The sequence below is a fragment of the Sminthopsis crassicaudata genome, chromosome 5, assembly GCF_048593235.1.
Source record: "Sminthopsis crassicaudata isolate SCR6 chromosome 5, ASM4859323v1, whole genome shotgun sequence".
Taxonomy (NCBI): domain Eukaryota; kingdom Metazoa; phylum Chordata; class Mammalia; order Dasyuromorphia; family Dasyuridae; genus Sminthopsis; species Sminthopsis crassicaudata.
This window is the reverse complement of record NC_133621.1, coordinates 67334436-67557243: the sequence shown is the minus strand read 5'-3', so window position 1 is coordinate 67557243 and position 222808 is coordinate 67334436. Positions and strand designations below refer to the sequence as shown.

At 35.9% G+C, this 222808-nt stretch overlaps 1 protein-coding gene across 4 annotated transcripts; it reads left to right on the top strand.

Moving 5' to 3' along the window:
- Nucleotides 1–65292: 65292 nt before the first annotated feature.
- ARHGAP12 (Rho GTPase activating protein 12) lies at nucleotides 65293–189357 on the top strand. Of its 4 annotated transcripts, XM_074267061.1 has the most exons (18): nucleotides 65293–65430; nucleotides 80520–81250; nucleotides 137366–137629; nucleotides 142162–142302; nucleotides 143819–143899; nucleotides 148555–148677; nucleotides 153022–153096; nucleotides 158220–158281; nucleotides 166589–166670; nucleotides 170803–170904; nucleotides 172146–172244; nucleotides 175907–176009; nucleotides 177829–177945; nucleotides 184383–184481; nucleotides 185810–185887; nucleotides 186594–186728; nucleotides 186985–187087; nucleotides 187722–189357. In XM_074267061.1, exons 2-18 carry the CDS (start codon nucleotides 80594–80596, stop codon nucleotides 187894–187896), a joined length of 2496 nt encoding a protein of 831 aa, XP_074123162.1. In that variant the 5' UTR covers nucleotides 65293–65430; nucleotides 80520–80593; the 3' UTR covers nucleotides 187897–189357. The 4 variants fall into 4 exon arrangements, with proteins under 4 accessions (XP_074123162.1, XP_074123164.1, XP_074123163.1 ...); XM_074267063.1 differs by lacking the exon at nucleotides 142162–142302; XM_074267062.1 differs by lacking the exon at nucleotides 153022–153096.
- Nucleotides 189358–222808: the final 33451 nt, after the last annotated feature.

Below are 222808 nucleotides of genomic sequence, written 5' to 3'. Positions count from 1 at the left end.
GGTAGTATTGGGAGGAGATTGACAATTTCTAAATGAACTTATCATAGAATAAGAACTTGCCAAAGTTTCATGGAACAAAGCAACCTAAATAGCTTGTTTATCAAAGCATTTAGTGAAATGTTTTATTAATGTGAATTGTTGTTATAACACTCTTTAATTATAACCAAGCTGACAACTAATTCAAACACTGAATAGAGTATAGGGAGAGAAATGGTAAGAAGAAAAAGCACTCCAGCAAAAATTTACTAAACTATTAAGAATAAAAGGATGAGAAAATTAACAGATTTGTGCCCACAAGCCCCTAAAACTGCAACTACATAGTAATAATGGCCAGTTGGTGGCCAGTATGGCCCCACTGACCAAGACTGCAATGAGTACCAGCAATCCCATGGATTTTTTTTTTTTTTTTTAGAAATAATGTTTTAAAATGCATAAAGGGGGATTATGCTGATAGTTATGGAAATATTTAAACCAAGATCATAATAGACCAGAGGTTAAAAACCTGTTTTAGAAAATCTTCATAAGCCATGGACTGTTCAGTGTAAGAATATAATCCAGGGGCAGCTAGATGGCACTAGGGATGGAGCTCTGGCCCTGGAGTCGAGGACCTGAGTCCGAATGTGACCTTAGACAACACTTCCTGTGTGACCCTGGGCAAGTCACTGAACCCCAATTGCCTTTTAAAAAAGAAAAGAATGGCAACACCCTCCCCCCCCCAAAAAAAATTTAAGATCTTACTCTAAAGGCCATCTCGTCCAAATCATACTTGACTAAGATTCCTTCAATAAGATTCCCAACAAGTCCAAGCATCATTTGCTCAGTCTTGACTCCTAGGCTTCAGCAAACAATTCTATATCTATTTTCTGCATTTTATCTTTTCGAATACTTAAAAATAGCTCCCATAAAGTGTTGCTTCGAAAGGCTTTTCAATGTCCTTATTTTCCTCCGGAATGTTTCTATCTTGTACTTCCTAAACACTAGAATTGAAAATGCTGCATGTGAGCCAACCAGAAAAGAATATGACAAATATCGTCTCCCATGTTGTAATCATTATAACTTTCTTCCCCCCCCCCCCGCCCCCCAGTCTGGGGTTAAGTGACTTGCCCAGGGTCACACAGCTAGGAAGTGTTAAGTATCTGAGACCAGATTTGAACTCAGGTCCTCCTGAATTCAGAGCTGGTGCTCTATCCACTGTGCCCACCTAGCTGCCCCCTATTGGTCATTTCTTACAGAACAGTAGTATTCCATAGCATTCAAATATGTTGGAATTTCTTGGATCAGAATTCTGTCATTCAGTAGGTTCTCCCAAATTTGTGTCATTTACAGATTTGCTAGTCATTCTATCTATTTGATTTGAATTATTGATTTAAAAAAAAAATAGGAGCATAGGGCCAAAGGCAAATCCTTGGGAACACTACTTGAAACATTCCTCCAAGCCTAGTAATGACTATTTTTTGAGCTTGGTCATTCAACCAGTTCCAAAAATAACATAAAATATGTTTAAAAGTTTTCATTCAAGTTTTGGAAGAGTTCCTCAATTAACAAGTTTGAGAGAAAGAGGTGGTCAGGACTTACTGAAGTCATGGAGTAAGACCCTTGCTGAGAAGGAGGAGGGCATTTTTCTTTCAGCCATAGGCTCTAGAAGCAGATTTACCCACATAGGAGACTGCCTTCCAAACCTGACAAGTCATGTGAGATAGTTTCAGGCTCAGGAGTGGGCAGAGATACTTTAAATAGACATGACTCCAGAGAGATGAAGGAAATAATTACAAGAAATGTGTCAAGAAAAGACATGATGGATTGAGTTGTAGAGAGTACTCTCCAAGAACAGAAAGGGCTTGATACCCTACAGTAGAACCATAGTTGTGGGGTGACTTGGAACACATGGTCCCCACAAGCTCACCTCACTTTATTCCCACTCCTCCCACGACATATTTCTGACAATGTGATGAGGAGAAATTGGGGCTCTAAGCTGAGATGGATCAGCTCTTTTTCTGGTTGTCTGATTACCTCTCTCTCCTTCCCCAAAGTAACCAAGGGCATGTCCGGATAGCGAATGAATTCTCTATCAATGCTGTGTCAAAATAAAGTCTTTATTGATAGTAAAGGATAGATATTTGGCCTCTAGGAAGGCCAAGCTGCCTGGCAAGGGAACACCAGTTGGCGGGCACAAGACAAGGATAAACCGAGTGCGAGGAATACATTTTTAGAAATTCTTTTTATACATAACCAGGGTCATAAAACAAAGTTTGCACAGAGATGTTATCCAAGAGGTTCCAGAGAGATTTGTAAATAAGACAGGAATTTCTCTTAATCATTTGTGTCTCAATTTATCCTTTAACTTCTCCTCAGACAAGAATTTCCTGTTAATTATTTTTATCTTGGGCTATCTCTTTTTGACCTTACCAAATGTATATCAGATTTCTAGGTAAAGTAATATTTTATAGTCTGCTCCACTCAGGCCATTACCTCTACCTTCTCCTCCGTGTCTAATGGTAAATTGTTGGTGAGACATACATTATTGAGGACTCATGAGTTCAAATTTTCAGGGTTATCCCAAGAACCTAAGAGTAGTTGTCCCATCCTCACAAACCTTCAAGTACAAGTGTAACACCTGCAACTGTGGAGACTCATCTATTGATAATAGAAAAATCAACTTTTTTTTTTTTTTAATTTTATTTTAGAGTGAAATTGGGCAGTATTTGGGGGGTATTTTCTTGCACATCAGAACAATTCTTTTCAATAACATTTGCGTGATTGAATGATTAAGTACTAATGTCTGCTGTATTACATGTTTTTGTAATCAGTTTGGATTTTGCATCCCTAGAATACTGGTACCCAGCAGTACACATTGAACACACTTTATTTGTAGAGTTGCTCCCTAAGGTTGAGGCCTGTGTGTATGTAGGACTCTCATGGATTCTAGTTCTACCCTCCAACTTTTTATAGGTCAGGATTCTTTTCTGCAATATCAGAATTTTTTTCATATGGATTTCACTGTCAATGAGTCAATAAATAGTCTTTTCAGAATATAAACATACAACCCTGGTCAAAGATATTAGCTTCCTGTTCCAAAGGGAGTTAGGTATGTTTAATGACATTTAGTCACTTATTCACATTTAACTTGATGTTGAGATACTAACATGACAAACAAGAAGTGTTTAGTTTCCTCTGCATATGTGCTTAGAAACCATGGCAACCACTTTTAAATGATTTAAGCAATTCATTTTACACCTACTTAGAGTTATGAGCAATTTAAAAGGACTAAGAAAGGACTGTCACATACAGCAGAGCAATATCAAATAAATGTCCATTGTCCTTTGGGAAATAGAGAAGATACTATCAGAATGAACTGCAAAAAAACACCCACGTTAACCTCTAGAGTACATTATCTTCCTTTTAAATGGTGAATTATGCATACTGCTTTTCTTGAAGTCACTGGAATTTTGCATTCATGTTACTTCAAAAATGCATTTTTATTTTATACAGATGTGGGCGAATTAGATTGAACAAAAGAAATACATTTCAAGGCCAGGGAGATGAATCTGGAATTCCACAGGCTACTTTTGCTTTCAGCAGTTGGAGTGACAAATGGAAATATGACCCACAAAAGGAATGCTCTCTGTCCTTCACTAACTTCCAACACATTGAGAAACGTGAAGTGAATCACAATGGCTCATCTATTTTGACCCACCTAAAATTTCTTAGCTCAACTCCTAGTGTATTTTACACAGTAGTTATCTTTGGCAATGTACAGATATATTCTCTGTCAGTACAGGCTGGAATCAGGTTATCTCTGAAATAATTCTTCAGCAACCTTCGTTTTATATTTTGATCTTTGATCAATATTTTTCCCCTTTACTCTCCCACAAAATTTTAATAATATATCCTAGTAATGACATCATTTAGGAGGAAACAGAGATTTGGGTGGGGGAAGGAGAATGAGGGAGATAGCATACCTTCTTAATATTCTGGAAACTAAGAAATAAGAATAGAATAAAAACTAACATTTATATGGTGCCCACTGTGTGCCAGGTGTGCTAAGTGCTTCATAATCATCTTATGTCATCCTTTTGACTGCCTTGGGAGAAAGGTGCTGTTGTTATCCCCAGTTTGCATATGAGGAAACTGAGGTAAACAGAAATTAAATTAAGGCAGGATTTGAACTTAACTCTTCCTGACCCCTGACCCAGTGCTCCATCAACTGTACCACCTAAAGAAGCAAAACATTATTTTTCAATATTCCACACATACCAAGCTTTTTTTTTCCGATTACAACAGATGTGTGTGAGTATATGTGTGTGTGTCTGTGTGCATTCACCTAAACCTATTTGGGAGAATCCTCTTTTTCCTTAGCAAAGGCTAAATTAAAGATTATATGAAATGGGTGGCAATTTTAATATCCCCTTTGTCACTGAATAATGTAATGTCTAAATTGGAAAGGCCTTTCAAGAGTTCATCTATGAAACTATTTCCACTCATATGAAAGAGTATTCCAAATCACTACTGATCAGAGAAATGCAAATTAAGACAACTCTGAGATATCACTACCACCTGTCAGATTGGGTAAGATGACAGGAACAAATAATGATGAAGTTGGAGGGGATGTGGGAAAACTGGGACCCTGATGCATTGTTGGTGGAGTTGTGAAAGAATCCAGCCATTCTGGAGAGCAATTTGGAACTATGCCCAAAAAGTTGTCAAACTGTGCATACCCTTTGATCCAACAGTGCTGCTATTGGGCTTATATCCCAAGGAAATACTAAAGAGGGGAAAGGGACCTGTATGTGCCAAAATGTTTGTGGCAGCTCTTTTTGTTGTAGCTAGAAACTGGAAGTTGAATGGATGTCCATCAATTGGAGAATGGTTGGGTAAATTGTGGTATATGAAGGTTATGGAATATTATTGCTCAGTAAGAAATGACCAGCAGGAGGAATACAGAGAGGCTTGGAGAGACTTAAATCAACTGTTGCTGAGTGAAATGAGCAGAACCAGAAGATCACTATACACTTCAACAACAATACTGTATGAGGATGTATTCTGATGGAAGTGGAAATCTTCAACATAAAGAAGATCCAACTCACTTCCAGTTGATCAATGATGGACAGAAATAACTATACCCAAAGAAGGAACACTGGGAAGCTAATATAAATTGTTAGCACTACTGTCTATCTACCCAGGTTACTTATACCTTCGGAAGCTAATAATTAATGTGCAACAAGAAAATGGTATTTACACACATATATTGTATCTAGGTTATATTGTAACACATGTAAAATGTATGGGATTACCTGCCATCGGGGGGAGGGAGTGGAGGGAGGGGATAATTTGGAAAAATGAATAAAAAAAAAAAAAAAGAGTTCATCTAGTCTAGTTTCAACCTTGTTTGTGTCAAGGACCCTTCTAGCCAAAACCTCTTCTCAGAAGCATGTTGTCTACATTCATAATTGATGAAATGCTAAATTTCAATTAGAGGCTACTGAAAATAACAAAGTAATTTTTTCCCACCCAGGTTTGCTGACCTCTTGAAATCCATCCACAGACCTCTTGGGAGTCTCCTCCTGGATAGCACAGTTTGAGCATCCCCCCTCACTGCTTATTCCTAATTAGGCAATTTATAAAACACTGACACATGAAAGCTGTTGCACGTTTCCACTTCTGAGGCCAATCTACTGTGCGCTCCCCTTGGCGGAAGGCTATGGGGGCTGCAGAGCAAGACTGCTCCCCATTGAGATCTCCCATTGTGAATAATAACAGTCTTGTTGGCCACTATCCCTGGGTGAAGCTGCTGTTCTTTACCAAAACTTTCCTGTACTCTACAGAAAGGTCAGTCTTGTCCAATTTGCTTCTCACATGGACCACAGCTCAGATCTTCTGAATGGAAGGAAGAGAAGAAGAAGCACATTTGCTTCTGATCTATGTTTGTATTTATCATTCATCCTTCATTTTGAAGAGGACCGATGACATTACAGAGTGATGTCTTGACTATTACTGAATTAGATTTAAATGAGACAGAATTGCCCAAAGTCATCAGGCTCACTCTCTCTTTCAGAGCCATTGAAGTCCATTGGCAAGAAAAAAGTCAGGATGGTCCTGGGTGCAGGAGGATGACCTTGGCAACTTGGATGTCTCACCAAACTCTAAGTGCCCACAGCACCTACTTCATCCAGTCTCATGGTTATTGGAACTGTTCTCATCCCTCTCCTGCCCAAGGAAGGCTGCACTTGCTTAGGCATCTCTTAATTCACTGATGGGTTTGAGACTTGTCCATTATCCTCAACCTGACTTTGCCAATCTGCTGATTTTTTTTTGATTATTGTAATCATCTCCTCCCAATAGATATTCCTGTTTCTGTTTCCTTCCTCTTTCAATCTATCTTCTACGCATCTACCAAAATAACCTTCTTAATATGATGGTATACTTTAAAAATTCTATCAGCCAAAAATCTACTTGAAGCAGTTAACAGTTTTAGCAACATTGCAGGATATAAAATAAACCTACACAAATCATCAGCAGGTCTGTTACTAACAAAGCCTCGTAGCAAGAGACAGAGAAATTCCATTTAAAATAACTGGTAACAAAATAAAATATTTGGGTGTCTATCTGCCAACACAAACCCAGGAACTATATGAACACAATTACAAAACACTTTTCAAACAAAGAAAGTCAGATCTAAACAACTGGAAAATATTAATTGTTCATGGATATTCCAAGATAATATAATAAAAATAGCAATTCTACCTAAATTAGTCTACATGTTTAGTGCCATATCAAACTGCCAAAAATTATTTTATAGAGCTATAAAAATAATAACAAAATTCATTTAGAAAAAGGAAAGTTCAAGAATAAATCAAGCGAATTAATGAGAAAAAATACAAAGGATAGTGGCCTAGCAGTACCAGATGTAAAACTATTTATAAATCAGGAGTCATCAAAAACACCTAGTACTGGCTAGAATAATAGGTAGGTGGAATAGGTTAGAAAAATAAGACACAATAATCAATGATTACAGTAATCTATTGATTGATAAACCCAAAGACTCCAGCTTCTGGAATAAGAACTCAATATTTGACCAAAATTGTTGGGAAAATAATGTGTCAGAAACTCTACACCTCATTGCACATCTCATCCCAAAATAAGGTCGAAATGGGTACATGATTTAGGTATAAAGGAGAGTACTCTAAGCAAATTAGGAGAGCGAGGGATAGTTTACCAGATCTTTGGAAAAAGGAAGAATTTATGGCCAAATAAAAACTGGAGAACATTATAAAATGCAAAATGGAGAACTTTGATTATATTAAATTAAAAAGGTTTTGCACAAACAAAATCAATGCAGCCAAGATTAGAAGGGAAGCAAAAAACTGGGGGGGGGGGGAATTTACAATCAGCGTTTCTTCTAAAAGTCTCATGTCTAAAATATATAAATAATTGTATCAAATTTATAAGAATACAAATCATTTCCCCAACTGACAAATGGTCAAAGGATATGAACAGACAATTTTCAGATGACAAAATTAAAACCATCTATACTCATATGAAAAAATGTTATAAATCACAATTGATTAGAGAAATGCAAATTAAGACAACTCTGAAGTATCACTACATACCTCTCAGATGAAATAAGATGACATGAAAAGATAATGATAAATGTTGGAGGGGCTGTGGGAAAGCTTGGGACGCTAATGCATTATTGGTGAAATTGTGAGGTGATACAATCATTCTGGAGAACAATTTGTAACTAAGCCAAAAGGACTTTCAAACTGTGCATACCCTTTGATCCAGCAATACCACTACTGGATCTATATCCCAAAAAAATTATAAAGGAGGGAAACCCATATGTGCAAAAATGTTTGTAGCAGCTTTTTGTGTTGGCAAAAGTATTGGAAAATGAATAGATGCCCATCAGTTGGGGAATGGCTGAATAGAGTATATGAAAGAAATGGAATATTACTATTCTATAAAAAATGAAGAACAGGCTGATTTTAGAAGGGCTTGGAAAGATTTTCATAAACTGATGCTGAGTGAAGTGAATAGAACCAGGAAACCTATACATAGCAACAGCAAGATTGTGACATGATGAACTATGATAGACCTGGTTCTTCTCAGCAGTTCAGTAACCCAAGGCAATCCCAATAAACTTTGGATAGAAAAATGCCATCTGCATCCAGAGAGATAACTATGGAGACTGTAAATAAACACAAGCTAGGTTCACTTTTTTCCTTCTTTTTTTTCTTGTGATTTGTTCTTTTTGTTCTGATTTTTCTCTCCCAACATGAATCATATGAAAATATGTAAGAAAAATGGATGTACATGTATAACAAAGTTTTTTTGGTTTTACATGTAATTGGGGGAAAATTTTTTTTAAATGAAAAAAAGTAACCTTCCTAAAGCAGAGGTCTGATTACATCACTCCCCAATTCAAGAATCTTCAACTTGACTTCCATTTGCTTCAAGAATAAAACATGAATTCCTAAGCCTGGAATTTGATATTTTGCAAATTCTGTCTTTCTAGATTTATCTCACAATTCTTTCTTTGTGATCTCTCCATTCTAGCCAAACTGAGTTATTGGCTATTTCCTAATTCAATATACCACTACCTACCTCTGTGTAATCACATAAACCTCAGATCTTAGAATATACTTTGCCTTTCTCAGTCCTTAAATTATTCAAGGCTCCTCTCAGAGAGCATTCCTTATGTGAAGCCTTCATTCAGCTATTAACATTCTCTCCCTCAGAATTTCCTTAAAGCAACCTGAGTACTGCCTTTCCCCTTCTACTCCCTCCCTTTTAGCATACTTACCTGTGTTGTAACCTCCTAATAGAATGTGTGATCCTTGGAGGAAAAAAATGTTTTACTTCTCTCTCTCTCTCCCTCTCCCCATCTCTCTCTCTCTCTCTCTCTCTCTCTCTCTCTCTCTCTCTCTCTCTCTCTCTCTCTCTCTCTCTCTCTCTCTCTCTCTCTCTCTCTCTCCTCTCCCTCTCTCCCTCTCTCCCTCTCTCCTAGCTTCAGAAATCCTGTCCATTCTATCATTCACTTCTGTGCTTTCTTTAATAAGACTTTTAAGACATTTAAGACTATCCTTTTTGGTTACTGACTGGTCCTCTTATCTTAAGAGCTGTTTGTAACTTTGTCTCATTTATGTTGGCCCTAAGCCTCAAAAAGTGCAACTAAGTCTTAGGAACACTTCAGGCTGTTTCTTTCTTGGCTTTCTACAATTGTTACATTAATAGAGGCCATGCTTCATTGAATCCTTTGTTTATTTTGTTTTCTTTTGTGTTTTTCTGAATTCAGACTATCCTAGGACAGTTCTTCAGGGAATGCCCGTCCTTTGCATGCATCCAACCCAATAGAGAGAATGAACACAGATGGAAGTGTGTGGCCATTTTGTTGATCAGCTAGATGGTACAGTTGATGGATTACTAAGTTTTAGAATCAAAAAGACTTGAGATCAAATTCAGTTAGAGACTTAGTAGTTGTGTGACCCTGGATAAGTCACTTAACCTATTTGCCTCAATTCCCTTATGTATAAAATAGGGATAATCATAGTTTATTGTAAGAATAAAATGAGATAATGCTTGTGCCATATCAATGTTAGCTACTGTTATTATTATCAGTAAAACTAATCAGATGTCTTCTGGAGAAAGCCAGATTTACTTGATCTATTCACTTGATCACAAGAAGATGGAGAGCAAGAGATGGAGATTTAGAACAAAATGATGTTAAAAAAACAGGACAAAGGGCCAAGAGGGCACAATCAAAGAGGAGAGAGAGAACAGAGAGGGCTAATGCTGCCTTGGATAGCAACTTTCTTTTCAGCATGACTATGAATCACAAAGAACAGGGGGGAAGGAGATAAGAGTTTGCCAGACTTAACACAAGGGAAGTACTGCTCCACAAGTCACTCTTAATTGGGGCCTGGAATATCAGTAGTGATGGAAATCACAGAGTCAAACACCTGAAGTGATTAAATAACAAGAATTTAAACTCCTTAAAGACAGGAATTGCCTTGGTATCTCTAGTACCTAACAAAGTAGCTTGTATGCCATAGGTACACAATAAACCTATCTTATTTATTTATTATAGTGTTTCAAAAATGAAAATTTAATTCTACTCACAAAGAAGCTATCATAGGTCATTAATTCTATAAAAAATTCTGTAAGGACTAAAAGCATAAACCACGATTCTTAAGCTTTTTCCACTTCTGATCCTTTTTCACCAAGGAAATCTTTATGTGATCCAGGTATATAGGCATATAAAATAAGTATACAAATCAAACATTTACAGATCTAACATAGTAAATCATAATTTTCCCAACCCCCACATTCAGTTACAAAACCTCACAACCCACAGTATAGGAAGCTTGAATATAAATTATCAAGTATTTTTGAAGCATCATATTATTCAATATCTCTAATTCATTTGAGCATACAAGGAATTCATTAACGGATATAAAAACCTTTTTGACTTTGTAATTAACTAGATTTCTAAGGGATCCCATGTCAAGAGAAGAAGGAGTTACAAGGTATTGTTGAGATTTTAAGAAAACAGACTCTCTAGATTCATCTATTTAATGACTCTAAGTTGTCTGAGACAGAGACTGAGTCTGATCTTCATTTTTTATCTTTCATTTCAATTTAGAATACATTAATTTTTAATGAAAAAAGGAAAGGAAGGAGGGAAGGAAGAAAAAGAGGACAAGTCATACCAGTATGCTTCTTTCATTGATTATCACTTTATATTAATAAACCAGATTTAATTATCCTTTAGAAAGAGATACTAAGGTGGTACAGTAAATCTAACAAATACATAAAGAACTCACAGTCTTGAAGGAAAGGACAGAGGAACACTCACAACTCCTGTTAGTCCCTTTGCTGAAGTCCTCAAGATATACGTACCCCTTAGCTGGCATAATGTCGTTGAGCTTCCTTAGAGTATTCAACTTATCTTCAGCTCTGGGTGCCTTGTGTCAGCTGCTCTGGAGACTCAGCTAAGGTGCTAAATGGAAAGTCCCCAAACCTCCAACTCCGGAAGTTCATCCGGTGATTCTCTAGTGTGGGGGTTGAAAAGGAGAAATATCCCTACTTCTCTTCCCTCAAGCAATTGATTCACTTTCTGGGGCTTGGCTCTCTCCTCTAAGATATTCTGGATACACAAAAACTGGTTCCTGAGGAATTGCTTTCTACTTTATCGTAAATGTGAATATTATTGGACGTTAACAAATCATCTGATACCAACAAACTTTTTGTCTCATCTGGCTAAGAAGCCTTTGATTGCTTAATTTGTTGGTACTAATTGCTTGATTCAGTCAGAGGGAAGGAAGGGAAGGAGGAAATGTGTATTCATTAAGTGCCTATTATGTGCCAGGCTTTACCAAGAGCTTTACAAATATTGTCACATTTGATCCTCATAACAACCCTGGGAGACAGGTGCTATTATTATCCCAATTTTAAAGTCGAAGAAACTGAGTGGAGGTGATTCAGGCCAGTTCCAATGGTCTTGTGATGGAGAGAGCCATCTGCACCTAAAGAGAGGACTGTGGGACTGAGTGTAGATCACAACATAGTATTTTCACTCTTTTTATCATTGTTGTTGCTTTTTTTCTTTCTCATTTTTTTTCTTCTTAATTTGATTTTTCTTGTGCAGCATAATAAATGTGGAAATATGTATAGAAGAATTGCACATGTTTAACAAATGTTGAATTGCTGTCTAAGAGAGGGGATAGAGGGAAAAGAAGGGAAAAAATTTGGAACATAAGGTTTTGCATGTTGAAAATTATGCATATGTTTTGAAAGTAAAAAGCTTTAATTTAAAAAAAAAAAGAGAAAAAAAAAAAAAAGAAACTGAGTGACTTGCCCAGGGTCACAAAGTTAGTAAGTCTGAATTCAAATCTTCTAGAAACTTCAGGCCCAGTCCTCTAATCTCTGGGCTTCCCAATTGCTTTTAGGGAGGCAAGGAAAGGAAGAAGGGAAGAAAGGAAGGGGAAAGGAAGGGAAGGAGGAGAGAGCCAGGGCAACTAATGTAGTGATTCAAATACAGGTCACATGCTCCTTCTCCAACTTCCCATTCTCTCTCCTCCCCCCAAAATCAGATTTATATGAAACCTTACTAAAGTCTATATTTAATGTAATTTTTTGGAAATTATTTTTCCTATTCAAAAACATGAAATTTTAGGATATAACTTATAATGGAAGGGAGGAGTTTATTCTAATATTGTCTTTGATTTCAAGTACTACCAATTATATCAAATTTATCCTAAATGGAAAGAATTAAATGTTTTTAAATCTCATTCTAGTTTGAGGATCTTCAAAAACTAGTCCTTTCCTGAAGAGGTGCATTTAGGCCCATTAAGAATGAAAACTCTTGGATACAATGGCAAGGCAGTGATTGGTTATTTGGCCTAGAAATGAGGTGAGCCCACAGCACACTTAAAAAATAGGCTCTGTTGTGCTGGCAACACAAAACCTGTTTTACAAAGAGCATGCAAGGAAGGCTTCCCACTGTTCTGGGAACATTGGGATTTCTAAATGCATGGCCCTCTCTCTTCCCTTTCTCCCTCAACATGTATACCTAGAGAGGAGAAATAGACTTCACTGTTCAGTTATTTATTTTTTTAGGCACTGGACTTATAATCATTGGGAATTCTCTTTTCCAGTGACTCCAAGTTAGTAAATTATAGAAATGAAATCAAGCTCACCTTCCAATTCTCTCCTGCTTTCATAGGGAGGCTTGGATCTCTTACTATGGTATCTGGAGTCTGTGAGGTAGAAAGTGCAAGAATTGTTACCCCTATTTTACAGATGAAGAAAATGAGAAACTGGGAGGATAAATGACTTTTAACACATTTAGAGAGCTTTGAAGTGCCTAAGGCTGGTCTTATGATTTCCAGTCAGTCACTCAGTCAGCAAACATTTACTAAGTGCTTGCTGTGTGCCAGGGACCACACTAAGTGCTAGGGAGACAAAGAAAGATAAAAACATGGTCCCTGCTATCAAGGAGCTCACTTTTTAGTGGGGGAGAAAATATGCAAACAATTATTCTCAGAGACAATAAATGCAAAATCATTTAGAGCTAACCTCCAAGAGAAAGCATTAGCAGTAAGGACAAAGCTAAGGATTCTTGCAGAAGGTGGGACTTGGGTAAGAGAGAAGCTGGGAAAAAGGAGAGCATTTCAGGCATAGCACAAAGTGACCAGAGCAGGGAGGCCGAAGGGGATGTTCTACTGTCATTTGGGCTCAGGGTACCTAGAGACAAGCCATTCCTTGATGAATTGATGGTGTGATGGGATATGGGTGCAGAAGCACTGAACCCCCAAACATATTGGGGTTCCAGGACTCTTCCTGCAAAGGACACCAAATATTGGAGCATGGGGTGCTGAACCCTGAAAGTATATTGAGGTTCCAAGACTCCCCATCCAAGCCACCAAATATTTGGATGTGAGGGTATTGAACCCTAAATATTGGGGTTTAGGGCTGGTATCACAAAAAAATTTGTAGGTTTAGGTCAAATCAAGAGACAAAGATCTTATCACACTGCTGGCTGTGGGCTAATTTACAAAAGGGAGTTTTAGCCATTAATCTAGAGATTGAATAGAATTGATCATTTATGTCACACTCAAGTAATTCTCTTTATATTACCTTTTATCTAATGGAATTAAATAACTTATTAATGATGTTATTGTGGGGGGGGGGGATATTTGATTGACAGCTGTAAAAAGAAGAAAAAAACGGCCACCAGGTGGGTTTTTGAACTGAGAAAATTGATTGGTGGATATATACACTCATCTATAGTTGATCTCAAAAATTGGTAGGCACCAATTGGGGGGCACCATCTTGGGGAAGGGAATAGGAGCCAATGGAAAAATAAGCCATTAATAAGGGGAAGAAAGCCATAAGACAGGCAAAGTTCCTAGAGAACTTCTTCCATAAGACAAGCAGTTCCTAATAAACTCACAAAGTAGGGGACAAGTAGGTTCTTTATAGGAGAAAAATAACCTCAGGGATTGACATCATAACTTGGTCTTCTGATTGGATACAGTAGGGTCATGATAATTTGTCAAGGAGATAATTTGGCCAGGAATTCCAGGGCCTGCTGCAATAAAGGCCAGATTAAGGATAAGTGTTCCTCCCTGATTGCCTCAGGAAGTAGGTTGACTTCCTGATAGTTTCCAGTAATTCAGACTCTTTCCTCTTAATGATTCTCTCCTATGAAGGACCAAGGACCCCATCAAATGGATGGATGAGAGCATTTTGTTTCTAGCTTTTTGTGCTATAGTTATTTCTGGGTACATATTTTTGGGTGTATATATAATATATAAAATATATATAACATATTTTATCATGTTATCTTTTGTTATGTTGTATCATCATATACATTTGGCAAGTTGATTCTACACTTAGGTTTGCTTATTTTAAAATAAATTTTAAAATAATATAGTACAGGAATGGGAAAGAAGAAACTTCTCTTAAAAGAAGTTCATTGTAAAAAACAAAACAAAACAAAAAGACTTGGGAATTTTTAATTGAACATGTATTCAAGTTGAGCTATTAGTAGGATGGAGGCTGACAAAGGAAAAAAGCAAATGCAGTTTTTGGCAATATTCATTTAACATTGTGTGATCCCACAATAAAAGATCCCACAATTCCATTGTGGCTAATGAGCCTCCCTTTTCCCTCCCCCACCAAACCACATCTACAATACTGGGTTGGGCACTGGATACCAATTTTTTGGAAGAATACTAAACAGAGCATTGGGGTGATGAAGTACTATTTCACTATGACTCTGCAATGAATGAGAACGGAAGCCAGTACTTAGTTTTTATTTTTTAGATTACTGGCTTAAATTCAGTTCAGTATGGAAGTTGTTCATGAGGATTGTTGCCTTTTCCAGGAGATCTTAGTGGATTAACATTTCACATCAGCAAAAGTGTTCACTAGTTTGTGTGAAGGGTCAAGAATTGAATCATTTGAGAAAAAAAAAAAACTCCATGGTCCACATTAATCTTCTCAAAGACCCTTACAAGCAAAAAGGCTGCTTATGTGATTTGCTTGATGGCTCTGCCAAGACTTCTAACCTTTTAAGAAGTTTGCAACATCCACTGATATTTTGCAGGGAAAGAAAACTCCCTGTCTGGAAGGTACTGTTCAACAACACTAAATTCTCTTTAAAAAATAAGAATATTAACTCTAGGGGAAGAGGGTGTTAAAAAGCATATGTTATGACCTATGTAAAGAAATGAACCATCTGTAAATTAATAAGTGCAATTTGCCAAAATGTAAAAAAAATCTGATTCAGGGTTTAAACTGGGATAAATTTAGCAATATATTTGTTGTAACTACCAGGAGGAGCTTGAGCATTAGGCAAACTGTGGGTACATCTCAGTTAAGACCCTAGGGCAGCTGCTTGTTATTTTCCCATTGGTTCCTACTCCCCTCCCCAAGCTGGTGCCCCCCTCCCTTCCCCAGTGACTACCAGGTTTTGAGATCAGCTAGAGATGTGTGTATATATACACCAATCAATTCTCTCAGTCCAAGAACCCAGCTGGTGGCCATTTTTTCCTTCCTTTTACAGCTGCCAATCAAATGTCCTCCTCAATGACATCATTAATAAGTTATTTAATTCCATTAGATAAAAGGTAATATAAAGAGAATTACTTGAGTGTGACATAAATGGTCAATTCTATTCAATCTCTGGATTGAGTCCCTTTCAAAGGCAGAAAGTCCTTTAAGTATTGTCTCTCCTTTCTGTCTCTGGTTTCTCTAAGTGTCTCTCTCTCCTCACTCACTGCCCATTCTCATTCATTCTTTTATTTTCTCTTTCTCTTTCTCTGTCTCCCTCTTCCTCTCTTCTCTTCTCTTCTCTTCTCTTCTCTTCTCTTCGTCTCTGCTGTCTGTGTTTGTGTCTATATGTCTCTCTATCTCTGTTTCTCTCTGTCTCTCTATCTCTGTTTCTCTCTGTCTCTCTGTCTCTCTCTGTCTCTCTCTGTCTCTCTGTCTCTCTCTGTCTCTCTCTCTCTCTCTCTCTCTCTCTCTCTCTCTCTCTCTCTCTCTCTCTCTCTCTCTCTCTCTTTCTCTCTTTCTTTCTCTCCCTTCTTTTCTTCACCTCAGGACCATAAATTAGAACTACACTGGAAGTTCATTGTCTTATTTCAGACCTATGGTTAAAGGGAAGAGAAAGTATGGAGTTAATTTATGACCCTTTTCAAAATTATTTGGAGAAGCCTCATTGTTTCTCATAGCTACGGATGCACAAGCATCTAGTTGTAGAGTCCCAGGAATATCATTTTCCAGGGCCCGGGATGTCACCGTGCTTGATCAGCACTGAAATGAGGCACAGATATGTCCAGAGTCTAATGTACATTCAGTGGTTGTAGTTGCTCATCCTCAGTTCTCCAAGAGGACCATGACATCAAGCAGGGGATGACTCGACATGTAAGGGAGTTGGATTTAAGTGAGGAAGACTGGATTTTTTTTTTTTTAAATGTGTGACTAAGTAAAAGAGATCAGGATTTGCCTCAATTCTTACTTTGTAGCCTTAATCACTGAATGGGTGTTGCCTCAGTCAAAATGAGACCTTCTAAGACCTTAAAGATACATTTGGTGCTATCTGATGAAGTCTCATTGTCTTAATAAAAATGTTTATTAATCCATTGATTAATTGTCAATTCTCTGATAAGGAGAAATGAGGGAACTCCAGTACTAGTGAATAGTTCTACTTTAGCAGGGGGTACCACTCCCAAGTGTCTGAGGGAGGAAAAAAAAAAAGATTGATCATCACCATGTTTAAAACCAGAATTGGTGACCTGCACTCTCTTGGAAGGGAAGCATCACAGCTTGCTTTTAGAATAGGTTTTTGTGAGAAAGAGATGTGATTCCTAGTGTCATACTATTTTATTAGAGTTGTGATGCAGAGAATACTGTCTATAAAGAATAGTGATGTTCTGGATGACCAACTGTAAACAACTTTATTATTCTCAGTAGTACAATCATTCACAACTACTCCGAGGGACTTATGATGAAAAAATCCTATCCATATTCAGAGAAGGAACTGATCGAGTCTCAATCACAGATTGAAGCATTCTCTATTTTTCTATCTCTCTATTATTTTTAACTAAATTTTTCTTGAGAGAGTTTTTATTTTCATTAGAGTGGGAGATCTATGTTTTCTTTCACAATTTGATTTTTATGAAAATGTTTGGTGTACCTTCTATAATTGCGGGTGGGAATAAGAGAACCTAGAACTCAAAATTCTTTTTATTTTATTTTATTTTAATAGTTTTTATTTACCAGATATATACATGGGTAATTTTACAACATTGATAATTGACAAACCTTTTGTTCTAATTTTTCCCCTCCTTCCCCTCCCCCCCCCAATGGCTGGTTGACCAATACATGTTCAATGTTAGTAGAACTCAAAATTCTTTAAAAAAAAAAAAAAAAAAAAAAAAGTAAAAAAAAATGTTTTGAATGTAACAGGGTGGTAGTGGGGAATATTAAATAAATAAATATTTTTTAAAATTTAACAAGAGAATAATGGGATATGAACTAGAAGAATGAAAAATTCCTGAAGGGATACTTGGGGGTATCCTTAACATGAATTCCATGTTCTTCCCTCATTTGTTTGGGCCACCACCTTCCCTATTTCCCCAGCCCCAGATAGGCTCTCTAGCTATGGCTGGTTGGTAATTACTCCTTCATGCTGTTGCCACCACCACCACCACTACATAGTTGAGGAGAGTATCTTGTTTTCCCATCTGTTCCCTTTGGGCTAGACTTTCTCTCAGGTCAACTCCTTTCACTTATCCCAGGGAATGGTTTCCCTTTTAAATCTACTTAGGGTAGACAATGGGAAGAGGAATTGCCTGAGGTGACTTAATGTAGTCATAATAACACCTAGATAGAACACAACCCTCCCCCATCCCAAGACTGCAAAGTTTAGCACCACAGTGTAGGACTAGTCTGGATCAACAACATCCTCCTTCCTTTGGGAACTAATGAATATAATCAATACCATACAATCAATAACATGTTAATCAATAACATCTCTTCTGTTCAGTTCTGAGCCCCTCCATTTTTCTAGGAAAGGCTCAATGATAAAAGTAGTTCTTTTTTCAAAAAATTAGGAACACAAGATTTTGCAAACGTGAATGTTGAAAATGATCCACGCATATGTTTTGGAAATAAATTATTTTAATTAAAAAAAAGAAAATAGTTTTCTTCCCCTGTGCACCTTACCACTTATTGTCTCTTCCTCAGCTGCTTTTAAGCAATAAAAACACATACAGATTTATAGTAATGTCATAGTCACAGCTTTACCTTGGTTTCATTTTGAAGACTTAGTAAAATAGGAATATAAGTAAAATTTAAAGAAACAGGGATAAACTTTGAGAAAATTATAGAGAAGAAGTAGGGGAATGGGATAACCATCTTGAATTTTTTCCTCCATCTTCCCAAGTCAGCAAAACTAGCATCTGCCCAGACATGTCTTGAGCCCTTCGAGGCATCACTCTGTTCCTATTTCCACGATGTTTTCTGACTTCTGCTTTTCATTCCAGCCTCCCTTGTTCCCCCTGTTCTTGATCATGATGGGCTGTTGTCAGGGCTCTCACATCTGGTGCAGATATACTGGACCTTATGCAAATCCCTCAGTGTCTCAAATTTTAGTTGGCTCCCTGATGCCCACCCCAAATTCCATCTTTCTCTCTCTCCTTCTTTCTCCATTTCTACATTCTCAGATCTTTCTCCTCTGATGGTTTCTTTTTGCAATCTTCCCTTAACAAGAGCCTCTCTGGTCTGTCTCAAAGTTCAGTGCCTCCCCAGAAAACTAAGTAGGAGGCTGAGGAATTTCCTGTAAACCAGTGGAAAATGATTCCCAACATTTTATGCCTGGGATCTTCAGGCTTTACCTTTTCCATGAAACCTTATTTGATTACCCAGATAATAGTATTCCCTTTCTCTGGAAACTTTTAATACTAAGCTTTTATACTCAGTTTTTTTAATGCATGCATTCACAACCTAATACAATCTGCTATTGTATTTATAGATACCTTAGCATGGTACCCAGAACATTGTAGGTGGTTCTTAAATGCTGATTGATTGATTGATTGATGTCAATCCTCAATGAGACTGGAAACTTCTCAAAAGGATATTATCTTCAGCACGTAGCATAATGTTTTCCCCCTCCCCCCCTTTTCTTCTGATGATTTCCTCTGGGAATTTTCAGAGTAGAAACTTCCTCCACGTATGCAAATTGGCAGCTCTTCTGTACCTTATATCCTTAAAAAGTTTCCTTGGGGCCTGAGAAGTTGCTATCTTATAAATCACAAATCAAAGGTAAGATAGAACCCTTGTCCTGCTGACTTCAAAGCTAATCCTCCATGACTCTTTTTAACAATGAGATGATTCAGGCCAGTTCCAATGGTCTTGTGATGAAGAGAGCCATTTGTACTCAGAGAGGAGTTGTGGGGATTGAATGTGGATCACAACCTAGTATTTTTATTCTTTTTGTTGTTTTTGCTTACATTTTGTTTTTTTTCTCATTTTTTTCCCTTTTTGATCTGATTTTTCTTGTGCAGCATAATATTTGTGGAAATATGTATAGAGGAATTAAACATGGTTAAAATATATTGGATTTCTTGCCAATTAGGGGAGGAGGTTGGGGGAAGGAAAGGAAAAAATTTGGAATATGAGGTTTTGCAAGGGTGAATGTTGAAAATATGTTTTGAAAATAAAAAGCTTTAATTAAAAAAATAAAAGCTAGTCTTCTTTGTCAAGCAATCTCTTGCCCTTCTCATAGTAGGCACTTGATAAATGTTGGTTGAATTGAATTTGTTGATTTTGTTGCTGAATTTGGAATCTCTCCAGTTTCCAGTGTCTTCAGGGGATTCCTAGTAACTTCTGGCCCTCTCACCTATCTCTGAAAAATGACATTAACTAATAATGAATGTGCTTCTATTAGACAAGCCTTCACTTAAGTTAAGGTATGTTATCTGGTCAGTGAATGAGATTGAGACAGAGGGGTTTTTTTTCCCCTGTAAGACAAGAAAAAGCAGAAACAAAGTTTAAGGAACTAAGATCAAGGCTGGAAAATTTGTCAAAAGAAGAAATATTGGCACAGGCATAAGGAAGTGAACATGTGCAATTGTGTGTCTATGTATATTCCCTATGTAAATAAGTGTAAGTTTGACATAGAAGCTTAATTCAATAGCATAAGATTACATTTTCATGAGACAATTAGATTTTTACTTTAAAAAAAGTAGTTTCCTTTCCAGATAATAAGATCAATTCATGACAGTAGAGACAAATGTAAATAATTGAGTCAGGATGAGTCAGGGAATGCCTAAACAAATTAAGATTCATGAACAGCAATATTGTATAATGATCAACTGTGAATGACTTAGCTCTTCTCCAAGACAATGATCCAAGACAATTCTAAAGGAGTCATGATAAAAAATGCAATCCACCTTTAGAAAAAGAACAGATGGAGTCTGAGTGCAGATTAGAATATACTATTTTCCCCTTTATTTATTTATTTTTTTGTATGTAGGGGTTTTCTGTGTGTTTTCTTTCACAACATGCCTAATATGGAAATATGTTTTGTGTGATTACATATGTATAACCTATATCAAAATGAGGGGAGTGAAGAGAGGAAAAGAAAGAATTTAGAACTCAAGGTTTTAAAAAACAAATGTTAAAATTTGTTTTACATGCAATTGCGGGTATTATTTTTTAAAAAGTGAATGTGGAGAGGTAGAGCCAAAATGGAGGAGTAAAAGCAAGAACTCGCTGTGCTTTTGCCCAAACCGTTCCAAATTACTTTAAATAACTACTCTAAACAAATTTTAGACTGTCAGAACATACAAAAAGATGGAGTAGAGCAATTTCCCAGCCAATGACAACTCAGAAGGTCAGCAAGAAAGGTCTGTGTCACTAGGATGAGAGTTCAGTATGCAGTCCCAGTGTAGGTCCAGCCAGCACAGCCTTGGCCCTGGCCCAGCCCTGTGCCACCAGAGCAAGAACTGGCCCAGGAACTTCTGAATCAGCATCAGTACTGGAGGCTTCCAGTCCTCTCAGCCCAGAGACACCAAAGCACATGAAAGGTCAGCAGGAAAGCAGAGATCAAGAACAGGGAGCACAAGAGAGGCTGGAATGGAGGGCAGCAGTCAGAAAACATCCTGGAAATAGGAGCAGTGATGGCCTGCAGGGCCCAAGACAGGTCTGGACAGATCCTGATTTTGCTGATTTGGGTACAGGGAGGAACAAATTCAAAATGGAGATCCTATTCCCTATCTTCTTCATGATTTTCCCAAAGTTTATCCCTGTTTCTTTAAAATTTACTTATGATCTTATTCTCCTAAGTCTTCAAAGTCAAGCCAAGGTAAAGCTGTGATTAACCATGACATTATTATTGATCTCTGTATTTTTATTGCTTATTAGCTCCAAGGAAGGACTCTGAGGCTCTAGAATACTACATCTTACAGCTTCAGTGGAATGGGGACACTCCTAACAGCTCCAGGCAGAAAAGAGAGCTTGTGGTCAGGTCCCCAGAAGGATTTCTGACAACAGCTGCATAAAGCTTGGGACAATGCCCTCCACCCTGGAAATAGAGCCTCTACTTTAACAAAAGAGTTAAAAGCTTTAAAAGCTGAGTGATAGGCTGGGGAAATGAGCAGGCAACAGAAAAAGATCCTGACCACAGAAAGTTACTATGGTGACAAGGACATCAAAACACACACTCAGAAGATAACAAAGTCAAAGCTCCTACATCCAAAACCTCCAAGAAAAAAATTGAATGTGATGGAGTATTAGAACTAGACTATTAGACACAGAAATAAAGAAGAGAAAGCATGGGAAGACAGACACACAGATGCAGAGTGAATGAGTGAATCAACAAATATTTGAACAAAGCGAAGAAAACTATACACACACACACACACACACACACACACACACACACACACACACACACACATATATGCTAGCCACAACAATGAAAGTAGAACAAGAACAAAAAAATCACACAAAACTAAATTCTGTGTAATTATAAGGACCAAGCTTTTCCCCAAAGAAATGACAAAACGTACCTTTTCCTCCTTCATTGGAGAGGTAGAAGGCTATGTGTACAGAGTAGCTTATCTTATTAGACTCAGAGTTAGTTGGTAAATTTTGCTGAACTGCTTTCCTTATCTTTCTCTTTAATTTTTTTTGTTGTTGTTGTTACAGGGAGGTAGCTGCTGCAGGGATAGGGTAGGAGAGATATGAGAAAAGGTAATGGTTAAGGGTAATATAAGATAGGGGTTTGGCAGGATAGGTGTGCAATATCATAAGGGGACAAAATTTTCAAGGGAAGAGGTATATTAGGTAGAAATTTCTACTTGATTTTTGGTTCTATGTATCTATCATTAGCTTCATAGTCAAATTTCTAGAAAAAGCTATTGATATACATTGCTTCTACTTTCTCAACCCCACTCACTTTTTAATCATTACCAGTTGGTTAAGTCTATTCTTTTCTCATTCTTTTTGATCTTTCCACATCTATTGATTCTAGGAATCATTACCTCTTCTCTTTCAATGCTGGAACCCTAGAAATAATCATATGAGTAAGTTACCTCCACTTCTTCACACTTTCTTACCCTCCCCAACTCCCTCTACCCTTCTGGCAGTCTGGCTTCTGATCTAGTTTATTTAAACTGTTTCTCAAAGAACGCTGATGACCTCGACTGCTAACTCCAATGGTCCTTCCCCTTCCTTCTCCTCCTTGACTTCTCCACAGCATTTGACATTGCTGACCACTTCTCCTATGTTTTCTCCTTTCTTCACTTCTGTGACACTGCTCTCTCTGTAATCTCTTCCTGCTTGTCTGATTGCACCTTCTGTTTCCTTGCTGAATCATCCTCCATCTTCCTGTAACCATGAATGTCCCCCAACACTGTCATACACCCACTTCTCTGCTCATTAATTCATTAATTCTCATATGCTCAATTTTCATTTCTACATGGATAATTACAAAGTTTCTACATCCAAAGCCTCCAAGAAAAAAACTGAATATGATGGAGTAATAGCACCAGACCATCAGACATCTCTACATTTCTGTTTGGAATCTCAGGCCCAAATCACTAGTCATTTGCTGATTATCTTTTATTGGATGTCCTGTAAACAGTTCAAACTCAGTATGTCCAAAGAGAAAATCAAGTTTCTCTCAAAAACCACTTCTCCACATTTCCTTATGTCTATTAAAGGTACAGAACAGATTCTTCATTTTAGTTAAGACCCTCATCACCTCTTCCCTCATATTTTACAATAGGCACTTAAATAGACTTCCAGAGTTCCAGTTTCCAATCTTTTTTTTTTTTCTAATGTATTCTTCAACCAGCAGCAAATCAACGTCTACAGCATAGATCTCACTAACCACTTCTCTATTCAAAGATCTTCAAGGATGCCCTATGGCTTTTAAGATAAAAGACAAGTTCCTTAGTCTGGAATTAAAAGCCTTCCCCAATATTCCTCTCATCTACCTTTCTAGTCTAAGTTTACCTCACTTCCCTTCATTCACTTTCTGTTCTGGTCAAACTAGTCTGAGAGCTATTCCTCTTAAGGGGACAAAACATAGGGGGTAGAAAGATTTCTGTACCTTTCTTCAAATGGGCTCCCATGTTAAGTTTTCATGACTTTTAAAGTAATCAAGCCCTAGAGAAAATAACTTCAATTATTCATTAGACATTGATTTACAACAGAAGACAAATTTATTAATTTTCAATGAAGGGCATACATTTCTAGTGACCAGAAATTCCTGTCCCCTACTCAGGGCACTCTCTTCCCAATAGCAAAGTATCTAGAAAGTCACTTGGTAATAATGAGACCAAAGTATATGTTGGATCATCTGGAGCAGGAATTCTGAACATGTGTGCCATGAACTTAATTTTTAACTATATTTCAGCATAATTGGTTTCCTTTTTAACTCTATGTGTTTTATTTTGATATTTAAAAACATTATTCTGACAAGAGATACATAGTTTTCACCAAATTATTATACAAAAAGGTACATGATGCAAAAAAAAGCTAAGAACCCTTAATTCTTTGTTTTTTTTATTAATTTTTATAATTATAACATTTTCTTTGACAGTACATATGCATAGGTAATTTTTTTTTTTACAACATTATCCCTTGTACTCCCTTCTGTTCCGAATTTTTCCCCTCCTTCCTTCCACCCCCTCCCCTAGATGGCAGACATTCCCATACATATTAAATATCTTATAGTATATCCTAGGTACAAAGAACCGAACTTTGTTGTTGTTGTTGTTGCAAAGGAAGGATTGTATTCGGAAGGTAAAAATAATCTGGGAAGAAAAACAAAACAAAACAAAAACAATGCTCACAGTTTACACTCATTTCCCAGTGTTCCTTCTCTGGCTGTAGCTGATTCTGTCCATCATTGATCAATTGGAATTGGATTAGCTCTTCTCTATGTTGAAGATATCCACTTCCATCAGAATACATCCTCATACAGTATCATTGTTGAAGTGTATAATGATCCCCTAGTTCTGCTCGTTTCACTCAGCATCAGTTGATGTAAGTCTCTCCAAGCCTCTCTGTTTTCCTCCTGTTGGTCATTTCTTACAGAATAATAATATTCCATAACATTCATAGACCATAATTTACCCAACCATTCTCCAATTGATGGACATCCATTCATCTTCCAGTTTCTAGCCACTACAAAAAGGGCTGCCACAAACATTTTGGCACATACAGGTCCCTTTCCCTTTTTTAGTATTTCCTTGGGATATAAGCCCAGTAGTAGCATTGCTGGGTCAAAGGGTATGCACATTTTGATAACTTTTTGGGCATAATTCCAGATTGCTCTCCAGAATGGTTGGATTCTTTCACAACTCCACCAACAATGCATCAGTGTCCCAGTTTTCCCACAGCCCCTCCAACATTCATCGTTATTTGTTCCTGTCATCTTAGCCAATCTGACAGGTGTGTAATGATATCTCAGAGTTGTCTTAATTTGCATTTCTCTGATCAATAGTGATTTGGAACACTCTTTCATATAAGTGGAAATAGTTTCAATTTCATCATCTGAAAATTGTCTGTTCATATCCTTTGACCATTTATCAATTGGAGAATAGCTTGATTTCTTATAAATTAAAGTCAATTCTCTGTATATTTTGGAGATGAGGCTTTTATCAGAACCTTTTACTGTAAAAATGTTTTCCAATTTGTTACTTCCCTTCTAATCTTGTTTGCATTAGTTTTGTTTGTGCAGAAACTTTTTAATTTGGTGTAATCAAAATTTTCTATTTTGTGATCAATAATGGTCTCTAGTTCTCCCTTGGACACAAACTCCTTCCTCCTCCACAAGTCTGAGAGGTAAACCATCCCATGTTCCTCCAATTTATTTATGATTTCGTTCTTTATGCCTAAATCTTGGACCCATTTTGATCTAATCTTAGTATGTGGTGTTAAATGTGGGTCCATGCCTAGTTTCTGCCATACTAATTTCCAGTTTTCTCAGCAGTTTTTGTCAAATAATAAATTCTTATCCCAAAATTTGGGATCTTTGGGTTTGTCAAACACTAGATTGCTATTTTTATTCACTATCTTGCCCTGTGAACCTAACCTATTCCCCTGATCAACTAGTCTATTTCTTAGCCAATACCAAATGGTTTTGGTGACTGTTGCTTTATAATATAGTTCTAGATCAGGTAGACCACCTTCATTTAATTTTTTTTTTCATTACTTCCCTTGAAATTCTCGACCTTTTATTAGAACCCTTAATTCTTGAGGAATATTTCTAGAGGTTATGATAGAGCCTGATGATTCATACATGTTTCATTTCACTTATTCATGGCCATTTTCATAGAGACCAGGTACTTATGTCTCTTTTGCAAAGTTATGGATCTATACTAAAGAATTCTTCTCCTACCCCTCTTCTTTTTAACTTTTTATTTTAATAAATATTTGTTAAAAGCCTAATGTGTACAAGGAACTATGCTAGCAAATAGGAAAACAAAAGACAAAGACAAAAATGAAAAATAGTTTCTGCCTTCAAGAAGTTTTCTACTGAGAAATACAACATGTATATAGAATAAATTAATATTGAAATAGAAATTTATTATTACATATTTTGAATTCTCCCCAATGTTCTGCTGGGCACATGACAATGTTTTGTTTTGTTTTTCCTTTTCTATCTTTCTTTTTCCATTTTGTATTTAGTTTTAAGTAAATAAGTATATATTTTTTAAAAAATAATTAATATATGAAAGTTTTGTTTTGTTGGTGAATCATTTCAGTTGTTCCTGACTCTTCATGACCCCATTTGGGGTTTTCTTGGGAGACACTGGAGTGGTTTGCCATTTCCTTGTCCAGCTCATTTTACAGATGAAAAAATTGAGGAAACAAGATTAAGTGACTTAACCAAAGTCAAAAGGCCAGTAAATGTCTGAGGTTGAATTTCAACTGAAAGTCTTCCTAATTCTTTCCATTATGTGGATACATAATTGAGGAAGAAGATATTACCAATAACTGAGGGAATAAGGACAATGAAAAGGAAATAAGTTCTATGGATGGAGTTATATAAATACGCAGAAGCAAGAGACCTAATACCAATTTCAAGGGAAAAGTAAGTTAAAAAAATAAGTTTGAGAGTTCACAAAGAAGGAGTAATCTAAAATAGATCTGTAAATATTGAATAGGGTCATAAGGTGAAGGACTTTAAATGACAAGCTGGAATTTTATGGCCAACTATGGTAATGAAGTTCTGAGAAGGAGCAATATGGTTGAATCCATATTTTAGGAAGATTATCTTGGTGGCTTATGGAAGGCAGAATCAAAAGGGGAGAGAATGGAGGCAGGATGATCAACCAGGAGGATGTTCCAGTGGTATAAATAAGAAGTAACAGGGATCTGAAATAGGGTGGGAATCGTGTGAGTAGTTGCAGGAGGTCCAATTGAAAAGACTTGATAACTGATTGAATTGTTGGTTGGGGTGACAGAAGAACGTGTCAAAAGTGATTACAAAGATGCAAATCAGGGTGACTGAAAGAATGATATTGATCTCAAAAGGAATAGAAAAGTTTAGAGAAAATGCAGGGAGGGGAAAATTGGGTTCTGTTTTGGACATGTTGAGTTTTAAACAATTATGGGATATCTAGTTGGAGGTATCCAGCAGTAGGCAATTGATGATGTGGGACGAGAGCTCTGAAGAGATATACAGATCTGAGAGGCATCTTCATAAAGATTATTGAACTTATGGAACCTGATACAATCACTGAGAGGGAGAGGCTACAAGGAAAAAAGAAAAGAGGACAGAGACTGGGCTGACACCCAAAGTTAGGAGGTGGGACACAGATGATGAACCAGCAAAAGAGATTGGGAAGGTCTGGACAAACAGGTAGGACTCGGAGAATCAAGAAAGAGTCGTGTCTTTCATCTGTTTCATTTTATCAGCATCACAAGGATAAATAGCATAAGAATGTTTTTAAAATACCTGCCTCTAAATCTTGAATTTATTTTTCTTGGAAAAATACTTAATAGCATGATTCGGCTTCCATACAACAAACCCAATGATTCCATATGTTTTTTCAAAGGCAAGCATTAATATCCATGAGTTCAATAAAAACAATGACATAATCAAATTTCATAAGCTTGTCATAATGTTAGTAGCACAAATCCCACACACGAGGAATTGCCTGCAGCTAGTTTAATCTTTATATGAACAATGTTTGTAATGTTGAGGTATTTAAAAAACACACACACACACACAACAGAATTAAATAGTACAGATTTAGGCAAAATGTCTGTTGTTAGATAAATACATAAATAGTTAAGTTGTGGCCTATTCAGTTTTCAGATTTCAGTAGTTATAATACTGACCAAGTCTTTATGCAAAATAGTCCTATCAGTGAGACTTTTATCTTAATAATGAATTCCAGAGTGCTTTCATGACATATGTCTATTAAGCAAGACTATTTAATCTAGTTGTTAGAACTTGTCCAAACTCAGATTGGACTGGGGCTTTAGACATTTCTTCTATCTGCTCCATAAGAGTTAGAGTCAACTGATGAAATAATTGAAGAATTAATTCCAGGAATTTTGGAAGCATACACTCCTGAAATGGTAAAAAGATGAGAACCTGGCATCATGATGAATGAAGAAAATATTTGCCTGTGGCCAGAAGCAGGAATCATCTTAATGGCACAAGGATTGGAGGAGACTTTGAAGGTGGATGATGCCATCTTGACAAAATCATGTGGTTCAGGAAGGCACATGCCTTTCCTAAGGGAGTCAGAGAAAGGGGGTGCTTTATGTTGGCCTTCTAAGGTTAAAAAATAACAATAATATGAGCTGACATTATATATAGTGCTTTATCTTGCACTATTTATCTGTGTAAATATCCTATCTCCTCCCCTCAAACCCCACTCAGAATGCAAACTCATGAGGGAAGGGACTGCTTGTTTTTGTCTTGATATCCCCATCAGCAGTATACTGATACAAATACAGCAGATGCTTGATAAATGCTGATTATTATTCTTGTTCTTGGTTCTTTTTAGGGTTTGCAAAGCACCTTGTATGTATTATCATTTGATCATCACAATTGCCCTGTGAGAAAGGTGATTCAAATATTATTTTACAAATAAAGAAATGCCAAAATAAAGAAATTAAGTATTCTGTTTAAGTATTATGGATAAGAGAATGGATGAGATTGAATGAACAGATGATGGTTTGTGAAGTATGTTGAGGAATGACTGGGCCTGATGGCAGTGAAGAGGGTTTCCTTCCAAATGGGAAATTCTGTGATTCGCTGATTTTGTGAAGTTGATATTCCAGGACTAGGACCCGTCTTTTAACTAAAAGTTCAGTGTGTTTGCTATTTTACTACCAATATTTGAAAAATAAAAGTATCACATATGTAGATTTCCATTCTCTTCCTGTCTATGTAATAAGTTGGTTATATATGGGAATGCAGTAATAATACTACTTCACATTTAAGGTTTATACAACCTTTTACATACATTCTCTCAGCTGATCCCTGTAAAAGGGATGGTTCAAATGTTATTATCTCCATTTCATAATTGAGGAGACTAGAGCTCAGAAAAAAGGCTTGCTATGATTCCAGGTCTCTTTCCACACCTCCCCAAGTGGCCTCATGGTGAGTTCACACTTAGGATATTTGTTCATTTTGGTTCACACCTTATTTTTTCCAATTTCAGATATTTAACTCTTCTTCCCAGAACACATTAAATCAAATCACTTCGTGAAGTCCAACAAATACCATTCAACAGCTGTCCTACACGATACTAAACACATGGCCATCTGGAAACACTAGAATTTTTGATTGAATTTTTCAATTTTCAAGCAGATGTTTAGCATCATGTGGAAAGAGCTAGAATGAATCCTCCCAACATTCAGCCAGCTCAGCCTGGCTTCGATGCGAGCTCCTCTTGTAAAGAAGGACTTCTTCCTGTTCCTCTTCCAGGGGACCTGCCTTGTACACATTAGAAATCACACCTCAGGGGGATTTTTCAGGATAGAGAGAAGAAATGTTTGATCTTCCCATGACAAGCATTTCAATACATAAATAGGTGAAGGTGCATGTTCTGGGTTATTCTAGGAAAAGAAAAGGTAACAGCTGTCAAGATAACTGATGATGGAAGATGTAGGATGAAGGATCCCTTCCTATTTGTATATTTCAAGAACTCTTTAGCTTAAGGTTAAGAGCTGAGAAAAATATAGGTAAATTGCCATTACAGCTAATGGAAGAGTTTTGTTTGATTGTGGCTTTTTGTTAAAGATGAAAAACCTATTTTTGTATCCTGGAGCATGGATCATGGTAACATTTTTCATCTAATTTTAACAAAAGCTATACAAGGAATGATCTGGAGGATACTTATGTAGTTCCTGACCAGGGAACATTGTATAAATATTCTATCAAGGAAAAAAAAAACTAATTACAGGTCATATAGGTGGAAAGAGATTCTGGGGAGTTGAGCTATAATTAAGCTTTTCAAATTCCTTTGTTCTACTATTATTATTTTAGTTTTTACAAAAGGAATATTTACTTCAAAAGGTATAATCACAAATATCCAAATTTATTCCTTCCCACATGCAGGAGCCACAAATTTCCTCCTGCTCTTGCACTATCTCTGTCTCTGGGGAGGGGAAAAGGATTAGACCCCTAAATTTAGCTAGATTGCTATAGATTATATAGGCTTCCACAGATTATCCAGTCCCAAATCCAATACCTTCCTTGAGTTTCTATGCCAGATGGGCTGGATGCACTACCCTGCCCGCATTCCTGGGTGCAAGGTTGCCATGCTTGGAACTCCCATCTTGTGCATGTTGGGCACCTGAAACTGAGGATAAACAATGAAAAACAGACACAAGCCCTTCTGGGCCCACTTGGAGTCAGAATAAAAGAGAGAATGGGGAAGAATGTTCCTTCCCCTCTCACTGGTCCAGCTTCTGAGCACAGCCAGAATGATAGAAAAGAGAGTGAATAAATAGTTCAGTCTCAAAGACACAGGCAGCCAAAGAAGGTTATATGCAAAAGGCTCTCAATGAACCAAACTGGGTATGGTCCTATCCATCCAAGTTACATATTTCTCACTATTTGAGATTTACTGTCCCTGGCAAATAGATAGGAGTGTATTTTTTAAAAATATAGTCCTCATCCCAAAAATCATAATAACTGTTGATGATTTCTGCAGAGGCATAAGTCCTGTGCTTTTGCTTCTACTTTCCTAGTACTATCCCATATGTATATATGAAAATCAATTAGCTTCAAATACAAATTTTACAGATTCAAAAACAAGGAACATTTCACAAAGTTACTCAGATAAGCTAACAAAATAAGAAACATTTTTACAAAGTTTATCAACTATCTCTGTGTGCTTAACCTTATTAGCTTTAGAAGGCCTTTCTCAACCTACAAGACAAAGATAGAACAAAGTCAAATAAAATTGGCTTCTATCTGCAATAGAACCTGATCTATTTTTATTTAACTTCCCTCATTTTTCCCCACTCCAGGCATAACCAAAAAATCCATGAAAAAGACCATCAATTCTGCCCTGACTCTCCCTGCTCCCATTCATAGGGAAATGGGCATTGGTTTTCCCATTCCATTTAATTTAGCAAATGTTTATTAACTTTTTAATATAAAAGACAGCATATAATAGTGGTTTACCATCTAACTTTAGAATCACATACCCCCCCAACCCAACCTCCCTTTTCAAATCTTATTTCACAGTGTTTTACATTTTGTAGACTCTAATTTTTTTTTATCCAAACAGTTCCTCCATCTCCAGTTACTACCTCACATCACTTTTCTCACACTACTCCTCAAATTCTCCTGAATTATCCCTGGTTTTCCAAATCCTTTTTTTCAAGGCTCAATCTAGGAACTGCTTCTTAAGGGACAACTTTTCTTAAAGTATTCTCTTCCTCTCAAATTTTCCTAGAGCAATCTGTAAGGATTTTTCCTGAACAAACTGTTATTTATTATGTTTAATATAATACAACTATATCACATTATATATGTTTATGGGACACATATATGTGTATATACACACATAAAATGTATCAAGGCTTTTGGAACATAGTATTTGCATATATATTATGTACATGTATGTATACATATTTACATATAGATATATAGATATATATATATATATATATATATGCACACATATGTATGCACCTATGATTTCATTTTTGGAGGGAACTCCCTATGAGGAAACTTTTTTTTTCAAAGCAGAACAGCAACTATTCTACAATTTTTTAGTCCTACACAATTATAGGAACATCACCATGTAAAACCTCTTTTAAAAGTCTTGACACTAGAAACTAGGCACTGACCAGCATCTAACACCCTGTACTAAGATAAAGTCAAAATGAGTTTATAATTTAAGTATAAAGGGTGATATTATAAACAAATTAAGAGAGCAAAGGCTAGTCTACCTCTCAAATCTATAGAGAAGGAATTTATGGTCAAAGAAGAACTGGAGAGCATTATAAAATGCAAAATGGATAATTTTAACCACATTAAATTTAAACGGGTCTGTACAAACTAAACTAATGCAGTCAAAATTAGAAAGGAAGAAGAAATCTGGGGAAAATTTTATATGAAGTGTTTCTGATAAAGACTTCATTTCTAAAATATATAGAGAATTGACTCAAATTTATAAGAATATAAGCCATTCCCTAAATGATAAGTGGTCAAAGGATATGAACAGACAACTTTCAGATGAATAAATTAAAAGCCATTTCTAATCATATAAAAATGCTCTAAATCACTATTGGTTAGAGAAATGCAAATTAAGACAACTCTGAGGTACCACTACACATTTCTCAGATTGGCTAAGATGACAGGAAAAGATAATGATGAATGTTGGAGGAGATGTGGAAAAACTGGGACACTGATGCATTGTTGGTAGAGCTGTGAACAGATCCAATCATTCTGGAGAACAACTTAGAACTATACTCAAAGGGCTATAAAACCATGCCCTTTGATCCAGCAGTGTCTCTACTGAATCTGTATCCCAAAAAGATCATAAAAAAGGAGAAAGGACCCACATATGCAAAAATGTTTGTGAAGTGAGTAGATCAAAGAGAACATTGTGCACAATAATAATATATGATGGACTTGGTTCTTTTCAACAATGATTCAAAATGGTTCCAATAGATTAATGATGGAAAGAGCCATTCACATCCAGAGAAAGAACGATGAAGACTGTGAATCAAGGTATAGTATTTTTACCTTTTGTTGTTGTTAGCTTTCTTGCCTTTTCTTTTCTTGAGTTTTTTTCCCCTTTTTGATCTGATTTTTCTTGTGCAACACGATGAACATGGAAATGTGTTTAGAATTTCATATGTTTAACCTAAAAAAATCTTGGCATCTTCTTCTACCAGATAGACCTAATGAAGCTACAGTATCTATGTGAGGGCTATGGGATGATGGGACACAATGATAATTAGCCACTAATTAGATCTTTCTGAAATATTAGGATGATCATTATAGAAAAATCCCACTTAACTTTTTTATGTCTGTTAAAGATGCCCCAGGGTAGCTATTAACTTCTTAACAGGGTGATAGGTACTAGCACTTGAGTTATGTTTAATCACCATTTCCATTATCATCTGTTTTCAGGAGGCTACAACTTATTTCACAGAGCTGTGTCAGAATTGACATGATGCATATCCCCAAAGTCTCTGTGAATAAATAGTAGAAGTGGCTGCTTATTCTCTTGTCATGCTATTAAAAACAATTAGCTTTCAATAGAGAAAATTTGGCCAAGCAATTTAATTTTTGTATTAAACTTTCTGATGTTTTTAAGCTTGGAATTTTTTTTTCCATGTTATGTCTTTGGAAAGCATTTACCAAACAAAACATTCAAATATGTGTCAGAGTAGGGGGAAGAGAAGAAGCATTTATATAACACTTAGAATGTGCTAGGCAATGTGCCAAGTGCTTTGCAATTGGTATCTCATGTGATCCCCTCAACAGCCCTGGGAGGGAGCTGCTATTATGATCCCCACTTTTATAGATGAGGAAACTAGGGCAAACAGGGTGAAGTAATTTACCTAGGGTCTTACGCTAGTAAGTGTGTCTGCAGCCAAGTTTTCTTAAGTCAAGGATTCCTTCTGGAACACAAAGGAAAGGGGCCATCTTGCCCAAAGTTGTCAGGTGGGAAGGACCCACTGGGGGCACATTTCATTTGGGGCCTCCAATTGGGAAAAAAAAATCTGTTTCCAACATGAGATTTAGACTTAACTCCTTGAAACTTCTTCCCATTTGTTCTGTTTTTGTCTTCTGGGACCAAATAAAATAAATTGCATCCCTCCATTGGACAGAACTCCAGACTTGGATTCAGGATGATCTGAGTTCAATCCCACCCTCAGACATTTATCAATTGTATGACTCTTCTCAAGTCATTTAACTCTGCCTCAGTACCCTCATCTGTAAAATAGGGAGAATAGCATCTACCTCTCAGGATTGTGAGGATAAAATGAGATAGTATTTATAAAGTACTTTTCAAACCACATGATACTATGTAAGTGCTAAGTATTATTATTATTATTATCATTATTATAGTTTGCTATTGTATTTTCAGTCGTGTCTAACTCTTTCCCCATTTGAGGTTTTCTTGACAAAGAAACTAGGGTGTTTTGCCATTTCCTTCTACAACTCATTTTGCAGATCAGGAAACTGAGGCAAACAGGGATAAGTGACTCATTCAGGATCACAGAGCTAGTAAGCATTTGAAGTCGGATTTGAGTTCAGGTATTCTTGACTCCAGGTCTGGCACTCTATCTACTTTGACACATTAAGTGACTATTAAGTAATCACTTAATAAAAGTTGATATCCCCCCCCAATAGATTAATTAATCACAGCCAGATATAGTTCAGATTAAGAAAGTCAAAACCAAGTTGTCCAAAAAAGGAACACTTAAGAATTGGTTCTAGGTAATCAGGCCAGAGATTTGCCCGTCTTGAATGATGGATCATTGTGGGTTGAAGGACAAAATGGTGGAAATCATTTATAACCAATCATAAAAAAGCATCAGGAAATACTAATAAACAGTGGAGTGTTCCATGTGGCAACTAGCTTTTGGATATTGCTGATACTGCATATTGGGAGCAAAGTTTGAATTTATGGAAGCAGAGAGAATGATTAGTTAGTGAATACAAGTATGGGGGGGGTTATGTTTTATTATACTTGCTTGAAAAATAAAAACTGGTACATTTTTAGAATGTTTTTTTGCAAGTAAATTTAATGTATCAAAAATTACAATTAAAAATAGAAAGAAAAAAGGACCAATACCTACTGGTTCCACAAGATTGCATATGGTCAGAAGGCTATGAACATGAATGTTGTCAGTGAATGGTGTGCTGTCCAGGTGTGGATCCCTGGGAAATATCACGATGTGCTTTAAAAACTTCTAGGTTCAGCCCTAGAAGGATTAAGAAGATGGAGACATTGGACACTGGCAGAACATGAAAGCTGATGTCCTTGGCTAGTACTCTGAGACCTGAGATTGAAAGCACACCAGATCCCTGTGCTCATCCCTGACAAGGGATATCAGCATGTCAGGAGTGATAGATGTTGATATCTGATTGGCTCAGTTCTGTGTCCCCAGTGGTTTCCACTTGGAAGTAGACCCAAAGCCTAGGGAATCATTGAGCTTGAGAATGCCTTGTGGCGGTCCATTGCATAAGGTTGAAAACAGAGAGGTCATCATGTAGGGTAAAGAAGGAGAAAGGGATGAATTGTGAGTTGGGAAACTTAGGATATCTGAGGTTACCAAAAAGCTTAAGGGGAAGCACCAGATTTCAAGGTTATAAACTGGAGCAGGGCAAGATCAGAACAGCAAATTACCAGAAGAAAGAAGGATGGTTAGAGGCCTGAAATACCAACCTTTATTAGTGTGTTTTCCTCTTTTGAGTGACCTCCTTATCCCTCCATTGTGACAGGTAAAAAAGAGGGATTGTAAAGGGTCTTACTTTAATATCATATAAGAATTTATTGAAGGAACTGGGGGTATTTGACCTGGAGAACAGAACATTGTGCCATGGGTGTGTGTGTGTGTGTGTGTGTGTGTGTGTGTGTGTGTGTGTGTAGCTTTAAGTATTTGAAGGGGATATTTAGAGTTGGAACTGACTTTATAGGGCTAATCTATCTCCTCTTCTATTTTTCAGATGAAAAACTAAAAAACAGAGAGATTAAGTTATTTGCCTCATGTCACATAATTAGTAAGTGTCTGAGGTGGAATTCAAATGCAGAACCTCCTGATTTCAAATCTAGTGCTCTCTTACTTTTAAAAATGTTGTATTTTATTTTTTTCTCCCTGATGGTTGATCAATATATTGATCAGCATTCTTAAACTGCTCAGAATTGGTTGGATTTTTTTTTTTTAATGTGATAGTATATATTTTTCTCCTAGTTCTGCTCATTTCACTCTGCATCAGTTCATAAAGTCTTCCTAGATTTCTTTGAAACTCACATCTTTCTTCATTTCTTTGGACAGTAGTATTCCATTACATTTACATAACAATTTGTTCAGCCATTTTCCAATTCAGTCATTCAGTCAATAAGCATTTCTTAAGCACTTAGTATGTACCAGGAACTGTTCTAAGTGCTGAGAAGACAAAGAAAGGTAAAAGGCTCAGTTCTGAGGTAGCAAGACTCTCACAATCTAAAGAAGACAAAGTGCTGAGAAGACAAAGAAAGATAAAAGGCTCAGTTCAGAGGTAGCAAGACTCTCACAATCTAAAGAAGACAATATACAAACAGCTATGTACAAACAAACAAGCTATTTACAAGACAAAGTTAAAACAATCATCTGAAGGAATTTCATTTCCCAACAACTTTTCTGCTTGTTTTTGACTCCAGGAACATCAAAAGCACCCTCATCCCCGCCCCAGGAAAAGCTCATCACTTGAAATCTAATATCTCGGAGAATGATTCAGTTCTGATACTCAGCATCCTTAGCTGCCTCTTCCCCTTTGATTGGAGAGCTGGAAGAGGGGTGAGTGATGAACTCCTCCCAAGCCCTTTATAAAAGATTCAGACTTTTTCAGCTAACTTCATTTCCTATCTCTGCTTGCTTTTGGCTCCAAGAACATCCACTCAATTTCCTTTTCATTTTCCTTTTGTGTATAGCCATATTGATTATAAGCTCCTTTACCACCTTCCTTTTTCTTATTTATGCCCCCAGTACTTAAGCACAGTATCTGGCACAATGTAGATACTTAGAAATGCCAATTGATTTACCATGAAGGGAAGATACTAGAATTAAGAAGGATCGGGAATATTGAAGGTAGAATTTCCATCTGGGATTTAAAGGAAGCTGGAAAAATCAGTAGGCAGAGGTAAGGAAATAGAGGATTACGTAAATAGGGGACAGCCAAATGAAATGTCTCAAGTTGGAAGATGGAGGGTCTTCCTAGTTTCCATTTTTTGCTACCATAAATTGTTACAAATATTTTCGTACACATAGGTTCTTTCCTTTCTTCTTTGATCTCTTTGGAGTACAGAACTTTTACTGGCATGGATGAGTCAAAGGGACACTATCTATGGCCATACAAAACAAAAAACAAACAAACAAACAAAAAAAAACACTCCAAATTGCTAATAATTAAAGAAATACAATAAAAGCAACTCTGAGATTCTATCTTATACTTAACAGATCGGCAAAGCTGAAAAAGAGAAGAAAAAAAATGTAGCTGGGACTTTGGGAAAACAAGCACATTGATGCACTCTTGGGGGAGCTGTAAACTGGTCCAGCCATTCCGGAAAGCAAGTTAAAACCACGTTCAAAATGTTACTTAACTGTACATATTCTCCAACCCTCTTCTTGCAGAGTTCTAACTTTTATTATGTATTCTAATAGCTTGTCCATTATGTAAAACTCACCTAACTCCAGTTTTCAAGGGTTCTTGTAGAACTGTCTTTTGAAAGATCCCTGGCAGCCCATCAGTCACCATGACGGTGGTTATTTTGGCCAGAGTGTCGCTCTGAGTGCAACACTCTCATGTGATACCAGTTAATGCTGCATATTTCTCTAAGCCTACTCTGTCAATCAGATCTAGAGGAATCATGCTTCTGGAGCAAGGTGATTTCCTCAAGAACCTCTCTGGGAAGTTCTTTTCAGAAAGGGGTCCAGATGGTTCATGCTTATGGCCAAGAAGTTATCATTCCCTGTGGTGACTTGTGCCAAACATGCATCTTCCTCTGCTTGTCACAGCTTTTCAGGGAATGCTTGTTTATTTACAGCTCATACTGAGCAGAATGCAACTGTGATCTGTCTAGCAAACAACCTCATCATGTGCTTTTCGTGTGGAGAAATCTTTCCTTGACTTAAAAACAAAGCCACATTGGAATATTCAGCAGCAAGTAATACCATATGGCAGATTAGTATTTCACTCAAGAAAATGAGATCTAACATTCTAGCTAGGTGGAGATGTGCCAAGGTTTAGTCTTATGCCTACAGATTCAGGAAATTCAAAGGAAAGTCTGAGTGGTTCTGCATCAAAGGCCTACACTTACGTCCCTGCCTATAATTATTTCCCAGCTCTCCATAATATAAAGTAATGAACAGACTTACCTACAGCTTACCGGCAGGGTGTGTTACTTTTTAAATGTGGGGTTATTTTATAAACAATCTCCTGCAACCATTAATTCATTTTCATCAAATTCCAAGAGTAAGATGGCAAAAAGAAAGATTCAAAGGTAATAGTTTCGTATAATCCACCATGCAGTCTAGTATATTTTTCTACTTAAAGAACCATATTTCATAGGTTTAGGACAGAATAACAGATTCAGACTTAGGAAGACCTGAGCAGTGTGATATTGGATTAAGCACATGTCCTATCCAAGGTTTCCTCACTATAGAATGGTCTTAAGAATAACATCTATCTTGTGGGTATATTATGAGGCTAAAATGAGATTACTCCTATCATCATTTCCATTACTAGAGAAAATCAAATAACTCTTTGACTTATTGGAAGATAGGTACATAAATTGCCAGAGGACATTTGTCACTTGGTTGCCAATTTTTTGATACCATGCCTTTCTGCTGAAAAGGATAGTTTGTCACCTGTCTGTACTGCTGCTCTCCACTGGTACAGCCTTTGAGAGCCCAAGGCTACCTTCTTGAAGCAAGGTGCAAATGAAGGATCTTTTCAGATTTGTTATTAATTTTAACACTCTCATTGTTAGAATCACTTAAACTGTATAAAATTATAGTGAACCTTAATACTGGCATAAATGTGACCTATTTCAAAGAATCTGACATATGAGATTTTAAATGTGAAATAACTTTAATAAATATTAAAGTACCTATTTATATATGTATTCTAGTACTAGATCCTGAGAGAGAACAAAAGACAACTTTCTATCAGATTCCCAGGTTTATAGATTTATACATGGAAGGAGCTTTAAAGGTCACTCAATCAATCCTTTCATTTAAGATAGGTATGTTCACATGGGTTGTCCAGATAGAAAGATGTCGCTTGTAAGTAGTACAGACAGATAACCATCCCACTCCTCTCCAAGGGAGATTGTAAATCCTTGAGAGGAGCAAGAGAAGAGTCACGGCTACCCTCTTGTTCTTAATCTTGCCTATCTCTAGGCAGGGTATTGGGCTGGAATTATATGTATCTGGCCCCTCAAATATATATGGTCCAATCTAAGGGTACAAATATAGTGGGGTAGATAAATGAGCAGCTAATAGAGTGCCAGCTCTGGAGTCAGGAAGACTTGAGTTAAATCTGACACCAGACACTTACTAGCTGTATGACTGGGGCATGTTGCTTAACTCTGTTTGCCTCAGTTTCTTTTTCTGTAAAATGAGCTGGAGAAGGAAATGGCAAACCAGGGCAGTATCTTTGCCAAGAAAACCTCAAATGGTTTCATAAAAGACACAATGAAATATCTGAACACCAAGAAAATATGAGTTGGGAAGGAAAGCTGTTTCCCTGAGTACTCTTAAAGGAATAGGTGAGTTCTTATATGCAATAACTTAGGCTCTTCCTATCAAATACCAAACTTCATCACAAATAGCAAACAGTACATAAATTTATCTAAATAAACATAGCAAGGAAAAATTAGGGAAGTTCTGAAGATTAGAAAGTAGCAGAAAATAGACAAGAATGAAAAAGTCTTTAGATGAGATTTTAGCTCAGACTATGAGATAAGGCTTGTTCTCAATCCAGAGAATCATTTAAAAGTTTCTAGGGGTGATAAGCTGGAAATCACCTTTCAAAGGGCCTGGGGGATTTCTTACCTTTCTGGTTTATTGCTACCACTAAACCAATTAGGAAACACCATCATATACAGAGAAAGGTATTTCCCTGAACTGGAATATATTGTCATGAACTCCTCTTTCAAGGTTCACCAGACTCAAAGAAGAAATTGCGTATTTGCAAGCTAAAACAAACAAATATTAACCCCAGCAGAAATAACAGTATCTGCCAACGAAGAACCCATCCTGAAAGAAGACATTATCTAGCTTTGGTGGCTTATACACAAAGCATCAGATAGCACAATCAACTTTTGTACCTCCTCAGACTGCATCCCATTCGTTCATACTCCTCAGCTCTTGAAAAAGTCCTGCTTATTTGAAACTATGCCCAAAAAGTTATCAAGCTGTGCATACCCAGCATTGCTGCTATTGGGCTTATATCCCAAAGAAATACTAAGGAGGGGAAAGGGACCTGTATGTGCCAAAATGTTTGTGGCAGCTCTTTTTGTTGTGGCTAGAAACTGGAAGTTGAATGGATGCCCATCAATTGGAGAATGGTTGGGTAAATTATGGTGTAGGAATATTATTATTATTATTAATATATTATTGTTCTATAAGAAATGACCAGCAGGAGGAATACAGAGAGGCTTGGAGAGACTTAAATCAACTGTTGCTGAGTGAAATGAGCAGAACCAGAAGATCGCTGTACACTTCAATGTTGTATGAAGATATATTCTGATGGAAGTGGAAATCTTCAACATAAAGAAGATCCAACTCACTTCCAGATGATCAGTGTGTTGGATAGAAATAACTACACCCAGAGAAGGAACACTGGGAAGTGAATGTAAATTGTTAGCACTACTGTCTATCTACCCAGGTTACTTATACCTTCGGAAGCTAATACTTAATGTGCAATAAGAAAATGGTATTTACACACATATATTGTATCTAGGTTATATTGTAACACATGTAAAATGTATGGGATTACCTGTCATCGGGGGGAGGGAGTGGAGAGAAGGGGGGATAATTTGGAAAAATGAATACAGGGGATAATATCATAAAAAAAATTCCTCATGCATATATACTGTGGGAAAAAAATTTCTAAAAAAAAAAAAAATCCTGCATTTGGTCTTCTCAGTATGAAATCTCCCTTTCATAAAAGACCTTCTGTTGACTTAATTCCTCTTTGAGGAAATGAGAAAACTCTTTGTGCAGAGTGGTCTAGGCACAGAGTTTGTGTTCTGATTTCCAGGGTTTGAGAATGAAAGCTGGCCACAAAGAGAAAGCAGGACAGGTGGCTGATTTTTTTTTCCCCAATAAACTATGTAAAGCATTTCTAGCTTTGGGGATGATAGAGTCAAGAAGGAACACCTTGTATTAGTGGGAGTGGATAGGAACACACAGTCTTGAAGATTTTTTTGTGAATTTATAAGATGGAAGAATGGGGGAAGAGGTCTAGGATGAAGGGGAGTTTTTCATGATATCATGTGGGAATTTCAGAGGGCAAAGGACAATAGGAACTAAGTAGGGTGAAGGCTGAGCTGGAAAAAGATGAAAAAGCAATGGAAGGGGGAGTTTCGTCTCTGCAGATGGCAATTCTGAATCACAGGGATTATGGGGGATGGATATCTGACTTTTCTAGTCATAAGAAGAAGGAAATAGCAGCTGTGTAGAGCTTTCTCGGCTCCTTTGAGGACAAAGGGAACATCTGTGCATGAATAGCAGTATCAGCCATATCTCTTTGCATATACTGGGGAACAGGGTGTGGGAGGCAGCAGAGAAATCTTGCTGGATGCCTGGATTAGGGAATGTTTGAGGTCTGAGCCTGAAGGAGCCTAACTAAGCTGATGCATGATCCAGGTTTCTCTGCTTCAGTCAGAGGAAACCTACTTTCCATAAGGTATCCAGCTCCCATTTGGACTTGGCAACTGAAGCCCTGGTCCAGGACAAGATGTTGGTACTGGATTGATATGGAAAACTGAGGCATTATTGGGTTTTTGGACAGTTAAAGGCAGGGTAGATACCCACAAGAGTGGAATCCCATCCTCCTAGCTTCAGTGATGGTGAAGGAAGAAAGGAGCTTGGTATCAGCAATGGCCCCTAGTGACTGGGGCATCCATGGACAACTAGTGCATTATTTCCTCAGACAATTTGGTGACAGAAGCCAGAGAAGGTCCTATCCAAGTATCTATTGCTTGAAGAGCATCTTAGCTAAGAGTAGAGAAATTAATCCACAGAAGGGTAGCTAGGAAATGCCATACTTTTAGGCATTCATGAAATGTGAGGGGAATCATATTAATGGAGCTATTAGGCAAAATAGGTAAACAACAAAATACTTATTTGGGAACAAGGCTACTGGAGCCAAAGCCCCATTTCTGTTGAATCACTAAGCAGATTTAACCAACATAGTCTTTTATGCCTTGTCTCTCCATAGAAAATTCAGGTGTCTTCAGGAAGTATGTATGAATTATTTAATATTTTTTTCCTTGTTGTGCTCAAACATATGCATTCTTTATTTTCCTCAGTCTCACCACTGTCTGACGGCAGATTTTGTGTGGCATTCTTAGGGACTTCGCCATTTTCATGAATTTATCAGAAAGAGTTGTGGATGAAGGAAATATATTACCTATCTCATAAGAAAAGCATTGTTGTATAAACCACACAGCACTATATAAATGTTGTTATTAGGTTGTTATTATCATTATTACTGTCTCATCTGAGCTCAGCAGCTTCAAAAACTATGTCTGAAGCCAAAGATCAGCAAAGCATAAGGTTAAAGGCACCTGGGCCTTGGTTCCCATTTTGTTCTTTTCATGTCATTGACTTTTGACTTTATGCCTGCATCCAGACTTAGCTTAGGGCTATCTCCACCCTTGTTTGCTGACTTATGAAAAGATCTTGTGTTTATTCTGGACATATTTAAATACTTTTTATTTATTAACTTCCTTGTATTTATTTCACATATACTGAATGTGTGTACCTGATTCATCTGAGACAGAATATAACTTCCTTGAAAGAAAGGTATTCACTTTTATTTCTAGTGTTTAGCACAGTACTTGTGCTTTTTTATTGATTAAATGATTGGTGATCTGATAGTGTGGGGGACAAATCACTCTCTCTCTCTTCTCTCTCTCTCTCTCTCTCTCTCTCTCTCTCTCTCTCTCTCTCTCTCTCTCCTTTCCTCCCTCTTTATTTGTTAATTCATTCATTACCAAGTTTTTTTAAACATATTTGTTTTATTTTTGCTCTGTATTATTTAATAGAGATCTTTCCATATTTCTGCATAGTCTTGGTATTTGTTCTTCTTTAAAGAAATCCAGCACACCATTACATTAATTCAATATTATCTAAGGAAGGTTAATTTTTAAAATAAGGACTTTAGGTAACACATGAAAAAGTAGGTGCTGGGTCTGGTTCTTTGGCATTAAATAAAAAATTAAAATTAAATACAAAAAATTGTTATTAAATTAAATGGTATTAAATAGCAAAAGCCCTTATTTAAAGTGTTGAAATAGAAGAATAGAAAAATTAACTGCAATCATTCTCCCATTATTGATATGAATCAGTTTTCAGTTTTTAGTCATTATATAAGGACACATACAGATGAAGGGGGAAGTATATGAAATCTGTCTTTGGCATCCTTCTCCCACAATTTCAGGGGCAGAGCAATTATGGAGGTATGACCTGAATATATGACTTGAACACGTCTCTACTCTCTCAGCCCCCCACTTGCAAAATTTGCCTCTGGTTAGCTTAAAATTCCCTCAGGGCTGAGCTCAGCTGGAATGCACTCATAAACTAATGTATACTATGGTGCTAATGTCTGACAGTGACTCAATATTTTCTCTCTCAAGAGTATTTCTATTTCAACAAAGGATATAATACATCACCCAAAGGAATGGCTCTCTAATGGCGGAATTTCAAGAATACTTTTGGGACCTCTTGGATACTCTTCAAATCATATCATATTAGTCCCTACCTACTCCATTTATTCAGAAAGCTGACCCTGGTGTAATGTTAACACAATAATAAATTGTAATTGTAGTTTTAAATGCTAAGAGGTACTGAGAACATGAGATCTTTCTTAAGTCCCAATAGCCCTTACTTCAAAATAAAACTTTCTAGAATTTCTTAATTGACTGCTACTTTTTTTCAGGTAGCTCAGGTAAGTTTATTGATCCTTACTTTCTTTTTCAGTAGGAACATCCTGCTCTGGTCTGGCACATAAAACATGTTCAGGTTCTTCTGGAGACAGTCCTATCCTGAAGAAACTGAGACCCTTGTGAGATAAAAATAAAAACATATCTCTTTTACCATTAAATTGGAGTTCTGTAGACAATATTATGATGGCATCAAAAAAGGACAAATAATTACCTCTACTTGGAAGTAAAGTGTTCGGAAAAAACAATCTTTTGGGATTCTTTTTAAAATATTTTTTGAAATATTCTTCACTGGATACTATTGCAAAGACTTTTAAAAGAGATACAATGCGGATGCCTAATATGGCATCAATTAGGATTAAATTAAGGAATTTAAATTAAAATTCAATTAAGGAATGGGAAGATTTATCCCAAACTGTTCAGCCAGTTACCAAAAGTATATAGATGTAGATTAGAAGACACATATAATAGTTTTATCATGCAGGATAAAATACTATTTCAACCAGATTCCTTCATATTGTTCATGATTTGCTCCAACTTAAAGAGAAAAACTTTTTTTCCCAATAGTTTTTTTCCAAAAGTTTTCAATAGTATTTTATTTTTCAAATACATGTAAAGATAGTTTTCAATATTCATTTTTGTAAGACTTTGGGTTCCAATTTTTTCTCCTTTTTTCTTTTACTCCTCCCTCCCCCGAGACAGCAAGCAGTCTGATATAGGTTAAATATTGTAATTCTTTTAAACTGATTTGCTTATTTCTCATGTTGTTCAAGTAAAATCAGACCAAAAGGGAAAAACATGAAAAAGAAAACAAATAAAAAATGAAAATACTATGTTTCAGTCCATATTCAGTCTCCATAGTTCTCTCTGGATGCAGATGGCTTTTTCCACCATAAGTCTGTTGGAATTGTCTAGAATCACCACATTGTTGAGAAAAGCTAAGTCCATTACAGTTGATCATCACATAATCTTCTTGTTACTGTGTATGATGTTTTCTTGGTTTGCTCAGTATCAATTCATGTAAGTCTTTCCAGGTTTTTCTTGGATCAGCCTGCTCATCATTTCTTACAGAACAATAATATTCCATAACATTGATATACCAGAACTTATTCAACCATTTCCCATCTGATGGGCATCCATTCAGTTTCCAGTTCCTTGGCACTAAAAAAAGGGCTGCTACAAACATTTTTTGCACATGTGAGTCCTTTTCCCTCTTTTATGAAGGAAAATAACTTTCTAACAAACTTTTTAGGTCCCCAAGTCTTAGAATTAATTACACTTTAATTTCCTCACTATTTAGGGTCAATTATTAATAATCTATAGATAGCTTAAACAGCCTGAGAATTTAAAGCCATTTTTCATGCCATTCTTTTACTACCAAGTACATTTCCCTCAATAACCCACAAAAGTAGATTAAGCAATATAAATTAATTTTAACAGTTTAAACAAAACAACATTAAACAGCAAATTTGAGGCAAAAATATTTTAATCAAATATTTTTACTACTGCCACCTTTTTATAACATAGGTAGCAAACAATTCACTGTACTTGCAATTTAATATACTTTTTTTTTGGGGGGGGCAGGTGATGCTTCCTTTTCAAGCTATGAGTCTGGCTTCATTAAAAATTGATCCAATCTTCCTTGCTGCCTTCCGCAGAAGGTGGTGCAATGGGTAGAACATTAGATAGGAAGCAGGAAGACGATTTCAAATCCAGTTTCACATATTTAGTAGCTGTGTGAACTTTTGCCTGACTCAGTTTCCTTAATTGTAAAATGGGAATCATTATAGCACCTGTCCCTGGATTGTTGTGATGATCAAATGGAATATTATTTGTAAAAGTACTTAGCACAGTACCTAGCACAGAATAGGTGCCTAATAAATACTTGTTTTTTCTTTCCTTTTTCTGTTTCTTATTCAATCTCTTTTTTTCCCTTCAAGTTGCCACTAGGAATCTTAACAAGCCAATGAGTTGTGATAAGCCAACTCTGAATTTTAGGGTGTCTTATTTGTCACACATTGACATAGTTTAATAAGCCAAATCAAAGATTTTTGAGAAGAGGGACCATTTTACCTTTTATTTCCAACAAAGTAGCACAGTTTTTGTTTGAAATATTTAATTTTTCAAAATATAACTCAATCATGTTTTTTATATAAGGCCTTTTCTTTTACATTGCTGGACCATTGTAAAATTATCTTCTTATAGTTATTCAATATATACTTGTTATTAATATCCACATATATTATATTCCTTTAATAGAGTATAAACTCCTTGAGGGGTCAGTGTGTTTTTTTCTTTGTAATCCCAGTATTTGTGAATTCTTCCCACACACACACACCTTTTTTGGTAATGCCAAGCATAGTACTTTAGTAGGGTTTTTATTGTTGTTGTTTAATAGAATAATTCTTTTAAAAATTTTTCTTCCATTCTAAGAATCAGATGGTTTCTTGTAAAAGGGATTTTTAAAAAATCCATTTGTTTCCTACAGCAGTATGTTTGTGCGTATGCATTTGTATTTTTTTTTTGTCTGGATCTGTGATTTCATTGAATATATCTTCAGTTGTTCAACAATTTCTAGTCAGAGAATTGTATTAGAGCACTGAGAAATAATTTGCCCAGAGACACATGGTCAGTTTCTGTCAGAGACAGGATGGGAATTAGGTGGTACTTTAGGTCCACCTTTTATATACATGCTCCATTATGCCTCTCAGGTATTTTATATAGGGCCCTCATTTTTGCCCTGAAGAATAAAAAATTTATATGATCATTAATCATCAAATTGGGTGATTGCCAGAGCTGTAATTTCTGAGGATAACAAAGTAATTATAATGGAAAAAGGGCAACTTTCCCCCAGATAACCTGGGTGGTTACTCTAAACCTCAGTGCAGATACTGCTACATCTATTTGTTCACATACTTTTCTCCAGTTTGGCTAGATCTCACAGGCCTGATACCATGTGCTCCTCAAAGGAGGTATTCTCCTATGTTGAATGAAACACAAAAATATTTCAGAGGAGAAACTCAAATACAGTCCCTTATCTTTTGTAAATTTGGTTGACCCGATTCCAAAGCTGTGAACAAAGCAAGGTTTGAAATGAAAAAGGCAATCTTTCTGGTGCTTCTCTACCTTCTGGTTCACTGTTTCCTCTTTGAGTTTTCCTATTTGATTTCACAGAGGTGAGTGGTCCTTAAAAGTGACTAGGCCTTCTTGAGTCAGAGCAATGATGTAACCGCCCATTTCCCCCGTTTCCTATTCAAGTTTTCTTTAAGTTAGATTCCAGAGGGCTGTGATTTAAATCTGCCAGGTGAGGCTCTCTCTATGTATACCCCCTGGGAATAGGACAATTTGCAGAAAATGTATCTCATTTATTTCTGAAAATCTTCAAGGATTATCCAAAGAACTTTTTGAGAAGCAAAAAGCCAGAAAAACAAACTATTTTTGAAGCTCTCTGTCATGAAGGGGGTAACTTGAGAACAAACTATTAAATTTTCTTTCTTTTTTTTTTTTTAAAGTCCACTGAGCTTCATGGAAGTAGGCTGACTCATAGGCCTGAGCAGCCATCAATCAGACGCCTTCAGCTTATTCTCAAGTTTCTGCAGGCCCTAGGGGTAGGAAGCCTTGGAACCTCCCTCTATTTGTTAAGAGGGAGGAATGGCACACATCCACCTTACAATGATGGCATGAGGAGTTAAGGGTGAATTATGGTAGAAGGTTCTGAAAATACATAGTGTTCTATAACTGCACCAGGATAATAATACCTTTGTGTTGCCATGGTGTCTCATTGCCCTTATATGTTAAATTGGAATAATAACATTGACCCTCCTTGTCTACATAGTGTCAAGACTTAGCAATAATGATTAAAGCTCTATGGAAATATGAAGTGCTAAATAAACATTATAATAATAACCTAGAAATATGACAGTCACTGAAGTATTTAATTTAAGTAATGCTTTGTCATATTCTATTCACACTGTTTTTGATCCCACTGAATGATTTTAGTCATAGCCTGACACATACTAATAAAGGAAATGGGCCTGTAATTTGAGCAATGCAATCAGTCTAATTTTCCATTGTGTCTTAGGGCTATTTCTGTATTATACGCTGGCAAAAGAAGCTCTCTTCCTCCTCCCTCTATGCTCCCTAGAAAGGTCAAGCTCCTTTCAAGGCTGTCCTCTTGAACTTGAGCTTTTGAGGAATTTTGACACTTCAAACCCTATGAAATTGTCAAGTTAAATTCAACATTTGTCAATTGATGATCAAAATATGAAATATAATTTAACAACACAAATTGTCAATTGTGTCAGGTACTGGACTACAGAGATGCTAGGATACAATGATATAAAACGACTCCGTCCCTGACCTCAAAAAACTTGTGGTCAAATGGAAAGTATCATATAAACTAATATAGTTAGTGAAGTATAGGGAAAAGAATGTTCGATTTGGAATTGGAATCAGGAACTTTCGAGTCCAAATTTTGCCTCAGCTATAAATAAGTCACATAACCTCTGTTTGATAAAGAACAATAATCTCTGTACCAACTATTTCATAGGGTTGTTGTGAGGAACTGAGTTACAAATCTTAAGGGTACTCTATATGATATTATAAATAGATATTTGTGGCACAGTGAATAGAAAGCTGATTGTGTTCAAAGCAATTCCAACAGACTTAGGATGGAAAATGCCATTTGCATCCAGAGGAAAAACTGTGGAGATTGAATGTGGATCCAAGTAGTGTTTTCACCTTTCTTTTGTTAGTTTGGTTGCTTTTTCTTTCTCATGTTTTTTCCCTTTTGGTCTGATTTTTCTTGTACAACATGACAAATATGGAAATATGTTTTAAAGAAGAAAAGAAAATTGATCACTGAGAAGGAGAGACCTGGGTTACAGCTGGTTTGTGATCCTGGGCATCTTCTACAAAAATAAACAAAAACCTCCTCCCCCTCTCCCACCATTATTTTCTCTATAGCTGATATTTAATTTTTTGGGGAAAGTATAAATCTTTCTCCTCAATATAATTGAAGTTCATTGAGGGAAAAAGGACTGTTAAATTTTTGTCTCTTATTATCTCAAGCACCTAGAACAGTGTCTGGTATACAATAGGTGCATAAAAATGGCCTTATTCATTTGATTTAACTTAACTTTGAAATGCCTCATGAAATTCTTGTAAAATACAACAAGAGAAGGAAGTTTCCAGACTGAGAGATCCCTGTTGTTATTCTGTCATTCGTTAGTCACATCCAACTCTTCATGACTCCATTTGGGGTTTTCTTGGCAAAGATACTGCAATGGTTTGCCATTTCCTTCTTCGAGTCATTTTACAGATGGGGCAAACAGGGTGAAGTAACTTGCCCAGGGTCACACAGCTAGGAACATTATCCTTTTCAACACTTAATCTAGACCAACTATAATAAGATAAAGGTAAAGGGCACATCCAAACAAGTATTCTAGGAAAATCTGGAGAGAACACTGGGGAAAAGAGGAATGAGAGGAGGCTTCAAGAAAACAGGGACTTCTTGGTATTTTTTAAAAGAAATTAATCTTGCCTATACTAAATTTTGGATACAAATACACCTTATTTGAAAAGCCACTAAACTGTACAACTATTAAAAATCATAAATATGCTCTCACAGAAAAGGTAGAAAAGATTGTGGATCCCTTTCTTTCAGAAGAGCCCCCTGAAGCATCAATCATTATTCTGTTGTGTAGCCACACTGGTTACTTGGCGATGTGACATACATTTTTGGGTGTGATTCTTTCTTTTCTTTCTTTCTTTTTTTTCTTTCTTTCTTTTTTTTTTTTTAAAGTTTAATTCTCATTGAAAGTGAATTCTTTCTCATCAACTCAATAGTTAATCTTCTTATGTGCTTCAACAAAAATGTTCTGGAACAAAAAAGCTTTTTTACTTGAAGAATGCAGATTGCAGATCATAGGAACAAATGCAACCTTATTTTTCTTGATTAAAAACACCCTCATTTTACTTCCGGGAATTTCAAAATGATCATCTGGTAGTCCGCCCTGTTTTTCCAGCAGATGGCAATAACCCATAATGGGTGAGCAGGATGAATGGAATGTACATAACACTGTGTAGGGTGTGAACCTTAATAGGGCTGAGAGCTTGCAATGCAGCATTATGGAGAAAAAAAAAAAAAAAAAAAGATGAGTCCCAAGAGAAGAGAATAAATAATAGATGGCAAAATCTGGCAGGCTAGGAACTAACTCCAACTCCAGAAAACAGGGATCATAATTCATTTTTAACGGATTAGAGCAAATTTGAAGTAAAGAATAAAAAAAAATTGTATAATCAATTTGTTGAAGTGGGTAGAAACAGGCTGCTTTCTGTTTTCATAATCATAAACTGTGGAACAGCTGATGTTCAAGATGAAAAGCTGTTGATATTCTTGTGGAATGAGTCAACTTCATCAGCAAAAAGCCATCTTATGTTGATAAGAAGAGCCAGAAGGTTAAAAGAGATCTCCTTAGCAACACAGAGAAAAAAGAACTGATAAAACCTGCAGGATTTTTTTTTCCCATTTCATTCTGGGATGAATTGGCAAGAATTCTATAGGGAAGCTTTTCAATTTTCCTTCCCAAATTTTCCACTTTCATTTGTATGTGGCAACTCTAATTAAAAGTGTCTGTTTGCTTTTGGTTTTAGTGGTATCAAATGATTTTAGCTCAATACTATACTATCTTGCACAAATAACTCATTATAAATTGTAGCCTTTGGCCCATATGACTGCAGAAAAGCAATTCCTGGATCCAAACTCAATCTTGTAGGCTTTTTAATGATTAATGCTTATTAAAATAATACTTATTAGAATACATATTAAAATATGGCTCACACATGTCCTTATTCTGAAGTCCTTCTTAGAATATCAGAATCTAGCTCATTTCTTGCTCTTCTGTAGGGGTATTAATTCCCTGTCAGCAAATAAATTCTAATAATTTGAACACAAAGCATAATAAAAAGAGATACAAATATTTGTATCTAAGTCTAGTTGGCAAAGGAATAATGCTGGTTCCCTTTTTGTCCCATGTTAAATACCTCCCCCATCTACCTACCTACATTCACTCCTCCCACCCCCCACTATCCCCAAAAAGGAACATCCCAGGAACATCAGTGGAATTAGAAATCTCATCTCATGGCCTGCTCCTCTGAACTGTTAGTTCATTCCTTGCTTACTCTCCTTCCCCGTTCACCACTGTGCATCCTTCTCAGCACTTGGCTCCTCCAGCACCTGCATGTTGCATAGTACTGACAGACAAAGGACTTCCAAATTCTGTTTGGCTTAGGGGATCCTCACTCCTAGGAAAGCCTACTTGGCTGATTCCACATTTCTGGTTGAGGTGATGACTCCAGAAACTTCTACCTTCTCTGAGTCAAGTCATTAAGTACCTACTATGTGCCAGGCACTGTGTTGAGAGCAGAGTGTGGCTAGCCTTCCATCCAGGTACCCCTTGATGCTTTGGGACCATGATTTTGTGGGAAAATGAACCCTCCCTCTTGGTGCATGTGAGAATCATATATTCCAAGGTAAAGTTTTAGCATAAGTACATTGACCCATGATTATTTTGAAAGACTAATGGTGAAAAATCCTATCCATATCCAGAGAAGAAACTGATTGAATCACATTCTCTCTCTTTTTTTAAACTTTATTTTACTTGACTTTTTTTTTTAATTATTTGGGAGATCTATGTTTTCTTTCATGACTTTTATAGAAATGTATAACTTTGCATGTGGTTTCTTAATTGGGGCTGGGAGTGAGGATAAGGGAGAGAATCTGGAACTCAGAAGTTTAAAAAATTAAAATAAATTATTTTAAATGTAACTGGGGAAAATATTAAATAAATAAGAATTAAGGAATAAAAAATTAGCATAACATTTTAAAAAGTCTATATATCTTTTTAATAACTAAAGTTCTCTTTCTTCCTAATTGCTTTTTACTCTTAGAGTTACTTTTGTGGAGTCAGGAAGACCTTGGGTTTAAATTGAGTCTCAGACATTCACCAGCTGTGTGACCCTGAGCAAGTCACTTAACCTCAATTTGCCTCAATTTCCTCAACTATAAAATGGTGATAAATAATGGCACTTATCTCAGAGTTGTGAGGGCCAAATGAGATATTTGTAAAATACCTGACACATAAGAGGTGCTATATACATTCTTATTCTCTTCTTTCTTCACTCTAGAAAAGCCCATGATGCCATTCTTTTTTTTTTTTTTTTTTTTTTTTTGCTGAGGCAATTAGAGTTAAGTGACTTGCCCAGGGTCACATAGCTAGGAAGTGTTAAGTGTCTGAGCCCACCATGCTGTTATTCTTAAATAAGGTAAGAACTAAAAACAGGAATAGGATCAAATACAATTTCTTCTGTAATATTTTCTAATAATCTAAAATAAGTACAAAAGCAATCCTAACCAGATTTTGAAAAATATTGTTCTCATATTGAGTTCTGAATTTTGCTCAAAAATGAAAGAAAAGCTTTATCATCATCATCATCTTCTTTTTCTCCTCCTTCTTCTTTAAAAAAGGAATTAATTATAGCATACTTTTATAATATATTTAAGGAAAAAGCCTTGCAACTTCTTAGGGATTTCTTTGTATAGATCTTTAGGATGGAAGTATCAGGGTATCAGGGGAATGCAGAAAGAGAAATTGGTCTTTCAAAAATAATTAAATACAATCCTCAAAACAAAACAAAAAAACAAATGCAGCTGTGAAGGGTCCTTGAACTTGGGATCCTTAGTGATTCCTGAACTATTTGTTTCTTAAAGGGCTCCAAAGGAAAAATCATAGGGATCTACTGAGAGAGAATCGTTATCTGCTGATCCCAGTAATGCCTTTATGCAATACTCTTGAATTCTTCTATTTTCAGCCATCCCAGGCACATGGGCTTTAAATAGAACAAACGAACTGATTAAAAAAAAAAGAAGTAAAGAGAACAGACAAAATATGTGAAATGATTTCTAATTCTTTCTAAAGTTGAACAATGCCTACCACATATGAAATCCTACATAATTTTATTATTATTTTTTATTATAGCTTTTTATTTACAAGATATATGCATGGGTAATTTTTCAGCATTGACAACTGCAAAACCTTTTGTTCCACTTTTTCCCCTCCTTTCCCCCACCCCCTTCCCCATGTAGCAGGTTGACCAATACATGTTAAATATGTTAAAGTATATGTTAAATACAATATATGTGTACATGTCCAAACAGTTGTTTTGCTGTACAAAAAGAATAGGACTTTGAAATAGTGTACAATTAACCTGTGAAGGAAATCAAAAATGCAGGCGGACAAAAATAGAGGGATTGGGAATTCTATGTAGTGGTTCATACTCATCTCCCAGAGTTCTTTCTCTGGGTGTAGCTGGTTCAGTTCATTACTGCTCTATTGGAACTGATTTGGTCCATCTCATTGTTGAAGAGAGCCACATCCATCAGAATTGATCATCATATAATATTGTTGTTGAAGTATATAATGATCTCCTGGTCCTGCTCATTTCACTCAGCATCAGTTCCTGTAAGTCTCTCCAGGCCTTTCTGAAATCATCCTGCTGGTCATTTCTTACAGAACAATAATATTCCATAATATTCAAATACCACAATTTATTCAGCCATTCTCCAATTGATGGGCATCCACTTAGTTTCCAGTTTCTGGCCACTATAAAGAGGGCTGCCACAAACATTTTGGCACATACAGGTCCCTTTCCCTTTTTTATGATCTCTTTGGGATATAAGCCCAGTAGTAACACTGCTGGATCAAAGGGTATGCACAGTTTGATAATTTTTAAGTAATTTTATTTTACCTTTTTTTTCCCTTTTGTGAAAGGGTCCTGGCTTTTTCTTAAGTACAGGATTAAATCATTTTTATGATGTACTTGTCAATGTCAGGAGCCCCTTTCCTGGTTGTCCCCAGCTGCCAATATGTTCTCCTCTCAGAAAATTTCATTTATTCTGTATTTATCTTGTATGTTCATATTGCTTTTCCTCACCAGACTGTATGCTCCCTGAGAGTAGGAACTAGCTTTCGTTTTGGTGTTTTTTGGCCTTTCTTTGCATCCTCCATTCTTAGCAATTCTTGGCCAAACTTAATCACTTAAATGCTTGTTGACATGCTATTGTTCAATAATTTTCAATTCATGTCTGACTCTCTGTGAATCCATCAGGGTTTTCTTGGCAGAGATATAAGAAAGTTTTGCTATTTTGTTCCCCAGCTCATTTTACAGATATGGAAACTCAGGCAAACAGGGTTAAGTGACTTGTTCAGGATCACACAAGTAGTGTGGGAGGCTGCATAGAGTTTTCCTGGATCTAGATGCCCTGACTAAAAAGGATTAGAAATCCTGTATTTTCTTAAGCAGAAGATAAAGCCGTGGATCATTCTGCCATTGCTCAGTTTTACTTACTTTATATTGGGGATTGAAAGAAGTCTAAGTGTGTAAAATTTCATAATTTGTCCCTCCTAAAGAATTTCCCCTAAAAGCAGACTCTTCTACTTTCCATTTCCCTTTTTCTCCCCCTTCTTTAGTATATAGTTAAAACTATCTTAGCTACAAGATGGGAACAGAAATAGATGATTCTGGGTTTTGAAGTGAAACCAGTCAGCAGAATCATTTAAAGACTTCATCACTGAGGAATATTATGAACCAAGCTCAAATAATGTGGCTCAAGAAAACCAAAGACCAGAGCTTGCTTAACACTTGGAAACAGGAACTTTGATTCAAATGCTGATTCTGACACTAACTCCCTTTATTTTTTTTAGTCAACTGGGTAGCCTCCCTAAGCTTCCCTATCTGCAAATGGAGAGATAATAATCCCTATTCCCTAAACTCAAAGGGATGTTGGAAAGATAATTTTGCATGAGCAATATATTTTAAAGATGAAAGATGGTATTATTATATTATGGTAAATGTTCTTGTTTACTAAATCAGTAATAGAAACCTATCTCTTTTTCTTTCTTGATCAAATATCTTGAGGGCATTTGAATATGTGGATTCCTGCTGAAAAGAACTAAATAATTAAAAACCCCCAACACATTAATAGATACTAAAACACCACCACAAAACTTGACCATGATTTCCTCTGTGTAGGGTAACCTCAGTAAGGTATTTCTTCTCCCAATGTTGATAGACCTCTTCTTTGCACTATTTAGTCTTAAGGAATTGTTCTGGGTGATGAGGAGTGAGGAGATGTGATTTATCCAAGGTTATACAATCGATATGGGTCAGAAACAAGAGTTGTCCTGATTTCGATGCTGTATTGTCTCTGCCAGAGGCAGTTAGGCGGAACACTGGGTAGAACACTGGGTAGAACACTGGGCCTGGAGTCAGGAAGACTCATCTTCCTGAGTCCACATCTGGCTTCAGATACTCACTAGCTGTGTGACCTTGGGCAAATCACAACCCAGTTTACCTCAGTTTCCTCATCTATAAAATGAGTTGGAGAGGGAAATGGTAACCCATTCTAATGTCTTTGCCAAAAAACCCCAAATGGAATCCTAAAGACTTGTACATGACTGAAAAAGGACTTGAATTGATTTATCTTCTTCATTTTTGCTGTATAAATCTAAAATCACTCCTTATTTAAACAGCAGAAATTTGAAATGGGAGAAAAAAGGCAAGTCCATTTCCTGAGATTAGAAAGTGAGTTCAGATCTACATCAAACAGATTTTGGAAGTAGACAGCAATTTCATACATTTAATCATTCTAATCAAAATCTCTCTTTTGTCATATTTATAATTTGCAGATAAGTCAGGAAGATCTCTTATGATGGAGACTCAGTGGCTATAGTAAACTTAAGGATGAAAGATCATTGATTTAGAGCTAGAAAGATTGGAGGTCACCTAGTCTAGCCCCTTCAGCTTACACATGAGGAAACTGAAGTCCAGAGAAGTTTGGGACTTGTCTATGTAAGCTTGAAAAGGGCTGAATTCCTCTGACACAATATCTCCTTTTTCTTGCACCATGCAAACCCTTGCTTTATTTCAGAAAAAGGAACAAAACTGCTGCCCACATTCTATTGCAAAAGCTATGAATATACATAATCAGGCCCAGTTGTAAGGGAAGCCTTATATTCATTATAGATAAATGACATAGATGGAAACTGCAAATTCACCTTATATATGGACACTCCCTTGTAGGTCAACAAGCATTGTGTTTCCTATGCTGCTTTACTATAAGAGAACTAAGGTCACTCCAAGGAAGGGAAACCAGTTTGACAGAAAGTGTGCAATCACATTTTAACAGTTTGATTAATAGGAGATGAAACAAACTCTGCTAGAAACTATTTGAGGAGCAGGGCTGTGAAACTACCTGTCATTTGATGAAGAAATGCAACACAGACAAGGTCTCTCATGATCTTCAAACAAATCATTTGAACTTCATGTTTTCTTTGCCTTTTTTTTTTTTTTTTTTCTTTTTCTGAGGCTGGGGTTAAGTGATTTGCCCAGGGTCACATAGCTAGGAAGTGTTAAGTGTCTGAGACCAGATTTGAACTCAGGTCCTCCTGAATTCAGGGCTGGTGCTCTATCCACTGTGCCACCTAGCTGCCCCCTCTACTTTTTTGTTATGAGTGTGCATGCATGGAACTCCTAGGAGATCAATAGAATATACAGTGCTAGAAAGAATATTAACTCTTCTATAGTATGCTAGATTCAATTAATACAAGAAACATGAAGACGATAATCCTAAAGGAAATGGACAGTAATAAAATTAATGTATGTATATATGTATATATATCTAAATATTTATAATGAATATAAAGTGATAGGAAATTATAAGAATTATTCATTAGAGTCAAATAGTTAAAAGCTAACATTTATAGAACAGTATATTTTTCCTATTTTTAAATAATTATAATAGCAATAGTGTTAATATTCATGATGTTATCAATAGTAATGATTAACATCATTGATTTTATAATAATTTTGATATTATTGATGTGATATTAATATTATAATATTAATTATATCCATGTTTTCTCTTTTGAAGTAAATCTTTTAGATTTAATACATGGTAGATACTCAAACATGACAGAATGATGCTATAGAACAGACCATCACACATGAATGGGTAGGAACTTCACCTTACTTTTAGGCATGATCTGATCACACAATGACACTGATATATTCCATGATATTAAGGGACAGTCCCCAAAAAGATAGTTTTACCTTGAATTTCCAATGAACCCTTAAAACAGAATTGGGAGCATATGGTAAAATGAGTCATTTTTATTATCTTTCATTTTCTTCAAATACGCTGATGAAAGTGCAAATGATTATAAATTATTATAGTAAAATAAAGATCCAGGTTTAGTTGCAAATTAAAAACCAGTTTTTGGATAATTGAGAGTTGACTTGACAGGGATATTCACTTGGAAATTTGGCTTGGATCATAGAGGCAACACCTCGTTCTTATAGAAAGTGTCACAGAACACTTAATGACTTCATTTCTATATCTCACATAATGATGCCTCTAGCAATGCTAAACTAGAGTATTGGTATTTTCCTGACTCACAGAAAGGGACGTGTGCCACCTACTTAATCATCCATCCCTTCCTGGAACTTTGGGTACTTTAGCATTAGTGAGGGTTTAACCAACTGGTTACTACTATGTCCCTATGATTTTGTCAATAGATGAATGATAGTGTTCTGGGAAAGGGGACATTTTATTTAATTTTTAAGTATCTCAATACCTTGCAGCACTGAAATTAATTGGAGTCCATGTGAAAAATATATAAAATAGAGCCTAACATTACCCATTTCTTTCCCAAACGTAAAGGATGGTACTTGACTTTGATTGTTGATTGACAGTTTCACATTACACAGTTATAAGTATTTGTCAACTGGAGTGAATAACAGATTTCTGGATAGACTCACAGATTGTTAGAGCTGAAAGAGGCCTTAGATTACTTATCAAAGTTGAATGTCAAAGAGAAAGCGTCTAAAGATTTTCTGGTATAAAAAGCAGAATCTGAGAATTGGAAATGGCATTCTTGAGCCATTAACTTAGTGACCTGCAGTCTAGTACTAGGCTGTTCTGCCTGTCTGGCTTTATGTAGATGGCATCCGGGAGGCGTTTCTGGATCTGTGTTGAAATGGAAGATTAAGAGCTGTAATTGTGTCTAAGAGAGGGTTTGTCATCTGTAGAGTGATGTTCTATCCCTCCTCTCCTCAGTTTCTACTGACCAGGCTGGAACGGAAGGAGCAACAGTGGTTTCTAGGATGGATGGGAGAGTGCTTCCCCACATCCCTAGCTTTTTATATTATAAAAAAAGCTGGAGGGCTGGATGATTAAAGACGTGGGAGGGCTCATAGAAAAGAGGGCAGATTTGTGGGCTAGTTCTACTCTCTGTGGTAAGGGAGATAAACAACCACCCCATTCATATTCTCAGATCAGGGAAGTGGCTGAAAAAGTCAGATGCTAATCTGAATTTGAGAAAGGAGAAGTCTGTGGGATATGTTGGTGAAAGGAGGATAGGGTCACTGGCTTTATACTGGAAGGAAAAAAAAATGCTGTTGGGTTGACACAGTGCCTTGCACGTAAGTAAATATATAAGTTGGTGCTCAGCAAATGTTTGTCAAATGCCTAAACTGGATTGTTGGCAGGTGCTGGGCGGATCTGGCAAAATCTGGAGAAGGAAGTCTGGTCGAGGGAGGAGAGAAAGAAGGAACAATATTGGAGAGGGACAGCAATCATTAGATTAGAGCCAGTGAATTGCTGGCCCAGAGATTGTTCCCAGACAAATGGAAATCTTGCATCTAACAGATGGACAAATTAGCATGGTGCAAAAGTGCAAAGTAGATAAGAGTTAGGAGATCTATAACTTTTTAGACTTGTAATTCTGAAGGGGTCAACAGAAAAAAATAAAGTTTAAGAATAATAAGATTGGTTATATAAGAGGAAGAGGTTACTCTGTGGTGACATACCAAAACCAGCACTTAAAACAATTATATTCTTTCTGAGGAAGTCAATCAGAACTTTTTTTTTTTTTTTTTTTTTTAATTTGAAGAACAAAGTTATATTTATATAGTGATCTTGTCCGGCGTACAAATGGATTTTTCTCCACTACCCTTCTCATGTGGGCAGTTATGCTTTTAGTTCTGGAGGAAAATGAGCTGCTTGCATATGCTGACCTCAGTCCTCCCACTTACTGCTGGCTGGGGAGACTTAGAACAGCTGCACTTTGCAAATTAATATAAAGATTCACCACTAAACATAAATCTCTAATCTAAGTATAGAGCTGCCATACAAACACACTTCCCATCCTTTGTCAAATTATCGCCCAAAGTGGTTCTAAATGAAATAGGCTTCCTTTTAATTGGGGATGAACAATCCTAAATTAAATACTTATTATTTCTTATTCCCTCCCCTTTTCTATTTGAGGCATTAAAGTATAAATTTTTTTTCTGTGTTTGGCAAGGTCTGCTAACACATCTGTTGGAGATATCCATATGCATGTTTCTCTCTCCTAGTTAAATGCCATCCCAGCTATCTACAGATAAACCACCAATATCTTGTTTGCAAAGAGAAAAAAAAACACTTTCACCTGGTTTCTTCTTTAGGCAATTAATAATTATAAAAGCTAAAATCATATTGTATCTTTTCATATTCATATTTTTATGCATTCATTGATCATTTTAATGAAATATTTAATTTTGGAAACTTTAAAATCATGTGTTGGCTATTTTCAACATCCTCAAACTGTGACTATTCAGAGTCAGTAAAGAAAACTGAGTTTTCTGAATAACTAATGGTTTGTTTATATTTATTTATAAAGCATCAAAATACATTTTATTTTAATCCTGCTGAATGGAAATGCCTTTTCCTAATTTTTTTCAACAGAGAATGCCAAACTGAAGCCTTTTCTTGATAATGCTGTGTTATAAGTATCAAGTAATAGGTTATGTACTATGATTCACTGATGTCTTTTGTTTCTCCGAAGACTATAAGGCTCTTGGTCCCTACATCAAACAGCCTAAGATCGCTGTGGTTTTTTTTAAAAACAAAATTCCCCAAACCCCAGCTCTTTTGCTTGCTTCTTCTCATTTTCTTCTCTTTGCCATGTCAGAATATCAGCTCTAGCTTTTTGTGGTGAGTATGGTGGGCCATTTAGTAGTTCTCTTTTCTAATTTTCTGTTTCTGGTCTGTGCTCCGGATCTTACCTCTGACATATTTAAGGGCCTCAGGATCCTGGAATAGTCAAGGACCTGGTCAATTCTTGAGTACTCATAAGATGCAGAATGGCTGCCCAAAACACATTGATATGAAGAGTTTCATACACTGAAGAAATAACAAAGCTACACCAAAACCAATAAAAAAAATCTTTTGTAGCCTAGTACCAAATAATAACTATCATTTACATATCACTTTAAAATTTGCAAATATGAATGCTATTTCATTTGATCCTCACAACAATCCTGAGTGGTAGGAATTATGATTATCACCCCAATTTTACAGAAAATTAAGTCAGACAGAGGTTAAGTGTCTTTCCCAGAGCCACATAGCTTATAAATGTCTGAGAACAGACTTAAAGTCAGGACTTCCTGACTCACAAGTCCAATGCTCTATCCACTAATACCCCTGAGCTAGCTGCCTCTTGCTAAAATTATGTCTAAGATGCAAGTTGAAAGGCTTAGAGAAAGGGTCCAATATGCTAGGTGGTGTAGTAGACTTTAAAGCTTTACTGTCTGAATAAATCACTTCATCTTTTTTTTGCCTCACTTTTCTCATGTGTAAAATGTGGATCATAATAGCACCTACCTTGAGGGTTGTTGAGGGGATCAAATGATAGTATTTATAAAGCACCTGGTATACAGCAGAGGCTTAAAAATATTTATTCTTTTCCCTTAAAATGCATAAGCTTTAATGTAAGCTTCTGACATCTATTTTGGTGAATCAGAAGTCTTTTTTTTTTTTTTAATTTATCCAGCTATTCATTTGACTTATTCTAATATAGCAATATAAATTGTTATGTTCTATTCATCCATCCATCCATTTATTTTTTTATTCATTCATTTATTTATTATGATTGTTTTCTGAATGAGGCTGCTTGGTAGCCTGAACTCCAGATAGGTAAGGTATTATTATGTGTGTACCACAGCTATTATTACCATATTCAAATTGGCAGTGGGGAGCAAACAAGACTGTGCAGGGTCACCAGGGGCTAATTGGGCATATTTTAATATCCCAACATTTTTGACACCCACTGATATAATTATTGTCACTGGCTAGTGTTTATATGATTCTTTATGAGCTAAAATTTCACCTCTGCATAACTCATACTGTCATATTGAGAAGGAGACTGAGAAACCTTTGTTTCTAGTAAAAGCTGGATCACTCTCGACAGGGGAGGTAATCGGCATCATGTGAGATTGCTACATTTCAGCTGGTCTTTAATTCATTTTTATGTTTGGATGGGGGGCAGGAGAATCTCAGATAGTTATCTTACTTGAGGAGAAAACTTTGAAGTGAACTAGAGGGCCAGGTTAATTGAAGGAGTAGCAAATTAAATGTGGATTTACTGTTTACCTAATTTAGCAGTCAGATCTGTCTCAGCATTGGCTACTCTTACTACTTTACATACACCCTATCTTCTCTCTGCGCCTCAAGATTCTGGACTTACATGATATAAAAATTGGACCAGATGATCCCTAAGGTTTCTGTGAGTTTTAAACACTGCTTATTAACTGCTCAGTATCTGTTTTATCTCATATTAGGTATGGCTTGTCCACGTGACTTGGGAAATACTTCAGATGGCAGTTTTGTTATAATTATGCCTTGGTATTATTATTATTTATGTTCTAATCTCTTTATGCCTACATCTATCTTTAAAAGTCTGTAACTGATGAAACCAGTGACACAATTTAGGAGAGCAGAAATAATCATATGGAAGAACAATAAAGCACTTGAAACCTTCAGATAAAAGGTACTATGTAAATTACTATTATTGTGAGTCTATGATTATAATTCAGTTTGAGATTTCTGGAAATCAAGCCTGCAAATAAATGTAGCAAGCTTGCAAAGCATCTATTGTGTCAGGCAAAATTGTTTACAGAGCATCTGTGCAGCATGTGTAAGCAGGAGGTAATTGCCATTACAAAGCAAGTGAACAGAAATACAGAGGAATGAACACATGCCTTTAGTGTTTTTTGAAATGTGCTTTTCTTGGCCTTGGCTGGAGGAAAACAAAAAAAAAAATTGGTCCATGATTTTCTAATTTTCTTATTTAACAATGACCCGTAAATTTTGTCTTGTTTCTAAAGTGAAATTGAATGAAAATAGAATGGATTTGCATTCTGTATTAAACAGCTTAAAATAAAATGCAGCACTAGAATCTTTTAACATCAAGTATAATAATAGTGAGAAATTACTTTTCAATAATAAAGATTACAAGTATTTAGGTTAATTGATCTGTCTACTAGTTGATCTAATCTGGTAAAACTTTTGCTGCCACATAATGGCATTAGATTATGTTTCATTTTTTGCTGTTAAAAAAAGTTCTCTCTTCAGCAAATAATTAGCATGGAAGCAAAGCAAATTTAGCCTGTAACAGTTAAGAATTTTAGAACCCGATGTTGTTTAAACAAGGAGCCTGTTAAATTATAATGGGACTCAAAATGATATGGTGAGATCTTTAGTGTAGGCACCAGACATATGCTGCCTGGTGCTATTTTAAAATTAACTAGAGACAACCCTGAAAATGATGTCACTGTCCTTTCTTCTCCTTCCCTCCCAGAGCTTTTTTTTAAAAAACAACATACTACAGAGTTCTGTATGTCTAATTTGGGTGGCAAGCAATTATTGCATAGCAGATAGAATGGTATCATCAGAGATTATGCACACACAAACACACATGTATATATGTGTACATACATAGATGTATGCACGTGTTGTCTCTATAAAATGTAAGCTAGCTCCTAGAGGTCTGAAACTGTTTCGTTTGCATCCCTAGCAGAGTATGCACATATATGCACACACGTCTTTGTCTTCCTCTGTAAAATGAAAGTTAGTTCCTAGAGGGGATGCTTCACTTGCATCCCCAGCACAGTATGCACACACATGTGTATATGTATACACACATATACACATACACACATGTTGTCTCCCTCTATAAAATGTGAGGTAGCTCCCAGAGGGCAGAAACTGCTTCACTTGCATTCCCAGTACCCAGCACAGTACCACACAGTTGTTGATTGCCGAAGTGGACGTAAAGTTAGAACAGGCAAGAGTGTGAGCAGGAGTGTGTGTGTACATATGCATGGATTCAAAATGTTTTGTTATATCTTCAACTGAAATTAAACACACCTACAAGTACTTAGCTTCAGGAACACGTTTCCACAAGACCTGATTGCTGTTTTGGACTACTTGCTTGCTTTGGTATTTGAAAAAGACATTCTGAGAGAATCCTAAGGAAGGTAGAAAAAAGAAAATGGAAGAATAAAGCAGTACTGTTCTGGTATGCTGAGCAACAGCACTAAAAAGAGAACAGAGGAGTATCAGTGAGAGCCAGTAGGGAGAACAGGAAGAAGGAAGTGAGCCAGTACAATGATAAAGAGATGTTGTTACTATATTAATATGTTTAGCGTATTTGCTTTGTCTGGATGGATGCTTTTCTTCCTACAAGAAAAACTGCTTCAAACAACTCATCAGATTTCATTCAATGGTTGGTGATGCCTGGAAGCCACACTGGCTTCTTGAAGATCCAGCCAGAGGAGCCCAGATTGGGTGTGGAGAGCAGACCTTCGATCTGGAGGTGGGAGAGAGCTTATGAGGAAACTGGAACAAGAAGCAAAATTCAAACTCTCACCTCTGACCCCAGATCTAGGATGGTTTCCATGACACCAGTCTGGGAAGGCTTCCCACATGGTCTGTGATGGACTACTAGTTTCTTGTCTGCAGACCGGGAGAGCTAAGCTCTGGGAAGGCTACTGATAGGCAGGCTGCTCTAAAAGTTTTCCTAAATACAGCAATTCCCAAAGACCATTGGCTAAATTATAGATTTCTGTCTGTCTGTCTCTTCCCCTCCCCCTTCTCTATCTGTCTGATTCTCTCAAAAATACACAAATATATATGACCAACCTGATTTTTAAGCATATGACATGACAGCTTGTTTTTGACAATATCTTTTTCCATGCTGAATAATAAAAAGGGGAGTCCCCTCATCCATGGGAGTAATACGGATAAAATCAGAGCTCCTTCTAGTAGTAGATGATACCTACGTAATAGGGCACAAACGTGTAGTACTTCCAAGAACAATCAGGTGAAGGAAGACAGGACCCAACGGGTCACTCGCGTGGTCCAGGCCAAGGTTTGAAAACTTGTGTTAGGGCAGCATAGACTCGGGACCCTTCCCTAGAGAATACGCACTTGCCGTCACCGAAGGAATACCCAGAGATATTAAAAAAAAATTGCACTTATTTTAAAAGCACCTTTCCGAGTTTTTCATGCACGTGGGCCCTGGAGATGAGTCCCTTAGCCAGCTATTTTGTGCCTCAGCTTAAAACTGCACTAGGAATTTCGGGACAACCCCTCCTCATTTTCCCAACGGAACCGCCGCCTTCTCCGGAAGCCCCTTCAGATTCCCCCCTCCCCCCTTTAATTCCAGCGGCTCCCAGGTTACATGTCTCCGTGTACACAATCTAGTTTGTACACTCCCGTTAAGCCGGGACTCCTGGAGGGAACAGCCTTGCTTTCAGCCTCTCTGACTCCCGGCCTGGCACACAGTGGGCACTTTTAGTGAATGTGTATCGGCAGTGACGGCGGGCTTTCTGTTCTGCAAGCTTCGGCTTTAGCGGGGGTCACCTGCCCCCCTCCCGCGCCCGGCACCGGCATCACGCACCGACCCCGGCTCCCGAGGCCGTGCACACACCCTCAGCCTGGCTTAGCTCGTTACTGCTGACGGCTGGGACTGCCTGTGCATGCCCGCGGCCTCCCGTGCGTCTGGTGAATGTGCGCTCTTGCCAGCCCCCAGCCCCAAAGAGCCCCGACCGCCCCCTCCTCATCCTCGCCCAAGTCTCCGTCATAAGAACGTGACCCGCCCCCAGGCCTATCCCCATTCAGGCCCGGGTCTCCCGCAGACGACCCCTTCGGCCCGGCCCCTCCCCCACGCGCCAAGCCCCAGCCGGGGCGCTCGTCCCCCCGCCTCCTAAAGTGCTGGGCACACACATTCCGGACTCTGGCCCGTCCCGCCCCTCGGCTAGGCCCCGCCTCTCTTAGCCCCGCCCCCGCGGTGGGGCACGAGCGGGCCACCGCCGGCACTCCCAGCCTCCCGCCCCCCGCCCCCGGGCACCTCGGGCAGACTCACGTGACCCTCCCCTCCACTTCCCCTCTCGCCTCCTTCTCTCCCGCCCCCCGCGCGCGCGCCGGGCCCCGGGCCCCCTCCCCTGCCCGCCCCGCCCCCGCGTCAGCGCGCACTCCCGACGTGCCCTGGAACTTACCCTCCCTCCGAGGCAGAGCCCGGGGACGCCGCTGGGCTCCGGGCGCCGTCGCCGCCGTGTTTACTGTCCCGCCGCCCGGTTCCCGCTGCCGCAGGTAAGGAGGAGAGGAAGGGCTCGAGGATGGGACGGACGGGACAAAGGGGGTGAGTCGGGGGGCGCTGGGGCGGCGGCTGACGGGGGTCTCTGGGGAAGGCGGCGGCGGCGGTCCCGCGCTGTGGGCGGAGGAGGGGGCCGGGGTCTTCCATTGGCCCGCCCTGGGTTTAAATGGCTCGAAGTTGTGGCTCCCTCCTTCTCTCTCCTCCTCCCCCTCCCCCCTCCCGGTTTCCTGACTTCCTGTGTGAGGGAGGGCAGCGCCTGCCCCGCCCCCGGGAGCGAGCGAGTGTGTGTGTGTGTGTGTGTGTGTGTGTGTGTGTGTGTATGAGTGTGAGTGTGAGTGTGCAAGTCCGCGGTGTGCGCGCGTGCACGGAGGGCCGCGGCTCATCCCCACCTAGTCCAACCTCCAGCCCACCTTGAAAGGAGGAAGGGAAGGAGCCACACCTGGGGCCGGGCGAGCGGGCACGGCCGTCCCCACACCCGGGGCAGGTGACAGCCCCCTCCCCACGACCCTCCATTCCGGCGTGACCCAGGAGCCTCAGAAGGGGTGTGGGGGATTCTCTGGCCGCGGGGCTCTTGGCAGAAGCGAGCCCCCAGCCCCCGGACCCCCAGCGGGGCGCGCCCCTCGGGCTGCTTTCCCCACCCCCATATTTTGGACCCAGGTGGACGCTCTGGCTCCGGCGCTCCCACCTTGACCTCGTGGTGACCTCAGCCAGTTACGCTTTTGGCGGCCAGCGAGGACCGCGGATTCCCTTAAAATTACGTTTAGCAAAATAAGATGCCCGGGTCCCTGCTACGCCGCGCACTTGTTGCGCTCGGAGATCCCCCGGCCCCAGCCTCGGGGAGAAGGGGGAGGGGGCGCGAGGCCGGGAGAGTGGAGACTGGGGGGTCAGTGCTGTGCCCTCCTTTCCGTCCCACGGCGCAGGCCCTTTGATAGGGCCTGCGGAGCAGCAGGCTTCCAGTCTGCCCTTCCCCCGCTCGCATTTTTAAAACTTCCAAATTGTGTAAAAGCATAACTGGCCGATTCCAGCATTAGCTACAGCCCATCGCCCGGCCCGGAGCGGAGAAGACAGAGACGGGCACGGAGGCAGGTGTCTGGGCCAGGCTCTTTTGTAGGTTGCCAGCTCTGCCAGGGGGAGTGCTTCTGTTGGAAAGCAGATTTTCCTGTGTACAGAGGAGCTCGAGTAGAGACGTCCTGTCAGCAGTTTGAGATCCTCTCAGCCCGCTCGTGGCTCGCTGCCCCCTCAGTCATCGAACCTTCCTTATCAGTAAAGTGGGTCCAGTGAGAGAGCACGGAGGGGGTCTGCAAGTCACAAGGAACTTAAAGGCTTGGACTTTTACATGGAAAGTGGGTTTTGCGCACGTTAAATCTTATAGAATATAGATGTCCTGTCAAGCATCCACAGCACAATGTTGTTATTCCAGCATTAGAAGTTTGGCCCAATTAACGTCTACAAGCCAGTTTGGGAGCCAGCCTCTGTTGTTGCTGCTCTGGGGTAGCGCAGCGTTGGGCCCACATTCGGCCTCTCAGACACTAGCCGGGTGATCCTGAGCCAGTCACTGACTCTGCCCTATTAATGGGCTGGGAGAGGAAACGGCCAACCACTGTGTTTCTGCCTAGAAACCCCACGGACAGTCACATTTCTCAGATTCCACGTGCTTTGAGTCTGTGTAGCTTCAGAGAATGAGGATGGGACAGAGGGGGGAAATACCTTTGTGGGGGCAGAAAAGTTTAAAAACGGAACCTCAGTATTTGTCAGCATAAATCACTTTTTGGAAGCAGTTAGGGTATTGTACTACTAAACAGCTTTTAGGAGGGGAAGAAACAGAAACCCAGTGAGACACTTTGTTTTGGCTTTTTCGATCTCATACTAAAACCTCAGCTTGTGGTACAGTGCGTGTGGCTCCCCTTTACCTCCCCATCCCCCCAAGATTCTAGTTCCACCCTGATTTCCAAGCTTGTGCCCTGGTCTGGGTCAGGGCGGTCAGGAACCTTCCTTTGCTGAGTCTTCACGGTTACCTTGCCTCTGATCATTCTTGCTGGTCTCTGCTGTCTAGTTTTTTTCCTGGGCTCTGTTCTTTTCCTGCTGTAGTTTTCTATTCCTTGCTCTTAATTTTCAGTATGTTTTTGCTACTTCTGATCCCTCCCTTTCTGTCCCACCCCTCCTTTGCTTCTTGTCCTAGCTGCTACCTCTTCTGCCATCTGATAAGTCTGCTGTTTTCTGGCCCAACATCTCTTCCCATCATTGCTGTTCCTACACATAGGCTGCTAAGCGTTGCTGCTACTCGTTTCTTTTACCCCCTTTTTCTGCTGTTTCTTGATTAAGAAACATCTTTTTCCAGGATTCTTGACTTTTTTTTTTTTTTTTTTTTTTTTTTTTTTTGGCAAAACAAGCAAAAGTCTCAAACTGTTTTTTATAGAGAATGATAAACAAACAAAAAAAAGTACTACTCTCAGGCTACCTGATAAAGTGATGAATCACAGCATGTTGGTCTGGTATAATCTCAGCTCTTTATTTGTTGCTTACTGCACAAGGGAGGAGGATGTCCTCCCCACCCCAATCTTTCTGGCTACTTGCAGGTCTGAAATAACTCTAGAAACCTGAATAACTGAGGCTTTATTATGATTTTCTTCTGTGCATTTAAACATTAAAAAATGTTACATTCTAAGTTATTTTTTCAGATGACTGATATCCTTAAGCATTTAGTTTTTTAAAAGTTATAATGAATTTATGGGAGAAGAAAACTTCAAAAATGTTACCTTCACTACTTCCTCAGATTTTAGTGAACATAATTTTAGCTTTCTATAAAAGATTTTGTTTTGTTTTTACATCACTTACATTTCCCAACATATTTCTCCCCATTGTCCCTGAGAGTCATTCTTTGTAATAAAGAATTCTCTTACAATAAAAAAAAAGAGAGAAAGAAAAGGAAGGGAAATAAAGAATTCTCTTACAATAAAAAAAAAAAAAGAGAGAAAGAAAAGGAAGGGAAAAGCAATTCAGGAAGATTAACCAACACAAATCTGACATATTCAATGTCCATAATCCCCTCATTTCTGCAGAGAAGGGTTAGAGATATTTCCTTGGTCAGTGATAAGTCTTAGAATTATTTATTTATCAGCTCATTTATTTTTGAGACTGGGTCTTCTCCTCTAGCCTGGAAATTCCAGAACCGATTGGCATAAAAGCTTTGACTCCTTTTTTAGACTCTGCTCTACGGGTCTCACTTATATTGATGCTGAATTTAACAATTACTTTTATCCCTCCTACAGTTTAGAACTCAGTTTGAATGATCCATCAGCCTCAAGTTTTCCCAGCAGAGTAGTACAGAGTGCTATGTCACTACATTGGACCCTTATAAATAAATTAAACTTTTCTTTTAACTTACATCTAGACACCTGAGACCCTCAGGATAGTTCATTAGATTATTAATTTCAGAAAATTTCAGAAAACCTTTATTGATGATACTTTATAAAGCACTGAGATTTACAAAGTGTTTTCCTTGTACTTTTATGAAGTAGCTCAAGTGGAAAGAGATGCAAAATGTGAGTTGTTGGGGATGACAGCTAATAAGTGTTAGAATTGTGAGGTAAATTCAAGTCTTCTGATGTTCAAGATGTCCTGTCTTCATGGTATTGTGGGACCTTAGTGCATAGAACAACACAGTTGATTTTCTGCTACCAGTAGAATGGAGCAGGATTGTATAAGAAGTTCGTTTTTATGTAGTCTATTTTATGCTAACATATTTGGCATAGTAAAATATTAACAAACTTTTAACTAAGTAGAGTGTAAGCATAAAGAATTATGAAGATTTGTAGTCCTCAAGCTCTTGCTTTTGGCAGTACATGTTCATTACAACTTATAAGAGATGTGGACTACTTAATTCATTTCAACAACATTGCCATATAGACTGATATAACCCCCCTCTAAAAAAAAAAAAAAAAAAAGGAATGTACACAGCCAAAGATTTTCTTTGATCGTATGAGGAAAAAGCTATCTCATTGTCTCAAGAGATTGTCATGCTTCTCATTTTCCATATACCCTCCTCCCAGCATATTGGAGGAATCTGACAGACCAAATGTAGTGCTAATTGACATTGAGTTCTCCCCAAAAGGGTCCTTATAATGGTATAATGCCTAGCATTTGGACTATTTGTGCCTGGCATGTAATAATTTCCCAATTCATATTGGTTTGATCAACCACAGTTGACCATGCTGTACATTAACCCCAACATTATGATTGAATTTGGTCCTCTTCCAGTATAAAAGACAACATCTTCCTTTTTGCCAAAGAAAGGGTAACAGTTCTCTATTCTGAAGAAGCTCATAGTCTGTCATGGAGGAGACAGATGCAAACAACTTCATACAAATGAAATTTAGACAGGGTAATTGGACAAAAGAGGGAAGAAAGCCAGGGAGGCTAGGAAATGGAGGGGAGGAGGGACAGCCAGAGTGGGGAGATGGACGAGCTGCAGAGAGGTGGGGGGCCAGAGTGCCAGAGAAGGAGGTATGGGGGGGGTGAAGGGCTCTCTCTGTGATCCTATAAGTGGGCAGTGGGCAGCCACTAGAGGTGGTTGAAGATTGGAGTGAAATATTTGACAACTGAAGGGAGGAGAACTGAAGTGGGAAGAGATCTGTGGCAGGGAAGTGACAGCTACCTTTTGTATTGCACCCTTGCTGGGCCCTAGGCTGAGTGCATCATTGATGCTGCTTCACTTAATCCTCACTGCAAGCCTGGCAGGGAGGGGCTGTTCTCATCATGGTTTTTCAGAGAGAGACAGTGACTTGTCTAGGATCCCACCCTGGGGAGTCTGTGGCAACGGTGCACAGTGAGAAGGGAAGGAGTGTACCAAGGTGGTGGCAGTGCCAGAGTAGCTCCATAACAATAGGCTGGGGATTAATTGAATAGGAATGGGCTGCAGTGGAGAAAGAGTTAAGGGGGTGAAGGTTTGGGGTAGCATTGTGAGCCTGCTGCTGGCAGGATGGTAGTGCCCTGGACAATAATAGGAAGATGAGGAAAAGGAAAGGGCTTGAGAAGAAAGATAAGAGTTCAGTTTAGTGTTTATTAAGTAAATATACATGCTTAGATATACTGAAATGTAAGATGGTAGCGTTTATTATATAACAGAATATAAGCACTGACCTTAGATTGTAATATTCAAAAATTAAAATCTGGATAAATAATAGATTTAACTTGAATCGACATAATCTGACTTAACAGGAATATTAATCTGACAATTCTGTGGAGAAAGTATTGGAGAAGAGAGAGACTAGAAGCAGAAGAAACCAATTGGGAAACTGTTGCAAATGTGAGAGGGGAGTAGCCATATACCTGGAGAGATGCTGTGGAATTGACAGCTGATTGGATATGAGAGGGAGAAGGGGAATCACTTGGTTGACTGGTTGTGTCCTTGACAGAGATAAGTAAATTTGGAAGAAGGGTACATTTGGGGTAGAAAGGTTTAATGTTTAAAGTATGTTGTTTGTAAAAAGTTATTGTTACTACACCTGTTTTTTCCTGAGTTTCTGTACCTGAGTCTTGAGTATCCATAATATGATAACTGCGGATTAAAATGTTAGCATCCTGTTGATGCTATAGCATCTCTCTGATTTGTCCCTTTTCCATTTTGCTCCATCTAAGTAAGCCCCTCCTCATTTATCTCCCAGACTATGTTTTAATTCTTTATTTTTCGGTCTCCTGTTTTTAGACTTTTGGATCTCTGATCTATTTTCCATTCAGCTGCCAAATTGGTATTCCCAAAGCATGGATTTCATCCTGCCACTTCTTACTCTAGTGTCTCTTGTTTGGAGAATAGAATTCAGAATCCTTCACAGTTCAACTCTAACCTTTTCATCCAGACTGATTTCACATAATTCTTCTTTGAGCATTTTTGTTCCAGCCAAGCTGCCTTACCAGGTGTTCCTCCCATAGGACATAGGGAACTTTTAAAATTCTATTTTAGGCCATATCTAGATTGTCATCTTTTTTCATTCCTGGTTCTTATCAATCAGTAAGCATTTATTAGGCACTTACATTATATCAGGCACATTACTAAGCACTGAGTATATAAAAAGAGGCAAAAGACAGTCGCTGATCCAAAAATATCTAGTTTGCTTCATGGCTCAGTTCAAGATCAGCCTCCACTCCCGGCCTCCCTCCCTCCCTCTCTTCCTCCTTCCTTCCTTTCCTCCCTCCCTTCTTCTTTCTCTCCTCTCCCTCTCTCTCTCTCCCTCCCTCCCTTCCTCTCTTCTTTCCCCCTTTCCTCTCTTCCTCACTCCCTCTTTTCCTCTCTTCCTCACTCCCTCTCTTCCTCCCTTCCTTCCTCTCTTTATTTCCCTCTCTCCCTTCTTCTCTCCCTCGCTCACACTTAATTTTCTTTGTTCTAAATTTAATGACCACAAAAAATACATTTCCATATGTGAAGTAGAAGAAAGAGAAGCAAATTATACATGAAAATGGACATTTCTGTTATGTATATCTTGCTTTAAAAATTGTATATAATAAATTCAATGTTACTTGTAAAGCTGACCTACTTGTCTTTTTCCTTCTAAACTTGTTTCAGTTTTCATTTGTTTTTTAAACAGTGTTTCAATGACTCTTTTCTTTCCTTTTTACATGACAACCCTGTGACTAGTTCTTCCCCTTCTAAAAGAAAAAAAGAAAAAAATTCCCATCTTTCTTGATTTCTTTATTTTTTCCAATTATTACTTCCTTTTATCTCTCCTTCCCAATTAATTTGTGTATATTTTGTATTAACTTACCTCTACCTATGTTTTTAGAGTATAAGTTATTTGAGGACAAGCAGGAAGTGTTGCACTTTTGATTTTGCATCTTCAGTATCTTGCCTAAGTAGACTCAAATATTGGTTGAATGAACAGTATGATGATTAGTGAAAAAAATGTAACTGATTCCTGGCCAACTTTAATTCTAAAATGATAGGTATTGCAGATTTTTACTTTTCAGTCTTTTTAAAAATTTTAGCCTTTGCCAATTAATTTTCATCCCAATATATCTTGTATGAACAGGGTGGAGAGTTTGTACATTTGATTATTACAAACCCAGACATCATCAGCTACCATCTTCTTGCACTCATTGAGACTTGACCTGGTCCTCATGATCCAGCTTTCCCTGACCAGTTTTTTGAACTTCCGAAACCCCTCAGACTCACTGCTTATGTTGGGAAATCAGAATCTTCCTTGTTTGTTGTTGCCTTCTAAGCTCCTATCACCATCACTCAGTTACTTTTCCTCTATGAGATTCATTTAATCCATGTTTATCACCCAGTCCAGCTTTTGGTAGTTGTTGACTACCAACTTTTATTTTACTCCCTTTACAACTCCCTTTACTTTAGTGAGTTCAGTGCCTGAGTCACAAGCTTTCCCTCCTTTCCATCTCTGGTTCTTATACTAGGTTACTTTAGCATTCATACTAACAGTTCCTCAAACATCCTAAATTCATAATTCCTCAATTTATTCATTCTGGTGACCACCACAACTAAACGCAGAAATGGTTATCTCTTTCATGTTGCTGTCAACTGCAAGTGTTCCATACTTCTGTTTATGAATTCTGAAATTCCTTTATTGGATCATAATCTTTTCATTCTGCTTCATATCTCTTAACTGTTTGTTTTTGTTTTTTCCCTTATGGCCTTTAGGCCTCTGGAATGGGGAAAAAGAAAGTACAAGAAGTTGAAAGCCCAGGTCTTTTTCTCATTTCCACCCTCGACATCTCTCTCTGCTCACAATAACCACCACTCTAGTTCATCACATTTCTGCCTCAAAACCCTCTGTACTCTAATTCGTCTTTCACTCAGCTGCCAAGATTTATTTTGTAAAGCCTAAGTCTTACTGTTTCACCTGTCTGTTGAATTAAATCCAGATTATTCACTCTCTGTTATCTCTAGAATTAAAAAAATAAAAGTTCTCTGTCATGTAAAGCTTTTTACAATCAGACCCCTTCCTACATTTCCAGTCTTACACTTTAATTCTCTCCATGTAGGATTCAATTCAGCTATACTGGCTTACTTGCAGTTCCTCACACAGGACTTTTATCTTCCCTCTCTATAGTTTTTCTGGGCTTTTTCTCATTCTTAAAATGCTCTCCCTCCTTACCTCTTTGAATCTTGGTTTCTCTGGCTTTCAATTCCCAACACAAGTCTTACCTTCTGTAGGAAGCCTTTTGTTACTGTTGTTGATCTTTTTCAGATATATCTGATTCTTTGTGATCCACTTGGGGGGGGGGGTTTCTTGTCAGAGATATTAGAGTGATTTATAATCTTCTCAGCCCATTTTACAGATAAGGGACTGAGGCAAATAGGGTGAAATGACTTGTCCAGGGTCACACAGCTAATGAGGCCAGAATTGAACTCAGGAGGAGAAGTATTCCTGACTCCAGGTCCTGCACTCTATTCATTGTTCCACCTAACTGCCCTAGGATGCCTTTATTAATTATTATAGCTGCCAGTGGTTCCCTTTTCTAATTGCTTTGTATATATTTCTTAGGTAACTTATTTGCCTTTTCCATGCCCCAATAAAATAGGAGCTCTTTGAAGATATTTACTGTTTTACTTCCTACATTTAGTAGAGTTTGATACACAGTGCATAGTAAGCACTTCTTCACAAATGCTTTTTTTAACTGACTAAGTTATTTATAAAAGATAAACCCAACATGAAGAGGCTTAATAGCTACTTTAAAAAGCAAGTTACCAGAAATGATTCTTTGTGTAGCATGGCAGGTATGCAGTGTTTTGAGGATGATAGTTTAGCTAGTTGTTTTGCAAAACATAATAGCATTTGTGTATTTGACAGTTTTGAGTATGGGAGAGGAATATGAATGTGGAAAATGAATGTGGGTGTGGGAATGGGAGATGGTGGTGAGTATGGGATAAGTTCAGATATTGAAGGGAAATGTGGTCTTAGAAAAATACTGAGTCACCCTACTGGAGAACATTTGTGGCTATAAGAGAATTAGTGCTCAAGTATAATATGAAAAAAGACTCTAGAACTAAAGATGCAACCGTTTTGTATATTCAATTTAATAAAAATTGACTTTTTTTTTAAGCAGTGGCAGTATAACATAATGAATTATGGTATTAGTACAAGAAAACCTGGCTGACACGCACTAGCTTTGTAATATTCAATGTCCTGGCAAATCTCATAAGACTTAGATATTACAGAGAAAGTACTGGTAGAGAGGTTCCTTATCTAGGAGTTCCATTTGTAAATGAAATCGTTGGTCTAGCTCCAATTCCAGAAAATTATGATTACATGAGAACAGACAAAATTTTTGTAAACACAAGCAGTGTTGATGTCCTCCATGTTTAAGAAAAGCAGAATTGTTTTTCATACTTTTTTTTTTTTTGTTCATACCCAACTGTTTTATTCTTAAATTTTGGAACCCATTGTCTGTTAGTCATCTTTGCTTTTTATTCTGTCTCAGAATTATCTATGTCCTCCTTTGATCTTTGGTATGTAACTTCTCAAGCCAAAGCAATTGAGGCCTTAGTATCAGTGGTTTTCTTGTTCCTACCCATCAATATACTTCAAAAAATTCTGAAAATAGATGCAGTATTCCACACTGGTGGATCTCTCATTCTTCAAAAGAATAAAGCTGGGACATCATCTTATATAGATACTCTTTAAGGCCATTATTATTATTTATATTTTTGTAACATTCACTTTTGATTGGTTTATGTTTTGTGTTCTTTCTCTTTATATTGTTATAATTATCATGTATGCTTTTCCATGATTTTCTGTATTCATCATAGTCACTGTTTCTTGCAGTAATGTTCCTTTATGTACATATATCATAATCTGTTTAATGTACCCCAATTGAAGAACATCTTTTCTTCTAGTTCTTTGCTGCTACAAAAATCAATAATGTTTTGGCATATATTGGAGATGCCATTAATTCTTAAGCATAAAACATTTGCTTAATGTTTAGGCAAACAGCAAGAATAATTGTAGCATCACAATTACTCAGTATATGTCAAGTGTACATATATCGTAGTCCACACAAATCTGGGTCATACCCTCCTCCCAACATGTATAATGTCAGTGGAGAGAGTAGAAACATACTTGGAGAACTCTAGCAGAAAGGCACTGTGTTTGAAAGACCAGGGTGCGCAGGGCAGCTGGCAGCCTGACTTAGGCTTTATGTCCTTGTGGTCTTCAAGAACAGTCTGATCCATGTGAAGAAACTACTTCTCTGCTAGGTGTGCTTTCCTTTTGAGTGTCATCTTGCCACATAAGACCTGACAGCATTGCTATGAATAAGAGAACTCAAAAAATTTGGATTTGTCCAAAATAATTTATTCCACAAAACTCATTATAAACCTACGAATAATAATAGGGGAGGAAGGGAGAAGGACTTCTAATAGAATAAGCAACCTCAGTCATTACTGAAGAAATGATCTGAGCTAAGCAGCAGCTTTGAAATAAGCAAACATTCAAGATGTTAGCTGGGTGGATAATTTCTGTTGATGGAAACTGGTTTTGTGCTGAGGCTTTGATGGGGGAAAGATTGCTACCTTAGGTGCCACGGTATGGTAGGAAATGGTTCAGATTCCTGATCAAATACTAGATATATGACTTTGGGGCAGTAATTTAACCTTTCAAAAAGCCTTAGTTTTTGCATCTGTAAAATGTGTATGAACACCTCCCAATAGGGTTAAGTCCTTTGTAAATAAGAAAACCAAATATCATTGAGTTATCCAGTTCTGGCACTGAAAAGGGATCCCTATTTTACAAATTGGCCCATGCCTTAATTATATGGAAGTATGAAAGCTGAAATTGACTATACCCTAATTGCAGGAGTATGAAATCAATAAATCTAGCATAATATTCATGACAAACTAGGCTTATTATGTAAGCTATAGGGCAGGAGCTTTTTCTTCATAACCTCAGAGTTTGCTTGGTCTTAAATATAGCAAATACTAAATAAACACTGATTAGTTGATTTAGAATGAAGAATACAATAAATATAGATCCCTTACATTTGGAATTTGTTTCTACAATTTTAAAATCTCATCCTAAATAAGAACCTTTTTTTCTTGGAGTGAGGGGAGAATTGTGATTTTTGCGTATTAGCATCAGTCTCAGGGAAGCTGTTGATGGGGGGAAAGATCAGTCCAAAACCAAATAGAAGCATATGATTTTTGTTTTAAATATCAGGTAGGAAAGAAATAAGCATGTGTTAGAGATGCTTGCTATGTACCAGGCATACAAAAGTTCAGGTATTCCATGTGGAGGACAAGTTTAAAGGAGTGCAGCTGTAGGGTAAATGGCTGACCTGGGTTAACTGACCTTTGGGAAAGAAACTTTTTTCTGTTTAATTAAAGGCTTGACTTAGATGAGATCTAAATTTCTTTTAAATTCTAAATTTCTCTGATTCTGTTACTTAGAACATTGTTTTCCCTGCAACAACTGAAGTGGAAAAAATAAACATGTTGCTAGCAACAGTTAATAACTGAACTCAAAAGACAACTATTGCTTCACACAAAAACCTACTTGAACTTTTTTGTCAAGCCAAATGTCCTTATATTAGAGTGCTTCAGAGGGCTTTTTAGAGGGGAAGACCTGTTTAAGGGTGGTGCATAAAGAAAAATGGTAGGACAAAACATTTTTCAATTTCACCTATTGCTCATCATGGAAATTTGAAAGAACCTGCTCATTAATCAGTTAAGGAGAGTACGGAGGCTGAAATCAGGAAAATTCCCACTCAGATGTGGCTTCAGACACTAGCTGTGTGACTCTGGGCAATCACTTAAGCATGTTTGCCTTAGTTTTCTCATCTCTAAAATAAGCTGGAAAAGGAAATGGCAAATCACTCTAGTATTTTTGCAAAGAAAACTCACATAGGGTTGCAGAATCAGACATGACAAAAATGATTAAACAACAATACCCGTTAAAGCCTTTTAGGGAACTGGGTGGGGAAGGGCTATGTATATTTAGAGTTGAAGGTTTTGATCCAGGTTAGGGGATACATGCCAACTGTCTTCTGTATATGTGACTTGCCCAAAGATAAATGTTGAAAAAGGTATTTAGGAGCATAGATGAGTGGAGTAATAGTACTAGGCATGTTGTATGAATGTGGGGGAAAAAACAACCCATAAGTCAGTTAAGAAAGGAATATAAATTTGCAAGGTCAAGAGTTGTATTCTGTTCTTAGCCTTTATCTTTGGGCAAGTCACATATTTTTGCTTTGTTTTTTTTTTTTTTTTTTTTTTTTTGCGAGTTTACTGAATGTTAGCATTCATTAAATGAAGTTTTTTAGTAGGAACATTAGAATCAAAATCTTATATACTGTTGCTGCTTCACCCACTAGAAGACCACAAGATTTCTTTTTACAAATTCAGAACTTAATGTCCTGTACAGTTTTTAATGAAATGCTTACTGATCACTCTAGTTTAGAAACTCTGTGGGTATGTGAAAAAAACATTGGCATACTTTCAACAGGTTAAAAAATTTGTGTTTTTTTTCCCCATTTTTTCCATCATACACTTGAAGGACAATAATATATTGTTTGATCATTTAAAAAATCTTATTAATGTTGTCACTGTTAGATATAACAATGAACAAATCTTATCTTTTTATATGTCATCTAAGAAAGATGATTTGGCTTACAGTGGTTAAATTCATCTACAGCGGTAGATGATGGGTTGAAAATGGAATACCTATGGTAAGTGGCTGACCTGGGTTAATGTAAGATAAGTTTAGTTTGAGAAAGCATATTCTTATTGTCTCTGGTTTTCCTGTATTAGGTGTTAAACTTATTTTTCTCTTGTGTGTTTAAAATTTGTTTTTCTTCTTCCACTTGGTTAATTATACTCATATTTTTTACCTCTGAAGGTAAGTTCTTATAAAAATCTCTATGCCTTTCAACTCATTTATCTTAAATTTGTAATCATTAAGTTTAAACATTAATTTTAGAACTATATCTTGACTTTAGGAATTTATTATTGTTAATTGGTATTATTGGTAGCAATATTACCACAACTATTTCTAGTGATAGTTCACACTTATATAATGATATATAGCATATAAAAAGGCTTCCCATGCAATGGTTCTATCAGGTAGGTAGTAAAAGTATTATCCTTTTTTACAGATGAGGACATTGAGGCTCAGAGGGATTGTGGTATTTTTAGAGTCATTTGAACCTAACTGTAAGCAATGATAATGCCTATAAAACTTTAAACTTTAGCAATAATTTAATAGGAGAATGAATGTGTAAGAGAACTTTGTATACTAAAGATGCTATGGTAATATGTTTAATAATTAAAATGTTGAAACTTATTAATGAATTTTTATTTTAATACCCCAGAAGCATTCTGGTTCTGAAATATTCATTCTGTGTGTCTTAATGCAAACTTGGGGAACAAGGTTTTTATGCAGATGGTCTTGGATACTTCTCAACCAGAGATGTTCTGGTAAATGTTTAACAACTCACTCCCCAGAGAGAAAATGTATGCAAGAACCTTTTTTTTTTTTTTTTTTTTTTTTTTTTTTTTTTTTTACTTAGTATTTTTTTCTTTTCTTGCAATTAAATGGAATTTATCTATTTTTCTAAGATTTTGAGTTGCACATTTTTCTCCTGCCTCCTTTCCCTCTTCCTTAAGACAATTTGATTTAGGTTATACATGTACAGTCATGTGAAACATTTCCACCTTGGCAAGACCTTGAATTTAATTTTCATTTTTAATATTTTCTTCATTTAAACTTTTGAAAATTTAGACAAATAACAAAACAGTAAATGGAATGAGGATTTATAGTATTGGTTGATTTCAGAAATGTAAATATTCATACTGAAAATTTAATTTCTGCTAGAATCAATGCAAGCCAGCTCTAGCAAACCAATGCAATGTCATGTCCTAAGGTTGTGAGAATCCTTGTAGTTCTGGGACCTTGAGAGAGTCCAAGAAGTCTGAATCTAATCTAAAGATTTAGGAATACAAGTAATTTATGAAATCTTATGTCCTTGGCACAAGACTGCTCTCAGAATAGCTATTGGGTCTCTTGGTAGGTTGTCTAGGACCATTAGCTTTCTGAAATTTTTGAATTGGTTTGAGATTGTCTGAAAGAATTGATAGTGACAACATTCTCTAATCAGTGAGTTTGAATATTTCATTTTTAGCACTTAGATGAAATATATTAGAACAAGTATAGAAAGAAGGATGAATATTAGGGTTCTTAAGCTAGTTTAGTAGTATAGCTAACAAGTTTTTGCATGGAAAACCTCTAATATTTTTTAGCAGAAAACAATTTGCCACTGGTTGGGAATTTATATTTGTACATAAATAAGTACAAAAAGTTTGTAGGGATCCTCCAGAGGGGGGAACTAAGCAAGCTGAATAGTTATCTTCTTTTCTCTCTTTTAATGGTAGTGTTTATCTTTTTTTTTTTTTTTTTAATTTATTTATTTTTTTAGCTATTTCAGTGTAATTGATTTCTTTGGAAATCCTATGTGTTTTTGTTTTAAATACACTTAAAAACATTAGTCTGAGAAGGGATCCCTATATTTTCCTCAGACTTTCAAAAGGGTTCATGAGCCACAAAAAAATCTAAGAACTACTCGTCCCACCTTTTTTTCTTGCTCTGTATCCTAGATGGTTATTCTGTCTTTTTTTCCCCAGTAGTTTTTTATTTCCAAATACATATAAAGATAGTTTTCAACATTCATTTTTTTAAAACTTTGTGTTCTAAATTTTTCTCTGCCCCTCCCTTACCTCCCCTATCCTCAAGACAGCAAGTAATCTGATATAGGTTAAATATGTGCAATCATTTTAAACATACTTCTATATTAGTCATGTTGTACAAGAAAAATCAGAGCAGAAGGGGGAAAAGAACCTCATGATCTTGTTTTTTCTTAGTTCTCTATGTATAAAATGTAGTTTGAAAGTATAGTTTCATCTTGATATAGTATATAATATATGTTTATATATTACACACACATATATTTTACTTTTTTACCTTTCTAGAGTTTGAGATAAATATACATCATTCATTAGGTGGCTTGAATTATGATATGATTATGTGTTTGTTTGGCTCTATTAACTTTTTTTTCCCCCTATTCTCTTTTAAAACAAAAATAGACTTCCTGAGCCCAGACCTCCAGAAGTCATAATGTGTGCCTTTTTTCTGGAGAGGTGAATGATACTGAAGAAAAATGGCTGACAGAGGTGGGAGGACCATTCCAGGACAAGTATATATTGAAGTGGAATATGATTATGAATATGAAGCAAAGGACAAAAAGATTGTAATAAAACAAGGAGAGCGGTATATTTTGGTGAAAAAGACAAATGATGACTGGTGGCAAGTCAAACCAGATGAGAATTCCAAGGCTTTTTATGTTCCAGCACAGTATGTTAAGGAAATAGGTCGCAAAGCATTAATGCCACCTGTTAAACCTACAGTTGGACTACTAAATAATTCCACAAAAATAATTCAGAGATCTACAGAAAATGTGAATAAATCACCTGAGCTTTCAAGTTTTGGAAAGTCATCATCTATTCAAATAACAGGTCTTGTTCGTGATGCTAATCAGAATTTTGGACCAAATAGTAGCTCAGGTCAGACTGTCCTAAACCTAGATCTTGTCCCCAACAATGGAAGATTTAACAGTGATTCACAGTCTCCTAAAGTTTCCAGCCAGAGTAGGACGCACTTATTTGGTCACTTTTCAGCTTCAGAGTTTATTGACATAGAGAAAACCAGCTTTTCTCATGAACAGTCCTGTGATTCAGCTGGTGAAGGTTCAGAAAGGATTCATCAAGATTCCGAATCTGGTGATGAGCTGAGCAGTAGTTCTACTGAGCAGATACGGGTAAGCTTGAAATCACATCTGATGAAATAGCATCTCTGCTCCCTTGTTTGTTTAAATATCTTTATCAGGAGATTAAGGAGAATTTGAAATTCTTGTTATGTTCAGCTTCATGTGAATTGTGTTCTGGCTTAAGAACTAGCAAAATGGGTAAGCTTTGTGGTTAAGAGAATTGGATAACCATTAAATACCTTTAGATAAAACCATAGACCTTATAGAAATATTGGGCTTTTACAGAAAGGACTTATTTAGTTTACCTGTTGCAAATATCTTTTTCAGTAAAATCAACCTGACTTTATAATGTAGGTCATTTTGAATTGTTTCAGGCAAGTAAAATTAATTATGGAGCTCCTTAGGGTTGTTACCTCATTTTTCAGTTATGTTCTTTTAAATCTGTTGTTCAAAAATTCAAACCTTTTACTTGCTCTTTCTACGTTAAGTAGCAGTCTATTGATAGATAGGTATTTAATATTACTTCGTACAACAAATAGACTGAAGGAATATTTAGTTGAATTTTATTAAGATTAATATCTTTGGAGAGTTTAAAAAATATCAGACCTTGTTTAATTTTCTTTTGAGACTTGAATGCACATGAGTCATGTGTATATGTTTGTGTGTGTGGTTATGTGAGTATACACTTAGAATATTTATAGTAGATGATTTGACTTCTTATGTCACTGAAATTGAAATTAAAATGAGTTTCTTCAACTCCCTTTCTGTGTTCTTGAACCCTTATAAGCATCTTCACCAAAGAGATCTATTTTTCTCTTAGTTAAATCTCTGCCTATAATTTTGATCATAATTCCTCCTGCTTCTCTAGAATTTGGTCCCAATAGTCATTTCTTTTTAGCTGTTTGGAGTACTCAGAGAGATTGAGTGACTTATCCAAGATGTGACAGAGATGGAGCTAGAACCCAGGTCTTCCTAACTTTGAGATCAGCTCTAACCATTGCACTATTCTTCTCTCTAGAAGAATATTGATATTAAAGATGAGTTTTTGTTTCAGGAATAGTAAGGCTTGGGATCATTTACATCATTGTGAAATTTCTTAGATGCATTTCAGACTGCTTTCTTCCTGTTCAATTTTGGGCCCAAATCATTATCTAGCTGCAATATTTTTCCAAATTGTATGTATCGATGGACTGCCTCTGTGAATTGTTTGCATCATATGCACTTTATACATATGTTAAATTTGAATTTTGTTGAATGATATAGGGAGAATTCATACCTTGGGTAGAGGTTTGGATTCAATAGTCTCTGAAGGCTCCAAGATTCTCATCTGTGAGAACCCCAGGTCGGTTTTGTTTTCTGACATATTTGTTGCTACTTTGGAACAAAAAAGATATTTATACCATATCCACTGGTTTTCTGAAACTCTGTAATGGTTTCTTAGATTTTGTGTATTATTTTAATCTCTGTAGTTTAAGCTCTGTTGTTTTTGAAATATTGGATATTGGAGCATATTCATTAACACAGATATTACTATGCAATTGCATTGTATATTTTAGAATTTTCAATATTCTGTGGAGTTAGCTATTTGGAAAAAACCACTGTATCATTTGTTAAATATTTGATTGTTTAGAATTTATATTTAGAAATGTTTTGGCACATTTTTAAAAATTTTATAATTATAAATTTTTTTGACAGTATATATGCATGAGTAATTTTTTTATAACATTATCCCTTGTATTCATTTTTCCAAATTTTCCCCTCCCTCCCCTAGATGACAGGCAATCCCATACATTTTACATGTTTTACAGTATAACCTAGATACAATATATGTGTGTAAATCCAATTTTCTTGTTGCACATTAAGTATTGGTTTCTGAAGGTATAAGTAACCTGGGTAGATAGACAGTAGTGCTAATATTTTACATTCAGTTCCCAGTGTTCCTTCTCTGGGTGTAGTTGTTTCTGTCCATCATTGATCAGCTGGAAGTGAGTTGGATATTCTTTATGTTGAAGATATCCACTTCCATCAGAATACATCTTCATACAGTATTGTTGTTGAAGTGTATAGTGATCTTCTGATTCTGCTCATTTCACTCAGCATCAGTTCATGCAAGTCTCTTCAAGCCTTTCTGAATTCATCCTGCTGGTCATTTCTTACAGAGCAATAATATTCCATAACATTCATATACCACAATTTACCCAACAATTCTCCAATTGATGGACATCCATTCATTTTCCAGTTTCTGGCCACTACAAAAAGAGCTGCCACAAACATTTTGGCACACACAGGTCCCTTTCCCCTCTTTAGTATTTCTTTGGGATATAAGCCCAATAGTAGCACTGCTGGATCAAAGGGTATGCACATTTTGATAACTTTTTGGGCATAATTCCAGATTGCTCTCCAGAATGGCCGGATTCTTTCACAACTCCACCAACAATGTATTAGTGTCCCAGTTTTCCCACATCCCCTCCAACATTCATCATTATTTGTTCCTGTCATCTTAGCCAATCTGACAGGTGTGTAGTGATATCTCAGAGTTGTCTTAATTTTCATTTCTCTGATTAGTAGTGATTTGGAACACTTTCATATGAGTGGATATAGTTTCAATTTCATTATCTGAGAAATGCCTGTTCATATCCTTTGACCATTTAGCAATTGGAGAATGGATTGATTTCTTATAAATTAGGATCAATTCTCTATATATTTTGGAAATGAGACCTTTATCAGAACCTTTAACTGTAAAAATATTTTCCCAATTTGTTACTTCCCTTCTAATCTTGTTTGCATTAGTATTGTTTGTACAGAAACTTCTTAGTTTGATGTAATCAAAATCTTCTATTTTGTGATCAATAATGATCTCTAGTTCTCCTCTAGTCATAAATTCCTTCCTCCTCCACAGGTCTGAGAGGTAGACTATCCTCTGTTCCTCTAATCTATTTATGATCTCATTCTTTATTTGGCACATTATTTTGTGTTATTGTAAAAACATAGTCAAGTCCTTACTTTGATATTCTATATAATATAATTTTTTACTGTTTTCATAGAATTGTTTCATTTTTATCATCTTTCACCTGAGAGACTGAATACTAATGCGTTAGTATGCATAAATTCTATTTAAGTAACTCTTTAGTATACATATTAGCTACTTTGTTATAATTTCTTAGAAGCTTATTGAAAGATTTAAATTCTACATAATTTCTACATAAAGTTGTGCTTTAATTTTAATCATCTTAATTAGAAGTTGTATCAGCTTTGTGAAAGTTTTTAGATATCTTTCACAAGTAGAAAAATTTAGAAATGGGTTACTTAGATTAGAAAAAATGGGTTACTTTAATGACTTTACATGAAAAATTCACCAAGAATATTTCTTTTGCTTTTCTTTCTTGATAAGAATTTGCTCATTTAAGTAGCCATAACAGAAACAATAGATGGTAGTACATGTTTACATATTTGTTTTGAAAAATCCATCTATGTATATATGTATAATCCGTATGTTATATGTAGGTGTAGAAAGTTTCAATTCAGAATAGCTACTTTAATAATTTAATTAAAGTAAACCTAGAATAGCATTTCCATAACTAATTTGGCTGTGAGACATTATTGAGTTTGAAACGTCTTGAGAAAACTCAGAATTCCTAATCTAGAGAATGGGGGACATATGAGAACAATGGACATAAGATTCAGAAGTATTATATTCGGGAATAAATGGGTAGTGGGGAAATTTCAGAGCAAAATACAAGAAGTATTAAGTCTATAATTATGTTGGAGAAAAGTTTGCTATAGAGAAGTTTTTTATATCTATACGGCACATAATTTTGTATATAATATTTTGGAATAAAATATTGCTAAGTATCTTTTTCTCATCTCTGCATATCATGCACAGAAATAAATTTCACATATGTTACTTCGTTGAAATATAAAATGAACAAAAATATATTTGCTTGGTTTGGGAATTGGCTTTGTTGTGTTCATTTTGTTAAAGAAAAAATTAAATTTTTTTTATTTACTCTAACTTGATATTTATCTACTTTCTCCTTATCTTAGCTTCATTGCCATCTTATTATCAGTTTCTCCCACTCACAGTAATAATTGAAGGGGAATCTAGGTGGCACAGTGAATAGAATACTATCCCTGAAATCAGGAGGATCTGAGTTCAAATCTGACCTCAGACACTTAACACATCCTAGCTTTGTGATCCTAGGCAAGTCACTTAACTCCAATTGCCTCAGCAAAAAAAAAAAAAAAAAAAAAAAGATGTTCCATTTGAGCTTGTGATATACTAGTATTCAAATCTATAATCCTAGCAAGTAGCTGATTACATTATCTACTTGTTCTTCGAGTAATGAAAATATGATAAAATATTTGCTCTACTTTTATATTTGTGTGACATTCTTTCATATTTTCCTTTTCATTAAGATACCTAAAATGACTAAAAAGCAATTGCTTTAAAAAATAAAATTTATGAAATTCTCAAGAACTTTATTAGTTTCTTTTTGTTTTAAGAGAGATTGATATCTTTTTTGTATGATTTAGTACATATAAAACTGACATTCTCACAAGTTTTCCTCTTTTGTTAAAGTGTTATAGAAATGTACATAGTACAATTATCTTTGAGTTTTGTCTTGCTTGCTTTAGAGTAAAAATAGGACTTGTATAGTGAATATTCTTCCATCTAGTATAAGAGGATATAGTAAAATAAATATCTTATGAAAGATTTTAAGTTTTTGTTTTCTCTTACTTTGTAACATTAGCTAATACTAGTTCTAATAGAAGTGGAAGTGTGAAAGTACAAAATTGCTTCAAAAACACTAGTTGATTGTCACCTTTAACTTTATTTCATATATAAGCATGTGTTCTAACATGTGGAAGCTCTCACATAAGTTCATCAAATGTTCTTGGTTTAAAAATTTATAGATTGGGGGCAGCTAGTTGGTATAGTAGATAGAGTACCAGCCCTGAAGTCAGGAGGACCTGAGTTCAAATGTGGTTTCAGACACTTAACACTTCGTAGCTGTGTGACCCTGGGCAAGTCAATTAACTGCAATTGTCTCAGTCCTTCTCCCCCCGCCCCCCAAATGTGTAGGCTTCTAGCTCATATTTCTAAGGTAATTTTATAAATGTTCTAATACTTGTAGAGGAAATGCTGATGCTTATAGATATAAATTAAGCTGCTGTTTTGCTTAAGGGAAAGAATAAATTGAGGGAGTCAGAAACAGGGCTAAGAGAGTATTGATAGTCTATGTAGAAAATAATAAATCCACTATTGTTTGCTGATTTAAAACAGAATCAATCCACTATTGTTTGCTGATTTAAAACAGAATTTAATAAAGTCTCTCATTCCTCTCATTCTTATTTCAAGATTATTCACCATTTCTTGAAAGAAATAACTATTCAAAAGCCTCTAGTCATACATATTAGGTGATGCCTAAAACATTAACTTACAAAAGGGGTTTATCAATGTGTTATAGGAAGGCTAATGTGGAATTCAAATTTAAAAGGAATTTCCTGTGATTGGTTAAGATACTTTATATGCCTCTACTACAGTTTCTAGGAAGAGGTCGGTATCTACTCAAAAGAGTTTGCCTTAACCATTGACATAGGAAAGATCAAATGAGTAAAGAAGTCTGTTGCTCGTATTAGAACATATGTGTGCGGCATGGACATTGTAGTTATTGGAGTTGGATCTAGAATTAAACTGGTAACGGAGAGTGAGCTAAAGCATCCTCAGGAAATTGGCCCCAACTTTCTCCCAGAAATATTTTTTTAGTTGATTATGTGACAGTGAGACAGGGAACTGTGTCTGAAAAATTGGAAATGATTACCACATACAAATCAATGGAGAAGCAAGTGTGAGCAAGCTGCAACTTCTATCCAATGGAGTTCTTTGAAGAGGAACAGAATGTCATTAGGCTAGCAAATGATGGGAAAAGAAGGTGGACTGGCCATGTGCCAATGTGAAGAATGACAGGATATCATCTGGGTGCCCCAGGAAGACTCGAAGTCAGGAGGAAGCAAGAAAGACTTCCAGCATGTTGGGTGGATTCCCAAGATGTGGGATGGATAGTTTGGATGGATTGTGGTCTACTCTGTTGCAGGATTATCCAGACTGATGAAATCACAAATGTATTTGAGAATTGAATCTTACAGATCCATGGGAAAGATCTTAGAATTATAAGTTTAGAATTGTAAGGGACTTAGAGATCTCCTTACACATTCAGATGCTGAGTCCTAGAGAGGGTAACTGCACACGGTCCTCCAAGAAGTAAGTAATTAGCAGTATCACCAAGACCGAGTAACTTCTCACCATACTGTGCATTCTTGTGTGAGAACATTGATAAAGTAGAAAGTGTTGAAAGAGGGCATCATGGATGATGAGTAATCTTGCAGCCTTGATGTATGAAGCCAGGTTGGAAGAATTGGAGACTAGCTTTTCTAACATGTTTCATTTTCTTCATTCTCTATTTCCTAGGAAGAGAAGGCTTGGGAGTGGAGCATTCTGGAAATCATAGCTGTCTTCATAGTCATTGAAAGACTGTGGAAGAGGGATGAGACTTATTCTTGGCTCTGAAAAGCAGAGCTGGGAGCACTATGTGCTGGATGAGACCATCTTTTTTTTCTTTTTAGGTGTTGTTGGACCAGGTAGTTGCTGAGATTGCCTGGAGTAGTCTGTAATTCTCATTCTTATTTTTAGCCATTTGAAACGCTAGCTTTTCATTTTATGCTGCCATATTGAATTCTTTTTTCATCTAGTGTGAAGACTGATACCTGGATACCTTAGAATCAGCCAGAGTCAGGATAAGCAAAAGTCTTATGTCTGTATTCTTGGTCTTTAGGGGTAGAAGTGAAGGGAATGGGCACAAGCTCTCCACTACCTCCTTTCTCTTCATCCACAGCAAAAGTGACTCTGGCTTGTCTTACTCCACCCCCTAATCCCTCCTACAATTATCTGTATACACCAAAAGACGGAGCCAGCACAGAATAGTAGGAAGGGCCATTTTCCAAGCATAAGCTATTAGAGTATTGTCCAATGGGTAAATTAGTCTTAAGTGCTTGGTTGTCTGATTCCAGCGCACCTATTCAGAGTTTCAGTACTGTACAATCTAGATTGGAGACAAAGCCATAGGTAGACATATTCCTTAACTAACCTTGTGTTTTTGTAGTTATAGAAGGATAGGGGTTTGCTTCTTTTTTTTTTTTTTTTTTTTTTTTTCTTTTGGTAGGGGATGGATTTAAGTTTATTAACGTTGTCCTAAATTGTTTGTTCTCAGAGCCTATCACATTATATCAGGCATCTTAAATCAATAGATTTATTTATTTTAGAAAAGTTTTACCATGTCTTTACTTTTAGAATGTAGGTATTTTCTAATTTATGTTCTCCATTAAGAGAACCCTCTTTTTATAACAAAGAAAAATAGTTAAGCAAAATCAACTGACAGTGTCCATGTAGCAATGAAAAGTAGCACCCTTATTTCTGTAATACGGAAGTAGTTATGATTCATCATCTGACTTTTAATTACAACTTTATTTATTTATTGGTTTTTCTTCTTTTAAATTAAAGCTTTTTATTTACAAAACATATGCATAAATAATTTTTCAACATTGACCCTTGCAAAGCCCCTTCTTCATCCTACCCTCTCCCCTAAATGGCAGGTGTCCAATACATGTTAAATATGTTAAAATACATGTTAAATACAATATATGTATACTATTTATACGGATATCTTGCAGCACAAGAAAAATCTGATCAAGAAAGGAAAAAATTGGGAAAGAAAACAAAATACAAGCAAACAACAACTGAAAAAGTGAGAATGCTATGTACAACTTTATTTTTTAAAGTTTCATGGTATAGTTAGTAGTACTAGACTTAGAAGACTTTTTCTAGGCTTGGCTCTACTTACCAACCTAATCTTAGACCAAATTACTTAAATTCTTTGGACTTCAGTTTAGCCATCTGGAAAAATTAAAAAATAATACTTGTCCAATATGTACAGGTGAGATGAGTAAGCTTGTTGGGAGCAATTGGAATGTAATTCAAAGCCCCAATTAGATCCATCTGCATTCTGCTTTACTCTGTGCACTTTGATGAATTTCCTGTCAGGGAGGTTCCTATCACTCTCTGCTTAAGGTTTGACTGTTAGCTTCCCCTTTCCTTCCTAGGAAATTAACTCACTGTCAGCAAACTATTCTTTCCCCAAACCTTTTTGGAATTGCTGTAAAGTACTCTTAGGTTTTTATATGAAAACAAAAAACAACTTTTGTTGGGGACTCCTGGTCTATGTAGACTTTTAAAAATGTATTAAAGTAACTAGCTTTTCTAACATGTTTCATTTTCTTCATTCTCTATTTTCTTGCTTTGAATAATTAATTTTTATTTTGGTGAAATAAAATCTGATGGATTCCTTTAATATCTAAATTCCAGATGATTTGATTTTTTTGAATCTTATTATGATTGGAATTTTTCTTTTATCTTTTTAAGAGTGTATGTTGCACTTAATTTTTTAAAAAATAGACAAGTCACCAACAATTGATAATCTTGAAACTAGATGTTGCTAATTCAGCTTTAATATATTTGTGTTAGATAGATACATACGCAACACTCAGGCTAGGGGATACATTAAGACCTAATTATTTTCATAGAACTATGATAGGCATGTTGCTTTGACATCTTGTTATAACAGTTTACAGTTATATTTCAAATTTAATTACATTGTCCCTCTTTTTGAATATTTTGAAGGATAATTTATGCTCCTTGAGGAGCAACTGAATATTGTTAAAATTCTAAAGCAGTTAGTTGTCTCCCATTTTTGAGTTCCAACATTTTTCTTGATGTGTGTGAACATTTATATAACGCTGAAGAACTTTTCCTCAGCTCTTTGAGGCTAGATAGTACATATATTTTTCTAGTTGAAGATATTGAGACCAGAGTAGGTTAAGGATCATGCCTAAGATGGCAGTATGTTTTAAAAATATATTTAACTTTTTCAATATATTTCCAAGGCATTTATCTTATTTTCAATATATTTAACTTATCAACAACTTTGAAAATTCTCAAATGTCATTTTTTTTTTCCTAATTGTGTCACTTCAACAAAAATTAAACAAAGCATAATAAATATGTTGGAACAAGAGCTCCTACCCTCAAGAGATTATAACCTGGATGGAAATTGACAATTTATATAGCATAGATCCAGATGTTTGCAAAGACAAACTGAAATAAAAATGGATCCCAGGAAACCATACTGACTTAGAAAATCCCAGATTAACATTATCTATATTATAGGGTATTTTATTTATTTTGTTAAACATTTCCCAATTATTATTATTATTATTACTATTATTTATTTATTTATTTATCTATCTATCTATTTATATATTCATTCATTCATTCAGTCATTTATTTATTCATTCATTCATTCATTCATTTATTTTTATTTATTTATTTATTTATTGATTGATTGATTGATTGATTGATTGCATTTGGGACTAGGTAACTTGCCCAGGATCACACAGTTAGTAAAATATTGACTGTGGGTTTGAACTCAGATCCTCCTGCCTCCAGGCCCATGCTGTATCCATTGCATCACCTAGCTATACCCTCCACTTATGTTTTAATCTGGTTCTGACTTTACTTATCTAGACCAGGAATTTGATACTCGTACTCTGTCATACACTGTCATTCAGTCCTCACAATGCTGAGGAAAGAACTATGTTCATTATCTTTGCTTTACAGATGAAGGATCACATTATTAAAAGATTTCTTGTAGTTGTGAAGCTAGTCTCAGGCTTCACTCCTGGGTCTCCTCTGACTCCTGTTCCAAGTCCAGTGTTCTTTCTACCACACCAGCCTGTTTTAGAACATCATGCAGAACCAGGAGGGTGACTGTGAGACAAAAGGAAACGATCTGGGGGTCTTGTACATCTATGCCACCCAAGGGGGAGTAAGCCGGCCTGAACTGGCCAGTGAGGCACCCTGTGGGGCGAGAAGTGCTGGACAAGTGTCAAACCTCATCCCCTTTAACCTAGCCCAGGACCCTGAATCCAGAAGTCCTCACAGAACACTAGCAGGGTGCTCCTGATGGAGAAGAGGCCTGTGTTCTGTGCTGATCACCTGCTCATCCTTGGGCAAGTAAGTGCAGGCTTTTTGGGAGTGGCAGCACCTCCCAGACCACAGGTTTAGCTTCTAACTCAGTCAACCCCAGGAACCTTCATTGGGGAGATGCAGCCTGGATACTGTTTCTGGGCCTGGCACAGCCCCTGCTTCCTTAGTAAGTGTGGCTATGAAGAACCAGAAAAGGAAATTCTCTCTACCACTCTTTGGCTTTTGGTAACTATATCTCAACATCAGAAGTGGATATGATTTTATTAGTGGAAATAATGTTACAGAAGGGGTATTAGCAATTTTTTGAGAGAGGAGAGCATTGAAGATACAACTGGAATCTTTTGCATTCCTTGTCTCTCTCAGTAGGATATGAGTTCCCTGAGAGCAGATATTCTCTTATTTTTCTATTTGTTTCCCCAATGCATAGCACAGGACTTTTCATATGGCAAATGCTTCAGTGCTTTTTCATTCATTCACTCATGTGAAATTTTTTTTTTTTAATTTTTTATTTTATTTTATAATTATAACATTTTTTGACAGTACATATGCATGGGTAATTTTTTACAACATTATCCCTTGCACTTACTTCTATTCAGATTTTTTCCCTTCCTCCCCCAACCCCCTCCCCCAGATGGCAAGCAGTCTTATATATGTTAAATATGTTACAGTATATTCTAGATACAATATATGTGTGTAGAACCGAATTTTTTGTTGCACAGGAAGAATTGGATTCAGAAGGTAAAAATAACAGTTTACATTCATTTCCCAGTGTTCCTTTTCTGGATGTAGCTGGTTCTGTCCATCATTAATCAATTGGAATTGGATTAGTTCTTCTCTATGTTGAAGAAATCCACTTCCATCAGCATACATCCTCGTACAGTATCATTGTTGAAGTGTATAATGATCTTCTGGTTCTGCTCGTTTCACTCAGCATCAGTTGATGTAAGTCTCTCCAAGCCTCTCTGTATTTCTCCTGTTGGTCGTTTCTTATAGAACAATAATATTCCATAACATTCATATACCATAGTTTACCCAACCATTCTCCAATTGATGGACATCCATTCATCTTCCAGCTTCTAGCCACTATGAAAAGGGCTGCCACAAACATTTTGGCACATACAGGACCCTTTCCCTTCTCTAGTAGTTCCTTGGGGTATAAGCCCAGTAGTAGTATGGCTGGGTCAAAGGGTATGCACATTTTGATAACTTTTTGGGCATAATTCCAGATTGCTCTCCAGAATGGTTGGATTCTTTCACAACTCCACCAACAATGCATCAGTGTCCCAGTTTTCCCACAGCCCCTCCAACATTCATCGTTATTTGTTCCTGTCATCTTAGCCAATCTGACAGGTGTGTAATGATACCTCAGAGTTGTCTTAATTTGCATTTCTCTGATCAATAGTGATTTGGAACACTCTTTCATATGAGTGGAAATAGTTTTAATTTCATCATCTGAAAATTGTCTGTTCATATCCTTTGACCATTTATCAATTGGAGAATGGCTTGATTTCTTATAAATTAAAGTCAATTCTCTGTATATTTTGGAGATGAGGCCTTTATCAGAACCTTTAACTGTAAAAATTTTTTCCCAATTTGTTACTTCCCTTCTAACCTTGTTTGCATTAGTTTTGTTTGTGCAGAAACTTTTTAATTTGGTGTAATCAAAATGTTCTATTTTGTGATCAATAATGGTCTCTAGTTCTCCCTTGGACACAAACTCCTTCCTCCTCCACAAGTCTGAGAGGTAAACCATCCCATGTTCCTCCAATTTATTTATGATTTCGTTCTTTATGCCTAAATCTTGGACCCATTTTGATCTAATCTTAGTATGTGGTGTTAAATGTGGGTCCATGCCTAGTTTCTGCCATACTAATTTCCAGTTTTCCCAGCAGTTTTTGTCAAATAATGAATTCTTATCCCAAAATTTGGGATCTTTGGGTTTGTCAAAGATTAGATTGCTATTTTTATTCACTATCTTGTCCTGTGAACCTAACCTATGCCACTGATCAACTAGTCTATTTCTTAGCCAATACCAAATGGTTTTGGTGACTGTTGCTTTATAATATAGCTTTAAATCAGGTACACTTAGACCACCTTCCTCTGACTTTTTTTTCATTAGTTCCCTTGCAATTCTCGACCTTTTATTCTTCCATATGAATTTTGTTGTTATTTTTTCTAGGTCATTAAAATAGTTTCTTGGGAGTCTGATTGGTATAGCACTAAATAAATAGATTAGTTTGGGGAGTATTGTCATCTTTATTATATTCGCTCGGCCTATCCAAGAACATTGAATGTCTTTCCAATTATTTAAATCTGACTTTATTTTTGTGGCAAGTGTTTTGTAATTTTGCTCATATAATTCCTGACTCTCCTTTGGTAGATATATTCCCAAATATTTGATACTATCGACTGTTATTTTGAATGGAATTTCTCTTTGTATCTCTTGCTGTTGGATTGTGTTGGTAATGTATAAAAATCCTGAAGATTTATGTGGATTTATTTTGTATCCTGCGACTTTGCTAAAATTCTGAATTATTTCTAATAGCTTTTTAGCAGAGTCTTTGGGGTTCTCTAAGTATACCATCATGTCATCTGCGAAAAGTGACAATTTGATTTCTTCATTTCCTACTCTAATTCCTTGGATCTCTTTCTCGGCTCTTATTGCCAAGGCTAGAGTTTCTAGTACTATATTGAATAGTAATGGTGATAGTGGGCAACCTTGTTTCACTCCTGATCTTACAGGGAAAGGTTCTAGTTTATCACCATTACATATGATGTTTACTGAAGGTTTTAAATATATGCTCCTTATTATTTTAAGGAATAGTCCATTTATTCCTATACTCTCAAGCGTTTTTAGTAGGAATGGATGTTGGATTTTATCAAATGCCTTTTCTGCATCTATTGAGATGATCATATGGTTTTTATTAATTTGATTATTAATATGGTCAATTATACTAATAGTTTTCCTAATATTAAACCAGCCCTGCATTCCTGGTATAAATCCCACTTGGTCATAGTGTATTATCCTGGGGATGATTTTCTGAAGTCTATTTGCTAATATCTTATTTAAGATTTTAGCATCAATATTCATTAAGGAAATTGGTCTATAGTTTTCTTTCTCAGTTTTTGATCTACCTGGTTTAGGTATCAGTACCATGTCTGTGTCATAGAAGGAATTTGGTAGGACTCCTTCAATCCCTATTTTTTCAAATAGTTTACATAGCATTGGAGTTAGTTGTTCTTTAAATGTTTGGTAGAATTCACCTGTAAATCCATCTGGTCCTGGGGACTTTTTCTTAGGAAGTTGGTTAATCGCTTGGTCTATTTCTTTTTCTGAGATGGGACTATTTAGACTACTTACTTCTTCCTCTGTTAATCTGGGCAAGCTATATTTTTGAAGGTATTCTTCCATTTCATTTAAGTTATCGAATTTATCGGCATAAAGTTGAGCAAAGTAGCTCCTAACTATTGTTCTAATTTCCTCTTCATTAGTGGTGAGTTCACCCTTTTCATTTTCAAGACTATCAATTTGCTTTTTCTCTTTCCTTTTTTTAATCAGGTTTACTAAGGGTTTGTCTATTTTGTTGGTTTTTTCATAAAACCAACTCTTAGTTTTATTAATTAATTCAATAGTTTTTTTACTTTCAATTTTATTAATCTCACCTTTTATTTTTTGAATTTCAAGTTTTGTGTTTGTCTGGGGGTTTTTAATTTGTTCCTTTTCTAGCAATTTTAGTTGTAATCCCAATTCGTTGGCCCTCTCTTTCTCTATTTTATGCAGGTAGGCCTGTAGAGATATAAAACTTCCCCTTATTACTGCTTTGGCTGTATCCCACACATTTTGGTACACTCATGTGAAATTGACAGGTCTTCTCAGTGATTGGAGTCGGAAGTGAGGGAGAAGGAAGGATTTGGACTGTTTTTGATATATAGGAAGGGAAAATTTTGAGGGAAAATTAATTTAAAGATTAAAAAATATAGGTCTCTTACATTGAATTGTGGTAAGAAATAGCTACAGATCTTACCTATCCATTTTACTATATTGTTCAATTAGATCTTCTGACAGCTATCAAAGTTTGTGCTTTGACTTATTAAAAATACTTCTATTTGATCTTTACTGTGAGATGTTCTACTGATTTAAAGAAATTTAAAGTATTTAATAGGGGAGATTAAAAAGCTTGGGGGAAATTATTCAACAATATGCAGACAGCTGGGGAGAGACTCTTTCTAAATAATTCTTTTCTTTAGTAGGAAAGATTTTCTAATTGACTTGTAGTGGGAAATGTTTTCCTTGATCTCTTACATGAAAAATCTTGAAGTGTCAATGTATTGTATTACAGTTTACCTGTGACCATACAACATCAATTACTTTGTGATTGTAGAAAGAATATCTTCAAAAACATTTAAATTTTCTATGTAATATTTTCTAGGAATTATTAAACAAAAGAAAGGGAAAAAAAGATTCTTGGCACCTTGGTAATTATTTCTTAGCCTGCTGGGTCATATTTTGTGTGAAAAAAATTTTTAATGGTTTTGTAAAGTCATTGAGAATAAGGATTTCATATTTTTATGTCTTAGCACAGTGTTTTCCAAATTGCTAATTTTGTTGATAAATTTCAAGTACAATGATGGTTAATATTGAACCAAGTTCTCTAACTGTCCTTTAAAATATTTTTTAAAAATCTGTCTTTTATGCTATACTTTCTCTGTTGTAACAGTTATTATTCAGCATTTAGTTAACTAATTTATTTTTGAAACAACTAGGGTTAAGTGATTTGAACTTAGGTCCTCCTAACTTCAGGGCCAGTGCTCTCTACTCACTGCACCATCTAGCTATCCTCCTATATTTTTAAAAATTATATCACTTAAGTTGATAAGCCTAAGTACTGTATATCCTTTATTATTCTGAATGATGCTGGATTATACCTCTTTAAGTTTGACCAACCAAAAAATTCTGAATTCATCTGATTGTTTTATCATCTTGCATATAGATCTTTTCCACAAGAATTTTGTAGTTGGTCATTCATTTCAGTCTAGTATGTCTCTTTGTGACTTCAATTGAGGTTTTTTTTTGGCAAGGATACTGGACTATTTTGCCATTTCCTCCTCCAGTTCATTTTACAGATACAGGCTTTATTGACTTGCCCAGGATCATGTAACTAGAAAGTACCTGAGGCCAGATTTGAACTTAGAAAGATTTGATTTCCTGACTCTAGGCCCAATGCTTTATCCATTGTGCCAGCTGCCTACCTTTCCACAAGAAAAACCCATTTCATAAAACAGTTGCTAAAATTATTAACAGGGTCAAAAAGTTTTGTTCTTATTTTTGATTGCTTTCATATGTCAAAAACCGGGGGGAAATAATATGCTTATGTCATTGGATTGTGAGGTAAGTACTTTGCGTACAAAGGGAGCTTTATAGTAGACTGTTATCTACCCAATGCCACTTTACAACTACAAATAATAATGAAATATAATGACCATAAGCTCTTATCTACTGATGCCTTAATTATAAATTATTTTAGTCCTTTGAGTGTAAGAGACTAATCCCTTGGGAAAGAAGGAAGAAAATAATGCTGTTTGGGAAAGAAGCATGGTGCCAAAGCAAAACTTTTGACAAATTATCCTGAGATTAGCCTCAGTTTCTTTATTTCTTTTTCTTTTTCTTTCTTTCTTTGTTTTTTTTAATAGCTTTTTATTTATAAGATATATGCATGGGTAATTTTTCAGCATTGACAATTGCAAAATCTTTTGTTCCACTTTTTCCCCTCCTTCCCCCCACCTGCTCCCCCATAAGGCAGGTTGACCAATACATGTTAAATATGTTAAAGTATATGTTAAATACAATATATGTATACATGTCCATACAGTTATTTTGCTGCACAAGAAGAATTGGACTTTGAAACAGTGTACAATTAACCTGGGAAGGAAATCAAAAATGTAGGCAGACAAAAATAGAGGGATTGGGAATTCTATGTAGTGGTTCATAGTCATCTCCCAGAGTTCTTTCACTGGGTGTAGCTGGTTCAGTTCATTACTGCTCTATTGGAATTGATTTGGTTCATCTCATTGTTGAAGAGGGCCTCATCCATCAAAATTGATCATCATATAGTATTGTTGTTGAAGTATATAATGATCTCATTTCACTCTGCATCATTTCATGTAAGTCTCTCCAGGCCTCTCTGTATTCATCTTGCTGGTCATTTCTTATAGAACAATAATCCATAACATTCATGTACCACAATTTATTCAGCCATTCTCCAATTGATGGGCATCCACTCAGTTTCCAGTTTCTTAGCCTCAGTTTCTTAAAAGTTAGTAACCTTCCTTCTTAAATTAACTCTAAATTACCCACTAGTAAATCTATTGTATTTTGTTTGCATACTCTTCCCTTGTTAGAAGATAAACTTTTTGAGGACAGGAACTATTTTTACCTTTCTTTGTATCCTCAGTACTTAAGATAGTTGCTGACTCAAAACAACCCACAAAGTAATAAATGCTTTATCATTCTAATTCCTGGTAATATATTTAGGTGTGTTGAATAGGAATGGAACTTTTTTCCTTGTGTAATAAAAATTATTTGGCTTGTTAAACTTGGTTTTTATTGTCATATTTGATATTTTGGGCCCCTTCCAAATGGAAAAATAGAATTAAAAGATCACAGAAATTGGAAGGGGATCTCAAAAACCATCTAGTACAACTAAGATCTGATTATCTTCCAGCCTTTTCTTGAAGATCTTCACTAAAGGAGAACACCCCATTTCCTAAGGCAGCCAGTCTATTTTTGGATAACTTTAATTATTAGGAATTACCAACATTAAGCCTAAATTTGCCTATTTGCAACAAGTTCTGTTCTCTGGGGCCAAACTGGTTAACCTCTTTTTGATGTGATAGCCCTTCAGATAATTTAGCATAGTTATTGTGTCCCCATCTTTTATTAGACTAAATATTTCTAGTTAGTTCAATAACAAGGATTGAGCTTTTTTTTTTTTTTAATAATAGCTTTTTATTTTCAAAACACATGCAAAGATAGTTTTCAATATTTACTCTTGCTAAACCTTGTGTGATTGAGCATATTTTGATAATGTACTAGGTGTTGACTGATGCGATGTCACCAATAACTAAGCACTTTTGAATTTAGCTCTTATAGTCAGCTATGTAGCTTTAGATTTAATTTGAGTTACAGCTTCATCATTCTTCTACCCTTAACTTAACATGACCTTTGTCTGGACTCTGGGGCAATATGACACAATTGTGAACCACAGAGTTAAGAGAATGTAAACTGTTTTGTCTAGACCAGTGGTGTCCAAAGTGGATGCGAAGGTCTTTTGTGATGTGTATGTGATCTACCATGGGATTCTTGCTGCTTTACTTTTGAAAATATTCAACATAATTCTTTCATTTCTTTTAACCCCAGGAACCTACTCAATGCTTGTTTATTCAGTTTGTGTTATAAGAAATTGGGTAGAAAGTTCTTTATTAAATCCCAAAGTTTGAAAAGTACTCAAATACAATAATCTGGATCTGGAATGGAAAAGAGTGGGATAGCTTGCTTTTGTGCAGTTGCAAAATATTTTTACTGCCCCCAAGCCTCCCGTAACAAGACAGGTCTATCTTTTCTTTTTTTAAAATAAATTTTTATTGATAATTTTTTTTTTTTTTTTTATTGTTACCTGTTTCCTCTTGTGAGTGAGGCATGGAATGTAAACTGCCAGAGTGCCCCATTGTTGATATCTTATTTATTTATTTATTAATTAATACATTTGACTCAGTTCCCAGTATGTTTGAGAAATGAAGCTTTTCAGAGAAATTTTGCTTTAAAATTCTAATGATACCTTCTTAATGACAGAAGAAAGCATAGAAGACAGCCAATCAATTGGGTAGATCTCCTATGGCAAACTTCTGATAGAATCTGGATGAGAATTGTTCAAGTTAGGCAGGCATGGATGGGTTGCAGTCTGAATCATTGGGAAGAATTCCTGAATTATTAAGGTCATAGTCTACTTGAGTCCTTACAATGATATGCTCTTAAATTTACTCTGACGATTTTTAGTAGCTGATAATTTGTCCAACTCCCCCCCAAACCATAATTTATTGGGAAAGAATAATTTTGATATATGTAGAGAATGGATTTTCCATTTCCTTACCAGAAATGTAACTAAAGTTGTATGGTCATAGCCATTTCTTTTTGCTAAAGTAGTATGTTTATGAGAAGAGGGATTTTTAAAGTTTTAGGTTTTTGGTCATTGATTTATTAATAATGTATTTTGCTCTGAGTTACTGAAGAAAGTGATTATTCTGCTACAAGTTACTACTCTTAGCCAATAGGTTAAGGTGTTTGGAGATCTTGGATTTAGCAGCTCATTGATGGCATTTGTCATTGATAGAAATGAGGATAAGAGAGTCTTTTTTTCCCACAGGCATTCTTCCATGGTGATGCATGTTGGGCTGTCTTCATCTGGGTCTGAGGGCAGAGTGTAGTAGTAGATTTGTCTGGCACTTTCTACCTCTTGTCACTTTTCCCCTCAGGGTACCTTGCTACTTGAACAAATATCACTTATATCTTGTCCTAATTTTATTTTGCATCTAGGACAGGTATCAAGAGTTCCTATTTATGCCAACTGGGGGTGACAACCTTTCAAGGGTTTTCAGTAATTTGTGTTTAATTTTGATTGCAATTTTAAACTTCTATTTAAGTTGGTATATTCATTAGCAAAACATGTGAACAGAAAACATTAGTGCTATCTGTGATAAACCAGACTGTTTGTTCCTATGGGTAGCAATTACAAATATAGCTCTCTTCTATTAAAAGAAACAAGACTTCTTTATATGACTTTCAGTATGTCTAAGTGTGAATAGTAGCATAGTCTTACTCAGTGGAGAGAACATTGGGCAAGGAGTCAGGAAATCTGGATTGTATTCCAGACTTTGCCACAGACTTGCTATGTGATTATAGGAAGTCACTTAGGCTGTGTCTATTGCAGTTCAGTCAGAGTAAATGAGCCTTCCAGGCCATCTGCCTGGTACAAATTGGCAAAATGCCATATGGGCAGGAATAAACATCAAGGCAAATGGTATTTTCCTCTTTTACCAAAAGCAAATTTGGTTCTATTCATTATTGGGTCTATGGGTTATAACCAGAATGAGCCTGGGAGTATTTGAAATCAATCAGGGAGCATTTAAATTTTTTTAATGTTAAAAATTATATTTTATTTATTTTTCCCCAATTAAATTTTTAAAATAATGTTTAACTTTTATTTTTTAAAAATTTTGAGGTTCAAAATTTTTCTGTTCATTGAGCATTTTATTAAAAGTCCATGAAATAGAAACTATACTAAGTCCTGGGAGTGCCCATGAAGTCACAAATAGTTCTAAGTCCTGACTTGGGCCATCCCTTTTCAGGAGCTCTCTTCAGTATTTGTGTTGCTAAATATATTAAAAAAAAAAAAAAAAAAGTCTTTGTACTATTTACTGGGCACTCCAAAATTACTGATTTAAGTGACAGTAAATAAAAAAATTATATTTGTAATTTTGGAAATTAATTGCTTAACTTAATTAGGTAGATTTTTATTTAAGTTTACCAGAATTTACTATGTCACTTAAGGCCAACAACATTCATTTTTCTATAGTTCTTTTAGTGCAGAGATTCTTAACCTGAAGTCTTTGAATTTTAATTTTTTTCAATACTATGTTAACTGTATTTGGATATAATTCATTTCCTATATGTATTTTAAAAATGATTCTGAGAACAAGTCCCATAAGCCTAGACTTAATTGCTAAAGTCCACAAAACAAAACAAAATTAAGAATCTCTTTTTTAATGTATTTAAATTTTCTCATGTATATATCTTTTGCTTTGGTAGAAGATGGAAAGTAAACTTGTTAGATGATAGCAATTCACAATTACCTTTTAATTTAGGTTTTGTAACATTAATTTTGTTTTGGTTTTTAGAGGCAACTGACTATTTGAAGCCGTTTAGAAAATTAGTATATTAATTTGTAAGTAAGATCTTGTTTCCTAGCTTATCTTTTAAAAATTTGTCCAAGATTATTTGAATTTTATTTTATCAGCAAACTATTGTCACAATTTCATTTTCTACAATTAGAAACTCATATACTTAACTCTTGTTTAGCATTCTTTTCAAATTTGTAAAATGTAACAGAGAAATAACATATTTCAGAATCTCATAAATTGAAACTTTATTCTCTTAGGAAAACCATGGTATGCATATTTCATGTTTGTATTCTTATTAACAATAATAGTGGCTGACACACAAGTAATTAAAAGTTGCAAAGTATTTCATGTGCTTTTTTTTGGGGGGGGGGGATGAGGCAATTGGGGGTTAAGTGACTTGCCCAGGGTCACACAGCTAGGAAGTGTTAAGTGTCTGAGGCCAAATTTGAACTCAGGTCCTCCTGACTTCAGGGCTGGTGCTGTATCCACTGTGCTTGTAGATTTTTTTGTTGAATCTTATCTTGTGAGGTAGGTAACATATTACACGTATTGTTTGTTTCATTTTACAAATGAGGAAACTGAGGTTCAGAGAGATTTGTACAAACTGTGTTGAGAAGTAGGCTGAATTGGGATTTTCCTGTAGGAAATGTGGGATAATTCCACATTCTTCTATATTAGTCTGTTTTTTTTATTCTTCTTTTTTTTTTTTTTTTACAAGTATGCATAAATTTATTTTGGGTGCTCTTAAAATTACTTAGGTCCAGAAATTTAGTTGGTACCACATGATCTAAGCAAAACATGAAATAGAATAAATCAAACATTTAAACAGAGCTGAAACCAATAGCAAAATTACAGAGAAACAGGGCAGCTAGGTAGCCCAGTGGATAGAGCACCAGCCCTGAATTCAGGAGGACCTGAGTTCAAATCTGGTCTCAGACACTTAACACTTCCTAGCTGTGTGACCCTGGGCAAGTCACTTAGCCCCAGTTAGTCTGTTTTTTTTAAACCTTTTTTTTTTTTTTTTTTGAGTACTTAATATATTAAAATATGTGTTTTTACCTAAATTTAGAAAATTTAATTTCTACTATTAAATGTACAAATATGTATAAAGAGTGAATGCAGATGCACTTTCAGGTATTTAATTATGCAACTGAATGGTGTTTTACTGGGTGTTGAACCGAGTTCTCATTCAGTTCTCTGAGGGAGGGATATCTGCTCTAATAATGGCAGCAAACTAAATCACTGCATGCTTGCCTCATCAGCATGAAACTATAACTTAGTCTTGTTATCTCTGTGGTTAATTTCCTTCTTATGAGTTTTGTTTTCTTTGTTGAGCAGCAAAGAAAATTTTAATGATTTAGGTTTCATTTTAAATTATGAAGCTTCTTCAAGAAATTTTCAATGATGATTTCTTAATAGTAATTTTCTTTAGTTATACAAATCAGGATCAGAGTGTAGATTGAATTGGAAGTGAAGCACCAGAGAGGGAAGTAATTTGCCTGTGGTCACATAGCTAGTAAAGTGCCAAATAGGGCATTTGAATATAGATTTTTTTTTTCCCCCAAGTTCAGTGTTTTTTTTTTTGTTTTGTTTTGTTTTTCAGATTGTTTCCCAAAAGTTTAGAGGCAAAATTTGAACTTGCAGTCCAACTTTAAACAAGTAAAAGAAATCTGAGTTCCTCTTCCCTTTTAAGGAAACCAGAAGTGATGAAGGAATTAGCTGACATTTGCAATCATCTCTGAGGTTCCTAAAGCATTTTATATATTTATTTTTTTTTTAAAAATTCTATTTTAAAAAATCTATTATTACCTTTATTTCCAAAATAATCAGTAACTTTTTTTTAAACTTGGTATTTTTTTTATTAATTTTTATAATTATTACATTTTCTTTGACAGTACATATGCATAGGTAATTTTTTTTTTTTTTTACAACATTATTCCTTGTACTCCCTTCTGTTCCAAATTTTTCCCCTCCTTCCCTCCACCCCCTCCCCTAGATGTCAGGCATTCCCATACATATTAAATATCTTATAGTATATCCTAGGTACAATATATATGTGCAGAACCAAATTTTGTTGTTGTTGTTGTTGTAAAGGAAGGATTGTATTCAGAAGGTAAAAATAATCTGGGAAGAAAAACAAAACAAAACAAAACAAAAACAATGCTCACAGTTTACACTCATTTCCCAGTGTTCCTTTTCTGGATGTAGCTGATTCTGTCCATCATTGATCAATTGGAATTGGATTAGTTCTTCTCTATGTTGAAGATATCCACTTCCATCAGAATACATCCTCATACAGTATCATTGTTGAAGTGTATAATGATCCCCTAATTCTGCTCGTTTCACTCAGCATCAGTTGATGTAAGTCTCTCCAAGCCTCTCTGCATTCCTCCTGTTGGTCATTTCTTACAGAACAATAATATTCCATAACATTCATATACCATAATTTACCCAACCATTCTCCAATTGATGGACATCCATTCATCTTCCAGTTTCTAGCCACTATGAAAAGGGCTACCACAAACATTTTGGCACATACAGGTCCCTTTCCCTTCTTTAGTATTTCTTTGGGATATAAGTCCAGTAGTAGTATGGCTGGGTCAAAGGGTATGCACATTTTGATAATTTTTGGGCATAATTCCAGATTGCTCTCCAGAATGGTTGGATTCTTTCACAACTTCACCAACAATGTATCAGTGTCCCAGTTTTCCCACAGCCCCTCCAACATTCATCGTTATTTGTTCCTGTCATCTTAGCCAATCTGACAGGTGTGTAATGATATCTCAGAGTTGTCTTAATTTGCATTTCTCTGATCAATAGTGATTTGGAACACTCTTTCATATGAGTGGAAATAGTTTTAATTTCATCTTTTGACCATTTATCAATTGGAGAATGGCTTGATTTCTTATAAATTAAAGTCAATTCTCTGTATATTTTGGAGATGAGGCCTTTATCAGAACCTTTAACTGTAAAAATGTTTTCCCAATTTGTTACTTCCCTTCTAATCTTGTTTGCATTGGTTTTGTTTGTGCAGAAACTTTTTAATTTGGTGTAATCAAAATTTTCTATTTTGTGATCAATAATGGTCTCTAGTTCTCCCTTGGACACAAACTCCTTCCTCCTCCACAAGTCTGAGAGGTAAACCATCCCATGTTCCTCCAATTTATTTATGATTTCATTCTTTATGCCTAAATCTTGGACTCATTTTGATCTTATCTTAGTATGTGGTGTTAAATGTGGGTCCATGCCTAGTTTCTGCCATACTAATTTCCAGTTTTCCCAGCAGTTTTTGTCAAATAATGAATTCTTATCCCAAAAGTTGGGATCTTTGGGTTTGTCAAACACTAGATTGCTATTTTTATTTACTATCTTGCCCTGTGAACCTAACCTATTCCCCTGATCAACTAGTCTATTTCTTAGCCAATACCAAATGGTTTTGGTGACTGTTGCTTTATAATATAGTTCTAGATCAGGTACAGCTAGACCACCTTTACTTAATTTTTTTTTCATTACTTCCCTTGAAATTCTCGACCTTTTGTTGTTCCATATGAATTCTGTTGTTATTTTTTCTAGGTCATTAAAATAGTTTCTTGGGAGTCTGATTGGTATAGCACTAAATAAATTGATTAGTTTAGAGAGTATAGTCATCTTAATTATATTCGCTCGGGCTATCCAAGAGCACTGAATGTCTTAACAATTATTTAAATGTGACTTTATTTTTGTGGCAAGTCTTTTGTAATTTTGCTCATATAATTCCTGACTCTCCTTTGGTAGATATATTCCCAAATATTTTATACTATTGACCATCATTTTGAGTGGAATTTCTCTTTGTATCTCTTGCTGTTGGATTGTGTTGGTAATGTATAAAAATGCTGAGGATTTATGTGGATTTATTTTGTATCCTTCAACTTTGCTAAAATTCTGAATTATTTCTAATAGCTTTTTAGCAGAGTCTTTGGGGTTCTCTAAGTATACCATCATGTCATCTGCAAAGAGTGATAGTTTGATTTCCTCATTTCCTACTCTAATTCCTTAAATATCTTTCTCGGCTCTTATTGCCGAGGCTAGAGTTTCTAGTACTATATTGAATAGTAATGGTGATAGTGGGCAACCTTGTTTCACTCCTGATCTTACAGAGAAAGGTTCTAGTTTATCGCCATTACATATGATGTTTACTGACGGTTTTAAATATATGCTCGTTATTATTTTAAGGAATAGTCCATTTATTCCTATATTCTCAAGCGTTTTTAGTAGGAATGGATGTTGGATTTTATCAAATGCTTTTTCTGCATCTATTGAGATGATCATATGGTTTTTATTAATTTGATTATTAATATGGTCAATTATACTAATAGTTTTCCTAATATTAAACCAGCCCTGCATTCCTGGTATAAATCCTACTTGATCATAATGTATTATCCTGGGGATGATTTTTTGAAGTCTATTTGCTAATATCTTATTTAAGATTTTAGCATCAATATTCATTAAGGAAATGGGTCTGTAGTTTTCTTTCTCAGTTTTCGATCTACCTGGTTTAGGTATCAGTACCATGTCTGTGGCATAAAAGGAATTTGGTAGGACTCCTTCAATCCCTATTTTTTCAAATAGTTTACATAGCATTGGAGTTAGTTGTTCTTTAAATGTTTGGTAGAATTCACATGTAAATCCATCTGCTCCTGGGGATTTTTTTCTTAGGGAATTGGTTAATAGCTTGTTCTATTTCTTTTTCTGAGATGGGACTATTTAGACTACTTACTTCTTCCTCTGTTAATCTGGGCAAGCTATATTTTTGAAGGTATTCTTCCATTTCATTTAAGTTATCGAATTTATTGGCATAAAGTTGAGCAAAGTAGCTCCTAACTATTGTTCTAATTTCCTCTTCATTAGTGGTGAGTTCTCCCTTTTCATTTTCAAGGCTAACAATTTGCTTTTTCTTTTTCCTTTTTTTAATCAGGTTTACTAAGGGTTTGTCTATTTTGTTGTTTTTTTCATAGAACCAACTCTTAGTTTTATTAATTAATTCAATTAATTATTAATTAGTTCTCACCTAGTAATCCTAACAGTTTTTTTACTTTCAATTTTATTAATCTCACCTTTTATTTTTAGAATTTCAAGTTTTGTGTTTGTCTGGGGGTTTTTAATTTGTTCCTTTTCTAGCAATTTTAGTTGTAAGCCCAATTTGTTGGCCCTTTCTTTCTCTATTTTATGCAAGTAGGCCTGAAGAGATACAAAACTTTTCCCCTTATTACTGCTTTGGCTGTATCCCACACATTGTGGTATGATGTCTCATTATTGTCATTTTCTTGGGTGAAGTTATTAATTATGTCTATGATTTACCCAATCATTCTTTGTATAAGATTATTTAGTTTCCAATTATTTTTTGGTCTATTTTCCCCTGGCTTTTTATTAAATGTAATTTTAATTGCATTGTGGTCTGAAAAGGATGCATTTACTATTTCTGCCTTACTGCATTTGATTTTGAGGTTTTTATGCCCTAGTATATGATCAATTTTTGTATAGGTTCCATGAACTGCTGAGAAGAAAGTATACTCCTTTCTGTCTCCATTTAGCTTTCGCCAAAGATCTATCATATTAAACTTTTCTAGTATTCTATTTACCTCTTTGACTTCTTTCTTATTTATTTTGTGATTTGATTTATCTAATTCTGAGAGTGCAAGGTTGAGATCTCCCACTATTATAGTTTTGCTGTCTATTTCTTCTTGCAGCTCTCTTAATTTCTCTTTTAAGAATTTAGATGCTGCACCACTTGGTGTGTATACGTTTAATATTGATACTGCTTCATTATTGATGCTATCCTTTAGCAGGATATAATGCCCTTCCTTATCTCTTTTAATCAGTAACTTCTTAATTGTTAAATCTAATGGCCTCTTAAAGTTCATCCTTTTAGAACCTTAAAGTTCATTTCTCTTCAACATTTGGTAGGGCCGAGCTACTCCTTTTTCAACTGGATGTTAGTTCCTCTTCAAGTTTTTGTGGTACTTTTCTCTCTTGATTTGCTCACCTATTGTAGCCCTGCTTATTAGTTTACTTCCCTTACTCATCTAGATGTGTGACATACCCACCAACATTTACCAAACTTATCCCTCTTCCATACTTCTGTATTTCTACTACTGTTAAGGGTATCATCATCCTTGTCATCCAGATTTGACATCTTAGTGTAATCTTTTAATTGTTATTATCACTGTTATATGTCAAATGTATTATTGCTATCTCCACAACACTTTTGGCATAATGGTCCTTCATCACTATTCACAGGCCTACTACCTTACATTGGGTCTTCTTCCTTTCTCATCTAAAATATTACAAAAGCCTTTTTGATCTTCCTCTCAAGCCTCTTTCTACTCAAATCCTCTTTTTTATTTACAACTACCAGAATAAATTTTAGAAAGCTTACCCAATGATTGATTGATTGAATAGATTATAGTTTGACAGACTTTAGTTAAAAAAAAAATCAACTTCTTTCCACTTATATAGTTCATATTATTGTATGTGTATTTTTGTGTTTTGTTTTCTTGGTTTTATTTTATGCTACATCAATTCTCAAGTTTTCAAGCTTTCAGTCAACAAGTTTTTCCATGCTTTTGAATTTTTCATGTCTGGCATTTCTTATAACACAGTAACATTCCATCCTATTCACGTCACAGTTTGTTTAGCTATTTCTTAATTGATGGCACCTAATTTGCTTTTGCAAAAATTACTATTGTGAGTGTTTTGTTATATGTAGGAACTTTTTTAAAACTTTCTTGAGATTTATGCCTATTGGATATGTGTTGCGAGCTGTCGTCTCCAGAAGCTGCTGGATCGCTCTCTGGGAAGAGATCTGCTGTGTCTACTCAAATCTCTCAGACAGATTCTTCTTCCTGTAACGAACCGTTGTCTCCAGGCAGTTGCTGTTAACTCTTGTCCAAAGAAGTGACTTCCCTTCCTGCAGAGAGCCCCGTCAAGCCTGATGCAATTCAGAGTCTTCTTCTTTCTCTGAGAGTCCTCTTCTTTTATTCTCCCAGAGAATGGGCGTGGGATAATGCAAGGGCTTCTGGGAAGAACCACCCCAGCCAATGAGCTTGCCCCCTCTATCAAGTCAACCTGAGTTCTCACCTTGTAATTGTCCAGAAAACCTGAATTCTCACCTTGTCACTGTCCAGACAACCTCAGTTCTCACTTAGTAATCCTAACAGATATGTTATTTAATTTGATCCTTATAACAAAACAAGCTAGATAATGATCATATCTGAAGTTTAATTTCAGTATTACCTGTACATAAATATACTGGTTTATTGTTAGTTCAGCAAAAATTTTTATAGTTGCCTAGATCTTTTCAGTCAATCAGTTAACTGATTAAGCAATTACTGAGTACCAAGCATTCTGATAAGTACTAGAATTACAAAAGAGAGACAAAAACCAGTTCCTGTTCTCAAAGAGCTTACAATCTAATGGGGGAAACAATATACAAACAAATATATAAAAAGCAAGCTATATGCAGGTCACATAAGAAATAATTAATGTAGGGAAGGATTAGAATTAAGAGAGGTTAGGGAAGGCTTCCAGTAAAAGAAGGGATTTTAGTTGGAACTTAAAGAATGCACATGTGGGTCCCTTTCTCTTAAAGGAAGCATTCTTTTTTAAAAAAAGGTTAATTTTTAACAAAATGATAACTTTTCTGTAAACTTTTTTTTTTTTAAGATTATGTTATTAAAAGTATGTAAGCAGTGGTTGAGTTTTGGGACATAACATCACAAAATAATTTGTATTTATATAGAGAGAAACTTCATTAGTTTTGAGTTATTTAGCCTTGGAATTCCCTTTTCTGTATTGGAAGGTTTCTGTCACAAAAAACATGTTTCTTCGTCTTTCTTACAACTGTTGAAAACAGTACCTGAATTTTTCAGATAAAGTTTTTCATCTAAAACAATTAAGGTTTTCAAAAATTGTGAAATTAAGTTTTGCTGCTATTTAGGAATGGAGAAACTTTTTATAGTATTCTTAAATAGTGGGTTTTGACCTCATTTGTGATCATGTAATTGAATGTGGAGAATCTTGAAAAATTTGGCAGCAGTAAAAGATTTCTGAATGTTCTATATCTTGTAGTATCAAATATTCCACCAAGGTTTAATTCTTTATGTAAAAATAAACAAGCACATTTGTGTCAATGTGCATATTTGCTTTCATCTTTAACAAATGGCAAAATTACGGGTATACCAATTTTTTTCTGCTTTATTATCTGTAAACGTTTGATTTATATACTTGTTTTATATACCCATATTATCCAAGGTCATGTAAAAACTTAACAGACAAAAAAGTGTGCAAGCGGAAAAACTTTAAAAAGCTGTGACTTAAAGTATCTTTGTAAAGCAAGATAGTAGGGTCTGCAGGAAGTTATACCCTGTATTTGTCTTACTTTTCATTTGGACAATATGTTCAGCTAGAACTTTTTAAATGATTGGAAGAAGGCCAAACAGTATGTTATTAAGTTTTCATGATTTCTTTTATCCTGTCTTTCCCTTCATCTGTTAGTGTAAATATTTTCTGAACTCCTGAGTAAGAAAGAGAAAGCCTTTCTAAGTACTTAGGCCAGGCTCTGTGCTTGGCACAGGGAGCACAAATACAAGCACACAGAAGATTGCTGCCATAAGGAACTTATATCATACTGAGGGAAAACAATGTATTAAAAAGGGAGTTGTAATTGCAAGTGTGAAGAAGAAAGGAGGGGAGGAGAGAGGGCAGTCTGGAGAGCTGGGACCAGGGCCTAGAAAGAATGGAGCCTGATTGGTTAAAGGAGGCAGTGAGGATGGAGGGGAGAGCATGGCAGTGGACCCCTGAGAGTCCTTCATCTCAGTAGTGAAGTTAGGGCCCCTATCCATTCTAGTCAGTAAGTAGTCAGTGCTTTTCTTCCCATTTTCTCAATGTTACAAGGTCTACAAGGATGAAAATTATCTGCACTGTCTCTCTCTCTCTATATATATTTAACACAAATTCAAGAGATAGCCTCCTGAAAGAGTATTGATTTTTTTGTTTTGTTGTAACAACCTTGTTTTTGCAAATTAGCAACTTTTATTGTTTTAGTAGGTTTTATTGTTTTAGTAGGTTATAAATATTGTTTTAGAAGTATGATTCAGCATGGATAGTTTACTGCATTGAAACACAAAACCATATGACATGTTTAGAATTCAGCTGAAAATAGAAATGTCTGATAAAAGTTAAATATTAATCTTCTTTTCCTTACTCATAAATTTGCTGTTTTGTTTTGTTTTTTTCCTACATCTTTCTGTAATGCCTAATTTATCTAGCATTGGGAATGAATGGGATGTTCTGCATTGAGGAAACTGCAAGATATAACCAAAGGATTGTTGAGATGTGGGAATCTGAATGAATCTCCCAAGCAAAAAGTACATTTGTTCCTCCAGAACCTATTTTTCCTTCCTTTCAGGTCCTTTGCTCCCAGATGGTAGAGATTGTTCCAAAAGAGCCATTTAGGTAGTTGAGGTGTTTCCTTTCTATAAATATGATGACAAAGATGAACGGTGATCCAACTGTATTATGGAGTTATTGACATTTTAAACACCACATGCACAAATTGAAGTACTTAAATTCCAGGTCTCTCCTTGAAGGTATTTTGAATGGTGGCCTAACCCTGAGATTAGACAATTTTTTCAGTAGAATACATAGACATTGTCGGAGTAGGCAAATGTAATGAGTGTTCATTATTCCTTGGCTCTCCTTTTCTTAACTTCTTTATTATTCTGTTTTCCAGAAAAGTTGTTGCCCTCCCCACAAAATTACTAGAGCTTGCCCTATAACAATCTTTACTTTTATGTGGCTTACTAGTGTCTATAAAGCAGTATTCCACTTGTAGTTACTTGTAGATTGATTAAAGCAGTATTCTAGTGTCAGTTGGAAATTGTTTTAACCCCCAACATTCTTAGTAAAATTAGATAGCTTGTTATTATGTTCCTATCTTTTTCCCAGTAATGAAAAAATGCAGCAAGTAATTTTTAGTATAAGTTTGGGAAATCTTAATTGAAAGTGAATAATGTTCATGTCATTCTTTTTTTTTTTTTTTTTTTTTTTTTTTTCTCTCTAGGATGTTTTCTTTAAATATTAGTCCCTTCTAAACAACTGACCATATTAAGACTTAAGAATAAATAGAAAATTTCCCTAAATGTGACAGGACTTTAAAAATACCAAATGGGATAATAAAGTTTGGTGATTTCTAAATAATCTATTAGAAAGCTAATATCTGGTGCAATCTTGGTGAAATTGTGAACTGATCCAATCATTCTGGAGAACAATTTGGAGCTATGCCCTAAGGGCTATAAAACTAACCCTTTGACCCAGCAATACCACTCCTTTGTATCCCAAAGAAATCATTAAAAATGGGGAAAGGATCCACATATATTAAAATATTTATAGCAATTCTTTTTTGTGATGATAAAGAATTGGAAATTGAGGGAAATTAGAGAATGACTGAACAAGTTGTGGTGTATGAATGTAATGAAATATAAATATGCTATAAGAAATGACGAACAGGCTAATTTCAGAAAAGACTGGAAAGACTTACATGAGCTGATGCTGAGTAAAGTGAGCAGAATCAAGAGAATATGAACAGTAAGAATAAGATTATGTGGTGACCAACTATGGTGGACTTGGCTCTTTTCAATATTGAGGTGATTGAAGGAAGTTCCAATAGAACTTTTTATGGAAAGTGCCATACACATTTAAACTATGGAGATTGAGTGTGAATCAGTATAGTATTTTCACCTTATTTTTGTTGTTTGCTTTTTCCTCCCCTTTTTTGTGTTTTTCCATTTTAATTTGATTTTTCTTGTATAGCATGATGAATATGGAAATATGTTTAGAAGAATTGCTGGTTTTTTTTTTTTTTGTTTGTTTTGTTTTGTTTTTGTTTTGTTTTGTTTTTTTAACTTAACATTGGATTATTTCCTCTCGGGAGGAAGGGGAAAAGAGGAAGAAAAATTTGGAACTCAAGGTTTTGCAAAGATGAATGATGATATCTATCTTTGTATATTTTTGGAAAAATAAAATACTATTAAAATTTTTTTTTAAATGATGAGCAGGCAAATTTCAGAAAAAAACCTGCCAAAACCTATATAAAGTGATGGTGAGTGAAGTGAGCAGAACCAGGAGACTGTTGTACACAGAAACAGTAATTGTAACATTGTGTGATGATCAACTATGATAGAATTAGCTCTTTTCAGAAAGCAACAGTGATACAAGATAGTTCCAAAAGACTCATAAGGGAAAATGCTATCCATATTCAGAGAAAGAATTATAGTCATACTGTTTTCACTTTTTTGTTTTTTCTTTCTCATGAATTTTCCCTTTTGTTCTGATTTTTTTTTTGATATCATGACAAATGTGGAAATATGATTGTACATATATAACCTGTATCAGATTACTTGCTGTCTTTGGGGAGGGAGAGGGAGAGAGAGAAAAATTTGGAACTCAAAATCTTACACTTGATAAATGTAAAAACTTGTCTTTGCATGTAACTGGGAAAAAAAATACTATTAAGTGGGGAGGGGGAAGAACCCTAGAAGTATTTCACTGACCAGCTACTTTCACCAACTTTTGAATTGTATTGTGGAAAAAGTAGATTGTTATATGAATAATATTAATAGCTGGAAAAGGGAGACCACAACTCAGTTGTACTAGCCTGTCTTTGTTCTGTTGAAGTTAGAAAAAAACCAGCATATAAATTCCACCATGGCAACTGACTAATTGAATGATCAACAATGTCAATAATGTCAACAACTTTATTTCAGTACTTATTATATACCAGGCACTATGTAAGTTCCCATTTTATAGATGAGAAAACTGAGACTGACAGAAGTGAAGTGATTTACCATAGAATGGCACATTTGGTAGGTGTCTGAGGCTAAATTTGAGCTCATAACTTAAATTTTTTTCTTTTTAAATTTATTATTTTATTTTTCCCAGTTACATGTAGAAACAATTTTTAATATTCATGTTTAAAACTTTGAGTTCCAGGTTCTTTCTCTTTCTTCTTGTCCTTTCATTGATAATGTAACCAATTTAATATAAGTTGTTCAGGTGTAGTTATGCAAAACATTTCCATAGTAGTCCATGATGTGCAAGAAAACATAGATTAAAAAAAAAAACCCTTGAAAAAAATAAAGGTTAAAAAAAAAGTATCCTTCAATCTGCATTCAGACCCTATCAGTTCTTTCACTAGGTATGGATAGCATTTTTCATTATAAGTTCTTTAGAATTGATTGCATTGTTGAGAATAGTTGTGTCATTCACAGTTGATCATCTTACAATATTGCCGCTACTTTGTACACAGTACATTTCACTTTGCATCAGGTCATGGAAATCTTTCCAGGTTTTTCCTGAGAGCAATCCTGCTCATCATTTCTGATAGCACGATAGTATTCCACTATAATTACATACTACAATTTATTCAATCATTTCCCAGTTGATAAGCATCCCTTCAATTTCCAATTCTTTGTCCCAAAAAAAAGCTGCTATACAATTTTTTGTTTTTGCTTAGTTATTTATCTCTTTTGGGATAGAGATGTAGTAGTATTATTTCTAGGTGAATAGCATGATTTTATAGCCCTTTGGACATAGTTTCAAATTGCTTTCCAGAATCAGTTTACAACTCCACCAATAATGCATTAATGTCTCATTTTTCCCACATCCCCTGCACCATTTGTCATTTTCCTTTTCTGTCCTATTAGTCAGTCTAATAGGTTTATAGTAGTACTTAAGAATTGTTTAATTTGCATTTATCTAATCACTAGTGAATTAGATCATCTTTTTCATATAGCTTCTAGGATAGTTATGACTACTTTGTCTGAAAAGTGTTCTTATCTCTTGAGCACTTATCAATTGAGGAATTGCTCTTATTTTTACAAATTTAACTCAGTTTTTTATGTTTGAGAAATAAGGCCTTTATTAGAGAAATTTGCTGCAAATTTTTTTTTCACAATTTCTTTTTCTAACTGTATTTCTCTCTCTGTTTATTCTATTGTCTCTCCTTTCATTTTGTCCCTCCTCAAAAGTGTTTGCTTCTTACGAACCCTTCCTCCAATCTGCTCTTCCGTTATCAGTCCCCTTCCCTTACTTTCCTGTAGGATAAAATTAATTTCTTTCCCTATTTGAATGTCTATTGTAGTTTCCCCCCTCTTTGGAACTCAGAACTTTTTTTCCCCTGAGGCAATTGGGGTTAAATGACTTGTCCAGGGTCACACAGGTAGGAAGTATTCAGTGTCTGAAGTCAGTTTTGAACTCAGATCCTCCTGACTTCAGGGCTGGTGCTCTATCTACTGCTCTACCTAGCTGTCCCAACTCAGAACATCTTGACATAAGTACTATGGTACCTGTTTTGGTCAAGTCCCTCAAGATAATAACGGAGAGTGCTTACCTTATATATAAAGTTGTTTGTTTTATGTCTGTATGCCAGAAAGGTGACAGGAAGCGCTAAAGATTTGAGAATGGAATAAAAATTAACATTGGTGGATTGTTCCTTAATTCATGAAATAATGAAATAGGACAAGTGTACCTGATTTTTTTCATACTCTCTGTGTAAGACAATAAATAAGGTGTCAGGAAGGAAGACTGCCATCACACATAAGGCATAGAAAATATAGAAGCAGGCAGATGATATGGGGACAAGGAAAGGCTGATGAAAGGAGGCAGGCTGCTTGGGAGAAAGTCAGAGTCACTTTATCAATCAGCCACGGATTAGAGTTGGGAGTACTTGACAAAGGCTGAGACTTGAATGTATCTCAGAGGAGTTTGGGGGCTCTGATGATCTTACTGCAGATGAGACTTCTGAGGGCTGACACTTATCTGAGACAGCAGGGCCAAGGTAGCTATCTCTGATTTAGTGCCTTGTCTCAGGATGTGATTTTTGTTTAAAATATTATGCAGTTTCAAATTAGGCTTCTTTGATCCTGAAGGCTGTGCATATAATAACCCTTATTTCCTGCTGCTGTTAGGACAAACCGGTGGTGCAGGGGATAGAGGGCCAAGCCTATAGCCAGGAGGACCTGGATTCAAATTTAACCTCAATCTTAGCTGTGTGACCCCAGGCAAGTCACAGACCTCTATATTTCCTTATCTACAAAATGATTTGGAGAAGGAAATGGTAAACTACTAATATCTATGCCAAGAAAAACCCTCAAGGAGTTATGAGAAGTTGAATAGGATTAAACAACAACCTCAGAAGTGGTACTTTATGGAGGGAAGGAGCGATTGGGGGACCAGAACAAGAAAAATCTTAGCACACCTTATATAGCTAAAGTAATTTTCATATGCCATTTCATTTGATCCTTACTGCAGTTATCTCCATCTTACAGATGAAGAACTGAGCCTTAGAGAAGTTAAGTCCAGGTAAGACCAGAGTCATTCAGTCTAGGGTGTAGATCTCGAAGCACTCTTCATTTACATCACTTTGTCGTCTCTGAAAGAATTGTTAAAAGGAATTACTAATGCACTTTGTTGGTTACAGTGCCAAGAATAAGCTGGCCTAATGAGAGGCCAACACTTGTTGAGAAGAGGGGGAGGTAGGATGATGTTGGATTTGGAGGGGGTGAGCCATGAGTAGTTGTGTAAGACTCAGATTGCTCATCTGCAAAACATGATTGGTTTAGATGCCCTCCTGGAACCCTTTAAGCTTTTAAGTCATTCTGTAAGCCTATGATTTATTTATTGGAGAGCTTTTAAAGGTTTTTGAGCAAGGGAATGACATGAATCCAATTGGTCCTTTAGATGGATAAGGAGTTACACCAAGAACTTGAATTAGGGAGCTATTGTATTATGATAACTTCAGCCAGAAGTTCTCTGGGTGTGGTCAGCTACAGGGACCCTTGCAGGAGGTTGTCCAGGTCAAAATTATTTTGATAAAAGTACTAACATAATTTTTAAAAGTAAATATCAATAGCTAAAACTCAGATAAAATAAAAGTTTGACCAAATGACTTAAAAATTAGACATAGAAGCTAAGACAAAAATGTAAAAGAAGATATTAAGAAGAAAAAAACTGATTAGATTTACTAGCTAATTAGCAAGTTGAAGATAATTGATTGTTTTGAGCCTGGGTGACTTGAATAGTGGAATTTTATTTTATTTTTTTGACAAAATATTTACTTTTTTATTAGAATATTTTATTTTCAAAACATATGCATGAAAAAATTTTCAACATTGACCCTCACAAAACCTTGTGTTCCAAATTTTCCCCTCCTTCCCTCTACCTCCTCCCTTAGATGGCAAGTAATCCAATATATGTTAAACATGTTAAAATATATGTTAAATCCAATATATGTATACATATTTATACAATTATCTTGCTGTACAAGAAAAATCAGTTCAAAAAGAGAAAAAATGAGAAAGAAAACAAAATGCAAGCAAACAACAATAGAAAGAGTGAAAATGTTATATTGTCAGTTTCCATAGTACTCTCTCTGGGTGTAGATGGCTTTCTTCATCACAAGATCATTAGGGAATGGTGAAATTTTTAAATGTTATTATTTGTGACTTGGGTACAGATCACCTAAATGTAGGACTTGGCAACCCAATCTTCACTATTTTCATTTTTCTTCAAATTGCTCTATCATTGGTCTTCCACTGAGTTTTCAGTGTCTTTATCATTGATCCATTGTTTGTTCTTCCTCTATATAACCTGCCCCATTGTCTTTTCATTTGACTGCCTCCAGTGACAATTGCTGCCCTATCTTCAATGGTATTTTTCATTTGTCATGAGGTTCCACAGACAATGTTCTGTACATCATTCTTCTACTATATGTAAAATGACTGGAATTTTGTGTTTTGCTATGGTCAGTCACCTCCCCATTGATTAGCACTGTATTTGTTCAGTCATTTCACTTGTGTTCAATTCTTCGTGACCTTATTTAAGGTTTTATTGGCAAAGAAACTGGAGTAATTTGCCCTTTCCTTCTCCAGCTCATTTTACATATGATGAACTGAGGATAACACAGCTACAAAGTGTCTGAGGCTAAATTTGAACTCAGGAAAATGAGTCTTCCTGTCTCTAGGCCTGCGCCATCTATTGTGCCATCTACTCGCCTGTTGTTGCAATTAATCCAGGCAGCTCTATATTTTCTGTTCCATTCTCTACCCACTCTTGTTACCTTTTGGAAATTAATGAACCAAATAATATATATTTTTCTGAATCCTTGATCTCTCTTATTTGTCCACAAAGGGACTTGTTGCAGTATTTCTTTCATATATCATTTGTTTTCTATACCAGTCAACTTAGATACTATTGTTTTCTAAACCAGAAACTGAACAACACTGTTACTAAAAGAAAAGACTTTAATAAAAGGCTTTGGAGCAGGAGAATTTAAAGCTAATATTTCAGGAGAAGATTGTTATTAGAAGATCAATCAGAAATGAAGACAGCCTCTCTGAAATCAGTAATGTAAATAATCAAGAAAAATGATTCATCTGACAGCGTAATTCAAAGGGAAATTGCCAAGAATTTTAACTTAAAAAAAAAAAACCCAACAAACCTTAAAGTCTTTTGGTCACACAATCAAGAATTGTTATAATTTAAAATTACTTGGAGATAAATATTGAACTATATTAAGCTGCTCTTGAAGTTTTAAAAAATATTTTCTTAATGAAAAGTTATGTCAGTTAAAGAAGAAATTATTTGCTAAGAACCATAAACAAATATTCTAGAAATCTGTAATTTCCTAAATGTGAAGAATGCTTCTGATGAAAGTCTTTTAATAGACAAGAGGTAGGAAGTTAACTTCAGCCAAATAATATTTAGGGGTCTTGTTTAGTCACATTTTTAATTTCAAAAGCAGAATTTGAACTCTGGTTATTCTGAATGTAAGTCCAACATATTTCAACCACTTCACGCTGAATATGAATAATGTCTAAATCTATAGGATTAGAGTTTGAAAATTTAATGTTTAAATAGTTTAGAATGTGAATATCTGACATTTTGAGTTTGAAATTTTTGATACTTATTAAAAATCTATGCACGTCTCACCTGCATATTTCTTGAATTAACTTTAAGTAAAAAATGTTTCTATTTGCAAAGTAATTGTTTCTAGATAGAATTGATACAAAATAAAACAAAGTAGTTGTTTTGAAATCTTTCTAAAATTTAACAACTTGGAATATTTTTAATAGTTTTGCCTTTTTACCCAGGATTAATAGGCAGAAGTTTTTATTTGACTAAAAAAAAAAAACCCAAAAGCTAGTCATAGGAATACCAGTTTTGAGCTGGAGGGTGACCTCAGAAATTATCCAGTCCATTCCCCTTATTTTATAGGTGAGGAATCTCTGGCCCAGAGAGACGAAACAGGTTGCTAAGGTCATAACAAATATAAGTGGCAGAGCCAGAATTTGAGCTGTCAGACCTGTGACTCTACAATCTATACTCTTTACACTTTAACCTGATTCTTCCTAGATCTATGGCACAATGAGTATGATAAGGTGGAGCTGAATGTTCTGAACAGATTGAGCATCAAGATCAAATATATGTTTATGGAGTCTATACATTTAGTGGATTATTTTTTTAAAATTAATAGAAATTTAAGTAAACTATACATTTGGAAGCCTTCAGAAATGTTAATGTCTTTGGATATAAAGTATAGTCAAAGAATAACTGCTATTAGCAATATTAAAAAGTTACATTTATTGCTAGTAAGTAGAGCATAAATCTTTAATGCTGAATTCTTCATTTCACTAAATTTCTTTGTTACAAATTATAGGATTTGTGTATCATATCTTCTCAGATAGTGAACTCCTTCAATGCAGGAACCATTTAATTTTTGAATCTTTACTAACACTTAATAAGTGCTTGTTGAAGCAGGACTTTAAATTAGCCCAAGAGAAATAAGTAGGCGGAAACTAAATTTCTAAGTTTTTTTAAATAGGCATTTAAGACATAATTCAATTGTAAAAGTTTCCCTTTCCTTTTTAAATAGGTTTCTACAAGTTCTCCTTGTGGATCATAGGAGCCATTTAGCTTTTATTTAGAGAAGATTTAAGTAGAACAGGGCAAATCTTTTTTTAAATGTATATTTAGGTCATATAAAAAGGAGTTATTCCTAGGTGAGTTGTCACATAATGACAAACATATCCTATGTAAAATTAACTTCTTTTTTTCCCCTCTTCCATCATTCTCTTCTTATATGAAGAAAAGCCACATTTCCTAAAGGTATTTCCTAAAGAATTACATTATTGTTTACTTTGGGAATGTTCTTCTAAAAGTAAATTATTCCTCTAAATACTCATCCTTGTCCCTTTTCTCTCTCAGTAATTTTATTTAATTCTATGGCTTTAGGTGACATCTCTAAGCACATATCTACCAAATCTATACTTGTAGCTCTAACCTCTTACCAGTTACATTTTCATCTTCCTTTCTGCCTGAAAGACATCTTCTACCACCCTCCTATGTTCTCTAATACTTGAACAAGAACTAATAAACTTATTGCTGTGCTCAGAATTCTTTTTTTTTTTAATTTTTATTTATTTATTTATTTTTTTTTATTATATATATATATATATTTTATAATATTATCCCTTGTATTCATTTTTCCAAATTACCCCCCCCTCTATTCCCTCCCCCCGACGACAGGCAATACCATACATTTTACATGTGTTACAATATAGTCTAGGTACAATACATGTGTGTGAATATCATTTTCTTGTTGCACAATAAACATTAGAATCCGAAGGTACATGCAACCTGGGCAGACAGATATTAGTGCTAACAATTTTCATTCCCCTCCCAGTGTTTCTTCTCTGGGTGTAGCTACCTCTGTCCATCATTGATCCACTGGAAGTGAGTTGGATCTTCTTTATGTTGAAGATTTCCACTTCCATCAGAATACATCCTCATACAATATTGTTGTTGAAGTGTACAGTGATCTTCTGGTTCTGCTCATTTCACTCAGCATTAGTTGATTTAAGTCTCTCCAGGCCTCTCTATATTCCTCCTGCTAGTCATTTCTTACCGAGCAATAATATTCCATAACCTTCATATACCACAATTTACCCAACCATTCTCCAACCGATGGACATCCATTCATCTTCCAGTTTCTAGCTACAACAAAAAGAGCTGCCACAAACATTTTGGCACATATATGTCTCTTTCCGCTCTTTAGTATTTCTTTGGGATATAATCCCAGTAGTAGCGCTGCTGGGTCAAAGGGTATGCACAGTTTGATAACTTTTTGGGCATAATTCCAGATTGCTCTCCAGAATGGCTGGATTCTTTCACAACTCCACCAGCAATGTATTAGTGTCCCAATTTCCCCACATCCCCTCCAACATTTGTCATTATTTGTTCCTGTCATCTTAGCCAATCTGACAGGTGTGTAGTGGTATCTCAGAGTGGTCTTAATTTGCATTTCTCTGATCAGTAGTGATTTGGAACACTCTTTCATGTGAGTGGATATAGTTTCAATTTCTTCCTCTGAGAATTGTCTGTTCATATCCTTTGACCATTTATCAATTGGAGAATGGTTCGGTTTCTTATAAATTAGGGTCAGTTCTCTATATATTTTGGAAATGAGACCTTTGTCAGAACCTTTGTTTTTAAAAATATTTTCCCAATTTGTTACTTCCCTTCTAATCTTGTTTGCATTAGTATTATTTGTACAGAAACTTTTTAGTTTGATGTAATCAAAATCTTCTATTTTGTGATCAATAATGATCTCTAGTTCTCCTCTGGTCATAAATTCCTTCCTCCTCCACAAGTCTTTGTGCTCAGAATTCTTGAAAGTATAAAGTCTAATCACAAAGCTTAAGAGCCTCCTACCTTTTGCCCTTGTAATTTCAGTGACACAGAATCCCCATCTACCCAAGCCTCAAAACTTTCCTTCTCATCAGCTTCCTTTCTCCCCCCCCCATTTTTTTTTATTTTTATTTTCAGTACCAAACTGATGTCTCCTTCTTTCTTCTCTTCCCTTACCCTTAAGAAATAGATTGCCCATCATGCCTGTGAAATCTGTTAAGCAGCTCTTCCCTTAATCTCTACCCACTCATCTTCTCCCTTCTATGTCAAACTGTACCTGCCCCTTCCATTTTGCTCTTGAGAATCCACATATATTGTTATTAAACTTCCTTTTGTTTTAGAGGGTTCCTTCCAGCTCCTGGCTGTCAGCCCCATCTCTCATAATCTGTTCCAATTTTGGTTATATCTTCCTTTTCATATCCACTCCCACCCCTTCATCCTCTACCTCCACCCCCAAAACTGGAGTGGGGCAGTCAGAAGCAGTTTTTATACTCTTGACTCCCCATTGCTACTTCCAGACCCTCCCTTAGTCTCTTTCAAAAATTATCTCTGCCCAGATATTTTTATTTTTAGTGTTTTCCAGTCAATGATTTTTTAACCCTCTAAAAGCTAAGCAGTTATTTACATTCCCTAGTTAATTTTCCTTCTTGGTTCTTAGTCTTCTCTACACCAAAACTCATTCTTACAGTAAAGGATTTACATATACATGTTGATGTTCATTGGCCTTCCAGTTTCTCAGTCTCCTCAACTCTAATGACTTTCTGCTTCACACACAGGAATAATTAATTCACCTTGCTTCTTTTCCTTTAACCTCTTTGATCTTTCCTTATGCCTCAATCCCCCAAATCTGTTCTTTGTTCTTTCTTTTGTTTTTTATACCTTATTATATTATCAACCTAGCTCTGTTCCAGCTTTACTTTCCTCCATTTCTAATTTTGCTCTGTAGTTAACCAATTGAATGTCATACTGTCTTCTACTTTGAATCCTTTACTGCCATGGGTTATTATTATTATTTTACTATTCATGCTTGCCAAATCTCAACCTAGATGACTTCTTTAAAAAATTTTTTCAATTGTACTTTTAAAATATACATATAGAGTTTTCAGCATTCATTTTTGTGAGACTCTATGTTCCAAATTTTTCTGCCTTTCTTCCCCAGACAGCAAGCAATCTGATATAGGTTAAATTCTTTTAAACATATTTCCCCCTATTTGTCATGTTGTGCTAGAAAAATCAGACCAAAAGGGGAAATTACTTCTATCATCTGCTTCTTCTCCCCCTACTTGAGTGCTGATGAGTAATCCTAGGGACTCATGCAAAATTGTTATCTAAATCCATTATAAATTTGTTATTTCTCAAGTAGGTATTACTTCAAACTGTCCTTTATTCTTTCCTTCCTAAATGACTTTGTTTCCTTACATTGACTACTCCAAACCTACTCATCTCTCAAATCTCATATAAAAATAAATCTCACTTCCATTTTATATTTAATTGGCGAATCTATCTGCATTGAGTTCCTTTTTCTATCTGACTACATTTCAAAGCATCTTGCATCATCTCTTATTTTCTGCTTTTCTTCAGACTTTGATTAAAAGGGAGGTCTAATTCTTGTAAGCTCAACTCTTCTACTTGGACTTTTGATTCTGTTATTCTTTTTTCTTTTCCCTGATCTTTGATATCTCCCTTGTCTCTTTTCCTGCTAATTCCAAACATTGCCTCTGGAGTCCTTAAAAAAACCCTCAATTAATCCTGCTATTCCCCTCAATATTTATCTCATAGTCAGACTCATAGAGGAAGCTATTTCCATTTGTTGTCTCTTCTTCCTCTTCTTTTTCACTTCTGAATATTTTGCAGATGTTAAGTCTAATCCCTAAACTCAAACAACTTTTAACAAATGGTCCCTAAATTGACAAGTCTAAAGGTTTTTTATTAGTCTTCAAATATATTCATCTCAGTAGCATTGGATACTGTTGATACTTCATTTTTTATTTTTCTGCCTTGGTACAAATTGTTCTCCCCATGCCTGGAATTTCATTTTTTCTTGTTTTTCTTTCTTTCTTTCTTTCTTTTTTTTTTTTTCCTGGATTGTCTCTCTGTGTGCTGCAGATTTGAATCCACTGGTGACCAGCTCTGTTTCCAAACTAGAAAAGTTTCCAAAACTTTTGCTTTCCAAAACAAAAGAAGTTTGTTCCTTCTTGGACAGGCTGGTAACTTGTTCATGTACTTTATTTCTTTTTAATGTGCTCATGTGGCTTGATGGTGCCTTGATTCTAAAGCATGGATTCACTGTAGGTGTAGGCTTAGATGGGAAAAGTGTTCTGAAATTCAGTTCTCTAAATTTTCCTATTTCTACTCAAGTAAATCCTGAGAAATACTTAAGAACACTATGCCTTGTCAATCCTTGGCAGTTTGATGGAAGCATTCTTGGTAGCTCCATGCATTCTTTGGTGGATTTTTTGGATCAACCAAGGGTTCAGCCTATTTTGGGATCCAAAGCTATTGGAGCCTCCAAACTGGACTTTTACCTTCATTCCCAGGCTGCTTCCAGGCATTTCCTTTTATTCCCCCTTCCCTAATTTGTTTTTTATATATATATATATATATATATATATATATATATATATATATATATATATATATATATATATATATATATATATATATATATATATATATTTTTTTTTTTTTAGCATTCATAATTTTTTTTGAGTTCCAAATTCTTTTTCTCTTTTTAGTTCTCTCCCTACCCATGATACAGTAATAATTATACACACGCACTTATACATTACATATTTCCGTATTGCCTATGTTGTTCTCCATCTTTTATGAATGTTTCCCACCTAAAAACAAGAAAAATAAAGGGAAAAGATATAATCTGTACTCAGTGTTCATCAGTTCGTTAGAGGTGGATAGTAATCCAAAATTATCCATTTTGCTGTCCATGTTCCTCTTTATCCCTTTTAAACTCTTCCCTTATCTATAGATCTGATGGGTAGTTTTTTCCATACCTTTCTAATTTGCTTATAATATCACTGTCTATGTCTAATTCATGTTCCTATTTTGACTATTTGTTGTTACATCGTGTGAAATATTGGTCTGTGCCTAGTTTCTTCCAAACTATTTTCCAATTTTCCCAGCAATTTTTTTCGAATAGAGTACTTCCTTACCAAAAACTTAGGTTTATTAGACAGTATATTACTACTTCCAGGCATTTCCACTGCCCTTCATACCTGGAATGTGCTTCTCAGGCTTATCTTTCAAGGCTGAAGCACCACCTCCTTCATAAAGCATTCCTTCCTTTCTCCTTTCCCCTACTTGTTTTCTCTCTCCTCATTTTCCTCGAGTGCTTTGACCTTTACTTTACCCAGGCCCTGTAGCTATCTATAAATTCTTTTCAGGTGGTCTGGGTCTCACCTACTTAGCAGTGATAGGTTCTGAAGGGTTAGAAAGAAAGTTCTCACTACTCAGATTTTTGGCTCTTTCAAATGGTCTGTTATCAAAAATGGATATGGTTTTATCAGAGATGACACTAAAGAAGATGCATTACCATCTGTCTTATTGCTGCACAGTCAGGACCATAGTATCTCTATTTGTGCGGTTTAAACTTCTTCTATGTCAGGGTTTCTTAATCTGGATTTTTTTTCTTTCTTAGGGTTTGTGGATGAATTTCAAAGGATCTGTGAATTTAGGTATAAAAACAATTGTATATTTTTCCTACCTCTAAATGAGCATTTCCTTAAATTATGAAGGTAGGTAACAAACTATCAGTAAAAATCACTGATATTTTCATATTATAGTTGTTGCATGTACCTTGAAAATATCATTTATATTCTTCAGTACTTCAAAATTACTGAAATTATGAGGCCCACTACTATATTACATGTAATCACAATCTCCTGATTAGAATTAATTCTTAATAACTGGCCAACCACTGGGTCCACAACCCCCCCCCCCCCAAAATGCTAAGAACCTAAGAACCTCTTCTTTATGTGTTACCTTTTCCATGTGTTTAAATAGCTTTTTCATTTTTTCATTTTGTAATCTTTTCATCTCTCTCCTTACTATTTGAGATTTTGAATCCCATTTCTCAATTCCGGAGCTGTCCTTTACAATAATCTTTTCTTCAATTTCCTACCTAACTGAACAAAATGTGAAGATCCCTTTATCTATTTCATTATGGCATTTTCATTCTATATAACTTGTTTTTCTGTTTTGTAATAGGGCATTTGACTGGAGATAAAAATAAGAAAATGATGTATAGGAAGATAAAATAGTTTTAATACAAAAGAAAAAGTTAAGGGATTCAGTAAAATGTTAGGTGCTGTTTTTAGGATAGAAATTTAAAAATATCACTTCTGATGAGTATAATTAGAGAATTTAACAAGAAAGATATGGGATCTTTATTTTTTCATTTTGATTTGTTGATTTTATCCTTTTACTATGTGTCTACTTTGTAGACAAATGTCATAGTAGTTAATTGAATTGTAATTACCCTTTATTTGATCCTTTCCATAAATCCAGGATGCATATAAGACTACCTGGCTTTCTTTTCTTTCATCACAAATTCTATAATGGATTGATTACTTAGCTCCTAAGTGTCCTTCATTTTCATTCCAGAAAATAGTTCTTCCTTAATGGTGAGAAGCAGATTTAGCATAGCAAATCTCTTTGTTGATTCCTCTAAGTTTTAAAGAATGAAATTATTGACATTCCACTAAATTATTATTTTTTAAACCTCTATTTTTGGCAAAGTCAACTCCAACAAATATTAAAATAATTGTTGCAGCCTGTTACTATTATAATACTAATATAACATATAATACAATATTCTAATATCGTTCTTATCTTTTCCCATAAAGATCACAAATACAAGCAAAAGAAGTCCTTTCCCTCAAGTAGCTTACATTACAAGAGAAGACAACTCATGAAACAGAATTGGAAAAGAGGGGGAAAGAAGGGAGAGTATAGACCAGCTTGAAAGCAGAGAGGAGAAATCTAGAGTGTCAGAAGGGGAGCTAGGAGAGAAGTGAGCATTACTGGCTTGTGTATTTCTTCACCAATCAGAGGAGGTAGTTGGAGAAAAGGAGACATCATCTGGGATGAGAAAGCTATTTGATAGAGATAGAGAATTTGGGAGTCAAGAGTAGAGCTGGGAGACAAGTGAATGTAAGCTCTTTGTGAAAGCATCTTTGGGAAAAATCTAGTAGCATTCCCAGAAGCTGGGAATGTTATCTACCTTGAAGATCAACTGTGAATGACTTAGCTATTCTTAGCAATAGCAATTCAAATTCCAAAGAATTCATGGTGAAAAATGTTATCTGCCTTTACAGAAAGAACTGAAGGAGTCTGAATGCAGATCGAAGCCTACTATTTTCACTTTACTTTTGTTTGTTTATTTTTGTATTTTCTTTCATAAAATGAGTAATAGGAAAATATTCTTTGCATGATTGCACATGTATAACTTATATTAAATTGTTTACTGTCTCAGGAAGAAGGGAGGGAGGGGGAGAAATTGGAATTCAAAATATTTATAGTGATGATAGCTTTTTTATTTTTTTAAATACATGCAAAGATAGTTTTCAGCATTCACTCTTGGCAAAACCTTGGGTTCCAAATCTTTCTCCCTCCTTTCCCCCTCCCGTAGACATCAAGTTATTCAATATAGGTTAGATATGTGCAGTTTTTCTAAACATATTTCCACATTTATCATGCTGCACAAGAAAAATCAGATCGAAAAGAGAAAATAATGAGAAAGAAAAAGCAAGCAAGCAAACAACAAAAAGATGAAAATACCATGTTATAATTGACATTCAGTTCCTATAATCTTCTATTTGGATGTAGATGACTTTATCCATTACAAGTTTATTGGAATTGTCCTGAATCATCTCATTGTTGAAAAGAGCCACTTGGGTCCATCAGAATTGATCATCACATAATCTTGTTGCAGTATACATTGTTCTCTTGATTCTACACATTTCACTCAGCATCAGTCCATGTATGTCTCTCCAGGCCTTTCTGAAATCCTGCTGATTGTTTCTTATAGAACAATAATGTTGCATAACAAAATATACCATTATTCAGCCATTCCCCAGCTGATGGGCATCCACTCAGTTTCTAGTTAGTTGCCACAACAAAAAGAACTGCATGCAAACATTTTTCACATGTGGGTCCTTTGTTTTTTATCATCTCCCCTTAGAGACACAGCAGGATCAAAAGGTATGCACAGTTTGATAGCCCTTTGGGTATAGTTCCAAATTGTTTTCCAGAATGGTTGGATTAGTTCATAATTCCACCCATACTGTATTAGTGTCCCCGTTTTCCCACATCCTTTTTAACATTTCTGTGATTTTAGCCAGGAATTCAAAATTTAAAAAGAAAAAAATTTAATTGTTTTTTATATGCAGTTGGGAAAAATAAAATAATAAAAAATGAAAAAATTGAAATGTTATATGCCATATCCTAATTCCAAATGGTATGTTATCTTTTATTGTATCTGTTTTGAAAGTTTTTTTTCTTTGCAGAGTCCCTAACATTGGGTATCTTCTTAGACTGTGTCCTGAGACTACCTCTCCTTCCTAATTATTTTGCTTAATGATCTCATTACTATTCATATATTCAGTTATTTCTGTGCAGATGAATCTCAGATCTATTTATCAATACCTAATTTCTCTCCTGATCTTCAGTTTTACACCACCAGCTATCTATTGGGCATCTCAAACTGGATTTACCATAGACATCTTAAATTCAACATTTCTAAAACTGAATCCATTATTCTCCCAAACCCTTCCTTCTTTCTATTTTCTTATTTCTGTCTAGGAGATCATCTTCTTTCTAGTCACAATTGTTTGTAATCTCATTATCACTCTTGATTCCTTGTTCTTTCTCATTTCTTGAATTCAGTCTGTTGTTAACTCTTTACCTTCATGACCTCTCTTGCATATGCCCATCTCTCCTCTGACTCAGACACCACCCAGATGCGGGCTCTTGTCATCTTAAGCCTGCATTATTACAATAGCCTTTTGATTGATCTTCTACTTTGTGACCCCATATGGAATGGGCACCATGAAATTATGATTCATTATTAGAAAATGTTTGATTTATATACCTATTTTATCTATCTACATACCTAGATGATGAAAAATTTCTATGGTGAAACAGAGTTGCTAGTGGAAAAAGTTTAAGAAGCCCTACTTTAATTAAACTGTCAGAGCAACTTTCCTAACGTGCAGATGTAACTAAGTCATCTCCCCCTATCTCCCATTTACCAAAATCAGGGGCTCCCTGTTGTCTCCATGATCAAATACAAAGTCCTACTTGGCTTTTAAAGCTCTTCATATCTGGGTCCCTTCTTCCCTTCCTCGTACACTGTAGTCCAATAACACTGAACTCTTTATACAAGGGTTCTGTGAATCTTCACTGGTTGTTCCTCAGGCTTAATATGCTCCTTCCCTACTTCAATCTCATAGTTTTTTGTTTTTTTTTTTTTTTTTTTTTGTTTTTGTTTTTTTTTTTTTTTTTTGACTTCAGATCTTATCTAAAATCCTGCCTTCTGCAAAAACGTCTTTCCTGTTCTCCCTTAATGTCATCCCATTTCCTACTTATCCTCTATATACTACACACACAATATATACCTCTATATAAGGTCATATTCCTTTGTAGAAGTAACAAAGTAGATTTCCTTTAAGTTAAAAGTAATTCTATAATTAGAATTAGAGGCTGTTTCTGAAGTGTAAGTCAAATTGTGTCACTTCCCTTGCTCAGGAAGCTTTAGTGATTCTTTGTTTATCAGTAGGATAAAATAAAAACTCCTTTTTTTGGTACAGAAATTCATTTCCAAACTGATACCAGGCAATCTTTCCTGAGATTTCATGTTATCCTTCTTCACACACACTGTTTTCTGACCTAACTGGTATATTTGGTTTGCTACTCCCCTCTCCTCCCACCCCACACATATATACCCCACACCATTTCTTGTAAATGTGTGGTTCAAGTGGTTCAATCTCTTTTTAGGCCTATCTGACTCTTAAGGAGCTTTTTTGTTGGAGTTTTCTTAGCAAAGATACTAGAATAATTTGCCTTTTTTTTTTTTTCCTGTGGCTCATTTTATAGGTGAAAAACCAGAGCATTCAGAATTAAATTATTTGCCCAAACTCAGCTAGTGTCTGAAGTTGGATTTGAACCTGGGAAAATCAGTCTTCCTGAGTTCAGCATGGCACTCTAGCCACTTCATCACCTGGCTACCCCTTTTAAATGGGCTTTTGCATAAACTATCTTCTATAACTAGAATGTTCTCCCTCCTCACCTTTTCTTAGAATTTCTAACCATTTTTGCAGCTCAGCTCAAGTGCTATCTCCTACAAAATGCCTTTCCTGGTTTTCCAAATCTGATAGTGTTTTTTCCTCCCATTCTAAAGGAACTTTGTAATTTAAAGTGTGTGTGTATGTGTGGGTGTGTGGGTGTTTTATATAGTATTTACTCATCTATACACTTATTTTCCCCAATAGAATGTTAAGTCCTTAATGGCCTGAGCTGCTTGGTTTTTGTCTGTGTACCTAATTTGTGGTACATAGTAAGTAGGTAATTAATCAGATGATTGTCGATAATCATGTTATGTTTTATATGCCAAAATGTCTTCATGATATTAAATTTGTCTTGTAACAGAATGCTTCCCATTATCCAATATTGGAAAATAATCATGTTTTTAATTTTTTCTTAGTCTTGTAAGATACGACCTTTCAACTTTGATACCAAGTTTCATTAATACCCAAACACAGACTTAGAATTACTTCATATTCATGGAATCATAGGGCTTAGATCTGGAAGGGACCCTGAAATAAAATTACCCATTGAGATAAAGAAACTAATGCCAGAGAGGTTTGGTATCTTATGTAAGGTCACATAAGTTTCACAAAATAGTTTTTCAGACCAATTTTATTGCCCAATTGTAGATTTAAATTTATCTTTTGTCTTTTACTTGACTTCAGTTTTGTCTTATCCATCTTGTACTCTTTAAAAATAGAGAATGATAAAGGCAGCAAATTATGATTTGAACAGATTTAATGTTATCTTGCTGAAAACACTTCTATCTATCAAAAGACAGGCGGGGCCCAGGAATAATTAGTGGAGAAGTCAGGAGAGAGAGAGAGACTTCATTCCAAAGAATCATACAAGGCATTGTGTGGGTTGTTGCCGAGGAGGGAATACTGCCTGTACGGAGGTTAATTTTTATTTTATGTTCAAATATTATGCAATTTCCTGCACATGTATTTAAAAATGTCTTATTTGAATGATTGAGTCATTTTTGATTACGAGTGAAATAAAGTGTTCACTACAATGTATACACATAAGTTATAATCATACTTTTTCTTGAAGTTTCTGTCACTAAAAAAGCCTTAGGCTACAAATCAGGAGATCAAGGTTCTAGTCTCAGCACTACATTGATAAGCAGTATGACCTTGAGAAAGGTAATGTGGCATATTAAAAGGATTCTTGGAGTTAAGACTATCTTGTTGAAATCCTGCCTTTGTTATAGAAATTGATGACTTTCTGCCAAGTCATAATAACCCCTTTGAACCTTATATATCTGTATAATGAGGGAGCTGGCAAATGATCTCAAAGGTTGGTCGAAAAATGTGGAATTAAAAGAGGGGGAGAACTCCAAAATAATTGACTAAAGTTGTAAATAAAGACATTATGAACTTACTTTAGTGAATCTGTGATTCCTTTCATGCTAGTAGACTCTAGAAGTACAAATCACATTCCAACCTCCTCTTTTCATTCTGCAACTTTTGTTCCTCACCTCTGCCTCTTTTCCTGGCTAATTTAAGCTCAAGTGACCTCTACATAAGATCTTTTTTGAACTACTCATTACTAATATACCTACTAATTACTTCACATCTATGTCTTTTTACTTTTTATCTACTTTATTGTATAGATGTTGACTTCCTCTCATTTTTATCTTTGCATTCTCAACATCCTCCATTGTGATAGGTATATAGTAGATAACTAATAAATGTTTGCTGATTTGCTAATTGTTGATGTAAAGATTGATATCTTTTAAAGGAGAAGCTTGTTATTAAGAGCATATCTTATTAATGCTTTATTTGTTAACATTGTTACATAAAATTGATGTTGATTGGTTTTTAATAAACCTTAGATCTTTGTTAAAAAGAACTAGTTGAGGCAGCAGAGGGAAATTAGAGTAATATCAAAAATAAAACATTCAAAATAGTTAATGATTTTAGTAATCTACTGTTTGACAAACCCAAAGACCTCAGCTTTTGAGATAAGACCATTTCTAGTCGTGAAAAGGTCCTCTAAATTTTTATTGATCAGAGAAATGCAAATTAAGACAACTCTGGGGTACCACTACCATACCTCTCAAATTGGCCAAAATGACAGAAAAAGATAATGACAAATGTTGGGGGAATGTAGGAAAATTGGGACACTAATACATTGTTGGTGGAGCTATAAACTGAACATAGCTCCCAGAACCATTCTGATGATCAATTTGGAACTATGCCCAAAGGGCTATAAAATTGTAGATACCTTTTGATCCAGCAATGTCTCTATTGGGCTTGTATCCTAAAGAGATCTTAAAGGAGCCAAAGGGACCCACGTGTACAAAATGATTATTTTTGTGACAGTTCTTTTTGTAGTGACAAGGAACTGGAATCTGAGTGGATGCCCATCAGTTGGAGAATGGCTGAATAGGTTATGGTATATGAATGTTATGGAATATTATTGTTCTATAAGAAATGATCAGGAGGATGGTTTTAGAAAGGCCTGGAGAGACTTACGTGAACTGATGCTGAGTGAAATGAGTAGAACCAGCAGATAATTGTACAAAGCAACAGCAAGATTATACAACGATCAGTTCTGATGGACGTGGCTCTTTTCAACAATGAAATGATTCAGGCCAATTCCCATGGTCAAGTGATGAAGAGAGCCATCTGCTATAAGAGGGAAGGCTGTGGGGACTGAGTATGGATCGCAGCATAGTATTTTTACTCTTTTTGTTGTTTGCTTGCATTTTGTTTTTTCTAATTTTTTTTCCTTTTTGATCTGATTTTTCATGTGCAACATGATATTTGTGGAAAATATGCATAGAGGAATTTCTCATGTTAAACATATATTGAATCACTTGCTGACTGGGGGAGGGGGAAGGGGAAAGGGAGGAAAAATATTAGAATACAGGGTTTTGTAGGAGGGAATGTCGAAAATTATCCATGTATATGTTTTGAAAATAAAAACCTTTAAAAAAAAAAGTAAAAGTCAAAGTAAGAATTTTTTTAAGGGAGGGGGAAGGCACCCTTATAGTTGTGTCAGTTCTCTTTTTTAGACACTAGACCCAGTTTATTGAATTGACAGATAATGTGTTCCATGAAAATCATCTGCACAACAGAATCAATTCTGATTATGTCATATGTTATTTTCCTCCAGGGCGAATGTGTGCACCACCCTTCCATTTAATGGTGACTTCCTTTGTCTCCTGGTTTTGTTAATGGCAAGAATGTCTGTATTGGTATTAGTTGTTTCAGATCTACATAGTCACTGAATTAGAATCTTACATTGAGATTCTCAACAGATAGGTTAATGTTTATAAATTCAAAAATTCAATTAAAAAAAATCCTATGTGATTCTTTGCACTCTGTTCCTCTTCTATTATTGGGCTGTTACTGTTGAAGTGAAAATAGGCCATACAGAATAAAAAAGCTGTTTTATATTTTCCTTTCTTGAATATGTTACCATGACCAAATAATTCATCCACCTGCTAAGAATAAGCCTCTCTGTACTATGTTAGGCTATCAGTCCTCAGAAATTAGGTCTGATTTGTTCCTGGTACCTTATCAGTGGTTTCTGTAGCATTATAGAATGTGTTTTTTAAAGAGCTGCCAGGCCCTTTTTATGTATGCCCTTATAGTGGGATTGTAGAGGACATTCAAGTGGCAACAAAACATTTGAAGTACCATGGAAACGCTCCTGGTTTGCACTGGAAGAAAAGATTTAGATTTTGAAGGATATATAATGATCATTTAGTCCTTATCTTATGGATGGAAGGTTACAAAGACAGCAGGAAACATTTGAACTCAGGCCTTTTGATTCCAAACTTAATGTTCTGTTTAAAGTGGTTTTCTTAAAATATTCAACCTTGTTTTTTAAGAAACACTGTTAAAAAGTGTATTACATGAACTATCATTTCGAATCATTCTTTGTGCAGGTTTGTGCCACTGTTTTTGAAGGAATGTGCTTTGTGGTTTGTGTTTGTGTGTGCTTTTTTAATTTGTTAAATCAAAAATCTTCCATGAAAAAAATATCGATTGTGACATATCTATTCTGGCAGAGTCTCAAAATACACTTTTCAAGGATACTTTCTGTGCAGCCTCAGTTAAGTCTCCAGAATCTGAAATTGTATTAAAAATGTTTTGAAAGAGTTTTATTTCAGGTGTATAATAGTATAATTTAATGTGTATGATCTTGGTAGTCTGGTACTTATCTTTATGTAACAGTGTAACAATTGGTTCATAAATATTTAACAAGAGGAATGTTTTATTTACATGTATAGCCTTGTTTTTGTTATATATGACTTTCAAAATGAAATCATTTGGATATGAATACTATATATTTTTTCCTTTTGCAAACTATGAGATTTTGAAGAATAGAGTCTTTTTGATAGGTTTGTTGGAAGTCTTCTACACAGACAGCTGTGATAAAGATTAAATTTGAAGCCAGCTTTTTGAAATAACATCTTAGATTATTTTTTATAATATATCTTATTTTAATAAGTCCTTTTATAACTTTTATCACTAATAAGTCCTTGCATGTATATGTACTTAATGATAAAGAAAGTTTTATAAATAGGTAGTTGACCCTGAATCTTTTTTTTTACTATTTGGTTCCTTAAAGCTCTTTTTATTTTTTAAAATATATACTCATCTTCTGGAGTAAAAGTATTGGTGTTCTATTTTAAATGTGGTTTAGGATAGTTAATATCTTTTTCTCTTGGTACAAATTTTACTTGTTCTATAGTTTACCTTAAAAAAGAGAAAAGGATCATGCATGTGTTGTTTAGCCAAATATATCCTTTTTAAAAACCAGGTGACAATAATCACAATTCAATTTAATAAATGTATAACTGGTTACCCTTAGAGTATATGTAGGATTTTGTGCTCTTGGCTGACATCTAGTGGGACGTATAGAAACAAAATAGATTTGGATGGCAGCACAATGCAGGATCCTGAAGAACACACACACACACACACACACACACACACACACACACACACACACACACACACACACACACGAGTGACTTTAGAACTCTTGAGTTTTCATCCCCTTGTTTTGCAAATGGTACAACTGAGGCTTGGAACATAAGCATTGTAATCACTTAGTAATGGTGAAACCAAAGTGAAAACTTGAGCCTTTAGATGCTAAAATTGCATTTCTTCACTTTTGTGCGGAGGCTCTCTTTGACAAACTATATGTTTCCCTTCTTGGTATAATGTTATTTTAAAAATTCATAATTTAAGAAAATGCTAAATATTACTTAGAAGTTTGTAAAAAATCAGGATATAAATTTTTTTTTTTTCTACCAAAGTTCACAGACTCCTGAAACCCTATGCACAGACTCCTCAGAAGTACAATGAACTCCAGATTAGTCTTATTCCTGGTCTTTTCCACTATACACACTCCCTTTCTACACAAACTCTTCACTTAAGCCAAGTTGATAGCTTCACTCTGCCCAGGGCAGCAAAGTCTACTACAAATTCACAGTATTTAATCTCAGCTAGCTGTTGGTAATACAACAAAATTTATTTTTTCCTTAATTTATTCTCTGTCTTTACTTTTATCAGTTCAAAACCTTCAATTCTCAAACCTTTCTTGCCCACTATACTTTAAATTTCTTTTAACAGATGTTCTCTGCCTTTTATTTTACTGAGAAAATTAAAGCCTTTCAACATGAACTCTCTCTTCCTTACCTCATATGTCTCCATCTTCACTTATCCTTTCTTTCTTTACTCCTGTCTCTGAGGAGAGCGTAATGCCTGGCACACAGTAGGTGTTTAAAAATGTATATTGTAACTGTGTATAGAGGGGTTGCACTTGTCTGTGACCAGGTCAGTTACTTGACAACCTGTGCTCTTACTCCTATCTCCTCTTCTCCTAGAGTTGGCCCTGTTGATCATTTTCTTTCTCTCTCTTGTATATCTTTAGTCTCCCTTCTATTGGTTCTATCCCTGCTACTTCTTACAAACATGCTCTGGTCCATGATAGCTCCAAAAGAAACCCATTTGAACCTACCTCTCGAGCTATTGCTTGATATCTCTTCCATTTCACTGCTGAACACCTAAAGCATCATCTACACTCATTGTTTCTACTTCTTCACTGCTCATTCTTTGTTTTATAAACAAACACACACACACACACACATATGCACGCACACACAAATAGGTTTTGTTTTGTTTTGTTTTTTGTTTTCTTTGGTTCCACCATTCCAATAAAACTTTTTTTCCCCCCAAGTTGCCACCTTGGAAGTCACTGATTACAGAATCTCATGACCTTTTCTCAGTCGTCGTCTTCTTTGACTTCACTGTAACTTTTGATTTTAGTAGCCATTCCCTTTTCCTTAACATACTCCATTTTCTGGACTTCGATAGTATGTAACTCATTTCCTTTCAGTTGAATCCTTCTCAAGTCATGTTGCTGGATTTTGAGCCCCAAAGCTCCATTATGGACCATTTTCAATTCTTTCTCTTCACTTTCCCTCAGAGAATCCTATCATCTTCTATCAGTTTAGTTATCTATATGTAGATGACTTCTGGATTGATTAATACATTAATATTTTTTCTCCTAAATTCTAATAATACATCATAACTCCCTATCATGTTTTGTGATGGCTCTCAGAATCTGAATTAGAAGAGACCACAAAAACCATGTAATTAAATCCAAATGTGAACAAGAATCACCTCTAGAATAAATCCAAAAAGCTTTTGCTAGAAGGTCTTCCCTCCTAGGGAACTCATCACTCTGGGATGTGGTCCATTTGGCTAGCCCTCATTATTATAGGAACTTTTTTTCTACATTGAGCTTAAATCTGTCTGCATGGGGCTTACCTCATTATTTCTAATTTTGCCATCTGGGACCAAGCAGAACAAATTTAATTCCTTTACCATATGACATCTTATGAAATATTTGATATATTCTGCTTCCCTAAATCCTCACTTCTCAAGGCTAAATGCCCTCAGTTTCTTTAGCTTATTCTTAAATGGTATGAACTTAGGCTCTTTGAGATATCATAGTTACCCTCCTTTGGATATACTTTATCTGAAAGTTCCTTAATAGGAACTCTTTGCACTTTGTGTTGCTAAATGCTTAGCATTGTGCCTAGCACATAGACATGTAATATGTTTGTAAACATGTCTGAAAACAGTGTACAATATTTTAAATATCTTGCTGTTATCTCTTTACTAAAATTTTTACTTAAAAGTTTTGCACCAATGTTTATATTATGTGCGCGCGCGTGTGTGTGTGTGTGTGTGTGTAAGTAATTTTTTTTCCTTTTTTTGCTGAGACAATTGGGGTTAAGTGACTTGCCCAGGGTCAAACAGCCAGGAAAAAGTGTCTGAGGTCTGATTTGAACTCAGGTCCTCCTGATTTCAGGGCTGTGCCATCTAGCTGCCCCAAACCTAACAACTTTATTATTAAGTAAGATGAATTATATTGTTTACAGTATACTTCTTCTACAAATATAGAAATAACTAGATTTGAGTAAGTAATTCGTTTGTGGTTAACGAAGCTGTATTTGATAGCAGAAGTAGAACACCATTAACTAATTGTTGGCTTGTTGGCTGATTTTTCATTTTATAGTTTTAGAATGTTAATCTGAAAAAAAATTAATACAATTTTGTTTTAAAGAATTTTTTAACCTTATTTTAAAGAAATATCTCTTCCATTATTTGCATATATCTTAGAATTTTGAAACTCAACCAACATCCTAATTTTACTGATGAATAAATAGTTTCAGAGTTTATTTCTTACTCAAAGTGGTATGTATAGGTAAACACCAGAGCCTAGGATTCAGATCTATAGATAACAACTCTTATTGTTTCTTTGAATGGAGGAAGACTAATAATAGTCTTACCATTTTCAATTTTATCCCTTTTTGCCCATATTTTGCATCTGCAACTAGAAAGCAGATGTCTCCTAATTATGCATATTTGTTAATAAAATTACATCATAATATGCCTTTTATAAATGGCCTTTTGTTAACTTTGAGTTTGTGAACATAATTTCAGTCTAAAATCAGATATTCTGAATTTGTTCCAATAGCCGACTACACCACCAAATCAAGGAAGACCAGATTCTCCTGTCTATGCTAATTTACAAGAATTGAAAATATCCCAGTCTGCACTTCCCCCTCTTCCTGGCAGTCCTGCGATTCAGATTAATGGAGAATGGGAAACTCATAAAGACAGTACAGGACGTTTTTATTACTACAACAGAGGAACACAGGAAAGAACCTGGAAGCCACCTCGATGGACTCGAGATGCCAATGTAAACAAAGGAGACTGCCAGAACTCAGGAGATCAAGAGGTAGGAGTCGGGGACAGTCATCAAAGCTTTCTGTTCCATTATTTGAAGGAAATAGTTTTTTTCCTAAAGCATCCACAATCTCAAAAGTGCTAAATATTATTTCGCATCATTTTACTTGTGTTGGTTATTTTCTTCATATCTTGGATAAAGTTACTGTCATGTTATAGCACAACCCATTCTGAATTGTTGCGTGAAACATCTTTCCCAGTCTTTTTAGGATCATGGAAGAAGTGGAGAAACAATTATGTAACTTAGCTGAGTCAACTAGGTAGCAGCGTTACTTAGGATCAAAGGATCACTAAGTAATGTAAGATTTAAGTTCCTTGAGAGCAGGGAGTATTTTTGCTTTTCTTTATATCACCAGTTTTATATGCTTATGTACCTGACACTCATTTAACAAGGCTTTCATCATTGTTAATATCTTAGGTTTGGTGGTGGAAGGATTCTAGTGTTAATTTAGCCCAGCCCCCTAATTCTTCAAAGAAAGAAATTGATTCCCAGAGAATCAATGGTGATCAGACAGGTAAATTGTAATGTCAGAGAGCAACTATTTGTAACTTACTTAACAAAAAATTCATGGCCAGTAGATTTTTTTTTTTTTTTCAAATTACTGTCCAAAACTAGTTATCTATAAATCAAAGAGTTGAGCTATCTGAACTTTAAGGTTATAGAAAGATTGCTAGAGGAACTAGCTCTAAAATTCAGTGCTTCTTTGTAAGCTTGACAATTATCTATTGTCACCATTTTATTCTTCCCCCCCCCCCCCCCCCACACACACACACAGCTAGGAAGTGTTAAGTGTCTGAGATCTAGATTTGAACTTGGGTCCTCCTGAATTCAGGGCTGGTGCTCTGTTCACTGCGCCACCTAGCTGCCCCCCACCATTTTATTCTTAAATGCTCAGTAACTCATTCTAATATTTTCCTCCATTCTGAGTAAAAATATGCAGTTTCATCACTAGGATTAAATATGTTCTACTTTATAGTCAGCACTTTGCTAAAGTGGTGGGTATTCCTTCTGTTGAGGCAAATTATAATGGATGATCTATGGGATGGTCTGTGCTGTGGCCAAAAAAAATTCCATCACTTTAGTCCAGTATTTTGACTGTGAGCTTTTTGGAAATTATCTAAAGTAGTCCTTCTGACAACAGATATTGTTGTATCCATATAGGGAACCCTTTTTAACTTTGGAAAATATACCATAACCTATATGAAAATCCAAATAAACTAGAAAGTTTGGGAGGGAATTGTATTTTCAAGTGACTCAAATTCCATTTCATAAATATTAGCTAGTTTCTATTTTAGTAAGAATGCTTTGAAATTCATAAATCAAAGCATCATCCTTAAAAGGGATGGTCCTGCTTATTTATAACCCCTTGGTGCTGAATTGATTGAAAATACTACTTCAAATAGATGAATATTTCTTTAATTTCTTTTATACCAATAATTTGCCCAGCAAATGTTTTTTTAATTTTTAGTGTAAATATTAACCAAGCCCATCTTTTTTTTTTTTTTTGAATTAGTAAACCCCCAAATGATATTTAACAGAATTTGCTTAAAAAGTGGCATCTCTTATGAAATGTGTGATTGTTATATTGTCATGAATCATATAGTCTTGAGTCTTTTGAGTATCCTGCCTGTCATCTGTCTGTTTGGATTATGTTAACAACTACAATAGATACCAGTATCTGTTTGTTAAGAACGTGTTGGGAAAGCCAGGGCATTTTCTAGGTTATTTGTGTATGTGATCAAGTTTTGTTTTTCCTTCTCAAACTTGCCAGTCCTATTATTTTATTTTGATTGCCTTTTGTTTTTTGTTTTTTCAAGGCAGGAAGAATAGTATTCTTTGATAAGGGTGGAATGTATTATCTGATGATTTGGCCGGGGGTGGGGGGGGTGGGAGGGTGGGGGGGGAGATAAGCTTAAATCTGAATGAAGGTGATTATTTAAAAAATTGTTAAAATCTATGGAACAAGTTTTTGTGCTGGAGGTGATTTGACAGGTTTGATTTAAATGTATTTTTATTAGTTTCTGAAACAATAAAAGCTGCCATTCTCATTTTTTCTGAATCATAATGTGACTGTGAGAAGGGCAGTAGGAACTGCCTGTAGGACTGTAGGAACCATCACTGTACACATATGGCAAATATTGTAGCCTGATTGCTGCCTGAAACGTTTTCGACTGTATGCCTTACCGTGTTTTTCCCTTAAATTTAAAAAATTGAAATAACTGAATCATTGTTTCTTTTGTTACCCAAGATGGTAAGTGCAGTTTTCAGGTAGAGGTCATTATAACATAGTATATGTGTGTATACATTTTAATTTAATAATTTTATATAATTTAGTAATATAATCTATGCTACTTTAGATCTTAATACAATTTAATAATATATTCTATGCTACTTTAGATCTTAATACACAGAAATAGGAAATTTTATTTTCAATTAGATAGTGTCATGTTTATAAAAGGAGTTATTTACTTCTATGTGGCTTAATTATCATTTTTACTTGCAAAGTGATGCATTTCCCTTATTCCTCTTTTTCTTAGAAGAGCTCTTTATGGAGCCTTTTATATTTTGAATAAAATTTCCTTCTTAATAAAAAATAGGGAAGGGGTTTATTTAGATTTTTAAGCTTTAAGGGACCTTTCACAACTGGAGAGGCTTTAAATTTTTATATTTTATATTTCTGATTTGTTAGTTTTGTTGAATTTTATTGGGCTTTCTTAAAGTGTTATTTTTTTTTTTTTCTGTGATAAACTTTTGGTCTCAGAGTCCCTGCTGTCTATTGAAAGTTGTTAACCTAAATTTAATAGGATCTTTTTCGCTTCTGTTCTTCAACTTTTTCCTCTGCTTTTTAGTTTTGTTGATATTGTTTAGTTTGTCATTTTTGAACTTTTACCTAACTAGCTTTAAATACACTGGTTACTTGCAGCTAATACCTTTGCTAAATGAATATTTGATTTTGCATTTCATGAATTGAATAAATTGAAAGTAAAGTAAATTGTGTAGGAAAATAATTTATTACAGTAGATGAAAGTAATAAACTATTGTTTTCAGAAATAGAAATATATTACTAATGTTACTTACATGCTAATTATAAGTAGCATCTATTTAGTGTTTTAAGTGCAGTATTTTACATGTGTTTCCTCATTTGAGCCTCAAGCAGTGCTGTGAGAAAGAAATTATTATTTACATTTTACAAATGAGGAAATAAAGCTGAAAGATGTTAAATAACTTGCCCAAAGATGCTCAGCTAGTGAGTATCAGGTCTTTCTGAGTCCAGACCCTGCATGCTAGTCACATGCCCTCTGCCTGTTTAGTTATAGAAGCATTTTAAGCTTGCTTTTAAATTGTGTCTCTCAAAATTTTTAATATACATAAAAACTGAAGAATAATTTTTTTTCATTTACTTTTACTTTTGCCTTGCCTCGTTGGTGTGTTCTGACTGGGAATTCAGTTAGAATTTGTGTAGATTTCTATATTTGATTTAGTCTAGAAGAATTATTAAGGGTCTGGTGTAGTCTAGGTATTGGATTTTTTTCTCTGGACTTAGTAAGGTAGGAGAGAAATTTTTTGTTCACTCAAAACTTCCCTTCCTCCAAAATCAAAACGTCCTATGGATATTTTTGGACTAGAGGATCGCAGTGCTGCCTTAAGTAATGATAATGAAGAAAGAACTAGACCCCACAGATTTCAGTTGCTTTGGGGCCTGCCTAGCAATGGCTATGTTATCTGCTCTGTCTGTTGAATCCATGAATAACCTTTTACTGTGTGATGCTTTAAGAGAGAAGACACAATTAGCATGATAGAAAGTATTGGGGATCTTTTTACCTTTTGCTGGTATTTCTGGTGGTCATGTGATCATTTTAAATCTGTCAGTAAAATTCCAGGTACTTCTTAAAACATTAGAATACTAAAATTCTTAATGTATTTTAAGTATTGATCTATGGGAACCCATAAAGTGTGACCTAATTAATTTCTAAACATCAACTTAAGACTCTTCCAAGAAATAACTGTACTTGTCTTATGTTAGTATTATTAATGAAAAATTAATGAAAGAATAAAAGGAACATCATTCAGAGTTTTTCAAAAGGTCGTATAACTGGTTTTTTGTTTGTTGTTTGATTTTTTTTTTTTTTGGATATGTTTTGATATGTTCAAACTTTCTTCAAAGAATACTTAAAATGCTTTTGTAAACTGCATGTAACAGTCTGTGTGCGTAAAATTACTGCATGTAACTAAATGTCTGTGTACATAAAATTGAATTCACCAACTCTTAAACTCTTCAATTTTAATACTTTGCCTCACTTAACATTTTCTTATTAAAGTGTGTATTTTAAAATTATTTTTAAAAATTAATTAGTATTTTTTGAATATGTGTTAGTTTACCTCTTAAAAATGCAAATGGCACTTTGCTCATACTATACCTCATTTTCAGATCTTTTAAGCCATATTAAATGGATATCTTAAGTTTTGAACTTCCACATACTCATGTTGAAAGAAACAATTCTTATGTTTCTGACTACTTCTAGCTTCTTTCATCGGAAGAAAACTACCACAGTTCTTGTTTCAGCCAATCAGATAGTCAGTGTGGTTCTCCTCCAAGGGGCTGGTCAGAGGAGTTGGACGAACGTGGGCACACCTTATATACCAGTGACTATACTAATGAAAAGGTACTTCTTTTTTATGTCATCACATCTAAGTTGGTGGAATCTGTATAAAATAATACTCTAGTCAGTACTAGAGTGTTAATGTTGTAAAACTTACTGAGAATACTCATGACAGTAATTCTAGATTTGTATTGTTAATGGCTGTTAAATCCCAGTATAGTTAACTACAAATTCATGGTTTTAGGCTCTCACACGCTCGCTCTCTGTCTCTCTGTCTCTCTCTCTCTCTATGTATATATATATGTGTGTATATATATGTATATGTGTATAGATAGTGTGTGTGTGTGTGTATATATATATATATATATATAATGTGTGTGTATGTATGTAGTTTGTGTGTATATATACATACATATATAAGCCAATTATTGTTATTACTATTTTATCAACAAAGGTTTAAGATGTGTTGCACTACCTTTAAAAAAAAAAAGACCGCCTTTTTTAAGCATTTTTATTGAAGTAATCTTTTTCCCCCCTTACCTTTCTTTTAGGATCATACTTTTTATGTTATTCTTTGGAACAGTTTTGTACATTGCTATGATACTTTCAATTCATTATCTGTTATAGGAAAATATTTTTTAATTTGGAGGCATTGATTTTTCATATATAGCAGTATAATAGATGTGGAACAGAGGATATATCATGTGCTAACCCATACTTTTCATTCTAGTTTGGATTTGGAAAGATGTTTGCTCAAGCATCTCAGACATTTAGTAATATATGTGGCTAAGTGATTTGGTTGTTATAGTTGGCAAAGTTTTTATTTAGCAGTCAATCTTAAATGATTAAGTAGTGATATTTGCTTTCATTTTCCTTTACCTTCTCTATATTATTTAAAATGGCTACAAATTACTACTGTTGTATTTTTATAATAGTTCTTTTCAGTGATATGCATAGGATAAAGCAGTCCATTAGGGAAAAGGCCAAACGGAATTATATTAAGTGAATAATTATTCCAAGTTGTTATAATCTAAAATTAAAAAGAATAAAAATCTGCTCTCTTTTTCTGATCATTTCTCTGTGTGCATGTTCATATGCATGCTCTCACATGTTGTACAGTGTTGTAAAGTAGGAAGAAATTTTAATGGTTATTTAGTCCCACTTCCTACCCTGGGTAGCAGAACCCACTTCAAGCAGGCCAGTTGTTTAACAAATAGGCTGCTTTTATAAAGCTTCCTTCCTAGTGAACTGAAATTGGTCTCCCTAAAGCTTTCTCATCTCCTAGCATTGTTGTAATAGAAATAATAATATTTGTAGTATTAGGAAAATCCATTCCAAGATCTTATTGTGGTTTTTAAACAAGGTGAGTGGTATTGGGGAAAAAGAAGGGAAAAACTCTACTTAATTTTTTTTAATATAGTATGGTGATAAGTTAAATATTTGCCATCTATGTGTATTATATTCCTTTCATCAAATAGTGGGGAAAATATAAGGAAAGAAAAGAATTCAAGATTACAGATTACACCCGTCAAACCTAAAGATATTATTTCTCCTTCCTCTTATTTTTTGTTTTTTGTAGTGGTTGAAGCATGTTGATGATCAAGGCAGACAATATTATTACAGTGCAGATGGCTCTCGATCAGAATGGGAATTACCAAAGGTAAAAAAAAAAGTTTGTAACCAATTTTCCTTTTTAAACTGTTTGAAAAATAAAATTTCCTTTTTTACATTTCGTTAAGATTGAGAATGATTTTTCATTTTTCATTGAGAATGATTTTTCAAGATTAAAAATTATTATTTCATTTAAATAGATCCTACCAAATATATATCTTGTTTCCTTTTGTACCTAATATAAACTGTCTTTTAAGGCCACATATGTATTTCTGTTTGGTTAATCATCATTTATTATGTTCTTTTTAAGAATTTTTTTTAATGTCTGCTTTTTATTGTTATCATAGTTTTCCTGAGTATCTCTTCACCTACCTTCCCAGAAAAATATCTCATGTAAAAAAAGTTATATTTTTAAACTGATCAATACATTGAAAAATTCTGAAAACATGTCCAATATGTAACATTTGTAGACTTCCCATCTCCATAAAGAGTCAGATTGGAGATATTTTCTCACATTTCTTTCAGTCATGCTTGCTGTTTATAATTTTATTACTGCTCCACTTTTGATTTTTTTTTGTGTGTGTGGGCTTATTCTTTTCATTTACATTGTTTTTGTGTGTGGGGGGGTGGGGGTTTCTTGGCTCTGCTCATTTCACTTTGCAACAGTTTATGTAGATTTTTCTGTACTTTTCTGTAATCACATTTCTTACAGCATGATATTTCATTATATTGATGTACCACAATTTGCTTAGCAATTCCCCAATATATGGGCATCTATTTTGTTTCCAATTCTATCACATGAAATTCTGCTGTAAATATTTTGATATATAGGAATATTTTCTCCTTAGTGATTGATTGCTTCCTTGAGGGATAAACACAATAATGAGACTCTGCTTTAAAGTATATGAACATTTTTGTCACTTTATTTGCAAAATCTAAAATTGTTTTGCACAAAATGCTCATGTTGCTTCACAGCTTCACCAGCAAAATAGTGGTATGCTTATCATTCCATGTCCCCTACAGCATTGTCTTTTGCCAATTTTTGCCTTTGTCAATTTGCATTCATTCAAGGTTGTATTGATTTATGTTTATCTTACTATTAGTGATTTGGAGGATTCTTTCATGGATTGTGAATACTTTGAAATTCTTATTTTTGATAACTTTCGTTCCTATTCTTTGGTCACTAAAGTATTGGGGAATGGCTCTTAGTTTTATATATATTTATTAATTTTTAAAAATATTATTGGGTAGCTGTAAAGAGCAGGAACTCTGTATGATTGATTTAATCCTACAACAAGGTGTTAACTCAGTAGAATTGATAAGACAATGGTTATCTAGTTTAGCACATGAGTTCTTTAGTTCAGTATGATTGATTTAATCTTTCAATAAATAATGGTTCCCTAGAGATATAATGATTGGTTTATATTCAATATACTGTAATCATGTAATTGTAATAGAACATATAAACTGGGGACAAATTGGGGACAAGACAGAGGCAGACTTTAAGATGGAGACGGTTGTGGTGGCTTTCCTGCATTTTCTCCACTGAAACCAAGACCCATTCCAGAGGGCCTCTATCTGGGCCCCAGGTGAAGGAGACAGACTGTGAAAGAGATAATAAAAACTTTAGACTTTATCCCTGACTATTCTCGTGGTGATTACTCTACTAAAATGAAGGCTGGTCTTGGGAGAGAAAAATTATACAAATATTTTTTTCCAAGGCAGCTAGATGGTATGGTGGCTAGAGCACTAGCCCTAGAGTCAGGAGAATCTGAGTTCAAATCTAGCCTCAGACTTCCCAACTGTGTGACTCTAGGCAAGTCACTTAAAACCCACCTGCCTCAGCCTTTTCCCTCCATTCAACTATATTTCTTCTTATCCTGAGTGCATTAATTTCATCTGTGCAAAAGTTTTTTGTTTTCGTGTTATCAGAGTTATCTATTTTATTTTTGCAGTTGCTCTATTTCTTGGTTAAGAGTACATCTACTCATAGCTGTGAGAGGTATATAATTAGTTTCTCTTTAACATTTTCATATCATGATCTTTAATAATAAGGTAGCATACCCACTTAGACTATATTGTGTAATGTAGTATAAGATGTTATCTGGGTCTAATTTTTGCCAGACTGATTACTAATTTTCCCAGAAGTTTTAATCAAATACAGAATTTTTTTCCCTGAATTATTTCTGTTTTCTATTTTATGAAATATTATTCTTGATTCTGTTGTTTCCATTCTCCTTTGTCTGGTTCATTCCATAGATCTGTGTTATTATTATTACTACTATTACTACTACCAATTATACATGTTTTTGATGCCTGTTACTTTATAATATAGTTTAATATTTGGAAATGCTGTTCCTTATTTATCCTTTTTATCATTTCTCTTTATTTTAGATCTTTTATTTTTCCAAATGAATTTTATTATTTCATCAAATTCTACAAAGTATCCCCTTAGTAATTTTATTTGTGTATCAGTAAAGGTATAAATATCAAAGACAGTGAATCAATTAATTCTTGTCTTTAAAGAGTTTATAGTCTTCTGAGAGAACACTACATTCATAGATAAAAATAGAAAACATACTTGTATACAAAGAAATTTTGTAGGAGGTATTGGGGGGGGGAGCAGGAGCCTTGGCATGGAGTGGGAAAATGGAATGTCACAAATGAAGAACATGAAACAGGCCAGTTTGGCTAGAAAATAGTATCTTGAGGGAAGTACTGTAGAATTGTTATAGAAATAATTTAGAGCCAGATTGGAAAGTGCTTTAAATACTAAACAGAGAGGTAAGTTTGTATTTTATCTTAGATGAATTTGGGAGCTTGGGACTGAAGCTTTTTAAGCAGAGGAGTTAAATATTCATATCTGTGCTTTAGGAATATCAATTTGATAGTGGAATTGAGAATGAATTAGAGAAAGAAGAGACTGGAAGCAGGAAGAACAGTGATAGCAGGGCTAGTATAGTTTTTGGTGATGTGATGGGAGCGTGGGCTTTGGTGATAGCTATATGAATTTAGAGAAGAGAGCATCATTGTAGAGGTGGGAGGTCTGCAAGTGTTGCACATTTCATGTTTTCCCACATTTTTTTTGGATGTATTGTCAGTTAAACTCATAATTTTTTCCTCCTCTTTTTCTTTCCTTTTTAATCTTTAAAAACCAACTTTGTTATATGAGATTACTTTTGGAAATAGGGAAATTATGATGATATAAAAAATAAATCAGTAAAAATGTATTTAAAAGAAAAGAATGAGTAGGATACTGTGTGGAAAAGAATTGTCAAGAGATGTTTAATTTTAGAATCAAAACTGGTTTTGTTACAATTGGAATATTTCTTTACTTTGTCTTTTAAATTACACTTATACCTTTAGAGACTCTGGTTTTGGAGTTTGGGGGTTTTTTGTTTGTTTTTAGTTGGCTGTGATGGAGTTGAATTGAGAGATGCCGATGACAAAAATTTTTTTAAAAAACATTTTACTATAAAAGTGTTTAGGGCAAGTAAATGGTATAGTGGAAAAGAAGGCTAGTCCTGGATTCAGAAAGACCTGAATTCAAATCCAGCCTTAAATATTTACTAGCCAGGTAATCCTGGGAAAGTCTGATTTACCTGCCACAATTTTCTTATCTTTAAATTGAGGATAATAATTGCACTTACCTTCTAAGGGATTGTGAGAATCAAATGATATAAATATTTGTACAGTGCTTTGTGAATCTTAAAATATTATTATTGCATGTAAAAAATCATAATTTTCATTTAGCATAATTTTATGAGAAATTTAAAATATAGTTACATTAACTCTTTAGCTATGTATAGTTTTCTTTTGATGTAGAGAATATGTACTTAAAGTAAAACCTTTTGCATAGAACTCAGTGCTAATCTATGTTCATTGTCTAAATATCTAGAGCCTTTTTTATATTTATATTATAGCACTAATAATTCTATTAAAATAAGAAGAAAACTTTATCCTGGAAATTCAGTAAACCTATTAAGCTTGGAATTTGTTGTCATTGCTAAATAACTTTTTTTTTAACAAATGATATAAAATTTAGGGAAAAAACACATGCTATCTTCCATATTATGCATATGTGGAAACATTTCCTTTTCTGTGGCCTTGTTTAGTGAATAATAGTAGTGTCGCTTCCCAAGGGAAGACATTATGAATTCTTTTTTTTTAGTTTTTGCTGCTAAGCAGCTTCAGGATAGAGAAGCCCAACTTATCTACTTTATTTGGTGTTGACTTGGCTGTGTGCCCAGTTTGGTGAATGGAAGGTTGGAGCTCGAAGTCAGGCATTGGTCTTTCATGCTTTCATGGCCAGTGTCAAGCACTACCATTACGCATTAGACGAACTCCTGTTTGCTACTTCAAAGAAACAAGCCATCATGTGTTTGGGCTTGGAGAGAAAAAGAAAAAAAGAACAAAAGGTTATTGATTATGTCTTTGTGTGTATGTTTTGCAAAGCTAAGCTAAAAAATAAGTGCCTGTCCTAGGATTTTAGAGAAGAGTCCTTAGAGATCATCTCATCCAGCCCCATCTTTTCAAAGATGGAAGAAACCGAGACTCAGATGAGTTAATTAATTTACCCTAATGTATGGTTGTCTATAAAATACTCTTTGTGGAACACCACATATGTATTGTCATCTGGTTTTCATTATGTCAAAGTATTACTTGTGCTTATATTATTTATAATGGATATTTTGTTTTCTTTAGTATAATGCTTCACAGCAGCAAAGAGAAATAATTAAAAGTAGGAGCTTGGACAGGAGGCTGCAGGATCCAATAGTATTAACGAAGTGGAGGCACAGCACGATTGTGCTAGACACCAATGATAAGGTAGGAATAATTGAAGGAACTGGTAAGAATTTTGGCAGGTTCTTTATGCATGGTATTAGAGATGGATTGTAGCTGTCTTATGTAGTGTCTCTTTCGTGAAAGTCAGTTACTTTGTAATATACAGTGTTATAAAAGTCTTAATGAAGTTTTAAGCTATCAAAGATTTAAAATCCACTAAGCTTTTTGGTATACTCTATTCTCCCTGTAGACTTTTAATTTTCATCTCTATGATTATTCATGAATAGATTCTCATGTTTTAGTTGTTGATTATTATGCTATTTTATTGTATTTTATTTAAAGCATTTACAATTTGCTTTGAGGTTAGATTATTAAATTTTTGCTGACATTCATTCTTGTCTAGCTTTTAAAAAATAACAACCCTCCTTTTTTAGTTTTCAAGTCCATAGTGAATCTTTTATAACAATATATTTGAATATTTCCACCCCAGAAAAAGTATGGATTACCAGGAAAAAAACTCCAAATCTGAAGTGATGGGAAAAGCAACTTTGCTAGGACTAGTTCTTTCACCATTTGGAGGTAGTATATTTTCACTCTCTGGCATTGTATGGGGAGTGTGAAGAGTCATTGAACCAGAGATTAAGATAGAAAAGTTGGAAAAGTTTCTTCCTTATTCTTAGCCAGTTTTTTAATTAACTAGAAGGATTATTATGAATTTTAAAATATGTAAACATATTTACATATGAATATTAGAATATTTCAAAATCCAGTGTAATTTTGAATGGCTTAATATTTTACATTTATTCTTACCTATTAGTCCTCCATCATTTGAATTGGAATGAGGAGTTGGATATTTACTAGTTTTCCAGGTGATCTGAAAAATTCAAATTTCTGGTATTCATTTTTTATATCCTCTCTATGTACTTATATTTGTATATGTCTTATTAGAATATAAATTCTCTGAGGTCATGGACCATTTCTCTTTTATTTTTAGTGCATACCATGGTTCTAAGCACTTACTAAGTCCTTAATCTATGCTTGAGAATTGGTTGATTAAAGTTTGTTAGGGTATACTACCTGTTCAGTGACATAATTTATTTATAAGATAGTGAGTGCAGTAGTGAAAAATAATGAAGAAGCATAGAAATTTCTTTGATGTCTTTACTTGATTAGGATAATATCCCATTGAATTGAGAGAGTACATCTCAAAATTATAAAATTCTGGAGTTTTTTGATAATTGTGGATTTATTTTCATGTCAGATTAGTGTAATTTGGGTTTGTGACGTTGTTGATAATTTCAGCCTCTAGGGTATCTCCAAAATGAATGTATTTTTATCAGATAATTCCACTTAATTTTGAGGAGCCAGTTAGACTGTTTAACATTTTGTGCAAGAGGCTTTTGACACCTGAACACCATGTAATAGAAAGACAAAATTATCTTTTTAACCTAATAAGACAGATTCTATAGTTGAGTATCTCTATTTAATTAGAAAAATGTATATCTTTTTATATAAGACCTTAAACATTCTTAAAACAAAAAAATGTTTTTTAAATTTTTTGATCTCTTTGTTTTTTTGTCTTAGTTCATTTCTGTTTGAATTAGCTAGTTGCTAAGAGCAATTGCAAATATTTCTTCTTTGTATTTTGTTTTTGCCTGTTTTGAATACGGGAATGGGGGGGGAAATGTATCAAATGTAGGAATGTAGAAAATATGACAAATTTTCAGAATTATACTAAATTCAGAGCTTATTTATTGAAGATACTGGGGAGTTTTCCCCTCTTTTATAAAAAGAGAACTTTATGTAGGACTGTTCAATCTTTTGCTTAATTATCATTTGCTTAATTTATCATTTCATGTGTTACTTAGCAGATGGCTATCTACCAGTTTTAATGCTTTGAGTATAAGGGTTCAGAGAATTGTGTACAAAAACAGAAATAGCTTTAAATAGTATGACTAATGAATTTTTACTAAAATTGAGTCAAAATACTTAATATTAGAGACTTGCATTAACTATAAGAAAAGCAAATATTAGTTTATTTACTTATCTGGTTGATTGCCAGATGACATTAACATTTTTTTACTCAAAATTAACCAGATCTATAAGAGATTTTATTTTCAGCTTTCCTCTTTATAATATTTTAAATTATTGTCTGTATGTTACTTTTTTCAGAAATATAATTCTTTTTCAAACTTTTGGGTACTGGTTTTTGGTTTGTAGGTCTTTAATCCCCTTTAAATCTCTTTCTTATCTGACCCCCCCCTTCCATTTTTTCAATTTTAGCCAGCCAGAAATCTTAAGGGAAATGATCTAAAACTATCAAATGGTATTAACTCTACTTAGCTTATAAAGCACTTCATAACTTGGCCCAACCTAACTTTCCTGTGTCAATGGACTTCTTCCCCCTACTTGAGCTCTGTGATTCAGTCTTTATCAAGGACATTCCTTCTTTCTTTGCATTAGAAATGCCTACCCCTCACACTATTCCTCTTCCTGTAAAATGCTATTTATCCACTCTGTCTTTCACATACAACCACCTGTGATTCTCCTTCTTCCTCCAACGTCTAGTGCCTTCTTTGCAAAACTGCTGTCTTTTTTTAAGCTACTCTATGTGTTTATTTACTTTATGGCATATAACTTTTATATGTTCTGTTATCTCCACCATTACAATGTAAGCATATTGAGAGCAAGGATTATTTCATTCTTTGTACTTTGTATTGCATCTAGCACATTGCCTAGAACATAGTGTTAATAAACACTTATTGATTATCATTGAATTCCATTTCATTCAGACTTTCTTTTTTTCTCTTTTCCTTCCCCGGTGGAAATGAAGGTCATCTTTGGAGACCTCTTACTGCAAAGTTTTGCCACTCCGTAGTTATATGCTTATATAATCTACAGACTTCAGAGCTCTGGAGGTTTTCCATACAACTGAACATATTTACTTTTTGATGCAATATTTTGCTTAAAGTTGTACTTCAAAATTCCAATTTAATGGACCACATTGCCTCCAGTTGTTCAAAGAACAGTAGTGATAATTTTGTTATATAATTAGAAGATCTTAGGATTATACACTTCTAGCTAGAGGTTATCAAATCTTTTCTCTACCCTCCACAGCCCCCCCCCCAAAAAAAAAAAAAGATTTTCTTGACTGTAGTCAGGCACTTTATCTCTTATACAGTGCCAGAAGCTTTGATAGTTATTCACTTTATCAACATAGGAAAATATAGGAATACTTAAATCATATAGATGTATAGATGAATGTTAAAATAATCACAGTGAATCCTATGAAAATATTTAAACTTTATTTTTGTAAAAAAATTTTTTTTTGATCTATATTTTCCAAAACTTATGCAAAACTACTGTTAACTTAAGAATTAAGGTAGTGGAAGAATGCAGACAAGAATGTCAATAATAGAATACAATCTAGAATTCAGAAGTGTTTGACCCCTTTTCATCTTGTGTGAAAGTCTTCCTGAGGATCTATAGTTTAAATGATTACAATGACTTCTAAGACAACTGCCATGTTTCTCCCCTCTTAGATGATTTACTTTTTCAGTATGCAATATTTTGCTTCTGTGTTAAAAAAGATACTTAAATTAGATGTTTTTTCCTTATGATTCTTTTTGTTTTCTAGACTTGTATCATTGAAAGTTCTGTTATTTAATTGCTAATTGCTTTAAATGTTAGTAGCATTGCGATTTAAATTCTAATATATATGTGTGTGTGTGTGTGTGTGTGTGTGTGTGTGTGTGTGTGTGTGTGTGTGTGTGCATATATATATATATATATATGTATATTTGATAGTTCTGGGTATTTATATCTACCAGGTCTAGGTCAGATTAGTATTGGAAATATTATTTATTACTAGACACAATTGTCCCACAAATCCTTAAATTCTTAGCTATTTTAAATATGTTTATGATAGATATATGATGTATTCTAATTCTATTACACTACATTAATCAGAGAATTAAACTTGGAATTCTAGAATCTGTACTAGAATTTTAACACTAACCACTTATTTTATGTATGACACTGGTTAAGTCCTTTCTGGGCTTCCGATTGCTGAAGAGGCTGAATTAGATGGCTTCTGAGATCTTGAAAAGTTTTTAGCTATCTCTAGAGTCTTCTGTACACCTCATATTCATGATTCAGATCGACTTAAAAGAAGTCTCAGTAAACATTTTTGTAAAATCTGTAGCTTAATATGGTTGCTTCATAATCCAGTTTTTAAATTTTTAATTATAGACCAAGAATTTTTAAAATGAGGTAGGAGAGAGATCTTTAACTTTTATTCTTTTATCCCTTCAGTTTGTTTAGTAGTAGAAGAAATAAAATTATACAGCAGAATAACTTTTTGCGTTGCTTATTTTTATTTTGTAGGAATCTCCACCTTCCACAAAGCCCTGCTTTCCAGAAAATGAATCTTCTCCCTCTTCACCAAAGCTCCAAGCCACAGTTAGTATCCAGATAGCTTTAAGAAGTACATTATAGTTAATTGATTTTAATCATAAAATAGCAAGTTATTTTATTTATAAAGTATAATGCCTAGAGTGTCTTTGGACCCTTATGTCATGAACTCCACTGAGGTGTTTAAGAACACTTCCATTAATTTTAATTATATTAAAGAATCAGGAAATTCCTTTTAAAAATCATGTTTGTACAGAATATGGTAGATACATAATTTAACTTACTATTTAACTTTTTTTTTGTTATACCACATTCTTGTTAATCAATTTCTTCATAAATATAAAAAGTTGTAGAGAATATTCTTAAAAGCAAAATTACTCTCTCCCCCTTCCCCCCCTTTAGTACTGTGGAAGTGAGATGTTTTTCCTCTGTATCAAGTATGCACAAATGCCTCTATTGGGGCCAATAAACAAGTAATGTGACTAAGAGATATTGCAGGCCCCATGGTGTCCCAATCTCAAACTTAACTGACTTAAATTTTCAAGTCAGTTTTAAATTATTAGAGCTTAAAACCGCACGGAGGCATTTGAGACATCCCATATAAAGTCCGATTGTTTTAGATTAAAGTGAATGTGGCATTTACCAAGATGCTAGTCCAACCAGAATATTTAGATATTTTGGACATAAAACTGTTATACTAAATACATACAGTGTAGCTAAACTTTTAAGTGTTGAAAGGACAATTCCCAAAAATTTTGTATTAAAATAATTAAAATGAAAAATAATACATACGTGCATATGCAATATGAAAATAAAATGCTTTGATCATTATCAACTAAAGGAATCTAGGAAGGCTTTGTGGAGGAGATGTCATTTCATGAGCTGAACTTTAATGGAACAATAGTAATTAAACAAGAGAATCATAGAATGATACACCTAGAAATGACTGTAAAAAACATTCATCTATCTTATTTAAAAAAAAAAACAAAAAACAAAAACCTCAGGCACAAGTGGAATGTTATTGTCCAATGTGGCTAATAAATTTTAGAGTTAAGGGGAAAGACAGGCTTTAAAGGTAGAAAATTTTAGCAAATGTTTTTTGGGGATGAAAGTATTTATTTTGTCTAGAACTTAGTGCATGGAGAGGAACAATATGAAATAAGGTAGAAATGTTGAGTGGTCTTAGTTATCAGTCAAAGATGTTAGATTTTCACACCAGAAGCAGAAAGGAGCCCCTGAAGAAGGTTTTTGAGCTTTGGCACAGCAAAAAGCTCTTTGCATAGGGACAGTTAACCTGGGAAGAGCATAAAGGATGTGCTGGAGGAAAGAGTACAAGTGGGAAGAAAACCCATTATGAGGCTCTTATTTCAGCAACTCATGTTGATTGTAATGAGTGTCCATATAAAAGTAGTGGCCCATAGGAATTATGAGGAAAGATTGAAGAGATGTTGCAGAAGTAGGACAGATAAGATTTGATAACCAATTAAACGTAAGAGGGAAGGGAGAGGAAAGTTTCAAAATTAACATTTTCCAATAGTGGAAATTGAATGGATGGTGTAGTGATGGTGCCACAGATGTGAGTAGATGGAAGAGTAGATCTGTGGAAAAGGATCAGGTTGCCCTGGATATGCTGAGTCTGCTGTGACTGGGGGCAGTGTCTTGTGGACACTGAGGTGGGAACCTGGGCATTTGAGAGACATCTGCATCATAGAGCCAAAAGTTGGAGAAGCTGGTGCCAATGAGATTGCCAAGTTATAGAATGTAGAGAGAAGAGACTGAAGGGCCAATAACAGAAATTACTGCCTGAAAGAAAGTGGTGGGATAATCAAGGTGTTGTGAAATGTGAAGTGAAGGTGGAGAATATAGTAAGTAGCACTGTTCAGCACTCTGGAGAGGTCAGATTGACCAAGGACTCAAGCAGCAGAAAGCTCTAGCAATTTACTTTGGTAACCTATTTAGAAAGGGCATTTCAACATGCATGCTGTTCAGAGAGTGTCAGTGTTGGAAGAGGGGCTGATTATTATTATTATTATTATTATTCTCATTAAGCACATCACTTACCTCTGAAGGGGGTCTATGGCTGTAGAATAAAGGCATTGAATTAGGGATAATCCCTAAGCTTTTTTTCCAGTTCTATGATCGTTGATCTTCAAAGGCCATTTAGTTCAATCCTTACCTGAACAGAAATTGTTTTCTGTGTATATATGACATTGCTAAGAAAACAGATGTCCAACTTTGCTTAATCTTTAGTGCAGAAGCTCCTTTTACTTTTGAATATTTCTAAGCATTAGGGAGTTTTTCCTTACAAGCCCAAATCTGCTTTATTGAAATGTCTACTTTCTGATCTCAGTTCTCTTCCTCTCAACCAAGCAGAATAAGTCAAATGTCTGTTTCACATGATAACTTTTCAAATACTTAACAAAATCTTATTTTAAACTTTATTTGTACAAATGAAAAAAGCATTTATTACGCACTTAACATGTGCAGAGCACTTAGCTGAATGCTAAGAATAAAGATGGAAAAGGTCAGAGACTAATCATCTCTCACTGAACTAATGCAGTAACCTTCTAATTGGTACCCCTGCCTTAGTTTTCTCACTTACTTCAGTCCATCCTCCACATAGCTGCCAAAATAGGTTTTTCCAAAGCTCACTTGTAACCATCTCACCTTACTCTGTACACTCAAGTGGTTGGTTCCCTAATTGCTTCTATTTGGCATTCACAAAGCCTTCACAAACTGGTTCATCCTACCTTTCGAGCCTCATTACACTTAACTCTTTGTACTTCTCAGCCTAGTCAAATACATCTTATTCCCCACACATGGAATGCTGTCTTCCTGCCTTTTCATGGCACCTGTACATACCGCACTAGGCATCTACTCTCTCTTGTCTATTCTCTCTCAGAATTCCTTAATACTTTCAAAACTCCACCCAAGCACCCTTCTACCTCAAGATTTCCTGGACTTACTCTTTTCCCTCCTCTTTCAGCTACAAGAGTTGTGCTTCTGGATGCTACCTTCTATTTATTTTGTTTATGTTTGTATGTCCTGCCAAGACTTGAAAGAAGCCAGGAGGTGGAAGTGAGGGAGATAGTCATTCCAAGTACAGGGAACAGCCAGCCCAATGGCACAGAATGGACACATGAGTGTCATAGGCAAGAAGCAGGAAAAAAAAAAAAGCCATTGTTGCTACATCTTAAGAGTGCCTGGAGAAAAGTAAAATGTGAGAAGACTAAAATGGCACAATATGGCCAGCTTGTAGAGGACTAAACAGAAAGATTTCTCTGTGACCCTGAAAGTCATAGAGAACCTTTGAAATGTGAGGAGGAGGAGAAAGCTGGCTGGCCTGAGTTGTAGGAATGCCCCTTGGTAGCTGAGGGCAGGATGGATCGGAGAGCCAAGTCAAGGAGACCAGATAGAAAGTGGGGAGCAGGTCCAGGCATGTGGTCACAGAGGATGATGGGCAGCAATGTAGAAGTAGGAATGACAAGATAGATTGGCTCTGAGGCCCCTTGGGACCAGAAAGGGAAGGGTTGCCCACAAAAGGAATAAGGAAGTTGGAAATACAGGAGAATGAGGTGAAGAAAACCATGAGTTATGTTTTAGACCCACTGACATGGGTTCTAATTGTTCAGGAGGCAGTTGGTAATGTGAGTGTGGAGCTGAGGAGAAAGATGAGGCCTGTGAAGAGAGATGTAGGGATCATCCACAGCCATGCTGTGAATCTAGGGGAGCTGGTGAGGTCATGACCACCTGACACTTGGATGGTGGTCCTGGCTGCTGCTAGGTCCACCAAGCTCAAGGCCTTCCCTCCATTCAGTTGTAGTGATTTTCCTAAAGCACCCCTTTGACCATGTTTAGTCTTACACAAACTCCCAAGTGAATTCCTGTTTCTTTCAGGAGCAAATTCAAAACATCCTTTGTAACCTTGTCCCTGCCTACCTTTCTAGTCTTCTCAGACCTCATGCTGTCTTTGATCCAGTGGCCTTACTTCCTGGCTCTTAGACAAAAAACTTGAACTTTCAGCTGCTGGCATTTTCTCTGTGTTCCCAGTCCCTGAAAGTCTCTCCCTTCTCATTTCTACCTACTGGCTTCCTTTTGAGTCCCAACTAAAATCCCTTCTTTTTACAAAAAGGTTTTCCATCTTAATTATTTCTGATTGGTTGTGTCTAAAACTCATTTGTACATATTTGTTTGCTTGTCTCCCCCATTGGATTGTGAACTCTTAGAGGTCAGAGACGGTCTTTTGCCTTTTTTTGTATCCCCATAATTAGCATAGTGCCTAACACAGTGGGTAGGCATTTAAGAAATGTTCATTGTTTGACTGGGAACTAGTAGGATATCCTGTGGTCATATGATTTAATATGACATCCTCAGATAGAAAGTTTGATTGTGGCTCTTTGGAATTTGTATTGATTGTAAAGTCTGAATTCTGATTATATTTTACAAGATTAAAAGGAAGAGCTGTAGCTTAAATTATGCAAACCAGAGATGAAATACTGCTTTTAAACCATTTTTGTGAAATACAAGTAGAAAGTGCCCTGAATTTGGAGTAGAGGATGAGAATTTAGATTTGGAGTCTGCTCCTTCCTGTCTGTCTGACCAGAGGGAGATCACCTGACCCTTTTGGGCTTAGCTTTGTCATCTATAAAATGAGTGAATGGGCAAAGGGTTCTTCCACTTTTAAAACTATGTTCTTTTGAACTCTTTTGTTGTCTAGTAGAAGGATTTACTTAATAAGAGTTTTGTAGTTTTTATTTAAAACTTTCTCAGTTTAAAATTTTAATAAAAAAGTCACAGAATCATTAAATTGAAAGGAAAATCATCTATACTTGTCCTACATAATTGAGCTTTTGATATTGTACTTAATCCTGCTTCTGACACACTCAGACTATTATCTTGAGCAAGTTGCTTAACCTCTCAGGGCCTCAGATAATCCCTTTTAAACTGCAGAAAAGTTGATGATCTCTTTTAGTTAAAAACAGCTCAATTTTCAGTTCTCTGAAGCTCCCCACACCAATGAAATCATAGATCTGGGTCTCTTCACTCCACAAAACCCCAAAACCTAGCAAACTTTTTCTTATACTACATGCTCATTTTAAAAGATTTTATTGTTTTGTTTAGCTGAAACAAAGAAATGGATGTCTGTAAACAATCTTTACTCTGTTTTCTAGGGTCAAGAAAAATATGGATTATTAAATGTAACAAAAATTACAGAAAATGGGAAAAAAGTTAGGTGAGTACACTCAATTTTGGATATTGTTTTTGATATAAAATTTAAATGTTTCTTTAAGCATACATTTTTGTTACATAAGCTTATATAAATTTTATTCTGATGTGAAATTAATGCCTTTTGCTTTTTTCTCATTGTGCATTTCAGAGCTCAAGATGAAGTTCTGTGTAATGACATAACTTCAGGTAGATAGTTGTAACTGTTGCAATTATAGAGGATACTGAGGCAACACCCATTGAAAATCCCATACATAATGCTTAATAGAGCCAAGATTCTCCCCAAAATATCAGAAAGAATTAGATTTTATAATTATAAAGCTATTTAAAATTTTTTTTAAGCTGGAATATTTTCTTAGACTGGAAAGACTGATTCACTTAGGAATCTAACAACTTTTTTTGTTGTCCCAGTGTGCTTTGCACACCAGAATTATTTGCAGCCTTTGATTTAGATTGTCATCTTGTGTTCACTAATACAGGAATTGCTCCTGTACTTCAGGGAAGGAAATAAATAAGTATTTTAATGAGGGAAACTAAGCCCGAAAAGGTTAACTCTGGTTTTGAAGATGTCTTTCCTATTCCAGAGTTATTATTTTATGATTTAAACCAGTATTCTAATTTTAATGGTAATTGTAAAAACAAAAGTAAAGTTGTCTATTTTGACATTTCATTTAGGTATATCTGAAATGGGGAAACTAGTGGAAATTTTGTTGAGGTTTTTAAAAAAATTATAAGTAAATTACCCTAAAACTTTTTTTTTTTTTTAAAGGATATAAACATTGAGTTAAAAAAAAAAAGCAGCTGTTTTATTGATGCATTGTATCTTAACACAATAGTTTTTTCTGGTGAGGAAAAAAGTCTCTTCCCTCTCTTCCATTCCCCACCCCCAATTTCCCATAATTGAAACTTCTTTGTAATAGAAGGTATGATGGCATTTGACCAAGTATTCAGCATTCTTTTCTAGTAGTTCCCTATCCCTTCTCCAGGCTCTTTTAAGTTTTCAGTGGCTTAAAATTTGCTTTCCTTTCTAGTGATTTTTTTTTTCCATTTACATTTTTGTGGTTATTTTGTGTGTTTGCTTATTTTATGCTACATAAGTATGAATACATCTTCCTGTCCTCTGAATTCCTCATATTCCTCATTTCTTTGTGCATGATAATATTCTATTATATTTGTATGTCTTGGCTTTTTTTTTTTTTTTTTTTTAAAGCCATTCTCTAGTCATTAGGCAAGTAAGTGGCTCATTGGAGAAAGCACTGGAGTGAGGAAGACTTATATTTCCGATTTCAGATCTGCCCTTGAAGTTACTGTGTGATGCTGGGCAAGTCATTTAACAAGGTTTGTGTCCATCTCTTCATTTGTAAAATGAGCAGGCCACTCCACTGTCTTTACTAAGAAAGCTCTATGTGGATTTACAAAGAGTTGGACATGATTGAAAACAACTTTTTTCTTGCATAATTCTAAATTATTATCTAAAAAGGGCTGGATAAATCCACGGCTTCACCAGCTGTGTGCTAGTGTGGTTTTCTAATACCTATCTCTTTCTGGACCATAAGTAAGCTTTTTGTTAGAGCAGACATTAAGTATTGTGAGGGGGGAATGTATTATTGAACAGTGAGTGATCTGGGACATTTCACAGTTACTCAATGGCCAGCAAGATTCATCTTGTTCTAGAAGACATTTCACAGACTTTTTTTCCCTCTGAGTTCAAATCTGACCTCAGACATTTAACTAGCTGTGTAACCCTGGGCAAGTCACTTAATCCCAATTGTCTCAGCCAAAAAAGGAGAAGGAAGAGAGAGGAGGGGAGGGAGAGGAACAATAATATTGCATTACATTCATATACCATAACTTATTCAACCATTCTCCAACTGATGGGCATCCACTCAATTTCCAGCCACTACAAAAAAGGCTGCTACAAACATGTTTTTTACATGTGGGTTCTTTTTCCTTTTTTATGATCTCTTTGGGATACAGACCCAGTAGAGACACAACTAGATCAAAGGGTCTGCACAGTTAAATAGCCCTTTGAGCATAGTTTCAAATTGCTCTCTAGAATGGTTGGAACAGTTCGTCATGACAATGGCTTAGTGACCCAGTTTCTCACATCCCCTCCAACATTTATTATTATTTTTTCATGTCATCTTAGCTAATCTGAGAGGTGTGTAGTGGTACTTCCGAGTTGTTTTAATTTGCATTTCTCTGATCAATAGTGATTTAGAGCATTTTTATATGACTAAAAATGGTTTTAATTTCTTCATTTGCAAATTGTCTGTTCATATCCTTTGACCATTTATCAGTTGGTAATGGCTTGTATTCTTATAAATTTGAGTCAATTCTCTATTTTAGAAATGAGGCCTTTATCAGAACCTTTGATGTAAAACAAATTTTTCCCAGTTTTCTGTTGTCCTAATCTTGGCTGCATTGGTTTTGTTTGTACAAAAATTTTTTGATGTAATATAATCAAAATTACGCATTTTGTATTTCATAACATTTTATAGGTCTTCTTTGCCTATAAATTCCTTCTTCTCCACAGATCTGAGAGATAGATTATCTTTTGTTCATCTAATTTGCTTATAGTATCACCCTATATGTCTAAATCACAAACCCATTTCGACCTTATCTTGGCATAGGATGTTAGATTCAACATTCATTTTTGTAAGATTTTGAGTTCCAAATTTTGTTCCCTCTGTTCTTTACCATCTCCCCCTCCCAAAACAGCAAGCATTCTGATACAGGTTATACATGTGCAATTAAACATATTTATGTTACTCATGTGAGAGAAAAATCAGAACAAAAGGGGAAAAAATTGTAGGAAAAAAAAGCAAGCAAACAAAAAAAAAAAAAGGTAAAAAATACTATGATTTGATCAGCAATTCTCTTTCTAAATGTGAATGGCATTTTTCATCCCAAATCTATTGGAATTGTCTTATAAGTCTTTCCAGGCTTTTCTGAAGCCATTCTGCTCATCATTTCTTATAGAACAATAATCTTTTATTACCTTCATACACTGTAACTTAATAGCCATTCCCCAACTCATGGGAATTCACTCAGTTTCCAGTTTTTTGCCACTACAAAAAGGGGTACCACAAACATTTTGCACATGTGGGTTTCCCTTTTTTTATGATCTCTTTAAGATACAGACCTAGTAATGACCCTGCTAGTTTAAATGGTATGCACAGTTTTAGGAAAATGTTTTTGTTTTGTTTTGTTTTTGTGCTGAGACAATTGGGGCTAAATGACTTGCCCAGGGTCACACAGCTAGGAAGTGTTAAGTGTCTGTGGCCAGATTTGAACTCAGATTTTCCTGACTTCAGGGCTGGTGCTCTATCCACAAGGAGATTTTTTTTTTTTAAATATATAAACAATAAGTTATCAAGGAAAGAGTACTAAAAATACCAAGGCCTCTAAAAGTTAAAATAAAAACTTATACGGAGATTGTTAACATGTGAAGGCCAACAGAAAAACTATCTTTAACTATATTCATTCAACGCACTAATAAAACTGATAAAACTAGCAAATACAAGTATTTCCATAAGGAAAGAGCAGAGAAAAAGTGTTGCATATATAAAACCATGAATCTCACTTATGTATGCCTTGTGATTTTCAAAATACATTAATGAGAACCTTTATGTCAAAGTTGTTCTGTGTGTCTTTTTTCCTTTGAATTTTTGTTCATGCAATTTAAAAAGTTGCTTCAGGTGATAACTTTTTTTTTGCATCATATTCACTACCTTGTAATCTACCCTCCCAAATTTAAAAAAGCCCTCCTTTTCAACATGTAAACAAAATCCACACATGGAAATAATGTGTAAAAAATGTATGTCTCATTGTTGTACCTCTTCTTCCTGACTTCTCAGGAGGTTGGTAGTGTGCTGTATCACTGTTCTTCTTGAATTGTGGTTACTCAACACAGTTCTTCTTGTTTGATTTCTTTCTGTACTCTTTTCTTTTTGGTGAGATATAGAGGAGAGTTGAATTCTCCCTTTCTCTCTCAGCTTCTCTGCTTCCACTGAAAAAAGAGAAACAAAAACCTTGTGACATATATTCATAATATACCTTATTCTATATCTTGAATTCATCACACCAGTCTAGAGAAGATATATAACATGCTCATCAACATTCCACTGGAATCATAGTCAAAAAAATGTTTTTAGCTATCATTTATATAGCACTTTAAAGTTTCCAAAGCACTTTACATATGTTGTCTCATTTGATCCTTACCACAACCTCTGGAGATTAGTTATTATTATCTCTGATCTGCAGATGAAGAAACAGGGTAAGATAAAAGTGACTTCCCCAAACAAAAGAGAACAAAAATACTAATGTTAGTAAGTTTTTGAACTTGGCTCCTCTTATTCTAAGTCCTCTATCAGTTGATCAGAGTTTTTGAATCTTTCAAAGTTGATTGTCTTTATGTTCTCGTATGAATTATTTCCCTGGTTTTGATCACTTTAAAGGACATAGATATTTAAGTCTTAAAAATGTGGACCCCAAACCTGCTGGTGAGTTTAAGTTCCTGTTATATAAAATTATGGACCTCTTTCAGCTAAACTTAAAAATCTGTGTACTAGATAAATGGTTTCATTTTAGTCTAATCCAGGGGTCAGCAAACTACCACCTCCAGGCCAAACTGACTCATTTTTTTGTTTGGCTTACCTATGAGTTAGGAAGGATTTCTACATTTTATATTTTTTCATCATATCTAATACTCTGCTGAGCTCAGGCAATCAATAAGTGTTTATAGCTGCTACGTAGAACATTGTTTCTCAAATTATTTTCAATTTCCATAAAGAATGTTTAAATGGCAGTTAAACATAAGCATAAAGTCATTCACTTTGTTATCATTGTGTAGAATAGGTAATGTGACTTTAATTATTTAGAATTATCTTCTTGATCAAAAAATAATCCTAGAATGTATTCAGTAATGCATAATAATATAAGTTTTTAAAAATGAGGAGACAAGAAAGCAAAAATGTTGATAACTGATTGAAGATGATTTAAAATATCTTTATCTTAATTTTAATACCATTTTCAAGTGCATCATATAAGCAATGTCATTCTTTTCCATTTGATTTTATTTTTGGTGATTTGAAGGCACTTAACATGGATTATCTGATTTTTGAAAATTCTTCTGTGAATCCAGGAAAATTACAAAGGCCTTTATGAACAAAATTCTTAGGCAAAAGTGTGATTAACCAAAATTTCCCCCCAAACACTGGCATATGTAAAGACAAAGGAAAACTAAACTTGAAATGGAAGACACAAGGTGAACAACTTTATGCACTTATTGTTTCTAATTACAAAACTGAAGCAGCTAAGGTGGAGCCCTGAATATAGAAGCTCTAGGATTCACCTTTGGGAAGTCAGCCTCTTTGCTTCAGTTCTCTCATCTACAAAAGGGGGTGGGGAGTAAAAATAGAATCTACTTCACAAGAGTATGTGGATAAATTGAGATAATATTTGCAAAATGTTTTGTAAACCTTAAAATGCTACCCTATAAATGGTAGATATTATTATTATTGTTATTATTATTATTATTAATGCACTTATTGATGGTGTTTTTATCAGATTAGCAGATGGCCTGATACTAGGCAGTATTAGTATATTGAATGATAGGATATACAAACATCTAGATCTATTAAAATAAAGCTTTAGTAGGGACATAAAGTTTCATGTATTATACAATCAATTTCCCCAAGTTCAAGATTTGGAGAAATTTAGATAGCAAGAATTCATCTGACAGAATTTTAGTTGACTATACGTTCAGTGAGTTAGAAACAGGTGGCAGTCTATTTCTAACTACCACAGAACAGTTAACATGGTATTAGCGGACATTAGGCCTAGCATTCAGACTAGGCTTTGCCCTAATCAGAATGCATCCCGGCTTTATTTTTAGGCCTGAGCCCTACATTTTAGCAAGAAAGCTAGACATACTCCATGCTTAGGGAAATCCTTGAGTAGGTCAGAAGATGTTCAGCTCTCTGAACTTCTGCACAGACTCACCATAGAATAGCAGAACAAAACCCTGGGAAGAGAAATCCCCAGCCTCTGGAAAGTACTCTCTCTGCCTCCAGGGCTGGCCCTCTACCATACCACCAGCCTTACCCCCTTTTTTTCTTCTGTATAGCGTTCCATCTGCCATCTTTGGGCCTTTATGCAAGCACTGCCTCTTCACAGCCTCTTAATTCCCCGTTTTCTTTCCTAATTCAATTTAGACAATTTAGACCTCATTTCTCTTTCTCTCAAGCTTTTATTACTTTGTTTATCTTGTAGACTTAGGTGTGTACGTGTTGTCTCCTAAGTGTGTGAGCTCTCTGAGAGCAGAAGCACATAGAAAGTGCTCAATGAAGATGTGCTTCTTTATAGATCTGAGGTGTTTGAGATCCACAGACTGCCTCGTGGGATAGTGCTTGCCATGTGTCATGGCAGGTTAATGAGCTAGGATGCTACCAGGCTCGAGTGCTGACATCACCAGTTTAAGAGCCAGGGTAGGGGTGGAGAGAAGGGATACAGGGAGTCCTAGATTGAACATATGGAGGTGTTTGGATGAAGCAAGAAAGAACTTGGGCAGGGTAATGTATTCTCAAAGTAGAAGTTCCTGTGTGACACTGGCAGAGGAGTGGTGTCAGCATAGCAGTAGAGGGAGCAAGAGCAAAGAGGGACAGGGATAAATGGAATTTCTGACTGTGGGCAGCAAGGTGGTACTGTGGTGCAGAAACTGCCAGGCCTGGGCTCAGGAAGATTCATCTTCCTGAGTTCTAATGTGGCTTGAGATACTCACTAGCTAGGCAAGTCAATTCACCCTGTTTGCCTCAGTTTCCTCATCTATAAATGAGCTAGAGAAAGAAATTACTAAGCCACTTCAGTGGCTTTGTCAAGGAAACTCCAGAAGGGGTTATGAGAAGTCAGAGAAGACTGAAAAATAACCAAACGTCTGACTGAACCTACTGTGTTTATGAATCATAGGGAATAGAGAATCAGGAATTGGAGATATTTTTAATTATAGGGTGGAAGGAATGCCCACTAGGAAGAGCCTTACAAAATGAATCACTATGAGACTCAGGTTCTAATTAATGTTTTAATAATACTAATAGTAATAATAGTTTGCATTCATAGGACTTCACAGTTTATAAAACTCTTTACAAACATCCTATTTTATATTTACAGGTGCCTTAGGAAGTAGGTACTATTTGTTATTCCCGTTTTACAGATGAGAAACTAAAGCAGACTGAATTTGTGACTTGTCTAAGATCATATACCTAGGAAGTAGATGTGGCTGGATTTTAATTCAGGTCTTTTTGATTCTGAGGCCCAGCATTCTATTCTTTTACCACTTTGCTGTCTCTTTTTAGTGGGAAGGAGCTGGCTGGTTTTTATGTTTTCTTCCAGATGTTTTCCCTCATTAGCTTGAAGGGCCAGGCCAGTCCCAGACTTTGCTAGCTAAGAGGTTCCTAAAGAAGCCTGCTGGAGAATTTGTAGTCTGGGCTATTATGTTCTGAAACATTCAGATTGATGAGATCACAGATCCGTTGGAGTGTTGTTTTTGTTTACCTTGGCATGATCTCCATTGATTTTTCTCATTGATCTTTCAGATGAAATACTTTTCAGTGTCTGCTCTAGCAAGTCTGAAAAAGTAATTTCATTAGCACTACTTTAAAAATCCCTGAAGGAGAAATATTTGGGGATTTTCTGAACTCTTAATGTATAGGCCTAATCTTTCAACATTCAGATTTCATATATGTCCAAATATAAAATTAAGAAAGCATCCATCTAAAGAGTTTGGGGGATAAAAGAAGACAATTGTTTCCAAGAAAACCTCTGAAATTCTGAAAGCAAAATGGCTAATAAGAAATGGATTAGTTACTTAATATTTTTGAAGGGAGGAGATTTGTTATAAGAACTGTAATAGAATAACTTAATTATCAAACCATATTTATTGAGCACCAATTATATCTACAATGTTTTTCTATGAAGAGAAGAGAATTAAAAAAGAAAATTAAAGGTACTTTTCCTGTCTGCAGTGTAGGTAAACTTTTTATTTAAGAATATGAATAAAAATTCATGTCAGTTGTGTTTAATATGCATCATTTAAATATGAAGGTTTGGGGTGTGTTCTGTATCCCTTTGGCAGTCTGGTGAAACTTGTGAATCTCTTATCAGAATAATGTTTTAAGTGCATAGAATAAAATATATAGATTACAAAGAAAGCCAATTATGTTGGAATATGCTTCTCAAAAATTTTTAAAGTTCACAATCTTCTGAACTTTTGTTATAAGAACTTTTGTCATAAATGGCTATTTTGTAATTGCAGAAAGAACTGGTTATCTTCCTGGGCAGTATTACAGGGTTCATCTTTACTATTTACCAAAACCCAAGGAAGTAGCACAAGCTGGGTAAGTATGTCTTATGTTTGGTAATTTATATCTTTGATTTCAAATTATATGATGTTATACATAAATTTCAATAGCAGTTTGCAAATTTTATATATAGAAACACATTTACATTCATACATGCATACATGAATGTGTATGTGTGTGTGTGTGTGTGTGTGTGTGTGTGTGTGTGTGTGTGTGTGTGTGTGTAGTGTGTATTTCTGTATGATGAAAGGAAAGAGGTTTGGATATTTGCTCTACTCTTTAATTAGAAAAATCTGGCTCTTAGCATTGTACAATAACTATATTCCTGACTTAGTACCAGGATTCTAACTCTGTAATCAGTTGATAGCTTCACAAATACTCTTAAATTATTCATTCTTAAGTTTAGCTGTTAATGGAAGGAAAATAGTAAAAAAAGAAAAACAAAGACAAAAATAAAAAATATTCTACAGAACAAGATTTGGAAGGTTATAGTTTTGTTTTCTTAGGTAATTAGATTTATAGATTTGATTATAATAGAGCACGGATGTTATGCTCTCACAAGATTTCATCTTTTAATATCTGGCAGATTGAATTTCTTCCATTATCTCCTTTGGAGAAACAATTCTTGGGCAGTAAAAGTGTGTTTATCCAAGTGAAACACTCATTTTTAATTTTATAAGAAATCCTTATCACTTAGCTAGATAATAGTTATTTTAAACTTAAATATTCCAGCATCATTTAAATAAATTCCATCCTAAATTTCTAGATGTGTAAAGTGAAATTGAATTCTGTATAAGTATTTTTCATGATCATACATTTCTTTGAATAGATTTTTGTTTCTTTTATGCATACTGTAAAGTACCCTTCTATGAATGTACTTGTGGTGTTCACTACCTCCTGGATGTAAAAGCCGAGCACCAAATTCAGTTTTGCGGGTGTCACGTGTCTGCTGTAGAATTGTCTTGTCAAGGGCCACTGGGGTTTCCTCTCATGTGTCATCATGCTGTTATGCATTGTTATGACATCATCCCTCTCTTCCCTTTTCCCATCAAGTCATTCTGCCCACGGGGCTCAATCCCGGAGCTCCTGCTCTCGCTGCTTTCTTCTTGGAAAGATTCTGTGAGCCGCCGGCCTGCTGTCACCTCTGTACACTCTGACCCTGTCTCAGCTGTCACTGTATGTGTTCTGTTGCATGCCACTTGCCACACACAACAATGCTCTTTTCTTTGACATGAATTCATGAGAATAAATGCAGCAATGAAATGGAGGCAAAATGAAGTCATGGAAAGATTGGGACCAGAAGTCTGGGTGTTTAGTCCCAGTTCTGCCAGTAACTTGCCATGTGACCATGGGCAAGTCACTTAATTAATGTAAGTCTCCTGTCTAATCTACCAAATGAGGAATAGATGATCTCCAGGGTTGCTGCCAGGTGCAAATTTGATCTTTCTACCATTCTATGAAAAAATAGAATGGATTGACTGGGAAAAATTACAAGGAATTTTGCTAAGCAAATTTAATTTTTCTGGCATTCCATTTCATGTCATTTTATTTATAATTTTGTTGCTGAAATGCTTCTATCTAGATGAGTCAGTTATTTCTAAACATAATCTTTGTATTAACAGTTTTGATTCCCAAAAAGTAAATTTTGGGGAAATTTTAAAAGTAATTGTGGTAGGTTTTGTCACAGTTTATTAATTTTATTATCAGTGCTGTTTTGAAATATCTACTCTTTTGATATTAATGTAAATAGCATTGCTGGGGAGCCTTGTAATTCAAGAAAAGAAATGATGGCCTTGGAACCAGAGACCTGAGTTTGATTACTGATTATGCTGCTTACCTGAGGTGCCATAGGGAAAGAGGAGGGAATACACAATTATTAAGTACCTCCTGTGTGCCATGCGCTGTGCAAATACGATCTCACTTCACCTCTCTGGGCCTTGATTATCTTATCTTTAAGAGTTGGACTCCATGACCTTGAGTCTGGATCTGTGATTCAGATAATGATTTGTGTGTTAGGCATACAAAATTAGAATCTTAATTCGATTTGCTTCTGAACAGGGATCCTTTCTACAATATCTGCAAAGGACTCCTTAGAGAAGATGCCAAATTTCTTTAGCATATGGGTATCATGTGGAAGAATGCGGCAAATCATTATATTTTTGTCATTGTGGAATTTTGTTCTAAAAAGGAGAACACCTCTGTATTTCACATCCTAGTCTCCTAGGCTAGCCATGAGATAGACCTAAGGTCCAAGGGGGATGTCCAAGCTCTTGGTTAGGAATTCTCCAGGGAAGAGTACAATAATCCTAGCAGAGTAAAGACAGGCCGGCTCGCTTGGGCCTCCTCTCCATCATTTCTTTTTCTCATCTTCTGGATCCTTGTGTTTTGTCTCAGTAGATGTTTGGAGAGCTTCTGGAAGGTGTTTCTCTGGAGGATGCTTCTCTGTTTTGCTGGTATATGAGTGAGCTAAAGGGTCTTTTAGGAGCAAAGAACTAGAGAATGAGAGAGAACAAGAAAATATTTAGAAGGTTGTTCATTGGGACACTTATTATAGCCACATCAGTAGTCTTGGTATTTTAAGGTAATGAGAAAGATGATTGTGATGGCAGTCAGTGTAGTAAGATATCATTTATTTTTAAGCCAGCCACAATGCTATTAAGTTCTTTTGAACACTTGACATTTATAGGTAGTACAGTGTCTTTTTAAAAACATTGAATGTTGTATACGAGCTACTTTTATAGTTTGAGAGAACTCTGCATTTAGCAGTTCTATTTGGGTATAAAAGGATTTGTGACTGAATAGTTTGAGAAATTCTGTAGTTAAGCTCCAGAACTTGAAGGTGTATGTGAACTTTGTGAACAGAAGTTTGGGGATGATCATAAACCAGTGCAGATATGTCTTTTTTGAGTAAACTTGCTCATATTTAGAAATTTGTATCAGGATAAAGCATTAGCATCTAGAAACTAGTCATTTAGTTCTTCAGACAATATATCAAATTTTTGATGCTTCTGCTCCAGTTCTTAGTGTAAAAATGTGTGATTGAACAAAGAAAGATGAATTTATGTGGCTCCATTTCTTAAGACTATTCTTTGAGCTTTATAGCCAATGAATAATATTCTGTTTTAGTTTTATTATGTCTTTTGGTAGTAGAAACTTTGGGAGAATTGCAGAAGGATACTGATAACTTCTGTGTGGATAACACATTGTAAAATAAATTATGGTCAGCTTGTGCTAAAGGATGAAGAGAAACTAGCATTGAAAGTATTCTTGTTTAAGTTAATAATAGTTCTTATTTATGAATAAACCTGTATAATTGCATGCTTTCTAAGTTGATATAAAAGAAGCATGGATCTCTAACCCAAGCCAAACACATGAATTAATTTGGATTCAGGGCCTAAATAGTTATATGAAGGTTAATAATTTTATTAGAAATTGTTGTAGCATCCATGCTATAAATTTCTTTAAAAACAAACAGTCTCCTTACTTCGTTGAATTATTATGACATTCACAAGTTTGGATTAGTCTATTGATAATTCAGGAAATTTCTTTTTTAGAGGAAAAACAGACTCATTATATTTGAAAATACCCTGATCTGAATAGACAAGGGAGAATTTTTCTAAATATTAGAAGAGGAGAATCTGTAATTTATTTATTTATTCGTTCATTCCTGGTTGACATTTAATTGTATTTTATTTTTTCCAATTACATGTAGATGGTTCTCAACATTCACTTTTATAAGATTGAGAATCTGTAATTTAGTTGAAGCTTTTCCAAATGATTAGTTTCAAAGATAAATAATAAATATATTGACTTAATTTTAAAATATTGTTTTGCAATTTTAATGTTTGTGTTCCTAATTTTTAATGTATCATTTTTTTGTTAATGAGATTTTTAGACTAATACTTTTTACAGCTTTCCTAAAACTAATTTATTCTTGTTTTCCATATGTTTGACTTTGATTATCTTATTTAGAGATAGTTATAGTACTAACAACTAAAATCTATAATTAGAAACAGTACTTTTCATTGATTTCCAATCTTAAAAGAGAAGATAATTTCTTATGCTTCATTGTTTATTTAAAATATTGGGAATTTTAAATAGTCTGATCAAAAAAAAAGGTAAATGAGCCACTGCATCAAAGTTTTGTTTTTCTTTTTCTAAATTGAAGTTCGGGAGTAATCAATCTAAGCCAGAGTTCACTGTGGATCTCAAAGGGGCAACGATTGAGTTGGCTTCAAAGGATAAGTCCAGCAAAAAGAATGTATATGAGGTAATTTATGTTTTCCAAACCTGCCCCCCCTTTTAAAAAGTTTTTGGGAAATGATAGTCTTAATCTTAATATTGTTATCCTATATAAATGTTTTATTTTTAGTAATACTCCAGTTTTTAAAGAATTCATGTTGTCAAAATCTTAGAATTGGTTACCTCTATTGTTGGTTTGTTCTTTATTAAAGATCTCTTCTATAGTAGACTTATACTACTACCACCTATCCCTCTCTTCTTAGTCCTATCCCCTTTTCTTCCCCCCAACATAAACCTAACAGTAACACAAGGATATCCAGGCCCTGATTGTGTTATTTACTGCTGTCCTATAGAGAGACAATTGGAGAGAATATAGAACTCCATCCCCCCCTCCCATATACCCCAAGAGAAAAGGTAGTGTGATGTCACTGTCAGTGTTTCTTCAAAAATGGTCAGAATAGCACCCATGAGAAATGTGGGGTTTATCATCTATAAATTTTCCCTTCAAACATTCTTGTGAAGGACATGGAACTAACTTATTAATATGGCATTGATTCTTAATTCTTTTGTTTCTTACTAAATATAGTATCTCATTTTAGATACGAATTTTCACTCAAATGTAGTTGCTTTTGTACATAATAATTATTTGATATTTTTACTATGTTCTGTTGTATGTATTTAGGATTTATTAAGACATAACCACAAAAACTTGATTCATTTTCAAAGGAAAAGAATAATTTAAGCTTTTTAAGTCCCTATCTTTTACATATTAATATCATAGACATTATTTCTGTGTAGATTCACATATAAGATTCTCATTCTTCAAATAAAGACATTTTGACATTATTTATAGCGTAAGATTATGTTCCTAAACAAATATCTTGGTATATATGCAAAGGAAAATTGAATCCTCAATTCTCTGTCTTGCATCATTAGTCTAAGTATTATATAATGAATAATGTCAATGTATTGGCAGACATGATTGTAAAAACTATGAAATAACATGGTATGCATAAATTTCTACAAAAAGAAATTTTGTCTATGTAGAGTATTTTAATCTTTAAAAATAATTAATCTACTTCCCCTTAACCTTTTAAAACTCCATGGTTCTTATCTCTTAAGTCTTCTTAGGTAACATCAATTAATCAATAAAAGTGAATATATAGTCTTAACTAGTGATTACTTGAAAGCACTAATTGTTTAAAAAAAATACATCTTTTTACATATTTTTAAAATACTAATTTAATTGTACCTGTCTTCTTTTTCAAGCTAAAAACTCGGCAAGGAACTGAACTATTAATTCAGTGTGACAATGATACTCTTATGAATGATTGGATTAAAGTTCTTAATTGTACCATCAGTAATCAGGTATGTATTTCATTTATGCAAATCATAACTTCAAAATTGATTTAATCTCTTCTCCAGCATCTTTTAGTCACTTTTTACTCTTTAGTTCAGGGGTTCTCAAACTACGGCCCGCGGGCCAGATGCACCCACTGAGGACGTTTATGTGGCCCGCCGGGTTATGGCAAATGGGCTGAGGGACCGAGACAGAGTATGAGTTTTTGTTTTTACTATAGTCCTGCCCTCCAACAGTCTAAGGGACAGTGAATTGGCCCCCTATTTTAAAAGTTTGAGGACCACTGCTTTAGTGCATATAGATTTGATGTCTGCTGTAATTGGACGATATATCTTATTTGATGAATATTTTGCTAATGAAAGTGTAAGGATATTTGCCATTTAGTCCAGGAGTTCCCAGAGATCAAAGAATGCATTTTTATTTTCATCAGTATTCTAAATATATTTTTATGATCACCCATAACAAAAGTTGTTGGCTATAGCATTAAAACAATATGTAGAGGGGATGGTAGATAAACGGTGTTGCGCTCTGATCTTTTACAGGCTCTCACTCTATCAGGGTTTAGAGAAGGATGCTTTACTAGACCATAAAGGGAATGAACTTGAGATCCTCATCCAGCCCAGGTATCCACAAAGGGACCCAGGAAGTCCTGTAGAGATCTTGCATTACACAAGCAGCTGTAGCAGATTGAGAACCCAGGAGAAAGGGGAGAGGGTGAAGCACGGGCAAGGCAGTTCCATCATTCCTTTCTCTGAGCTCCAAAGTGGCTAGGTTCAGCAAACTTGAGCTATTTCTGAGTCTCATAGCTCCAAAAAAAAGTGAGTTTGGGCTAGTCTAGATGGATCACATATGGCGCTCTCTGCTCTGGACCCAAGCCTTCATCAAATGTATGCCTACTTTGGTATTATGTCTTTCAAGTTTCATCCAAGAACCATACAAATATAATTATAAAATGTTCTTCATGGAAATACAGATTTAAATAATTGGGGAAACCAAACTACCAACAATTATATAAAAATGCTCAAATTCACTAGTTATTAAAGAAATGTGTATAAAAGGTGGTTTTGAGATTATGCTTCATATGTATTATACTAGTAAAGATGAAAAATGTGGGAAAATATTTATTTCGGCTCTGTTGCTTGCTCCTTTGGAAAACAGTTTGGATCTGTGCCCAGAAAGTTACTCTCTGACCTAGCTACACCAGTAGTACACCTCTACTCCAAGAGAGGAAAGATTTATTTGTACAAAAGTACTTATAGCAGCCCTTTTTTTCAATAGCCAAAAATCAGAAGGAGATGTACTATTTTAGGTATGGCTGAACAGATTGTGGTGTGTTCATGTAATAGAATAACACAGAGGAAAGAGCTCTAGACCTAGAGTTGGGAAAATCTAATGGCATCTGGTGATAGATGTAGCTGTGTTTTCTCTGGTCTGGTTGCTTAACTAAGTTTCCTTAGCTATAAAGTAGGGAGGATAATGGCACCTCCCTGAAAGGGAGATCATATGTAAGATCATATTTGCATAGTAATCAGCACAGAACCTGGCATATACTAAATAATAAAAGTTTAGCTTGTTCCTCCTCCTCTTAAGAGATGGTGAAATGGACAGATATGAGGGAGAGTGGAAAGACCTTTATGAATGATGTAGAGTGATATCAGTAGAAGTAAGAAAGCAATGTCTAAAATGATGATGGTAGAGAAAAACATCTTTGAAAGACTTTAGAATTCTGAATATTGCAGGGATAGACCATAAGCCCAAGGGAATGAAGATGAAGCATGCCTCCTGACAAAGATGTGTTGAATATCTAAAAAAAGATAAAACTTTTTGACACGAATACTGTGGGAGTTTATATTTATTTATATTTAAATTCATATTTGTAATATTATGTGTGTACTATGTATACTGAGGAATCTTTTCCTTTTTTTACTTGTTCAATTGGGAGATGCAGGATGAATAGTGGAAAGGACAGATTAAGTAAACAAAAACTTATTACTTGAAAAAAATGCAAAATAATTAAAAAAGAAAAAATGAAATAATGTGCATATTGAATGTTGAACTAAAATCATTAATTCAAGAAGTAATACAATAGTTGGAAATAATACAATAGAAACAGTCTTCCGTTAGCAAAATTTTTTAGTAGTGAAGATGCACCTAAGGTAAATGTGTTAAGTAGCTTATTAGTAATGATTAATTGCAGCCATAATCTCAGAATATTATATGGCAAGGAAAGAAGACATGGTTTGTCATATAGTGAAAGGAAAGGATAACAGATGGATGTTCCACAAACTCCTTTTGTACCCATTCTGACATGTCAAGAGATGAGGAAGCAGGCCCCCTCCCTTTGGAGGACTTATGGCATGGACTCAAGCTGCCCAAGATGAGAAGGTCTGACGGGGTTGTGTCTGCTTTTGGAGACACGGTGCTGTGCTGCTAGCTCAAAAGCGGACTTGGAGAATGGGAAAACTAATGGCTATGTCCTACCTGTGGCATCCTCCTGTCATCCCAGACAGATCATTTGAGCTCTCAGGGCTCTGGGCAGCTCTTGAAGGAAGGAAATACATAGAAAGCCATTTTTCCTATAGTCCTGAAAATTCTTTTTGTGGCTAAGGGACATTAACATAACTTGTCCATGGTCACAAGACTAGGAGGTATCTGAGACAGGATTTCAGTGCAAATTTTCTTAAATTTCTGAAGGGAATTACTGGTTCCAAGAGGTAGAGGTGAGGACAAATCTAGTCTGTTTCTGCCATGAACTTACTTTTTGATCTTGGGCAAGTAAAATCATATTTTTTATCCTGTGAGCTCTCATTTTCTCACATCGTACATAAGAGGAATTAACTGAGTAATTTATAGATCCCTTCCAACTAACATTGTGTGGCATCCTCCCCATTTGTGTTATAGTTGAATACTATTACTTAGTGTTATATATGGTCCTATAGAAATAAATTCGTGCAAAAAAACTATCACTAGACATTGATCCACATCCATTGTGCTGATAGTAGACATAAGCCTATCCATATATATAAAAGAATGTTATTTAGAATATAATAATTTGTAAAAAATAATTTGTAAACATCCATACACAGAACCAATCATTGTTTTTATTGATGTTTTACAGAAAAGCCAATTGTTCATCTTTTAGAGTTGCTAAATAATTTAGTTACAAATTTAATCAACACATCAATTCTGATGGACATGGCTCTCTTCAACAATGAGATAAACCAAATCAGTTCCAGTTGTTTAATAATAAAGAGAATCAGCTACACCCAGCGAAAGAATCATGGGAAATGAGTGTGGACCACAACATAGCATTTCCATTCCTTCTGTTTTAGTCTGCTTGCATTTTTGTTTTCCTTCTCAGGTTATTTTTACCTTATTTCTAAATCCAATTTTTCTTATGCAACAAGATAACTGTATAAATATGTATATATATATAATATTGTATTTAACATATACTTTAACATATATTGGACTATCTGCCATCTAGGCGAGGGGGTGGAAGGAAGGAGGGGAAAACTTGAAACAGAAGGTTTTGCAAGGGTCAATGCTGAAAAAATTACTCATGCATATATTTGTAAATAAAAAGCTATAATAAAAAAAGAAAAAAAATAGAAAAGGCTTAAAAAAATAAATTTAATCAACATGTATATGGGAAATTTCTAATCAATAGGCTGTTGAATATGATGAAGCAGTTGAAGAAGAGGTACCAGATTCCCCAGGAGTGGAAAAACATGACAAAGAAAAGGATCATAAGGACACTAAGAAACTACGTTGTAAGCTCATTTATTTTCATTCATGCTTTTGAACCCATCACAGAAATTTCTATCCCTAATTAAAAAAACAATAACAACAACAACAAAAAAACCCTGTAGTTTTAATTTAAACCAAATGTATATTGCTCTGCAGGGCAGCTAGGTGGCACCATGGTGCCTAGAGTGCTGGCCCTGGAATTAGGAAAATTAATCCTTTTGAGTTCAAATATGGCCTCAGACATTACTGGCAGTGTGACCCTGAGCAAGTCACTTTACCTGCTTGCCTTAGTTCCTCATTTGGTAAAAATGAGTTGGATTCTGTCAAGGAAATCCCAAATTGGGTTCATTAAGATTTGAACACCACTGATATGACTGAATTTAATAATGTTCTGTTTTCTTCTCCAATTTTTTAAATAATGTGCTGCATATTTTCTTTTCCATTTATATAAAAAGCTATAAAGCAAATTGTCTTGCTACATTAGCCTTATTTATTCCTTAATTTCCCATAAATTTTTTTTTAAAACAAATACTTCATATGGATCATCTTAGCACTTTTTTTTATTGTTAATGATTGACTTGTCTCCAAATTAAACAGATTTTTATTTTCCTTTTATGCTATAACTTTGAGTCAATCTTCAACTTTTATCAGTCACAGTCAACCTTCATCCAAGATTTACTAACTTAATTGGAGGGTAGACTCATCCACGAGGTTGACCAGAGAATGAGATCCAGGACATCATATTACATTGTGATTTATTCTCTAGAAGTGTTGAGATGCTTTTATATATTTGATACCTTTTAGGTCATCAAACTTTAAACATTTAAGAATACTTGAGGATAATGTCTGGGAATCAGACATTTATTTCTACTTAGTGATTACAAGGAGCCAGAAAACCAACTATGGGAACTTTCTTCACTATGACCAGTTACCCCAACCTAGGATCAGTTAGGATGTTCTTCCACTATTATTTTAGAATCCAAGGATCACAGACCAGGGTAAAGATTATTTAAGAAGAGCATTGGCAATAATCATGAAATGATGATTTGCTCAGTTCAAATTTGACCTACCTCCTTCAACCTAAGCTTAGGTTCTGTTGTTTTTTTTTTTTTTTAACTTTTCAAATTAGTTAAATGATTAGAAAATATGGTGTAGTATATATTTCATACACATTCTGCCTTGAATTCTTTACTTACACTGTGAATATCTAGTAATATATACAGGATGACTTGTATTATTTGCAAGTTGTTGCTAAGCTACCAGGATTACTCTTGATATGCTCTCAAGTTTCCCAATTATGGGCATACACAGTTATCTTCAGGAACTTTTCTTTAAAAATTTTTTTTCCCTTGAAACTTTCATAGAAATTCAAGTATACAAGTAATGTGCTTTATGATTTAAAAAATCAGTGATTAATGAAATGATTTTTAAACTTTTCCACATTGTCTTGTTCCCCATGAAGATACTTAGTAGTTTAATTAAAAAACCCAAATTATCCAAATGAAACAAGATTTCTAATCAGATGAGGGTGAGAAAAATAATTTTTGCCCTCCCTACAAACACTAACATAGAAACAAATGAATGCAAAGCATGCACAAAATAATGTTCACAAATACATTTACTTTGGGCTAATTCTGACAGTTATTTGACTTTTAAATTTCAAGTTAGAGGATATTGTCTTGTAAGTTCAAGTATCACATTAAATTGTATTAAGAGTAAGTGAATTGGTGTGATTTGTTAACTAACTATAAGATTATCATTCATATTGCTAGGTGAACTGTCTAGTTTATTGAGAAAAAATGTTAATATTTTATTAAACACTAATGTTTTTTTCCCATTAAGCAATGAAAGTTTTGAGCATAGATTCTTCAGAACAAAAGAAAACGAAAAAAAATCTGAAGAAGTTTCTTACTAGACGACCTACTTTGCAAGCTGTACGTGAAAAAGGTTATATTAAAGGTATGTAGAAAAAGAAGACTCTCAAGATGCCAGAACTGGCATATCTGAAATTAAAAATGGAAATGAATCAGTGAAAATGCCTTTTAAAAATGTATTTTCTTTTTCAGTAACTATCACCCTTGTATGTTTTAAAAAGTGTGTTAGATAGTTACATTAGTTATTTTGTTGTAAGATAGTTACAAAATTGTTTAATCTTTATATCCCACTTTTTTCGCTTTCTTAAAAATTTTTTTCAGTATTTTTTTCATATTTCTCACTACTTATTAAAAATTCACCATTCTTTCCTCTCTTGTTCCCCTATGTAGAAACCCTGTCATAGCTTATGTTTAGTAAAGCAAAAAAAAAAATAATAGTAATAAAAAAAAACAGTACTGTGGCCACATATGAGAATGCATGTTTTGTATCATTGGCCTGGTTCATCCTCTCTCTGCCCAGAGCTAGGAGGATTAGGAGATGGAAGGTCCTCATTGGCTCCCCTGACAGACACTCTGGTAGGGATGTTGGAGAATGCACTGCACACATGCCTGGGGCCCCTCCCAGCCCTTGGGAAGACATAGCAAGAGGACAAAGAAGAGAGAGATCAGGTTCAGTCTAGCATCTGCTCTGTGTCATCAGGGACTGGTGCAGAAATCAGGCAGCACTACATAGGGAGGGCCTCATCTTACCTTTGGGTCCTAGGCGGGGCTATAGAACAAGAGAAAAAATGGACCAGAACACAGCCTTCTCATTCAGAATTGCAGGAGGTAGCAGCAGGAGCATGCACAGCCTCACCTCACCTTACCTCATTCAAGAGAGGGGGAGAGGAAGCTTCTGCAACAGTCTCCATCCAGAAACAGAGGCAGAAAAGACATATAAACAGGAAAAAACAAAACAAAACAAAACAAAACTTGAAAACAGTGAAGAAATACTGTGGTTTGAGAATTTATCAAGAAGTAATTCTGAACACAAGAGAGTAACTCTGTACAAGAAGCAAGAGAGCCTCGAGGGGAAAAATAACTTGGTTATAAATGTACCCTAGCCAAGATGTATGTGTATACATATACATGTGCATGGATGTAAAAAATATTCTGTACATGTCAGGTATTTTGTGGATACAGGTAGCATTTTTCTTCATTTGTCCTTTATGGTTAATTTGGGTATTTATAATAGTCAAAATGACTCAAAATTGTTCTTAAAACAATATTATTGTTACTGGATGCAATGTGTACTCTTGGTTCTTGCTCATTTCATTCTTCACTATTTTGTATAAGTCTTTATGTGTTTTTCTAAAATCATTGAGTTCATCATTTCTTATAGCACAATAGTATTCCATCACAATCATTTGCCACAGGTTGTTCAGCCATTCCCTAATGGATGGGTATGCTTTTAGTTTCCAGTTATTTGTCACCATGAAGAGAATTACCATAAACATTTTAGAACATTGAGGTTCTTTTCTTTTTTCGCTAATTATCTTCAGATAATGACAAATTGCAGTATTGTTTCCCTTAAAATTGTAGTTTTAGAGTTTTGCAACAATGTTCATTGGGGTTTTCCTTATGGGATCTCTTTCTGGAGGTGATAGGTGTATTTTTTCCGATGATTATTTTATCTTCTGATCCTAGTACGTCAGGGCAGTTTTCCTTGATGATTTCTTGAATAGTGCTATCCTGGTCTTTTTTGGTTGTGGTCTTCAGATAGACCAATAATTTTTAAATTATCTTTCTTGGACATTTTTTCCCTTCTTTTTAGTTTATTTGATTCTAGATGTGTCCTAGAATCATTAGCTTCCATTTGTCCAGCTTTAGTTTTTAATGTATGATTTTCTTCATTTAGCTTTTGTGTCTCTTTTTCCATTTGATTAATTCTACTTTTCATGCTTTTTTCTTCAGTTTTTTGTTGTTGGGTTTTTGTTTTTGTTTTTGCATTTGACCAATTGTGTTTTTTTAAAGAATTCCTTTTTTTAGTCAATGTTTATCCTTTCTTTTCCAGAGTGTTGACTCTTTTTTGCATATCTCTTGTTTCTTTTCCCAATTTTTCTTCTACCTCTCTTATTTGACTTTTAAAATCCTTTTTTGAGAGTTTCCAAGAAGGCTTTTTGGACTTGAGACCAATTTCATACCACCTTTTGAGATTTCCCGTATGGGAAAATTCTACTTGCTTTGTTTAGTTGAACATAGTTCTACCTTATCCAGAGATAAGAGAATTAGGTATGACATTTTTGAACTGTGTTTGTAGTCATGACACTAAACTCTAAAGTTATCTGTAGATAAGAGCCAAGTAAATCCTTTGCAGCCCAACTGAGAAATTAGTCCTCATAAAATAGATTTCATTATAGAAAGAACAGCATCTAAAGTACTCAGTAAATAGATGTTTGCTGAAACAAGTATCTTATAATACTTGAGGCAGAAAATAAAACTGGAAATGAATAGATGCCCATCAGTTGAAGAATGACTGAATAAGTTATAGTATATGAACATTATAGAATATTATTGTTCTGTAAGAAATGACCAGCATTGGATATTGTTAGGATTCTTACAAGGTGCTTATGTACTTAGTTCACACCTTTAAAGGAGTTTACACCTTTTAAAAAGTTCACTCATTGGTTCACACATTAGACTTCACACCTTTAGAGAGCATATAAAAGGACAAGTTCTGGGAGGAAGATTCAGTCAGGATTCAGTGAAGGAGAGAACTTCAGGGACTTTGGGATATTCAGAATTAGGATTGACTTCCAGGAGATTCACAAGGCAGAAACCCACAATCCCACACTTTTGGAGGCAGAGTCAGGTTCATTTCCCACTTCGATGTTTGTGCTGGCTGGAGACATTTGGACAAGAGCTCTCTGGTAACCAAGGAGAGAGATAGGCCTCTAAGAAAGTTAACCGGGCACAGAAAAAGATTCAGGATTTTGAAGACACAATTAAGGATCCAGACTTTAACTCCTGACTGCATTTGGGATTATGAAACTGAACTGAAACTAAGGGTACCTCCAGAAACTCCCCAAGAAACCTGCTCCAAGAGATTGATTGTAATTCTAGAGAAAAAGAATATTACAGGACATAGCTGTCTTCAGTGATGAGATGATTCAAATCAGCTCCAGTTGTTCAGTGATGAAGAGAGCCACCTATACTCAGAGAGAGAGGCCTGTGGAAACTGAATGTGGACCACAATAAGGCATTTTCACATTTCCTGTTGATGTTTGCTTGCATTTTGTTCTCCTTCTCAGGTTTTTCTTCTTTCTAGATCCGATTTGTGCAGAAAGATAACTATAAATATGGATACAAATATTGGACTTAACATATATTTTAACATATTTAACTTGTATTGGGCTACCATCTAAAGGAGGAAGTGGGAAGGAGGGAAAACTTTGGAGCACAAAGTTTTGCAAGGGTCAATGCTGAAAAATTATCTATGCATATGTTTTGTAAATAAAAAGCTTTAATAAAAAATAAGTTTATTAATTAAAAAGAAAAAAAACGATCAGCAAGATGATTTCAGAGAGACCTGTAGAGAATGTTACATGAACTGATGCTAGTGAAATGAGCAGAACCAGGAGAATATTGTACACAGCAACAACAAAATTATATGATGATCAATTCTGATGGACACGGCTCTTTTCAACAGTGAAACGATTGCAGCCAGTTCCAATGATCTCGTGATGAAGAGAGCCATCTACACCCAGAGAAAGGACCATGGGAACACAGCATTTTCACTCTTTTTGTTGTTGGTTGTTTGTTTGTATTTTATTTTCTTTCTCATTTTTTCCTTTCTGATTTGATTTTTCTTGTGCAGCAAGATAATTGTATAAATATGTATACATATATTGGATTTAACATGTGTTTAATACATATTGGATTACTTGCCATGTAGGAGAGGGTTGAAGGCAAGGATGGGGAAATTTGGAACACAAGGTTCTGCAATAGTTAGTATTGAAAAATTATCCATGTATATGTCCTGAAAATAAAAAGCTTTAATAAAAATTTTTAAAAAGATACTTGAGGCAGATCTAAGAGAATTTGACTTCTGCCATGCTTTTCATGATGTTTGGTCTCTATAGTTCTCTAGACTATTCATACTATCCTTACCCTGAGAAATGTAAACAAATAAGCATTATTTGCTGTAAAGTGTATACATGGATACACTAATTGTTATATAGATGTGTTAATAAGTAAGACCTTTATTGCCTTGATAGGATCTTTATTTCCTACCAAGAGGAAATTTATTTCCCTTTCCCTATGGAATTTTAGTTAGCATTTCACATGTAGAATCCCAAGATAGGGAAAATGATAAACACATCAATAAGTCTTTTAGAGCAGGATTCTTAAAACTTTTTCTAATTTCAACCCCTTTTTTCCCCCAAGAAATTTTTACGCGATTCACCCCTCCTTCCCCCAATCTGAGCCATGGTGTTTCTGGCAGTGTTGTACATGTGCAGTGTGGAGTGCACCAGTTATATGTTCAGAACCAGGGCTGTAAGGAACTTGTTCAATGCAAGATGGGCAAGTGCTGCCAGATGCACCTCTAATTCATTACATGTTTAAGTGTGAATTAATTTTTGGTCATTGCATTCAGAAACCTTTTATTGCTGTCAAATTTTTCCCAACTCCCCACCCCTCACATTTAGTTATCCCATATGAGGTCATGACCCACAATTTAAGAAGCTTCACTTTAGAGAACAATTCAAACCACCTGGCACTTGCCAGATATTTGGCATATATATTCTATAAGTCCTTTCCTTATTTCTTTCACTTCTCCAAAAGTGTCTCTCTCTCTTCTCAGTAATAATCCCATAAATAAAAGGTCTCTCTTGGTCTAGACATCATAGGACCTCAGAATCCCTTTTATAAACCAACTTTTAATAATCCAGGGAACATTCCACTTTTATATTATCATTCTATCCACCAGTTTCTGTGCTCAGAGATCTCCAAATGTCATTCTTGAAATGGAGATGGCACATAGCACCGTTCTACCTACCCATCACCAACCTAGGAGCCCTGTGAAGGAGAGAGTATCTATAAAATGTGTAATAGTCCCCAAGCACAATGCAGATTTGGAGGCACAGAGGAGCCCACCTTTTTGTCTCCCAGCCTGAGGACACATTGAATCCCTTCCTCTAATGTAAACCCAATCTTTACCCTCCCCTCTTTATTCCCTACAACTCACTCAGATCCATATTTTGCCAGACATGGAGGTTTTGTTGTAATTAATTGTGCCTTATTTCTGCTTATTATAATAATTTTCTAGTGACTCTTTCCTTTTATCTTGTATTCTAGAATACCTGAACCTCTGTTTTAATTCTGTTTCTGATTATGTAATTTCCAAAAAAGAAATTGTCTTTGGTAATTTATTTCCTTCCTTAATAGAGGTATACTATCATTATCCTAATTATGTTTTACCTAAAACATTAAATGAGTTTAGTAGGAGGGACTGTAGAAAAGACTTTTATAGAGATTTAAACTAATTAGTTGCCTAAATTAAATAAAATGCCAGAAATATCCTTGAGCTATGAGTAAGCAAATAAATTTCCCAGGAAAACATAAGTTTGTTATAATTAACTCAGAATTTTTTAAATCTGAAAATTGAAAGAAAACACATCCCAGCTTGTTATCCACCCATTGGTCTTATAGTTACTGCATCAAAATTGCTATTTGAACTTTGCATCTCTTCACAATTTCATTTTTTCCCTTCGATTTTGAATTCCAAATTTGTCTTTCTCCCTTTCCTATCCAAGATGGCAAGCAGTCTGGTACAGGTCATGCATGTGCAATTATTTAAAACATTTCTGCATTAGTCATATTGTAAAAGAAACAAAACAAAACAAAACAAAAAAAAAAACAAAGAAAGTGAAAATAGTATGTTTCATTCTGCATTAAGACTCCTCCACCTGTTTTTTCTCTGGATATGGATAGCATTTTCCATCAAGAGTGTTTTGGGTCTTAGATCATTATATTGCTGAAAAGAACTAAATCAAAATAATAATTGATCATCTCACAATGTTGCTTTAAGTGTAGTGTTCTTGTGGTTCTGCTCAAATCACTCAACATCAGTTCATTTAACTCTTTACAGGTTTTTCTAAAATCTACCTGCTCATCATTTTATACTGCACAGTATAGTATTCTGTTATATTTATATACCCCAACTTGTTCAACCATTCTCCAATTGATAGGCATCCCCTCAATTTCTAATTCCTTACTACCACAAAAAAAATTGCTATAAATATTTTTGTACACATAGGCCCTCTTTCCTTTTATAATCTTAAAAGATTTTTGTCTTACTGCCACATTATTGGTTGGAATTAGAAAATTACATTAGGAAACTCAAATGAAATAATTAAGTCTTTGAAAGCTTTATTATTTGCATCATTTTACTAATTTCATAACTTGATTTTTGAATCTGATTGCCATTTTATTATTAAAAGAGCATTATTTTTGAAGTTGCCCTTTTCTTTTGTGTTTCAGATCAAGTGTTTGGTTCCAATCTTGCAAATCTGTGTCAGAAAGAAAACGCCACAGTGCCAAAGTTCGTAAAGTTATGCATCGAACATGTTGAGGAACATGGTAGGAAAAAAGAAATACTCCTTAAAATAAAATAACCTAACATCTATTGCTTTACAATTACAACATTAATCTTTGGAAATTTGTTTAGTGGGTGATGGGGAGGATGTTGTCTTAAATTTAATCCAGTTTCAAAGAGAGTAGATTTAGATTCCATGATGGAAAGCATGTTGGCTCTCAAAAGGGGAAACCTTCAATGAGTGAACTTGTTTTAAACTAAACATGATGCATATAGGTATTGAGTAATCAATAAATGATTCTTGGAACATGTAGTATTGAAGTGGGTCTGAGTTGGCAGTTACTTCAAATAAAAGAAGATGGAAATGAGGTTAACTATGAAGGAGTTTTGACTATGGCAACTAAGTGTAAGTCATGTTACTGAGGGCAAGTTGTTTTAGCGTAGTTGAATTTATTATGATATTTAGTATACCTCTGCTTTGATTTCATTTCTTACTTTTTATGTTAAATATCTTGGTTAGTCTTAGTAACTAAGTTAGTTAATTGACAGTATCTCAATTGATTATACTAGCAGAACAACTAAAATAATTTACACAGGTGAAATATTCAATTTAATTTTTCATAGCATCTCATCACCGTTTGAACTTTTCTCATTATGCTAATAGTAATATTAGGTTTTTTCAGCTCTTCTCATATTTATTTGGTTTCCTGATTTAGTTAAATTTGAAAATCAAAACATATCTAGCTTATGACACTTTTCAGGGGACAGGAATTGGGACATTTGTATGTTTTGTATGTACATTTGCATTTTAAGAATAGTCTGATAAATTTTATAGAATAAATTTATTACATTTAGGTGTCAACCTAAGCATAATCAAGATTTTCTAGAAATTTATTTTCAGCTTATTATTAGTAACAGTTGCGTTCTCAAATTTTTAAATGGCTTTTTTTTTTCAATTCACTTTTTGTATATCTTTACACATAGTCATTGGCATGTTGTCTCCCTTATGAGACTGAGGATAGGTACTGATTTTGACCTTTGTCTCCTTTTACACAGTACCTGATATATAGTAAGTACTTAAGTAATAAATTGGAGAACAGGAGTAACAAATGTTAAATTATGTTGTTATAGTAACAATTTAAATGATTTCTCATGAAATGGAGCATTTTGGTAGTTGTTAGTTAACTAAGCCCACTATTAACAGGTAAATTTTTTTTCCCCCTTAGAAATCAAAGACAATTTTTAAATTAAAAGTTGGCCCTCCCTTAAGTTTTTTTTAGGCTAATGTTAATAATTAATTTTCAAAATTGGAATAGTACAACCCTTTTTACCCTACATAGAATTTCAAACATATTCTCCATCTGTCTCCTAGGTTTGGATATTGATGGGATATATAGAGTGAGTGGCAATCTTGCAGTGATACAGAAACTAAGATTTGCTGTTAATCATGGTAAGTACTGTTGTTGTATATTATGCATTGTGGTTTTTCCTATAATTAGAAGTTACCATCTGTATTTTGCTTCTTTAGTCCTTTTCTTCTAGCATATTAATTTGGTAAAGTTAGTTAAAATGATTATTATTGAACTTAAAGTGTTAAAATTTTTAATTGATAATTTTTTAATACATTTTGCATCTATATTTTCAGTAGCATCATCCACAATGAACAATCGAAAAAAATAGCATAGGAGTAAATATAACTGATAATCCCTGCAAGCTTATATTTGAGTAATTATCTAGTTGTTAAAAGGATCTATGTTTTATATGCTAGGGCAGTAATATACAGTGGTTTTGAGCTCAATCTTGTTGCCTTTTAAAGTTGTCTTCATTTGCATAATAGTGTTTCATTTTAGTTCAGTTTTGTTTTCTCTATCATTCATACAAGTTTACTCATATGCCTTTGACTCATTTGTTCTATATAACATATTAATATTCAGTTACATTGATAGAGTATAATTTCTTCAGCAGTTCCCTAGTTATTGGATACACAGTTTGTTTCCAATTTTTAGAAGTTTTAAATGTTGCTTCTTTAAATATTTCCTACAAATAGAGTTTTTATTCTCAGTAATCTTTATAAACCCTGTAATGGGATCACTGAGTCAAAGTATGAACAATTTTGTAACTTCTTTGAATAAATTAATTCCTATTCTTTCTTCCAGATGAGAAATTGGATTTGAATGACAGTAAATGGGAAGATATTCATGTCATCACTGGAGCTCTCAAAATGTTTTTTAGAGAATTACCCGAGCCTCTCTTTACATTTAATCATTTTAATGACTTTGTTAATGCAATTAGTAAGTATAAAATTTTTTTAGAAATTTGTAAAGAGCAGTGGTTATGAATTCTGTGGAGAAATTAATTTGTCATATATGCATCTTTCCCTTATTTGAGACTTATAAAAGAATTTTTGAATTTCAGTAATTTCAAATATGACCACTAGGTGACACTGTACATTACTGAATGTCCTCCTCTTTCTCCTCCCTCCCTCTCAATTGTTTTTACTTCCTAAGAATTAGGTATAGAATCTAAATTAGTTATGTCTTTTTTCAGAACAAGAGCCAAGACAGCGAGTTGGTGCTGTCAGAGACTTAATTAAACAGTTGCCAAAGCCAAATCAAGATACCATGCAAGTTCTTTTCAGACACCTCAAAAGGTAAGCACCACCCCATTATAAAGAGACAAATCTTAGAAAATGAAGTGCCATCCCCTAAAATAAGACTATAGAGTCTTTATATATATATATATATATATATAACCACTTACTTAAGAGTTAACTTTTACTTCTGATAACTGAGAATGCTTTTATGCTGAAAAAAAAAAATGAGTCAGTCTTTTTTTTTTTTCCCCTCTCCCTTAAGTTTAAAAAGATATTTGCTAGGTTCATATGTCTTGAAGTTAGGCCCAATTCAGGAAAGGATTCTCTTATTTAAAAATAAACAAACAAATGTAAAATGCTATGCTTTAAAAAACATTTCTTTTGAGTGTTGTAGCTATAAAGTCAATTTTTGCTGATCCAAAATAGTCACATATGAAATTGGAATAAATGGCTAGCTTGAGTAGAGATGTAGTATCTGTGTTTGACTTAGTATCTTTTTCCTCAACAAAGTAAATCAGAATTATTAGTTTTACAAATGAAAATTGTTATTGAAATACATTTGGAAGAAAATTTTCCTCCATTTTGTGTTTCTTTTTTCTTTTTTCTTTTTTTTTTTTAAACATATTAACCAGTTCTGGGAAAATATATATATACCTATATATATGTATTTGTGTGTTTCTTTCTTCCTCAGAGTTGTAGAAAATGGAGAAAAAAACCGAATGACCTATCAGAGTGTAGCAATTGTTTTTGGTCCTACTCTGTTAAAGCCTGAAAAAGAGACTGGTAACATAGCAGTTCATACAGTATACCAAAATCAGATTGTGGAATTAATTCTTCTGGAACTGAACTCCATCTTCGGGCGCTGAATATTATTGGAGATGGAACCAGAGTGAAATTGGAGTCAGAATCCATGAGTTTGCAAATCTTTGTACATGATGTATTATGTTTGTGGACCAAGCAACAGCTCAATGATTTTGCACTTTTTTTGGAGGGTGGGGGGAAGAAGGACGGCTGGGAGGAGGGTCAGAGTGTGTCTAGGCCCCCATGTTTGTTGCTGTTATTGCAAGTTGACATTTTTAATTATTTGATTTGCTTCATTGAATATTTTGGAGTTTTATACTCTAAACATTTAAAATTTGCAATTCTAGCATAGACATATACACTGGATTTCTTGGAGAGAAAACTAAGATTAAGGTTTATCTCAGACTGCATAGTCTGGATTTGTTTTTCCTCATTTTTAGGCTCATCACTTGATAGGATAATATCCTCTATTGGTTACTTTGAGAATTCTTTCAGGGCATTTTGAGCAAAACAAAATGAATCCGTTTTTGAAACCTATGTATTCCCTTTCCAGGATTTCTGCATGCAGTGGCCAACTGTCAGTCTTAAGCCAGTGCTCACAGTGGTCAGTGTAGTTTACAATTCCCCAGATATAATCCTTTGATTAAGGCTTGCTGTCTTTTACTCTGCTGCACAGCATCCAAACTGGATGTCTTAGCTGCTTGATAGAGCAGCACGCTAATACTTCAGACTTCTGACACTGAACTCATAAGGATATCCATCAAAGGGTATTCTCTGTGACATACTGGAGTTTTCTCTAATATAAGTCAAAGGTATTTCCTGGCCTACCTTGTATGTTATTCTGAATTACAGCTAATAATCCTAATTAAATGCTGACTTTATCTACTGCCATACTGAGTTCTTGATATGACCCTGTGGTAGTGAACTATATTTGATTGTAAATATAAGCTAAAGACCTAATGACCTTCAGCTTATGTATATAATTGTGTTGTATAGTCTCAAAGTACATTCTAGTCATACATTTCTAATCATGGTTATATTAGCTATAAGTAAACCTTCCAGTGAATATTAGATTTCCTCCAAGAAACAGGCTATTATTTGGAAAAGCTAACTGTGTGCACTTTTAGATTATAATTACATTTGCAGGCAAATCACTGTAATGCAAATGGTACTGGAAAAATACTGAATAGGCTTGCTAAATGGTTAATGCACTACATGAGGAGCCTTTTAGGTTATTTAATATGTACAGAATACATTGGGAAAATGTATTACAGAATTCTAACTCTACAGTACAGTAGTGGAAACCCATGTGTAAATTGGCTGGTTGTTGAATGGAAAATGAGATTGCTAACTTGGAGAATTTCTTTTTACATTACTAATGTAGATTGACTTGTATAATAAGACAGGTTTGGAAGATTTTGTGAACAGGGAGCATGGTCTGCTGAAGATTTTTTTTTTAAATGTATTTTTCTAGACTAACTGCTATATATGAGATGTCTAATCTGAATAAAGAAAACTATAAGAGATTTAGAAATTTTTTTTCCATCAGAGATTTGCATGAATTTTATTTGTTGAACTTACAAGCATGCTTTATACCTCAATTTTCTGTTTTTATATCAGTTGAAACTGGTATTTCCTGTGGTAAATATCACTGTTTCCCCCATTTCATACCTTACCTGTTTTTAACATCCTAATGTTTTGAACTAGTCTGATTTATCAACAGATATGTTGTATTCATTTATTGGATGGTTTCTGTTGGGGGAGAATAAGTTTTGGTATAATGTTCCTAAAAACTTTCCACCTGAGTTTAAATGGTAAAAATAATGTGTTTTGCCATTATGAACTTGTGGAATTGGTTACACAAGCCAAATGATTTCCTAGCTATCAGGTAACTGATTGTTCAAAGGAAAAGGGAAGAAAAACAAATCATAGCTTTCCTATTGGCAAAAATCATATTTAATAGCACAGTGTGCTTTAGGACTCCATAGCAGTTTCAAACTAGAAAAACAATGTGAGACTTAAGGCTTTTTCTCCTCTCTCTGCATCGGTAGAAGTACTACAGAGAGATCAAAAGGTACAATTGTCCTGTGATTCTTGTTTGTGTATGTATGTTTTGTCTTAGTGTTCATTGTTCCCCAGCTAATCTATTTTATTGTAATATTGTATGTATAATGAATGTCTTCTCTGTTTAATCATTTGTGAATTAAAAATTGCCAGTGTCATTTTCATTGGTAAACCACCAAACTAGTAATGTCTTCTGACCAAGAGGGTTTCATTTATAGTAGAAAACATATAAAAAGCCAAAATCTATTATCAGTAGAATTTCTATTTTTAAAAGTGTCAACAGAAATCTAAAATTAGTTCTAAAGTAACATATACACACATTAAAAACAAAAACAAAACAAAACAAAATACACCAGACAGGAAAAGAAAGATGGTTTTAAATGTATCACCAGGGAAGAAAATGTCTTTACTTTAAAATATTACATATACCAAAGGGATTTAACTATTTTTACCTGATAGTATTAATCATTTAATAACATTAATACCTCAGTAGTTCTTAGATAATAATTCTTAGGAAAAGAACAAAACTGGAATATTTTTAAGATAATCAGGTAATTTATATTTAAATCTATTGATGTAGCTAAGCACAAGTGTCATAAGGTACATGCCTGAGAAAATTTTTTTTAATCTCTTAAATATATATATATATATATATATGTGTGTATATATATATATATATATATATATATATATATATATATATATATATATATATATATATATATATATATATATATATATATATATATATATAATGTTCCTCGGAAATTACAACTGAAATTTTGAAAATTTAGTTAATAATTAGCCTTTATTTAAATAAATAAGCATTTTCTTTCCAATGATGATTGGTTCTGCAGATTCCTATAGACTTTATTGAGGTGATGTGGGGGGATGGAGGGAGTGAGTGGGGATTTTAAGAGGAATCCCAGTTTCTTCAAAACTATAGCTTCAAATTGTCCAGATTCAATTACTAGTTTTTATAGAGAACTGGAAAAGAGAAGAAAATTAATTTTATGGGTACAATAGTTTCCTGAACTCTAGTCCCCAATTCTATTCTAATAAAATCTGTTTTTATAAAAACTAACTACTAAGAGTAGTTTTTGATAGAGTTGGCTTGTATATAAATTTGCCAAATATTAACTTTAGGGGGATTGGGAGTTGTTTTTTATTTCTCCTACATTTATTCTAGCCTAATGTAATTAATTCAGTTCTTTTACATAAAACTTTAGTTGGAAATCAAAAAGAAACTACCACCTCAAACCTAGCAGCAGCCTATTGGAACAAGCAATAAACTGCAGCCAAGCAGAGTCCCACCCAGGGCTCTGAAGCAGGGGGAGGTGTGGAATGCCTAATGAGGCATTGTGTGACCAGCAGAGCTTTAGGAGTTCTCCTCAAGAATCTCAATTAGCCTTCACAACTGCAGTTTTGTGGGCCAGCCATGGCTACAGCTATATTTGGCCAGATTGAGCCATTACAAATTAGCTGCATGTGAATATGAAGTTTTAAATGAACTCGTTCACTAGGGAAACACCCCATTCTCCTCCCCCCCAGCACTTTCCTGGTGCTCTCATCAACAAAGTACTTGTAGAACAAGATCACTCTTTAGTAAATCACTGCAACAATCATTTAGGGTAAGTCTGGCCCCTCCTGCACCACCTCTTCCTTCCCTGTGCTTTATTTTTCTTCCTCTTACAGTCAGTCTTTCAGAAACAGCTCTTGGTGGGAAATATTTTAACCTATTTATGTTGATGACCAAAGCTTTTAGGCAACTCTGACAGCTTTGGTATAGCAAGGATTGATTTGTTTGTCCTGAACTCTATGACTGTGAGTTCTTTCTGCAAAATCAATAGTAGCTTATTCTTTAGTATTGGAGACAGAGTCTTGGAGAGAGGCTATAAGCCCTGGTATCAATAGTTTGGCATTTTTAGAACTGCCATTTGAGAGAGCACTGCCCAGATTCTTAATCTCCCAGTCATCCTAATTTTCCTCGCCCTACATAAACAATTGCCAAATCTCACTTCTGCCTCCAAAACATCTCTTCTAATCCTTCTCTACTCATAGGGCCATCCCCAAAGGTCAGGCTCCCATCTCCTGGACTACTAAGTTTCTTATTTGTTCTCTCTCCAATCTAGTCACACAGTTTTTAAGATATTTTAAGAAAATACACCTAATATCTGGGTCACTTTGTGCTGCTCCCCTACTCCCTTTTACCTCTAGAGTCAAAAATAAATTACTGGCCTTCAAAAACCTGCCTCTAGTCTTCCTCTCCTTTGTGAACTCCACAGCCCACCCAAACTAGTCTTCTCATTCCTCAAGCTTGACCTGCTATCTCACCTCCACTCCTTTTCCCAGCTTGTCCTGCACACACTGTCTCCTCACCTTTACTTAATCCACAATTTCTTTCAAATGTGAAATAGCATCTTCTATGTAAGGCCTTCCTTATCCCTTCCAAATACTAGCACATGCTGCCCAAGTTAATTATATTCTATTTTTAACATGTTTTTTTGAACATATTCTCTCCCATTTTAAAATATAAACTTCTTAAAGCTAGAGACATTTCTTTTCACTGTTCCCACTGTTCATCATTTTACTAAAAAGTAAATGATGAAGACTTACCATTCCCTCTTGCTATTACAGTAGTAATAAGGATGGTATTGAGAAAAGGAAGGGGAAATCCAGCATAATTCAAATGATATGAGGAAGTTATAGCATATAAGAACTGGAAGAGACTTTAAAGAGACTAACTTTGTTGTTTTACAGGTGAAAAACAGCTTAAGAGAGGAAGCAAATTGCTTACAGTCTTGACTTAGGTAGCTATAGTTAGAATTGTGATCAGAGAAAGGAGAGAGTGCTACCAGGAAGAAAAGTTTAGATTCAGGACGACTGCTACTTCTGTAATTACCCATTGCATTTTTGTGGTGCCTACTTTTAAGTGCTTTGATACTATTATCTTCATTCTGCTTTAAGTCTTACATAAACCCTAAGCAATGATCTTAACTAGTTGGCTTTAATCATTTGACTTATTTTCCCAACTAATGTGGTCTTGTATTTAAGAATAGATTTAATTTTGATAATTTTGAAACATTCATTGCTTGCACTGTATATACTATTACAGATATGTCAAAGTAGATTCTTTTTAGGGTGTGTCTGGGTTAATGGCCCCTCTTCTTAACTGAGAAATTCTTAATAGAAAAGAGACTCATTCCTTCTTAACCCAACAGACCTCAAAGGAGCTTATTTTGGGTAGTTTTCCCAACTGATTTCCTTGGGCAGTCATTTTGTGCGTCAGACCCCTAATGTATAGAAGAGGTATGACACTTCATCTATCACCTGGCTAGTAGTAAGGGCCAAGCAATAAAACTTGTACATGAAATGCCAATAAAAGATTTTGAGAAAGAAATGTATGACTTCCAGAAATTGTTAGAACTCTGCTCAGCACCTCACTTCTTTTAGTTTCCTGCCTCTTTTTTGTTATTGGTTTCTGTAAAAAAAAAAAAAAAAAAAAAAAACAACAAAAAAAAAAACACTTTGGAATTTTAATAATCAAATGTTGGATGTATTTTGAAAGAAAACAATTGAAATCACATTAATATTTGTGTTTTAGTACTGTAAATTCTCGTTGAGTGTATATTTCTTTGGGCCACTTAAGGGACGGGAGCTATCTAACAATACTAAAGGGCACTGAGTTGAATTTTGAAAGCAAATGAAAGGAATTCAAGCCTATTACTGTGGTGAACAATAGGTATGACACAGGAAAAAGCAATAAACTGGGGAAAGTGCTCAGTTACTCACAGATAAGCTGAGCAGAAAACAGATTTGGGAATAATATTCGTGGCCACAGGTATTAACAGAAAACGTAGATAATAAAGCGAACTTGAAAATTTAACACAGATTGAATATAATCTTATGTCATTGCAAGGCCTATCATGACTCACAGCTTTGCCCATTATCTATCTGTTTCTATTTTATAAGTGCGCTCATCCCATTCACATTGACCATTCACATTGATCATTAATTACTAAGTTTTCCTCCCATCTTATTTTTTTTTTCAGTTTATCCTCTCTTTTTATCCTCTCTCTCCTTGACAGTCGGTTTTGGTTCTGACCACTCTCCTTCATCTCTCTTATCCCCATCCTCTCTTATTTCCCTTTTGGGTAAGATAGATTTTTATATTCAGCTGGGTGTGTATATTCTTCTTTGAACCAATTCCAGTTAGAGTGAAGTTCAAACATTGCCTCCCATCATCTCTGCCACTACTCCCCCCTATTTTTCTCCCACTATGTAAGCTCTTTGCATGCCTTTTTAATGGGAGAAAGTTTTCCCCATTCTCTCTCTTACTTACTTACTTACTGGGCTCTGCTTACTTGGGGATAGAGAGGCACTGTTTCAAGCCCCAGGCCTTTTCATGCTTCTGTTTTCAGAGCTAGTTTAGAGAGTCTGCAGGTTTTCAGTGCTTCCAAAGAAATACGAAATGGAGACAGAAGTCCAATTCTCCTAGTCTTCACTCCCACCTTATTCAGGAAGGATAGCTCCTCCCTTGCAGCTGTACAAGTACTAGTGCTCTTCTTGACCTTGGAACTGTGACCAACCCCCCAGCACTCTTCTCCACCCTTGAACTGTGATCCAGAACTACTTATGAAGACTACACCCAGTGCCAGCAAAGGATCTCCTTTAATCTCTTTCTGACCAGTTGTCTGACCTCCTTCCACTGGATTCTTTATGATATAATACTTTGTGTGAAAGTTTGGGAACGATAACATCTAAAATCCTTTATAACTTTAGATTACGTGATCCTATGTATGAAGTATCACTGAAAACTAAAAGGAAAGTCATCTTAATTTCCAAGCTTCTTCCAGTTTTTTTAAGTGGTAGATAGCTTAATGCTATCTCTCTTTTGCATCTCTTTTTTTTCCCCTATACATCAGAATGTCGTGGAGTCTTTGTAAGATAACTAGAGGGGGCATTCATAAGACATCTAATTTGCCTTTCTGCCTTCATGAAAAATTATGGAAACCATTACAGATATTTGTCTTTACCTTATATATAGGAAGATTGCACTTCCTCAGCACCAACTGAAACACTTTAATTTTTTTTAACAAGAAAATTTGTTTTCATATCCAACCCAAGTCCCCTCTGTTTCCATTTTCCCTTTTCTAAGTTTCCTTCTGGCTTTAAAATACTGTTGATTTACCTACTAGAGGGCTCTCATGGAGTAGGACCTACCAGAGAAGTGACTCCAAAGTATCTCCCAGTCAAGAGCGATTCAGGTGACTCCTTGGCTGCTCAGCTCTTTCTGGTTGAAGACTTCAATGCTTAGGAGACTGGTGAAAGGTGAGGATGGCACCAGCTTTGCACTAGTTCATTTGCATGGATGTTGTATATTGAACTTGACACAAATTAATAGATTATTTTTATGTACTGTTTTGCGTTTTAATTCAAATATTTATTAAGCCCCTACTGTGTACAAGACACTGTGTCAGATGCTGGACACAAAGGATCTATGAAATTATCCATTTGATTGTTCCACCAACAGAGATCTCAGAAACCAAACCCTGTCATTGCCACACGGTAAGGCTCTTATCCATGCACTCCCACAAATTCACCACAAGGGGTCCCCCCAACATTCTGGAGCCTTTCCTCGGTTTCACTTGACCTTTCAAGGATACTAGTGGAGTAATCTTGATGTCCCCCGTTAGCCCCTGCTCCGGGAACTGACCAGTCCTTTTTATTTCCTATCCTCATGACATCCTTCGCTTGTTTCTCAGGAGTCCATTGGCAATTATTGGTCCACGTCTACCAAGCGCTCCTGCACTGCCCTCTATTGGGATGGCTTATGTATCTCGTAATCATATGACAACATCCTAGATTAGTGACGTATAAAACAATAAGCTGCTGTTTTGGGAAAAGGTCATTGAGAGTTGTCATTTCCCTAAAGCAACCCATCCCACTCTCCCTCCTGCGTAATTTTGGACCCAACAGGTACACAAGAAAATAGGAAAGCCCTCTCGTCCTCTGAGAGCTTTGAATCCTACCAGGAGGAACACCGAGAAGGAAATGCAATATTTATACAAAGTGCTTACAGGAAAAGAAAGAGACACAAAGTTGGGGGAATTAGAAATAGAAAACAGAAAGGTTTCCTGTAGGAGGTGGCACCTGGGATGAGCCGGGGTGGGAGGTGGGAATTCCTAGAGGCAAAGATGCCGAGGCAGCGCCTCCCTGACATGTGTAATGCAAAACGAGACAGACAGTGTAGGGGGAGTGCGTTACCTAAAGACCACTAGGGTAGGAAACTGGGCCGCTGGGACTTAACCAGGGGCCTCTGACTATACTACAGCCATGTCAACTTTATGCATTTTTGATATATTTGAAATCGTGATATATTTGATCTTTGAGTTAAGCAAACTAGGACTTACTCCCCTTTTTATAGATGAGGAAACAACCTCCTAGAGGGAAAGCCTAGGATCATAAACCTAAAGCAAGTCGTGGAATCAAAGGTGCTAAACCAGAAATTTGCTTAGGGTACTTGGAGCTCCACTCCCTCAATTTACAAATGAAGAACGTTTGGGATTTGCCTGGGGGAAGGGAAATGGAATGTGCATTTATAGAGCTCTTACTAGTGCTGGGCTTTCTGTTAGGCCCTTAACAAATGTTATCTCACACCAAAGGGCCCGGTAGGTGCTGTTCTTATCCCCATGTTAAGGTTGGAGAGGGTCATTTATCTGAAGCTGGATTTAAATTTAGGAAGTTCTACTTCCAATACCAGCAATCTATTCATTATTATCACCTAGCTGCCACGGTCGTCCAGTGTCAGAAATCCACGACTCCCAAGCCAGTGTTCGTTCTACTAGAATGTTGGTGCATGAAAGATAAGTCTTTGTTATCGGGCTACCTGGAATGAGTTGAATACAAAATACTCCACAAATCAGGACTTTGAACCAAGAGTTTACAAACACAGTTGGTGGTATCAAACCAGGGTGTGAGTAGCTTCTGTTTGTTCAGCCAGTATCAATTCTTTTTTTCCTGGATCCGCTTGAGTTTTGTGATTAGAAGATTGTATTTGGCCCCCCTGTGCCCTGAGAAAAACTTTATTTGACTTTTTTTTCTGGGACTGGACAGCCTCCCAATTGGATGTGTTTTCTGGGATCCCCAAACAAGTAATCTTTGGGTCTCTTATTCACATGTGACCAAGCTGTTCTTAGGGTATTCACCTCAATTCAAGAAGCACTAGGGACAGTGATGTAGCATGAAAAGGTGAAAAAAAGTCAATAAATGATTAGTTCCTGAGCAAGCCCTTCTCTCAAGTGTTTTGCAGCTTCATGATCTTATCAGCCTCTCCATCATTAGTCGCCTCTGTGGTAGGAGGAGAAATGGCTGACCTTGTTCATCCTTGGAAACTATGCATCTCAACACACACAGACTTGTTACTGGTGCATTTCAAGGTCCCCATATGACCCTGCCTACTTTAACAACAGGAGGATAGGGACTGAACCCATGATTTCCCTGATTTAGGGAATTCCCTTCACAAATGCATGTCAGCCCTTTGCTGAAAACTGTTTTTAAAGTCTTCATTTTAAAGGGTTGACTAAGTAGGTTAGAGGCTAAGTGACAGGGTGTATCTCAAAAGTGCAGCTTTCTAAAGCTGCTTACGTCATCTGTAGACCTTTGGGCAAATCACTGCAATTGGATCTCATTTTTCTCAACTGGATTAGATGGTCTCTAAGGTCTCTTTCAGCTCTCTGTTTCAGTACTATATTCTGTGGGTCTACATTCTAATAGAAGAATATCATTCAGAACACATAAATCACAGCTGAAGTAGAAGGGTTAATGGTGGTGGGGGGGGGAGGGAGTATATTCTTCAAATCTCCCAAAAAAGTACAATTCCAACAAAATGGTTGGAAAGGAAACTGTCCCTGGGACAGCAGGGGTGTCTGAGTCACAAATTTGCCTTTGTTTGAAAATCCAGGTGCTGAAAAATTGGATTGATCTTGGGACCTGCTCAAACTCCAGTCTCAGTCACCTTTCAGACCAGACCCAGCCAGGAGCTACAACACCAATCTATTCACTGACAGATTACCTGTTGACATTTAAGATTTTCATCAACTTTCCCTTACACCATTACATTGTACTTGAAGTAATTCACACAGAACTCACAGTAATCCATTTTTAAATGATTATCAATTGTATCTAATAGGATGGGGGAAACACTTAGACCCTTTGGTGACTGTGAAAGTTGTTTAGAGAGGGTCTTGTTTCAATACATTTTGCCTAAATGGTGTTTACCAACCACTCCATCCTAGTAATCACTCCAGTTAATACTCCATCCCTCTCCCCGCCTCCAAAAAGAGACTTTCTTTTAAGGAGCTGAGACAGCTTAGAGACATAGTCAGACTAATGGGAATAGCTGAACTACTTGAAGTTTTTCACTTAGAGAATAGTGATATTTTATTAAGAATAATTTTGCTGCCAGGTAATGGAAAATAAACATTAAACACTGATGCTATCATGCTCTCAACTTGTCTAATTTTCCTAGTTCATAATGCATTGTGGCCAGACTGATGAAATCAAACCATTAATGGTAAATTACCTGTCAGGTTGATTTGTCTGCACTGTTCATTATCTTTGGCGAGAATACCAGCTGCAATACTGGTGTATATATTTTCTTCTTTAATTTATTTGAGCTTGGAGTGGGAGTTTGAAATCCCTATATGCTATAGAGGATGAACTTTGGGCTGGCTATGTAAAGGAAAATAGCCATTCACTCAGAGCCATTTTTATTTGTCTCTAAATATAACTACTTAACTACTATTTTTGCTTGGCTTTTTCCATCTAATATACAAGAGCTAACCTCTGAGGGCCCATCTTAAAGATATTCTCCATACTTATAGAAGTGACTCCTCATATGAATTTCACCCTCACTATTTGAAAGCATTTCTTAAGGGTGAGCTGCATGGTGTGCTAGATACCTTCACTGTTCTCAGAGAGCTTTTGATATGACAGTACTGACACACTAGAAGCAGAGGTACTTGACCTTTTTTATGTCACAGACCCCTTTGACAGTGCAACAAAGCCAGTGGGTCCCTTTTCAGAATAATGTTTTGAAAAGCATGGAATAAAGAACAAAAGATTAGAAAGACTCCAATTATATTGAAATATAGTTGTGAAAATATTTAAAAATAACAACTATCCCCAGGAAGTGGGATGTAGTGGGGAAAGCCCCAGATCTAGAGCTGGAAGACCGAGTTTGCATATCTGTGCTCTCATTTATCAGCTGAGTGACTTGGAGACAGAGCACTCCATCTCTCTGGGCTCAGTCACCATAAGTAGGGAATAAAAAGGGAAAGATTTTATAATTGCCCTGAGACCTTTCGGCCCTAAATTCCTATAATCCTGTGAAGGGTATTCAGAGGATAAAATGAAGATAAGAAGAGGCCAACGGCATAAAACTTTGCTATCACATGGGGCAGGTGGGTGGTACAGTGAAATCATCTTGGTGAATTCAAATCTGGCTCAGACACTAGCTTGTGTGATCCTGAGAAAGTCATTTAACTCTCTTTGCCTCAGGTTCCTCTTCTGTAAAATGAGCTGCAAAAGGAAATGGCAAACCACTCCAATATCTCTGCCAAGAAAACTCCAGATGGGGTCACAGAGAGTTACATACAGCTGAAATGCTGGAACAAAAACATCAGGGTAATTCCATTTGGAGACGATAGAAGCAGAAACAGAAATTTAATTTCTGAGCCTTCACACAAAATTTGAGAAAGAGACCCCCTTACGCTTTGTTAAGAGCAAAGGACTCCTTCAGGTTTCTTAGCCACATTGCTGTCTGAAGAGAGGACAAAAATAAATTAATCATTCTCCCTTCTGATCCGAGACATCAAGCATGGTGTGCTTTCTTTAATCCTTTGCTAGAAGATGGAGTTAAGGATGAATCATGCCTTTTGGAATAAACTTCAACTGTTAGATCCATTTTTACCAAACTTGTTATATAATCAGGTACTGCAATACCCTGGTGAGCTACAAAGCCCATCTAATGAGGTGCTAGGGAAGGTAGTTACCTGCAGAGAAGGGACATTCCACAGCCTTTGGATGTCAGGCCTTCTGATCTCTAAACCCTGAAAGCAGGATGCTCAAAGCAGGACTGGAAAATTGAGGAAAGGACCAAGCTGCATTAATTAATACATTAAGTAATTAATCATATCCATTATTCTTATTCCTATCCACAAGGCAAAGAAAATAATGATACTGAGATGAGCATCTTTATTTCGAAGTAAAATTATATAATTTTTTGCATCTATTGTAACCTGATCTTTACAGTGTTATTTTCAGACAGCCAGTGCTGGTCCTCAATCCTCTGCCAACTAATATTGGTTCTCTCTCTACAGTTTTTCTTGTGGCTCTCTATCTCTCTGCCCATCACAACTATCCTCATTGAACTCTTCATTGCTTTTCATCTAGATTGGTGGACCACCTTCTGAGCTGTTCTTACCATCCCCACTCTATTCTCCTTCCAATCCAACCTTCTCATTGCTGCTTAAGTGATCTTAATGGTCATCTCTGACTCTTGTCCCATTATTTAACCAATATCTAGCATTTACATAGTGCTTTAAGGTTTTCAAAGCAAAGTCACAAACATTAACTTTTCTCACAAAAACTCAGGCAGTTGCTGCTGCTGCTAATGATGATGGCAGCCTATTATGTGCTAGGCATTTTAAAATCATCTCACTTAATCTTCACAACCACGTTGGGAAATAGATACTACTAATAGATACTATTTTACAGGTGAGCAAACTTAGGCAAACAGTGAAGAGTCATCAACTAGAAAGTAACTGAGGCTGGATTTGAACTCCGACTCAGCACTCTATCCCCTGTACCACCTAGCTACCTCCATGATCTCCATAATACATTACCATCTCTTATAAGTAGTGGATATTTGATAAATTTGTATCGAATTGGTCAGTTCTAGCCATCTGGAAGGTAAAGAGTTGATGCGTAAGGATAGCCAAATAATGAAAAACATAAGTGTTCTCCAAGGGGAAACCCCTGAGGTTGAGCTCCCCTAAACATGACTCACCATCACTCCCTGCTGTAGTCTCTAGAATCTTAACTCTTCAACTTCTCTTTGATGAACACAATCTCCTGTCCTAGCTCCTCTTTCATTCCCTTAAACCCATACATCTCTCTCCATATTTTCCACTGTCTGGATTCACTTTTCTCCCCTTGACAGCCACAAGCAGCTAAGTAGCCCAGCAGATACCGGGTGATCCTGGGCAACTCAATCTTTGTTTTAGTGAAAGTATTTTGGTATAGAAATTGAAATAAAGGCTCGGATTCCATCATTATCAAGAGGGAAATTAAAATTGACAGAAATAGCCAGTCCTAACTACCTATTTTTTTGGTGATACTTTCCTGTGTATTTTTGCAAATTATCAGAAAATAGTCACATTGGGTATGCCTAGGGAAGAGATGGAGTAAGTGCTCCTTCAGGTTCAAAATTAATGGGAGTTTCCTTTCATCTAACATTGTTTCTTCCTTTGTCATTATACCAACATAATTGAAACTACGTTTCCTAAGACACGAGGATACAAGAACAGAAAAATGATCTCTGTATCAATGAATAACAGGAAATGATGATGGATTGAGTGTATTCACCTCCATATTTCTGTGATGTAATTGATGAGCATCTTCCCTTCACTGATTCTGACTACAAGCTTCTAGATAGTGTTTAAGAAATATGGTGATCAGAAACATCATCAGCTTCTTTAACCTAACTGGGGCTGAGTCTTTAGCTAGTCTTTAGCTAGTTTTTTTTTTTTTTTTCTTAGACAACATGTCTCAGGTCTGCTAAAATTCAGTCTGACTGTGATTTGCACATACTCTGCATTTTATTTGCTCATTTAGTTGTCCTCCCCTACTAGAATGTAAACTACTTGAGGGCAAACTATACTCTGTGTATATTTGTAGCCTTGGCACTGAATACTGCCTGGCACATAGCAAGCACTTAATATGATTATAATATAATATAAAATAACCTAATATAACATAATAATATAACATAATATAATATGATATGATATAATATTATATAATGTGATATAAGAAAAATATATATATATAATACAAAAATAATGTTTTTTTCTTTCCCTAGTAAAATGAAGGTCCTTTGAAGACAATTTCTTTTTTTTTTTAACTTTGTGTTCTTTAATGAATATTTGTTAAATTGAATTGAATTAATTGATCTCATAATCCTTTTCCCCAACCCCTTTGTCCTACTCCCCAGGATCTAAGCAGGGAAATCTAAAGATCTCTGCTTTTTTTTCTTCCTTTCCCCCTCTTTGCCTCCACTGTTTTTCCCTTTGTTTCTCCAGTATTGGAAGTCAATACAGCCTGGGATTGTTTACCTCCTCAATTATGCATCAGCATCATTGACCAGGCCTGCAACCTCCCCCAGTGCTTGAGGAAAAACAGTGATTAATTACTGTCTTTGTGCTTTCAGGAGGTGACTGGGGAAGAGGGAAGAAGCAGGTTTGTGAAAAGCAAAGTGAAAGGTTTTCTTCAAATAAAAATTATTTTAAAACAGTTTCCCAGGCTCATTAGAGTCAGATGCTTAAATAGAGGCTATTTAGGTTAGAATGGGCTAGTCTGGAGCTGGGAAATTCTGCTTCTGACACCTTCTAGCTGCATGTCAGGGGACAAGTTACATAATCTGGACATAAAGTTGCACGGATGAAATCACAGGTAGGTTTTTACCAAAAGATACCCGACTTTCCCTTCTTTTGTCCTTTACATAAACTGCTGGACTGTTGGAGCCCTTATGGTCTTCAAAGCCTGTCCTGTAAGGATTCTGGCCTATTGAAAGGTCAGTCAGCATAAATTTGGTTCGTTTGCCTCTCAATTTTCCATGCAGCTGTGGGTGCCATTACTGACTCCCCTTCCTTCCTCTCCCTCTGGCCTTTGTCTGGCCTGCAGATCCCACCGCCAGCCACCCACGATGAGGTCAGCCTTCCTCAGCCCAGCTTCCAGTCCTTCCCAGCATCTCAGTATAACCGCCTCCTGCCTTGAGTCCGGCGCAGCCCGGGACGCTGGTGTATACAGCTTTCTTCCCTGCTCGTACACAATTTACCCCAGCGATGGCGAGTGAAAACAGTTAATAAACAATGAGCCGTGGGTGGCGGCATTAGCTCTTAAAAATCATAACTATCTCCCCAGGTGGCCTTTTAAATTTGCTCCTGGCCCTGCTTTCCTTCTATAAAAGAATCTGCTTCAGAGAGAGCCCGGAGCCTGGTGGAGGTGCAGAGGGCGTTTGTACTTGGCTTTGAAGGTTGGGGTAAGGGCTCCTTCTCCTCCTTGGTCTAGAAAGGTCAGCACGGGTTATGTAACAAGGTGAGCTCTTCACCTTTACCATTCGCTGGGACTTCTGGGGGCTAAAAGCTGTCCTGGTTTGCCTTGGCCCATTAACTGTCATAAATGAATCGACTTCCAGCCTGTGCTTGGACAAAGGGGTTTTGTGGCTATTTATTCCATTGGGGCAGACAGTGGATGGAGAGCAGAGAATGGAATCTTCTTCCTGAGTTCAAATCTGACCTCAGACACTTCCTAGGTGTGTGACTGTGTTGCCTCCGTTTCCTCATCTGTAAAATGAGCTGGAGAAGGAAATGTCAAACCTCTTCAGTATCTCTGCCAAGAAAACCAAATGGGTTTGGACACAAACCAAAAGAGCTGGACACAACAATCATTCCATTGACACAATTTACAACTCTTAGTAATGGCTTCCAAGATATCTTCAACATAAAGAAGATCCAACTCACTTCCAGCTGATCAATGATGGACAGAAACAACTACACCCAGAGAAGGAACACTGGGAAGTAAGTGAATGTAAATTGTTAGTACTACTATCTATCTACCCAGGTTACTTATACCTTTGGGAGCTAATAATTAACGTGCAACAAGAAAATGGTATTTACACACATATATTGTATCTAGGTTATATTGTAACACATGTAAAATGTATGGGATTGCCTGTCATCTAGGGGAGGGAGTAGAGGGAGGGGGGGATAATTTGGAAAAATGATTACAAGGGATAATGTTATAAAAAAAATTACTCATGCGTATATACTGTCAAAAAATTTATAATTATAAAATAAAAAAAAATAAAAAAAAATATGTATGATCTCGTCTTTGAAAAGGAAAAAAAAAAAGTAATGGCTTCCAAGAGTTATTATTGTTGTCTGAAGTAGCCATCCAGGAGTCAATCTGGAGATGAGTTTCTCCAAATCTTGGTTTGGCGTTCAGGCTCACACATCCCATCACTAACATCTTTATAGCTTACAAGGTCCCAACGGAGCTTGTGGTCTGCTGGTCTTGTCAGAGGGCTGGCCTGGGAATCCAGAAGATGGAGTTCAATTTCTGCCCTGACCACTCATTGGCTACGCAACTCTGAACAAATCACTTAATCTCTCAGCCTCAGTTTTCTTATCTGTTAAATGAGGAAATTAATAGCACCTATTCCAGGGTTGTTGTGAGGAACAAATGAGAAACATAATTTTTTTCAGTTTTTTTTTCCTTTAGTCATGTCTGTGTCTTCATGACCCCATTTGGAATTTTGGGGGGGGGGCAAAGATACAGGAGTGGTTGGCCGTTTCCTTCTCTAGCTCTTTTTACAGCTGAGGAAACTGAGGCAAATTGGTTAAGTGACTTGACACAGCTAGAAAATGTCTGATCCTGAATTTGAACTCAAATCCTCCAGACCCCAGGACTGGTGCTCCATCTACTACATCACTCAGAAGCATTATTTCAGAAGAAAAAAAAACAAAACAAAACAAAAAAAAAAGCTCATTCCCAAACTTCTCTTCCTAATTGCCTGATTAGGCTATCTATCCTTTGGACTCAAAAAATTCTCAGGAAGAAGAATCAAGAATCATAGACTTTAAGCCAGAAGAGACCCTTAAAAACCATTAAATCTAATCTCTTATTTTAAAGATGAGGAAACAGACTTGGAGAGGTTAATAAGGGATACCATAGAGAGAGCTTAATCATAGGTCATGGATTCAGATCCTGTCCAAATCCAAGTCACTTCAATGCCAATAGAAGTCCTGCTTTCCATTTTTGGACTTCATGAACCAGCTCTTTTACCTCCTAAATCCTCCCTAGAGCTCCCTCTCAGCCTTGAAATGCTGCTGTGATGGATGCTCAGAGCAATGCTGGCTCTGTACCATGTTCCAGATGAATGTCGGGTGTTGACCTGGGCAAGACCAACTTAGTGGACAATTGCTCTCCTTCTGTCCCTCAGTGGAAAGGAAATGTGGGAGATAGAGGGAGCACAGGAACCTGGAGGAGTAAGAAAGTCATGAGATTTTAAAAGAAGAAAAAGAAATTTGGGAACTGCTAGTGTGGGCCAGTTTTTTAATTCTCCCCAGATGTCCAGATTTATTTCTCCTTTTTTTAGCCTGGGAAGAACAACTGTCTGTCCTTGACATTCAGAGGACGTTAATCCCCTCTCATTGGCAAATTGGGGTTTCTGTGCACTAAGGCTTATGAAATCCCTCCCGGAGGATGGATGTTGTATAAACACATGTCACTTTGTAGACAAAAATTGTCACTGAGGCTGGCCTAGGAAAGACTGATCCCTTTTTCCAACTCACACATCTTTCTAGGGCCCTACTCGGGGCTTGCTGCCCGCTGACCTCTCAGAATGGCCTCATCTGCTTTCTCTATCAGAACTCTCCTTTCATTTCCATTCCCCTCCCCATCAAAATGGACATTTGTCCTGGATCCCATCCGGAATGGTTTTTAAGGTCTGTCTGGCTTGAAGTCCAAGATTCTTGATTCTTACAATATTCTGTGTTTTGGAGATGGAGCACTGGGTTTGGAGCCAGAGCCCTATCATTTTCCATTTGCGCCTGTCAGTTTTACTTGTCCAAATTTGTTGATTTCTTTGGGCCTCAGTTTCCTAATCTATAAAGATTGGATGACCTAGAAAATCTTTTCTTATGACCTTCAGCTAACCTGATAAGCTAATATGGACACTAAGGAAAAGATGCTTAGCTCCCATTTCTTACTTTTCTCCAGGATATCATGTGTGCTTTAATACTGGCATTTAATTCAACCAATATTTATTAATCATCTACTATATAAAACACACCATTTTTTCTGTGCTGGGAATATAAAAATAATTTTAAAGCAATCCTACCTTGCAGGAGTTGCCAGGGCACTAGGGGGAATCAGACATGAACACAAATGAGAATGGTGGAAGGGAGAATGTGACAGGGTTAGGTTATGTACATGGGACCTCGCCTTAACCCTGACTGACTGGTGATACTTCTAGAAGGAGAACAGAGCTGTCAGTCCCTTGAGCATAGTCAAATGGATCAATAACTCTAACTGTTGATGCTTAGAATGGCCAAGATTCATGAAAAAGGAAGAAGGTAGCTGCAATGGAAGGGTAGAATGTAAGCCCTTTGAGGGTAGGAATTGTTTCATTCTTTGTATATTCACTGCCTAAGGTGACTGGCACATTTTGTTGTTGTTCAGTCATTTTTCAATCACATCTGACTCTTCATGACCTTATTTGGGGTTTTCTGAGCAGAGACACATTCCTTTGCCGTTCCTTTTCCACGTCATTGTATAGATGAGGAAATAGGCAAACAGCTGAATCGCTTGCCCAGGTTTGCTCAACTAATTTGAATTTGAATTCATGAAGATTAATCTTCTTGACTCCAGACTTCATACTCTATCCACTACACTCCTTTGCTACTTAATAAATGTTTATTAATTGACTTGGGAAAAAAACAACTTTTGCTTTTAAAAAAAAGGGGGGGGGCCTGGAACCCTTCATAGAGGTTAAGAGCCTTTCCCTTTCACACTTTCTTCCTTACATGTTAGTTCTTTGGGAATACACTTCCTCCTGCCTGATTCTACTTGTTTACATAAAACGATGGAGGTGTGGAGAAGATACAATATAATTTGCTTTGGATCTGTCACCTTCCTAAGACTGGCTCTCAATGGTCACAATGCAGAGGTGAGGAAATATTTCAAGACAATTTGACTAGCCCTTCCCACCCACCTACCCTCAATTGGAATCAGCAAATATTTATTCAACTCTTCCAGTGAACAAGTCATCATCCAGGTTACTGTGTCATTGTATAATTCATAATTCCTGCCCTCGGGGAGCTTACATTCCAGTTACACACTACAAAGCTAGTGACTTCCACCAGCACATGGTGTTGGGTCTAATTGGTACAGAGATGGTTTAGTTTTATCCTCTTCCTCCCCCTGATAATGAGTTCATCAAGGGCCTAATGCAGAAATACAAAAGCAAAAACAACAAGCAAGTTTCCATTGGGAAAAGCCCAGTATTGAATGCGGGCCCATGACCCTTGGAGATGACTGGCCCCCAGGAGGAGCAGTGGAAAGCTTTGTTTCTGGAAATCTAATCTGTGGGATGATGATTATTTACACACTGCTGTCTCACGAGGTAAGATTTTGCATCTGTAGATCAAAAGCAAATGGAAAGAAATATTGTCTGCTCGGACCATGTGGAACGCATTCATCTCCTGCAAAGCCTGGGCAGGAAGGCTGCTTTCCCAATGAGCATTCTCAGGCCAGGAACCAAGCTTGCTCAGCCTTTTGTTACCAGAAGGAAGCAGAACTTTCCACCAGATTGTAAGAGAAACTGGATTATCTGAGCAACAGCGAAGCTGGCCCCTGCCCGGAGCACGGAACTAGGAGTCAGGAAGCCTGAGTTCTGATCCCCAAATTTGCCACTAACTCGCTTTGTCTCTGTTGTTCGGTCATGTCTGGGGTTTTCTTGGCAGAGACAGGGCAGTGGCTTGCCATTTCCTTCTTCAGCTCATTTGACAGATGAGGAAACTGTGGCAAATAGGATTAAGTGATTTGCCATATAACTAGTAAGTGTCTGAGCTGGATTTGAATCCAGTTTTTTCTGACTCCAGGCTCACCCCCTCTATTTAGGGTACCCCCTAGGTACCCTAAAAAGCTGTAAAGGATCCTATTTCCTCCATATCCAAAATGAGCAGGATGGCATAAATGAAGGGCAATAGGATTGGAGAAGCATCTATTCCAATCCCCTCATTCACAGAGACAGATCCTGAGGCCCACATTTGTCAGACAACAAAATCACAAGATATATGACACAAGTAAAATCCTCCAACTTCAAAACAAGTGTTTTTCCCAGTGTAAAACATCCAAGTCATTTCAGTAGTGGGCCACAAGATGAAAAATGCCCATGTGTAGGCCGCATGAATTTTTTATTGATAGCAGTAGTGAAACTTGTAGCTATTCAAAGTCAGAGATTTTTAAAATCAACTGTATTTTTGCCCAGAAGACAAAGCTTTGGGCCGAGCACTATCCATGGGCCAATTCGTTATTAACAAGTAAATAAGAATGTTCATGTTTTAAGGGATTGAACCATGTTTAAGAACTACGGGGTGTTGTATTAAATCTAGGCTTGCCTCAAATCCAACTCCAAGGTTACACAATTTAAGGCAGCTCTCAGATTCAGTTTCATTAAGACCCAAATGTCACCCAGAGTTTGGGTACATGGATGGAAAGAAGGACTAGTCAGCAATATGTTGGACAAGCATCTCTCTAAGATATTTTATCCCTACTCCTCTTCCTTCCTCTAACAGTGCTGGGTACATAGTAGGCCCTTAATAAATATTTAAAGGATTATTGGATTGGGTTAGATGCCCTTCTGTCTAAGATGTTGCTCTCTCAGGCACTTTGGGTAAGAGGGATCTCCCAGACTTTGAGGACAGATGTGCTGGATCATCCCTCCTTACCCAGAAAAGCCAGGAAAAGCTTTTGAACTGAACCCAGACTTGGTTGTGTCTGGGCTGGCCATATGTGAATGTGGCAATTATTGGAAGGCTTCACCAGCCGAAAAGGAGAGAGCCTGGAAGACTGGCTGTGTGAAGGTCATGGCTGGGGAAAGGAAATCAATGAGGAGTGAGGCTTTCTGACTTATTTATATGAAGCTTTCCATGCACTTCCTCTTTCTCCCCTCTGGCATCTTCCAGGCACATGGGGAGAGGCCCCTTTCAGAGCCAGCTGTTGTGCATCATTTGATCAGAAACATTCAGGTGGATCTTTTGCAGGGAGTGTTGGCCAGAGGGGAAAGAATTTGTCATGGGAATTTCCAAGAGACCTTTTCATGTTTAGTGTTTCCAAGATCATGTGCTTAACGAGCTCAGACCAGCTCCTCTGCCCTGTGGTCACGGGCTGTGCACATCTAGGAGTTGTTCTTATTGTCCAAAGGGAAGGAAAAACCATTTTCCAAGCTCCAAAGCAAATCAGGAATCAATTTCTGTTGTCCCGTCGTTGAGCTCTCCAAAGCTGAGGGACGCTCCTCTTCCCATCAGCATCTGGTCCTGGGATCAAACACTTCGTGATGTATTTAATTTGTCAGATTAATGGCTAATTTTCCCACAATCAATCAGATCAACTATCTGGCAATCCAGACTTGTCATTAGGTTAAATTAAATTCAATAAACATTTATTAAGAATGGACTGTCTGCACTTATTCACTAACCACCCACTTTAACCCTGAAATTTAGCTTCTATTTCTCACCACTTTTCTGAAATGGCTCATCTTCAAGATAACCAGTGACCTGGCTGCCAAAAACCAATGGTGCTTTCTCCTAAACCCTTCTCCCTGATATCTCTCTCTCCTTCTCCCTCCCTCCGTCCCTTTCTTTCTCTCTCTCTCTCTCTCTCTCTCTCTCTCTCTCTCTCTCTCTCTCTCTCTCTCTCTCTCTCTCTCTCTCTCTCTCTCTCTCTCTCTCTCTCTCCCCTCGCCTCTCCTCTCCTCTCTCTGTCTCTTTCTCTCTCTGTCTCTTTCTCTCTTCTCTCTTCTCTCTCTCTCTCTCTCTCTCTCTCTCTCTCTCTCTATCTCTCTCTCTCTCTCTCTCTCTCTCTGTCTCTCTCTCTCTCTGTCTCTCTCTCTCTCTCTCATCTCTTACTGTCTCTCTCTTCTTTATCTTTCTGTTTTAAAAATAGCATTTGAGGGAATGCTGTTGACTACCATCCCCTTCAAACATACCTAATGTTCTTCGTTATATTTTATGATACTACCCTCTCCTGGTTTTTCTTCTACCTCTCTCTTTTCCTCACTATTCATCAAAAGAAGACCCGTCCTTTTTTTTCTTTTATGGACTTCAATGATCCTGGAGGAAAGAGTGAGGCTGATGACTCTGGTTCACTTGCAAGTCCAGACATCACCCTCCTGATGTCATGGTTCTCTTCAAGAACAAAGAATAAACAAGAATATCTTCTTTCTATCATCTTTTACCTTGGGCATCCTCCGGCCTCCTCCCATTGGACATCCTCCAGTATCCAATGGGAATCGGTTCTTCTTTCCCTTCTCCAGTTTCTCTTGGTAATCTCGTCTATATCTTCAGCAGCTTTGGAGTCCTATGACATGGGTTCAGACCATGCCTCTGATGTCTGACACTGATGCAGCTCCTTTATAATGTGAGCTTCCTGGGGCAGGGATTGTGTTTTTGCCTTTCTTTGTGTTTCCAGCACTTAGCACATAATTTAATAAAGCTTGTTGTTGTTAATGATGCTGATAATAACGAGGAGGAGGAAGTGGATGAAGTCACTTTACTCTGGGGGACTTTCTTGCTGTATAAAGTAAGGGGGTAAAACTAATTGGTCTCTAGTCCCTTTCATCTCCAGATTTCTGATCCATTGATCAGCTCCATGAAGAAATGCACACCTGAGCATGAACACACACACCCCTACCTCTTCCTGAACTCCAGAACCCACATTTGCAACAACTACCTGCTGGACATTTTCACCCAAATATCCCAATGATACTTCAATTCCCACTGTTCAAATTTGAAATCATCTTCTTCCTCCTAAAACCTGGCTTTCCACTCCATTTCTGTTGCTGACACTGTTATCATCCTACTCATCTATATTCAAAGATTGGCGGTCATTTTTGATCTAGCTTTTGTCCTTAACCTCCACATCCAATCCGCAGCCACATCCTTTTGTTTCTATCTTCCCAATATCTTTGCCCAATCTGTATAATCCTTTTTCTTCCCACTGCCATCATCTTAATTTGGGTCTTAAATTATCTTTCACTTGACTATTATAATGGTAATTTCTCCCCTCCCCCAGTTCATTTTTCCCATGAGCACCAAGGTAATCTTCCTAATGTATAGTTCCATGTATTACCTTTAGTAATTCATTATCATCTACTGAAAAAAAAAACAAACAACAAAAAAAATGAAACCTGAACACTTTTCCTGATATGATATTCAAAGCTCTTCACAGTCTTGTTTCAGCCTTCCTCTTCAGGATACAAGGAATAAAACCTTACTCTCAAAGAACTTGTATTCTAATAGGAGAGGTGTTTGTACAAAAACTCAATATAAAGAGAATACATATAAAGTAATTAAATAAATGATAATTTTTTAAAATTTTAAAATTTTTTTTTATAAGATTATCCCTTGTATTCATTTTTTCAAATTACCTCCCCTCCCTCTACTCCCTCCCCCCAATGACAGGCAATCCCATACATAATAAATGATAATTTGAGGAGAGGGTATTAGAAAATCCTTATGTTGTATCTTGAAGGAAGCAGGAGAGAAGAGGAATACATTCCAGACATGAGAGATGCCCAAAATAAAGGCATGAAGACAAAAGATTGAGCATGGTACAGAAAAGTCCAGTTTGACTAGATTATGGGGGAAGGAGGTGGGTAATATCCAAAGAGGCTAGAAAGATAGATTAGGATTGGATTGGCCTTAAAAACTATATTTTATCCTGGAGGTGCTATGTGGCTTGATCAAGAGTAAGAAGCTGGGGCAACTAGGAGCACCAGCCCTGAATTCAGGAGGCCCTGAGTTCAAATATGGTCTGTGTGACCCCAGGCAAGTCACTTAATCCTGATTGCCTGATTGATGTGCAAAGGCAACTTTTAAAAATTCATCTTTCTCAGTTATGGACAGATTGCCATCTATAGCAAAATCTTAACATCTCCCTAATAAATTATGATAATCTTGAAATTAAGATCTCTCATATTCCATCTTTGCCTTTCACAGTACCTGGAGTATAGAAAACTCTTTAATAAATATTTGTTGATTGATCTTTTCCTAGCAGAGTGTTTTGCACACAATAAGTGCTCAATAAATGTTTGTTGGAGATTACAGAGGAGCTTGGGACATGATAAGTGCCCTAAAAAAAGTTAAGGTAAATTGCAGAGATGAGATACATTAAAACTATAGAATGATACAAGACTGTGCAATACCTCTAGGTACACTCTGGAAATCAACACAGTCCAAAAATATGCAATGATATTTGGCTAATGCAGACAAGATTAGAAGGGGAGCAATAAATTGGGAAAACATTTTTACATGTAAGGATTCTAATAAAGGCCTCATTTCTAAAGTATAAAGAGAATTGATTTGAATTCCTAAGAATTCAAACCGTTCCCCGATTTATAAATGGTCAAAGAATACGAATAGACAATTTTCAGATGAAGAAATCGAAATCCTTTCTAGTCATATGAAAAGGTGCTCCAAATCACTACTGATCAGAGAAATACAAATTAAGACAACTCTGAGATACCACTTACATGCCTCTCAGATTGGCTAAAATTACAGGAAAAGATAATGTTGGAGGGGCTGCGGGAAAACTGGTGCATTGTTGGTGGAGTTGTGAACAGATCCAACCATTCTAGAGAGCAGTTTGGAACTATGCTCAAAAAGTTATCAAACTGTGCATACCCTTTGATTCAGCAATGTTACTACTGGACTTATATCCCAAAGAGATCTTAAAGGAGGGAAAGGGACCCACATGTGCAAAAATGTTTGTGGCAGCCCTTTTTGTAGTGGCCAGAAACTGGAAACTGAGTGGATGCCCATCAATTGGAGAATGGTTGGGTAAATTGTGGTCTATGAATGTTATGGAATATTATTGTTCTGTTAGAAATGACCAACAGGAGGAAAACAGAGAGGCCTGGAGAGACTTACATCAACTGATGCTGAGTGAAACGAGCAGGACCAGGAGATCTTTATATACTTCAACAACAATACTATATGATGCTCAATTCTGATGGACGTGGCCCTTTCCAACAATGAGATGATTCGAACTAGTTCAAATGATTTTGTGATGAAGAGAGCCATCTACACCCAGAGAGAGAACTGTGGGAACTGAGGGTGGATCACAACATAGCATTTTCACTATTTCTGTTATTGTTTGCCTGCACTTTGTTTTCTTTCTCAAATTTTTTTCTTTCTAGGTCCAATTTTTCTTGTGCAGCAAGATAACTGTATAAATATGTGTACATATATTGGATTTAACATATATTTTAACATAATTAACATGTATTGGATTACCTGCCATCTAAGGGAGGGGGTGGGGGAAAGGAGAGAAAAATTTGGAACACAAGATTTTGCAAGGGTCAATGTTGAAAAATTATCCATGCATATTTTTTGAAAATAAAAAGCTTTAATAAAAATATCCAATGAGAACAGTAGAATGCAGGGAATGATTGTGTGGTCCGCTTGGTCCAAGTGTCTTCTAGTTCTATTTCCTTCTTCCATTTCTAAATGTGAATGTAGCCCACCACAATTTAGAATACTCAATGAAAAAAATTTAAAAAGGAAAATGATCAGTAATTTATTTTGAATTACTTTAAGGAAGGAATTTTTTTTAAGTTTATAATGCTAAAATGCCTAACAGTGGGTATTGTAAACAAATCTTAAATTTGCATCGTTGATATGAGCCTGATTACTCATGAAAAAAATTAGTGGGAATGGGAGACATTCTATAACAAGGTCAAGGATTGAAGTTTCCTTAATTGAACTTGTTGAGAATGTGATTCATCTTCAGTTAAGGTCTAGATTGAGACCTAATATTGAAACATGCAAGACACCTGGTAGATGTCCAGCTTTTGAGAAGTGTGCCAGGACCACAGTTTTTCTGGGTTAAATTTATCTCACTCTGCATCAGTTTATTTAAGTCTTCCTATGTTTCACTAACTTCTTCATATTATTTCTTATGAAGCTTTTTTTTTTTTTTGCCATTCCCTAATCAGTGAGTACCTTTGTTTCTCTATCTTTGCTACCACAAAAGTGTTACTATGAACATATTAGTATATATGAAATATATACATAGCACTACAATCTCTGGGTCATAGAGTAAGAACATTTTAGTCACCTAAAATAATATTATATTTTTCCCAATTACATATAAAGACAATTTTTAATATTCATTAAAATTCTTTTGAGTTCTGTTTTTAGTCACTTTTTTTTTTTTTTTGAGTTAGTGAAGGTTAAGTGACTTGCACAGGGTTAGATGGCTAATAAATATCTGAGGCTGAATTAGAACTGACTCCAGAATCGGTGCCATTTTAAGTCCCTTTTAAAATAAAATTCCAAACTACTTTTCGGAATAGCTAACTAATACACTTCCATTAACAATGAATTAGCTAAATTCATGTATTTGTGAAGTTTCAGTTGACTGCTTCACTCTGATGACTCCCATATTTCCATTTCCTGCTCTGATCTCTCTCCCAAACAAAAGTCCTTTCTAGAATTCCAAAATCTGATGACTCAGTTCTTTATTTCTCGATCTTCTGCTATAAATTAAATTCAACAATTCTATGACAAAACTCATTATTGTTATTCCCTCCCATCTAACCCTCGAGATTTCTCTCTTCCTTTGATATGTCTTTTCCCCTTCTTCTAAGGATGTAAACATTAGAGGCTGATTCACAGAGAGCTACGATTGAAAGATTTAGAACTGGAAGAAAATTTAGAGACTATATAGTTCAATCCCCTTATTTTAGAAATAGAAGGACAATTACTCTTTCCCCCAGCCTATTCAAATCCTTGAGTCCTATTGATTCTTTCTTCTAGCTTCTTTTATCTCTTTCTTCTTATTGCCACCATATCACCTGGACGATTCCAAAAGTTTTATAGTTAGGCTCTCTGCCTCTAGTATTTCCTCTTTGCATTCTACTAAAAGATTAATCTTCTAAAAAAGCATCTGTTGATTCATTCCACCTGATTGCTGAAAATGTTTTAGTATCTCTCTCATTGCTTATAGAATATGGTTTAAAGTTCCTTATTTTAGCCCTCAAGTTTCTATGTAAGTGGCCTCTACTTGTTCCTACAACTTTTTCTTGCAACCCTTCTATACTGAATTCCAACCAAACTGATTTAATGATTATTCTCCCAAACCTATCTTGAGTATTTCTATTTTCCTGACATGCTCATGTTTTCCCTCCTCCCTAGGATCCTCTTCTTTTCTGCTTGTCTAGATCTCAAATCACTAAGCAGCAATTTTGACACTCTGGACAAGCATGTTCTCAAAAAAAACCTTTTTTTTTTTAAACTTATTTATTTATTTTTTTAGAGCAACTGAACCACCTGGTAGCTGGTAGCTTCCTATTTTAACTGATTAATCTACTACCAATTAGATGCTAAACTCAGTTGACTGTTTGCTATTGAAGGAGTGCAAGTGCTGCAGCTGTCTATCAATGTTGGTACTTTGGCACAAAGCCCTGCTCCACCTTAGTTATAACTGTTAAATCCTATCCATCTTTAAGACTCAGCTCAATTCTTTTACTGCTCCACATGGCCTTCCTTTTGGAAAAGGTCCAGTCTTTAGTGATTTTTCCCTCCTCTAAACTCCAGTTCCATTTATTATTGGTGTCCCTCATTTATTATTCAGTATAAGTAACCCTGTATGATTACTTACTTTTTGTTGTTGTTGTATATGCCCTGCATCCTCACCCACGTCACATATTCCTCAAAGGCCTTTACCTTCCTTTGTTATTCTGCACTTCATTCTCAGTAGCCTAAAATTATTTTTGGTAATCTGGTGTTTTTGAGCCTCAGTTTCATCATTTGTGAAAATGAGAGAAATTGGACTAGAGAAGCACAGTTAGAATATACCAGGAGTCAGACATTTGGTTTCAAGTCTCTGACACTTTCTATTTTTCTGACATTGAGTAAATTGATTATCTTTATAAGATTCCCTGGGACAGGACTTCCTAACTCTTATCTCTGAGCTTCTGCAAGATTCCATGGAAAACAGTATGTGATCCACAAACGTCTGTGGCTGAAGAGGGCAGGCAAGCAGCCTGCAGTGTTTGGGGCCCAGAGAAAAAAGACCTTCAGAATACACATTGATCCTGGCATAGATAAGCTGGAGAAGAATCTAGGGGCTAAGCTAAGCTAAGCAAAGCTAAGACTCTGCAAAGGGATTTTGCATTTGTTCACAAATGAATTAATTTTTGGTCCAGAAAACCTGCCTCTGACAGGCTTTGCCAGCAACCGGTAGTGTAAGCTCCAGCCCGGCTTCTTTTTAGTTCATTTTTGGAAAGAGAAAGGGGATGGCTCTGAATGAAGCTCAGCTTTGGGTCATTTGGAAGGGAAGTGCTTAGAGCTCAGACAAATCCTGAAATCAGACACTTCACGGCCACCCTCGGGCCTTTGTCATGTTAATTCCAAAGGTCTTTAAACCCTTTGAAATGTCTGCAAAATCAGCTGCCCCACATCTCCAGAAGGTTAAACCTCCTGGATAGGTTAGCAGGGCTGCAGGCAGCGGATTCTTTGGTGGGCAGGCTTTCCCTCCCAAATTAAAGAAAGTTTCTGCCCAGTTTCTTCAAGGAACCTTTTTTGTTTGGGGACTAAAAGGAAGTCAGTGAATTGGGTTACCGAGGCATTCATGTAAAGACACCAAGATTCCGGATTTGCGTGTTCCCGAGTAAGTGGGGAGAAGGCAGCCTGGAGTGGTGGGAAAAACCCAAACACCGTGGCGCTCCCATATCCTAGCCGGTCACGTTAACCTCCCCGGCCCTCAGTTGGCCCCATCTGAAGAATGGAGACTGACTTCGAGAGACTCTAGCTATAGAATGACTTGTTTCCGTTAATTCCCATCCCCTCACTCACCCCCCTCCCCCCTCCGCCTCCGGGGTGGGGGACGGAGCAGGAGAGAAATCCAACTCTCTTGCAGATTAAACACCTATTGATTTTTATCCTGGGCAGTCTGGGGAGAGAATGAGTCTGCCGCCGCCGCCGCTTTCTCTGCAGACAGAAGCAAAGAAAAAAAATTCAAATCAGCCTCCCCTTTGGTGCTGTGGCCGCCAGGGCCTGCATGCTAAACAGTGTCTGCTCAGAGTCCAATCTGTTCTGTGCCCGGCTAATGATTATTCTCCATAGAAACCCTACTGGAGTCAGTTATTATTCTGCGCTCAGGCACTTGTATCGCTCCTGTATTTATATAAGATTAAGTAGTCCTGTTAGGTTTTTACGTCTCTGATTGGGGCTTATTTTAACCTCAATTAAGCCATCAGCCGGGCTTTCGCAAAGCAGAGCAAGGATGCTTTCTCTCTCCCACCCCCACCCCGCCCCCCACTCCTCTTTTTGCCTCGGTCCTTTTCTCCCGCTTTTGTAAGGAAATCGCGGCGGGGATTGGTGACTTCGGGGATTACCCCGGGCCGGGCGACCAATGGGGAGCGGCCGAGAGGATAAATGGGGGTCCCTCCTCGCGGAGGTGCGGCGACACTCGGTAATTATGGTTGCAGACAGCTGAAAGCCGCGGGGCTCCGCTCCCCCCGCTCGCCCGCAGCCTGCCCTGATTGCTGGCACCGAAAGCTGCTGATTATAAGTAAACATTAATTACGCTCTGACACCGCGCTGCAGAGGTGGCGGGTTCGGAACTTAATACAACTCCAGCCCCCGATCTAGATTAAAAAAAAAAAAATCCCACCCCCTTAAAGTGCGGTTTGCTTTTTCCGAGCTTTTAGTTAGTAGCTGCAGCAACCAGGTCGAAATGTTGTTGCGGTTTTTCTTCTCTGAATCGAGGGGAACATTTCCTTGCTCGAATCTTCCTGGCTAAGGAGCCGATCCCTGAGGCTGGAGATGAAGGGAAAACCATTTTGTTCACCTAGAGCTCACCTGACTGGACCTCGCCCCGAGCCTCACTGCTCCCCTGCTGCTGGAGACTCGACTGTAGGGGGAGGCACGGGGCAGAGGATGACTGGGGGGGGGTCTCTTCTGCTAGTTATCCCCTGGCATCCTGCCGTGAAGCCACCTAGGTGGACACACCCTTCCAGGCAGACCCTGAGGCGCCCCCGTCACCGCCCCTCCAGCCCCTCCCCCTCCCGCCCGGAGAGCCCAGCTCCAATCCCAGACCCCCGCATCCCCCACACCCAGACGCAGGGGCCCCGGATACCCCGGCACCCACAGGTAAGCTTAGATGCCCATCCACAGGTACACACCAAACCCCCCGCCTATGCGCGCATGGACACGCCCTCCCACTTCCCCCTCTCGCCGTGGTGTTTCAGAGCTTTCCTTCAGTTTGGGGAGCAAAGGTAATGGAGGTTGCTCTGCTATTAAGCGGACACACACAGGAAGAAAGCTAAACCCTGAGGTGTCCCCTGCTTCACGTACACTTTCTTCTTGCTAATTAACATTGCAGCAAAATGGGTCCGGTCTGATTACCTGGCTGCTCTCTCCCTTTTGTATTTACAGCCCTTCTGACCCCTGCAGCGGGGGCGCCTAGCTAGCCAATCAGGACGCAGACGTTTCTAAAGGTCAGAAATGGGGCCCTTCCTTCCAGCGTCTTGCTACCTTGTTCTCACGACAAACCCTGGCACTGCTTGCTGCTCCTAACGTGGAGTACATTCTCTCTCCACCCCACCCCCTCCTGTCGCTCCTGGGAGGAAGATGCTGAAAGCCAGAATTAACCCTTTCCCTTCCCCATCACCCTCTCCGGCCTGACTTTGCCCCGGGTGGAGCAAATGAGCTGGAGATGATGCTTATTGTCACAATAATTCTCCCTGAAAGAGGAGAGAGAGAGTCTTCAATAGCTTCTTGTCAAGGCTCTCTTGGATCTTACCACGGGATGTCTATAGGAAGGAAGTAGGTCTGAACAGTGTATTGCTCAGTTTGTTTTACTGGATTATTCTAGGCACCTAGCAGGGTCTGGCCCTTGGCAGAATCCACAAAAGTGTTTACTGAAGGATTTTTTTCTTAATTTCTGGGGTATTTTCTCCTTCTCTCAACTTTGTTTAAAATAAGTACTTTTCCATACTCACACAGAATTATTTCAAGTAGAAAATAAATGTTAAATGTGTAAATATTCCACTCAGGAGTCAAGGAGAGGAACAGTGGGAGCATATGGAATGATGCTAAGGAAAGAACAGGACAGAAATATTACCACAGAGGGCCTGCCTCTTACAGATTTTCCTTTGGTTTCCACAGAAGAGATGCTCCCCACCGTGCAGTAGTGGGAAGTAGCCTGACCTGGAGCACTATCTGGTCCCTTAGCTTTTCTAGCTTTCATTTGCCTCATTACATAATAAAGGAGTTGAACTAGATAACCTCCAAGGTCATCAGCTTATAAATATATAATAGGACCATAGATTGAGAACAGGAAGGGACTTTTAAAAAGTCATCAAGAGTAGCAAAATGACTTCATTCACCACTGTTGCACAGGTAATACACAAGGAGCTGGTCCTTGGACTAAAGTCCTCCCATCCAAAATCCTATAGACTGATCACTCTTCTAACAATAGATCGATTTTGTCTAGTACTAAATCCAAATTCTCTTATTCTGGAAGTCAAGACCCTCTACAACCTTCCTTATTATGTTATTTCATTTTCCATCAGCTGCTCTGATTGGTTGTGATTCCATTAATATCATGTCCCCAAACCAGATACTTTTGGGGTCCTGCCCCCACCTCTAGCTTCCTTTTATATATTGACTTCATCTTTAGATTGTAAGCTCCTTGAAGGCAGGAGGGACAGGTAGGCATCCAAGAGTAGAGTAACAGACCCAAATATACCAATTTCCATTCTATATTTGGACAGTTGAAGAATCTGGGTTTCCTGTGGATCCTCATTCCAATAGGTACAGCTAGGTGGTGCCATAGTGGATAGAATGCTAGCTCTGGAGTCAGGAACACTCATCTTACTGAGGTCAAATCTGGCCTCAGACACTTCAGTTAACTCTGTTTACCTCAGTTTCTTCATCTGTAAAATGAACTGGAGAAGGAAAAGGCAAACCACTCTAGTATCTTTGCCAAGAAAACTCCAGATGGGATCATGAAGAGTTAAACAGGATTGAAATGACTCAACAACAAGGACATTCTGAATGTCTTTCTTTTTCTTATTTAAACTCCACTACTTAGTATAGTGTCTGGCATGTATTAGGCCCTCAATAAAAAAATTTTTTACTAACTCTATTAAGAACATTCATTCTCTTTACCAACCACAGACCACATCATGTTTGTTCTCACCTTTAGGCCTTTGCTCTAACTCTTTCTCTTTACCTAGAATGCCCTTCCCTCTGGGGATCCTTCAGGTAGACTTCCCCAGCTCATACCAATCTTTCCCTTTAATAATTAGCATCAACCCCACCTGATTTAGCAGTTCAGTAAGATAAAGTCTGGAGTTTGAGTACAAAGTTGCTTTTCCATAAACACAAATCACAGTCTCTGTACTTAATAACTTAGTATCTGGTCTCAAAGCATTAAATGGCCCCAAAACACATTTTAAGCTGGTGACAAGTATCAACTTCTCTAGGTTGGTCCTTGAAGTCACCTTCATCATCATCATCATCATCATCATCATCATCATCATCATCATCATCATCATCATCATCTCTACCCTTTATACAACACTTTAACATTTGCAAAGTAATTTACAATCATTATCTCATTTTATCTCCTATCAGCCCTGGATGGAAAGTGTTATTATTATCTCCATCTTACATCTCAGGAAATTGAGCTAAAGCGAGATGAATGATTTGCTCAGGGTCACACACCCTGTGAGTCTCTGAGCCAGAAGCCTGACTCCAGAGCCCTGCTCTGTCCTGGGACAGAAAGATGTGCTGCACCACTTAGCCAGCCAATGGATTCTAGGCCTGGACTTGAAGCCATTCCAGTTTTGGAGATCTGGCTGAGATTTATTCTCCTTGGGGATGGTATCCTTGGGGAAACATGTCGTCCCCACTGTACCCTGAGGCACTCAAGGAGGCTTCTGGTGAGGATCTCCACTAAAGTTCAGCATTTAGTCGTTGGACTGTTATTTTTGTCTTCCAAACAAAACTGTAAGGTCCTTTTAAGGGTAGCAGTCTTATATGTCCCCCCTGTGCATGGTATGGCCCTATTCACTTAGTCAGTGCTCAGTAAATAGTTGACCACTGATTGGTTCAATCAGGAGCCTGTGTCTACCAGATCAATACCAAAGACCTTATGGGGCTCTGATGTGCTGAATCTGTAGAATTAGGTCTTATTTCTGGAACTTCCAGAGTAACCCTTTAATCTTTGTTTAAATCACTTAGTAGCCCTAGCTTCTATGCTCAGACCTGGCTGGAGCTGTGATAGAATGTTGCTTATGGTTCATTGTACATGGATGGGTACATAATATTCTAGAACATGCTCTGCCTTGGGTATCTTCTACTTGGCACCTCCCCCATTTCCCTCTTGGGGCAGTTAAGTGATAAAAGGATAACAAGCCAAACTGGGGGTCAGAAAGACTCATCTTCATGAGTTCAAACAAAGCCTCAGACACTTACTAGCTGTTTGACCCTAGACACTATTTCAGCTCTGTTTACCTCAGTTTCCTCATCTGTAAAATGAGCTGGAAAAGAAAATGGCAGTATCTTTGTCAAGAAAAAGACTGAAAATAACAGAACAATAACCACCATTTCTTGTATAGGAGAATAAGTTTGGAAACATGGGAATTAACAGTCTGAGCGATAGGGAGATTTTCTAAGACTTAGGTCTAGTTGATGACATGAAAATATGATTGTTCAGGATTATTTTTCCTAACACAACAGACATTCCTGAAAAGTTATGCAAAATAACTTTTTTTTGGTAAATTTAATTCTGTTTTAAATGCATACGAGAAATATTTCTATTTAAAGGAATCTTTTAAGTTGGTACACCACATTTTTATCACTCTGCCTTCTCCAGCCTGAACACTATTCCAGGAAGGAGTTCCTTTCTCAGCCAGAAATTCTCAGAACCTTTTAGCAAGTGCTAATAGAACATTGTGTTTCCTCTGAGTACCAATCAGCAAAACTTACACAACTTTTCTCAAGGGAAGGACTATTACATGGGGACTTTTGGAACAAATGGAATCTTAGTATCTAGACTCAGCACAGAACAACAACAACAACAACAAAACCAACTCATCGATTTCTAACTTCAAGGCTTTACAACTGGCTGTTTCTTCAAGAAATGGGAACTGCAAGAACTTTTATCTCTTTTATAAAGGAAGAGATGAAGCTCAGCTATTAAATGGTATTGTTCTTAGTCATATTCTGATAAATGTCAGAATTGTAACCTTGTCCAGAACTCCTGGTTCTAGAGATCTTTCTACCTCACCCCATGCTCTGGGATGTCCTTTCTAATATTCCTGAGCCAAAGCAAGTCAATAGAGTACAAGTTCCCTGGGAGCAGGAATGGTTTTCCATTTTTTTTTTTTGTATATCCAAGGCTTGCATAGAGTAACCGGTGCTTCATAAATGCTTTGAATTGGATTTGGAAAGAATTTTCTAATAAATCCATTCATTTCTTAGAGACAGTTTTGAATTTCCACACTTTTTCATGAGAAACAAGACTTTAGGGCCTTGAATGGTCCCTCTCCCCAGTTCCTTCTAACATATTCCTCACTCCTTGTCTAACCCCGTCCTGACTGTGGCCCTGTTCAGGGCTGATCTTGGCCTTGGACATGCCGAGTTTTCATGTTCCATAGGTTTAGTCTTTTAGTAGATTTATATTCAACTTCTGCTGCCCTCCCCCAAGTCAATCAATTGGATGATATTTAGTCTCTCACATCCTCCCTACCTCAGGTAGCATGGCTGTCTCTGCCCCATCCTTACCAAAGGGTACATCACTAATTTTCTATATCTGCCCCACAAAAGT

Excerpts from the sequence above, each read along its gene's own strand:
- ARHGAP12 (XM_074267061.1), top strand. The coding sequence starts at position 80,594 with ATGGCTGACAGAGGTGGGAGGACCATTCCAGGACAAGTATATATTGAA. Across the intron at positions 153,097-158,219 it reads CACCAAAGCTCCAAGCCACA|GGTCAAGAAAAATATGGATT; the intron begins GTTAGTATCCAG and ends TCTGTTTTCTAG. Across the intron at positions 177,946-184,382 it reads TGAAAAAGGTTATATTAAAG|ATCAAGTGTTTGGTTCCAAT; the intron begins GTATGTAGAAAA and ends TTTGTGTTTCAG.